This window comes from Myodes glareolus, chromosome 12, assembly GCF_982192425.1.
Source record: "Myodes glareolus chromosome 12, mMyoGla1.1, whole genome shotgun sequence".
Lineage (NCBI taxonomy): Eukaryota > Metazoa > Chordata > Mammalia > Rodentia > Cricetidae > Myodes > Myodes glareolus.
The window spans coordinates 35217894-35494593 of record NC_142037.1 but is presented as its reverse complement, the minus strand read 5'-3'; the positions used below and the strand labels follow the sequence as shown (position 1 = coordinate 35494593).

Below are 276700 nucleotides of genomic sequence, written 5' to 3'. Positions count from 1 at the left end.
TGGACGATATGTAGCATGGAGGAGGAATGTCAGAGCTAGGGTGAGGAGGGTGCTGAGGACTCCCAGTCCCCCACCTTGGGAAAGCCAGGTCAAGACACTCCAGTCCCCAACAGGTCCTCTTTCAGCCTCAGCCACCCTTGGTCTTGTGTGGGACGGCAACTGCCAGGTTCTAGGGCACCTTTCTCAGGGTTCCTTTTCAGTCAGAGGCAAAGCCACGAAGCTACAGGTATCAGGGGTACTGGGGAATGGGGTGGCGGCTGGATGGAGCATCATGTAGGACTGTGCTTAGCGCAGGGAAGTCTGGCATGTCACCCCTCCATTTTCATTCACTCTGCCTTCTGCAAAAATGTGCCTGCTGCCTCTCCTTAGACCCCACTTTCCCTAAGCTGTCAGAGCGGCCTGGGATTCTGCCAGGTTGGTATGTTCACATCAAGGACAGAGGAGGTGGGAAAGCCCTGCAAAGGTCAGTAGAATAGCCCCGAAGGCCATCAGGTAAGGCTAGAGGTCCTTTGGAGACCTGTTCTGAAGTTGGCTTCTTTTCAGACCAGCTTCTTGGTGAGCAGCATGGCTAGAACGGCAGTGGAAAGGGGACACTGGGAGAGACAAAAATGACAAAGAAAAGCCCCTTCATAATACGCCCCCTCATTTCTTCCAGTGTAAGCACAGATTTCCACGAATTAACCCCTCTCATTTGAAGAGTCCACACTCGTGTTTAGTTTCCCTGCCTGTAATCCAAGGGAAGGTCTCATCGGTTGGCCCCCATGACCTCAACCTAGCTGCAGACAGACAAGCAGGCCAGGGGCTGTCCCTCTATTTGACAAGTTGGAGGCCAGGCAGGACTGACTCCGGATGCCCAAACATCATTAAGAAGGTAGCAGAGACCCACGAGGATTGGGTGATTGGCATCTGTACTCTTTCTCTTCCATTCCTGGGACTCTGCCCAACAGGTGCACCTCTTCAAGAGCCACCTGTAAGTTTTGGAGACCAAGGCCAAAGCAGGAGGCTGTCAGTGGCTCCCAACCACCCCTCTCAGCAGCCCTGCTAATCCAAATAAGATAGGAAAAAGGCAGTGGGAGGAAATGATAGTTTCATGGTTATTTTCAGAAAGGAAAGAAAAAAAAATGCAAACAGGAGCGCACCCTGCATTTTGGTACAAAATCTAGGAGTCGCATGGAAAAGAACCCACAGTTCTTCCTTCTTCTTGTCCCTCTCACCAGATGCTGGGGAGAGGTGGCTGGGTTGTGGGGGCTTTAGGCTGCTCCTCTCCCCCCCCCCCATTCAAGGCAAGGGAGGCGAGGGGCTGCGGTAGACAGGGAAAAGCCAGCAAAGACCCTATCAAATAAGGGGTGTCAGAGGAAGAGGCATTTTTGTTTTGCGGGCCTCCAGGGGCCCACCCTTTGGGGGTGGAGGAACCCAATGCAGGTTCTGGAGCTGAGGTCTGTTAGAGCACAGTGGCAGGGGTGGGATTGGTGGGTTGGGAGGGTGTGTCTTAGAGGCACAGTGCAGAGAGAGGAGAGAGGGGGAGGAAGAGCAGGAGCTGCGGAGTGCCTGTGTGTGCAGCGAGTGAGCTGCACAGACTGAGATGTACACAGAAGGGATTGCAGAGGGCCTCGTCATCTCCAGGCTGCTGTGTGGACAGCCAGCAAAGCCCCAGCTCCTTGTCCCCAGAGGGGACTTGACTTCGCTGTCTAATCTACGCATTTCTGTAGGCAAGATGGGGCCTGGTGGAGAAGGAAGCAGGGCCCTGGATCTGTGGGAGCTTTGCTTGAAGCTCTGTTTGGTGAGTGTCACACTCGCTGAGATTCCCACAGGGACCCTGAGAATAGGATGTGAATGGAAAGGAGAGACTTGAAGCATGGATAATAAAGATACATTGAAGCCAGACACTGGTGGCACATGCCTTTAATCCCAGCACTGGAAAGGCAGAAGCAGGAAGATCTTTGAGTTCGAGGCCAGCCTGGTCTAGAGAGTGAGTTCCAGAACAGCCAGGGCTACACAGAGAAACCTGGTCTCAGAAAACAAAACAAAACAAAACAGAAAACAAAAGCAAAAAGATGCATTGGATTAGGACTCCTAAGTGTTATTGGATAAAGTATTCCAAGAGCAAGAAGGAAAGGTGCATAAACTGAGATTAGCATGCTCAGAAGAGTGGCAAGAAGATCCTGGGAACTTAGCTGACCCAGTGTCCTGCCCTGCGGCAGAAGTACAATTATCCCCATTTTATAGATGTGTCATCCGAGGCTGAGGTTTACGGATAGGTCCAAGTTTCCATGACTTATCAAAGAAAAGGGTGGGTGAGGAGATAGTGAACAAATCCAGGTATGTGGTTGAGTGGTCTGAATGGTGAAGGGGGCTGTTCTGGGGTGAGGGGGGACACAAAATGAGGCTGACGGTCAGGAAGACAGGTACTGGGAGACTCCCAGACTTGGAAGCTGGAGACATAGAAGGTTAGAGCCTGCTGAACCAGCCCAACCCTAGGACCTGGGAAGGCTGGGAGGAGAAGGAGATAATGACTCAACCTGTCCGACACTGGCTTGACCTAGGGAGGTTGGGTAAGCCAACAGACGCCACAGCAGAGTAAGGATGGAATAAATGCCTGATGCCGGAGATAAGGGCCTGAGGGCGTGCCAGCAGGGAGGGACCACTGGTTCCTGGCAGCTGTCTTTGGGAGGAGCACACTTGGACTTTGGGGGTGAGAAGCACTGAGGTTCCCAGACCTTTCTGAGAGGCAGCGTCTCTGATGGTTGCTTTGGAGTTAACACCTAAATCAGAGCGCTCTGGGCAGTAGGGGAGAGGATGACCCCTAGATAGAGGTTCTGAGCCTCCCAGGTCCCTGCTGTTCCCTCATCAGGGTAGAAGTTCCCACCAGGGCCCTCTGATCCATGAATATGAGGCAGGTCTGAATAGGACGCACTATTTAATGTTTCTGGTTTGGGTTTGAATGGGACCTTAGAAGAGAAACTGTATTCCATGTCAGTTTCTATACATCCTCAAGAAAATAGAAGAGAAAATGGGGTTGTAAACATATTCCAAGAAGCAAACACAGACCAGAACATCACCTTAGGCCATAAGGATCCAAAGTCAAGGAGCTGGGCCCCAGGAAGACAGGGGAGTCCCTGAGCCAGCCACAGAAGACAGAGTGGTGTTTCTGGGCAGCAGGAAGAGGGACACTTGAGTTTGGGTCTTGTCTGATATGTCTGAGCCTGAGCTTAGTTCTAGAGGAGAGATAGCAAGGTGGGTCTTGTGTATGGTGTGACAGGCTTCTGCAGAGACAAACTTACGCAGAGGGTACTCCACGGATCTATTGCTATGGTAGCTTTTCTGATGGGGACTGCAAGACCCAGAGAAGGATGGTGACTCTGCAAATGTCGTACATCTTTGTCCCAGTGTCTGAGCCAGGAGAGAAGCCAGGTTTCCCAACTCTTGATGCAGTGGAGGCACAGAGGCAGAGACCTCATTGGTTGGAAATTTCGGTGCCCTAAAACCCAGAAGATGCATTTCCACAGAGACGCAGGATTGTTCCCAGGTTTGTCACCTCTGAGCCATCTGGAGCCTATGTGACTTGTTTACATGACCTGCTTAAAGTTAGACCTGGCTTCTAGAATATTCACTCACAGCAAGAGAGGTACTCCACTTGCCTCTCTCAGTGGTCTCCAGGCTTCGGGACCGGGGCAGTTCTTTCTTTCATTGTACATTACGGCAGAGTTGCTCTAGCAACAGTTAGTGTTGTAGCTGGGGACCCAGGCTAAGGCTCTGGAGAGAATAGGTACCAAAGGGACAGCTTTGTCTTCTGGATGAGAGACCTGACCTAAACACCACCAGCAGCAAAGGAGGAGCAAGTGGCTGAGCTTGGAAAAGGCAAGGTGGCGGTTTGTTCATTCCCTGAACGGTGGGAGAGCTCTCCACCTTGGGTCCCACATGGAGGTGTCTGCATCCCAGAGAGATGTTCTGTTTGTTGCAAGGAAATGTGAAGGTGATGTCTCCTTCCTCAGCCCTCGCCTAGCTCTGGAAAAGTCTTCCCTGTAGCCAGAAGCAGCAACCAGGATGTAGCATGGGGTCATGTCATCTGGGCTGAACAACCTCCATGAAGCCAGCTGTTTACACTCTAGAGATGCCAAGCTGTGCATTGCCCTGGGACCCAGAACCACTGGGGGTTTTTCTCTTTCTCCTTTGGGAAAAGGACAAAAAGAGCGAGTAGCCCACCATCCACCAAGGGAGGATTCTAGTAGGTCCTCACAACCTGGAGTGCAGCGTGGGTATTTTAAGTAGTATCTTCACCTGAGTACATGGTGTGTAGGAAATGCTCAGTATGATATGCTTTTGTACTATGGGAGACCTAGAAGAGGACTTCCTGAGATCCTTTAGAAATTCCTTTCCCCTCCACAACTTCCCGACTGCTTGCCTTCCTACCTCCCATCGGACTCTGATTTTGGTGTCTCCTTATGGGGTATCACCAACCTCAATGTATTGAAGTCATCTGCTTCTCCATGTCTACCTCCTCTCTGTCCCCAGAAGACCCTGGAAGGCCGATACAATGTCTTGCTTATCTTTGTAGTGTGGATGCCTTCTTCTCCAAGTGCCATGAGCTCTATATGGTTTAATAAATTTTTATATATGAATAGATGAATGAATGAAAGGGGAAGGAGCTCTGGATGGCACTACACTGCCTGGGAAAGGTGGAGACTTGGGGAGAGGTGTGAACTAGAAGACCTCAACTATTATAAAGCTATACAAATAAATCCACAAGGCTGAGATTTGCAGGAATCTAGGAACATGCCAAGGAGTAGGTCAAGTTCTTTTAGGGATGTCCCATTTTCGAACGTTCAGGGCTGAGGGTATATATAGGAATATGCCCATCTTGGAAGGGCCTGGTCATCGGCCAGCTTTGGCCCAAGGCAGGAAACATGGCTACTCCAGTCACAGACAAAGCAGAGAGTTGGCTTTGTAGGAACCATTTATGATTGAGGAGGCCAAAGTACATTCCTGCTCCTAGGCTGGGCAGTGGGAAGAGGGTTATCCATCCCACTCGGAACTCGGTACCCTGGAGAATGTCAACAGGAGTACAGGATGCTCTAGGATTCCAGTTCTCCTTAGCTAAGTTGGAGTGTACGAACCACTAGTGACCTCTGACCTCTCAGACATAAAGAAAACTAAGAAGGCCGATGTCAGCAAACCGAAAGATAGATGAGGCAGAGGGATGGGAGCTTTGGAGAGACAGATAAGGCAACTTCAATTAGGCCAAGCAGTCCAGGTGCATGTTGGAACTGGGCAGCGCTCTTTTTTCTTTCCTTTTTGCTTCTCTTGGATGTATGAATTTCTTTCAAGAAGCTGGCCTGGTTTGGCCCCACACTGCCCACTCTGACTCTACTTCTGACAGTTGACTAACTTCCTTTCTCTAGCTGCTCTGGCTCCCACAGTTCCTTTGAACATTCTAAGACATTATCTCCTCAAGACCCTTGCCCTTGGGTATCCTGTGCCGAGTCTGCCTGTCCGCCATCACTTCTTGGGCCTGTGCTTACAGGCCCCCTCCCTGGGAGGCAGCCCTGGACCACCCATCGAGCAGCAAATCCCTCCCTCTAGCACTCTTCATTCTTTCTGTAAGCTCCGCTCTGTTTTTACTCCCTATCTCATATCGCAGTCAGCCACAACACATATTTGCTTGTTTGTGTTTTCCCTGTCTCTACCTTGGAGAAGGTGAACTTTGCGAATTCAGGTCCTTTGGCTTCCCTGTTAAAACCTTGATGCCTAGAAGAATGTGCTGCAGATATTTACCGGACTAGAAAAGCAATGGAGAGTTGTCCTGGAACCTTCCGCTGCCCAGAAGAGGATCTGAAATGGGTTCTGCCTTACTAACTGCATAGGAAAAAGAATCTCAAACCTTTGTGACTTCTGGTCCCTTACCTAGGAAAAGAGGATGTTGGGCTAAATGACTACAGATTTAAGAGAACCTGCCCAAAGAGGTAGGACAAGAGAAGGGCTTTGATGCTCGTGGTTCTCTCGGAGAACACCATGACATCAAGACTCAGGAACTTAGTCTACTCCAAAACTGGGGCTGGGTGCCATGAAACCTGCAACTGGAAGCTAAGAGCTGAGTTCAAGGGCGGACGGATGACTAAGAACCATGCTGGTATCAAGGGTGAGGGATGGACAGAATGCAGAACTGGGCTAGCTGCGTTTTATTTAAATCCTTGATAAGAATCAGGAAGCAGGCAACAGCCCAATGACACATTAACTGATTTTGCAGATGATACTGGATCAGGAAGGTATTATATCCACCCATCTTGGTGAGAGAGAGAGAGGACAAAAGAACCAAGAAAGGGGTCAGGAACTAGGTCAGGAAATGACAACAGTGAACCTCAGCTCCGGCCAAGAGGGAAAAGAACCTGTGCTCTTGGGGCGGATGAAGGGGTTGAGGGAAGTGGAGAGCACCGACGTTGGGAATCCGCATCCTCAGTGGATGGCTGGAACTGTCGAGGGTTACACTGTTTTCTGAATGTGTTTCAAGTAATGCATCAGTCTCAGGTTGGATATAGAGCCATTTCACTTACAGTGATGTTTAGATGGTAGCGTGTCTTCAATGAGCCAGCACTATATAGATGACCTTATTCGAACTCTACAACAGCAATGAAAAGACAGGCAGAGACTAAGCTTCGGTAAGACAAGAAACAAGTCTGGGTACATCACTCAGTGGTGGAATACTTGTGCAGAATGTGAGACCCAGCACTGCTAAGTAAACAATATCCATATCTGTTGACAGTCACACTGTAATGAAGTGGCCAGGCTGAGATTTGGATATTTGGATCACAATTCCAAAGCAGGTTAAGAGTCAGAGGGGAAAACAGAATAGCTACTGGACTGTCAGATGATTTTTAGTCTAATTTTTAGACTTGAGATCTAATAAGAGCCCCCCCCCCGAGGAAACTTTCTTTAGGACCTTGAGGATCCCATGGGTCAGCTGAACTGATTTTTCTAGGCAGTAGGGAGAATAAGCAAGGAGAGACAGAAGACTGTGAAAATCTGCACAGCTTGAGGCAAAATGCTAACTACTGAGTGATCCAGAGCTCTTTGGGCCTGTTGTTGAGAAGATGCCAAAGGGCTGAAGGTCTCCATTCTGCTGTGGTCGCTAGTCTAACACTTTGGTAGGGACAAGGAACCGATGGATCTGGGCTGATGGGCAGTACCCAGTGGAGTGTGCTGCGCAAAGAATACAGTGATAAAGGCAATATTCTGTGAGGAAGATGAGCCAACCCCGCCCTCAAGAGCAACAAGCCTCTCTTTTCCTTCAGAAGGGTGAGACTTTCTGAGGCCACAGTGAAGAACTCAGTAGATGATGCCAAGGACGGTCACATTTGCAGCCGAGCAGGAGATCTCTACACGGGCCACAATGCCAACAATGAAAAGTTCAAGACATGGATGGCTGCCAGGGTGAGGAAAGCCAGCCTGAAGAACTGGTGACCATGACCATACTTCACGTGGAATTAGCAAGGCCCTGTTAACAACACTGGATCAAAATGTCCGGATACTAGGGACTCCGGTCACAGAGTGAAGAAAGAGACTGCAGAGATGGGGGGAGGCCTAAGGCCTCGGGAAGGCATTTTTGAGACCCACAGAAAGGGCCTTTTCCATTTAAAGACATTTGGAACCAGACCATGTGTCCTGACCCCGAGGAACTCCTGAAGGGGCAGCCAGGAAGCAGGTTAGGCAGTGTTAAAGAAGCCACTTGGCAGGTCTATGCCCATCCAGCCTGGCAGCTAAACTTTGTGTTGATGTTTTCACTTGTAGCTCTGGGGCCATGTTTTATTTGTGTTAGCACCATATTGAAACTGTTGACAAGACTTTCAGTCATCTGTGTTTGCTAGTTAGAAAGAAATGGTGGGTCTACCTTAGAGTCAGGGGCTCCTGGTGGCAGGTGGGTGGTAGGTATTGCCTTGGGTCCACACCAGAGAGCAGCCCTGGCCATGCCTAGGGTGGTCACAGTCAGGGACACATCAGAGACCTTACTGCTAATGGGGAGAAGCCTTGTCACATTGCCTCTCTCTGTTCCCTCACTGAACTGTAAGGATGACCAAGCTCAGAGGGAGGGGAACCTTTAAACAAAGGAAAGGTCAAGTTTTAAGAGTTGGAACACTGAAACTACAGGACCCAGAAGTCCTCTGGCCTCTGTGTCTGATGGATGAGTAAGACTGTGTCTCCTTGGGGCTGTTCTAGGTTCGAGGGTCTCTGACTGTTCCTTTTCCCTCCGGAGCTCTCTCCTCTCTCTATAAAGACCGTGCTTTCTGAGATGGGGCATATGGAGGATGATACCCTAATTTTAAAACTCCATGACACCTTTTAGAAGGTCACGTTTCCCTGCTAGTCACTAGGGGTGCCACCTCTGGTCTTTGGGATACACAACACAGGGTTATCTTTCTTTCCTTAGAATTATCAGTCAGGACCACTAGGGAGCTCATGAAGGTCAGCAGAGGCAACTCATAATCCCCTCACCTATGCAGGTAAATCCCAGACTATCAAAAAGGGAACACTAAAATAGAAATAAACAAAAAGGGAACCCTAACAACTATCCAGAAGCTAATGCCTGCATCCACCAAAATCCACCCCGTGATTCCTTTTTACATACTTGTAAATATGCATGCACGCACACACACACACACACACACACACACACACACACACACACACTGTTCACCACCACTGTACAAAAACACACTTCTCACCTCAAATTCTTAAAAAGTCTCTCATGTATGCCCAATCCCAGTTTACGAAGTACCATATTGCAGCCATCAGTTTCAGTGTGCCACGCCAGAGGTGGTACATGTGTGCACATATATGCAATATCCTTTTGTTCTCCTCTAGACACTTCAAATGTTTGGCACAAGCCACGGCACTATTTGTCTACACCTTTACGCCTCGTTACATCCATTTTGTCCTTAGGTTTCATGCTCGAATCTCTTCTCTACTTACAAAACCCGGTCAGGTTGGGTAGCAAGTGTGATGCTATCTGGGGCAGCCTTATCTAGCAAGTAAAGTTTGAATCAGTGGTGATTACACCACACTGGGCTGGTGCCAGCCAGGCAGACTGCCATACTGCCAAGTAACCCAGCAGTTGAACCAGGTTGGGTTGAGTAACAGCCACCAATGGGAAGTGAGTTTATTAATCATGCAGCATGGGATGCTGTTGAAAGCACAACTCTGAAGGCCTGGTTTGGTTGGAGAAGGTACAGGTGGGGCAGGATGCTAACTATGAAGACATCCAGTGATGATATCTTCCACTCTGATAAAAACTCACCAGAGAAACCACACAGACAGCTGGAAACATCTAGTTCATCAAAGAGTGGGGCTCTAGGTTCAGTCATTGAGACTTCTCAGCCCTCTTGGACTCCTTTGGTTGGAAGGAGGGCAGCTCTGTGTGGTTGTGTATAATGCTGGAGCTTGGGATTCTTAGTTTCACAAGGAGAGAAAAAGAAATCCAAGATGGCAGAGAGGGAGCTAGAATCGTGTGGGTGCAAATATTTAAGATTGCACAGTGCTTGCTCCTTATTCATGTCTCCCTTCAGAATCATTCTTTGCTGGCGCCACACCACCACATACCCCACCCAGTTCTGACCTTAGCCTACTGGTAACTATAACCAACCTGAAATAACATCTCTATTTCTTGCTGAGATGGGCCTGCTATTAGCTAGTATTGAGAGCAGTTTCTGTGACTTGGGGCTGGCTCAGTGTGTGTGTGTGTGTGTGTGTGTGTGTGTGTGTGTGTGTGTGTGTATGTGTGTGTGTGTGTGTGTGTAGAACTGAGATGCTGAACGCTGACGCCCCATTACAATCTGGTGCTGTTTCCATAACCCAGTGTCAAGCATCAAGCCCAGATTTTGGTGAGGCAGATCATATGTCACACACACTGCAGAGGGGCTCCGGTGAATGTTCTACAGGGAGGGAGGCAGGATGGGGTTTTCTAAAGACTGCTCTAGAACAAGAAAGGATTCTGAGAACCAGGGCATAAAAGAAAAGGTAGATACAAAATAAGCAAAGGGCAAATATTCCCGGAAGAGCAATGGTGGAAATGCTAGGATAGCCAGAGAAGGGAGTTAGGGGTGAGGGAGACAACCTGAAGGGCATAGGAGGCACTGCTTTCACAGGACACAGAAAGTCTGAGATGCAAAGCACTGACACTACCCCAACTTTCCCTGTCCGGTGTGTTCTCCAAATCTCAGGTCTTTGTCACTCACAAGAACCTGTTTCTAAGGAGAGCCACCTTTATTAGACACTGACAAGCAGGGAGAACTTTGGAAGTCCTGTCCAGGTGGAAATAGAGACGCAGAACTTTAAAACGAGACTCCCCTCTCCCCATTATCTGACCACGGAAGGGCTGCCAATCTCTCTGGTTATCTTGCCAACCCTGAGGAATCCCTGTCAAGTCTCCACCTGTCTCTCAGGCTTCAAAAGCTTAAGCAAGAGAATTTCTCAGTGCTGTTCCAGAGGCCCTTTAGGGTCTTGTCCTAAGACCAACGGAGAAATAGTTTACCAACCAGGAGACTTAACCATAGAGAAGGTTCTAGAAGATTTAAGTCACTGCCCTGACTCCCTCGAGTGCAGCCTATCCAACCAGCTCATCTAACTGCTTGGTTAGTCTGAGGATCCCAGAAGAGTAGAGCCAGCATTCAAAGCTGGATTAGAAACACCAGGACCCACACAGAATTCTGACCCATGTCCACAGCCATCAGTTCTACTCTGAGAGCTCTCAGAGCAAGAGGCATAAATCCAGGCACCACAACCTATCAAACAGACCACCACGCCCCCCAAAAAACAAGACCAAAAAACAAAAACACACAACAACAATAACAGCAGAAACCTCAGGCCAAACTAAAACTTTATACCATGAAAACAAGAAATAAAATGAGATTTAAAGGCAGGCTGATTGTCAGCAAACACAATATATTTACTGTATTGGCATTTGCTCACAGGGCAAATGGTACAACATTACACCATTTCAATATTTGTTTTTAAAAATGCTGTTTTCATGAACTATATTATATTGGCATAACAATGTGACAAGGAGTAAATGAAATGTTGGTGAAGAATCTCACCTTTTCACAATATCAAGCATTTGTTTAACCTTAGTATAAGGTACTATAAATCCAAGAAATAAAAACATCCACAAAATATATTACATCTGGTTTGTCTTTTTCTAAGTACTCAACTGTATACAAAAGTCTTTCAAAAAATATCATTCCCCATAGGTTTTCCTGTTTAAAACCTGATATTTTTTTTTCTCTCAGTTCACATAAGTTAGAGTGCATTTTCTTTTGTTGGTTTTTTTTAAACATGCAGACATATAAAAAAAATCGGGATAGCACAACCTTTTGGCAACAAAGTTATTTTTCTCTTAGTTTAGCTTAAATGACTGAGAACAGTTTTATTAAAACAAAGGAAAAGTCAGAGTTATCATGCAGTGACATGCATATTTCAGGAGGAGGAAGGAAAAAATATTAAAGGATATTTGATTCCTCCTTCCAGCTTTGAACTGACCAAAATTTGTGTGTGTGTGTTTTTAAATAATCATCACATTATAAAAAGTATTCAGCAAAATACTGTCTCTGCAAAGAAAGATTTTACCCTTCAGCTGAAAAAATATGGGCCCTCCTGGCAAACTTCTCCTTCTACAAAAAGCCCGGGTACCTGGAAATTCCCAATCCCCCTATTCTTTGAGTTTTCCCTCTCCTTTCACCAGAGTCCTTTTTAGTATTATTTATCCACCACCAAAAGACGGTGCTTTTATTATTTTTTTTTAGTTAAAAAAAAAGTGGGAAACGCATAAAGTGACTTTAAAAACAGACATTCTGTAAACTCCAGACCTTTGTCGTCTCTCTCTGGGCAGTTCGCTGGCCACAGGAGAAAGACACTAATAAGAAACAGTATACATTCAGTCAAGACTGGGAAGGAAGCTGTGTCAGAGAGCACCCTTCTCTACGTCTCCACTTCAAAAGGGCCACCCTGTGTGAGGAAGGGCTGGGCAGGACAGCTGGGGTAGAGGGGCTCCTGAGAAGAGGTGAGGTAGGGCAGGGAGAAAGGTGTGATGGGGGAGTTGAAACAGGCGTGCCTCGGTCAGCAACAGATTAATGCAAACATCCCCATCTATTTTTGAGGACCATTTGAACAGAATGTGTATGCATATATACACATGTGTGCACATATATTCACACACACATACACAGGTATATATAATCTCGTCAGTTAGCATTTTCATAAAAATAAATCATTTAAAGCTGCATATGCCTACAAATTCTCTTTATTCCAGTGCACTGCGCTGGATAACCAAATGCCTTAGATTTGATTTTTGCTAGGAATACAGAGTGTGTGTTATGTAAACATATGTGTATCAAGAAACACACACATACATCTACATACACACACCGACAATCATATACATACATTTTACTTCTAACTGCTGTGTTGGCTATCACAGAGGGCAAATGAATAGAGCCAGCTTTTCCCAGGAATGGGGGAATGAGAAATGGGGGAAAGAGAAATGATAGACAAACAGCCGGGTGGTTGAGTGAGGCCTGCCTTTCTGGGTAAAGACCTAGTGAGAACCTGAGAGGGAAAAGGAGACCATGGGAAGGACAGGAAGAGGGCAAGCTCAAGAATATAGATTTTGAAAAGTGGGGGATGCTGAGCAAATGATTTTTTTTTTTTAAAGGCAGGCTCAGGAGATGGTGGCTCTTTCTCCCTAAAGATCAAACTGCCCTGAGGCCTAAGAGGGAAGCGCTCGGAAAGGGAGGTGGCCTCTGAGGGGCCAAACCCGAGGCGGCAGCAGCAGTACCGCAGCAGCTGCGTCCGAGGCATTTCTGTAAGAAACATTATTACGGAGCAGATGGAAGACCATCTCCTCCGGCCACATGCAGGTCCCCAACCTGGGACATCTCCCAACGGCTTGGAGACCCTATGTGAAAAAGAGTTTGGGGGTAGACACAACCCAGTTCAGCTCAAGAGTCTCACACACGCGTGCGCGCGCACACACACATACACACGCACACTCACACATACAGGCGAGCACGCACACACTCGCGCGCATCACCGCACGCAAGCGCGCGTGCGTGCGGCGGGCAGCAAGCTCTGCGCTTTGGTGCGCTCCTTACCCCCTCCCCCTCTCGGGTGTTCGAGGGGTAACACAGGGAGACACTGGAGGGGAAACAGTGAGGTGCTTGGGTCTGGCGAAGGTTGGATGGGTCCTGCCTTCAGTCCCCCGCAGGTCCTTGGCGCGGCCCAGCGGCCCCTGGATCAAGGCGATCCTAACTGAACAAAGCGGGCTAGACGCCACCTTTCCGCCCCCACGCCTTGGCAAACGGGGGGCAGCAAGGAGAAAGTGCCTCCAGCCATAGCCCCCAACCATCGGCCGGTGTGAAAGGGTGGGAATGGGGGGCATCGAAAGAAAGGCAAGGGAGCCGCACGTCCAGGGCGAGACCAGGGCGCGGCCCCTGCGCCTCAGTGGCTGGCTTTCCCCGCTGCTTTCAGGCGACCAGCCAGGAGGCACTGGAAGGGAAAAGAGGGGATCTGGGTGCCCGAGCCTCAGGCGCAAGTGGTGACCACAGGGGCCAAGGACACGGTGGGCGCCGAGGATGCAGAGGGCGCACCCCCTTTCTCTGACTTCTTCTCCTTTTGCTTGAGGTGGATCTTGGCGTGGCGCTTGCGCTCGTCGCTGCGCGCAAACTTGCGCCCACAGAACTCGCACGCGAAGGGCTTCTCCCCGGTGTGCGTGCGGATGTGAGTGGTGAGGTGGTCGCTGCGGCTGAAGCTCCGCATGCAGATCCGACACTGGAAGGGCTTGTGGCCCGTGTGGATGCGCAGGTGCCGGGTCAGCTCGTCCGAGCGGCTGAAGCGGCGGTCACAGCCTTCTGCGGGGCACGCGTGGGGCCGCTCGTGGAGCGGGGTCTTGCTAGGCCGATTGGGGTACTTGCGGGGCCGGATGGGCTTGAGAGTGAGTGGCGGCTGGGGCAGGCTGCCGAAGCCCGGGTGGATCTGCTTGTCTTTGAAGGCCTTGATGGTCTCCAGAGGGGTAATAGGGGGTGGGTTGACCCGGATGGGGTCCATGCCCTGGAAGGGCTTGTGTTCCGGAATGGAGCCCATGTCGTTGGGGTGGTGGTACAGGTTGTAGTCAGGAATCATGGGGAAAAGATTGCTGTCCAAGGCCGGCGGCTTGGCCGATTGGTAATCCTGGGGAGAATAGGCGAGCCCAGGGTTACCCTGGGGGTCGTGGAAAGACACGGGCTCCGAATAAAGATCACCGCAGTTGGAATAGGGGGGCAGAGCTGGATACATGGCTTCCACGTCGCCCTGCGGAGGCTGCACCATGCTAGCCGTGGACGTCTGCGTACTGAGTGCCCCTGAGGCCGGGGGCACCCCCAAGATGCCGGCGCTCATGAGGCTAATGATGTTGTCCTGGCACCAGTTGGAAGGAGAGTCGAAAGCGAACTTTCCCAAGTAGGTCACGGTCTTGTTGCCGGGGGCTGGCTGGAAAGAGCCCGAATAAGAGAGTTCCGGATTGGGCTTCTCGTTGGTCAGACCGATGTCCATCACATTCTCTGCGGAGAGCGGGGGAGAGAGGGGAGGGGTGAGTGAAGCCGAGCCGGCTCCGGTCTACGGCGCCCCGGTCCTTGCCTAGGAGTAGAGGGTGCGGCCGGCTGGAGTGCGCAGCGCGTGGGGTAAGAGGAACGCTGAGCCCGGCGCAAAGCGGGCGGTGCCGCGCTCCCCGGCGCAACCTGGATACAGCAAAATACTACGGATCGGGGTGTGGAGTGGCTCCGGCACACACACCGCACACGCCGCGCACACACTCACGTACCACACACATACACGCACGCGCGCGAGAGAGCATTGTTGTTCTTCCCGAGGTGGGGCGGACAGGTAGCTGCAGCTACAGGTAGTTTCAGACCCGAAGCGCGCCCGGCTCTCGCTCTCCAGCACACACAACTCGGCCTCTTCCCCCGGCCCTGTCTACTCCAAGACGCCGCGCCTTCATGCCCCAAGCGATGTCCCCCTACGGGCGCTGAGCCCCGGGTGGCCGACCCAGAGCGCTTCGACGCTTTTGTCCTCGGAGCGCAGAAGGGTGCCGCCCGTAAAGGGAGCCTCTCCCGGCCCCAGTCTCCTCCCGGCCTGAAGGAGCTTTCGGCTCGTGCTGGAGGGGAAAAGCCTAGACCCCGCTGAGAGTGGAGAGCAGCGAAAAACCGGCCGGTGTCTCCATGGCGGGAGCAGCTGCCTTTCCCAAGCTCCCGGGTCCCAGGATCGCCCCCGGTGGCAAACCCTTTCCCCCGCCCCGTGGGTGAGCCCCCTCCCTCTCCCCGCCGTCCCCACACCCCCAATGGCTTTGCTGAACGCCCCGGAAAGGCAGCGTCGCAGTACCTCTCCCACCGCGGGGACTCCACGCCGCACATGGCTCCATCCCGGGTGGGAGGCTGAGGGAGTAAGGGGGGGGGGAGAGCGCGGGTGAAAAAGACGCTGGGCTCCTCCCGAGAAAGGGGGCTACAGCACCACGCCTTGCGCCCAGCCCAGCGATCGGGCCCCCTGCGTGGTGAGGGAGAACCCCAGAGCTGCTCGCACCTACCTCCCTCCGGTCGGCGGCTGCCCCCACCCGGGAGAACCGAAGCCTCAACCGTGGCGTCGCCAACCAAGCCTTCCCGATCTCGGAGGGCGGGAGGAGTGGGTGGGAAAAGCAACTCGCCCCCCGGAAAATTCCCAGCGCGCCCCCCATCTTTCCATCCGTCTCTCCCTCCATCCATTTCTGCATCCATCGATCTATGCATCCATCGCTAGCTCGCTCCCTCCTCCTCTTTCTCCCCCCTTCCTTCCTCGCTGCCTCGCCGCCTCACCGCCACCCTTACCTGTAGCCATCTGATTGTAATGGGCTACGGAGTCGCTGCTGCCGGAGAAGAGGTTGAGCGCGCTGGGGATCTCCTCGGGGTACAGATTGTCAGGCAATTGGTTTAGCAAACTGCTCATGGTCACCGGCAGCTTCTCGGCGAGTTTGCCGGTCATAGCAGTCCCGAGCTACCGCCGCCACCGCCGCCGCCGCCACCGCCGCCGCCTGTTCCTAACGCAGCTTCCAGGCTAGCGGCATCCGAGAGGCGATCCGTGGTGCAGGGGAAAAGCATGCGAGAGGGAAAGTTCGGGGAGGGGGGAAGAGGGGAAGGGGTGGGCCAGGGGAGGGGATCTACTCTTTTTGGGGGGGGGGTGGGAGAGGGGCAAAGAGGGTAATCCTTTCGGTGCTTCAGCTGATGCGGTGCGACGCTGGGTCGTGGGGGTGGGGTGGGGCGTGTGCGGGGAGTGGGGTGGGGGCTGGGCTGGGGGAGATCTAGGCTCCAGGGGGTCAGACGCGGCTTCAGTATTGAGCTCACAAACAGACACGCGCCCGCCGACCCCCCCCCCGCCCCCCGATCTGCCACAGCCGCCGCCGCCGCCGCTGCTGCCGCCGCCACCTCCTCTGCCGCTGCTGCTGCCGCTGCTACCACCACCACCAGCCCCGCCGCTTCCTAGCTAGCTCACTGCTGCCCAAAAGCTCCCAGCCAGGGAACTCCACCAGTCTATTTATCCGAGCCCCGGGAAAGCTCCGTGACGTAGCTGCCCATATATGGACAGACAAAGCCCAGCCGAAGGGGCGCGACGTCACAATGGAAGCTCCTCACAATGGAACATTAGAAAGCAGGAAGCGGGCCGCAGCCAACGTGCAGCGCCCGCACCACTCGCCGTTCTTTTTTAAAAAAAAGAAAAAAGAAAAAAAGTCAATTAGAAGATTAGAAAGAAAGAGAGCGCGAGGAGAAAGGAAAGAGGGACGAAGCCAAAATGCAAAGCGCGCGGTGCGCAGTGCACAGTCAAAAACCCAGTAACCAAACATGTAGGTTTTTATTTGAGATCTGCATTAGAGACAACATTTAGGGGGTGAGGGGTGGAGTTGTTTGCAACTGGCCTCCAGCATGCCCAGCAGGAAGAAAGAGTTCAATACTCTAGGCGACAGGTCCCTTAGCAGTCTGGGAATTGTTAAGAAAGGGGGAGGTAACTGCTTCAACCCATGTTCCTCCATTCCAACCCTACCCTTCAACACCCTACCCTGGACTGGACTCAGGTGGAGAAGGGGCGTACTTCCCTTAGGGGAAGGGATTCCAATGTCTCAGGGTTCCTTAGTCTAGTACCTAGAACTTTCCTGCCTACACCATTCTGATTCACCGCCCACAGCCCTGGCCCCTCCCTTGGCTCCTGACCCGGCGCTGACTCCCAGTTGCGCGCAAAAGTGACCCGGGAATGTGTAGCTGACTAGCTGGTTGCACAGGGGGCAGAAGTCCCACACTTGGGGCGAAGACATGAGGTTTTGGTGGAGAAGAGGAAAGAGTGAAGTTTAGGGGATAGAAAACACGTGCACCAAATAATTCCCAGATAAATTCAATAACGGTTCTAATGCAAACCCCTTTGGCCACAGGATGGCAGGAGGGCCCAGCAGGCCCGGGCACAGGAACTGTTTACTGCAGCCCGCGAAGGGCTTGCGGCTGAAGTACAGCAGGAAGATGAGAAACCCACGGTTTCTAATCCGCCACGGCGGTCTCCCCTAGTCTCTATCCTCCTCGTCTCCCAAAGGGCTGTCCTCATCGCTGCTTGAGGGTGCCTTGCAGTCAAGGGCGGCCCCTGTGCCGACCCGGGGTGCTGTCACCTCCCCGAGCGACAGCGGATCCCGGGGGTGGGTGATGTGTTCCCCGAGGCCTGCTCCTGAAGCGCGCAGCCTGGCTGAGAGCGAGGGGGAGGAAAGGGAGGGAGCTTGGAGGCGCGACCCCGAATCACACCGTTTTGGCGGGGGAGGATTCCCTCCTCACTGGCCGCGTGGGCGCGGTGAATCCCGAGTCCCCCGCTGGAGAGTCGGGGTTGGGGTAACTTGTATCTCTCAGGGGGAGGAGGAGTGTTGACAAGGAGGAAGAGAGGATCCCGGGCCTCACGCCGTGGGAGGTCCATGCGGGGCCGGGGACGTGTGGGAGGAAGTCCCGAGCTGCGCATTGTGGTGGGGGTGGATGACAGCCTCACTCCCTCCCTCCTCCCCTTAGTTTGGAGAACAGAGGGTGGGAAGGGCCCAGACTCCCCCGGATCTTCTCTAGCTTTTAGGAAAGGAGGGATTCCCGCCGCCCGTGAGCCCCCTCTCTGCCACCCCCGCTGCCTCTCCCTCCAGGCTACCCATTCCTGTGCTCTAGAGGCACTGCGCCCCCGGGTTCTCCTCCGCCCGCGCGGCGCGAGGAGACTGCGTGCTGCAGCGATCCCGGGCTTCGGCCGGAATCAGGGCATGCAGCGCTTCCCGCCCCCGGCTCCATCCCTGGAGGGGGGAGCGGCCGGTCAGGGGCGTGGGCGGCGGTGTGAGCCTGGTTGGATGCGGGAGGGGCCTCCGCGGCTGCAGGGAGGGTCGTGGGGCAGCGGGCCAAGCCGGGAAGAGCCATACAAGGAGCGGATCCGGTGACGCGCCGGCCGCGCCCCTTCTCCTGCTCTATTTGGCTGCAGATTCCGGTCCCCGGATTTGCATATTTTGGCAACCAGTGGAAAAGGGAAGAAGAACGGAACCCGCAGCCTTTAAAGGAACCGCACAGACTGTAGCGTCACCTAGGGAGGCGGGGGGGGGGGTTGTGTGTGTGAAAAATTAGCCTGGAGCTCTGGCCTCTAGCTGGAGAGCCAGGCTATTGGGGCGGGACAGGACGCCCAGGGTACCCGCAAGCTTTGGGCGCGCCTCTGCAGCGCTTCCTGCTGCGCGTGAGAAGGGGGAGGCTGTCGGGCTGCGGTGGGAGGGACGGGTTGTCTCGGTGGGTTCCTGCTCTCTGCCTGGACGCGCCCCGAGGTTCTCAGCCCTGGAACAAGCTGCAGGTCTAAGACTGACTGCAGTGCCCATGTCTCCCCGCGGGAGGCAGAGCTCAGCCTGAGGGGGGTGGCGGGAAGGAAGTGGAAGGCCTTCGGTGGCACTGTTCAACTAGCAAGGACTCCAGAGATCACCCACTTTCCACCTGTTGGGCTCTCTCCATAGGAAGAGCTGGGAGTCCTGCACCTTTTCCATAGAGGCCTGTGGTGGAAGCATTTGGGATTCTCAGAGGTTTTCGGTTCCAGCGTCAGCTAAGGCTGCACCAAGGATGGCCTGCCACACTTTCGAGGCTGGTTTGTTGCTTCTAAGAAGGACACACATAGTCAGGCTGCCTGGCTTGCACCAGGACCTTGTTGCCCAGTAGGCAACGCTGGAAAGGCTGTCAGCCTCCTCACTACTAGTTCTTCTAATTGAATGGAAGCTTTCAGTTCACTTATTTAGCAGACTTTCATTGTGACAAGGCAAACTATTGAGCTTCTTATCTGCAGGCCTCATAGGAAGAATTAAATCAGAGTTTTCATAGAGCACTTATACACTTATACCAGACCTCTCGCAAGCGCTCAGTAAACAGTGATTACCATTAAACGATGTTCTCCCCCATCCTGCTGCATGATGGACACACTCCTTGTGTGTCCCAGAGATGCATTTAGAAAGTGCAGTTAATAAGAAGTGCCTAATGGAGGAAGCCATCCCTTCCAGCTTGTGTGTGCAAGAAATACTATTTATTTACAGAGAAAAGGAAATTACTGTTTGGGTGCCTGATAGCTGTGCCAATATAGGGATGATTAAGGAATGGTCCCCTTTCTGCAGGAGCCAAGACCTGGATTAAGACGTCAACAGCTGGTGGTGACACTAGGCCTGGATCGTTCTGTAACACCTAGGAATGTCTTCAAAACAACAACAACAACAACAACAGTTTTGGCTGTGGCTCCCAGGAGAGGGTGGGCGATTCTGGGGCCTTTTCTTTTCCATGAAAGGAGCTTACAAACATAGGCCCTTAATGACTACTTTCTATTCAAGTTGTGGTGCCAACAGATGCCCTCCGTCACCCTGGATGATGATAGTTAGGTGGAAGCTATGGTTCTGTGCCAGTAGGCATAACCAGGAATCTGGAGCAGCAGATCTGGGGGGTTTGCAGTAATGATTTGTAGATTACTATAGTTCCCTGGTTGTCAGGGGGTGGAATTCAGCATAGAAAAAAAAGTTTTTCCTCTTCTCCACTGTCCCTCCCTCCTGGTATGTTTCCTTTCTCCCTCCTGGAAAGGGGCTGAGGTGTTTGTTTCAGGTTTATTGGCAGGCTCCAGAGAGATTGCCAAGAGCCTAATTACCTGAACCCTAAGCCCTGAAGTGGTTGGGGAGCCAGGGAGCGAGTAGGCACTGGTTCAGAGCGTCCTCCCCTAGAGCTGGTGAAAGGCAGGCAGGCCATCCCTGCATAAAAGAGCCAAGGCTGCTGTCTCCCACGGAGGGGGAATGAGTGTCTTTGTTTTTGGTGAGGATAAAGAAGATGTGGTTCAGGAATCCCACTGCAGAAACAGGCACAATTCTGTCTTGGTCCTTTGTCCCAGGCATCTCTCAATTTTATTTCTCCCTTTTTTATTAACCAGTCTTCTATTTTCCAAGAGTTCTCCTTTCCTTCATTAAAACTAATTCAACCTGCAATGAATTAATGCTTTTCTGGTCTTAGAGGGCATTTTCATTTCCATTTGTTTGTTTTTATGGGTGTTTTGCCTGCGTGTATGTGTGCAGAGACCCTAAGAGGCCATCAGGTCCCCTGAGACTGGAGTTTACAGAACGTTGGGAGCCTCCCCATGGGAGCTGGGAATCAAACTCTGGTCCTCTGGAAGAGCAGCCAGATTCCTTAACCGCTGAGCCTCTCTCTGTTCCAGTCACAAGGGAATTTGTATTTTAAAGAAAATGCTTAGGACAGGGGATGTGGCTCAGTGGTAAGGGTACTTGAGTCTCCTGATCAAGACCCTGGATTTCAAGCCTTCCAGCGACTTCTTTTTTGGTGTGTATATTGTATGTATGTGTCCGTGTTGATGTGCATGCTCATGTGTGCATGAATGTGTGCCCCTCAGCTGATCTCCACCTTATTTTTTTTTTTTTGACCTAGAGTCTCATTAAAACTGGATTTCACTGATTGGGCAAGACTGGGTGGACAGTGAGCCTCAGGGATCCTCCTGTCTCTCAGTATCAGCCTCACAGCTGTGTGTCCATTTTACATGGGTGCTGGAGAACTGAACTCAGGTCTCTATGTGTGAGCAACACAACACAATTTTCTGTCTGAGCTATCTCTCTATTCCTTTTCTCTCTGCTTCTTCCTCCCCACTCTCTGTCTCTCTCACTCTCTCAGAAATGGGTCTTTGTTTGTTTTCGTTTTGTTTTCCGAGACAGGGTTTCTCTGTCTGTCCTAGAACTCTGGCTGTCCTAGAACTCACTCTGTAGCCCAGTTTGGCCTTCAACTCAAGAGATCCGCCTGCCTCTGCCTCCCGAGTGCTGGGATTAAAGACGTGCATCACCACTGCCACAGTGCCGACAAGTGTCTTGATTACCCTTTGAAGTCAGCTGAAACTGGCCTTACTTGCCTTTGCCTCCCGAGTGTTGGGATTATCAATGTGTGCTGTCGTCACAGGTGGCTTTGGAGAAAAAAACCATTTATTAAGAGTTACTAATATAACCTGAAGATATTAAGCACAATACTCAGAATGACACCTGAAACATGGAGGTACTCACTAATGCTTCTAGAATGGAAGTCTGGTTGTAGGGCATCAGACCCAATGATGAGAAATGGGAGTTTGGGGTTTCTCCAGTCACACCAAGCATGTGTGCTGAGGACCTATCCTGGTGGCATTGTTTATGAATGCCAGTTATCTTGAGGGTCTTCAGGTGTTCTCCACTTTGGGATGCCACCCAGGAGGATCACTGGAGTCCTCCTGCTCATTAGTGAAATCTTTAGAAGTCATTGCCATTTCTTTGGCAATGACAGCCAGGGCAGAGCAGAAGCTAGGGGCAATTTTTCTGGAAGCTTGTAAAAGGAAATTGTTGATAGCCTATAAGGACCTTGTTGCAGGGGCTTCTGGGTGATTATATCTCTAGAAGGTTGGGTTGTTGATATGTGATGCCTACTTTGCCCACGCCTTGTATACATACTGTTTTCTCTACTTTTTTTTTTAGATTTTGTTTTTTTTCATGTGTATAAGTGTTTTGCCTCTCTCTCTCTCTCTCTCTCTCTCTCTCTCTCTCTCTCTCTCTCTCTGTGTGTGTGTGTGTGTGTGTGTGTGTGTGTGTGTGTGTGCCTAGTGCCCATGGAGGTCAAAAGAGGGGATCAGATTCCTTGGAACTAGAGTTAACCCCTATGTGGGTACTAGGGAAAAAAAAAACAGCCTTCTGTGGTAATAAGTTCTCTTATCCACTATGCCCTTTCTCCACTCTCATTTTTTTTACAACAGCCTAGTGAGGAAGATTTTAGGACTGTCTTCCTTCTATCTTACCATTAAGAGAAGTCCTGAGTTCAATTCCCAGCAACCACATGGTGGCTCACAACCATCTGTAATGAGGTCTGGTGCCCTCTTCTGGCCTGCAGACATACACACAGACAGAATATTGTATACATAATAAATAAATATTTAAAAAAAAAAGAAAAAAAAGAGAAGATCTGTGTGGCTGATCTATTTAAATTCACACCATGTAACTCTAAAAAGAATGCTTTTGACTGGAGCTGTTGTCCCCTTTGTGACTGCAACAGAGGGAAGCAATGAGGTGACTGGTGTGGGTCGGAGGATGGATGGAGCTACAGGCAGTTGTGAGCCACCACATGGGTGCTGGTAATGGAACTAGGCCCTTGGAAGGAGTGGTGAGCAGGATTAACCACTGAGGCACCTCTCCATCTCCTCCATCTTAATTTTTTGAAGACAAGGTCTCTCACTGAACCTGAAAATCTGGGGAATGAGGAATAGAAAAAGGCTTGACTTTAGTATCCCAGCATGCTTTGGACCAAGTGTGGTGGTAAAGAAGGAGCCCCGGGGCCAGTAAAGGGGGGTAGCATTGCACGTCTTAGGACTTCTGCAGGACCTGGTAGTAGGCCTGAGAGACTGTTACTCTGAGCTCAAGCCCTACTTCCTAAAGCTGTTTCAATGGCCACAGGATCCTCTTCAAGGATAATCACATACTTCACTTGTGTGTATTTTTAAATTTGTATGTATTTGGTATGTGCACCTATGTGTGTACCTGTGCGTATGTGTGTGCGTGCATATGGAGGGTTGAGCTGAAGTGTCTTTTCGCAACTGCTTCCAACCTTTATTTTTTAAAAGATTTCTCTCCCTCTCTCTGCCCCTCTGTCTCTTTCTGTCTCCATCTGTTTGTCCATCCGTCTGTCTCTGTTTCTCTGCGTGTGTGTGAGTGGTGTGTGTGTGTACGCGCAGGCGCGCATGCATCTGTGTGAATTTGTATTCACCATGCTCCTGCAAGTATCCTTGGAGATCAAAAGAAAATATATCCCTGGAAATTGGAGCTGCAGGTGATTTTAAGCCACATGGACGCTGGGGAACAAGTCCAGGCCCTCTGCTAGAGCCATACACTGCTGAACCATCTTTCCAGTCCTTTTACCTTTAGAGTTTCTCTGCAGCTTATTGATTTGGCTAGACTGGCCAATGGGCTTCAGGGATCTGCCAGGGTTCCTTGGCCATGCCCAGCTTGTTACATAGTTCTAGGGATCTCAAATCCTCTCGTTTTCTTTGGCAGGTATTTTATCAATGGAGTCATTTTCCCAGCCAGACATACTTTTAAAAAATCTGTTGGTCTAAATTCAAATGAACTTATTCTCATCATGCTGAAACGGAATATTTGGGATCACACTTTAGGTAATTTCAGGGTGACTGATAACCAAAGAGAAAATGTTTTGTTATAGAGTACCACTTGCTGGGAGCGTGGGAGTAGCCACTAAATTCCCAAGGTGGTTTATCCTAGATCTCTCCCAAGACCTGAGTGAGTCTATAGAACTAATTAATTGTCATGGGTAATTCAGAGGCTGAGCATTCAGGACTGAGCTGGGTCAGGGAGAGAAGGGAAATATTAACAGGCAGAACTGAGAAAAGTGTACATCGTAGGTAAATGTCAGACACTAACTCTGGTCTGGGAATCAAGAGTTCTGATTTTCTTGGTAAACTACCTGTGTATGACTTTGATCAATCTTATTCATGGGCTTCACGAGCATTGGACAACCCTCCTTTTCTCTTAATTTCAGCTCCAAGTTTTGTCAACTCATGGGTTTCTGAATGAATTTCTAATGCTGGGGCCTAGTGAGGGGAGAGGGAAAGAGAATTAATGAACCAAGTCCCCTTTCTCAGCTCTCTGGGTTTCTGACTATTGTAGGCAGGTGTGGGAGGAATGTATTGAAGTTCCTAGTTACAGTTAAAGGTTCTAGAAGGAGGGGCTGAGTTCTTGGGGGCAAGGGTGGGGTGTGTGTATTGGGTGTGTGAGTGGGTCTGGGGATGAGGGCTTGTAATGGGAACTTGGCTGTCTTAGCTCAGGTGCTCATAGAAGGTAAACGGAGTCATGTGCTCTAAGGGCCTGCCTCTTCTCCCCTGGGACCCGCTGTGGGGTAACCCCTTTTCAGTTGAGAAGGATGGTGTCACTGCAGAGAGGGCTCTCAGGGGATGGCGCTTTTTGGAAAGAGGAACTTCATGATTCGAAATGAAGCAGAAAAGGTGTGTGTGTGTGTGTGTGTGTGTGTGTGTGAGGGGCAGTGGAGAACGCAGCTGGGGAGAAGAGAAAGAGAGAGAGAGAGAGAGAGAGAGAGAGAGAGAGAGAGAGAAGAAAGTGGGAGGGGCCATGGGGAAGCTCTTAACTCCCTGGCTGGCAGAACACCTGCTTTTGCGGGACAGGCTGTGTTCCAAGGCGGGTACTGACTCTTTCCCTTTAGAACCCTCATGAGGAAAACTCGAGGTTTTAGAGGAGGTTGTAGGCTTGGAGCCCTGGTCTCAGGCCTCAGCCCCAAACTGTTATCCCTTTGGTTTCTTCCATCCCAGAGAGGATTGGGAAGCACATCTTTGCCTCCGCCCCCCATGCATCCAGTCAAGCGGGTTTAGGGAAGCAGTTAATGATTCTCTAGAGCTCAGAACTCTGGGTGGGATCAGTGCCCTGCTCTCTGAGCAGCTTAGGCGTGGGTTTCATGCCTTTGTAGGACTGGTGATCACCACGGAAATAAATAAGTCTTTGGGAGGAGAGGGCTTGAGGCAGGGCCTCACTGTGTAGCCTAAGTTAGACTTGAACTCTTAATCCTCCTGCCTCTGCTCACTACTACTGAGCACTGTGATTAGAAGTGTGAGCTCACAACTGCCTGTAACTCCATCCCTCCTATCCACACCAACCACCTCATCAGAGACGCCATAAATTATCGTTCAAGATAGAATATGCTAAATATTCTGCCAGTCCTAATTTTGAAGGGGGGGGACTAATTACCAGTGTGAAACCAGGAAAGGTGGGGGACCCAGAAGCAGTACAACAGGGAACCACTACGGATCCAAAGTTGGGGGCAGGGGTGGGGTGGGGGTAGGAGTCATCGGACACAATCTCAAGAGGTAATAACCCCGTTAATTGAGAGGTAATGATCCTTGGCATTTTCATCTTCAAAGCCAGGAACAAACTGTAATTAATGCTCCCACCACCCGGGGGCAGGGTGGGGTGTAGGGAACCCTGAGCTACATGCTACTCAGGGAAACTGAGGCACTGGTGGAAAGTCTATAGGAAAGAGGAATGGAGCCCCAGCACAGTTGGGATCTTCAGGGAGCTTGGGACACATCAGAGCATTGCCCTCTCCAAAACCTGGCAGCCTGAAGAGAGTTGGGGGAGAAGTCAAGGTCGTGTACAGACTGGAAGAAGTCGAAGACCTACACAGGCCTCGCCAGGGGCGGTAGCAGAGTTACTGGGTTTGCTGGTGGCTCAGCCTCAGGAGATTCGGCCCAGGTTGTGCCTAGTTTCCCAGAGCACGGCCTCGGATGTTCCAATGGTGAACCTTGCAGTCCCCACTCGTGCTGCCGTCTCTGTAGAGCGCAGGGGAAGAGGACGTGGAAGTCCTTCGCGCCCAGATGCAGGCGGGCTCCCGGCACATTCAGAGTGACTCATCGGGCGACTCCGAAATGCCTCCCGGTTTCTTCATCTCAGTCTGGCTACCCCAAGCCCGGAGGGAGTTTTTCATTAGCATGATTATCCTGCTGTTGTTAAAAGCTGGTAAATCTCACCCAGAGACCGAGGCCGGGAGCAGCCTCTGAACTGCTGTCTGAGTTCGTCGGTCCCCTGCTGCCGGCCAGCGGCGCCACTCCACATCTCCTGTGACCAGTTCAAACCCAGTTGTCCGGGTACTCAGGGCAATACTTGCAGGCTATGTGCGGTCTCAGGGACGCCATCTTCACCCTCTCCCACCCGCCAGGTGCTCACATGGAGGGCATACAGCCAGTTTCTGCTCTACTGAATATCACCCACAGGAGAACAAGGGATGGGTTACACCTCAGTTAGCCTCCTTGGCAGGAATGTTGTAGGGATGCTTTGCCCAGGCGCTTTCCTACCCCCCACCCCAATTTGTGAGGTCCCTTGATAAATGTGCCTTTTCAACAGTGCTCCACAAGGGCAGCAGAGTAACTTCTGCTCCCCTATCTCTTCCTGGCCCCAATACCATCCCCATGTACCTGGCAGGTGGGTGTCTAGTAGCCCTTTCCCCGCTTTTTTTGAATTAACAAGTTTTCAGGGAATAATAGAACAGTTTAATGCCTGTCTCCCATCATCTCCCCACCCTACCCCCAACATTTGGCTATTATTTACTGCGTACCCACTGCACCATCACACACTGGGCTAAGGCATTGATGGAAGTAGATTCGGTCTTTGCAGTGGAGAAATGCCGGTCCTATGAAGCTTCAGGGTGGGCGTAGAGAGAGTAAACAAACACAGGTGGTTGGGTGGCAAGGAGTATGGATAAAAAATCAATTAGGAAGAGGGGGTGTACAGTGGTGAGGCCTATCCTGGCAGTTACTCTTTGATCCTTGCCTTTGGAGGTCTGGGTTGATCTGCTGGCTTACCTATCAAAGTACCGATTTCCAATATATTGATCAGCGTTTTGGTGCAGTTATGTCTTGGCTCACTAGATGCTCTGAAAAATTCCATGCGATTTTTTAATCTTGCCAGGCGCTAGTGAGTTGGCTCATCAGGTGGGATGCCTGCTGCTAAGCTGAGCAGCCTGAGCTTGATCCTGAGTGAACTGACGCTGAAAGTTGTCCCTGCTCCTAGGCACCACAGCGTGCATGTGTGCGTGCACACACAATTAAAAAAAAATCACACCAAAGTATGTTAGGGACAGTCAGATCTTGAAAGCAGTTGTCACTTGGTCCCTGCCCCAGGTGTCAACCCTCTTCCTCTGGATTAGCTTCTTGCTCTACCACCAGATGGCTATCTGACAGTGTTGTGAGCACAGGGTCATTTTAATAGTCTTTCTTAGGCTGGAGGGGGAGGGTGGCTTTGGGTGCCCAAGCCCCAAATCTTGGGCTCACACTTCCCTCTTGCACAAACTGTTTTTTTTTAAAAAAAAAATTGGGGGGGGGGTGAAGGTGGAGAAACTTCCTCTAGACCTCAAATGAAAGAAAAAGTGGCCATGATGGAAACTCAGACAAATGCTTCCCCATTGCCCTACTTCCCTCCCGTGGTCACACTTCCGGCTGCCACCACAGGGTATTTTAGGCTCAAAAACAAAGCATTAGATCTATTTGAGCAACTTTTGTTCCATCGGACTAGAAGCCGAGGGGCCTGTGGCCACCCTGGGCTAGGCCACTTCCCCAGGGAACTGACGCGTTTCCCCTTCTCTGCCAAGGTCCAATTTAGCAACTCAGTCTGGCCACTTTTGGCTTCTCCTTTCCCTGGCTGGGCAGTACACGGGCAAGGGGCCAGAGGTAGGGCTGCTGGAAGGATGGGCATGCATCTGGATGCCTTCCTCGTGAACTTGAAGGGAAGGCCTGGTTCCTTTCTGCGAGCGCCTCCCCCACCTTCCTTCCCCCAGTCACACACAAGAAACCTGCACTGCTGTCATCAAAACCCCACTTGCAGCAGCAGGTGATTGCAAAGGGAGATTTGTGGTTAGGTCATGTCTGGTCCTCCGTCTCCTCTGTGTTCATGGTGGGCTGATGTGTGATCAGGCTGTGAGGGAGAGTATGCTGAGGTTCAACAGTGTCATCACAAAGGCAACCCGTCTGGGATGTCTAGGAAGAGGTTGGCAGAGTTGATGCTCCGTAGTGTCTACCGGGTGCGTGTACCGTGTGATTCTGTGTGGGTTGCTGTGTTGACGGTATGTGTGCGCAGGTTGCATCCAGTCGAGGCGTGTTGTGAATGTGGATGTTCGTGCTTATGTATGTGTGGATGGGCGGGGCATGGCTGTCAGGAAGCCAGAAGACGCTTGGTTTGCTGGCAGCTGTGGCCAGTGTCCCTGTGGGCAGAGGTAGGCTGTAGATCACTGGTTCTCAACCTGTGGGTCGCAAATCAGATATCCCACCTATCAGATATTTACATTATGATTCATAACAGTAGCAAAAATTACAGTTATGAAGTGGCAACGAAAACATATATATATATATATATATATATATATATATATATATATATATATATATATATATATGGTTAGGGGTCACCATAACACAAGGGACTGTATTAGGGGGTCACCGTGTTAGCAAGGTTGTAGATGCTGCTGTAGATGTTATTTCTGTGTGTAGCCAGGCTTGGAGGGCAGGCTGACAAACTGTACTAAGCCTGTTGTAGCACCAGCCAAGGATGAGCTACTACTGATGCTCATAGATGCCTTGATCTCCACCCTATCTTCTCAAGCCTTTTTTCCCACCCCTATAGACCAGAGCATCCCCTCCCAGTGTGCATGTCCCTCTCTTGTGAGTTTGTCTTCTGACTGCTCTCTTTTGAGACCCAACTCTTGATAGGCTTCCCAATCACACAGCTGGGCTAGGGCAATGACTTTGCCATCCATCCACACATCATGGATTTCCCTAGGACACGTGCAAGACTGTCTCTGTTCCTGTGGGTGGGAGGGGGTCTGGGGAAGCAGAGAGCATATAGGCTCACAGGCTGCTACTCAGGCCCTACAGCAAGTGTGCTTACCTGCTTTCATCATGAGACTGGACGTGAAAGTGGGAACCCAGGGCAACTGGGTCCCTTTCTGATGGCCTCTGTCTCTTTCCTTTTAACCCATTGCTCCTGACTTAGGATTCTAGTTCATGATTCCGTGTGTTCCCTTGGGTCCCCTGGAATGAATATGATGGTCCCCCTGCTTGGGTTTTGTCTAGCTTGCATCTGAAATAGATGTTGCCTATAGGAGACCCCGGGGTCATCAGCTCCCAACATCAGTGAGCTCATTTTTATCCAAGCACCCTACTAGGATCTTCCAGCCTCTGTAGCTACATGCACTTGGCTCTTTTTCATTCTTAATCATGGAAATGCTCATTCTACCGTGTTGTGGAGCGTTCTCCACTGCGTTCCAAAAATAACCGTTTTACAGAGTTATAGAATATGGAGGTGGAGGGGGCCTTACAGAGTGACACACTGGATAGATGAAGAAGCTGAGGTCGAGAGAGGGTGGCTGACTTGCCCAGCAGAGCAGTGAATGGCAGAGATGAACGACCCACCAGCAGCTCCTTTACAACAGAACGTATGCGGCTGTGCCCGTCTCCATTCCCATTTAGTCCTGATTCTTTGATGGGTTCAGGGCGCACACATGTGTACATGCATGTGTGTGTACAGATACATACCTCGTGTGTTTCTTAGCAGTTACTGGGGGGGGGTGGAGGGAGGCAGAGGTAAAAGTTAATTTCCAGAAGGAGGAAATGTGTTCTGGAATTGTCCCAGGTACTACTAAGCTGACTAAGGTCCTAGAGGCGGGTGGCTCTAACACTCCTCATTCCTTCAAAGTGGATCAGACACCTGGAGAGGCTGGGGAGTATTCTGAGTGAAGGGTCTTTATCTTTACAGAGGAATACTTGCTAGTTGCTAAGGAACTGGGTGTCTTTCCTGATCCAAGCCTCCCAGTGCTTTCTTAGTTTGGGAGGGGGATGTTGGGCTGGGGCTCAAGCTCCTAAGCTAGTTGGCCCTCTTCCCGGGCTGCTGAGGCTCTTATGGGTCTGATAGGAGGTGGCTCCTTGGCCTGAGCCTCATTGCTTGGTTCAGCTGAGCTGGGAAGAGCAGGTGAAGTGGAGGCAGGGAAGAAGAAGAAGAGGAAACCATGTATTTGTTGAAACAGCCTGCATGTCAGATACTTCGTTCCAGTATCTGCCCTGCTATCCCGTTTAGCCCATCCTAGAAAGAAATCTTTTACTCCCCACACCCCTTTTGTTATATTCTTTATTGCATCTGAAGCGGAGGTCTGAAGCAGTTAGTCTGCTTAAGGTCACTAGATTGCCATGTGGCCGACATCCATGTGAATTTGGGGTGGGTAGATGGACTGGGCTTTCTATTTTGTGGCTACTTAGCCCTAATACCTAGACACATGGCCACCATCACCACCGTCATCAACACCATCACCACCATCACCTTCACCACCATCACTACCCGCACTATCATTTCTACTATTCTTGAGACCTCTTAGGTGACTTTCCCTCCTTTTCCACTTGTCTACCTTTCTAGAAGTAGCCATCACACAGGTGTGTGTGTGTGTGTGTGTGTGTGTGTGTGTGTGAGTGTGAGTGTGTGTGCGCAGAAATACAGAAGAGAGATCACTTAATCGATGGTGAAGAGGTAAAATCGTGGCCTCTGACAGGTAGGGAGTGGTGACATGGTCTTCGGCTCTGTCAGCCTCTCTGCCTTGAGCACTCTGAGACCCTAGCCTTCTCCACAAAGGTCCGGGAGGGCTAACAGCCTTTTTTCTTTGGCCCAGCCAACCCCTTGACTGAATCAAAGACCCAGACTTTATTTTATATTGCCCAGAGAGTAAAATTAGAGTTCTCTTTCCCTCTGGATACTGTGGTGAGAGGCTTTAAGGGAATATAATATTCTGCCATTGCTTTTTTATGAATCAAGAGAGTAGGGCTCTGTTTCCTCGTCTATAAAATGAGTCTGCTACTACCTGTACTGTTGGGTTGTTGTATCAATTAGATGAGAGAGCAAGTCTGAAGAAGACCTGAGTAGGCAGTGAATCAGGGTGGGAATACAGCAGTGCGAATAGGGGAGAATACGGCAGTGTGAATCAGGGTGGGAATATGGCAGTGTGAATGGGCAGAATACAGCAGTGTGAAATGGGGGGAATACAGCAGTGTGAATCAGGGTGGAAATACGGCAGTGTGAATGGGCAGAATACAGCAGTGTGAATGGGGGGAATACGGCAGTGTGAATCAGGGTAGGAATATGGCGGTGTGAATCAGGGTGGGGATATGGTAGTGAAAATGGGGGGAATATGGCAGTGTGAATCAGGGTGGGAATATGGCAGTGTGAATAGGGGAGGATACAGAAGATTAAATGTTCCATGTAAAGTGTTTGGTGTAGTGTATGGTATGCAGCAAGTATTCAGTAGGAACCTCTCATGACGACGATGACAGCAATGATGATTTGCCTTTAAAGACGTCAGTTCTCCTTAGTGTGTAAAGGGTCACATTATGTCCCCTCGTACACTTCTTGGCAATTTACACGCCTTTGTTTTCCTTTGGAGAAGTTAGTGAAAAGGCGTGCGAGGCCCACAGAGTTCTGCAGGTAAAAAGCAGAGTCAAGACTGGGCGTCCCCACAGGTTGCTCTCCTGGACTTCAGGTTTTCCCTCCACCTCTCGGCCTTCCCCTGTGGTTCTGGCAGGACTGGCTTTAGCCTAGGGCCTGGGCCAGCTGTGTTTTTCACTTTTCAGGACCTCAAGAGTAGGGGTCCCTCATGGGGCTGAACTCTGAGCCTAAAACTCTTGGGTGAAAGAAAGGAGGGGTGAAAAGAAGGGAAAGAAAAGCAAGATGATAATTTCCTCGAAGGATAAACATCCGATTTTTTTCCCTTACCCCAAAATAAACACGCTAGCCGCAAGGAATTAAAAGCAGAAGAGGGGAGGATGTCTCAATTTGGGGTTGTTCTAGCAAGCCAACCTTCTATTTATCCTAGTCCTGGGCACCAATCGGAGCTGCCAATTACACTCTGCACCTGGCATGGTAAGGGTTATGGAGAGAAAGTTCCAGGGAACATGGAGCCCAAAAAGTCCCTTTTGTGGCTGTCTCCCATGACACTGCAAATGGAAACTTCCTTTTGTTTCTTATTTTAGCTCTGCTTATGAGCTCTGCTTGCCTGGTGGGGTAGAGGGAGCGGGAGGTTCCTTTTGCTCTGGGCTGGCATCAGATGTGCTGCTAGAACGTAAGAATTTACTTCCATTCTTTTGGGCAGGGATCTAAACCTAGAAATGGGAAGGGGCAGCAGCATCCTCCCGAGTCACAGACTCAGTACCCTGCCCCGTCGCGTTCCTCAGATCCCAGCAATTGAAAATTAATTAATGAGTTAAGAGTGTGTTCCACAAGGTGAAGGTTCAGCTGAGGCCCCTCTCCCTTGTAGCCATCACGGGGCATGCCTAGCTTCATCCTGTCCCTTTCATCTGGAGATCTCAAAGCATCTTGTACATGAGTCACCAGGGCTGCGATGTCTCGGCCAAGGTCTCCACATCTTATTAAATCTTGGAGGGAAACTGATCGAGGGGGATCCTGAAGGGAGTAGAGAGGACTAGGGTGGGGGTAAAGCAGCTGAGGAGCTAAGGTTTCTGCTGCACATGAGAGGAGCAGAGATACACACACGAGAGGAGCAGAGATACATTTCCAGGAGGCCTTGGGCAGCAAGGCCAAGAAACATACAAGAAAATCCAAGGCCCTTGGATGATGAAAACCCTTTCCCCATGCACACCAAGGAGCCTACTCAGAGATTCTTATAAGCAGAATCTGATTTTTGTCACCTGTCTCACACATCTGATTTTTGTCACCTGTCATTCCCCAGTTACTTATCATTGCATAATTTCTGACTGTTTGTAGAGATTTAACTCCAAACTGTAACATGGCTGTAAGGGCTGGCCTGGCCTTTGTCTGCCTATCTGGCCAATGTCCTTCTTGCGTACTTCATTCCAGCTACTTTATTGGCCCTTCGTTTTCTGGAAGATGCCACACATGTTCCTGCCCGCAGCTTGGGGAAGCTCTAAGGAGCTCTCTGCCCCCGTCTCGAGTCACTGAATCAATCTCTACCCCACATTCCAGTTCCAGCTTCAAACACCACTTCTTTCACAAGGCCTGGCCCTCTTGCGCTCTTGCCGGAAACCAGGCCCCGTTTACAACCCCATGACACTATCATAAGTTTGCTATAACTTGATTGTTACCATCTGATGATTAACCTTCCTCCCTCCCGATTGTTAAGCTCCACAAGAGTAGCACCTCTCTCTGTCTGCCCTGGATCTAGCATGGAACCCACATTTTCTAAATGAAGGTCGTTGGCTGTTGGAGCGGGGAAGGTCCATGATCAAAACCCTAGCTTCCACAACAGCTTCTTCCTTTCTCCCTGCCATAGCTGGGGAGGTGGGGCTTTAGGGAGGTCACATGATTTGGCCGCTCAGGCCCTGGGACCAGGTCTCCTGCCTGTCAACCTGACTCCATTGCATTTGTATGGGATCCTCAGACCTAGGGCTAGACACTGGTCCAGTCCTCCTTACTGATTTTCTTTTCTTCCCTCCTTTCCCTCCTTTTCCCCTTTCTTCTTCTTCCTCCTCCTTCTGTGTGTGTATGTTCACGTGGGTGTGTGTGCATACACCCATGTGTTTGTGCATGAATGTGAGGTCAGAGGAAAATCTCAAGTATTGTTGTTCCTCAAGCACAGTGAACATTTTGTTTAAGACAGGGTCCCTCTCTGTCTCCTCCTCTCCATCCCCCCCCCCCGCCCCTGCCACCTGGTTTTTTGAGACAGGTTTTCCTGTGTAGCCTTGGCTGGCTTTCCTGGAACTCACTCTGTAGACAAGGCTATCCTAGAGATTTGCCTGCCTCTGACTCTTGGGAATTAAAGAAAGGTATGGGCCACTACTGTCCAACTAAGATAGTCTCTTATTGACCCGGATATTGGCCAAGTAGCCTAGGCTACTGGCTAGTGAGCTCTGGGGAACCTGCTTGCCTCTGATTTCCATTTTCCCATTACTGAGCTTTTTTTCATGGGTTCTGAATATCCCAACACAGTTTCTAATGCTTACAAGGCAAGCTCTTTATTAACTGAGCCATCTCCTCAGCCCTTCTTCCCTTGTTGGTTTTTAAAGGAATACAGGTTAGGAAACAAATTGCTAAGCCCTGGGTAACTTTGTTTTTCTTTCCTTTCTTTGTGTGTGTGTGTGTGTGTGTTTTGTTGTTGTTGTTTTTAGTTTTACTTTTATTTGAAAGATACCAAGAGGAGATTCTGGTCCCAGACCGTCTATAGTGGATCACATGACATGGGCACACACCTGGAAGGTAAAGTTCGCAGCTCAGTGGACAGCTCTATGTTTCACTGAACTTGCCTTTGACCTCGTTCATTCAAAAAGCCGGTGGTGGCCACGCCCCATCATGTTCAGTCATGAACTGGGTGCTTGTTTCGTGATTCTGCAGGTTGTGGTCCTTCAGAAATTTCTGCAGGTTCCAAGCGCCTAGAAAGGCAGACAGACCACAGAGAGACAGTTAGAGATAACCATGGACTTGAGATGGCTTGACAAGAGGTTCTCAGGCCTGAGTGGACAGAGGTACCCTTGGTCACTGAGCTAGGGAGTACATACTGCCTGAGGAATCTTCTGGGCCCTAGCTTTAGGAGGGTCTGAATGTTTGGAGAGCCCCTAACATGTGACAGAGTTAGATGCCTGCTTGCTAGAGGGTGATGGTGACACAGCTCAGTGAGTTAAAGCCACCTTGGGCTTCCTTCCCCAGGGACTTTTATTTAATATACATTGCTGCCTTCTCACCCCAAGTGGAGAGTGTCATCAGATGGCTGTTGAGCTTCCCACCCCCTCCTCTTGAAGATTTTCTGACTTCTGAATTGGCAGAGGCGTGGATACTGTTTATCACACCGGCTCGCCCTAGCTGTTGGGGCTGAGATTGGCGAGGGCCTATGGCCGTTCTTACAGTTTTCTCCCCCTGCCCCAGCCCCAATCACCCTACAAAACACGGCCCCTCCTTGAGGTGAAGGGAGAAGGGCTGTCCTCAGATCCTCCATGGGGATCAAGTATGGGAGACATGTCCCCTGCATGGAGTTGAAGATGCCTAGGCCAGAGGGGTCTCTTCTGAGGGTATGTCAACCCAACAAGGTGTACCTCCTGAGATGAGAGTGAAGGGGTCTTGTGTACAGCTCCACAAACGGGTAGGTTTGGACTTCAGATAACAAGTGATTTGCTGCATGCCATCTCCACATCATGAAGTATACTTCTGCTAATTTTTTTCTTTTCCTGTTTGTCTGGATAACTGTGATTCACATGTGCCCTACAATGTTTGATTCTTTTAGGGTTAGAGGCTAACTCAAGAAATCTTTCTTGGGTGGGAGAACACCCAAAGAAGGATTCATCCAGAGTACAGACAGGCAGTGGCCAACATGCCATGGTGTGTAGAGGCCAGGTGTCACTGAGATCCAGATGGAAGATTGCCTGGAAGTCCCTGCACAGCCTCACCTTAGAGTGATAGGCCACTGGTGGTTCCCTAGTTATACCCACAACCGCTTTTATAATGAAGATGAGATGAAGTACACACAGGTTTCTTTTTCAGCTTACCTCCCCTCCCTCCCAGGTAAGGCTCATGTTTCAAAGATCTTCTGGGGGACCAGAACACTTTTATCATACCAGCTCCCCAAAGCTATGATGATGACAATGCAAACAGTAATGATAAGAGTGCACCCCTGTAGTGTTTCCTAGGAGCCAGGAGAAGTACATACATCACTTCATGTCATGGCATGGAGGACTGTGATTATTTCAGCCCACAGATGGGAAGGGGTAGGATGGGGTGTCAGGATGGGGATACAAAGCCTTGCAAGGCACCTTCAGCCGGACTCAGTAACTGTGTGTTTGACTGAGTCTCAAGGGCTGAAGACTTAGAGCTTATTTGACTGTCTTGGAAAGGCGGCTGAGATGCTGCCTGCTGGCTTGGCCCATAGATAGGTTCTGACTGTGGTGCGGCTCTGAGTCACTCTTCTTTTGTGCACGTTGTGCCTGGCAAGAACCCCTGTACCCAGGGGGCCAGGCTGGCTGGAAAGAAATTTTGGTAATCTGACCCTTGGAAAGCACATGCCGGTGTGTCTCTGTGTGCATGGGTATGCATGCCTTCCCCACCACCAGTTTGTGTGTGTGTGTGTGTGTGTGTGTGTGTGTGTGTGTGTGTGTGCCTGCCAGAAAAGGGATTTTGGGTTAAGTAGTGTGTGGCAGGGATGAGGGGACAAGGTGGCTCTCTCCTTTCCTCACTGAATATGACAGGAAGGAGTCTGGGTGGCAATGAGGGAATTGAAACCCATCACGAGATCAGAGCCAGCTGGTGGAAAGAAATCCCCTATGTCCCCGAGAGAGGCCTGGCTCCCCTCATGAGGAGCTGTCTTTTGTGTGAGCTCAGAGTGTCCTGAGGTAGTTAGGTCCCTTGTGGCCATATTTCTAGCAACCCTGTGGCTCTCAGCAGCTTGGGCAGCAGCTCCACAAAGCCAGGACCTGGGCCAATCTCTTGCTGTCTCTTCCTTTGGCTCAGCAGGGACCCCTTGCACACCCCCACTTGTTTCCTGCCACAAAGGGCAGGAGGAACTGACCCAGAGCAAGCTCTAGAAGGAAGAGGGGTGAGTCAGGCCCTCGGGGGCATGTGGAGAGAAAAGGAGACCTGTGGCTTCTGCGGCCACTGCTCAGAGGAAAGCCCCTTCCTGTAGGGCACTGCTCTGTCTCCGAGCTGCAGGAAGAGGGCGGGGCCACTACCCTAGTAGCCCTCAGGATTCTTCTAGGGACAGGGCTGGGTGGTGAGTGCGGCCTCTGGTGTTTATATCCTGAGCTGCCCCGAGGGAAGCGCTCAGAGGCTGGTACTCCTGCCACAGAGCCACACAGATCACATGCAGTTTGGTCTCTGCACAACCCTAGGGCAACTCCTTTCATCACACAGAAGCGGTTGTAGCAGCTTTGTGGAGAGGCCACTGTTTCTGCTAAGGGCTGATGGAGAAGAGGCTGGCCAAGGTGCTGGTATTAACTTGGTTGTGGAAGGGGTCTGGGGGGCGGGCAGGGCAGGGAGCATGAGGAACGTTATCTAAAGCCTGGAGGAATCTGAACCACACTTGATGCCTCACCTCACACTAGGTATCAAAGTTAGGAGAGTTGAAGGATCCTTCCTTCAGCATCCAGGAGAGGGACTAGTCCTCTGAGTTTCACTCCCAGGGAATGCCATGGCTTGCAGGTTTGGAATGGCCTTGGTGGTAGATGTCGAGGGTCTCACTTTCTCCGTTCTGGGTCCTGAATCTGTGCAGCTGGCTTTTGCAGCTTGGAAGTGTCAGCTGCGCGCGCATATCATTCGCAGGCTTCAGGGGAATAAGATGGACAGTTCATCTCCTAGAGTTTGTCCACCCTGAGTGAAGAGAATCTCGGTGCTTGCCCCATTTATGTAACACTGGCAGGGCCTCCCTGGGCCTCTCCCAGGCATAGGTGGTGAGAGCTGCTTCATCTCTTTCTCTAGCTTCATTCCTGACCTCAGGGAATATCTGTTATCACCTCATGAACATTGCGTTAAATCAGCCTTGGTCAGGGAGGCCTTGTCCAGTCGCACAGCTTTGTAGCTGACTCCTGACTGAGGCTCACCGTCCCTGCAGCAAGCCCACTCTCGGATTTCCAGCCATCATAGGTCGGTGCTGCCTAGCCCTGTTCTGGTGAGAGACAGTTTTCATCTGGCTTTCCATTTGGTCCTTTCAGCTTTGGGATGTGGGGTTAGGAGGCCGAGGGAGGCAGCTCCCACTCAGGTAAGGCAGAGAATGAAAGACCAGGTTCTTAGCGACTGACGTTGGCCTCCTGTTCCAGTCAGTCCATACAGGGACCTAGGCACCTGGCTCTTAGCTGCCTGAGCCCCAGAGCAAGAGACTTGTATCTAACCAAGGTGTCTAGCCCCCTTCCTTGGCCTTGGCCTTGCTCTATCTACTCTGCCTTTTGGGACAGCAGGGGATGGGGACTCTGAAGAAAACAATACAAATTCAAGTCCAACCTAATAAGTACCCTATGGAGAGCCCGGCTCAGGTCTGTAATTTGTTTGGCTCGCCAGGGCTGGACGCAGTGCTAGAAGTGCTGATGTCTTCCACAGAGATTAATGATGTCCTGGCGGTGGTAGGCGGGAGGTCTGAGCCTTTTATTTTTTGTGCCATTAAATGACATCCAGATACTTTTGCCCAGGATCTGAAAAGTCCTCGGTCCATCACATTCAATTACTTCTGGAGAAGTGTATTTGCTGAGTGGCTGATCCCTCTGGCTTGAGAGGCTTTGGGATAGAGGGACTATTGAGACCTGGGACTTTGGTCCATATGGGCAGGAGGGAGGTCGGGCAGGGTCCATTGCTGTGAGGAGCTGTCTCTAAACTCTGTAGAAGAGGGGACTTATCATTGTTCAGCCAGGGGGTACTGGGACCTCTTTCCATCTTGTAGCCAAGGGTAGTGATGGAGAAGGGAGCGAGATGAAGGAATTCAGGAGCCAGGTTAGCCCTCACCAGTTTCTGTATTTGGTGGTCACAATGGCTGGCTGGGATTTGGGAGTTATCCGTGGGTTCTCCATGACCTACGTGCCCTCTTTCGCTTTGGATGGCCAACGTTTAGCCTGATTAGCACACATTTCTCCAAGGGATCTACCTTCGGCCTACAGAAATTTCAGGGAGTTCCTGGACAGGGTGCCTGAGTGTGTTCTGCCTAGGATGTTCCCAGCTGGGTGCCTGCCAGGATCCCAGAGGTACCGAGCTCTGCCAGGTGGGTGGTGACCGACAGAGGCAAAAGAGAACTGTCTGCCACACAAGCCCACAGTGAGATGGGATCAGGGGCTAGGCCCTGGGGGATTCTGGGGCCAGGCCAGGTGAACCACTGTGGGAGGTCATGGGGGGGGGGCGGTTGGGTTGATCTGTTTTGTAGTGGGTCTGCCGGTATGTGTGTGTTTGTGTCTGTCTGTGTGTATGTGCTGGAGGGTAGTAGGGTGGGGCTGTTCTCCAGATATGACCTCCCTTTTTCTTGAGCCTCTTCCCTTCATACTCCCCAACTTCCTCTGAGCTTTAACTTTTGCCTACAGGCAAAATGGGGTCCCTCCTAGCCTTGAATGCCACCACTGCTTTTGCTTTGGGGCTCTGTTGCCTTAAGGCCCGTGGCCCCACAATGGCCCTGTCTCATTCGCCCAGAGAGCTCCACAGGTGTTCAGACCCATAAAGCAAGTCTTAGAAGCCATTGTATGGCAGGCCCCTGCCTGTTCCTCCTCGTTGACCCTGGAATCCAGATGCCTGTGTGCTGGGGAGTTCCTTATAGCTGGGTAGCTTCAGACCTTAACCATTCCCGCTTGCCATTTTCATCTCATTTTGCAACAAGTGAGCCTTCCCACTGCAGGTCCCTGGGGTGGTCACTCTCACAGTGGCCCCATCCTGGACTTGTGGCCTTTGAGTGATTTCTGGAGCACGTGGTGGCACGCCATCTGTCATATCATAGAACATAGATCTTGAAACCCACAGATATGCCACAAATCCTAGCCAGGTGTTGCTACTACCAAATGACTGTCAAGTCCTTCCTCTACTCTCTTCTATGTTCCCCCCCACGAGGACTTGTGTGGCTTGTGACAAGTGAGGGCCAGTGGCTTAGATGCAACGTAGTATAGACTATAGCTCTTTAGGAATTTGACACTTAGTCAAAGGCAAGAGGTGATATTGTTTAAGATGACCCCCTTTGGGGCTCAGGACAAGATACAGTTGCTTCCTGTGTGTCCCTGCACCCGTGCCCTGAAGTCTGGTGATCTGGAGGGGAGAGCGTAGTGTTGAGTGTGTTGGTGCCATGTCAAGAGCCATCTGCCAGGAGTAGGTTGGCCTGCTGTTAGCTGTGGATCTTTTGTCACGGGCCTCAATCTTCCTCAGTTGTTCAGGGGATGTCAGCCACTGTCCTGCCTCCTGGCATGGTGGGGCAAAGGAAAACATCACAGAAGACAGTGCGGCTGGCAGAGAGGCAGCCTGCTGACCTGGGGTTGGATGGGGCGGCTGTGGATGTAGAGGTTGTCATTCGAGGGCATAAGGACTCATAGAGACGCTGCCGCCTCAGGTGTTGAAGGACGTTGACAGGGTGTTTGTGAATGTGGGGGTGTGAGAACGTGCAGATCTGTGTGCGAATGGCTTGCAAATGTGTACCTGTGGGTTTATCACATGTACACACATGCACACAGGCACATATGCACAAATGCATGCACGCACGCACGAAGTGACTGAGAGGCCACAGTAGGCTTGGCGAAGTGACAGATGATCAAAGGAAGGACCTCTTCTCTCAAGAAATCTCTAGTGTCACGACGGAAGCAGGATGTGAGCAGAGCAGTAATCACTAACACTGAAGAGACCCAGGCAGATGCTTGGGCACAGCAGAACATTAGGAGCGCTGACATAGTGAGGGGACACTGGCAGGAGAGTGGAGGCAAGGCTCAGCTGAGAGGAGACAGCCCTGGGTTACTCTGGGGCAGGCCGAGGAACAGTCCAGGTAGGGGGAGGGGAGCTGGTCCATCTAGATTGGTAGACCTGGATGGGTAATATGTGAGGCTCCTAGGAATCTGTGTGTTGTGGGTCGTGGGGTTGGCGGGGGGACTGCTATGGGATCAGTTGGCTCCTCTAGTATATAGAAGTGGTTAAGAGACTGCCGTTAGGTAAAATGTGTGGGGAGACCATGGAGAACCACAGATCAGCTGAGGCTCTGTTTAGGGTGCGTGCGTGTGTGCGTGTGTAGGTAGATATGGTAGAACAGGACAGTCCACGGGGACGCAGAGAGTGAAAGTCCATTACATCCTTGGCTAGAGTCGCCTCAAGCTCCAAGTCAGGGCAAAGCATGTCCTTTGGAATGATGTCAGTGAAAAATAGCCCGCCCTTGTCAGAGGTAGTGACTTCAGGGGGCCGAACGATACTTGATGCATTCGCATACCTTCTTTAAAGTATTCTGTGTGCTCCAGTTCTGGGGCTACACCAGGGCAACACATACATCCAAGGGAACAGAGACTGGCAGTTCTCTTTTGTCCTGGGCACGATGCTGTGCACAACTTAGCATGAGGCCTTGACCTGGGAGTGCAGAGGGCACTGGGCAGTCATGGCAAGAGAGGACGGGCCGTGGCACAGGAGTGGCGTCATAATATCACCTAAGCAGATCAGGTAGCTTGAATCCCTCTAGATCCTCCCTGTGGGAACCCCACTCAGAAATGTTTGGAGGTGGCCCCTTCAATCAAGTCTGGTCAACACTCCCATCTGTGTGGCAGAACTCAGGCGAGAAGAGCACAGGGAACCAGGATTTCCAGGTCATTCCACTGTGGGATAATCCATTCCATTTTGATGAGATGGGAATCGGGGTATAGGGGTGTGAGGTGCAAGGTCACACGATAATTGAGAGAGATTGAATGTCAAGATGTCCTTATTCTCTGAGGACACGTATTTGTCCTGAGTCACTGGACAGAGCAGAATCCTGAGAAGGGTTTCACCCTCTTCGCCTTGAACTATGCCACCTGCCACTTGTTACCAGCCATGGCAGGTTCAGTGGTAATCCATTGCCACATTCAGCCTGTCGCTTACAAATGAGTCCCCAAGAGGACCAGGCCTTGGGTAGGAACAGAACACAATTGGCTCTACTTTGATTTATTTATTTATTTTAAGTGAACTGTACCTGGCTTCACACTGGGGACCTTTCGGTTACTTGCATTTCAAAACGGCTTTGCAAACGTTTCTTTCAATTGTCTAGCTCACTGACTCAGCCAGCTGTCTTCTTAGATGTCCCTTTGCCTAACTCCTAGAGCTAGCTTCACCTTTCCCCTTCAGCCTCTAGAAGCTGTCCCTGCCTGTTCACCCTGCAGGCGGGGGGGGGGGGGCACACACAGCATCTGCTTCTAGCCTACCTGCCTTTCTCATGGCTCTAGTCCTATGGACAGAAAATGAGATCAAGGCAAGCCCTGGGGCTTGTGTTCATTGGCAGGGCTCTATGCCCTGACCTGAGTCTTGGTTTTGCCTAGGGCTCTGTGAGTTCCTAAGCACTGTCAGGTAGTGCAGAGTGTACTGGGCTCTCAACTCTCTGAGTTACGCAAGGACCACAGCAGTTTCTGCTTTTGCAATCGCCCTGGGTCCATCTCTGCTGGCCTCTTACAGCTCCATGTCTTCATACCTCTGGCCGTCTCTTGCCCCTCTTTCTGATGATTTGGATTGCTTGTTTCTAGAGAGCCGCTTTCGTGTGCTACCTCTCCCACGGATTTACCCATGCACGCCACATTTCTGGTGGACCTTTTCTCTGTTTCTTCCTGTAGTTAATTAATCAACTTAATTAATTAATTAATTAATTTTGTTTTCCGAGACAAGGTTTCTCTGTGTAACAGCCCTGGTTGTCCTGCTACTGGCTTTGCAGACCAGGCTGGCCTCGAACTCAGAGATCCACCTGCCTCTGCCTCCCAGCTTGCTTCCTGTTTTCTCACTTAAAAACAACAACAAATGGCCAGCTTTGCATCTCTGGTTTCCATGACCACGAGCTCCATCTTCCTTCACTCAGGAGTTCAGCTCTTCTGCAGGGTCTAATCTGTACTCCACTCCTCCATGAAGCCCCAGGGCAAGATGTTGGTAGGTTGGATGCCAGTGAGCACCTCTGAGCACCTCATCTTTCTGGAGAGGAAACTGAGGCCCTGAGAGGATTATTGCCAGCTAGTAATTGAAAGCAAGGCTTCCTCACCCCACAGTGAAACACCTTTGTTCTCTACCTGGGAGAAGAAGGGTGCTGTTCTGGAGAGAAAGAGACCCCGGGAAGGGACGAGACCTACCCCCAGTCCACATGGTATTATTGTGTCCCTGGAGTCAGAACAACACAATTAAGGACTTAATTATAAGCCGTTCGGCGCTGTTATTTAATCAGTTCCAAACTAGACTGTCAGCTCCTTGAGGGCAGGGAAAATCCTGTGGGCTCTGGGACTGTTTTCTCTTGGCACAAGGCTAGGCACATAAAAGGTACCCGCATGGTAGGACCAGAACCTTTGGTAGCTAAGAAAACTACAGGCACCTTATTCTGCTCAGATGCATTCGAGGAGCAAGCGTGAGTGTATGTAAGGAATGCTGATTCTGGTAAAGATCCAGAGCGATTAACAATGCTTTCGGCCTCATAGATGTGCCGCTTTCTTGCCTTGCTGTCTCTCCTAGGAGGCAGCCTCTGGCGAGCATTTGAGCCACTGTGTTTCATGGATGTTAGGCTAAGTCCTGTCTCTGGTGCCTTGTCTCAGCAGAGTAAGGCAACGGCTTGGGCACACACTGCCCCCTTCCTCTCCTGTCTCCGTCGTCGCTGTTCTTCCATCCTGTTGAGCCTGTTCAGAGCATTTTCCTGGTTAAGGCACTGGTGTTGGGCTCCTGGAGTCTAAGGTAGCGTGCTGAGGCACTGCCTTATCCTACAAGAATCGCACAGAATGAGTGGGAAGTGCGCAGAGGGCGTTAGCTCCTGGCACCTTGCAGCTACAGAGCCTTGGTGGTTTCCTACCATTTTGATGAGATGGGTACCCAGGAAGCTGGGGGAAACATGAGACTTCTTTTAGTCTGGTCAAGACACACTCTCCCCCCCCGCTTTTCTTCCCGCTTGGTACCCAGATTTAAAAGTGCATCCTTGACAGAGCTGTTTAAACAGACTCGCGTGTTGGCAAGGGGCTGAAGGCACCTGGGAGGGGGTGGAAAAGTGGTACCATCTTGGCTCCAGGGGCCGAGTCCTTTGTGATTGATGGCCCCTGCTCGGCACACATCTAAAGGGCTTCATCAGCATGCCAGTCCCATTCTGGGCTTCAGCTCCTACCTCTGGAGCCTCAGGCACAGGGTATGGGACAATACCTGTGCTGGGTTCCCAGTGGGTGGAAGTTAGCTGGGGTCACTGGGGGAAAGGAAACGGCTGCCCACGTCTGCCTTCCTACTCCTCTTTGTGCAGCCTGGGCCATGTGTGTTTATGATCCTTACACTGTCCCCTGAGACTTCTGCAGGCCCTGCCCTCTTCTGAAACCTGGTAGGTGACAGAGTACACAGCGAAGAAAAATCTGAGGCTTCCAAGCAAGCTCCCTACAGTCTGTCCGGGAAGCTTCTGAGCCCCGTTGGCGTGATGGCTGAGGCCAAACAGGCAGGTTAGCCACGGGAAGGCTGTAGAAATGTGTCCTCTCCTGGGTCTGAGGAGAATTGCTCAGAGAAGCTGGGGAAGGGGCGTGGCTGGGGACAACTTTGCCCCATCACTGAGATGGCAAGGCAGACCAGGCAATTAACCACTAATGAAGACAGACCAGCAGGGTGGCATTCCAGGGTACTCTTGCCCAGATTGGCCTCAATTATAGGGCACAATTATCTGCTGAGGTGTTGTAGGGTAGTTGCCCGTACATGCCATGTTAAGTTTTGGGGGGCGCTCCTTAGCTGATGTGTTTACTTCTGGGAGACCACATCTGAAGCCAACACCTCCTTTAAGACATCCATCCCAATCAATTCACCCCCAAGACATACTGCCCTTTGAACCCCTTCCCCCCCTCCGAGCCTTCAAGGCTCTTGGGTGGAAGTGGGAGTTCAGACTTCCCCATAAAGACACACTTTAGTTTTGCCCCAGAATCCAACCTAGCTTTGGTGCGAAGGTGCAGACGGGCTCACCTCGGTTTCTGTTGTCTTTGGTGGAGATGGAGATGACCCTGTCACCCTGAAGATAGACGAAGAACTGATAGCGGTGTAAGCCAGTGGTCGGTGGTGGGGTAGGAGGCTGGTAGTCTATAGGGAAAAGGACCAGAGACACAGGTGGGTGCACCATCATGCCACACAGGGTGGAGTTCCCGCTTACAGCCTCACCTGGCTGCTTTATAAAAGAATCGTCTGTGTTGTTCCATCCCTGGCGACTTTCCTAGGGTCACCCAAATGAAGTTACACCTATTGTACCCCTCCCTCCCCCATTAGAACTTATGCTTGGTGAGATCTCCCCTTCAGTGTGTTTATTTAAGGTCTCTGTTAGGGATAGGTAGGTGTGTTGTTGTTGGTAGTGGGACTTCAGATTAGCATGAAGGGTTGAGACTCCCAGGCCATTCTGGGCCAATGGATGGGGAGTTGGTGGTATCTTGCTTTTGTTTTAGTCTATCCTGATGGATTTCCTGCCTCAAGAGAAACCCATCTTCCCCATGAATGTGTTTGGCAGTGTGTTTTGATTACACATTTTTTTTCTAGCATTTCCTTATGAAATCAATCCCCGAAGAAGCCAGTTTCTTGGCTGGTTTGGGAGGATCTGGAAGTGATTCCCAGGATGGGTGGGACTGAGCTCAAAAGGGTTGCTCATAGGCATTGCAGAAGCTGGGATGAAGATCCCCTCCCTTTCACTCTTCCTCTCGGAGGTTGGATGTTTTGGGGGAGAGGAAAGAGTTTAGGGTGACGATATCCCTCCTCTTTGCCTCATGCTTATGCAGCAACAGGGGACTTGGTTGGCCTGGCCTAAACCTTCTAAGCTGGAACTCCATCCAAGGCTGCTTTGTCCCTCCTCAACCTCCTCTCCCCTTTTCCCTTTCCAAGGAGGGTATACAAGCTGGAGCCAAGAATCTTCCTGGGTCGGGGTTGGTAGGGGTGGAGGTTGGGAGGGAAGGCGTGGTTGCAAGGGGGACACTGGTGGGTGGGAACACTGGTTCCTCATGGCCTCCCTCTTCCCCCTTTTCTCTCTTAGCCATGAAACTAAAGAGGGACTGACTGTTTGGAACTGTTGGAAGCATTTCTCATAGTATACTTCCGGCCACGGGGCCACCAGCATACCAAGAGCCAGGGGATTTCCTAACTGTTCATTTTTCCCGTTGCAGATCAGATTGTGCGCTTACGTGTGTGTGTGTGTGTGTGTGTGTGTGTGTGTGTGTGTGTGTGTGTGCTGGGTGCTGAAGGAACAGAGCAGGGTGTGTCAAGAGCTGTGTTGCTGTGTTCATTTGTGTGATTCAGGGTCAGATCAGATTGTGAGCATACGTGTGTGTATGTGTGTGTGCTGAAGGAACAGAGTAGGGTGTACCGAGAGCTGTGTTCATTTGTGTGGTTCAGGTTCTACAAGGGGGCAGGTGGTGGCATGCCAATGCTCTGAGGCTGCTTCGGAACTTTGGAATTTGGGTAAATCGGGATTTCTCTCAAACACTTCTAGGGCTACAAAAGACTTCTGAGTATGGGGAGTAAAAAATGACTGTCACTTCATGTACACATGGGTGTGTGGGAGGCAGGTGTAACAGGTGTCTTCTGGCCAGGCTGGTGGACTCAGGGGTTACTGGGCCCTTAAGGTGGGTTTATTCCTCATGGCCAAAGACAGGTGGGCTAGAATTCTGCATGGACAAACCTGAAATTAGAATTATGGATTTACTCTCAAGGGAGATGGGGACTTACCCTTACCCCTCTTACTAGGGCTTTCCTGAAGAAACCTCCCCCATTCAAAACCTCCAGAAGTAAAGATTTGAGAGTGGTTTCCCCACATGTTGGCTAGGTTTATAAATGACAACTTCCTTCCACCCAGGCCTTGGTTAGGTCCATGTTTATCAGGAGATTGAGATTTTGAGACATGAGCCCGGGTCCCCAGGAAGTGGAGCTAGAACTGGCCTACACGATGCCTGCTCACACTGCTTCATAGATTGGGTGGGACAATCTGTCTTTAGTTTCTTGTCTGTGGCCGACTCACCATCTGAGTATCCCATTTAAATAGCATCCAAGGGACATCTTAAGGGTGGGGACCTCAGAAGGAAGGGGACCGGGGTCTAAGGGTCTGGGAAATTTTGTCATGAGTGTCCTCCAGCCAGCTAGACCCTTGGGGGCCGGGATATGACTCAGTTGATAGACTACTTGCCTAGCACGCTTGAAGCCCTGGGTTCCACCTCTGGCATGGTAGAAATTGAGCATGGTGGTATATGCCTACAATCCCAGAATTCAGGAGATAGAGGCAGGAGGATCAGAAGTTCAAGGTAATTCTTGAGTGATGTTGAATTTGAGGCCATCTTGAGATACATGAGACCCTGACTCAAAAACAAAACAAAACCCAACCTCCCCTCCAAAAAACACCCCCCACAAATCCAATTAACCTGCGTGTCAGTGACCTAGACTCCAGGTAACCTCTATAGCTGGTATTTGCACATTGTGAATTAGCGTCATGGTTACTCTTATGACTGTCATTAATGCCCTGCTTGGAGAAAGGATGCTGGAGGGACCCACTCACCTGTTATCACATTGCCCCGAATATTCCCAGCTTTTATGTCGGCAGCCTGGAAGGAGAGATGGAAAGACTGTGGATTACTTCCTAGGCAGTGATGGCAAAAGCTGGCTCTTGCCATGCTTCAGCAACCCCCCCCCCCCCCCACTGTCCTTAGCTGCTGACTTTTCTCTTTGGAAGCAGGATGGAGAAGGGGTGTGCTGCTTCTGGGAGAGGATTTTGGGGGTGGACTGCGTGACTAGACTTAGCTGCAGCTCTGGGCAGTCTTTTTGGCCTCAGTTTCTCCCCGCTTCTCTCTGCCCTCCTTCCTTCCACTCTGTCTGTGGGATAATGAGTCGCTCCTGGAGGCGGGTGCTAATTATTGTTTTTGCAGGACTGGTGGATGCTTAGATGAAAGAGACTGGAGCCAGGCCCCTGGGTCTGTGCCACAGCTCTGGGGCCCCAGGCCATGCCAGAGAGCCCCGAGGGCCCTAGGTGTGGGGTTTTTATAGCCGTAATGATGGTGATTAGCCTGGTTCTTAATTGATTCTGCCAACACCTAACTGTGCCCTGTCCCCCTTTCCACCCGGTCCTTCCTGGGGCAGTCTAGGCCTCTTAGTCCCTGAAAGTGGAGGCAGGGTGGAGGAGTGGTGGGGGAGAGGGAGGCTGAGGGAGGTGAGGGCTGTACCGCGGTTAGCTGATTGGTCATTCTAGGATCTAGGCAGATCGCTGATGGGGGCTGGGCAGGGATCTGACCTCTTTCCGCTTTAGGCTATGTTTGTCCACTGCTCACTGTGGGTCTCCTTGTCTGTGTTCCTTCTCTAGGTTCCACTAGGTCTAGGTCATTTTCATCTGGGTGAAGGGGCAGAAGGCTAGAGGGACAGAATCTTACACTGTAAGTCCGCTGCATCTCATTTTCTCGATCCGCTTTCTTCGCTTCCTTCCCTCCCCCTCCCTCTCCCCACCCCTAGTCCTACAGCCCCAGCTGTGCCTGGGTAACCCTCAAATCCAGGCCCTCACATGGATGCCCACTGTAGCCTGCCTGGCACTTCTTTCTCTCAGTGCAGTCTTTTAGTTCCTACGCTCTGGGGCCTGGCATCAGACCCAGATGTGACTAGAAGCTGAGAGGCCAAGGCAGAGGATGGAGGTCTGAAGCCCAGAGGCTTTTCTCCTCAATGTCTGTCCCCAGAAGGGGAGGTCAAGACTCAAAGGAAGCTGAGAAGGAGTCTCCCAAAATAGCTCACTCTACTACCCCAGCAAACTGGGGAGGAGGCAGGGAAGCCGGGTCCAGCATCCTGCTCTCTCTTCTCTGGCCTCCCCCTTATTCCTCTCCAAGGCAGCCCAGCCAGTGGTTTGTTTAAACCAAACAATTGCAACCTAGGCCGGCTGTTTCTTTTCAATTCTCGATGGGCTTGGGTACCACCCAGAGCAATAAACGGGTTTCTCTCCTCCAGGGAGGGCAGGGAAGCAGTGAGGGTGGAGGCTGAGACATATGATATGGGTCAGGCACTGCTGTTGTGGAATCAGAGCTGGGCCCATGTGGAAAGTCTGACTTGAAGCCCTGCTCAGACCTTGGGAGTATCTCTCGCTCACCAGGGCCGCTTGGCAAAGACTGGACGCAAACCCTTGGGTTGGACTTCCAGCATCATGCCCTCTGCCCTTCCTACCCGCCTCCCCTGTTACCTCTCTGCACCTGTGTCTCACTAGGGTGCTTGGGACAGTTAAAGCCACTTGGGGTGGCCTAAGCTGATACTACAGACAGATGCTAGCTACTCTTGCTGGCAGGAAGGGTAGAACATGATGGCTGTGGATCCATATGCAGTGAGCGGACTCACACGGGTTCGGTGAGGGTGGCTAAGTGTCCTTTTGCCGTAACCCCTTCTCAGGTTAGTTTCGGAGGGGCTGAAATTCCTACTATGGGATCGACATCAGTAAAGGAGTCGAACTATAAAAGCTGAGAAAATTGGGAGTCCAGAGAGGCTAAACAAATTGTCCCGAGCTATTTGAGTAAGGAGTGAGAGAGTTCTAGAATGCTCAGCAAGTGAGGGACCCTGGGACTCCCGAGGCTGACTGATCAATGACTCAGGCCTTTTAGCCCATATTATTGCCTTGTGCCTTTTCATGACGTCTAGACAGCCCCATTGCTTCACTGGTAAGCATTGTTTTCAGTTATCCATTAGCAAATACACAGACATTGGATGAGGGTGTGGCTCCATAGAATGGGGTGTTTAGCATGTGTGGAGTGTTGGACTTAATATTCAGTACTAACCCAAATCAGACCAAGCTAAATTGTATCTAGAGGCCTGGGGCTAAAGTATCTTGGTAGAAAATCATACCCAGCCTAGAAAGCTGGGACACTGGAGAATGGTCCAGACTCTGTAGTAGAATGTGAGTGGGATGTCGAGAAATGCCAGGGCTGCCCTATAGGCCAGGCCAAGAAGGAACCCTTATGGGGCTGAGTAGGGACCTGGTATTAGAGGGGCACAGACACCACTCTGGCACTTTTGAAGGAGTGTCTGCAAGAGATCAGGGACCACTGAGAGCCTCCCCCCTCAACACCTTTAGCCCTTCCTGCTGCCCCCAACCTGCTGTCTCCACCAGTTCTGGAAGATTCCAGGTGTTGCTGGTCTTCTTCGAGACCCGGCAAAATCAGTTCAAACCTCCTTTCCCCTTTTGTATCTGATGACAGGTTGAAATTTTCAAAAAGAACTTTTCTAAATGGCCAGTTTTTTAAAAAAAATAATTACAGAATTTACAAACACCATAGGTGCAGCTGGATTTCTGACGCCCAGAAATACTGAGAAGCCAAGGATGAGTTTTTTAAGAGTGGCAGGACTTGGGTCTTTTCAGGCATGTTCATGCCATGCACTTGGGAGGACGTCAGGGAGCCCTCATAAGTGTCAAGGACAGATGGCAGCAGATGGAAGCAACTTATTCCCACAACTTTTTCCATTCCTCCTCTTCTGGGGAGGGGAAATCTATGGTCTCAGGAGGTGTGGGAAACTGCTCTGCAAGGAAGACCCTTATGTGTGCAGGATGTAAGAGTAGCATTTGCTCTTGTTTCTTAGAAGTTGGTCTAGTGTGCCTGTGCATGTGTGCTCATACATGCTCATGTGAATGCATCCATGTATGTGTGTATGCAATAGGGTGCTGGGTACACCTGTGACTACCTGGCATAGAAATTCACATAAGTTATCGTAGGGACAGAGTCCAAGGCCGTGTGCATTCTAGGCAAGCACTCTAATGCTGGACAACACTCCCAGGCCTAGCACAAAGATTCTAATTACACAGAAGGATCTGGACTCTGGGAGCATGTGGGTTTCTCTGCATTGGTAGACATGAGATTTCCTTTTGCTAGCTCCCCGCTCAGTATCTGCTGTCCCTTTGTTGAGCTAGCTTGGAGATACTTTGAGATACTCGGGGAAAAGCTGGGGCTTGACTGAGAGTCACAGGAACCAAGAAAACCTAAAACATCTTAAAATGCTTCTGGCTGATTTGTCTCAGGTTAAGTCAAAGCATGGTGTTGGAAGCTGGTGGTGTGTGTGTGTGTGTGTGTGTGTGTGTGTGTCTGCCTGCCTGCCTGCCTGCCTACCTCTAGCCACTCTTGACTCATGTTCTGATTCTCCAGGACACTATTCTGTTGTCTGATCTCCGCACACACCCTGCATGGGAAGATGGAGGCGGTAGACCATGCAGTCAGACAGAAAGTAGAGGGGTCCCAGCATCCCCAGGGCAGGGGCTGTATCCCACCATCATTGTTTCCCTGGGGTGTCTTGCACACAGTGGGCAGGGATGTTGCTCCCTTTATCTTTGCTACCCAGCCAGTTCTACTTCTCATCTATACCCTTTGTTTCCTCTCCTTATGAGAACACTTGTGTGCTGTTCCACCCAAGGCCTCCCGCTTCCCCTGCTCAGAAAGTTCACCAGATGAAGGCTTAGGCTCTTGATTTGGTTCATGAATCTCTGGTGGGTGGGGAAGGGGCCCTGGCTGTTGCTGGTTTCAGCGGAGTTACTGATCCGCTGGCCTCATTCTGCTGCAATTGCCTACAGGCAACAAGCCATCTGAGGGTGGGGGGCAGTGGTGGTGGGGGTTCAAAACTCCAGGTCCTCTGGCTACCTGACCTTCAGGTGGAGCATCAGGGCACAGTTTCTCTAGCACTCAGGAGATGATTTAATTTCTTCGTCCACTTCTTCCCATTTCTATGGAGGATTCAATCACTTCTGCCTGAGTAGGGATTCCCTCTGGCAAAGGGGGGACATTCTGCGTTTTTATTTCAGGGAGAAGGGAGGGCATCAAATCAGCCCTGAATTTGAAAGGCAAGGCACAGAGAGATGGGGGAGGGTGGTAGGAGATGGGGGAGGGTGGTAGGAGAAATGAGCAACAGAGTCCTTGGGTAGAAAACGAAGAGACAAACGCACCAAACAAAACAAAACTAAACAACAACAACAACAAGAATCTAGAAACACGGACTCCGTGACACTGGCACGGAATGAGAGAGCTCCTTGCTGTTTCGCACAGCTGCCTGCAAGCTGCCAAGTGGCAAAGGAGCCAGGGAAAGGCACAACACTGGAAAGTGCTACCCAGCAATCTGTGTATTCTGCAATTAACAAGGGCTAAGTGAGTGGAAGGCATTGACAGCTCCCAGGCTCTGAGATCCCCAGGGGCTGTGACTGCCAGGCCACCAAATGCCAGCCTGGAGGAGACCCAGCTCTGGAGATGGAGCCTACTCTAAGGGGAAACCTCCCAGTCAATTAATCCTATGGTCTGCTCTTGCCCTGGGGCTTGGTCACTGGGGCAAGTGGAAGGAAGCTCACGGGAAGACGGAAGCACACCGATCTGAGGCCTCCTGTCGGCTGAGTGCTTCTAGACCCCAGGGTGTAAGACAGCCAATTATTTTGCACGCTTGTTTCCTTCAACATATGTCAAGATCAAAGATTTGTCAGGTCGTGTCCCTCTACCCTCGTGGGCAGTAGAGATAGCATGGTGAATACTGGTGAACAGACCAACGGGTGGGCAGCAGATCCTGGTACCTTGATGCCAACTCACAGCAGGCTCCCTGGGTATGGATTCTGAGCTCGGCTTCAAATCTAGGTCTCCAGATACCATAGTGGGGTGTAGCTGGAGAGGAATGACTTAACTCTTCAAGGAAGTCGTGGCTCAGGATGGGAGGAACATCGCTCAAAGCTTAATCACCCTGTATCACACATTAATAGGCCCATTTCCCGAGGCAAAGGTCAAGGGTCTCTGTGGCTTGGAACATATGGGTGGTCCTGGCCCTTTGTTCCAGGCCGTGTGAGGTGTAAGTGCTGTCTCAGTAAGACCTGCTGGCTTGACACTGTGTGTGACAGTCTGTAGCATGGAGCTAATTCTGAGGCATGATGGCTGACTGGAGAGACGGGAAGATGAAGGAATGAATGAGATGGTCTGTGTTGGACATGGAAGTACTGATGTGACCTGGTGTTCTGAAGCCCGAGGTCCAGATGAGCAGATAAACTAACAAAGGAGCGTCTGTAATAGTTGAGGCCTGTAGGCAGTGCTCAAAGGACAGAAGATACAAATAGAGGAGAAGAGAAGGATATCTGAGAAAACTACGCAGGGGGGGGCTCGTCTTTGGGTGTTGAAGGATATGGAGTAGTGTTTTGTTTCGTCAGTGGGTAAAACAAGAGGGGAAAGGGCAGCTTATGCTGAGAAATCTGCCTGTTATTTTTCAAGTCTGCAATGTCCCCTGCAGGCTGTATGTGTGAACACATGATTCCCTGGCTGGTGGGGCTCTCTTGGGAATTTGTGGAGTCTTTGGGACACGGGACCTAGATGGCACCCATAGGCCACTGGGGACAAGCCTCGCAAGTTCTATGCACTTGACTTCTGGATCATTTTCTCTGCTTCTTAAGTCACCAAAATCTGAGGACCCATAGCTTCCTATGGCGCCTCCCTAAACCACCATGCCTCCTCGATCATGACGGACTGTGTGCCCTGAAACCGTGTGCTAAGACAAATCCCTCCCTGAATTTGTTCATGTCAGATCAATGAGAAGAATAACCAGCACATTCTGATGCGTGAACATGGAAGTGACGTGGAAGACGAAGCCAGACGGGGCCACCTGTTAGAGCCAATCGCCAGAGGCTTGTCTGAAAGAAGCTCAAGAGAAGGGCGGACGTGCAAAGGAGAGGCCAGGCTCCGATGGCAGGAAATACATCAGACTGTGGAGAGCCAAAGCCACCACCAGGTTCTGAACCTTGAGTTCACAGATCCTAGGCAAAGCCTTTCTTGTTTTCGGGGATTCAGCTGCCATCCTGGGACAGTTATCAGAGCTAGCTGGCTGAGTTGCTCTTCAGGTCAAGAGGGGATAAGGGTTAAGCTTGGCTTGGGTTCCTCACCATGCCAAAGGTCAGAAAGGAAGTGGTTAGATTCCACTATCAGGGGCTGCTTCCATCAAAGCATGTGCGCTTGGGATCTGGGGGACATCCCCCACCCCACAAACACCTCTCTTCTATAAGGAGTAATTTTTGCTTTAAGGTTACAAAAAGACTCTATGTTTGTTCTATTAGAACTTTGTGTGTGAATGTGTGTGTGTGCTTGGGTGGGTATGTGTGTGTGCATGCGCGTGTGCACGCAGAGAGGACACAGGACAGCCCAGCGGGGCAGGCTTCTCACCAGGGTTTCACATGAGTTAGTTCATGCTGGCTCTGGCTTCCCAGGAACATCTCTGCTGAAGTGTAGTGAGGCTGGGAGACCACTTGCTTGGAGGGTGAAGGCCCGCTTGCTGGCCCCCCCCCCCACCATGGAGTCAAATTTCCTGGTCTGACTTTTGGCAATCATGAGACCAGAAAAATGGAGACATCCAGTTGACAGGCCACTCAGGCGTCCAACATGACGGTCTTTCCCCGCCCCCCCCCCCTTTCTGGTCCTGACCCTGGCCCTGGCCCTGGCCAGCCAGACTTTTGCCCAATGTCATTACCAATTAGCTACGTGACTTTGAGGAGCCACTCAATTTCCAAGTGTCTCAATCTCTGTACCTCTAAGTAGTGATGGCCACGTACAGCTGGGGTTTCTCACAGGGCTGATTGGGAAACAGAGCCCAGGAGCCCCACAGTGTAAGGGTCATTTACTGAACTGAGCTCTCCGCTGAGGCTTCCTGAAAGGCTTGTGGAGGGAGGAGGGGCTCTGTGGCTGCCGGTGCTCTTCGATTGTGACAGGCCCAAGAAGTGCCCATGCCAGGCCATGCTCACAAGTCTAATGACTTTGCTTAGGGCTCAGAGGTTACCCAACTGTGACAGTGGCCTGTCCCGCTGGGCCTGTGCTAACCCCAGGCTTGCGGAGCAAGCAGTATATGATGTTTATTAATAGGCCTTGATGAGGGGCATTAGTATCTCCTAATGACACCATCTGAGCCTGGCCTCTCTTCTTCTCTTACTCCTTGGTACTTCTGCCCACTCCCATCCCCCATCCTACAGAGACACAGACTGTTACATACACAGAGAACACAGAGGCACAGTCGGGTCTGGAGGAGGCTCACGCCAGAGGGTCAAGGCAGGAGCCATTGGCGGGGAATGAATGGGAGGTCTAGCCTCGGGGATCAGAGGGAGGGCCCCAGTGAGCAACAAGGCAGGAGTTGTGGAAACCTGACCAGACATGGCTTGGTGACTGAGGGGAGCAGATCAGTGGTAAGACCCTTTCAGAACTGATAGAAATGGGAATGGCTGGGGGGATAGTAGAAGCGACAGAGGGCTGACTTCCTTGAAGGGCATAGCAGCTGGGTGGGGGGAGCTGAGAAGGCTATCAGGTCCCCTTGGGGTTGGAGCTGAGGGATAAGTGGCAGGGGAGAGATAGTCACAGGCAGGAAGAATGGCGACTGACACACACACATGCACACTGGCAACATGCTCACAACTTCCACATTAAAGATTTATCTATGCTCACACGTATGCACTCATAGTCACAGCGTTCTCATCCTCAATACACTCGTACACATACTCACATGCACTCATGCACACCCATATGTCCACATATAATGTACACATATACAGTGTATTCACACACTTAGGCACATGTGCTCACATATACATGCACACACACGTACACCTCCATATTCACATACGCACTCACTTACACACACACACACACACACACAAATGCTCACCCAAAAGACCCATTTACAATTTACTAACACATTTAACATACAGCACTCACATGTGTTTACATATTTGTACTGACTACACAGTCTCTCTCTCACACAGACCCATACACACATGCATGATCACACTTACCTGCTGATGCTTATCCACCATATACTCAAATATAATAAATAGAAATGTGTATACTCAATATGCACACAGCATACATATCACTCAGGTGCTCACATATACACATCTACAGACTTAAGCACAACAAATGCAATATGCTCACATGTACAACACGTCATGCACTCACAAAGCTCACACACAACTAGGACACATAGTCTCTCATACACTTGCCTCTATATTCACATACTTGTGGGCACATGAAGAGGCACACGCATCTGTGCACGCGTGTACACTCACACATACACACATGCTCACGTTCACGAGCATGCTCAAACTCAGACCCCTACGCTTACATTCTCGCTAATACACAGATGCGTGACCCTCACTCACATACACTCCTCTCCCAGGCAGACCGTCACTGGTGCCATCTGACAGAGTGTGAGCATGATGGGAGGAGCCGGGCAGGTGTCTTGGCTGCAGCTTGGACTGTGGGAACAAGACGAGCGGCAGGGAGTCTGGACAGACAGAGATAACAGACCGATGGAGAAGTCTGTGGGTAGGCCCAGAGCTGGCTTGTTGCTCAGGGGGTCTAAGGGCTGGTAAGCCTCAGCCGTGAGGTACAGAGAGTATGGGGGGCAGTCTTCTGGGAGGTGGGCCCATAAATCTAGTCCTCCTGGGTTTTCCTCCCTGGGTCCCCTTAGAGGCGCCTGGCTCTGGGAGCAATTAAGAAAGGAGTGCAGTTAATCCCTAAAGCAAACAGGGCTTGAGAAACTGTAGCCCAACTACAGGGCAGGGAGCTAAGGACTCACTCTTCAGCCCTGCCTCTTATCGGGCTTCATCTCTGACCTGTAGAACCTTGTCTCCCTGGCTGCTGACTGCACCCCACACCTGACATCCCCCTCCCTGCCCTGAACTGGGTAGAGAGACGAGCTAAGGAGGACCCATATGCTAGAAGGAGGTGACCCTACCAGACTTTTGCTTCCTAATTCACCACAGACCCCTAGGGAGTGGTGGCTGGTCAGGTGGATGTCTAGGATGCCACGCCCCAACTTGGGAGGCTTCAGAGGTGGCTGGGATTGCTTCCTGCCCCTGCAGAGCATCTGGCACCATAGTTTCCCCCTTGTCCACGATCCTGCCAACCTTCTGTCTCCCCTTGTTTGGCTGAGGCATTCCTCACTCCTCACCCTAATCCATCTATTCCCTTTCAGCTGCCAGTCAGAAACTGTCAACAATCTCTGGGCTACTTTGCTCTCCCAACTTCCCATCTAAGAGATGAGGGACCTTCTTGAAGTTGGGTCACACAGGCTGGGCTAGGACACAGAGCTGGATGAGAAGCCCGACAGTTAAGAGTCTTCTACTGTAGCCTCAGGGATGGGATGGGGGAGCCAGAGCAGCAGCAGCTGGACTCTTGGGTTCCAGTCTATGCTTGTCCACCCCCCTCTTCTTTGCTCCATTTGGTGAGTCCATCCTCAGCCTCTATTTCCCAGTTGGCGGTAGAGAACAAGAAGGTGAAGATAGGAGCCCAGAGGACACTTCCTAGACAAAGGATCAGAAACAAAGAGGAATGCAGGGCCAGCCTTTGCTCTGCAACTCTGGTGGGAAGGGAAACTGAAATCCAAACCTTTGAGCCTCCCATCCACGGATGGATCCAGGCCTGGGGCTGCTCTGTGAGCAAAGAAAAAGAAAGAAAGGAAGGAGGGAGGGAAGGAAGGAAAGAAAGAAAGAAGGATGGGAGGGAGGGAGGGAGGGAGGGAGGGAGGGAGGGAGGGAGGGAGGGAGGGAGGAAGGACGGAGAGAGGAACTCGAGAAAGAAGGATCTGGAACTTTTCGAAAGAGAAGATGCTGACAAGAGCTGGAGGCTCAGGGAAACGGATAGTTGTGAGAAAGTGTGACAATAAGCAGGAACAGTCTAAGTCCCATTAAAGTCGCATCTTAGTCATTCCCAAAGACTGACAGAGATCCTGGCTTCTGCCTACTACCCATAGCCCCTTGTTTTTGAAAATGGAGCCGCACCAGAGCAGTAGCTGGGCCTGTGCAGTCTCCAGCAGCCTGCCTGGGATGCAGCGTCCCTTGGGGTTCCACTCTTGTCCTAGGAAATCCCAGCGTTTCTTTTATTAAGAACAATGGGGAAAGCTGGTCTCAGGGATGCAGGCTTGTAATCGCGACTGAGGTAGGTGGATCACGAGTTGAAGATTAGACTGAGCTACAGAGTGAGTTCGAGGCCAGGTTGGGCAACTTAGTAGGACTTGTTTCAAAAGTTTTTAAATGTGGAAAAAGTGGGGTGGGTTTTAGGGGTATAACTCAGTGGTAAGATGCTTGCCTGGCGTAGGCAAAACCTCAGGCTCAATTTCCAGTGTGATCAAAAGGAACAACACAATCCCCCCATCCCTCAACAACCCAAGGTGATTCATACACACGCTTAACCTGGATACTACCTGCCACAGAGTCCTGATTCCCTGAGTGTCTCTGGACCCAGGAAGAGGACCAACTCTTCAGCGGACATATGGTGGAAGCAATGGGAACCCTCTGTGTTCTGGTCCACGGTGGGCTCCACTCTCCTGTCTTTTCCAGGCTCTGGCCCCTTGGAAGCCTTTCTTTGATAGGCTCTGGCTGACTGGTTCAGACCGGGTGGGACAGCCAGAAGAGGGTCTGTCACCTCACAGAGGGACACTGGACTTTGGGTCCTTGAAGTCTCGGGGGTGAGGTGGTCACCCACCCCATTTGATAGGTACGTGAAGTACTCGTGGGCTTTTGATATCCTCTGATAATCCTTCCCCACATAGTACTCCCTCTACAAGTCTACGTGATGCGGGGTATTCCTGTTCTCCAAATAGGTAGGGACCTCAGAGACCAACGGGTGGGAGGATTCAGGAAAGTGAGAACATACAGGCTGAAGGACGGTCTGGGGAGCACCTGGTCCTGAGGGCCATCATCCTCTCCGTGGGCTCTAGTGGCTGAGCCCCTTCTTCGTTAGTCTCCCTCATCCCAGATGTCCAAGATGCCATCCATGACCAGATACCACACTACCCTCTCATTCCATGACTGTGCTGGGACCTGTGTGGTGGGCCTTCATGTCTCTGCCTGCCTATGACAAGCCAGATCTGTTTGCTAGGCCCAGGGAATCATTATGAATGGGGGCCCTCCAGAGCCCAGCCAGGGGCCGGGGCCATGCAGTCTCCAGTCAGGCCCAGGGCTTGCTCTCATTCCATTGTGTCACTTTTTACAGTGCCCAGCAGGCAAATGCCAACCCGGGGAGCTTGGCAATTACAATGAGGAAAAACAACTCAGGCTAACACAGCAAACTCCACCCTGACCTCACAGCTGGTCCCAGAGGTGTCTGGAGCGGTTGGGGACCGGCATGACCTCACGGAGAGGGGAGCTCCTGGGAGAACCTCGGAAGACGTTTCTTAAGGGCCACTTCGTGCCAGTAGTCACTATGGAAGGTGCATACTGGGAAGGTCCCTGGCTGTGTTTTTGGCAGGCAGAAGAGTGGTGGTGGGGGGCAGGGCGGCTTGAGGTGTCTGGCATCCAGCCCCTGTAGGGAGCATGCTCAGTCTCAATGTGTTGAAATGAACCTTTGCACAACTTTGAGGAGGGCCTGGCCATTCCAGGTGATGGCGCCGAGGGGCAGAAGGAGATGGGAGGAAAGGGGACCAGGTGACAGAAGAGAACTCCAGAGGGATCCAGGGATATCTGCCGACTCCTTAACCTGCCTCCCGCCAATAAAAGCCCATCGTAATTATTCCAGGGTACGCCTCACCTCTGCGGGGCAATCTGGGAGTTTGGATACCTAGGCTAGGTCACAGAGAAGAAAGACCAAAACCTCTGTAGCAGCCGCGACAATGTCTGAGGCTGCTGTGCACACAGGTAAAGGGGTCATTAATGAACACAAATGACAACCGATTAATCTGCAGGCTCTCCCTGCTGGCTGCGGCCACGCTCCATTCGACCTGAATGGCTTGCACCAGTCAGGTAGGCTTCAGCTTCCTGCTACTGCCTTTCCCTCCTCCTGTCCCTCAGGACTGAAGTGCTGTGGAATGGCACTGGAGGATGGGTCTTCACCCTCTCCCATTTTGTTATCTAGTGTTCCCTTACAGTGAGACGGTCACCTTCCCGGGGACAGGAAGTGGGGTAGTAGGCAAAGGGAAGGCCAATTAGCCACTGGATGGGACTTCTAGAAAGGGTTTAAATTTAGGAGCTGAGCAGTGCACCTCCTAGGTTGGTAGGCAGCTTCCTTCTCAGTCACCTGCTGACTAAGGCCTCGAGAAGGTGGCCAGGCCTCTAGACCTGTTGCCTAGTGGCAAAAGGCAGGAAGAGGAATTGAGGTTAAGACAGTACTCTCCTTCTGGCTCGGTCCACATGCCCTGTCCTGGCTCCCGGCTCACGACAACTCAGCTCTTAAGTATTGCTAGGTCCTGAGTACAGGACTTGCTTTGAAGTAGCTCATGGAATATCAGGGACTTGAGAGTACAGAGGTATCGCTGTGACCAGAGCTAAGAAGGGGACATATAGAGGACCAAGTGGGGACAAGGAAGGTTATTTGGAGGAAGCTGTGCACTGTGTTAATGATGCCTGGTAGGTGAAGGTGGAAAGAATTGTGCACTGGGAGGCAGCTGCCGCTCCTAAGCCCTCAACAGGACCCCTTTACAAGAAACCTCAGATCTTTCTAAGACCCTCTGCATGCTACCTGTCTTGCGCCACTTGGCATCTGGAGGTTGGAGAGTTGTAGGGGCAATAAGAGGCAGCTCTGAGACTAAGGCTTACGCCCTTCCCCTTGGCTGAACAGCTTCTTCGGAGGCAGAAGCGGGGCTCCCTTTGGAGGAGAAACCCCCTCAGTTTCTACCGTCATTAAGAACGGGTCAGAGCTCTCGCTGCAGCGTCTAATAATGGGGTTGGGGTGTAATGAATATCTCTGGTCTCATAAAACAGGCTAATGACTGCCCTCACTCCATGGACCCCTTTTATCCTCACTGTTCCCAAACCAGAAGGGACTATCTTGGGGGGCTGAGGCCCTGAGCCTGATGGCAGCCATAGACCACAGCTAGAGTTGTGGGGGGCGGGTGGGATGTCTGCTTGAGGTTGCCTGAAGTCCTTCCACCCCTTACCTGGTTAAAAAAAAAAAAAAAAAAACAGCCTGAGGAATTTGGGTCGATGGGCGAGAATGCTCAGCCCGAGGATACCGGGCAGAGATTATGAAAGGAGGACACAACTTGACACCCCGATTCCTAAGAACAGAACCCATGGACCCAGCAGAGGCCCAGAAAGCACGTGAGCGCCCAGAGGCGGCACCACACCCCCTTCCCCTGGCTGGGTGCTGATAGGAGCTCACTGAATCATCCTAGTTGCCATCCACCACCTGAGAAGGACGAGACTCCAGGAGGGAGGGGCTGGACTGCTGAATCACCAGCAACACCTGTGTTTTGCTTGGGAGGTCTCCTGCTCCGAGACCAGCCAAGCCTGACCCTGTTTGGCTTCCTGGAGCTTGGTGAGATCACAGCCTAGGGTGTTATGGCTGCAGGCCAGTGTGACCTGCTATGCAGGAAGGATTTTTAAAGAGATACTTGCCCCTGTGTTCCCAGGACTAGTTCAATAAGAGAGAGAGAGAGAGAGAGAGAGAAGGAGAGAGAGAATGGAGCTGTTCTGTGAGTCCACATCCCCATGGGATAGTAGAAATTGGTCACTGAACAGCAGATCACCCAGGGCTCACCATGAAATGAAGCAGAAAACAGTCCTACCCACTTACTATACATAGACACCTGGGGGTGCACAGGGGATCTTGGTAATCCGCAGCACCCGAGGGAGATAGGATAAGCATCATTAAAGCCCCCATAGCCTCTAAGGATGGAAGGAAGATTCTGGAACTGCCTAACCAGGGTCTTCTGGTCACAGCCAGGATAAGGTCTACAGGCCAACATGGCAGAGTCTGTAGCAAGTGGCAAGGGTCATGTCTGACTTACTCGGCAGGTCTCAATGTCACCGTCAGGCCCAGCCCTCCTTCCAGGTGACCTTCAGATAATTGGGGTCAGCAGAGGACAGAGGATCTCAGGAATGCAAGTTCCCTGCATCCTAAGCCAACCTTCCCTTTCTATGTCCTCTCCCTTTTAAAGGGGGGGCAATACAGTACCCCTAGGTCACTCTCAGCCTTCTGCAGGACACAGAGGTGGTGCCCTCTACCCCAAGTGTTCCAGGCCCTGTGGGACACTGTGTCATATACTCTTCCTTCATGAAACTATCATCCACAGTTTGCGGCTGGGGAGCCCAAGTCCCTGGGAAGTGACTCGCCGGGATCATGGTCCCGGTGGGCAGTAGAGTTGGGAGTGGAATCCAGGTATCCTGGCCCATGTCCACCTCCTGGCTCATGGCCTGAAGTGCTTCAGCTTCCACCTTGGAACACAGAAGGGCTGTGTGAAGGGATCCAGTTCTGAGGGGCGGGCTGGTTTCTCCTCTTTGTGGGAATCTTTCTGGCCACCTTGGGATGAAAGGTGGTTGGATCAGAGCTTCCTATACTTCTGCATCCCAGGGACAGAAAGCTTTTCCAGACAGGGACAGGTCATTTTCTGCCATGCTTGCTTACTCTAGACACCATTGGTGTCACAGGCTGAGAGGGGATGGGGATGTGAGGAGTCAGCAGGTTTCTACCCTTGGTATCCCTTGCAATCAGCTTGGGGTCAGAGTTCTCAGGGGCATAGGGGAGACTGGATGAGTGAGTGGGATAGGAGGTTTCTCCATGAAAGCCTTAGCAGCCTTTGGCCTGACCAGGAGAGCTAATGAGTTGCTGTTCAGCTTGGTCTGTGGATTCTCTAGCCCAGGAGTCTCTCTTTCTCTTTCCAGTCTTTTCACGCAGCTTCCCCGAGGAAGCCTTCCTCTGTGCTGGTCTCTACTGCCAGGCCTGGCTGTCCCTTCTTCTGTGAGCACTCTGACAGACCACCATCTCACTATCCACCTTCCACCTTGTGTGACACGCTTGGACTGGAGGGCCTGCTTTGCTCATGAGTTAGTTCTGTGTCCCTCGGAGCAATTCAACCATCATAGCCCGGTAAGTGAGAGAAACCAAGGTAGGAGAGGATGGGGCCGTACAGGTCATTAGGCAGCAAAGTTCGAATGAAAGCTAGGCATTTTTGATGGCATGGGGTATGCTCTTTGCCTAGCCTAATGCTATCTTTCAAATGTTTACTTAGAAGGATGCCAAAAAAAAGTGATAAATTGGACTGCTGGTATGCCCATGTGATCAAATCACAGTGCCCTCTGCTTTGGGAGGAATGGTCTGTTTGTAGCCAAAGAAGCATTTTTGTTAAAAAGTTTAAAGATTTCACATATAGTGTGTATAAACATGTGTATGTGTGTATACACATATATAGAGTGTATATACGTATCTCTCTCTCTCTCTCTCTCTCTCTCTCTGTGTGTGTGTGTGTGTGTGTGTAAACATGTCATGTGTGTGTGTGTGAGTGCACACACCCACCCCCCACAGTGCCTGGTTTTCTCCTTCCAAGATGTGGGCTCCAGGGGTTGAAGTCAGGTTGTCAGGCTTTGGCAGCAGGTGCCTTTACCTGCTGAGCCCTCTCATTGGCACAGGAGATGCATTTTTGTATCATTAGATCTCAGATCTCACTGTTTATGTGTCTCTGTGTGTCTGTGTGTCTGTCTGTCTCTCTCTCTCTCTCTTTCTGTGTTGTGTTTCTTCCTCCCTTTCTTTTCCACCCAGACATATTTTTTGCTGCCTTGAACAGTGAAAAGGACTTTCAGGTGTCCCTTGTTAGATCTGTCCTCCCATGGGAAAAAATGCAAGGGACACTCCTCTCTGCTATTATGAGTTCAGGTGTGGAAGCTACCTGGGGGACAGAGGAGCACGTGGTCAGAAACAAGCTGGGTTCTAGGGATCTGTACTTTCCTTGTGTCGTCTCTTCGGCCACTGGATGCTGCGACATGGCCTTTCAGTAGTAGGTGGGAGACCGTGTGAGTCGTTCAGGGGCCATGACCAGTTGTTGGGGGTCACAGTGTGACAGAATGCTTCAGAGTTGTCTTCGCAACTCTTCCTGTCCTGCCTCCTCTCTCATTTCTCCCCACCCTCCCATTATTTGTCTCTCTCGGTCTTCCCTGTCCCCTGTCTTCTGCCACATCCTCTTACCCCTCTTTTGTGGAGCTCATTGGCATCCTTGCCCCAGTCCAGGAACAGATCCCTCCCACCTACCTCTCTCTAGGTCAACCTTGTCCCACCATGGTGGGAATGTGTTCCTTTGTGCCCTCCTCAGGGCAGCCGTGGCCCTGCCTTCTCATCCAGCTCTGTACAGGGAGCTAGCGCTACTCAGGAAGGGAATTAGAGCAACAATGACTTCATTTTACTTCATCTAAATGGAAGGAGCTGCTCGGAGCTAGTGGTTACTGCCGGATATCAGAACACGGGTTGGGGGAGGGGTATACCAAGCATTAGACCCCAGGAACCCCCTGGGAGTGCCGTCGGCATTGTCCAGGCTATCCCCTACCCCGGTGACTTTGTCCAGGTCTACTCCTGACCCAGGACTTGTGGAGAGGATGCAGAGATCTAGGTACCAGGCATGGAGATGAATGACCTTGGACAAATCACTTGATCTGTGTGCCTCTGGATTCTTTTCTGAGAAATACCGAGGGTAGTTCCTTGTATGCCTTGATGTTTCTTTCCTGTTCAATCCCTGAGCATCTTTGAACAGGAGCTTGCTATGATCAGGCCTGGGTGGGTGGGAGCTGGAGAGCAGGCGGGTGTGCCTATATGTGCATGCACATCTGTGCCTACGTGCGCATTTACATGTGCAGGAGCAGTGAGCGCTTAACAGACGCTATTTTCTTTTGGGGGAAGGGGTAGAGTAGGGTTTGAGACAGGGTCTCACTATGCAACCTATACTGTCCCTAAACTCGTCACTTTCCTATCTCCCCAGTACTGGGATTACAAGGGCATCTGGTTTCCTGCCCAGGCCTCTCTCTCCAAGCAGCAGGGGCCTAGGAAATGGGTAGAAGGCTACAGAGCTAGTGAGATGGTTGCCACCCGACTCCCAGCAGGCATCTGCAGGTTCCCTGGCCTGGGCTGTTTGTTTCACAATGCCTAGACTTCCTCTTTGCCCATAAAAGTCTCCCGGAAAGCCTTCCCACAGAGGCCTCGGGGGTTTTCTCAGGGAATGTGTGAGTGTGTACACACAGTCATGGAGTATGCTATCCCAAAGAGCCATGGTCTAGCAGCAGGGGTGTGTGTATGTGTCTGCTCCAGCTTGGGTGAAGGAATCTGGGGCTCATGACCCTGGCTTTATGAAATGCTTATGTTTCAAGTCAGTTTGAACAACGAAGGCATGTATGCATGAGCTTTTACAGATGAGCATGGGCTTTATGTAGAGAGGTAGAGGGAGGAGAGATAATTATCCTTTGCTGCTAAGTCCTCTTTGCAAAGACTCTGCCCATCTAAGTCCCCCCCCCCCCCCCCAAGATCCAGAGAAAGGGTGGTGACCCCTGACAGAGAGCTGCTGTCAGGCTACTTGGGTTCAGGACTCGTTCCCAGTCTAGGGCTGAGGTCTGATGGACCATTGAGAGGAGGGCTCAAGATTAGGAAAGAGGTCCTGAAATCAGCATTAGATGGGCCATGGCCAACATCTGGAGGGCAACAGCTGCCTCTCTCTTCCTCCCCTACATGGTGCCCAGGCCTTAAGTATCCTGGGTCATAAACCTGCCTGTCGTGTCAGAGTGAAATTGTGCTAAGTGCCTCAGGGGAGAAGGCACTGAGGGCTTGTGAGCCCGATTTTCCAACCTTGAGGTGCTCAGGGTCAAGCAAGTCCTCGGACACCACCAGCTCTTCTCCATACACCCAAGGCGATTGCACTAGACCTTTCACAGATGGATGTGGTCTCTAGGGGCACGTGGAGTGTAGGGGGGTGTGAGTCAGAAGTGACCAGGCTTTCATCAGCTCTGAATCAGAGGGAAGGCAGGGAGGAGGGTGGGAGTGACTGGAGATAGTCTTGTGGTTCCCTAGGAAACCAAGGCCTTCTGGAAGGTCTGAGGCTCCTGACGTGCCCAGATCTACAGGCCACTGACACACACCCAAGAACAGGAAAGGCCACCAAAAGCTTGAGTGTCTTAGGAGAAAAGCTGCCTAGGGGTAGGGGAAGGGTAGGTAGATTCCTTGGGTTCCTCTGAACTCTGTGGTTCCACCCGGAGGCCTACTGTATTCATACTCCTTGGCCCTGTGGATACCGATCCTCTGGCTGAGAGCTAAAATGGTGTCTTGTGACTGGAGGAGTTCCAGGCTAGTGTCGGGGATCAAGATGGATGTGGGTACAGGGTAGTCCATCTCCCAGAGTCCTCTTCTAGTGTCTTCATTTGCCCCTGGGTGTTTTGTGTCCTTGTAAGTAGGAAAGGTTGGGGATGGTTTTGGGTTGTGTAGGGTCTTTACAAAGGAGCTGTGGAATGTGATTCTCTTTTCAAAGCTGGCAGACCTGATGCCATCTCATACAGTGAGGTCAAGGTCTGGCCAGTTGGTACCTCCACCTAGGTCTCTATGGCCCTTCCTTGCTCTTCTTGCTTTCCATCCAAAAGCAAGAAGTTTCCATCTGTGTCATGATGGCACAAACATCACAGCTACCTGCTAGAGCTGGAGAGCTCTACCTGCCCCGGAGTCTTGCCTCTATCCATCTCGCTATCCAGAAGTGTCATCACCTAGGGCTGCAGCCATTCGCCTAGCAGAGAGTATGGATAAACTCTCCAGGGTGGTTTCTATTTACAGTCTGTCCGAACACTGCCTCACCTCCCCTTCCTTTGAGTGGACCCCCTGGTCTGGGTAGGTTCTCTAGGCAGCTGCGCAGGCATGGACGAGCCACGAACAACAGCTCCATGAAAGCACTGTAACCGATGAGCTAGCGCTACTGCTACATTCAACAAAGGGCCACATTCATGATCCTGGCATCTACAGGACCCATAGCAGAAAGGGTCTCGAACTCAGTTCTCCTGATCTCCCCACTCAGTGTGCTAATCTTTACTAAGACAACACTTGAATTTTCTTAGGACTTGGGCATTATGCCTGGAGTTGGGGAAAAAATTTATCTGGGTGGAGTATTTTCTTCTTCCAAAGCCAGTGGTGTGAGGTACCGGGCACAGGGCTACTGTTTCATAAATGCTTGCCCGTGGACTTTCACGTCTTGGGGAATTCCGTGCCATCGCCCCTGTTCTCATCCTCATCCTTGTCACTCTTGAGGGCGGTTAGCTAGAAATGAGGATAGAGATGACCTACTCCGCCATTGTTTTGGGTCCCAAACCCTCGCTTAGCTCCCGTCAGTCCTGAGACCCGAGCAAAGGAGTAGGTCCGTGCAGTACTGTGCAGCATTGCCATCCGGACTAAGAGCTAGAGAAATAAACAAGATGTTATTATGCCAAGAAGAGAAGAGTTACATCAAAAGTATCTCGGAAAGGAAGAAAGCCAATTTTTTTTTCTTGCCTTATGTGAGATGCATGGATAGGGGGAGAGAGGGAAAAATGCCTGGGTAATTAACTTAATAGGTTTCTTAAAGAATGCCCTTGTGAGTGATGTTCAACACATTCAAGTGTTGACAAGAAGGCATTGAACTCGACGCCCACGCAGCGGGCAGAAGCCTGCTCTCGGCTCTGACACACCTTCGTCTGAAACGTGTAGTAAACCTGGGGCTGGGTTGTGAAATTGGTCCCAGGGAATCCATGCTGTGGGGGCTCTGAGGTCAAGGTCGCTGCTCCTAGGTAGGTCGAGCTGGCTAGCCTGGACTCAGATCCTATAAGTATGGATAACAGGGGCGGAGAACCTTGACTCAGAAGCCTAGGGCTTCTACAGAATGAAGCCCCGTCCCTGCCTCCCAGGCCCCAGTTGCCTTAACACCAGGGACATCTGTGACACCCCAGGACTTCCCTGGAAGAATTAGGAGAGGAATCCAGGTGAATGTGTGCCTATGGATTTCCGCTTTCTATGAAATGTAAAGAGAGGAGGCTGCCAACCACTGGTGGACCGGCAGGATAGGAACTTTGTCTTGGAAGAGGTGTGTGTGTGTGTGTGTGTGTGTGTGTGTGTGTGTGTAACAAACACTGGTTGCTCTTGGTTGAAGCCATACGGGGAGTATAATTCATCTTGATCCCTCAAGCAGAGGAGCATGCCCTCTGCCAGGCAGCCTGCTTCCAAGGCCCTACGTGAGGATGAGCCTTGGCCTTTGTATCTATTTAGCGTCTAGCAGCTACTTTCCGGTTTGTCTGTCATCAGCCCTCCTGTCATCTGCGATCCACTCATCCATCTTCTTGTTCTGTGATGTGAGGCTCCGACTTATCAGATGAAACGTTTCAGGCTGAGACCTGAGTGCCAAGGGACTCCAGATTTGTAAAGTAGAATAAAGGTGACGTGAATGTCCGTGTGAAAGAACTTATCTTCTCCTTCTTTCTCCCCCTTCCTTCTTCCCTCTTCCTCTCCCTCTCTCCCTTCTCTCTTCCTACCTTCTTTTTCTTTCATGAGACATGGTCTTCTGTGGCCAAAATGCTTTAATTATTCATGTAGCTGAGGACTTTGAGCTTCTAAATTCTTTTCTGCTTCATGGGAGTTGGGATTACGGACATGAGCCTGTCACTATGCCTAGTTTATATGATGCTGGGAATCGAACCAAGAGCCTTGTGCGTGCTACACACACATTCCACTAACTGGGTCATGCTCCCAGTCCCAAGAACTTTTCTTTCTTAGATATTTAAGAAAATGCTTTAAAACAAAACAATAAAAAGAAGAAACACCACATCTATGTCTATAGTTTAGTGACAGCTCATATCAAGGGTGTCACCTACAAACCCAAATTGAGTTGAATGGTCCATGTTTTTTTTTTTTTTGGGTGGGGCGGGGAGGGCATTCTGGCAAAAAGATCAGCAATTGGCTTGGCTTCACCTAAAGACATACACCAGATCATGCGTATCTCTAGAAGCCGGGAGAGAGGGTGAATTGAAATTATGCCTCTTTTACAAATGGCGGTTCAGGAAGTGAACCCTGCATTCTAACTGCGAAGTCTGGATTAGCGTTTTGCTCCTGTCCTAGATATGAGCACTTTGTTTGGGGTTTATTCCTTCCTGGAGAAGCCAGTTCTCAGAAAGTACGAGATTCTGGAGTTTCATACACACCCCTAACCCACTTCTAAGAAAAGGAAATGGCTGCCCATCTCTCTGGTCACTCCTGGAACGTTAGGGCGTGGTGTCAGAGAAAAGGCCGTGTCTGTGTCGGGGACACAGTTACTTTCAGTCATCCCCACACTGCCAGTACCATTCTCCACCGTGAAGACATACGCTTCTGCCTCTCCTTTCCCTGATTGCCTAATCTGAGGTTCCCAAAGGCAAAGCACAAGGGTTAATCAGATTCCCTGTTTGCCTTTTGACGGCTGACACATAACAGGCGAGAGGGCCAGCAGCCCAGTTCAGCACATCCTTCCAAAGCACCTTTTACGTCTAGAGTCAAGGCTGCTGTTGCAGGGTATACATTTACAGTCCTCCAGCTCCTGGTCTTAAGGAGGGGTTATCACCTGGATGCGACAGAGCATCCCAAACCTCTAAAGTCCAGAAGATGAATAACGCCCCATGCTCAGGAGTCAGGAGAGAGCTTGGGGAACCTTAGAAACAAGTGGGGTTCCAGAGACGCAATCTCCTTTCAGCAAAGCAGACCCTACCTCACAGCAGCAAGACCAGGAGAAGGTGCACAGGAATTTTTGCAGAAATCAGTCATGAGAGTGTCACATCTTTTTTTTTTTTTTTTGCACCCATCATACATGCGTGTGTTTGTTAATGTACATGTGTGTGGAGGCCAGAGGACAGCCTCGTGTGTCATTCCTTTTAGTGTCTTTTAGAGTGCGAATGTGTATGTGGTCTGTGTCTCTGTGTTTGCGCGCGCGCGCGCATGTGTGTGTGTGTGTGTGTGTGTGTGGAGGGGGTGTATGGGAGCATGTTGACCTGCGTGTGTGGAAGTTGACATCTGTAGATGCCCTTTATCACTTTTCACTTTTACTTATTGAGGCAGGATCTCTCCTTGGACCCGGAGCTCACCGGTTACAGCGAGTAGCACTAGTCAGCCTGCCCCAGGGATCCCCTGTCTCTGCCTCTCAAGTGCTGTGACTACAAGTGGCCACCATGTGGGTTCGGGGGACCCAGACTCCAGGCCCCACACCTGTGCAATGTGCACATCTCCCCAGTCCAAGCTGTTTTAGAAAGCAATGTTTACTTCCCTTAGAGCAGTGGTTCTCAACCTGCATGTCACGACCCCTTGCAGTTTTTTTTCTTTTCCCAAACGACCCTTTCACAGGGTTGCATGTATCACAGATCACAGATCTTCTGCATATCAGAAATTTACATTACGATTCATAGCAGTCGCAAATTACAATTATGAAGTAGCAACAAAAATAATCTTATGGTAAGGGGACCCCCACAACATGAGGAACTGTATTAAAGAGTCACAGCATTAGGAAAAATGAGAACCATTGCTTTTGGGGCGTCTGTCAGAGTGGACTTCTAAGGCCTGAGAAAATAATGAGGTTATATCACTGTCAATGTTGGTGTGTTTCATGTGGGCAAAGATGCTGTGAGGGAAGCCTTTAGAGCCAGGTGGGTCCCGAGCAGCCGCCAAGACCTTGAAATTGGAAGTGTACGATCAGGGAAGATGCAGGCTTGCTGCAGGGTTTCCTAAGTCACCACTCCTCCTAGAGGCCCGCGGAGGGCAGGACCCAAGGTGCTGGGCTCTGCTGTGCCAGTGACCACTTACAGCTTTTGGGTTGAGAAGAAGTAAATCTCTGGACTAGACGTCCCCACCCTGGCGTGGGAAGTGTGAGGGGCTGGAGCAGAGAGGCAGGAAGTGAGCACAGATGGACAGGGCCTGGACAGCTGTGCAAGAAACAGAGCACATCTGTCTGGGAAGAAGTTTGGTAGGGCCCCTCCCACAGCCTCTCTGCTGAGTGTGGGCTGGGTTTGGGTCCCAGATGGGGAATATGATGGGAAAGAAAAGAGCCAAGTTAGAGGCTGGGGCTGGAAACTGGCGTGCGTGCGTGCGTGTGCGTGTGTGAATGTGTGTGCGTGTGTGTGCATGTATGAGTGTGTGTGTATGTGTGTGCCTGTGAGTGTGTGTGAGTGTGTATGTGTGTGCCTGTGTGTGTATGTGTTCAGATGGAAACCAAGAATGTTGTTGAGCAATGTGGAAATGTAGAGGGAAGGCACAAGAGCAGAGCAGAAGTTCGTTGAATGAATAAATGGTTTTGTGGCCTAAAGTAGCACGAAATTTCCTCTAATTAGCTTCAAATACTGCCAGGAACCTTATCCCAGGTAGACACCTGGCAGAGATCTTTGGGAGATAGAAGCAGGATCAGGCTTCTCTTGGGGAATTTACCCTCAGGCATAGGGGGTGAGTTAGCTTTTTTTCTTTTCTTTTTTCTTTTTTTTTTCCTGTGTTCTAGGGAGCAGGGCAAAGAGGGAAGGCTCATTGTTCTAGCAGCTGTAGATGCTGGCTTGTCATCACAGCCATCTGTGTGGCCTCAGTGGGGTCCGTTCTTCATGTAAAGCTGTCACCTGCCCAGTATGGAGCTGAAGATGTGGAGCACCTGGAAATGGGTCCACACAGACATGGGGAACTCCTGAAAGTGGGGTCCACACAGACATGGGGAACACCTGGAGGGGGATCCACACAGACATCAGCAATCTTGGCAGCTGAACGAGTCGAGTCCCCCGTGTCCACTCTTCTGTTACCTTCTCTGTTTTCCACCGTGCCAACAAAAGGAGATGGGCGCTTGTGCCCCAGCTCTGCTGGGCACTATTGAGTCACCCACTTTTATTCACATCTGTATAATGGCAGGCTGCCCCAGTGGGCCCCGGAGACCCCTCTAAGTCTTCCGTCTTGGAATCCGGGAGGGTGACAGGAGGGAAGATGGCCTTTGAAGGTTGTTACTGTGTTCTCTGTGTTTGGGCTGGGTACTTTGTCTTCACTCAGGCTTGGGAAAAGAGGAAGGTTCGAGAGGCGCTGACTTCACCTGCTGAGCGCTGGCTCACTCACTTGTGCAATGGTGACTCCTCTCTCTGGGCTGATGGAGCCTAGTCCTGCCTGGGGTCAAGAGGTCAGCGTGATTCTTACAGTTTCTCAGACTCTTGCTTCTGATTTTCAATTGTCTAGTAGGTGCAACAGATGCACCAATAGGTGGCCAGGACGAGCCAGAGCCCCCAGGATTGGGGGGCTAACCAGGATGCGCATACCCCATTCTGATATCACCATAGTCATCACCATCGTCACTGCCCATTATTAATATTGCTAAACATTTACTGTTCTTTATTCAGCCCTGTACAGTGGATGAGTAAATCCACAGGAAGTCCGGTTACAGACTCTGCCCCCATCCTAGGCATCTCTTAGAAATCGGTGAACTTGACCTCTACCTAGAGGCCAAATCTCACTCATGGCAGAACATGGAGCCAGAGAGTTGAGCTCTTGTGTTTGCCAGGATGTTCTTCTGGGGAAGATAAGCATCAGAATTCCAGGCTCCTGCTGTTGCTTCTCAGCTGTGCCTTCCAATGCCCCCACACTACAGTCCCTCTACCAGGGTATGGCAAACAGTGCTGGCTCGGCATTGACTGATACTAACTTTTATAATGATGAATTATGATACATCTGGCAGGGGAAGAGGGCCTGGAATAAACCCAGAGGGTCAGGAGCTTCTGGTAACTGAGAAGTCTCTGCCTCCTTGTCCGGGGCATCTTCCAGGCTAACGCCTAGAGCTTGTACAAGAGCCGCAGGTTGCAAGACTAGTGTGGGATTGTTTTGGAGGCAGGGTGGCAAGCTGCAGACAGGAGGTGAATTGCGGGCGCCTCCTTCTGGCCCCGTCAGGCTGGAGCAGGGCTGGGGAGGGCTCCTGTCTGAACCTTAGCCCCTAGGCTCTGGTATGCGGCCCTCCCTGTCCCTGAGCCCCTTCATGGCCAGAGGGAGAGAGGAGAGCCCCAGCTCTAGAGAGCTATTGAAGAGAGAGAAAAAGAGACTGTTATGTAACCAGTTTACCTCCTCATCAAAACTGGTGACTAATTCAGACCTTCTCTGCCAGATTGGCTCGGCAGCCTTGCTCTTAGCTGCGGAGGGCTCAGCCAGCCAGCCAGTCAGCGACGGGTCCTCACACCCTCTGCTGGATAGATTTCCTCTTCACTGTTCTCAGCTCCCCAGATGTAACCTCTGCCCAGAAGCTACTCAGACCCAGGGAGTTAGGGAGGCGAAGGTCCTCTCCGCGTGCAGCCCCACTCCGGCTTTTGTGTGGTTTCCTGCCTTGATAAAAGGAGGCCAGAGGAAGAGAGTTCCTTCACCTGTCTGTCTGGAGACCCACTTGTCTGAGAGCTTACTGAGGTCTGTCATCTGTTCCTAAGTGACAGTCGCCATGGAAAGCAAGGCAGCCAGGCTGGGCGCTTTGGCTTGCAAAGGTTAAGAATGTTGGGTTCAGAACTCAGTGGCCAGTCTCACTGTGCCTCAGGGGGGAAGGGCCAGCTCTCGTCTTCTGTCTTCTGACCTTGGTCTCTCGGTTTGTGTGGGTTGCAGGCCTCCAGGATGATGCTCCCAGAGTCCTTTGTTGTCGTGTTCCAAAGCAGGTGTGTGGAGCACTCAGCCCTTTTCTACTGCAGAAGGCTGTTCTCGGAAGACACACGTTGGCACGTATGTGGAGACAGCCCCCAGAGAGATAAAGGCAGGTATTTTCTGTGACGGTCCCAGGGTACTTGCCACAGTAAGTATGCCCACTGTATGCCAGGGTTCGTTTTATTTACTTTTACTTTTTTTTTTTTTAACCAAAGAACCATCTGGGGCTTGGATTCTTTTCGTTTTATAGGAGAGGAAACTGAGGCCGAAAGAGTTCATGTGATTTCCTAAAGCTGTGAAGCGGCTGAGCTGGGATTTGAACTTCTATCTCTGAGCCTGGGAAGCTGGATCTGGTGTGACCCACCACTTCCCCTTGGTATTCCCAGGGCTGCTTCTGCGGCCTTTGAGACATTGCCCCATCCCAGCAACTTCATAGCAACTGCCCTGCCAACTCCAGAAGATAATGCGGCCTTGTGTTTGTCCTGCTACTTCCTTCCGCCAGGCAGGCGGCTCACAGACATGACCTCATTCACTCTCCCAGATCCCTTAAGACCTGGCAGTGGGGGAAGATTCTGACTTCTGGTTCCCAGGGAGAAAAGGCAGGCACAGAGAGGCATGGAGACCCGCCCTCAGTCACACAGCTAGCCAGGACTGAAACTGACCTTTCCTGTCCTCTAGGTTGGTCACTTAGCTTGATGGGATAGGAGCCAAAATCATCCCCCAAGATCTTGAAAATTGGGGGGGGCACTCCTCCTGGGGTGGGGGTGGGGGATGATTCAGAGGCTGAAGCAACTCCAAGGGAGTTGGGCTGGTGTTGAAAAGGGAAATCTGAGATGCAGAGAAATTTAAGTCTGATGGAAAGCAGGGGTGGCCTGGGACCCTCCGGCCTCCTACCCCCCCCCCCCGCCTGTGTTCCAGTTTCCCTTGCTGGAGGCCATGGGAATCAGAGCGGGCTGGTGTGATGGACAGAAACTGGTCTTTGGTCATAGGAACTGAGGGTGACCCCTCAGTTACTCATCCTATCCCTGATTTTCACACAGAGTAAGAACGCCAACTCACAGAGATGATCGTGTGTGAACTGTTTCTCCCTCAACCACAGAGCCTGCAAGAGGGCCACAGCTGCTGTCTCCAGCCCCATTTTGTCCTCCAGACCCCCCCACCCTGTGTGTGTGTGTGTGTGTGTGTGTGTGAAAATGGCTTTGAAGTGGGTGGGCTACTGCTCAGGTTGATGTCCTAGGTCCCATATCTGGCTTCACCTTAGTGCCCTTCATACCTGGTGCGTGCATGCGGTACTCAATGCCTGGTCCTCACTCTGTGAGCCATCCCTGGGCAGCCCCCCGCCAGAGATCGGCTGTCTGAGACTTGGGTGAGTGGGTGGGAAACACACAGTGTCAGTCACATGTTCTCTCTGTGTTTGCTTCTTTGCTTACCACCATTGAAAAAACACAAAAGTCCGTTCTTAACTCACAGGCCCTACAAAAGCAGGCTGATCAGTAGCGTGAAGGCAGGTGGGAGGGTGGAAAGAAGAAACGCCTGACCTCCAGCTTTGGGTGGCTGTGCACCCTTGAACTTTTCGTTTAACCTCTTTCAGACATAGTGATGCTGACCCAGCTCCATACTTTTCTTGAATGCCAAAGGGGAGCATGCACTGAATACCTTTTTGGGCACCAAGTGCTGTGTGAGGGATGGGTATACTCAGGTTTCCCTCTTCCCAGACTGCTTTTGCCATGCAGATGGGTCAGGGCTGTCAGTCCAGAATGGGGTGGGGGGGAGGGCTGGGATTTCCCTCTCCTGTGTGGTCTGAGGTCAGGGGAAGACTCAAGGCTCTGGGATTTTTGAGATTTTAAATTTTATTCTCTCTCTCTCTCTCTCTCCTCTTTTTCTCTCTCTCTCTCCCCCTCCCTCCCTCCTTCCCCCTCTCTTCCCTGTCCCTCTCTTCCTCTCTCATTCTCTCCCTATCCCTCTCTCTCCCAATTCTCTCAGAAATACAGGGAGAAATAGCTGGCTCCCCAGTTGTCAGGGTACCTCGTCATCACTCTGCCTGTGCCATCTCATGGCTTCTGGAGGGCTCAGCTGGGACCTACCTCCTCAGATGTCACTCAGCAGTGTCCAGAAACCCTGCTGATTTCTGCCCCTTCGCACTTGGACTTTCCCCTGTCTTGGCACTTTATTGCATCATCTCAGTTAATCCTTACAAACCTATGAGGTATATTTCAGACTCCCGTTGCAGAGAGGTCTAGGGCAGCCAAATAACTTGTCCAGAGTCACTTAACTGGTAAGTAGTCTAAAGTCTGAGTCCAAGCAGCTCAATTCCAGCGCCCCCCCTCCTGGTTACTGAATTATATTGCCCCTCTTCATTACTTATAATTGCCCCAAACTGTAATTAGAAGTTTATGGGTCTATAAGCATCTTATGAGTGGAGACTGACTTACTCATTTCAGCAGCCCTGGGATGTGGTACCTCATATAAAGCACACAGTAGGTGCCCAAGGGCTCTTTATGGACTGGATGCTGGAACTGTAGGGCTGAGGCCACCGAGGAAGGTGACATATCTGAAACAGGCATGGGAGACAGACCTATGGTGACAGTGTCAGGTGGGGCACTTCTGGAGCCCTGTTGGGGTAGGAGGTGCTTGGGGAGCCAGCATCATACTATCTCACAATTGCCATCCTAGTGAAGGCAGCAGAATCGTATCTTGACCCACTACAAGGTCTAGGATGCTGTGCACATAGGTGCTCCAAGTCCAGAATAAAGAAGAGCCATTCCAATCCTTAGACAACATACACAGGAAGAGCGAGCACCCATCCCTGCGGAATGGATTTGGGCAAAAGCGCCCCCTGAAGGTAAGGCCTGGACTATGTGATCTTAATTGGGCCTCTGAACATTGCTGTCCTTTGTGCCTGTGGCAGCCAGAGAGGTTCCTGCGTACAAATAAATGCCCATGTGTGTTAGTCTCTCTCATTTAGAGTGGAGCAAGAAGACGCCTATGAGACCTTTACTTTCTGCCTGGCCCTTGTCCATGGTGGGTGGGGCCTGTCCCACTCAAAGCTTAGAGAGCCTCCCAGCATGCTCCAGTGGGCTTGTGAGGTCATGCACCCTGGGTTGTAAACGCAGCTGTTGTATCTTGCAGGTGGGTCTGTCCAGGGAGCTGTGGTTTGGTGTGTGGTGTGTGTGTGTGTGTGTGTGTGTGTGTGTGTGTGTGTGAACACATCACTGTGGTGACTGGCAGTGCCCCCTGAAGTCAACTGGAAAGCACTTTGCTTGCCTGGAAGAGGCCCAAGGCGTGTGTGGTTGCAGGCGTGGCAAGGCGAGGCTAGGGGGGAGGAGGGAGGCTGGCGAGTGAGAAGACACCCCTGCAACCCGCGTTCATACAAAATGCATTTCCCAACGTATCCCTCTGGCCTGTCGAGGCCCTTCTGCTCACTGCTCTGTTTATACATGATAGACAACTAATTAACAGCAGAACCTCTTGAAAGGTCTTTTCAGAGGTAATGTTCTGACAGATTATGTCAGCAAGGAGCACTGATTTGTCTAAGCATGGATCACATTGTTTCAGATTGAATGAGGTGAATATTAAATTGCTTTAAATGTACTCTTCATGAAGCTCTAATTACACACTCCCAAGGGAGAACAGCCAAGGAATACTAAACAGCAGTGAAGTCAACAGAGGGGTCTTTTTATAGTATGTTGCTGGGCTCTGTGTTTTTCTGTCTCTCTCTCTCTTTCTCTCTCTCTCTCTTCTTTTTTTTTTTTACAGTAAAATCACAGCACGCTAAAGAATACACATTTATAGCACAATGCTTCTCATCTAATTATATGGCAATCATTAGTTTTAAGCTGGATGCATTATATTTTCTTTGATATATTATGCCTGAGGCGCAACTCGGTATTTATTGCTGCTACTGGCAGATTTTAGTCCCCTACCCCCCTTCTAAGCCCCAGCTTCTCTCTACCCACCACCCCTTAACAAATTATTTAACCCCTACTGTTAGTTTACTTATTGTCTCAAGGGGGGGGGAAGTCTCCACAATTTAAATTGGCAAAAGGGGCCAGACAATAAACCCTTGGTTAACTTAAAGGAAAGAAAGGAAGAAAGAAAGGAAGGAAGGAACGTTCGTGTGTTCTGGGAACTGTGTGTTTGGTTTATTAACCATGTGGTGTCCTGAATACACAATTTCTCTCCCCACCCCAGTCAAATTCCTTTGCAACAAATCTTACCAGATTATGCTGAATTCCCACTTGGCTGAGTTTCATTGTCCCTCAGGGGAAAAGATATTTATATGTCTATAAATATATATATCTGTAAAGTAACACAGGGGTGGAAAGCCATGAGGTTGGGGGCATTCTTTCAGAAATGCCTGTCCACAGATGCTGTCAGCATTCTGCTTCAGCAGCCTCTGGGTCTTTCTGACTTTCACCCTTGCCGTAGGTAGGGAGAAGCAGTCAATGTTGAGCTGTGCTGGGGTCTCAGATTTGAAGTTCAGAAGGGAGGAAAAGGCCAACTTCTACGGAGATGAATGGCCCGATGTTGTCCCTTTTCTAGGCCAGGCCTCCAGTGGCTGGTGGCACTACAGCTAAAAGAGACCACGTGTTTTGGGGGATACTGAGTTATTTGAGTCCTTGCATGCCTGTATTCCCAAAATTAAGGAGGCAGAGGCAGGAAGACCAGGAGTTCAAAGTTATACTTGGTTGTACAGGAAGCATGAAACCAGTCTAGGTTACTGATGCTGTCTCAAAGAACATCAACAAACAAAAGTCCTAGAGTGTATTTCTTCTATGGTTCTATGTTTTCTATTTTGGTTTGATTTTTTGACTGCACACTGAACCTTTGGTCTAGCGGGGAAAAAAAAAACGGATTAGAATTACCTTTGCTCTTTGTTACACAGCTGGATGATTTTGATGGAACGGTACAGGCACACCACTTACTAACCCATAGCCACCGGCAGTTCTAGCTGGACCCCTGACTCCTGCCTGAACTCCTTCAGGCAGAGTAGGCTCAAACAACTACTTTTAAGAGTTTGGCCAAGGGCAAAGGAATGGAGAGACAGCGATCTCTCTGAGAGCTAGAAGTCAGTGAGTCGGCCTCTCTTGTTGCTGATGGGCCATCCCTACAGTATCCCCACCTATGGATGGATGGATTTGTTCTTGGCTCTGGGTCTTCTCTTACGGTGCTCAGGTCAATGCTGTATCACTCGACTGCCTGTAAGGTGTTCAAAGGGCAGCGCCAACTAGAGCTGGCACTCCTTTCAAATCTTGTACAGCCACCTGCTGCTTAGTAGCCCTTGGGTAAGTGACAATGTTTTCTTTTTGCTCCTGTTTCCTCATTGCCTGTACCTGATAATTGGAGTGCCTGTCTTGCAGGGTATTGTGAGGAGGAAGGAGATCACACATGTTACTTCCAGTTAGCTGGGCCACCTCAGGTTCACTGTTATTGTTAGAAAACTCACACTCTCAGTGACCTAGAAGAACTAGATGTGACCAGTGATGCCGGCCTGCAAGGCTCCTCGGGAGGCTGATGCAGGGAAATAGGAAGTTCACGGCCCATCTGGGCTACAGATGAGGTCAAGTCTGGTCTTGGCAAATTAACAAGACCCTGTCTCAAAACAGCAAGTACAGAGAGGGGGTAAGGTCAGGTGAGCAGGCCCTGTGAGAAAGAGTGCTTGGCGTGCAAGCTTTGTAATTTGATCCCCAAATCTTGTAAAACCTGGAAGCAGTGGCACACATATCTGTAAACCCAGCACTCCTATGACAAGATGGGAGGCAGAGACAGGAGGGTCTCCTGGAAGTTCCTCAGTTAGCTAGCGATAGTACATGACACATTGGCAAACACAAGGAAGCATGCTTCCAAACAAGGTAGGTTGTAAATTAATATAGTCATTATAAAAATCCGTTTGGAGATTCCCCCTCCCCAAGTTTAAAAATAGAAGGACTGGATCAACTATTTTATTTCTGGGCATATGCCCAGAGAATTCCACATTCCACCAGAGAGGTATTTGATCCCCATGGGTGCTTTTTTTTTTTTTTTCTAGACAGGGTTTCTCTGTAGCTTTGGTCCCATGGGTGCTTTATTGTTGCTTATTCACTATAGCAAGGAAATAAAACCAATCCAGTTGTCCGAGCAGGTAAAACTATAATAAAATCCGGTACTGACATGACATGGAATATTATTCAGCTCTAAAGAAAAATGAAATCACAAAATTTGCAAGAAGATGGATTTAGAATGTGTAATATTAAGAAAGGTCACACAATCTTAGGAAGAAAAAAACCCCTCATGTTCTTCCTCATATAGGGATCCTAGTCTCCTATATATGTGTGTGTATGTATATATATATATATATAAATATATGTATATGAATGTACATGTAAATGATGTATGTATGATTACCATATACTACATAGAAAGGAGAACAATAAAGGCTAAATATTAAGTGATGAAATAATAGATGCAGGATGTGAGTCATGAAGGAGGAAATAAAGTTAATTGCTTTTCTAGTTTTAACTCTGTCATTGATTTTCCCTTTTTTGTGTGTGGTAGACGAACGCATAAAAACATAGCTGATATAGCGGTGTAAAATCCAATGTGAAGCTCCCCAGCTTGAGAATGGCCATTCTCACTGTATAGAAGGTCACTAAAATATGTAGACTTTGGGTCTGGCTTGTTTTGGTGTGTGTTTTTTATTTGAAAGTCTTTTTACAATAAAGTTTTAATTAATAATAAAAAACAAGGAAGGTGAGGGCTGACCCAAGAGGTTATCCTCTGACCTCATATCTGTGGCATGAACACACACACACACACACACACACACACATACACACATGCACGCACACACACAAGCGCACACACATGCATACATATCCATACATGCACACATACATGCATGCACACAATGCGCACATACACACATGCATGCACACACATGTGCACACAAACATGCACACACACACACACACACACACACACAAACACAATCTATGTCTTTCCAAGACCTACATGCTTATGATTTTATCTTTGGCCCCATGGACTGAGATCATCTTTCTTCCAGCCCAGCTGTCTTCAAATGTCTCATGGACTCACATATGTCTCTTTTTTCAGGTGACCCCTGTCCACTGGGATACCTGGGCTCTGCTTTCAAAGACCCCCTCAGGCTTAGAGCCCATCTCTCTCAGAAGGACTCCTCAGGGCCTTGACATACTGCTCCCTTGGCATGATGTCATAACTGCCCTACCCATTTTCCCTGAGGGAAACCTCAAGGAAATAGAAACAGATCGAGGATGAAGGAAAACAGCAGAAAAACTGAGCCTCTCTTCCGCAAACACCATAGCACTTGAGACTCATTGTATGGGGTGCTCCTTAGCTGCTAGAGGTGACTAGTGCTCTCTCTCTCTCTCTCTCTCTCTCTCTCTCTCTCTCTCTCTCTGCAGACTCAGTTCCCTATAGAACTCAAGTTCTATAGTCATGTTATCAGTCCCACCAGGGCCTAACTGAAGACTCCTTCTCCATTCCCCTCCCCTCCAGGAGTCCCATTGAGTTCTCAGTTTTTCTTAGGAAAACCTCTTCTCAGGGACAAATGTAGCCCCACAGGAGCCCAGCTCAGCACTGCAGGGACCACTTCTTTGCAACCCCCAGCTCCTGCTTTCTCATTTCCCATGGGTGATTCTGCTAAAGCTGGCAGCAAGGAAGATGGATTGCTTTTGGTTACTCTCCAGTTAAAGTCCTTTCTACAGTATTCCCTGTCAATTCCAGGACAGCATACAAACCCTTTGGCATGTGGACATGTGATAGATGTTCATGTCTATGGCCTTTTACATATTGGTTCCACAGTCTGGGTGGGTGCCCTCCACAGCCCATTGATTGCCACAGAACTCAAAGACAGACTACGTTTTATCCAGTTTCTCCTTTCCCAGCCTTACAATCCAGGCATTGATTGGGTCCTGCATGCAAGTTTGGGAAATTACACGGTCATGATTCTCAGCATTTAGGACCGTAAGGAATAAATACACCCTGGTGGTATCATGGGTTGGGGGGGCGCTATCTTGAAGGCACAGTGTTTGCCTCATACCAGCAGAGGCAGCTGACAGCTCTCTGGCCGACCTAGATGGCCCCTGCTCCTCGGCCAAGCTCAGGCTTGCTTTCTCATCCTTATTTTGCATCCCCGGGGAAGTGTTATTACGGTGAGTCCTTTTGGTGGTGGAGACATGGTGGGAAGGATGTGCTCTTCAGGGTCAGACAGGTCCATGAGACTTTGGACTGTGAAGCCCATGTATAGGCCATGAACACTTGGACAAGTCTTCATTTGGTAGAAAGACGCTGGTAATATATGATCATCATATTGGCCACTATCCTTGCCTTCAAGGAGCTTTTGGCCTTCAGTAATTTGACTGACTGAGCACACACAGGCTTGTTCATTTACAAAAGAGCCCAGGAGGCCCATTCTGCAGGGTTACTGCAGTGGAAATACACACGCGAGACGTTTGATAAGGAGCAAACGCTTCATAGGGTTTCCAAGTGGGCGTTCTTTTCTAACCCAGGAGAAATGGAAGAAACTGGCCTTTTTGGGCCAGAAGCAGCTGTGCACATCCCTTTAAGGATGTGACTTGATGCTTTGATATATCTCTGTCCCTGGCAACCAAGGAGGTAACCAAGGATGGGACAGATGCTGGTGACCATGGAGGGCATGGTGCCTCTGGTGGAGAAGAAGCCTGCCTGGGGAACGTGCAATAAAGCATGAAGATGCTCCTCCTCCACCCTGGATAAACATCCTCCTTGTGTCCTAAAGGGGTCATTTCCCTCCTGGATGCGGGCTTCTTTGTCCTGGCTCACAGATGCCCAAGACCTTCTGCTCCATCCACGGTGTGTCAAAATACAAGACCAAACGGGGCTGGAATGATGGCCTCCAACCTGATAGCTGTGTACCCTCCCCATGCCTGAGTTCTCTCATGGGAAAAGTGGGGAGTGGGGATAACAGTACTTTCCCACTTACCTTGTGGAGGGGATGGAGATAGTGGCCTACAGGGTGCGGGGTGCGTGTGAGTTTCTGGGTCCTGTGTAAGTCTCACTAAAGGCTACTGTGGCCTTCATGGATTCTCTCCCCTTAGGAGCCCCTACACTTTAAAAGAGGATGCTGGGCTGTTTAACACAGCACAGTAGGTCGACTGGGAGAGACTTCAGGGGAAAGCAGCGGGGTGGAGACAGGAGGTATTTTGGGGGCAGGAAGTGGCCCTCCTTTTACTTCTGAAATCACACCACTTAGACTAGCAGTTCTCAGCCCCAAAGCTGTGACACGTTGGTGTGGGACCAGCAGTTGTGAGATGCATCGCAGACAAACACGTTACTAATAATAAAGTGTTGCAGTTTTCGAATAATTTCCCCCTATTTTTTTCTTTTGTGTAAATTAGAGGGAATTCAAGGTTATCGCTCTCATGTCGTCAGACCCAATCTCATGCCCACGTGAAGAGGAAGGACCTGGGGGTTGGGCATGGCTTTACAGGGATGTACATATTTGATTGAGTCATGGATGCTCAGGATGTCATGGGCTCAAACCCCTGCCTGTGAGACAGAGAAACCCAGTGGTGAAAGTCTCAGAGAAACAGAGACAAGGGAACAAACACCTGCTTTCTGGACAAACCAGCACCTGCCACACCATGTCAATCAACGATGCTGAAATCGATGCCCAGTTAATGATGACAGCATAGTCAATGAGACGTCCCCAAAGCGGAGGAAGTGAATGAAGGAGAGACACTTGGGGTACTGAAGAGACTCTATAGTTTGGGTATGGCGAAAGACCCATACCCAAATACCAGCGAAAATACCTCAAAGGTGTTTAGTTAAGGTCTGCATCCTGGGGCTGTGTGTGCACGCCACTGACCCCAGCCCTCAGGAGACAGAAAAGAGGCAGATCTCTGATTCTGAGGCCAGCTTGGTCTGCACATTGAGTTGTAGGCCAGCCAGGACCACCAAAAAGGTCTATGTCCTTGTCCTGTGGGTTTGCACATTCACAGGGAAATGCTGGTTCACCTCTATGGAACTTAGGGGCTTTGAGAGCCTTGGGTCTCTAGTAGGTCCCAAGGTTCCCTGTAGGTTCTGCCCATGAGCTCTGTTTACACCGCATATGCCTGTTCCATTTAGTGGCTTGGTGTCTGCTCTCAGCTACCTACCCCGGGGGAGACGACTGACTCTGCTCGCCTCATTAACACCAATGCTTATACAGACAGGATCTTTATCAGAGATCTAATTTCTGGTGACAGCTCTGCCACACAGTTAGAGCATGCGTGAGGCCCACAGTGTGCTGGGAAGTGTTCTGCGCCTGGGGTTTCACCTAGCCATCTTGGTGAAAAGGGGCTGGATAGACAACCCCCTTTAAATCTGGAGATTCAGGATGCTGATGTGACTGTTCTTAGGCCACCCATTTGGAGCTGGTTTTATTTGCTTTGTGTGTTACTTTTCAACCCACTCCCTTAGTTGCCAAGGAAACTGTGATGCATCCCAGGGTGGGGCCTGAGCTGGTCAATAGAGTCTTCTGAGGCCACATCCAGGGAGGTGGGCCTGGAGGCATGTGTTGGTACTAAGAAAGAATTGGAACAGGGTGAGATTAGGGGTGGGAGTGGTGGGCAGCTGGGTCCCCTGCAGGCCCCAGCCCTACACAGTCTCCACAGACCTGTCCTTCACCGTGCCACCAGCAGATCCAAAGTAAATACCGGGCAGAGGCAGCAGTCCATCCTGCCTTGGTATTCATGGGACTTTACCAGGACCAAAGCGTCTGAACACTACAGCACAGTCAGGAGCCAGGGAAAAGGATTTCTTGTCCCAGGCAATTTGGTGAGGTGGAAAACTCAGGCAATTCCTTCTCTGCGAAAAGTCTCCTCTGTGTTCTCCAGAGAGGAGCTTCCTGGCTTTCCATTCTAATCTCACCACCCGCAGTGATATCAGGATCTTTGGGACCTCCTGCCGGTTTGTTTTGGCTCCCTACCTTGCACCTCTTTGTGTGCTGTTCTCAGACCCCCACCCTCTAGGCCCATTCTTCTTCGTTCTAAGCCCATGGGCTGAGAAAATAGTCTGGTCCTTAGGGGTTTTATGCTGGGACGTGTATCAGGCTCATCTTTCTGTTCGGGTCTTTCTCACAGCTCTGGCTCCTGTAAGGAAAGTCTAAGTTCTGTCCTTGGCCCCAGACTGTTCCTCCACCTGCTGAGTCCACAAAGAACCTGCACAGGCTCCCCTAGAACCTCTCTTTCAAGATCCTCTATTCTGGGCTGGGTGGGTACCCTCTGTGGTCTTGCCAACAGCTAGAAAATCCTACCTTGCCGTCACGCCAATCTTCTCCCCACTCCAGAGCTCCCCATATCCACTCCCTGCCTCCCCGCACGCTGTCACTTCCCCCCCTCACCCAGTCTCGAAACCCAGGAGTTATTTTTGATTCATCTATCTCCTTTATCACCCATATCTAGTCGCTTATCAAATTCTGTCAGTTCTTCCTTCAAAATGTCTCTAGCATATGTCCCTTCCTTCCTTCCTTAAAAATAAATTTCATTGTTTTTTTTTCTTCGTATAACTGAAATATGTTCATGTGAAATATTTAGAAAATATAGTACCCGTGACCGAAGAAGACAATAAATAAATAAAAAAGTAGATAAGTAAATAGAAAATAAATAAGAGAGAAAAGAAAGAAAATCACCCACCGCTCCTCTCATGAGAGCTAACCATCCCCACTGTTAGGCCACGTGCCAAGTCCCCTGCCCCTGTTAATGTATCTACACCCTTCACCTTTCTCTTTCCTCCCATTGTTCCCCATTCCTGCCCCCACACTCCCTTCAAGGTCTCAAGCTCTTGTCCCTTGCCTCCTCCCACCCTCTTAGGTGTTGACCCATCCAAGCCCCTCAGACTCCATCTTCAGAACTTCCTGTCCCCAGCCCGTTGGATTCAGGGGAGCTGAGAGTCTACAGGAAGCAGGTGCCCCACCCTGGCAGTGAAGATCACAGTCCTGCAAGCCTGTGGTCAGTTCCTCCGTGGGAATTAGAAAGAGGCTTGGCCTGATTCAGGGTGGAAGTTTGTGGTATGTTTGAGGGTCTCCCTCAAAGACCAGGGAGTGAAGACTTTATTCCCATGCTAATATGCTGATGGTATCTGGGCTTAGGTGAGGCCACAGTCAGATGGCATTAACAGTAAGAAGGTGTAGAGATATTTCATTTGTATTTTAATAAATAAAGCTGGCCTGAAGATCAGAGAGTAAAACAGCCCCACTGGTCAGCCTTACAGACCAGGCAGTGGTGACACACACCTTTAATCCCAGCAGCCACACTAGTTTGACAAAGAAACCGGTCAGCAGTGGTGCAGGCCTTTAACCCCAGCCCTAAAGAGAAATAAAAGATGGGAGGAGACAGCTCTCAGTAAGTCTCATTCTGAGATTCCTGGAGGCAGGATCGCCATTTTGGACTGAGATAGAGGTAAGACTCAGTGACTGGCTGTTTTGCTTTTCTGACCTTCAAGTTGAACCCCAATATCTGTCTCTGCATTTTTATTAATTGTGCTACAAGAAAGTAACGAGAAGCTCGGGCATCCATGCTTGCTTTGCTTCCCCCATGTGCTGCTCACATGCTGGCCAGATGCCAGGGCCATGCTCGCAGACTTCTCAGCCTTCAGAACCATGACTGTGCACATGATTTTTTTCCCCCACTTTTTTTGTATGTGTATAAGCATGTCCACACACAGGTGGCTGCATGTGTGTGCTATTTGCATGCAGATGTGTGCTGAGGCTAGAGGGTACCTCAGGTGGCTATTCCTCACGAATGCCATCTACATTTCAAGTTGGGATCTCTCACTGGACCTGGGATCCACCAAGAAGGCTAGGCAGATTGGACACCAAGTCCCAAGCATCCTCCAGTCTCTACTTCCCCAGTGCTGGGATTGCAAAAGTGAGCTAGGGCTTTTTAAAAACGTGGATTCTGGGGATTGGTCTCAGGTCCTTAGTCTTACACAGCATGCATTTTACTGATTGAGCCCTCTGCCCAGCTCCAAATCCCTGTTCTTTGTAAATTACCCTTTCTTAGGTATTTTGTTATAGCAAACAGACAACATATGAAGCCACCAAGGATGGGTAAGTAAGTGACTTGGTAGGGAGAGAACAAGCTTCCTTCTGGGAGTGCCCACGGTCAAGTATCCTATGTCACATGGTTGGCAAGGTCAAAGCTTCTGGCTTACCATCCCTGCTTGAGCTGGGCTACACCCTGCTTCTCAGAAATGTGTGTTCTACCCCTTCCGGAGCTTCTGCTGGAGTTCTACCATTCTCCAGCATCCTCCTCCTCCCTACTCTTACATACCCACTGCTATGTGCAGGAGCATTCCTCAAATGCCTATAAAGTCCAGGCAGTTTCCCTGAATGCATCAGTGAGCAGGATGGGGATCTGAGTTGAGGGCCTGGGTCTACCAGATGTCCCTCTCTACTATTAAAACAATTCCCCAACTTTTCAGTGTTGCTTGCTAGAGATGCTTCTCAATTATGACTGGGCTGTGTCCAGACAAACTCATCACAAATGGTAGCTAGCATTAGCTGTAGAAGCATTTTATCTCCCTAACTTCTCTCCTGTGGTATATTGTAACCTGTAAAGTGTTGGTTGTCTCCCCTTGAGGTTATGGAACTGACTGGGAGCTGAGGCTCTGCCCAGTACCATAAGTTTCATAGTGTGTATATTGCTAGCAGGGGAGGAGATCAATATTCCAAATTCCAAGTCTGGCCGGGGGTGGTAGACAAAGCTGCAATCCCAGCATATAGGAAGCTGAAGTAGACAGATCTCCAGGACTTTAATGCCTGTCTTGGCTATGAAGTGAGTTGCAGGCCAGCCTGGGCTACATAAACAAAACAAAACAAAACATCCCTATGAAACCCATGCATGGTTTCTTTCTATTGAATGCATGATCATGTTCACATTGGCCTAATGTTGAAAATTACAAGTTGAACCATTGTCAACTTGAGACTTATCTAATGCTTTAAAGGCCTAGCCCAGGGAGAGAAAAGCTATCAACTCTTCAACTCTCCATTGCCCTATTTCTCCTTTAAAGAGTTCTGGCCCTGGCCTCACCTCTCTGTGGTCAACTCCGCTGCTCACACAGAAGGACCATGCCCATTTTGACAGTTCTGACTGCCTGATACACTGAGTATCATACCCTCCAAGATTTCACAGCTCTTGACTTTGGCTTCTGATTCCAGAATGTTCTGGAGCAAGTCACTTACACGCTCCAGCCCTCACTGTCTGACCTGTGAGTAGGGATTAAGGCAACCCTCAGCCCAATCATTTGTGAGAAGGCACTAGGACCATATACGTGAAAGTGTTCTGCCAGCTGTGGAACTCTGGGAAGTGTCATTAACGACCTGTCTTCCTTTGTTCGCAGTGTTCTTGTCTCATGTTTCTGAGAGGTAGTGGCTGGCTCCCGACGGTCCCGAGGGTGTTCCAGGCTTTTGATAAAACATGTGGATTAGTCGGTAGAATGCATTTTTAGCACTGCATCCTTCAATGGCGGCTCTACATTGACTCCAACACGACCAAGCGCAGTGAAATAATAACATAATGACATTGACAGTGACAAGTAACCTTGACAGAGCTCCTACTGCATGCTTGACACCTTGCTAAGAGCTTTTTGATCGCCGCCTCCTATAATCTTCACAGTAAGTCCCCAAGGAAGGTACGGCTGTTGCCCTTACTGTATAGATGGGGAATTAAGCTGTGTACCTGGTGACAGGTTTGCACAATGAACAGGGAAGTCTGAGGGTATGAGGAACCAGAAGCTATAGGCCATCAGAGATCATGCTCACAAAGGTGCCCAGAAGAGTCTCAGGCAAGCTACGAGCGTGCAACCACGCGTGGGCATTACTGTGTGGTACCAGGCTTCGGAGAGCATAGCTTTGATTTAGATCAATCCTTGCAAGATTTAGATCAATCCTTATAAGAACCCTGGGAGGAAAGTATTTGTCTTAGTATCTTTTCCTGTTGCTGTGATCAAATGTCTTGGCAGAAGCAGTCTAAGGGAGAAAGGGTTTGTTTGGATAGGGTCTGTCATGGCAGGAAGTCGAGGTGGAAATCGGCCTCATCACAGCCACAATCAGGAAAGAGAGAGGGATGGATACGTGCCTGAAGCTGCTCAGCACCCTTTCTCTACTCGTCTACAATCCAGGATCCAGCCAGGGAATGGCACCGCCCACAGTGGACAGGTCTCCCCACCTCCATGAACTCAGTCAGGAGAACCTCTCACAGGTGTGCCCAGAGGCCCATTGTTTCCACACCGTCAAGAGCACAGTTAACACTATCAGTGCACTCTTGTTCATTTCATATGGGAGGGAAGCAGTGACCACAGAGATCTGGTGCCTCTGCCGGGCCACACAGCTAGGGAATGCACGGCTGGCTTGGGGTTCAGACCCTACTGTCCATTTGACCCTGTCTATGATCATCAGTAGGGCTCCCAGGACTTCTTCAAACCAAACAGGAGAAGAATGCTTACCACAACACTGCCAACCATTCTCCCCGGGCCTGCTAGTGGGAAGGTCCCTGCGAAGGCCTTCAGTGCCTTTCCGACCTGAACTTGCCTGGCTCAGGGATATCTCACTGGCTCGGGATGCCCAGGGCTGGGCACCTACAGGCCCTCCCTGTAAATTTCAAGACAACAAAGACTTAGAGTACCTATGTTGGCCTTCCCTGCCCCCTACCCATTTTCTCCCCCAAAGAAAAATGAAAGAATCTGATAATTACTTCTATCTACCACCCAACTGTACTAATTACCAACCTATTTCTTCACAGTGTGACAGACACCAGCTCTGGAAAACACATAGAGATAAATTAGTACTAATTGGTTTTCCTCTGGCTGTTTGAATTAGTATTTAAAGCTCCAATTACAAAGCAGAATAATTGCTATTAATGTCCTATCGCAGTACAAAAGGCAGTTCTCTCGAGAACCAGCCCAGGTGTATGATTACTCTGATTACAGCATATTTAACCTGGCTCGTTAAGAGGGAGAGGAGCAGACGGTTCCAATATGGCCGACAGGCCACTTCCTGCAGGGCTATTATGGCTGGAGGGAAGGCCAGGCAAGCTGAGAAGGTGGGAGCAGCATAGAGGGTGGCGCAGGGGAATGTGGTTGGTTGGTCCCTATGGCAGTGCCGGATTTGGTACCAGTCAGTAAATGGGCCTTTGCCTTCCCCCACACCGCCTTCTTCTCGATGGGGCTTCAGGGCATGAGCCCAAGGCTCACTCTTCCTCCTTTGCCTGCTTCAACCCTCCCATCCGGTTTCATCCTTGTCCCTCCTGTTTCTCTACCAGGGACCTTCCCTGCTCTGACTAGAGGTGGAGGTTGGGAGAGATGGACGAAGGGTGCTCCCAGAAGGGTGCTCCCAGAATGCCTCCTGATGGCTCTGCAGGGGTGAGTCAAGTGGAGTCCTGGCTTTCCAGCGCCCCAAGCTTCAGTTTCTTCCTCTATGGAATGGGAACCACAGCCTCCCCCACTTGTGAGGATCAGTCGAGGACAGAAGTGAGAAAAAGTCCTTGCGAATCCCAGGACGCTGCATCAGTGAAGCCGAGTATCGCATTCACCGTGGAACGGCGATGGCTGGAGCTGGACCCACCTCTTCTCCCTTTGGCCTCCTCTTCCTTGTCAATAAACTTCCTTCCTCATTTTTGTCTCTTTCTCAGCTTCCATTTCCTCCCTTCCTCTGGGCTGCCTCCCAGATTTCTCGTCTCCCCATTCACACGGGGATGGTAAGATCTCAATGAGTTCTCCTTTCCCAAAGCAGCCGCATTTGAGAAGGGAGGGCTATGTTTAACCCAAAGAAATGAGTCACTAATGGTGAACTTTCAGGCAAACTGAGATGATATTTTGTGGGGGAGCGAGGATGTCACAACGCTCTTCAGAGCCCCCTAGGCAGCTGTCTACTCGCTGACACACACCGGTTTGGCGCGGGCCTGTGCCAGGCTGCGTCGGAGCCAGGGAAGGAAGAAAGGGGCCCGTGGGGACAAGACAGCAAGATAGGAAGCCCTCTGTGGGCACTTAGGCTACAAAGCCATCTGAGACTGTTGACCTGAATGTTGAGGTCACCTGAGGCTCGGTGGCGGTGGGGTCCCATTCTGGAATGGATGACAGGGAGGAGCATCCCTCATCCATCTTTCCCCACTAGAGTGTTATGTTTCTGGGTTGGGTGCCCTGAGGTTGTCCTGGAAGCTCAGTCTATCTCAGGCCCGTCATCTTATCTCCAGATGCCCTGTTTTGTGCCCCATAGACCTCCTTCCTTGCTGTCACCTGCCACTAGGAATTCCTTCTTCGGGTCTATTCGGGGCCCCTTTCCTTTCCGAACCTTCCATCCCTTGTCTGCTTTCCTTTACGAGTCGCCCTGGTGTTGTCCCTGTTTGTCTCTGTGGTCCTATCTGTTTCTCCCTCCTGACTTCTGGGAGAGGCACGTCACACAGCAGGAGGGTCATAGCACCTTGGGGTGGTGGCCAAGGTTCAGCCCAGAGATAAGTTAGACAGGCAATATGCTTTATTTTGCCTCTTCAGCCTCAGTTTCCCTCCTGTACCATGAAAGACTGGCCAAGGACTATTCAAAAGGAAGTTTCTAGCTTTGGGAGCTGTCCACTTCTTTCCTTCCCCACCCACCTGGTCTCCTATATCAAGGAGCCTGCATATCTGGGCAGCATCCTTCAGTGGCTCCGGGGCCTCTGCAGCTTTGCTTAAGGGGTTCCTGAGGTTAGCAGTGAGACAGCTACCAGGGTCTGTCTACGGGGAGAAGTCCCTGGGTGGTCTCTGTTGGGTGGGCCCAGCTGTAGCAGCCCATGCAAGGAACAGCCTTGCCAACCAATCCCTCCTTTACAACCATGCTGGGAGGGACGTGCAAGGGCCTGTGGGTGGTGTTCACGTATGGGGGGGGGATTTCTTTTTAAGAGACAAGGTGGGTGGAATGGGGGAAGCCAGCTGGCTGTGGGCTCTATTTCTACTGACAAGGCTTTACCCTGTAGGTGTGAGGAATTCCAATTAAATATGCAGCCTATTTGTCTGTGTGTGGGAGAGGGTTTGCTGGAGGGAGGGGGATGGAGGCAGCGTCTCTGCGGCATACCAGCAAACCAGAAATTAGCTCCGTTCATCACAGGCACACGGGGCTTCCCTCAACCCTCCTGTGCACTCGCAGGAGTCGCAAGAAGGAGACAGACAGAGGAAGCTAGAGAGAGGTTGGGGAGGCGGGTTCCCGGCTGGAAGGGCTTCCGGAATTTCTGAGTGGGCAGGAAGGATTGCCCGACTCCTCGGCTCTTGGGGGGTTTTCCGGATGCTGGCAGCGAGCTCTTCTGGGGCATCTGTCCCCACTGAGGAGGGTGGGTAGGGTGATCTGGGCTCACTCCTGGAGGGGTCTCTGTGTATAGGGCAGCCACGGCTAGCCTGCCTCCTCCTCTGTCTCCAAAGAAGCATGTGGGGAGCCTCAGGTGGGGTAGTGGTTTCTCTGCAGAAAGCATCCTAACGATGCTGGTTTGGGGATCATGCAGAAGCACTTAGGGGTTACACAGGCCCCCAGAAACTGTTGTGAATCTTTTTTCCTGTGCCTCAGTTCTCTTATTACTCATAGACAGAAGGAAGAAAACAGATGCCTTCTAGACTAGAAAGACCAATCTACATCAACCCAGATAGAGCCAGTCTTTTGATAGCAAGTTCATGTGGCTTTGAGGAGGTTTATGTGAGTTCCTACACGTGAGACATTAGATGGCTACTGAGTATGGTCACAGATATGGTTGGCTAACCTGGTCATTACCTTTCTTAGTCTTAACCATCAAAACACTGGTCTTCTACTCAGACTGCCACATCACCATCTTACACCCCACCCACCCATTTCTCCATTGGTCAGTCTCCTGAACTTATGCTTCCTTTTTTCTTAAGGTTGCTTCTCTCCATATCTGCTCTCCCCTCCCCCCCGAATTCACTGCTTCTTTCCAAGGGATGAAAACACAATCATGTGGCTACCTAGGAAACAAAGGAGCTGAGTTGATACAAAAGGGGAGACGGGTGTCAGGTGGCTGTTTTTCAAGATCTAGACATTCAAGATATTGTTGTTTGAGTCATCCCCTCTAGCAAGTGCCTCCTCTTCCGAGCTGCCCCAATGTGGATCCTGCTGAGTATGGAAGGGATTGTTAAGTGGCTTCGTACCTGCCTGGAGGAAGACGTGGGTACAAATGGGATAGCTGAATGGGTACCAGGGAGGCAGGTCTGATAAAGTGGTGGGATGTGTGTTGGGCAGAATGGGGAATAGCACACTGAGGTCTGGTCTAGAAGGAGCCAGTCTAGAGGAGGCAATTGTACAAGTAAGTGGGCTGGGTCAGAGTCACCAGTTGGTAGCTGGGAAGGAAGTCTGGTACTGGTCATCCTAGAAGGAGGACAGATGACAACCTCTGCCCTACCGTCCCTGTGTGTCCCCTTCCTTCTGTTTCATCTCTGCTGCGCCCCTCTTTTATTCCCTCGTCCTCCCTGTACCCCAGTCCGTTGCATCTCCCACATATACATAGGGTAGAGAAAAGACACGGTTGCCTCAGGGGAGCCTCCTGGGGCAGAGAAGACAAGACCATTGCTGAAGATGCCCTGCCGGGGTTCTGAATTCAGAGCCCACAAGATCAGGAGCCTGGGTCACCTGGGAGAAGGTATGCCTATACTAATCACTGCATCCACTCTGTGCCTTGGCAGAAAAATGCAATACGGATAGTGGCTTAGGGGAGGGCTAAAGTAGAGGTAGGAGAGCAAGGAGCTGGAGGGGACCAGAGGAGGCCAAAAGCGGAGGACTTGGAGAGAGTGAGGCATGTCTGCTTTGGGAATATTACATTGGTAACATCAGGTTAGGTGTAAGCTGTCTTTAAGGAGAGGGGCGGCCCTTCCCCAGAGCAGATGCTCATGGGAAATGCTGGAGAGACAACAGTGGGCTGAATTCAGATGCAGGCCAAGGACCCTTGGAACTCAGCTGGAGTCCTCTCCAGTGGATGTAAGGGACACTCTGGACCATGAGATGGAGGGGCAATGCTGCAGCACCTCCCACACTCCTCTCCCGAGCCCCTGCGGCATGTGATGCTATGTGTTATATGGGTCCCACAGATGACATCAGCAGCTCCCTCGAGGAACTCACTGACGAAAGAAAAGCATCTCTGGGGAGGAAGATATACCTCCTCGTCCCTTGCTGCTGCCCCTGTGAGCTAAGTGGCACCTGCCCTTGTTTTAAGGGAGAGGCAGAATTTATTTTGACCCATATTTTAGAGGGCGCAGGCCCATCCTGGCAGGGGTGACCTGTCAGTTCAAGTGGCAGGAGTCGGCGGTGTGACTTTTTCACAGTTTGGTGGGTCAGGAGGCAGAAAACTCGGGTCGGAAGTGAGACTAGACGATAGCCTAAAACAATCTGTACCCCGGGTCCACCTCTACCAGCCACACCCATCTCTTACCCGAAAGGTTCCATAGTCCTTCCAAACCCAAAACAAGTGTTCAAACAGGAGCTTATGATAGGAGGTTATTTTACATTCAAACCATAATATTTGACCCCTGACCCTCGGGGACCAGTACAGATGAGTCTCCAAGCCTGGCCTCAAGCATGATAGAAGGGGGCAGCAGGAAATGATCCTGTCCCTTGGCAGCACTTCCCAGAGGGAAATCCCTCTAGTCAGGGGGTTGGAGAATAGCTGGGCAAACATTTTGCTGAGTGATGTTAGGAATGACATGGAAGAGGGTGCATGGAAGAGGGTGCCTTAAGCCGCAGGTAGGATTTATGCTGGATTGGGTAAAGACCTTCTAGACTATGAGGATTCCTTGAAACAGAGTCAAGAATGACTAGGGAGGGGCTGGCTGTGCGGTCCCAAGACCCTTTTCTTGAAGAGGATGAGCAGGCATTTGCTGGGGCCACACTGGGCAGGATCTCCCAGTAACAGCCTGACAGCAATTGGGAAACACATCCCAAGCCGGGCTACTCCCAGGCTGATCCAGGGAGGGGAAGAACCTGTTGGTGGAGCTGGACCTGCTGGCGGCTGGGGCACAGGGGAAATATGAATGGCAGAGCTGTTCCGAGCTCCCCCCCCCCCACCGCGCCTCCCTCTTGAGCAGGAGGAGAGAGAGCCCGACCAGGAGGTGTTTTCCAGGCGCTGGGGATAACCTTGTAGGAGGGAGAATCAATTAGACATGCAAGGCTGGGAGCTAGGTGGTGAGTGGGCAAAGCTTGCTTCTCGCTTTCTGGCTTCCCTGGCCCTCAGTGGGATGTGACAGCTTGGCTCCCTCATGGCAGCCCCTCTCGTCCCATTTTCCTCGCCAGTCACTGTGCTCTGACCACCACCCCATCTAACTTGGAGTGGGGCAGTCACGACTGAGCGAAACCCTGAGTCAGCAGCACCCCAAAGCCAACGGCCACCACTGTGTCTCTTTAATTACCTCTAAGTTTGGGTGGGGTGCTGCCTCCTGCTCCCCTGGGAGTTGCGTGCCCATCCTTTCCTCCTCCATTTCTCTGAACTCTGCAGCAAGGGCCTGCTTCACCCCCTCTCTACTTGACCTTGGCACAAATAGTGACACATGACCTTGCTCCTTCTGGAACCCTCATCCCAACTGTCCCTAGCAGTCAACTAAATGAATTGCTATCTGAGCCTGGATCTTCCTGCCTCCAAGGTATCCCAGTTATCCTCAATGAGAGACGTCTATGGTAGACACCTACGCACGTCACGTCACATCACGTCACGTCACGTCGGTAGGAAGTGACTTACTGTGACCTTGGATGGGCCCCTGATCTCCTCCAGCCTTCAGCAGCTCCTCCCTTCTCTTTGAGGATCCAGGGAGAGGAAGAAACTGAAGGTGGGTATGGGCCTGGGGCTACCCTTTCCACTGAGATGGTTGAACCTGAGTGGCAACCTTCCTCCCTGGCCCCAGGATAGAAGGTTCTGGAAGTATTGTTTGGTTGGATACTGAGTACCAATGCATTTCCAAGCCTCTTGATGGTCTACCTGGCCCTTCTCTTCCACCTCTGCTGGAGCCATCTGAAGGGGACATTTTTAGGGAAGGCAAGATCTTTGGTCAGTCTTAGCACTCCCTCCCCCCAGTTCCCCAAGAGTCAGAGCCGGCCACTGCCCGGGTACTGATTCCTCTGTCATTTCATCACAGGCTGTCCTCAGAGGTGTGAGGAACTCCAATTAAACATTCAGCCAGTCTGCCTGTGTGGGGGCTCAGGCTGTGGGGGAAGTTCCTTGAGCTGGTGAGGTGACTAATCCTCACACAACACCAATTATGAGCCTCCAGGGAGGAGGTGTGGGAAGGTGAGGGGGGTGAGGGAGGTGGGAGGTGGGAGGAGGGGGTTTCCTCACCCAGTTAGCTGCTTCTGGGCAAACTGTGCCTTTGGTGGTGGCCAGAGGAGAGTGTGCAGTCTTCAGAAGTCAGAGCTACAGGGACACAGCTCCCTCACAGAAAGGGCCACATCCTGTGTCGGGGTTCAAGGCACCCCATGTTTGGATTCTTTAAGTGCCTTCTGAGGACCAGGCATTCCTTTCTCCTCACTACTCCATGCTGGCCTCAATTTACCAAAACAAACAAACAAACAAACAAGCAAAACACACCTGAGCTACAGAGAAGTCGGTGACACATCAAAAGTCACTCAGCCAGGAGGTGATGGGGCCGAATGAATGAATGTGACTCTAAGGCCGTGGGTTTCATGCTGTCAGAGGCTGCAAGACAGGAGTTCTGAGGGTCTCAGCAGAGGCCCTGAATTAAAGGTCACAAGTACCTCCTGTCACCTCATTCTGTAGGGAAACTAGACACTCAGGGAGATAACGAGCCAGGGTGGGTCCCTGGATCGCTTCCCCTACTCCACTTGCCCACTATGAGCAGAGTTCCTGGGAATCTGGGCAGTGTCTCCACCAGCATGTGCATCCATTTGGCTTAAACATCTATGGATGAGTTCGGCTACATCCCCATGCCTGGGCTTCACACTAGGAAGGGCCAGGAAAGCCAAGTCTCCAAGAAAAGCTCTTGAAGTTCAGTAGCAAATGTAAGAGGAACTGAGGGGCAAGGAAGGAAACTGAATTGGCTCCCTGGGAGAGGCTGGATTTGAACCCTCATTTAGAACAGAGTGAAAGGTGATTTGCCCTTATGGGAGGGGATAGAGTGTCACAGAGGGCAGCTGGGCTGAGGCCTCTGTAGAGTCATTTCAGCCCTTCTCCCCCAGTCACTGCTGAGGGATCAGGTCAGGGAGACACAGGGCCTTTATCCCAGGGCACCTTGTTAAGAGAAGGGCAGAGATCGGGGCTTTAAAAAGCCCCAGAAGACTCTGGGAAAATAGGAGGTGGTGGGTCTTCCAAACCTGCATGACAGTTTCCTTTCCTCATTTGTCTTTTGAGGTTATGCACATGGAAAGCAGTTAGCTGCTTCTGCTTCCCAAGGAGGATAGATGAGAGGGACCAACTCTTAAACTAGCCCACAGGGGATTCAGGTAAGACGCCTTCTTAAGGAACACGGCTGGGCACCGCACCGGGCAGTCTCCTGGGAGTCTTGCCTGTTCTACCTGAAGGTGGGGAATGAATTATAGTCTCCTTCTTTGTGATCAGGTTCACTGGGGGCAAACAAAAACCCTTGTTTCCCAGACCTTTCCTGTAAGGTCCAGGATAGCCCATGCCTTGAAATCTATTTGCCCAAGGCTAGAGAGAAGGCTAAATGGTTAAGAGCATGTACTGCTCTTCCAGAGGACCAGAGTTGGACTGCCAGTGCCCACATGAGGCAGCTTACAAACTGCCTATAAATCTAGGGAACCTAATAGCTCTGGAGTCTGGGGACCTCTGCATTCATGGAAACATAACCCCTGTCCCCATAGACACACAATTAAAACCAAAATAAATCTCAAAAAGAAAATCTACTGTCTAGAGGAGTCTGCCCTTAGAAGATGGCAAAATACATAGCAGGGGGAACCGAGGCATTTGTGTCCCTTTCTGAGCCCCAGGTGAGGGTTCTGGGGGTTCTGATGTAACATTTCATCAGCCTTTGAAGGTCTCTTGAAAAGATCCTTTGGAGAAGTGAGGCAGATACCTAGGGTGGGAATCATTGGGCCTGAAGGCACAGATCCACCCTGCTACATGTCTACTCAGTGGTTGGGAACCTTCAGCTAGAGAAACACAGTTGGAGGATGCTGAAGTGTTGGGTACCCTTCTGAGGTCCCAAACTGTACTCACAGTCCCTGTGATTCTCTGCCTGGGATGGAGCAAGCACCTCCCTTGTGTCATGCTGCCCTTAAGACATCATAGCAAGTTACCCTAACAGCTTTCGGGGGTAGATATCCCCCGACATCTTCAGGCAAAGGAACCAACCAGCTCAAAGTCTGAGAACCTCCTGCCCAAAGTCTCACAACTAGAAGACAGCAGTATTGGGGATTGAATCTGGATTTCTGTCTTCTCAAAGGACAGCCCTTACTCTGGGATAGTAAATAAATAACCCCTTGCTCCCCATTGGGTTGACCTCCAGGGCCATGTGGGATAGAGCTCCCAGAACCATCACTCCGGGGCGGGGCGGGGCGGGGTGGGGCTACGCGATGGGGCACGACAATCCCTCTTCCGTTCTCTACCTCGCTTACCATGATGGGTTGTCCTTAGCAGGTGGGTGGCTGCTCTTGTCAGTCCTGAGGAGGAGTTAGGAGTTCCGGGAGAATAGGAGGGGGCCTGGGGTGGTGGAAACTCCCAGGCACGGGGCTGGGAGTTGGGAGGAGGGACACGGGGGTGGGTCCCAGGCTTTTCCCCACACTTCCTCAGGGATCGCTTTACATAACCAGGCCTGCTTAGTCACTGCTTTTTACTTTTTTTTGGAAACAATTTTCTCAGCATCACAGCTCCCTGTCTCCATCCCTTACTAGTCACCGGTGCTAGGGAAGTCCCTTTTCTCCTGTTCCCTAGGCAACCCAGCACATTTGCCTTTCAAATGCTCCAAGGCCTGGGCGGGGGTAGGAGTTCCCTCCCCCTGTACCCAGGCCTCCCACACAGCCACTCCTGCCTCAGTTGGCATGTCAGGTGGCCCAGCTGCCAGAGACATCTGGGGAGACCAAACTCTGGTACCCGGCTTCGGACCTCTTTCTGGACCCCCGGGCTGAGGCTCACAGCCCCCAACCCATGTCTGGAGATGCCCATATGGGGCTTTGGATGTGGCTGGCTCTCATCCTGCTTCTCTCGGGGAGAGAAAGCGGGCCAAGAGTCCCTGTGAAATCACAAAGCTGGGTCTGTCTCAGCGAGGCCCTGGGGACTTGAGGACTGTAAAGGCCATGCTGCCGCTGCACCTCAGGTGAAGGGCCTCAGGTCTCAGTTCCTTTCTTCTCAGTGCAGGGAGTGGATGCAGAGTGGGGTCTACGTCCTTCCTCCTCTTTGGCTCTCTCGAAACTGCCCACAGTAGCAGTGGCAACCCAGCAGCGCCCAGTGGCTTGGGAAAATTAGACTGAGGCACTAGGGTGGCAGTAGGTTTCTCATGAGGTAAGAAACATGGGGCAGAGAATTCAGAAGGCCTGACCTTGTGTGCCTCCTCCACTTAATTGCAAAAGGCCATAATATATTCTTTTAAATCTCTCCCCACCCCCGCACCGTGTGTGTGTGTGTGTGTGTGTGTGTGTGTGAGAGAGAGAGAGAGAGAGAGAGAGTCCCGACCTTAGATCATAGGGCTTCGTGGCAAGCACACCTTTACCCATTGAGCCATCCTACCAACTCCCTTAATGCTGGCTATAATGATTCAAGGAACTCGATGTTATGAATTAAGGGCGTGTATATGAAGTATTAAAAACAGTAGTGCAGTATCACAGAACACACAGAACCCTTTTGCTCCTTCATGTAACACACATTTGTGGAACACCCACTATGTGTTAAGTGTGGTCCGCGTCCTTAAAACCACTAGATCTAGACCTCTGCCTCTAGCCACGTGAAACTGCCTGAGTCAGGAAATGTTAAAAACAGTCGTTTTCACACAGGGGCGGTGGGCCACTTGCGGCAAGTCTCACATGCTCTCAGAGGGATGCTAATTAGGGGAAAGACCTTGAGAATGTCTGGGTACCATGAACATGTTTCAGAAGATTGGCAAGTGAGCAAAAGTGAAAAAGTTCTTCACCTTCGAGTAAGTTTGAATGCATGCTTCTTGGGAGGCAGAGGTTCTCAACCTTCCTAATGCTGTGACCCCGTAATACAGCTCCTCGGATTGTGGTGACCCCCAATCATAAGTATTTGTTGCTACTTCATAACTGTAATTTTGCTGCTGTTGTGAACCGTAATGTAAATATCTGATATGCAGGCTATCTGATAGGCGAGCCCTGTGAAAGGGTCATTTGACCCCCCAAAAGGGTTGTGACCCACAGACTGAGAAACACTGCTCTAAGGAGAAGCCACCACTTGTATCTAACTGAGGTCTCTGATTCTCTAGAAAGTTCTCTAGAGGCTTTAGAGAGTTTTAAAGTTTTAGAAGCCGTGGGACTCCAGGGTATCCTAAGAAGGAAAGCTACCCCAGCACACCTGGAGCTTAGCACCCACAGTGGTGACCTGGCCAGTCTTCCAGACCTCCCTCTCGTTCTTGCCTCAGCCAGAGCCACAGGGAAGGCCCACCGCAGTGAGAATCCCAGATGTCAGCCATCTCAGGCCCAGCCTCCGGTAGGGAGCCCTGGCAAGCACCTGCTTTGCGAAGGCGCATACCTGGTTTTCCTACTAAAAAGGGCACCCCACCATTTGGGGGAGGCCACGAGTGCTGGGCTCCTGCTGCTCTGGAATTAGGTTTGGGCAACCAGACTCTCAGGTTCTTCCCCTCCCCCTCTCAAACCCCACTTGTGTTTCTTTTTACAGTTTGATGCATCCCAGTTCTTTCTTGAGCATAAGCAGGCCCATATAGCTGTTTTCTTGGTCTTTCGTGTGGCTGTCCCTCTGAGGAGAAATGAGTAGGGCTATCCTGTCAGGTCAGACGGTATCTATGGCGTACCTCTCCTCGGATTTCCAGAAGCCTCTGACTTCTGTTCGCACTGTTTCTCTGCGGACTGGCGCTTGGATGGGCCTCTTAAGCCTCACAAAGGGCAGCTCCCCCCCCCCCCCACACAACCTCTCAGATGTCCTCTCAGGCCCCCAGCAGCATTCTTGGGGCTGGTGGGCAGCTTCTCAGTGAGAGGCCTGTAGGCTCCAAGCAGACTGGAATCTAGGATTCAGGCATAATTCAACTAGAGTCCTGTTGTTTAAGGAAGACCTTGGCACGGCGATCACCAGGTTAGCAAACTAACAATGCCCACATCACACATGCTGGTCTCCGAGTGCCTCATGCTTGCTTGCGAGGAGCAGGGTTTGGAGTCAGGCCTTCAGGAAAGCCCAGAGGAACTCTCACTGGCCTCCTGTACCCTCACAGTCTCAGTTAGGATATTTGTGGCAGGTTGAGGACTTCAGTTCTAGGCTGTCATGAAGGTCACAGAGTACCCTATGATGGTTAGTTCTCTTTTGTTCCTGGCACCCTTGTCCCTATAACTGAATACATAGTGATGTTCAGGTGGAGACTGGTGCCAGAGAGGGCTCAGGAACATAAGGATAGTTTAGTGGAGGAAGTGGAGACGGGGGGGGGGGGGGGGGGAGGGGAGGAGGAGCGGGGAGTGAGGGGGGACCAAGACACCAAACACAAACCAAGGCCTTGGGTGGGAGGATGGGCTCAGAAGCCAGAGGCAGAGAAGGCACTAGAAACAAGCAGGGAGAGATAGTGTAGTTCTCTTGTGGCTGTTTAAAAAATATGTCACCAACACCATGATTTTAAGGAAACTGAGGCAGAGGAGTGGCCAGGACAGGTCTCCTCGTCTTGAATTGTGACCCTGTTGCTAATGTCCCGACCTCCCGTCCTGGGAGCAGTGCCAGGCTTGGGTGCTGCCAGGCGGGAGCTTGATTTAGCACAAGCCTTGTTAAGAGAAGCTAATTAACAAACCTGCATTTAAATAAGCAGCTGCCTGGGTGTTTGTAACCACCGCCTTATTGAATTGTGACAAGTTATTAGTCCTTGCATGTTAAATGAAACAGAAGCATCCAGGAAAAACCCCTCAATCCAATCTGCATAAAGCAGATTCCTGCGGAGAAAATGACGGCGGCAAAAAAACTGATTCACTCAGCGGCAGCTTCAGGGAGAACTCCAGGCCTTCACTCTGGGTTACATAACCCTCTGTCAACAGTGACGACACGAGGAGAAAAAGCACCCTGCCACAGAGAGGCCATCAGAGGCGCCTCCGGCTCTATGCGGAGTTCAGCCGCCTTTGGAGGGTGGTGGAGTTGTAGCCTGGCTCAAATGATACCTGCAGGTGCCCCTTGGTCGTGTGGCTGTCACTATGCCGAGGTCTCAGCACCGTGGTGTGTCCACCTTAGCTACTCAGTTTCACTCTGCTCGTTCCAGATCTGCAAGTTGCAGTGGGATGGCAGAGTGGCTGACTGTGGAGCCAGGGAAAGCATAGCTTCACCTAGAAGTGTCTCTTTGTGTTTTCTATAAATGACGGGAGAGTGTGAGTGAAGGTCCGTGTCCATGCTGTCCTGGTTCACTGAGAAAAAAAAAAGTCATTGGCTTCCAATGATCCCTAACCAAGGACACTGGTCCTTGAAGATGAGGACTGGGAGTTCTTTGTCCCTGTGAGACACCTTTGGGAATCTGGCCCAGACCTTTCCTGGTCACTCCAGTCCAAAGCCCAGGTCACGGCTGAGGTTTATCAAGATGATCCATCTGGGGGAAAGGCCAAAGGGATGGGATATTTCAGAACATGTCTCTCTGGTCACAGATCCTGTTCTTCAGGAGTGTAGGCTTGAGAGAAAAGCTGGAAGGGGAGGCAAGATGGTTGGAAGTGCAGCTGAGTCAGATGGACTCGACTCTGTCCGTTGGCGGAAGCATGACCTGGGAAAACCAGGTGGCCAGCTTCCTCCTTGAAAACGAAGGCACTGGTTAGCAGGCAGAGTCCTTGGGGTCTGGCGTGGAGGAAGTTGTTAGTGATTGCTAACCGAGAAGAGGGAGGAAGTGGGACCAAGAGTCGAACATAGAGCTATACCTTGGGCTTTGTGGCTGCCTGGTAGTGGAGTCTGGAGATAGCAGCTGTATAGGTAAGAGGGCCTACACTGGAGAGAAGAAGAGCTGGATTTAAATCTCCACTCCAAATGACTCTGGATAAAGGAATTGACTGCTCTGAGCCTGTGTTTCCTTGAGAAGGAATGCCTTCTCAGAGTTCATGATGGTCTTGCAGTGGGGTGTGAAAAGGAAAGGACCCTAACTCATGGACATTTAGGAAGTGTCCAGGATGGAGCAGAAATGGAATCCACCCTCGTTCCCGCCCTCCTGCTTACTTCATTGATCTTTTTGGTTTCCCAGCAAGAGAACTGATAATCCCTCCATTCTGGAGAGTTCTGGATTAGTGACACCAGGATGGGAGCCCCCAAAGACACTGTTGTATCCTGTGCGTGCTTCCCCTAGAATGAAGTGGGGATGCATGAAGAATGGCTTGACATATTACTGGGCATCTGAAAACCCATCGCTTAGTGTTGTTGTTGCTGTTAGTGTTTAACAAGTGACTAAGGCAGCTTGAGGGTGCAGGATGGAAGCCTTTCTGTCCTTCTGTCAAACCTTCAATGCTCACTCATCAGGCAAATGTCTCCGACACAGCTCCATGCAAGACTACAGGAACGGGAGCAGAGGAGGAGTGTGGATGGCCAGTGGCCCTTCATCGTAACAGATCAGTCCCTCTGGGCTGTATCCCGCCATCGATAGGAGAAGTCTTTACTGGTGGGCCCCTCCGAGAATACCCCCAAGTTGCCTCTCTTGGAGCGTGATAGAATTTACCTTCAGAGTGAAAGGGTGGTAGTTTAGAAGGATGGGCAGAATACGGTGGGGAGAGCTGAGAGCTGAAGGCCTGCTTTAATCATGGAAGTCAGGTTGTTACGTAGTTTATACGGGAGAAGTGGGCAGAAGACAAGAATTACAGCAGGCCTTAAATTTCCAAATGGCCTTTCCCAATGGATGCTGTTGTTCAGGTCTGGGGGATTGATTGACAGAAGTAGAGGAAGCAGGGGAGAGTGGCGGTGCCCTGACAGATGAGGGTGGTTTCCATGGTGCCCACACCCTTCCATTGAAGTCAGAAGCAACTCTTGGCCTAGAATTTCAGATGGCTGGTAATGGCAGAGAGAAGAGGATTTAAGAGGTCAGGATAATATTGGCTCTTCAATCCTCAAACACACACTGGGGTTAAGTCCTCTCAAGTGCTTGAGCCTAGTGCATGAGCCTAGTGGGAGAATCAGGGAGATAAACGGCCATGGCCTCTAAATGTGCTGCCCTCCTGAAGTTTAGGCTGGGGTGCTGTGTATACTTTGCAAGACCTGACTTCCTAAAAGGCCCACCTTAGAAGATGAGAGGCTTATAGTCAACCTTAAGGGATGCTCTAGGCAGGTGAGGGGGGAGGTGTGGGCTCTATCAGGCAAAGCTGATCTGAATATTCTGTCTTATGCACTATGAATGCCCTTGTAGGGTGTACAGGGAGGAATAGGTCATAGGCCTACCTGAGGAACACTAAACAGAGGTAAGGGATGTATGGCTGAAGTGTTTGGAAGTACAGCCACTTCTGCTGGGAAGCACAATGGGGAAGGGATGCTGAGAAAACTAATTAAGACAGTCAGGCAGTGGAAGGATAATGGGGCAGGGCGGGGGGGACTGGCCAGGGGGTGGGAGAAAAGCCCTGGCAGCTCATGGAGACCGCTTGGCAATAGGAAACATCCTAACTATGCTGGAGATGTCCCTGGGATAAGAGCCAACATGTTTGCTTTGAGGGGACGGAAGGAAAGGGTGTGTGAGGGGCGATGAAGGACGCCTTTATAGACCAGTAACTCTCAGGGTCAGCATGACCATTGAAGGCAGAGAAAGATTCCAGAAGCCTGAGTTATGGCAGTGGGGTCTACGGTGAGCAGGCTAGGCAGTTGGGGAATGCAAAGACAGCCTGTCACTTCCTAGCTGGGTTAAGTCTCAAACGCTTGTGAAGAGTGCCCAGGACAAATCCTTGACCATACCTCTACCTGGCCCCAGCTTATCCATGCGTAAAACTGAGGGGCCAGAGCCACATAGCCTTGCTTTATTTCCCTTCATCCCCCCTTCAAATACGGCCGGTAAAATTCTAAAAAGATAGAAAGTCTAAACCCTGGATGGTATTTTTGTAACATGTACCATCAAGCCTTTGACCACACGAAGCTTCTGCCCTCTGAAGTTCAACCTAAGAAAGAGGCCACAAGAAGTGGGTGAAGAGTTATCTACTCACGTGTTCATTATAGCCTTGACGATAATTATATATGTTTGAGGAAAAAAAGAGATCCAGCCTAATGTCCAACAGTAGAGGATTGGCTGCGGAAATTATAGTACACCCATATGGTAAACTACTTCTGCAGTAAAAATCCTGGTTCGGAAGATTATGTGTTGACATGGGAAAATGTTAATGATACATTGCTAAGTAAAAAAGCCGACTACATTACGGAACGTACAGTATGATACATTCATTTTCAAAATTTTTGATTAGGACACAGACCAAATCTTTAATTAATGTCATTTTTTTTCTCCTTCTCTTGGCAAGCAAGAGGAGTATTATCTGGAATAATGTAACCAGAAAATGAAACAGAGAGACAGAGTCCCACACTAAGCGTGTCACGTGGATTTTTAGAATCATTAGGAAAGAGAATAGGCTGTTGGCAAGTCAAGGAAGTGGAGAAGCTGAGGAACTACAGGGTGTCTAGAAGTGGAAACTACCCTGGGTTTAGGGGGCTCAGGCGTTCCACTGTGCAAATGATTAGGTTTGCTTGGATGTTCAGGGCAGCTAGCTAGAAGGAAGGTGGATGTCATGCCAAGACCTAGGGTCTCTCAACCTCCAGTATATGCTAATACAGAGTCTGTGTTGATACTTATGGGGGACCCTGTTTCGAAGCTTCTTGAACTGAGATGGGGGTTTCTTCCATCCTCCACCACTGGATGTCTATGAAGATCAGAAAGTGGCAGGGTGGTGCCTGAGACTACAGCACAGTTTTAGGGTAACTCCTCTAGGTATGTTGGGGCCTCTAGAGCTGAGATGGTGCCTCAAAGGGAAATATCACCAGTATCTGGGTGCTCATGGGTAAGGTGAGGTACCACTGGTTTTCCTAAGAACATACCTCTGCTTTCTTAGGCACTTGCTGAAGCGAGTCTCCTTTCTTACAGTCTTGGTTGTGAGCCTAGCATTTAACGGCTGAGCCAGCCCTCCAGCCAGATTCTTCTTCCTTAAAATGGGTTTCCTGTTCTCAGCTGACTAACTTCCCAACTCAAGGCAACATTCGGTCTTCACCGAATTCAGTTTGGAGACAAGGTGCAACTGTGGATGGCGTTGGCTCTTGTGGACAGCTGACCTGTGGCCTCCCTTTTCACTCTGGCCTGGACTATTGCAGTAGTTTGTGACATTTTCCTGCTTCTACTTTGAGACCTAAACAGCCAGAGGAATCCTGATAGGACCTCTGTAAAACGTGTCCCTTCTCTGCTCACATGTTCCAGGAGCTCCTGACAGACTCCCAGGAACAGTGGAGTCTGGCCAAGCCTGACTGCTCCATTTACCCTTTCACCTCCCCCTACTCTGGTCCGATCTTCCTCCCCTGAAGCCACAGCCTCCCAGCTCAAACACCCAGAGATAACACTTGCCTTGGGCTCTCGGCATTGCTTGGTTCCTCTTAAGAGTCCTCCCAGGAAACCTCCTCCCTCACTTCCTTTACATTTTCATCCCAATGTCACCTTGTCAGGGAGACCTTCCCTAGCACAGACTGTAGCTGTCACCTTGCTCTGCAGTCCCGTTCCTGAATAGACTACCTACCGTACTTTGCATTGATTTTTATTTTGAATTTTGGTCATGGTATTTGGGGATTGAGCCCAGGGCCATGTGCATGCAAGCCAAACATTCTACACTGGACTATATTGTATGTATGTGTATGTGCAATTGCACATGCTCTTGAGTGCACACAAAGGCCAGGTGAGGACAAACCTTATTCCTTTGAGACAGGGTCTCTCACTGAACCCAAAAGTTGCTACTTTGTGGCATGCCGGTAAGCTCCTAGGAGCTGTCTGTCCCTAGTCTGGAGTGCACTGGAGAACGGTTTATTTAGGTCATGCTCAGTGTTCATGGGTAATAAACAAAGAAAAAATGCAGGTACAAGTTCTGTTCCCAACGCAGGCCCATGCCCTCCCCCAGCCCTGGAACCCCAGTCTCTGTTGCATATACTCCAAAGGCTTCTTTCGTTACCGTCCATTACTCTAAGTGCCATGCACTGACTAATTCACCCATTTAACTTCTCATTCATTTATTCATCGTACCCATCAGCACAGACATAGACACAGTTTCTTCTTCTTTTTGTCGAGACAGGGTTTCTCTGTAGCTTTGACATCTGTCCTGGAACTAGCTCTTGTAAGACCAGGCTGGCCCTGAACTCACAGAGATCCACCTGCCTCTGCCACCCGAGTGCTGGGATTAAAGGTGTGCGCCACCGCCGCCAGGCTGACACAGTTTCTTTTTAAGATGACCCCAGGTCCATAGAGCACAGACGTATTTAGGACTGACCATTCCCATAGCAAGTGGAAGGCTCTTCTGAGAGTCAGATACAGGAAGTCAGGGGAGAGGGTCAGGGAAGGGGTAGACCAGTAAGCTGCCACAGTGTGTGTGTGTGTGTGTGTGTGTGTGTGTGTGTGTGTGTGTGTGTGTGTGTGTGGTGGGGGGAAGTAGGTAGAACAGGAAGCACCAAGACTATTCTTTGGTTGCTATGACTGATTGAGATTTGGGGGTAACTGGGGTTAGGGAGGACACAGCTGAGCTGGAGCCTGTCTTCGGAGGGTCTCAAGCTATCCCTGCAGGCTTGCTGGTACAGTCCCCACTTTGTACATTTTACAGGCTTCTGGAGAAAGGGGGAGTTGGCTCCTTTTAGCAAACAGACGGGGTTTAATTGCTGTTACTGTCAGTGTAGTTGCAAATATCATATAAAAAGGACTTTTTGGCTAATTGTTTTTAGGATGAAAATTCAAGAACTATGTATAGATATTATGCATCCAGGGTTCTTGAAAGATCAAACTGTTTCTATTACCCTTCAGCGCCGTCTCTAGCGTGAGGCACTGAGATCTGCGAGCGCCTGGGACATGCAGTGATCCCTCGGGACTCTGAGAGGCTAGACCAGAGTGATAGAAGTCACTTTCTTTTGCTCTGGTGGGAGGAGGATGTAGAGACAGCTAGTGCCCGCCCTTCGGTTGGCCAAACGCCCAAAAAAGAAAAGCTGGTAATTCACAGGCACCCTTAGCCTCAGGCACTGGTCTCCCATGGACAGCCCTACCCCCCAGCCCTCCTCCCACTACTCTGAGCACCCAGGGAGAAGCTGAATGGTGTGGGCTCCTAGGGTGTGAGAGCGTAAGGGGCCACAGTGTCCGCTGGGCTCCTGGACAGACCCAGGATTGTGGGTTGCGACGGGAGGTAGCCTGGGCCGGGGAGCCGCGCTGCTTCCGGCGTCTCGCTTCCCTCACCTCAGCTTCTCCTCCTTCTCCCTGAAATGGTACAGTGCGATTTTCATGCTGCACAAATAAAGCAAATTCATATCTATTCATTGCCATCTCGTCCTCATGTTCAAGCCTCTCAAATTTTAATTTGGGAGCTTTTAGAAAGGCAAATTTATTTGTGACACCATCCAAATTCTATTTTATTGGAATTCTATTCTCAAAGGATGTAGTTGACTCCTGAGAAAGCTGTGGGCTTCTCCTTTTGATATTTTCCCAAATGGTGTGTGTGTGTGTGTGTGTGTGTACACATGCATGCACATTCTCTTTTGGATTCTCTGCATATCTTATGTACAAACACATAATGCATATTCACAAGGCAGCCACAGAAGTGTGTATATATACATATGTGTTTGTCACATATATGTGTAATACAGTGCAGACTCCCATAAGCCAATATTTAAGTTCTATTTAATTTATGTAACAAACATTTAATAAGTACTCATGATTCATTAAAAACCATCCTAGGCCCTAGGCATAAAGTAGTGAGCAAGTCAGATTTAAAAAATAAAAAGACTCAGTCTTGGAGAGCTAATATTTAAATTAACAGGATTGTTAACAAAAGGTAGCCAGAAAATGTAAGGAACTACAGTGGGTGAGCTGGCTATGGGTAATGTCACAGACCAATCTAGAGTCCAACAGTGATGTCAGGGTTTCTTGCCATAGATGACCTCTCAGGGAGGTTGGGGCTTGGTCCAGTAGAGTAAGAACTTCTAAATCTTTCTAAATTGTCAATGAAAAGAGATGGCAGCAGGTTGGTGGAACATTTCAAAGGTGACCTGTGTGATTTGTATATATATGTGTGTGTACATGCTTGCCCGTGTGTGTGTGTGTGTGTGTGTGTGTGTGTGTGTGTGTGTGTGTGTGTGTAGGCCAGGGGACAACCTTGGTTGTTGAGCCTCAGGCGCCATCTCCCTTGTTTTTTGGGACAGAGTTTCTCACTGGCCTGGAGCTGTGGGGCTCGGCTGGCTGGCCAGAGCCCCAGGGGTGTGCACGAGGAATACAAGTGCATGCTATCATGCGTAGCTTTTCAAACGTGGGTTCTGAGCTAAGCTCGGTTCTTCTTACTTATAAAGCAAGCACTTTACAGACTTGAGCTGTCTCCCCAGATCCCTCGGGGACCTGTTATCTTTTTAGCCCACAATGATACTGGATTTTGACTTTGGTTACATCTCGCCCATGCTTCTAGGCTTCCATGCTTCTTCCTCCTCCTCTGTAAAACCTTCCTTGCTTTTACCAGTTAGCACCAACATTTCATAGACGCCCTGAGTCTGTGTGATTCATCCAGCACCTGACATGCCCTGCCTTATTTAAGGATGTATGAGTAGCCCTGTCAAAGAGCACTCGGGACTTCAGGATGTTGGCTCTGCCCATAGGGCGCTCTCAGCCCAGTACTGGGACAGTCACACCACCTGCAATTGCAAATGGAGCTCCAGGTGGATGGCAGAGGCATGTGCCAGATGTCATCAAGGAGGTAGTGGTAGGAAGGTGGTGGCAGGGTGCCCTCAGGGCTTCAGAGCCTCCTAAAGGAAGCCTCCAGACCTTTCTTAGTCCTCCCCATCACCCCTGGAGCTATGATGGTCATATGCTCTGCTCTGCAGTTTAATTTTTTTTAGACAGCACTTAAAATATGGTGATAAAAATACATATTATATAATATTTGGAAAAACATCTAAGCCCAAAGAAGAACATTAAAAACCACTTCCAATCCTACAGCTGCCGCCTGGATTTGACTCTTAGGAACATGTTGGTGGGTACACTTTCCAGTTTATTCTCCCATGCAAATTTTCCCATACACCCAAATGGGGTAGGCTCCATCTAATTACTTTTACTGGACTGAGATTGCCCTGTGGGCAGAGCCAGTGTCCTTCACGGGTGGACCTGCAGACATTCCCTGAGTGCTCTTAGATTAATTGTGGGTTAACCATTTTTCTTTCTTTCTGAGGCAGTGTCTCGTTGTGTAGCCCAGGCTAGCCTTGAGCCTGGAATCTTCCTGTTTCAGCCTCCCACACACTGGGATTACAGATGTGTACAATTATGCCAACATCTATCTCGAGACTTGTAATGTTTTTGTTTGGAGTGGGCAGGCCTTTTGTATCCCAGATTGGTCTCTAACTTGCTATGCAGCTGCTGATGGCCCTGAACTTCTGTCCCTCCCGTCTCCACCTCCTTTCACCCAGACCAGAGGCCCACACTAATAGGAAGCAGAGCTTCGTGTGTGCTAGGCAAGCAGCTTGCCGTTCGAGCTGCAGCCAAGCCCCATATCTTAACGACTTTTAATTGGCTTTTTTTGTTTCACATAGCAACATGGCATAAATATCTTGATGGGGTCCTTTTATATTGTGCTTATTTTGATAGCTGCATACTATTCCACATGCCACTAATAGCTACCAATCCTCTCAATGGGTAAACAGGTCATTTCTAATTTTTAACTTATACACACACACACACACACACACACACACACACACTAATTTGTAAGTAGTATAAGTTATCTGGCGGTGAATTGTAGATGATACACTATTCACATCCTCTATAATTTTCTGAATCAGCCCAGCAAGCACTTAACATGGTTGATTTTATTTTGGTAGATAGCACTGTTCAATATAATTTTTGTACAGGCTTCTAGAAGGAACCTTGGGTCAAAGCCTGTATATATACATGTGAAAGGCATTTGACATTAGTGCATCTGTCAGAATCTCAGCAATTTATACTCCCACCAACACCATATGAAAGGACACTGGATATTAATTAATTAAAAAACAAAGTTATGACGGGTGGTGGTGGCACACGCCTTTAATCCCAGCACTCAGGAGGCAGAGGCAGGCAGATCTCCATGAGTTCGAGGTCAGACTGGTCTACAGAGCGGGTTCCAGGACAGGCTCCAAAGCTACAGAGAAACCTTGTCTCAAAAAAAAAAAACCCAAAAAACAAAAAACAAAATCAGAAAAGAACCAACCAACCAACCAACCAACCAAATAAACAACAACAACAAAAAAACCAGAACCTCCCCTTCCCTGAAAAAAAACAAACAAACCAAAGCCACATTCAAGAATTGCCAATTTAACGGCCATAGTCACCATGGGGCAGGAAAGTAGATGATTTCTTGTTTGGTCTGCATTCCTCACTGCCTGCGTCTATTTTTCATAGATTTATAAAGTGTTTCTCTAAACAGAATTTTCTGGACTGGGAGTACGGTTCAGCAGCAAGGTGCTTGTCTAATATCCAGGAGGCCTTGGGTCCCATTCCCAGCCCTACCCAAAACATCCTATTTATGTCCTTTGCTAATTTTTAATGCAATGTCTATCGAGGGCTAAAATAGATTGATAACTGTTCAAATTTATTGTGCCAGACTCTGTCCTGAGCACTTCACATCCTATTCGATTTCTTCCTTCCTACCGCCCCGTGAGGTATGTGCAGGGGTTAGCCTGCTCTAAGTGCTGTGTGCGCCCGTGAGTGTGATGACATTTTGTCATCTGCACATCGTGTCTTTCCCATGGGCACTGCCTTTTAATTGACCTTTGAAGGTTTTGTACTTAGAGCTTCAAGGTTTTTCACCATGATATAAAAATGTTGTGCATTTTATTCTTTTATGATTTAACATTAAAAATTAACATTTACATATCTTACTTCACATAGTTAATTTAGAATTTATTTTGATTACTGGATGAGAAAGAACTTCAACAACCTTGTTGTTGTGCTGGGAACAGAACCCAGGGTCTTCCATACGCTAGGCAAGTGCTATCACTGAGCTACAGACCTAGCTTCTCCTAAGTTCTTTATGCTTTGAGACACAGTCCCAGAATGTTTTCCAGAAAGGTCTGAAACTCATGATGTAGGCCAGGCTCGTCTTGGCTAACACAGTATTTCCCTAAAGCCTCTTAGAGGGTAACCTATCCTTTCTCTTTTGTTCGAAATGACCTCTTCAACTTGGGTTGAGTATTCCAGTTGGTTCCAGATCTTTCTGTTCAATCTCAAGGATATGTCTGTGTATTTTCCCACCACAACTACACCTTAAATTCCTATAGTTTTACACTATGCATCAATATCAGCAAGATTGTTCCATCTAAGTTCCTACCACTAGTCCTCTTTTATAAAATTTTCTTGAATATTCTATATAAATCTTTTTTCCTTCTAGGGAACACTGGATACCTTAAATTCCAATAATAAAAACCATTTTAAAAGGGTTTATTTATTTTTATTTTATGTATAAGGGTGTTTTGCCTGCATGTTTGTCTGTGCATCATGTGTGTGTGCAGTGGCCATGGGGGCCAGAAAAGAGTGTTAGGTTCCTTTAAACTTGAGTGGGCATATGGTTGTTAGCTGCCATGTGAGTACTGGGAATTAAACCTGGGTACCCTGGAAGAACAGCCAGTGCTCGTAACTGCTGAGTCTTCTCTCCAGTCTATAAAACTTTGATATTGCATTCTAATAAAATCATTGTTTATCAGACAAATTAATTGGAGACTCTCAGCTTATGAACTTACATATACAAGCACATCTGCATGTCTGTATCTACCTATGCATATATATGTATGTATCTATCTATTTACATATTCATGTATCTATCATCTATATCTTCAAGCCTTTCAGTTTTTCTGAAACATTTCAGAAATTTTTCACATTTATTGGATGATTTTTTTTGCTGTTTCATACCCATTTACTAGAATGACATATAAATAAATAGATCTATCATATTTTCTGAAGTATCAGTATAAACAAGGTAGATTTTGTGCTTCTAAGTGTCAAGGACATTTGAAGAGGAGCATCTTAGATATGGAAATGTGGTGGTTTCAGGACTGTTCTATGGTGAAGAGGACCACGATGTGGAGTGTTTACAATGGCAACAGCAGCAGACAAAGCCAGCAAGTTCAAAGCATACAGTTCCTTCAAAGTGGCGGACATCCGGTACCCATATTTGGCTTCACGTTGTGTGTTGCCAGAGACTGAGAGTCAGATGTTGGCAAATCCAGAGGAGGGATTGTAAACAGCATTCTAGACTGGCAGGAGTGCCAGGCTGTTGGTCTATGGCATCGTCTGGTTTCCTCAGATGGTGTGCTGTGCATATATGCACATATGTGTGTTTATTGCATTTCTCCATGGGCTTTCGAGTTTCTTGAGGCCATTTGATACTAACCTTACTAACCTTCTATAGCTTCCTACAATGCCAAGTAAAGTGTTGACTTGGGCAGGGGAGGGGGGATGGAGGTATGTGCCTGGTCAGTCTTGCGTGGGTTGAATCTTCTTTTGTTATTGAAACTATCAACGATATGGCCAATAGTGTGGAATGGAAAGAAGGCTACTCTACCCAGCATACAGTGACGATTCTGGGGAGAAAATGCATCAGCTATCACAGTTCCCATATCTGCCCCCATGCCATCTAAGAAGACATTCTTGCTTAGGCCAAGAAATAGCTATTTAGTCAATGTCAATACTCCAGGTGGCAATACCCAACCAAAGTGGCCTTGGTAGTCATACAGTCAACTTATCATCTAAACTGGAAATATACTGGGGCCAGAAAGATGAGCAATCTCACTGAAGTGAATAAACTCATGGTAGGCTGGTTCATGGGCTCCCTGGAAGCCACTTTGTGGCCCAGTCCAGTGAACTTTGCTGTGGAAGAGAAGAAGGAAGAGGCTGTTTGGTGAAGGGGAATGGAGGATGTTTGGAGGCAGGTATCTTAGTTAGGATTTCTATTGTGGTGACAGACACCATGACCAAGGCAACTCTTGTTTAATTTAAATGAGGTGGCAGCTTACAGTTTCAGAGGCTTATTTAGTCCATCATCATTATGGTGGGCAGCATGGCAGTGTGCAGGAAGACAGGGTGCTGAAGAAGAGGCCGCTACATCTTGATCCATAGGTAACAGGAAGTAGACTGAGTGTCACACTGAATGAAGCTTGAGCAAAGGAGACCTCAAAGCCCAGCCCCACAGTGACACACTTCCTCCAACAAGGCCATACTCATTCCAACAAGTCACACTTCCTGATAGTACCATTCCCTATGAGCTTATGGGGCCAATTACATTCAAACTACCATGGCAGGGGAGGTTGTGGGTGATAAGCAGTGGCGTGTGGTCAACGTTGGAGGGTGTATGGTTTCTGGAGGAAGCTGTGAGAATACCTCTACTAGGTCTTTATGATCAGAAGGTCCTGGGGGAGAGAGGGGTTCTTGAGAGGGGCAATGTTATGTCAGCCTGGCCATCCATTATGAAAGTGTCAAAGGCAGTGGGGTCAGAACTGGCACTCTAGACAGGATAAGGGTTGATGCCAATGCATATGGCAGAACTCAGGGTACAGAGTCAGACATGCACCAGTGCAGGGAGGAGGAAAGTGGAGCCTTCCCAGAGGGGCTAGGAAACTGGGGCAAACACCTTGAGATGGCTAGGGAACGAGAGAGCGTGGAATTGGGTGCTAAATTGTGCGGCACACAACCTGTGCTAAGTGGGAGGTGGGGGGAAGGGCCAGGTCCTGGAGTCCCAAGGAAGGTGCCTGAAATTTTTAAAGGTACCTGAGGGTTTTTAAATGGAATGATTTCAAAGGAGAAGTGTTCGGAGAGACAGGGTGCAGGGGGGGAACTGGTCATCCTTTTTCATCTTCTGTATTTTGTGTTGCTGCTTTGATACCCCGAGGGGCACTTGTTCTGGAACTATGTCCCTGTCATGGCTGGCTACTTCCGAAAGTCTGTAAGGCATCTTCCTGCAAGCACATCCATCACGTACACACCAACCAGCCCTGAGCCCATCCCTTCCATCACTTCCTCTCCCTAACTCTCTCATATCTTGCCAATAGTCTCCTGACCTGTGCCACCCTAGGGCGGGTACCAGGCAGCTGGAGCATACCCCCATTGCCCCAGAACCCACTGATATCATGCCAGCTCACCAGTTAGAGCTTGCTTGCCCTGATTCTGCTCTCTCCCTGCAGAAACCACAGAAAAGGCTCCAGGCTATACTCTCCTCTGCCACCTCTGCTTCCTGACACGCCCTGGGACTTCCCCATGTGGCCTTGTGTGGCATGGCACGGCAGGCCTCCTTCTGCCGAAACAGTGAGTGGCATTGCCCTCTTCCATGCCATGCCTATAAAGTATGACCTGGATGCCCTTGGGAAGAAGGGAGGTAGGGAGGCAGGGAGGCAGATTATCAATTCTCGGGGCCATTGATACATAGGAAGGACCAGATTTTGCAGGGAGACAAACTAGGGTGAAATTCTGCTCTTTCCTATCACTCTCCCTTGTTGCCAGAGCCTCCCGATTTGGTCTTCTCCAAGAAGCCCATGCAACATTCCCATTTTGTTTATTGCCAAGCTGAGTCTGGGGCTCAAGTCAGCTCACAGCTTCTTTCCATGAGTGACTCTTTCAGCCAGTCCTTCAGCTGAGTTGTTTTCGTGTGACATTCATTGGCAGCTCTAAAGCTAACGTGGAAGATGATTTCGGAGCTAAAGACAGGTGGATTGGGAAAGTTTTTCTGATATCCCTAAAGTTGCATCCCTTGGCCAAGTGAAATCCCAAATGTCGGGTTTTGATTTCTAAAGGGAGAGAAGGTGAGAGCTGAACTGCCCAGGGTGAGCTTCCCTTTTCTTCTTCATTAGTCAGACCCGAAAGATGAACCCCTTGGCACCCCTGGAGACCTAACTAACCACCTACTAATCTCCAGTGGCCCACCAAACATGAGCTGAGGAGTGGCTTCTGTCATCTCAGTAATGTTGGTATATTAGAGATGAAAAGTTAGGACCCTCCCTTCATTGTGGACCTCGGGTGTCTGTGTCTTCATGGGTATGACTTGAGGTGCCTTCTAGCTCTAGAGACCTAGAAGACGTGAAGCAGGGAAGAGCCAGTCTGTGGTGGCAACCTTCTCCCAGTTTCAGGCACGTGTTGGGACTGAGCAAGCATGCATATGTGTGTGTGTGTGCATGTGTGTGTGTGCATGCGTATGTGTGCGCGTGCGTGTGTGTGTGTGTATAGAGCTCAGCATGAGCCATCTTCCTCTATTACTCCCCACCTTTGTGAGACAGGGTTTCTCACTGAACCTGGAACTTACTGAACTTACTGAAACTAGGCTAACAAGTGCCCAAGACCCTCTCGTCTCTGCCTCCTAGTGCTGGGGATTTGAACTCAGGTCACGCGCATGAACATTTTATCCACTGAGTCATCTCCCCAACAATGCGGTTTTTGACGCTTTACAGCAAGGAAATAAAAGCTTCCCCCTTCCCAGAGTCCTCCCAGGGCATAGAGTCTCTGCTAGCCTAAACCCCTGATAAACAGCGCCTTGGCTACAGGGGGCACACAGCACGTGTCAGCATCCCTGGGGCGACCGCTCAGATTTATTCCTAGGAAGGGGAGCCAGACTGGGGCAGGTGGCATGCAAGCTGGTGCAGTGGAGTGTCCTGCCCGAGGAGGGGCTGCAGAGGGCAGCAGATGTGTGTCTAGGAGCCAACCCTCACTGCTCAGGATTCTTCTTTACCACATTATCACCAAGAGCCGAATGTATGGCCCCTTTCTCTGCCCATGCCAATCCTACCTGACTTCAAAGCCCCATCCAACCTTACCTCTCCTTGGCCTACCTGACCACCACAGTTTCTCTCAAGGCCAGGCTCTCTGTCCTGATCTTCCTCTACCCCTCCCTCTGCCCCCGCTGCCTGCCTCTACAAACGGGGCAGGTGTCCCAGGCAAGTTTGTTTGGTTGATGAAGCCATACTAAGGAACTATTATTGTGGAAAGGAGCCCCCATTTTCTCCCCAGAAAGGAGGCAGTTCACAATGGGGGCTTCTGAGGGTACATGTTCTGTGTGAACTTAGGTGATCTCATAAGAGCCTCGCTTCAGCCCTGTGAGGTGCCTGGTGAATCTGCCCTTCACAGACGGGGGCTCCCTGAAGGACATAGGAACACGGACCCAAGTCCACTAGACGCCTGTATTCCTGCTCCTGACACTGAACTACCCTGCTTCCTAGGGCAGAAAGGGCCCCACGTCCTGGCTTTTCTCTCTAGAAACACCTGTTTCTAATGCGCATCAGGCCAGGGGCCACAGGCAGGGTCTGCACAAGCAGTAGAAGAGGGGTCGTGACTGGACCTCTGGGCACTGCAGCCTTAAGGTCACTTTCCAGGAGGTGAGGGTTTCATGTTGGGGGAGGGGCCTGGGGAGACAGCATATCTCCCAGGGAAAGGGGTGGGCGGGACCCGAGCTTACCTCCCCAGAAGCGGTTTTGCACAACATGTAAAGATGGGCACCCACACACACAGTGTGCACGGCATGCACACAGACACACACACACAGGCCTCCCCACCCAGAGCAACATGGCTTCCCAGCCACCTCAACCCTCCCCCCACCAAACCCCGTCTCCCTCCTACCCTATATGTGCAATCTTGTGAAAACTCCACCACTCTTAAGGTTAATAAGGCTCATTTGCTTAAGATAGCACCTGTTTCTATGGTGACTCCTGCCACCCAGAATCTGTTCATCAACGGAGACAAGAGAACAGTGACTTCCACCCTCTTTGAAAGGAAAGAGCTAGTTCTTCGCGGAAGGTTTGATAGGCCAGCAGCCCATAGAGCTCTGAGCATTTGTCCTTCCACCCCTGGAGGGGGGGGCATTTGTGTGCCCCCCCCCCCCAATTCCACAGATCTGCTGATTCCTCCGTGGACTCTTCCGTAGCTCTGGACTAGTTTCCTCCTCCTCCTCTTCCCCACCCCCCCCCATATTCCTCCTCACCATCTTCCTCCCCCTCCTCCTCTTCATCCTCCTTCTCATCTTCCTCCTCCCTCCCCTTCCTCTCTGAGAAGCAAAAACTCTAGCGAAGGAGGGCGCCGTACTCTGGGTCACTAGCTACTCCTCCCTGAGTTTGTGACCTCCACACTAGCTCCGCTAGGGTTCTGAGGGGCCGAGCAGGCTAGCCGATGAACCCGAGGATGCTCCCGAGTCCTTCTCCTTAGCCTCCTCATCACATCCTAAGTCTCTAGCCCTAGCAAGTCTGGCTTCCTGCAGCTGACCCCAAATATACCTCCTGGCTGGGGCTTTATCCATCCCCAACAGAGCCAGGATGCTGCTGGCTCCTCCACCCCTCCCTCCTAAATGAGAGCTGTTCCGGCCCTGCCCTACTCTGCGACCCACTGCAGTCTTCTGGTTAATAGCTGAGGCTTGCGACAATGACTGGCAGTAGTACTAACCACCGGGGGCAGATCACGAGGGACGCAGGTTCCCAGGCAGGTGTGACTAACCATAAAGCCCCACTGAGAAATGAGTCACCTTTTTAAATAAGTGAGAGCAACTTCCATGTTCTCCCTCCAGCAATGCGACTCTTGCCGGTGTTTGGAAATACCCTGTAGACTGGGAGAGCAAGCATGCAGGGACTTACAGCTTGGAACTTACAGCTTGCTTTGTGTGTTCTGAGACCCGCGAGAGCAGGTTGTGCTTAGGAACAATGTTTTTGCAGAAAGATTGAGAGCAGCTATGTAGAGGACCCAGCCCAGAGCTCTTTACTATGGGAACTTGGTACCAGTCAGCACAGTACCAACCAAGTCCACCTGCCTGCCTCAGTGTGTAAGGGAGACATAAGAGATCCACCCGAGAGCAGAGGCTACAGTAAAGTCACCTACCTGGCCAAGTGGTCTAGCAGACAAACCTTCTGAATCCTGCTCCCAAACTCTGAAATGTCACTCAGTCCCCATCAAGACAGAGCTGACTCCCCACGGCTTCTGAGGTCCCTCATCTCTCAGCATGGAGTTCTGCTCCATCAATACAGGCTTCTGATGGGCAGCGCCCGAGTCCCACACTTGACTGTCAATCTAACCCAGCCTCCTGTCCAAGTCCTTCTCCTTGAACTCACTCCCTGTCTCAAGGCAGCAAGACCTGACTGCCAGCAGTCAGCACACTTTGCTGTGCCAGGCTCCTGTCATGTCCTCCTGGGACTTCAGTTTCTTTCCGTCTCTTATTTGACATCTCCACAAGGAGATCCAGGAAGCCTTTTAGCATGAACTTGTCTGAGTGTCTCCATCTTAGTCAATGGCACCCAACACTAGGAGCTGCCATCAGCTCACCCTTCAGGCCTTTGTCTAATCCATCAGCAAGTCCTGATGGCTCCTGACCTCAGGGCAGGCCCTGAAGCTCTCTCTTCCATGCCTTCTACTCTTGTCTTGGGGAAGACCATTGTCATCTCCCAGGAAAGAACAAAATTGTCTCTTGGGGCCATCTACAGCCATGGCAGGCAGAGAGAACTTTTTAGAAATGCAAGCCCAGTTTTATAATATTCATTTGTTTAGAAACAAGATCTTGCTATGTTGTCTGGGCTGGTCTCAAACTCTGGGCTCAAGTGCTCTTTCTGCCTCCTATAGAAGGAATTGCAGATGTCTGGCTTTGTACCTGACTCCCAGGCAGTTTTTCTCCCTCCCTCCCTCCCTCCCTTCCAGTCTGTTTTTCTTTATCTTACGTTAAATGAATTTTTTGTTCAAATGTATACCTGTGTACCACGTGCATTCTTGGTGCCAGTGAAAATCAAAAGAGGGTGTCCGATCCCCTGTAATTGGTGCTGTGGGTGATTGTGAGCTGTCATTTGGGTGCTGGGAATCTAACTCAGGTCTTCTATAAAAACGACAAATGCTCTTTACCGCTGAAAAACCTCCCTCAACCCCCACCAGGCAGTTTCTAACTCAGGTCAAAACCCTTCTGTAGTGCATGCACTAAAATTCTTGCCCCAGTCTAGGCAAAGGCCTTGCACTGATGTTTCTTAATCCTGGTGTATCTGTTTTTTTTTTTTTTTTTAATTCCTTTTCTTTTCTTGCAATAAGAATACTTTATATGAGATTTCCCCCTTGAGTTCTGAGTGTCTAATACCTTGTTAACAAGGAACTGGAACTTAATTATCTCACCTAATTGAGAGCTGTTCTCTGGCAACGTTTCTCCCCTACCCATCACCTCTCCTACACATTCGCCTCACCTGGGGAACCTTAAAAAAACTAAGTGGCTACTGAGCCCGACCCCCGGGCTCTGATTTCACTGCCCCAGGTGTGGTGTTCAGGGAGACTCTAGTGAATGGTGAGGAACATTAGAACCTCCATTTTTCACGGCCCCTCTCAGCTCACTGACCTCATCTCCGGAGCACTAGCTCCAGCCACACTGGTGTCCTCTCCCTTCTGCCTGGCTGGTCTTCTCTTTGCTTGGTGACATGGTGACCATCGACTTGGCTCACAAATCCCTTTCTCTAGGCAGTCTGCTTCTAGCCCTCTTTTTCATTTCCCATGATCCTCAAGACTTCACTCCACCCCAACACTCCTCCCCTCTAGACCAGTCATTGTTCCCCCCCGCCCCCCCCCCCGCCCCCCCCCCCCCCCGCTGGTCTCTGTTGCCAGACAGGAAGTTCTTTAGAAAGAAGGCGTCTGATGGGGTAAGCTTGCAGATGACTGAACGGAACCTGTTGCCTAGGACATGCTGAGCACATGCCAAGTGAAGGAATGAATGGACAGCCATGGTTTGAGCCGGTCAGAGACAGAGCAGCCATGAGCATCTTCAGTGATCAAAAGCCTCCTCTTTTTCTGATGTGGCCTAGGATTATCCTATGTTCTATTATTATCTGAAAATTCAGGTTTAAATTAGCTTAGGGATTAACACCAGCTTGTCTTGATCTTTTTCCCCATGAACCTCTGACATGCCAGACCTTCCCCATCCTGAATGCGCAAAACTGACCTGATCTGTAAATATAGAACTTTACATCAATCCCTATTAAATTCGTTTTTTGTTTTGTTTTGCTTTGCTTTTTGCAGTGAGGGTCCCTACTTCCTGTTTGTCAAAAGCAACCCTTTTATGTTCCTCATAATTATTAACTGCTGATATTAACTACTTCCTGAAACTCTGTGTGACCTACAAATATGGTGGCATGTTCTCCCTCAGGCACAGAACAAGGCAATGGCTTGTCCCCAGTGACCTACTCCGCAACCACTGCTAATTCACTTGTCAGTGCTCTTCAGAACTGGCTTGTCAACCAGCCACAAACCCACATCACCTCACAGTCAGTGAAGCCAAGCCTCCCCTCCTCATTCACAGGCTCCCGTGATTGGTATGGCTTAAGCTTTCTCATCAAGATGGGCTGTGCTTGCTTAGGGCTCCCTTCTGTCCAAGGGATCAGTGCCCGTGCCTGTGAAGACATCCAAGTGGACTGGAGTGACCGGCTTTTAGGGCACCTGTGTGGATTCCTCAGGTTGAGTTTATGAGATCTTTTTAATTTTGATAAGGATTGGCTAGAGTGATAGTTCAGTGTTCAGAAGGAGCATTGGTTGTTCTTCTAGAGGATCCAGGTTCACTTCCCAGCACCCACAACAGGTAACTCACAACCACCTGCGATTCCAGTTCTGACAGATCAGGCACCCTTCTCCTGGCCTCCAAAGACGTCTGTACTCATACAGTGAATATACATACAGATGCTTAGGAACACACAATTCGCAAAAAATGAAATCGATAAAAGAACATAATTTTTTTTCTTTTTCTTTCTTCTTCTTTTTTTTTTTTTTTTGCAGAGGCCTGATGTGACACCGGCCTGAGCTCAGGAAACCGTGCTGCCCTTTTGCATCTCTGGAGAAGGCGTCACGATCATACATCTTAGCCCCTTCTGGATCTCGGAGGCGCAATTCGTCTAAAGCTCCTGACCCACTTAAAGCACCTCAATTTTGCAAACTGCGCAAGAGCTTGTGGGATGAAGGAACAAAGCAACAGATGGTTCCCAGAGGCTGTGACCATGGAAAGGTGTGGGGACACCAGAGACAGGTCAAGAGGAGGCTGTGCAGCCTTCAGGAGTAGGCCCGGGCCTGAGGAGAGCATAGAATCTGGGTTCCAGTAGGAGAGCTGTCTGACACTGTTTAGATTTTTAGAAATTTTTAGTGCCTGCCCCAATCCCACAACCCAATCTCATCCTGCTAGGCCCCACTTATTTTTTCAAAACAAAATATTTATATTTTATGTGTGTAGATGTTTTGCTTGCATGTATATCTGTGTACTAAGTGCATGCCTAGTGCCCAAAGAAGTCAGAAGACAACATTGGATCCCCTGGACCTGGAGTTACACTGGTAACTTGGTGGTTGTGAGCCACCAAGTAGGTGTTAGGGACTAAACCCAGGTCCTTTTGAAAGAGCAGTAAGTGCCTCTTAACCACTGAGCCATCTCTCTAGTCCCTTGACTGCTTCCTGGAGTCTGGAAGGCTACCCTCCTCCCTCCTTTTGTGAGTGCTGATCTGGGGTGGTTTCTAGACAGCCTCCTGGTGCCGCAGCTTTCTTGGGTGCTGGTCACCTATCATCTTAGGGAAGTGTGGCCAGGGCAGAGGCCCTCACTCTGGATGTGACATCTACCTTAATGCTTTTATTCATTCTCAGCATTGCAAACAGGCAGAACTTCCCTCAGACCCTGGGGCATTCAGAGAGTCTACCATAGCGCCCCACCCCCACCCCTGCCTGTCTGCCTAAGAGCTGCTTGCATAGTGTGTTGGATAGTTTTAATTTTTTGTTATTGTTGTATTTGTTTTTTTTCCAGTTTGGCCCAAATTAGGGTCATCTAAGAAAAGGGAATTCAACTGAGAAGCTGTTTCAGTTGTATTGGCCTGTAAACAAGTCTGTGGGCATTTTCTTGATTAATGATTGATGTGGGAGGGCCTGGCCCACTTGGGCGGTACCGTTCCTAGGCAGGTGGTGTAAGCAAGCAGGCTGAGTGAGCTATGGAGGGCCAGCTTCACTCCTTCATGGTCTCTGCTTCAGTCCCTGCCCTGAATCCCCTCCATGATGGACAGTGACCTGTAAGTCAGGTAGATGCTTTCCTTGCTTCACAGGTTGCTTTCAGTCATGGTCTTTATCACAGCCATCGAAAGGAAACGAGAAAACACAGGTTAGGTAACTGAGGCCCAGGGGACAGTGGCAGGCCCAGGACAGGAACAGATTGGGACTATGGGTGATAGTTGGGTTTGTTGCACAACTCTGTCCAAGAAGCAGAGCCAGAGCCGCAACCCTGCTCGACAGGGCTGCTGGAGCTAGAGAACAAGACTGTGTGTGTGCGTGTGTGTGCGTGTGTGCGTGCGTGTGTGTGCGTGTGTGCGTGCGTGTGTGTGCGTGTGTGTGTGCGTGTGTGTGTGCGTGTGTGTGTGCGTGTGCGTGTGTGTGTGTGTGTGCGTGTGTGTGTGTGTGAGAGAGAGAGAGAGAGAGAGAGAGAATGTTTTCTGCCTGCTCCAGGAATTCTCCTGGATGGCAGAATTGGTTTCCATAACGACTTTCTGATATAAACATATTTGATAAAAATAAGTTAACAGTGGAGCTGTGGTAGAGCAGATTCTCAGAGTGCAGGGAGAGAGAGAGAGAGAGGGAGGGAGGGAAGGGGAGCGAGGAGAGAGAGAGAGAACGCCTTGAAGAACAGCATTTTCTTTCTTGTTCTCCCCTCCCTCTTCTACTTACCATAAACCCACTGGAACCCTCTATCACATCCCTATGTACACAAGCCCCCTTTCTTCCTGTGTGCCTCATATTCATGTGCTCTCTCTCTCTCCCTCCCTCCCTCTCTCTCTCTCTCCCTCCCTTCCTCCGTCTCTCCCTCTCTCCCTCCCTCTCCTTAGTTACCTGAAGTACTGCAGTATGTATGGGATAATATGATAAATTCATTTCCAATTCACTGCATTATCCCTTGAATATTTTAATGACTCATTGAATGGAGTAAAAAAAGCTATTTCAAATGAACAATTATGCTGCATTAGTCTAAGGGCTGATTATATTTAAACACTGCTCACATGGATAACAGGACACAGCGACCTCAGCATAGGAGAGCTAATTTGGCTCTTATCTCCAAATAATTTTACACCGCAAATTACCGTGAAAACCTAAAGGGCTTTAAAAACATTCATCAAAAGATAATATTCCACTTTATAGCAACATTTTATTTAAATTATTTTGAATGGGAGTGAAGGCATCTCTGGGGTAGGACAATGACAGCTGAGTGGGGGACTGTGAGTGATAAGAAACTGGCGAGGGGTTAAAAATAAAGCAGAGAGTATTGGGGAGGAAGGGGCTGTGGCTCTGACCCAAAGGAAGTACACAGAAGCCCGACCAGCCCAGGAAGCCTGCACTTTGCCCTGATGCTGGGGATGGGAGAGTGCTGGTCTGGTTCAGAGGTCAGGGGGCAAAAAACTGAGACAAAAGACTGACTGCTCCCAACCCTGGCATGGTAGCACATTCCTGTAATCTTAGTGCTTTGAAAGCAGGGGAAAATGGCAAGTGCAAGTTTGAGGCTAGCCTGGGCTATAGAAAGAGTCTGTGTGTGTGTGTGTGTGTGTGTGTGTGTGTGTGTGTTACTCTACACACACACACACACACACACACAGAGAGAGAGAGAGAGAGAGAGAGAGAATAATAATAAAACAACCCCTAAAATAATAACAAACAAACAGCAACAAAAAAGGAATTACTTATCTCTTCAATTTGCCCTCTTCATTGCTATTGGTGGTCCTGATAAAGATAATTTATTCTGCTTATTGTTGTTAGCTGGGTTCTGAATATACATACATACATATGCCATATTCCATAATTATTTATAGGTACATATGTAAATCTCTACAGGGCTCGCTGCTTGGTTCATTAGGAATGAGGACAGAACGCTACTCTCTGTAGTGTCTCTTTCTAGGAAGGCTCTTCCTCTGGGTGAATTCAAACTCCTTCTTCCTTGGGGAAGAACTCTCCGTGGTCAGTTTTCAGTGGAGAAGCCAAATCTCAGAGATGTCAGGGGACTTGCCAGCAATTTTTCAGGAGCATATTAGAACATACTTTTAAAAAAATATCTATTTAATGTGTGTGCAGAGATGCATGTGTGTGCATATGTGGAGAACAAAGGACAATCCTAGCGGTCACTCTCGGGTGTTATCTTTGAGTAAAGGTTTCTCATTGGCCTGGAATTTCACCAAGTAGGCTAGAAGAGCCCCAGGGACCTTTCTTTCTCTGCTTCCCCAGTGCTGGGATTAGAAGTGTGTGCCCAGTTTTTTCCATTTATCTATTCATTTGTCTATTTACTTTAACATGGGTTCTGGGAATTGAACTCATGCCTTCATGTTTCCAAGGCATGTGCTCTACTAGCTGAGCAATCGCCCCCAGCCCCAGTGTGGATCACTCAAATATATGCTGACCACAGAAGTCAAAAGCAGGGAGAGCTAATCCTGTCTCTGTTTGTTAGATTTTCTATTCCTCTTGTTCACCTAACATACTTAGAGGTCATTTACACACACACACACACACACACACACACACACACACACACTATAACCTTTTATTACAGAAAAAAATCCAACCCTATAGAAAAGTAGACAGAATAATGACCCCTTAGAGGTCCCTTTGATTTAACCCAGAATTGGTTGCCATTTATGGCTGCCAAAGGTTGAGGGCACTGAGTGAAAGGGGAAGTGTGAACTTGGCGGCTCCTTTTCTTTTTTAAAACAAAAAAGACATTCAGGACAAATTTTAGAATCATTGACGGTTTCTGGGAAGATTTTCTTTTTTGGAAGAAAAAAAAGGTACTTGTCTCCTTAATTATTCTTCATATTCTTTGTCACCAGTCATGATAGTCTTTGTGGAAAAGCATTCATGTACCATCTTCCTGTGTTTAATATTCCCATTAACAATAAAAAAAGAGTCTAATGAAAATATCCGCATGAAAAGCTCTGAGCGCTAATTTCAGAGACAAATAAGACAAGGAGCCAATAAACTCTTCTCCTGGAGTGAATGATGCAGACTAATTGATATCTCAATTGGGCCTCAGCAGAACTGAAAAGCATCTGTAAAAAAACCCCGAGGACATGGCACCAGGGAGGAGGATGCTATCCCGCTCTGGGATGCTAGGAATTCCTGGTCCTTTGTTTGTATTTTAAGGCAGCATCTCAGTGCAGAGGCCAAGCTAGCCTGGAACTCCAGGTCCTTCTGCTTCAGCCTCTTGCGTGCTGGGATCACAGGTGTGTGCCACTATGTCTGCCTTTGACTAGAAATCTCTTTCACCCCCTGAAAGAGTTTCAGACAGGGGCCGAGGAGCACCTCGTGTGTTATGTCTACATCCCTGTATCCCTTGGCATGGCTAGGTGGGGTGTGGGTGGGTATCTTGTACCTAGTCTTGTTGCTGAGCCCATGGGAACCGACAAGAGAGGGGAATTCTACCCAAGACTGCCTCTGGACCCTCATAATACCACCCCTGTGGAAGACATCACCTTCCTGGATTTCATTTGCTTTCGTGACTCTAGAGCTCAAGGGGTAGGTACTTGGCTTGGAGCAATGGCCATAGCAGCAGCTCAGTGCCCAACTGCTTAAAGCCAGCTATGTACTATGGACTTTTGCTCTAAGTATTTTACCCGAAATAACATAGATAAACATTATTTTAACAGTGTGAGGCAGAGATTATAAATATTTCCACTTTACAGATGAGTACATTGAGACCCAAAGAAGCTGAGCAGCTTGCCCAAGATCACACAGCCAATAATGGTTGGCTTGGGATTTGAACCAGAGTGGTCTGACTCGAGCCATTGCTCTTAACCACCACACAAGGACTGGTCCTGTTTCTTGCCCCTTTTGACCTCTGACTCTTTATTTAAGATGTCCTCTTTCCTAGAACCTTATCCTTTTCTATATGGACTCTGTGAACCTGTCTTTTGGATGGAGTTGGGGGAAGGTGGCTACAGATGTTCCCCCATGTTCCTGTTCTGCTCTGGATCGCCTTTGAAAACATTATCTCCACTGAAGGGGTTCCATGGCCATGACTTGGCCTGATGTCCAGTTATATCTGGTTGTCTGGTACCAAGGCTAGCTTATCTTCCTCCAGGTTACTCTCTGTGGCCATTGGGAATCACAGGGCCATTGTTACTCTGTTTGCAGTGGCTTTACTACATGGCTTACTGATGAGGGTGTCTGAGTAATGGTTGATGCGTGGGGTGTAGTTTTATGGGGTCCAAAACACGGACCAGGTATTTGTTATTATGCCAAGGCAGCATTCCATGGGCAATGTGCCCTAGAAGCCTCTACTCATTCAGCAGTGTGCTGGAGTCATGGGAATGGGGCAGAGATTGTTTTCATCTTACAGAGGGGCATGGTGGTCCCTGGACATAATGGGACTGATAAGAGACTGATGGACATGGTGGGGCCCCACAACAGTGTTGTATGATATGAATCGTTTAGAGTCTGGGACACATATCCAATACCTGCAGCTACAATCTACCACGACAGCTAGCAGAGACTGTCATTGAACCTCTCTAGCCCCCGCTTTCCTATCATTTAATGAAGCAATGCTAGCTCACAAAGTGACTGATGTTTTAATCGTTTCCAAAATGCTTTTGTTTGAAACAGCCTCACGGGCTGGGGAGAGATGGAGAGATGGTTCAGCGGTTAGGAGCACTGACTGTTCTTCCAGAGAGCCTGAGTTCAAGTTATAGTGGCTCACAGCTGCCTGTAACTCCGGGGCCAGGGAACCTGACACCCTCATATAAACATACATGCAGGCGAAACACAGATGCACACAGAAAGTAATAATTAAAAAAAAGAAAAGAAAACAGCCTCACGAATGGGTGACATCAACTGTCATGCCAGGTCTGAGTGCTACAGCCTCCCCCACCCAGAGCTCTTCTGAAGGACTTGGTCAAGGTGGAAGCTGCTACTCGTGTATCTGCGAACTCTTCCACAGCACGGCCAGGGAACTGGGTGGCACCTTAGAAGATACCTTGGTTATGGCCAAAGACTTCATCAGGGCCACGACCAGGCTGCCTCTGTCCCCTTGAACTTCCTGGGAAGGTCCTGGTACCCGGAGGTGAGCCAGTTGCCAGGTAATGGGCCTCTCCCCACCCAAGTCTGTGGAGTTCTGTGGGAAGGTGGGCTCAAGAATTTACCTTCCTCCGTGGTATCAGCCTGCCCTTCTGTGTGAACCTCAGGCTCCTAGGCTTGGCCAGAACCCCACCCCCCACCCTGCTTTCTTCAACAGAGCTCCAGGACCCGAGACCTGAACCCACTTGGCCGATGCTGTCTTTCTGGCTAGCAGAACACAGGGGCAGGTGGCAGGGCCAAGTAACTCCATCAGGAAAAGCCACAGCTTCCTGCCGGGCACCCAGAAGAAGGAAAGTGGGTGGCAATGTGACTGAAACCTGAGCCTCCTCTGGGCGAACGGGAAGGGAGGGCCATGCCCTGGCAGGTGGCTGTGGTTAAGCGCTGTGGCTTAGCAGGCTTGCCTGACAGCTGCCACCTGTCACCTGCCACCTGCTGTGTCTGAGCAGGGCTTCTGGGGCTAAACCCTGGCTCACAGCACAGACCTGGTGTGAGGGCTATGTCCTGAGTGAGTATTGGGGTGATGGGGGTAGGTGGCATGGGGTGTCAGACATCTTGAGGGGTTCTGTCACAGTCCCAGGGCTCCCCAACTGGGAAACCATTCTGCCCACATGGCTTTTTCCTCGGGCCTAAGAATCCCGACTGAAACCTTCTCACAGGGAGCCACGTGTGTGCATGTACCTGTGCAGGTGTGTAGGTGTGTATGGGGTGTCTATGAGTATGACCTAGAAAATTCCTTTCTTGAACTTCCACCCATAAACTGGAGAACAATGATGCTCTAGATGGAAGCCAGTCTGACAAACTGCCCATCTACCGTGCCCTCTACTGCCACGCCTGCCACACACATCAAGACACCTCCCCCACCCCCCGGTAACACTGTCCCTTTGCTAATTGCGAAGTTCTCCCACAGTCCACTGCTGCTTATGAAGCCCCACCTGGGCTACAACCAGGCTGTTTTCAAGGAGGCATGTCTCCCTGAACTTCCTCGGAAGGGTCCTAGTGTTGGGACATTGGTTGGTTGCCAGGCTAACGCCCCTCTCCCTACCCACCTACCCACTCTGGTGTGAGAGTCTTCCCTGATGAGGAGTCAGTGGCTTAGTTAAACTCATGTCCCTGCTTCTGCCTGTGGTCCCAGCATTCAAGATACTAGTCTTTGCCTCCGTGGCTTTCTCTACATTTTCTAGGGTGTTTTGTTTTTGTTTCTGAGACTGGGTTTCTCTGTAACTTTGGAGTCTGTCCTGGAACTAGCTCTTGTAGATCAGGCTGGCCTCAAATTCACAGAGATCTGCCTCCTGAGTGCTGGGATTAAAAGCTTCCCGGGTGTTCTTCATGGGGTCATCAGGATGACCACAGGAAGTCAAGAGAAACAGGGAGTGTCTGGTCTCTGGGCTGGCAACCAGTTCTTTCTTAACTCACAACACATTCAAACTTCATTTTCCTACTCTACTGTCTCAGAAGGCAGAGGCCTTTCCACGTTCTTTGCAAAAGCTGCGTGTAGGCTGTCTGGGCATAGATTTCAAAGGCTACAGGCTAATGTGGATTTCTCCAAAGTGTTCTACCAAGCCGCTCATGAATTTGAGATTCCGTAATTGAACAGGATTGGGAAACAAATTTGGGTTACATACAGCTAGACCTCTGTTCCCTGTGGGTTCCACATCCTCAAATTCAACCAAAAGCAGATTGGCAAGAAAAATAGGGAGAGAATTACATCTGCGAGCAAGTGCAGGCATTTTCCTCTCCCCATCATTGATTCCCTAAACAATACAGCACAACACGATACCTAGGCAGCGTTTGCATCGTATTAAGTGTGAAAATCAGCTAGAGAAGATTTAGAGCATCTGAGAAGAAGTACACAGGCTTGTCTCAAACATTGTTTCATATAACAGACTCATGGTGGTTCCCTGAGGGTACCAAAGGGTGACTGTGATGTCTATTCCGATAGCGGTATCTTTAAAAGCCCACTTGATGAGATGAGAGATCAAACCAATTCAAGCCAGATCTAACACTTGTGTTGGTATAGTGTGTGCCTCAGACGTATTCTGAAAAAGGCGAGCTAGGCTCCTCCCCAGCTATCATGAAACCAACTCGCAAGCATTGACTTATTTCTATATAAAGAAGCGAGCTGTCCCTGCATCCTTTGTGCGGGGACACATTCTCCTACTGCCGCTCATACGGCAATAGGAAGGCCCATCACGTGATCATCCAAACCCTGCCAATCAAACTGGCGGACCTCCGCCTCCCCACACACACACACCAAACCCCAGTGAAGTGCTTGTGTCAACTTTTAGACTTCCAGAAGTTTTGTGAGTCGGCTCTTCAGTCTCCAATACCTTGAAATGGTATCAGAGAGGAAGACCTCTATCACAAAGAATAGTAAATGCACAGAATCGACGTTTTCTACTGCTCTTGTCCCGAAACCTTGTTCTCTAGCCCACCACGGCTCACGTTTAGATGTGGTTTTGATGTTCTTAGAAAACTTGGGCATTTGACCCAGAAGGCCTCACTCACCCTCATCTCCAGCCCTCTTAGATGAATGAGAAGCCATACAGGAAAATGACCTCAGCTACAGTTAGAAACCGTTCTGACAACACCCGTTGGTCTCCTTACTGTGATGTTGGACACTACCCAGTGTCTCCAGTATTTCATCCTGGGGTCTGTCCTGCTGGGGGCATCCGGATCCACCATCACCAGCAGGTACTGCGCACCCTGTAACACAGGCATCAAGAAGTAACGTAACATACATGGTAGCTGGCATGTGATAGAACAATACCACAGGGGAAGGCTCTACCCGCTTTCCAATGGAGAATGTCGCCAATGCCCGCCATAGCCCACCTGCTTTGCTCTGTTCCCATTGGCATTTCCCTCGTGATGCATGTTTACTCTCAGAAAAAATGAAGTCTATGAAATATGCTAGGACTCTTAGCCTTGTTGAAGAAATAAATCCAACAAGATTTTACTACTATCTGGTGGGCGAGAGTCCACGACTCCATACCAGGTACCATGGAGAAAACAGTAAAAGCCCGACAGCAGAGTGCGTGCCCTCCAGGTACTGTTTACGCAACACATCAGTGAGAACTTGATCTGGCATCAGAGCCACTGGAGTACGGTCATCCCTTCAACAAACACTAGCTGAACACTGGCATGCTAGAAAGTGCTCCATCTATTAGAACATGGTGTAGGAAGAACCACATGCCCAGGCGGGTTTTGTTTAAGGGATAGGTAATAAGGATAAACACATAGGAAAGGGCATAGTCGTTTGTGGCCAGTGTTTTGTTGAAAGTGCAATACAATAGGGTGGGCTGAGGAGACAAAGGCAATGGAGAGAGAGAGAGAGAGAGAGAGAGAGAGAGAGAGAGAGAGAGAGAGAGAGCGCTATTGTAATATATATAGTTATAGTTATTGTACTTAATACACACACACACAGAGGAAATAATTGCATTCACAGTGTCTAGTACATTTGCATTTGACAAATTCAGAGGAAAATACTCCATAACTATCCTATCTTGGTGAGTCCAAAGTGTTGTACCTAATTCACTTTCTATCCTAACTTGTATTTGTGGTGAGCCCACAAGTATTACATAATAAATGTACAACTGACAGATCTATTGGACTATCCATGGGAAGTGTATACTTCATCGGAGAACCCATTTTTGCAGAGCTACGGGCACACCTATCCTTCGGAGAAGTCACTGTCCATTTTGTGAAATCATGGCATTTTTTTCTTTTAGAGTACCCCAGCATGTATAAACCTGACTTCTCCTGTAGGGCAATTGAATACCTCCTCCCACATCATGAAGCCATGGTGTGAAAAGGATTTAGTCAGTCAAGGACTTGTTTTTATACCCAAAATCTACATAAAAATAGTCCCCCACAAACTTTCTTTATTGACAGTAGTCTCTGGTAAGAAAGGAGACTCATACAGGAGGTAAATATGTCTGCCCTAAGAGCAGACTCAGGAAGGTGTAATCTACTGGGCTTCTGCTCTGACTTAACAGGCTACTAATAATTACCCTTTATCTTGGTTTCAACTAACATAGGATCATAGCCCAGGAAATTAACTGTTTACAAAAAAAAAAAGTTTTAACTAAGTTGCTAAAACTAGCTTCAGAGGAAAAAATTCTCACCTGGGTACCCTGATGGAGTCAAAAGCAAGGTCCCCAGAAGAGATTCTTTTAAACCCAACTGGCTAAGACCCTAAAGCAAATCAAGCCTGCAGGAGAACTTTACAACCACAGTCCCTCTGAGACATAAGGCACCTCTTTGCCAGATCCACTGGTTTCTTGTGACTCTGTGAAAATGTGTGCTTGATATTCTTGTTACCACCTATCGGGCTGCTGGCTTGTCGGTGTGCCTATATAAACTGAAAGCGTTGTGGAGATCTCTGCCCCCTTTTTACCCTATGCCTTATGCTCTCACGCTCATCTTCCCCCAAGGAATGAAAACACATGCAGGAAAAACATGCCCGAGTCAGTTCGTTTGTTCTACCCCTCAGATCCCATTCCCAAGCCAGTTTTCGCTTGTCGTAGAAGTCCTGTTCTGAACCCTGAAGGAGTGCTGAGGCTGGCACTCAGTAGCTCCCAATATTCATTACTAACCCCAAACTATCTTTTTATGTCTCTCAACTTTATACACTTTACACTTCTTTTGTTAGTTTCATTTCTGAATTTGTTAACAAGGAAAACTATACCATAATTATCTAATCTTCAACTCCATTAGAAACCTGAGAAGGATAAAATATTACCTGAGTAAACAGGAAGTACAAACCTCCAAAATTAAGAAATGACAGAAACAGCTGGCTGCCTGGACAATCACCCAAGGTTCCTCTGTTACTTTGGGGCAACCATGTTGGCCTACAGGCCTAGAATACCTGACAGACTTATTTGTAAAGCAGGATTTTTGGAGGACTGTCTCACCTTGTCTTGGCAAAGTTTGGCAAGGTCACTTCCTATTGTGTGCTTCTTGTCCAATTTGGACAGCATACTATCAGCAGTCAAGATAAGGACACATTTTTGCCCAGTGGCTAACTTTTGCAACAAAGAAAGTAAATTTCATATAGAATTTCTTTGTTATCTATCATCTTCTATGAAGAAGATTGGTGCTGCCAGGAACAGATATGTCTCATTGTCATAAAAAAACCTTTATGTTATTAAAACATCATAAATGTCATATTCTATAGATCTCTGAAATGTTTGAATACCACCTGTCTATCTAAAATATATCTCTGTTTGACCTTTAAAACATATCTAATATGACAAGTTTGATTATAATAGGTGACTAACTACTAACTTACATTTCCTTATTATCCTAAATACCTTGTAATAATAACTTTCAAGGACTAGAAATTTATATTACATTGTTAAATAAGTTGCAGAGGTGCAATACCTTGAACAAGAGTAGAAATGTTCCAACAAAAATAACTTAAATTTGTATCAATATACAAAAAATATCATAAACAGGAGTAGAAACATATATAGTAAAACAAAATAACCTCAAATTTGTATCAATATATAAAAATCCATACCAATATCAAATAGTTAGGACTAGTAGTTAGTTTTTTAAGCTTAAAAGTAGATTCAATAATCTACCCTTTTATCCTATCATTTCTATATCCCCCCTTTTTCTTTTCAGAACAAGATCCCTGAATCTAATCTTCTGTGTTCAGCTTTTTGCCTGACCATTATCAAACTTGTAATCAATCCCCCTAAATGATGACAAATATCCATAACCTACTGAACTATGAAGAACCACCCATCCCACCTCTTGGGAATATGGATGTTGTGTTCTTAAAATTACTTCCTGCTGTCTGGGAGTAGCTGCATTTTTAGGTGACCCTGAAAAAACTGATGCAATTGTCAAGTCCTGGGAGAAACAGCTGTGCCGTTTGTTGTCCAGTCTCTGTGTAGTGGGAAAATGCAGGGCTAACCTCAGCTGTTGGCTAGAATAGTCTGTGAAGCTGAACCATCTCAGCCAACCACCTTGAAATTGTCCTGAGCAACTTTTAGTCCAATGTCAATCTTTGGGTGGCATTGTCAGTTTAGTGGCATTATTACAGTCCCAGTGGAATTGTTGGTGTAGGGCCCCATCTTCCTTCTGAAGATTTCAAAGGTCACTGTTAGGCATGGACAGGGATCACTGCAGAAAGCTTAAATATTTTAAATATCATATGTAGCATATCTTGAAGAGGTTAAAGGACAATAATTTGTTATATATATCCAGAGTACAGAAACCTTAATTTCTAGTTACCAGCTAGAGACTCAAACCCAAATCATCTATGGGAAAACAGACGAAGCCTTTTTTCTAGAATTAGTTAGTATTCTATATGACTATTAATATCATGGCAAAAAGTTTAAGTGTATATATATATATATGTATTAATTTTATGAATTCTGAGATAATATTTAAACCTTAAGAAAAGTTTTAAAGAGCCAAAATAAAACCAAAGAATTATGAGATTAATGGTAATAGAATAGTCCCTAATTTTGTTTTTTTTTTTCTGTCCTATATCAGATGGCTCTTCTGACACGAGACAGAGATTTTGGATTTTCTTCTAACAAGCATGTTTGGGTTTAGAGAAGGAGAAAGCCATGTTCCAACTCCAAAGCCAGCTGTAATTTTAATTAAAGTTGGACTACAAAAAGATCATTTACATTATATGTCTGTAGAAAACAGCAGAAACAAACATTTGGGAAGATTTAGAAAATTTTATTCTATTGGAAGTGTGATATACCATTAGGCCAATTTACTCTTTTTCTTGGGACATTTTCTCTGGATGATTTATCCTTTTTCTTCAGATGTCTCATTTCTCCAGTGGTCTTTAGATTTCTTATTTTGATGCCTTCATTATCCTGAAATGACAAGAGTAAAACCCAGCCACAACCCTAACTTTGGGGAGTTTTCCATTTGGCAAGTTATATTTGATCAAATGAAAAGCATTTGTTAGTTTTATAAAGTAGTTTAGATTGAATGGCCATGCTATTCGATGAACTATCACCTCTTCTAATTAAGAGGACTCTCTTATTCAAATCTAATCTTTATCAATCTTGGTTGTATCCAAAATTGTACCGTTTCTTCTTCTGTAAAATAATAACAAAACCTCTTCCCCAGTGTAACACATGTCCTGGTTTCCATTCTGAGGTCAACAGATCTTTAAACTATACAGTCTGATTTAATTCAGTAGTTTTTTCTATTATCCAACATCTCTCTGAAGCTGTCATTCCTCTCTCATTAGCGTTTAGAAAATTTAAAGTTAATAAAACATTGTGCAATCTATCATTGGCAGTCTTTATTACTTGTTTTTGTTTATTAAGTATATCTTTTAGAGTTTGATTAGACCTTTCTATAACTGCTTGCCCTGTAGAATTGTGTGGTATACCTGTAATATGTTTTATGTTGTAATATACAAAAACTTAATCCATTTTACTAGAGACATATGCTGGAGCATTCTCAGTCTTTATTTGTACAGTTATGCCACCCATAATGGCCATAACTTCTCACAATTGTGAGATTATAGAATCAGCCTTTTCAGAACACAAAGCGAATGCCCATTGAAATCCTGAATATGTATCTATGGCATGGTGTACATATTTTAATTTTCCAAACTCTGCAAAATGAAACATGTCCATTTGTCAAATATTATTTCTTTGAGTACCCTTTGGGTTACTTCCTGAAGGTAGTGGAGTTTGGTTGTGCAAAGAACAAGTAGGACATTTCCTTATAATTTCCTTGGGTTGTTGCCAGGTGATAGAAAAATTTTCTTTCAAATCTTTGCTATTGACATGGTATTTTTAATGAAAATCTGAGGCTTCCTAGCACATTTCCTATCAATAGTTGATCAATTTCATCATTACCATGTGCCAGAGGTTCTGGAAGATCTGCATGGGATCTAATATGTGGTTTATATATAAGGAATGATTTTATTTCTGACCACTTCTTGTAACTGGGTAAATAATAAAGTCAATTCTGTATCATCTGAAATAAATTCAGCAGTTTCAATATGTAAAACAACTCTTTGTGCATATTGAGAGCCAGTAACTATATTAAGAAGTTCTGTAAAATCTAATAATACCATGAGAATAGCATATAATTTTGACCTTTGAACAAAATCATCAGAGCTTTGAGTCTCTTTATTCAAATTTCCTGATTTATAACCTGCCTTTACTGATTTGTTTATATTAGTATGGAATGTAGGGGCTCCAGAAATTGATGTTTCCCATAAAATGTGAGAAAGGATCTAGTTAGTTCTCTTTACAAACTTAATTATCTTGTTTTGGGATATTTATTGTTAATATCTCCCAAAAAATCACTGAAAACTCTTTGCCAATGTTTATTTTCCTCCCATAAAGAGAAAATTTAAGCATTAGTAAAAGGCACTATAATTTCTGCTGGGTCTATTTCTGTTAATTGATGAAGTTTCACTTTTCTTTTTAGAATCAACTCAGAAACTTTTTCTACATAGGTCTTTAATTTTTACTCTGTGTGGCAAAAATAACCATTCTAAGATATTATCTTCTCTCTGCATTAAAATTCCTGTAGGGGAATGTTTGGAGGGTAATATGACCGAATGTAGTTAAGATCTGGAGCCACACAATCCACATCCTGTAGTTTATTTTCTACCAAAGCCAATTCTCTCTTAGCCTCAGCTGATAATTTTCTAGGGCTATTTAAGTCCTTACTGTCATGTAAGGTTTGAAGTAAATTATTCAGTTCTCATGTTGTTCATCAAATTGTGGGCTGTAGCCAGATAATGTCTCTCAACATTATTTAAAATTCATTGAGAATCCTCAATTGATCTCTCCTGATTTTTACCTTTTGCGGTTGAATTTTTTTGTAAACCTATTTTATATCCTTTGTAATTAATAGACTCTCCTCTCTGTACTTTTTTCAGGAGTAATTTGTAATCCCCAACAAAGCAAAATTTTCTTTACTTTCTCAAATGTTTTCTCTAAAGAATCTATATTTGAATCAGCTAGTAAGTCCATATAATGGTAAATTATAGATTGAGGAAATTGTACATGAATCATTGCCAATGGCCATTGTACAAAATATTGGCACAGAATGAGGCTGTTTAATATCTCTTGTGGGAGAATCTTCCACTGCTATCTTTTAACAGGATGAAAATTTTTATAAGTAGGCACCATGAAAGCAGATTTTCTTCATTCTTTTCTTGTAAAAGTATAGTGAAAAAACAGTCTTTTAAATCAGTAACTATAATAACTCCTTTAGGTAATAGAGAAGGCAGGGGAATTCAGGCTGTAGAGGGCCAATCAGCTCCATTTTCCAGATTTCTTTTTAATAATAAATACAAAAGGATTCCAAGAACTGGTCTATTCTTCAATATGTTGAGCATTTGGCTGTTCCTGTACCAGTTGTTCTAAGACAATTTTTGGTAATTTTTCTGATGTCAAAGGCCATTGTTCCACCTAGACATGTTTGTCAGTTAACCATTTTAAAGGTAGGCCTTTTGTTACCTTTGAAAGATCAGCAGTTGTTGTGCCGTGTTTTTGTACAACCTGAATGGCTGGTGAGTGTCCTTTCTAAGACCTTTTAGTATTTTTCTCAGAAACATGTTAGTTTGTTGTTTGTTTCTGAGATTGAAGGAATGTTAATCTGGGTACTCAATTGCTGTAACAAATCATTTCCCCATAATTCATTGCTATGTTAGCTACATATAGCTTTTACTTTCTTTTCTGTGCTTCTGGCCCTCTACATTTAACCTATATCAAGTTTTATTTTACTCGTGATAAAGTTCCAATCCCTAAAGTCTCATCATTTACCTCCTGAAAAGGCCAATTTGGGTGCCAAGATTCTGATGCAATTATTATTACATCTATCACGGTGTCTACAAGACCTTCAATTACAATGCCATTTATTTGTTTTTTTTTTTAACTTTGATCTTTGATCATTTATAGAAGTTTACCGAAATATTTACTTAATGGCTTCTCCTGAAATTTTTGTTTTATCTTCTAAAACTGTCCTATCATTCAGAGCAGTATGGATTTTTACAATAGGTATTAGGTCCTTTAATTGCTCTGAGGAGGAGTTTCCCCCATGATGATAGGGAAAGACTGAACCAAATTTGACATGGGGGACTGAAAGAGCCCCCCAGGGCATTTCCCAATGGCAAAATGTTACCATGTCTTTCCCTTGTTGATCTGAATTCATTGATCTAATATTAACCTTTATTGCACCTTCTGTATACTCCAGAAGGTAAGGACCTTCTGTTTGGATTATTACCACAAGAAACATTGTTTCTAGGAATGCCCTGTCTACAATCCCTTTTTAGGTGACCTTGTTTGCCACAATTAAAACACCTGACATTTTTATTTTTCTTTAAGCCTCTGGAAATCACGTCTTCTACCCAAACATCATCATGGTTATGAGATTCAATATCGACTGTATCTCAAATACATTCCTCTATGGGTACTGGTCTTGCCTTTAAAGGCCTAACTACCCTTTTGCATCATGAATTAGCATTTTCAAAATCCAAGTATTCAATGATTATCTGTCTAGCTTCTGAATTTGGAGAATGAAGTCAATCTTTGTAATAAAAAAACCAGTAAAAATTTCTTTAGGGCCCTGTATAATTTTAGTAAATGACTCAGTTCTCTTTCCAACTTCTTCAAGTCTGTCCCAAGCATTCAAAGCTACTGCACAGTGTAGAGCCCAGGTGTGGTCGTCATATACAGATTGTCTTCACACATTAGCATAATCACCCTCTCCGAGAAGTTGGTCTTGGGAAATTTCAATACCTTTAGCCCTACTTCATTGTCCAGTGGTCTTGGCTTCATCTTTCTACCAGGTCCTCCACTGCAATTGAGGACCACGCTCCAATACTGCTATAACCAAGCCTTTCCAGTCTTATGGGAAAATTCTGTTACTAGTTGATCATGAATTCAACATCTGCGTCACAAAGGTGAATGCATATTACATGAGACCATTGCTTCCGTAAATTTCCTCAAATCTAACATTTCCACAGGAATCCAGTCAGCTCTTACCCAGACTTGGGGATACCTGTCATTTGACAGCTGTTCCTATAAGGTGACAGGATAAATTAAGGTTGGTTGTTTGAAAACCTTAGCTGTTCCAGTATAATTTTATAATGAAATACTGAAGTTGGTTCTCCTTTAAATTCCTCCATCTTTATCTGGTTATCTCTATTATCTGTTTTAGTAAGTTTTCCTAAGGCTTGTAACTTATCAGTGAAAATAGCATTATTTTCTCTAGTAACTTTTTCTAAAGCCTGTATCTTGGCACTCATATCAACCAACTTGGCACTCATATCAACCCACTTTTTTAGGAATAAAACAAGAATTATCAAACTGATAATATTTATAACTGACATTACATAAACCCTATATAAGTTAATTATCCCCTCATTTAATTGTCCCAGTTTTAAACTATCCATAGTGGAATCATACAGAAACCTAACTCCCTCCATCATAGTTTCCCATTTTTTAATGTGAGGAAAACTCTCTCTTTATCAGATTCCCCACTTTAAGAATTCCCAATTGTCTCCCCAAATCTGCTGCTGCTGACAGTGAAGGCTGAGGCTGGCTGCTGCTGTGTAGTACCTCTGAACAGAGAACACAGGCGCTGCACAGCTGCTAGCATGTAGCTGCGAACTGAGAGCGTGTGGCAGGTACAGCAACAGTAGGAGTCCGAGTGGGTGTCAAGGCAGCTTCCTAGTGTGGCAGCAACCTGAGGAGTGGGTCCAGGGGAAGCCCACAGCCCATGGGGAGAGGGAGCCGGCTGTCTGAAAAACACACACAGGGGATGGTGTGAATGCAGCATGTGTGGAGGGGGCTGCCCGAAGGCAGAGCTGGCTGGTGGTGAGAGGCTACCTCTGGCCATGTTCGGAGCCCAAGGGCCTGCGGAAATTTCTGCAGAGAGGCTGCAACAGCAAAACCCATTACTTGCTCAGAGGGCATGGGGCAAGGGAGGAAAACCAGCCAACTCTGGTGGCTGTGGTTGCAACTGTGTCCACAGGTGGCAGCTGCATTAGCTACAAAGTTAAGGGTGAGTGACTATCTCTTGCTTTCGTGCCCTGAGTTGAATGCTCAGTGAAGTGTAAGTCTATTTAATCTTAATCAATAAAAAATTGGGAGTCAGATATCAAGGTAAAGACCTGAAAGGTCAGAGAACCAGGAGCAGCTGCCGGTTGCTTCCTACCTCTCTCATTCCTCTATAAAATAGGGGCTAGACCCTCTCTCTGCCTCATCTTATCACTTCCTGTCTCCTCTCTGTACAGACCTCCAGACCTCTATGGTTAGCTAGTGGCTAGCTCTGCCCTCTGACTCCAAGCAAGTTTTATTTGTCAGAATACAACAAAATATCACAAAACAAGCCGCCATGGACTGGGCTCACCCCCATTGATCACTAATTGAGAAAATGCCTTAGAACTGGATCTCATGGAGGCATTTCCTCAACTGAGGTTCCTACCTTTCTGTGTCAAGTTGACATACAAAACCAGTCAATGTAGCTGGTAACTAAAGAGTTGGATTAGGCAGATATAACCTTTTCATATATATCCCAAGACTTGGAAAATTAGCATGTATCTGGGGACCTCAAATACCATCTAGGGATAACTTGTGGAGAATCAAAGGAAGAAGCCAGGAACTCAAATGCGTGTGGAGACAAGAGAGCTGAAGGGCATTAGGAGAGAACCTGGAAACCACAGAGCTGTGGCGCCCAAGAGGATGGGGCTAGTGTAGCACTGGGAAGATGTGTATCCACAGAGACCATGGATGTGACGTGTGACGTTAGGAACCACTCTTTACTTTTTGAAGACAGAACAGAGATACAGACACTGATCGCAGAGTGTTAAAAATCTAAAAGGAACAATTAATCTCATATTAGACACTACAGTAACCAAACCTGAGAATTGAAGGATAAACTCAGACAAGTCTCCAAGGGCTCAGCGAGGAAAGATAAGTCTGTGGTTTCAGTGGAGTTCCAGACGGCGGAGCTTGCATGTTTGATGCATCCCAGAACTGATTCTAACTAAGCAATAAGGGGAAACAAGCAAGAGACAAGGTGCAAGTACAGTGAAGGGAGAAATAAAGCCACTAAATCTTCCACTTTTTCCTTTTGTTCCAAATGGCATGATTGTCTATATGAGAATTCCTTTACGGGAACCCTGAAAATAACCAGACTAATAAAAAAGCAAAGTGAGCTGATACCAAAAGACAGAGAACCATTACTTTTCTGTATACTAATAATAGTAATAAAATATTCTTTAAAACCCCATTTACAGTTGTAAAAAAATCTAACCTACCTCCAAACAAGCATGATAAAAATGTATAACTTATTTAAAAACACACACAAAATTGACTAGATGCAAAGACACATTTTGCTTTTAAGTTGAATAAGTATTTTATGAAAACCTAGAAAAGGCTTTAATTAATTCATTAGTGTAACCATAGTCCCAACTGAAACCTTAAGTAAATATTTTGCAAACTTCACACATGATTCTAAAACTCATAATTAAATTCAAGAAGCAAGCAATTAAAAGAAAAAAATTATCAAAGGCGGCACTGGAAAAGATGAAAGAGGGGGTGGTATTGACTTTGAAGACTTAAAAATATATTACAAAGCTAAAATAATTAGAACAACATGGCACTGAAAGACAAGTACAAGAAGCACAAAAAAAATCTAGTGAGAAACTCGAGTTTCAGTGCATGTATTTTATGCATGATAGTACTGTTTAACATATACATATACCATTTAATATATGACAGAGTTGTGTCAAGTCAGAAGGGTAAAGTTGGGCTATTATTATTAATGCTATGAGGTGTCAGGTGTGGTGGTGTACACCTTTAATCCCAGCAGTGGAGAGTCAGAGGAAAGCATGTATCTATGTGTTTAAGGCCAGCTTGGTTTATATAGTGAGCTCCAGCCAAGGCTACAAAGCAAGATCTTATCTCAGAAAAAAAAATTAAAAATATATAAATGCTACCGTGATGCCATAGTCGCACTGATAAAACAACCTGACCAGAAGTAGCATAAGGGATGAAGAGATTTATTTGGTTTACAATTCCAGGTTACAGTCTATCTTTTGGGGGGAGTCAAGGCGAAGGAACTCAAGCCGGAAGTCATGTCACATTCACAGTCAAGAGCACAGAGAGAATGCAGCCATTCCTGATTGCCATCTCGGCTAAGATATCTGCTTTCTCCCTTACACAGTCAAGGGCCAGATCATGGACCGGCGCCATCCGCATTCAGACTGGGTCCTCCCACCTCAGTTACCAGTCAAGACAGTCCCCAACAGACCAACTCCTCACAGAAACTCTCCTCTCGGGTGGTTTCCTGTTGCGCCAATTTAACAGCTAACATCAACCAGCTTTGTTACATGGAATAGATAATCGAGGGCTCTATTTCTTTCAGACGTCAGAAAGCTGTTAAAATTAAAAACGAAAGTGAAAGAAATACCACCTCTAAAAGCTGGTTTAATAACAGAACATTGGATTCATGGAATGGGACGTGGGACTGGAGTGAGATCTTTATACTACTAATGTGAAATAGGCAAGTTGCAGAGCCGTGTGTGTATGACATCTTCAGTGTGCAGGAAACTTTATATATCTAGCTATATATATATATTTATAGATATATCTCCATATGCACAGAAAATGTCTGGAAAAATACATACCAAACTGTTAACAGTAAATGGCATGAGAGGAGAGATTGATATAATCTGACTGGATATATTTTAAAGGCTTTTATATGGCAAAAAAAAATGTAAAATGAAATTCAAAGACAACAAGTTGAGGGGAAACAGTTACATGATCTATAAAAACGAACAATATTCTTAATATATAAAGTACGTTTTGGAATCAATGAGGAAAAGACTAGTGGAAAAAAGATTCAGTGGAAGAATAGACCATACTAAAAATACTAAAAATTATACTAAAAATCAGTTTTAAAAATAAGAAGCACAAGTGATCAATACACATAGGAACAAATGCTGGATTTCATTAGCAGTGAAATACAAACAAAATATATAATCAAAGCTTATCTTTGCCTATAAATGTGTGCTTTTAATGTTTATCCCCAGAGTTTTGTGTAAGTGTGTAAGACGAAAGGGTAGGTTAAAAACCCAACGAACCTCACGAGTTCACTGTCTTCTTACAAAGAAAGGCGCAGACCATTCTCAGTTACTCGTGCACAATACCCTCTCTTCAGCCCCACTCTGGGTCGCCTTTTGGTCGCTGTGACAAACGCCTTACTAAAACCAACCCAAACATGGAAGGCTTACGTGGAACTAGAACTGAGGGGATGTAATCCACCCTGGAGTGAAAGGCACTGCGAGCCAGAGCAGGAGGCGGCTGGTCACGTGACATCTACTACCAGGAAGCACGGAACAGATCGAAGCGGAAGTGGGCCCGGGCTATGAACCCTCAGGGCCCTAGGAGGGTGAGCCACTTCCCTAGTGAGGCCCCACTTCCTCAAGGTTCCGTGACCATCCAAAACAGCGCCACCAGCGGGGCACCAGGTGTTCAAACACAGGAGATGACGGGTGGCGTTTCGTTTTCAAAGGACAAAATGACTGAAAATTTCAGACTGGAAAAACAGGAAGTGCTTATGCATGTGACTGACAGCTCTCTTAGGCTTCAGGTAATTCAGAATCGTTTTCCTCTTTATGCTTTTCTATATCTTCTAGAGTTTCTGGGAAAACAACAACAACAACAACAACAAAACGCTTGCTTTTGTGCTTAGGATCAATGATTCAGACCTACAAAAGATAAAAAAAAAATTAAAAAAAATATAAAGCCACTGTACAAAGGTCCAGAATCTTCCTTCTTGTTCGAACAACTCCAAGGAGCATTTTCTTCTCTCCCATCTTTTCCCTTGCTTTTCATGCGGCTCCTCCCTGCCCACTGCAGCTCTCCTATGCTCCTGTTGGGCTCTAAGAGACTTTGTGCTGCATGGCCCTGTCCAGGGTGCTCATCTGTTAAGGGTCACCCCAGTTTGTGTGTGACTCTTCCTCCAAGGCTTCAGTCGAAGGTTTCCATCTTGGTCCTCATTGTGATGGTAATTGTGGTCCTTGGGCCACTAAGACTAAGCCTTTAGAAGAGATTAATACAATTCTCACGAGAGATTGCAGTTAATTCCAATTGTTTTCTGATTTCTTTTTTTTTTTTTTAAATCACGTGTCTTAGATAGGCTTACTATTGCTGTGATGAAACATCATGACTAAAAGCAACTTGAACAGGAAAGGGTTTATTTCACTCACAGTTCCACATCACAGTTCATCATCAAAGGCAGTGATGGCAGGAACTCAAGCTGGGCAGGAACCTGGAGGCAGGAGCTGATGCAGAGGCCATGGAGGGGTGCTGCAGTAAGGCTTGCTCAGCCTGCTTTCTTATAGGATGCAGGACCACCAGCCCAGGAATGGCACGGTTTTAAAAATGCCCTACAGCCTGATCTTATGGAGGCATTTTCTTGGTTGAGGTTCCCTCTTTTCAGATAGCTCTATCTCGTATCGAGTTGATAGAAAGAAACCAGCAACACATTGCATGATCCGCATATCCCCTGACACCACCATGTCACATACCAACAGGTCCTTACCAGCACCAAGTTTAAGTTGTTGCCGTGGCTTTGAATCTCTAGGATGCTGAACCAAACAATACTCCCCTCTATAATTTTCCCAGCCTGAGATATTTTGTTAGAGCGACAGAAAATAGACAATCAGCATCACCTCTCTGCTGCTTCATAGACAACCTCTTCAGGAACTCAGCTAAGGGAAGGGCTCCTGGAGCATGGGGTTGCAGATCTCTTTCAAGAGATACGGGCTGTGGGTCACAATGCTTTCCCACCACCCTGACGACGAACGGACGTTCTCAGGAACTGTTTAGGATGTATGTGTGGGGGCTGTTGACAGGAGAAGTAAGGAAGCGAGCTATTCCAAAGTTGGGCCAGGTAACCAGAAGGAAATCTGGCTGTTCCCTAGAGCATACAGGCTGCCGCGGTGTCAAGAAGAGGCCAGCAAGTCCTTGAGAAGGGAGTCTCTTTTTCTATCATGGAGACTCAGTCTGTAAGCATAGCTGAGAGAGAGAGATGTCCAGTCAACGTGTGAAACTGTGGGATCCTGCCATGCGGCTATGCCTCAGTGGCAGACCTTGTATAATGTGCTGACAGGCTTGAGGTCAGCTCCCAGCATTGCAAAAAACCACATGACCATCCTAGCAAAACGAATAAACAAAAAACCCAACAACGAAAAAAACAAAAACAAAAAAACCAACCACAAAATGATAGTGAATGGAATTGTCCCCAGAGCCATTTGAACTCACTACATGTGGCCTGGCCCAGTCTAGGGACTGCTAGAAACCTCTGTGGGGGATCATATTGACATAGAAGGGTGCTTATTACGCAGTGACCTGGGATCCAAGCCCAGCCCTCCATTTCTGGCTTCTTTCTAAAACACAAAGGAGGCTGAGTAAGATGATCTTTGCTCAGATCCTAGCCTTTGAATCTTGAGATTCCTAAGTACTGGAAGAGTGGTCCTGTTCATATAATCTAGCAATTCTTTTTCTTGGGTTTGTTTAAAGGATCTGGAATCTGGGTTTCTGAGGGTTATTTCTGCTCCTATGGTCACCATATCATGAGTCACAATAGCCAAGATACAGTCACCTGAACGTCCATCAGTGGGTGTGCTGATAACAACATGATGATATATACAGATGCAAATGCTCACCAGCTTTTAATGGGGCGACACCACAATCAGCCATGGCAAACAGATCAGGCTGAAAGCTCAACATGCATTTATTGCATGAAACCTGCCAATCACAATAGCTCAGCTTAAATGTGTTCGGAAAATGTACATATGTACATTCACTTGTATTTGAGAATTACGAGAATCATATTCTTGCTAGCTTGGGAAAGATCAAAATTTAAAGTCAAATTTCCATTGAACGTGTTATTGTCATACCACTGCAAAGCCAAAAACCTTGTCAACCCTTTCTAAGTCACTGAACGTTTATATATACACTATAATATTTACTTCTTTATAGCCTTTACACGGGAATGACTATCACATGTAACATGAGTGAGCTTTGAGGATGTTATCCTACATCAGAGAAACCACCCCAAAATGACGAACAACACAGGCACCCACCTGTATGTGGGACTGGAAATAACAAATGGGAAGGAGGGGAGAGAACAGAGGCTGCTTGCTAGGGAGGAAGTATGGATAGTTGCACATCGACCTATAAACTTAATAAACTTGTACCACCACTTAAACATTTGTTGAGGGCAAATCATTGCTAAGTGGTTAAGTGATTTTTTTTCCACAACAAAATAGAATACAAAGAAGGTTGGGGAGTTGGCTCAGTTGGTAAGGAGGTTGCTGTGTAAGCATGAAGACCAAAGTTGGGATCTCCGGCATCCATATTTTTAAAATGTTAATTGGAGCAGTGTGTGCCTATAATCCCAGCACTGGGGAAACAGGAATGGGGGAAGTTCCTTGGGGCTCACTGGCCATCCACATAAGTCTAATTGGTAGGTTCCTGGTTCAGTGAGACATCCTGTCTTAAAACATAATGTGGAGATCAATTGATGAGGATGCTCAGCCTTGACCTCTGGCTTTACATATGTATACGTACATGTGTGCTGCCCACTCATCCAACATGTACAGTGCCCATGTGTGCTTGGGAAAGCTCTCCAGGATAAAGCAGGGGAAAAACAAGATGAGAAACAATTCATCTGGTGTCTTACTTCCGTGTTAGAGGGATAAAGCGTATTTTCAAATGCACTGTGTTTGCGTAAACAAGCTGTATCAGTTCCTTTTCTGTTGCTGTGTCTACACATCATGACCAGGGCGACTTACAGGCGGAAGGGTTTATCTGGGCTTCCCGTTCCAGAGGGATAATAGTCCATCATGGTGAGGAGGCCTAGCAACAAGCATCAGGCATGGTGGCAGGAGCAGGAAGCTGATAATTCAAAGTCTGCCTCAGTGATGTGTGTCCTCCAGCAAGGCCGTACCTCCTTCATCTCCCCAGGTAGAGCCACCAACTGCCGACCAGGTGTTCAAGACTATGCAGGGACACTTCTCATTCACAAACTGCAAGACCATATTTGAAATAATTAACATAGGGTGCCGATGGTGGTAGGGCTAGGGGTAGCTGGGACGGGGGTGGCAAAGAGACGTTGTCGTTTTGTCATTTGGCCTTTTGAGCCATGTGGACACAGTCCCTGCTAAAACTAGCCATTGATGTTGACATAGGGTGGGAGATGCGGCGAGATGCCCGTCTGCAGGCTCTCTCCCTGGTGCTAAGAGTTGTTGAGAGGTGGCCTCATGTCAGACATTTTGAGGGACGCGTGCTCTGCTGTTAAAGGACACATACTAGACCTCCACCTCATTGCACAACAGAGCATGCGTATGGTGCTGGGGGCCCAGCTGATGAAGCCAGAGCTCCCAGGTCGTGCTGACGACTGAGAAGCAGAAATAAGTCTGAATTTGGCCAGACGTGGGCTCTGTTGTTTTGTCTGTTTGGTCTTCTTATCTCGAGGCAGGGGATCATGTAGCCTGTCTCAACCCCACACTTTCTATGCCGCTGAGGATGACTTTGAACTTCTGAGCCTCCTGCCTCCTAAGAGCTGAGATTACAGGTGTGCAATGCTGGGGTTTGGACCCGGGACTTCATGCATGCTAGCCGAACCCTCTGTCCACCAAGTCACATTCTCAACACCCAGATGAGTTCTTAGAATAGGGCTCTCTGGGTGTAAATGACACACCACAAGCTCACTCCTTTCAACATATTTTTTCCAGCAGTTTTCTTGTAGTTGAACAAGAGCTGTAGAGTCATCCCATAAGCTGCCCTGAAAACATTTCTGCCATCTCCAGATGACCTCATGCCCATTGACAGACATTTCCATTTTCTTCCCCAGATCCACGTGATCACTAATTTATTTTCCGCGTTTCCAATCTCCTATAGCCTTTCCTGAGCACTCCATGTGAGTGGAATTGGGTCACATGTTGTCTTGTGTGCACGTGGGTCTCAGAAGTTCTTCCACACAACATCACATATCAATGTGTGTCAGTTCTTCGTTTTTTTTCTTCTTTTTGCCGAAAAGCATCTTACTCCTGAGGAAACATTTTGCTTATCTGGTTAAGGGACACTTGGGTTGTTTTGTTTCACGCTAGGAATGCAAACATGAACCCTTGTGCATGTCATGGTGGTCATGTTTGTCCTCTTTTCCCTTGGGGATAGGCCTAGAGAGGAATTTCTGTGTAGGATGGTGTGGTAGTTGGAATGAAAATGACTTCATAGACTCATAGAGCCTGGCACTATTGGGAGGTGAGGCTTTGTTGGAGTAGGTTTGGTGTTGCTTGAGGAAGTGCGTCATTGCAGGTGGGCTTCAAGGTCTCAGATGCTTAAGTCAGGCCAGTGACTCACTGTCTCTTCCTATTCCTTGCCAATCTGGATGTAGAACTTTCAACTCTTTCTCCAGCACCATGTCTGTCTGTGTGCCGCCATGCTTCCTGCCATGTCAAGAATGAACTAAACCTCTGAAGCTGTAAGCCAGTCCCAACTAAACAGTTTCTTTTATAAAAGTTGCCATAGTCATGGTGTTCCTTCACCGCAATAGAAACCCGAAAGACAGATGGGTGATAGTTATCTCTGTTTAACATGACACAACCTAGAATCACACAGGAAGAGACTCTAAATGAGTGACTGTCTGCATGTGAGCATGTCTATGGGTGATTGTCTTAAGGTGATTGATATGGGAAGACCTAGCCCACTGTGGGTAGCACCATTCCCTAAGCAGGAGCTCCTGAACTGTACAAGAGAAGACGAAATCAAGCTGAGCACAAGCAAGCGAGTGAGCAAGTGAGGACACATGCATCCGCTTCGCTTGGCTCTTTACTGCAGATGTGATGGAACTAGGTGTTTACAGTTCCTTCCTTGACTTCTCCACTGTGATGGACTGCAACCTGGAATTGCGAGCTGAAATATAGTCCTTTTCAGGGGTGTGGTACAGAGGAAACGAGATGACTTCATACCTAGAAACTCTAATCCTCAATAGATTAGTATTTGGGTGGTAGACCTTTTAGGAGGTGGTGATGGCAAGGCTGGAGCCTTGATGGGGAAATTATGGTCCTCGTAGGAGATGCATAAGAACTTACTCTTCAACCTCTGTCTGCTATCCAGAGAAGGGTACCCACACATCAGGAAATGGGCCCTCGCCAGACACTGACTCTGCATGTGACTTGAACTTAGACTGTGAGACTAAATGCTCATTGTGTGAGCCACCCAGCTGATGGAATTGCTATTGAGGCCTGTTCAGACTTGTGTGTAGAGCACTTGGACTCTAGATTGTGACAATATTTTGGAACCTATGAGAAGTGGAGCCTGGCTAGCAGAGGGGTGGGTCTCTGAAGATCATATCACACCCTCCCTGGCTCTGACAAAGTCTCTGCGTATTGATTTGCTAAACTGTGAAGAGCCCCCGCCACATGCTTCTGGCCTCGTGAATAGAGCCTTTCTGTCCTGCCTTCCCCAACGCAGATGACTGAGCCCGTGAGCCAGAACAAGCTTTTCCTCCCCGAGGTCACTCCCGCCAGATATTTCAGTCACAGCGGCACAAAATAATACACAGCCCAAGCTGACTAAGACAGATGCCCAGGCTGAGGGAAGTGTTTCCCAACATGGATATGAACAAGTCTCCAAGGCCCTTTCCTTCCTCCTGACCATTTTTACAGAGTATTCTTCCCCAGCTAGAAGGAGGGGATGAGAAATAATCCTAGGACAGAATACGACCGGCTCTCAGGAGCTCTAAGGACAGTCATGCGTCCTAGAAATACCACAAAGATGAAGCCCGTATTAATCATGGCTTTTCTTTTCTGATGTTTTGATGTCTTGCTGACCTGGAGGGACAGCTTCTGCCAGAGCCTGCCATTCTCAAACAGGGCACCTCCTGCAGTGGCAGACTGACCTTGCCGAGACTCACCACCCCAACCGCCTCCCTCAGAAGGCTGCACCACTCTCCGTGATGAAATTGTTGTTTTCTGGTTTGTACTTTGTTCCTGTGATAAAAATCATCCTGGGGAGGAAAGGGTTTCCGTGGTTCACAAGTCAGTCTCTCCCCGAGGGGAGTGGCGGCAGAAATTCAGGGCAGTAGCTTGAAGCAAAAAAGCATGGAGAAACTCGGCTGGTACTGACTGTGCAGCTACCTGTCTTTCTCTGGAGTCAGGGACAGGTTTGGAGAGAGTTTTATTGGCTGTCTAGAACGCACTCTGTAGACCAGGCTGGCCTCAAACTCAGAGATCCATATGCCTCTGCCTCCGAGGGCTGGGAATAAGTTTTGCACCATCCTCTGGCTTTTGGCTCCTTTTCTTATGCAGCATAGTCCCCCCACCCCCACCCCCCGTAGAGGCCTGATACCACCTACAGTGAGCTGGGCACTCTTTTATCAACTAGCAAGTAAGTTTAGTTATAGCAGCAGCAGGTAGACTAATACTCAAGGCTCCCCTTGTTCCCTCTACCTCATGATCTGTCACAGGACTTCCCTGGAGGGCCCTTCTCGGTGTGCGGCATCTCGTGTCTAGAGATCAAAGCTCCCTCCTTTGTCACACTCCCACACATCTGCCTGTCTTGCCACTCTCCAGTAAAACAAATCTCAAATACCTCTTTAGTGGGGCCTTTGATGCTGTCTATGAAGCCCACCTGGAGACTGACAGGAACTCGGGATGGGTGCTCCCATTTTCCAATAGGACTGTGGGTGTGACTTGTTCCCTGTAGCATTCCTTCAGTGGACTCGGAGCTGCCAGGGCCAGGTTCAGGTTCATGGTCAAGTTTAGTGGACAGTTCTCTCTCTGTCTCTGTCTCTCTGTCTCTGTCTCTGTCTCTCTCTCTCTCTCTCTCTCTCTCTCTCTCTCTCTCTGTGTGTGTGTGTGTGCTTACCTATGCACACAAGTATGGAATCCAGAGGTCATTGTTGAATATCTCCCTTTATCTCTGTCTCCTTAAAAAGAAAACAAACAAAAACAAAACAAAACAAAACAAAAGAACAACAACTAAAAAAAAACCAAGGTATCTCATTGACCCCAGAGCTTACCAATTGGCTAGACTAGTGCCAATTGTCTGGTGTACCCTGCGGATTCTGTCTCCACCTTGATGTATTATAAATGCCATGCCTGGCTATTTCAATTTGGGCTGGTGATGCAAATTCCGGCTCTCACGCTTGCTCAGCACACATTTTACCCACCGGGTCATCTCCCCAGGCCCCCGAAGAGCCATTTTCTCCAGCTTACCCCTGCCTGCGTCTGAGTATTGCCAGTGGTGTTTTTCAGAGCACCAGGGCTAGACTCTACTTCCCTGGCAGAGGTCTGGATTTACAAACAGCCAGGCATCGGCACTGAGTTGGCATCCTCCCAAGGGGGTTCTCATGCAGAGACAGGAATGAGAACCCGAACCCTAATGTCTGATTCTTTCCGAGTCCTCACAAAGCTTCCAATCATAACCACATGGGTTCCTTTCCTCCCATCCAGCACACAGGGTTGGGGTCAGGGGGCCCTTGAGTCTTCTTCATCAGGAAGAGAGCCTTCTGCGGACTCAGTCGTGGCCCTTGTGAAAGGACTTGGGCACCCGTGGAACAGCTGAAGCACAAACACAGTTGCCCTGGGCTCCTGCGGCTCGTGATGGTAATGGGTGGAACACAAATTTAGCCCGCAGTGGGTAGAGGCTGGAGCCGCCCCCACGAAGTTCTGCATGGGAAATCTAGTTAAGAACCTCCTTCCTGGGAGGCTGCAGTGAGCAGCTGCTCCTTGCTGAGAGGGTGGGCCTAACAGGATAGCAGCTGGGTACTGCCCTGAAGCCCAAAGCCTATCCTACCAGCTAACCCTTTCTCTGTGTACTGCTGAGGAAGGAGTACCCAGACTAGGCAGACAGAGGAGACAGAATTTGGGCCTCCCAGAATGCTTTGGGGATTAATTATTTCTCTTGGGACTGTAACCAAATACCTGGCAACAAGCAACTTAGAGGTCTATCATAACTCATAGTCTGAGGGCATAGAGTCCATCATGGTGGGCAAGACATGGCGGCAGGAGTATGAGTTTGGAGACAAGGAGTGGTGAATGCCTCCACTCCGTCCATTCTCTTCTTTTTATTCTGTCCAGGAGCCCAGCCCATGGGATGGTGCCACTCACATTCAAGGTAGGTCTCCCTCAGTTAAACCTTGCTACGGGAGTACCTTCCGCTCCTTCAGCCAATAGCCGCTGAAATACCAGCCCACTGGGGCGTGGTATATTTCTCTTTGAAAAAGAGTGGCAAGCCTCGGCTCGGCCTCTTGGTTCCGGTGCTTGGTTCCAGCTCCTGCTCCAGCGACTAGGCTCATTTCCTGACAGTTTGTGTGTATGTAAGTTTTACCCCCCAAAATAAATACCCTCTTTAAAACCTAACTGATGTGGGATTGATTCGCCATTAGAACCTCTCTGGAAACACGCTCATAGATAAGCCCTGAGGTCGGTTCCCATAGAGATTTTCAATCCCATCACACTGGTGATGAATACTAACCATCATGCATTGACATGTCAGGAAGAGGGTACTGTGTGTGTTAGCTACTTCTGTGTGTCAACATGACCAAGTCCCCAACAGACACAATTGATGGAGGCAAGATTCAGGTTGGCCCATGGCTTCCGAGGGAAGGCGAAGTGCGCTATCAAGGCGGGCGAAATCCATGGCAGCAGGAACCTGAAACAGAGTCCAGGAGTCCCCCTCACACTACAGAAGATACAGAGAGACAGATACAAGGGGCTGGAAGAAAGGGCCAGGCTAGCTACAACCTTTAAGAGTGGGTCTTTTATGAACCACCTCTGCCAACCAGGCCTTGCCTCCTAAACACTCCGCAGCCTCCTAAGACAGTGCTACCAGCCCAGAATAGACTCAGAGAACATGAGCCTGTGGGAACCATTTCAGAATCAAACCATCACAGTGTGGATCAGCTGCCCCCTCCCTCCCCATCTCTGTTCCAGAAGCACAAGGGGGCTAATAAGTAATAGATCTCCTAGGACATGTTACAATGAATAATCGATGTGGCCAAATGTCAAAGAAAGTCTCTGGGGAGGTCTCTCCCTGAGTAAAAGACAAAGTTACTAAGGGTAAATCCTGGCTGTCATTCATTCCTTTACCAGGATTTCTTCCTGGAATGTAGATGTGATTTACATGTGTAGCAACCATCCTGTGACCAAGAGGGATGAAGTCCCGTGTACCAATAATGGAAAGCAGAAAGATGTGAACAGCCTGAATTCGGTTAAGGTGGCCAGCCCCTAAACGGGTGGTCCTCAACCTTCCTAACTCTGCCACCTTTTATTACACTTATATCATGTGGTTGTGACCCCAACCGTAAAATTATTTCTCTGCTACTTCACAACTGTAATTTTACTACTTTTATGAATCATAATGTAAATATCTGCTATGTAGGATATCTGACCTGTGACCCCTGTTAAAGGGTCCCAGACAAGTTGTGACAAATGGGTTGTGAACCACTGACCTAGACTTTTCATGAAGCAAAGCTTGGGTGACACAGAGACGTATGTTCCTAGAGACATACATGTCAGTTTCCCATGCTTGCTTAGGTAAGTAGGTGCTGGACACTGTCTGTCTGAAAGGCATGCTGATGAGCAGAGGGTGCCTGAGCCAGCGCTAGAGGACCTGGCTTCTAGCCCCAATTGTTCATCAGGATGGAGGCCATGTACCATTCCTGGGGTGCCTTCTACTAACCTGAAAAATGGTCATAATGTCTGCTTTCTGCCACAAGATCACTCTGGATGTAGAGTGAATTGTAGGCAGATGGTAATTTGTAGCAGTGTTTAGGGGTTCGGGTTTGGTTCTCCAGGACATGTGCCCTGGCACCTCTTCTCGGTGATTCCTAGGACGTCAGTTTTCTTGATGTGACTTTCTCCAAATGTCTGGGACACTAGTGCACACAGAGTTGTGGTACCCCACATATCACTTCTTCTTCCTCTCTCTCTCCACATCCCTAGGAGGGCTGTGCTCTCTCAGCATGGGATGGATTTCAGAATCCTTGAATGCCTCCTTCCTTCCCTCCCTCCCTCCCTCCCTCCCTCCCTCCCTCCCTCCCTCCCTCCCTCCCTCTTTCTTTCTTTCTTTCTTTCTTCATGGTTTTATTAAGTAGTCCAGTCTGGCCTGGAACTCACAGAGATCCTCCTGCCTCTGCCTCTTGAGTGCTAGAATTAAAGACGTGTCACCACCCCCTTCCTGAGAAAGTTATACCTGATGAGGAAGAATCAAGGGTTGGTGGTGGCAGGTAACACAGGTTCTGGTCAGTCGATATCACCATTAGGTGTAACCAGAGTCATATAGCTGGGAACAAGAACTGCTGCATGGAACACCTTAAACCAAGTTGTGTTTTGGAGTCTACAGTAGAAATATTGAGGCTACGGGGACTCAGCAGGGATGCTCTATGTTTCTATGAGGCAATGTACTTTAGTAATGAGACTCTTAGTCAACTGCTGGGCTGCCTTGGGCAAGTTGTCTGAACTCTCTGGGTACCATAGTCACCATCTATCAGGTGGGAATAACAATAAGTACCATTCTCTTCTCTTAAATCACTCTGTGATTAAAGGAGTTAACACGTGGCTCAGAAGAGAGCTTGGTGCTGGTCTAGTGACCAGTAAAATTCCAATCATTAGGGACAAATGACAGCCAAGGAGGACACATTGAGAAAGCAGCCATACTGCCCAGGAGACAGGAGCAGAGGAAAATGGAGGGAAAAGAGTCCTTAGGGACTGAGAGGGGCAGGGCATTGCTAGGATTGAAGCCACAAAGGCGCCATGTCTAGCTACATGGCCACACTCCTATCCCCACCCTGGCATGCTCCTCCTCCTCTTCTTCCTCTGCCTTTTCCGACAAACACTAATGTCACTATAATCCCCAAGTGCTAATCTCTGAACTCTTCTTTCTGTGCCTGAGGGTTTCCAGAGTCCGGGTTCTACTCCGGCTTCTCTACATTCCTTCTGGCACGTCTGTGAGGGTTCTGGAAGCTCACATCTCCACTGCTTCCACAGCATCCTGATGGCCATCTTCCCTTCTTCCCACCCTAGTGACCCTGGCTGGCAAGGAGAGTCATCTAACAGGACCCTGGCAAATGTCCTCTCCAAAATAAACAAATAAGCCAACCCCCGTTTACTCTGTAGCTCACTCATGTGAGCAGACAATCACACCCCGGTGCCAGTGTAGAGTGGATGGACTTCGAATTGAGAGGATGCCCAGGACTGGCTGTGGCAATGACTGCCTGGGGATAGCCCTAAAGAACATCTGGGCACAGACCTCAGACTGTGCACATTTCCCACCCCGGCACGGGAGGCCTGGTTGGTTCATTTGTCCAGCTGTCCCCAGCAGGCCCTTATGTATGCCCATGTGAAAGGCAGACATTTCTGGTCCCTCACGTGACTGACTTTTCCCAGCTCGGTGCCTCTGCTTGCTTAGAGGTCTCTGTACCCATCAGAAGTCCTGGCTCATCCTCCATGTCACTTGCTCCCTGTGGAGTCTTCTGTGTCCCCTGGCCCCGGAGGAAGGAAGCCCTGTTGCATCCTGCTTGCCCTCTGCTGGGTCCTTCCACCTTTGGCTACATCTATAGGCACAGGATGATTTATTCGGGCTAAATATCTGACCAGAAGCTACTCGTGGGAGCAGAGCTTGTTTGACTTTGATTTTAGAACTTATAGTCCAACGTGACAGGGAAGATGAGCCGGCAGGAACATGAGGCAGTTGCTCACACTGCCTAACAGCTCGAGTAGAGCACAGACAGGTAGTGGGGCCGGACTCTTAAACCTCTGATCCACCCTCGGGACCCACTGGCTCCAGTGCGGTTCCACCTCCTACAGGTTCCACAGCCTGCCCAATCAGTGCCACCAGCTAAGGTCCAAATGTTCACACAAGGGAGCCTGTGGGGGACATTTCATGATCAGAGTCCCTTTTAGTGGATGATGATTTTCTTCCATGCAGCAAGTGCTAAAAACAAACAAACAAACAAACAAACAAGACTTCACTTTTTTTTTTTCAATAAATTTATCCATGTCCCATGCTGTGATAAGACATTGTTTTTCTATGTTTTAGTAAGAGGACCAGAAACATCTCTTTTGGTCCCAGAACTGGATTAGGCCCTGCACTAGGTCATTCATTATAGAGCTTTGATCTCACACTTACCCTGCTCCCAGGAAGTCAGGAGCAGTTTGGTTGTTTCCCCCAACTAGCCACTGAAATCCCTGGCCCTTTAACCTCCTTTGACCGGCACACTAAACATTTGCCTAAAGACCAGGCCTGTGACTCGGTCGGCCCAGGATGCCACGGTGGCCCAAGCGGAGCCTGGCTATCCTGTGGGGCCTGCACTGAGCTGTGGCACAGGCCTCCTCTGTGTTGGGCCTGAGCCGCCGTGGTTGCCAGGGCCCCTAGTGTGAAGGAATTTGAGTTCTAACTTTAGGTGGCTACGTGGCTGATGGCTGTTTGTGAATATCTCCTTCCTTTGGGTGCCCAGCTGGTGGGAACAGAACGGTAGTCATGGGACTGTCATCGTGTGCTGTCCAGGTTAACATGTAGCGTTTCTATTACTATTAACAGACTTTCTGCTCCTCACTCCATCTGTTCCTGAAATAATTGCAGTTGCACAGACCATGCCTTCGCTACAGGCGAGCTCTGGGGAAGAGGATAGTGCTTTTATGAGGAGGGGAAAAAAAAGTGTTAAAAAATAACAGCAAACATGAGAAAGAGAGTGGGAATAGAGCGGGCAGCAGCTTTCCAATTTCTTTCGGATTCCGGCCTGCAAAGGCGGCGTTTTCTCTTTCACGCTCATCAGGGTGACCAAGCCCAGCTCCGTGGGGTGAGGAGCTGGGCTGGTGGCTCAGCCTTTTGAAGACAGGGTTGTTTTCCGGAGGGTTGGACACACGGAAGTGGGGACACCTTGGTCTGAGCGCCCAGCAGGAACTGCTAGGGACAGCAGAACCCTCAGCTAGAGGTGGGGCATTGATTTGTCACTGGGTGTCCTGCTCAGGGCTCTAGAAGGTGCCATGGTCTGTGAGGGGTGGCAGAGAACCAAGACAGGCCAGGGCAAGAGGAGGCCAGGAGCTGTGGAGCTGGCTCTGTCTGGGCCTGTTTCTCCGCACACAAAATCAAGGAGCCAGAAAACATTAGGACAATAGATGGGCTACTACAAAATATCCAGACTCTCCCAAGGGAGGACTAACACAAACAACTCTGAAGACCTAGTGTGGGAAACAGACACTACTAAACCCACACAGCAAATCCCGTCATGTTCCATGTGCTGTGAGTGTGACCCTGGTGTGGGATTTTCTTCCTATAGGGTATAAACCACGCGTAACGGTGAGTCCTAGTTAGGACTTGCTCTGACGCCTCCTCTTTCACCCAGCCCCTAAATGTGAGCGGTCTAACTCATAGGGCCACATTGCATCTCTGAAGGCTGAAGACAGAGCTAACCCATGGCCCGAGCTCGTCTTGGGATGGCTGAGGAGGAGGTACCACTGGCTTCCTATGGAGTAAGCAGCATATGGATGAAGCCAGCTGTATGCTTTCTAAGTCTCTTTCCAATGTCAAGAGAGTGTTTCCATTCAAAGAAACTCGCATAATGTAACGAGACCACTGTAAATAAAACATTGGTTGAGGGGGGGAAATTTGTGTGTCCGGGGGTGGGGGTAGACATACTGTTCTGCTTTCCATATCCGTCAAAAGGTTCCAACAGGGTCAGTAAGATGGCTCAGTGGGCAAATGTGTGGGCTGCGCAAGCCTGAGGACCCGGGTTTGATTCTCCAAACCCATGGCGGAAAGAGAAAAACAAGAACTGACTCTCAAGAATGGTCCTCTGACCTCCACATACACTGTAACACATATATGCCTGCACCCTCTACCACACAAACCCACACAATAATAACAAGCAAAATTTTGAAAAGAATTTAAATAACTATTCTGGAAGGTCCAGGAAATTGGACAGGCCTACTGGTGTCAACCGCATTGCCCCAAATTTTGCACATGTGAGATGGATTTTGCCCCATCCTTGCTCACGTCACCTGCTCCCATGACCAGGCAGTTCTCAGTCTTTAGAAGCAGGCTCCGAAGACCATGGGGACTTCACTGGGGGCATGGTGGCAACATGGACCCCATCGGGCAGTGGCCCCCAGAACAACCTTCTCCTCTGAATAAGGAATTGGAAATGGGACCCTATGAACCTATCTCCTGCTTAGTGACACTTTATCAGGGTGACAGGGTCTTAGAGAAGCCACCTGTTCTTTTTACAGATCTGACTGAGGAGAAAGAGAACTGGTCTCTTGAGCCAATGCCTGTGCGTGACATTCCCGCCATCAGCAGAATGCTTGTAGACGTGTAATCTCTTAACATTATAAGAAGGCTGGCGTGTTGCATGTGGTGCACGCCTGAAACCTAGCGCTTGGAGGCTGAAGAGGGAGGAGATCAGGTTTGAGGTCAGCTTGGCCTCCATCCCTGATTTTGACCCTGTTTCAAGAAAAATAAAAAGGGCATCATGTGACCAAGGTATTTGTTCCTGTGGTGTGTAAGCAAAGCTGCCTTGGTGTTGCACCTGTGAAGAGACCTCCTGTCCCCGATGACACTAAAAATTCTGCTTGTTCTTTGTGTATTCATTATACGGTTCATTGTTATGTTTAGGTATAGTCCTCCTTACCAAAAAAAAAAAAATTACACAATGGGGCTAGGGAGATGGCTCAGTCTGTAAAGTGCTTGTTACATAAACATGAGGGCCTGAGTTCAACCCCAAGAATCCTCGTATAAAACCCAATGTGGTGGCCCATGTTTGTCATCTCAGGACTGAGAAGTTGGCCACAGGTAAGTTTCTAGGGCCAGCTGGCCAGCCAGTTTAGCCCCCTTGGCAACCTCAGAACAATAAGACACTCTTTCCTCAAAGAACAAGGTGGATGGCACCTGAGGAATGATACCTAAAGGTGACCTCTGACCTCTGTGCATATGTTTGTACATGTATATGTGCATCCTCACTCATGTGTATACCCACGCAAAGATGCACACACATACATTTGTAAATATGCTGTGTTGTGCTGGGGGCTGTCAGTGACCTCAGGTGACCCTCCCCCGCCCCCTTCTAGGGTGGTCACTCCATGATGGGGTTGCCTAAAGACCCATTTCTCAGAGCACGGCCCTGTTATTAAGTGACACCTGACTCCTTCCACGTGGCTCCTAACACACATAAAGCACCTAGAAAACAAGCAGGCTGAATGCAGGGCTCAAATCCGTAAGCTATAGAACTAATAGTACACACTGCCAAGAAGTTCTCCACAAAAGAGAAGCTCTTCCACGGGGAGTCAACACTGAGCAGGGGTGTGGTGTCATGGACCTGTAATCATAGCTGTTTGACAGGGGAGGGAGAAGGCTCTCCACCTGGAGGCCAGCCTGGGCTACACAGCAAGACCCTGTCTCCCAAAGAAAACTAGAAGTTCAGACATTGGCATTACAAATTGATGCAATCAGTGACTAAAGAGTCTTAGACAAATAACAGTTACCACGAGCCAGACCCGCTTCTGGTGTTTGCCAAACGCTCCATTTCCCTTGCCTTGTTTAACTCCACAGCCGGTGAGTGCACGACTCGGCACCACTGTGCCCATTTTAAAGCTAAGAATGCTGCCTCGCAGGGAGATTGCACAACTTGCCCGTGAGCACGTCATGATCACAAAGCCAAGGCAGAAAGCCAAGAACATTCTGCCTGTGGCTCAGGACATTTGGGGCCTCCCTCTGGGGATCCAAGACAGGGGGTTTCAGGGTCTCTGTCCAGGGCATCCTTGCTTTTGTAATCTGTTGGGTTCTTGTGGGAAGGGACCTAGTCATCAATATTACAAAGGCTTTTGGCTTTTAAGTACTTTGTCACGGACAGAGAGGCGTTTAAGTCAACAACAAGCTAGTCTCATTCTGTGCCTCTTGAGCATGTTTCTCGGTTCAATTCTGCCTCTATAGGCATCCATATGAAACGGCACCTCCCATTGAGTAGCCAGGAAATCAGACACTGTGGAGTCCTTGGCCTGTCGAATTGCCACCCCATGGGCAGAAGTCTAGATTCACGAAAGGGTCAGAGAAGTTGGGTGGGTTAGAACCAGACCAACCCAAGGCAGAACTACTCAGAGGTGGGAATGGCTACAGATGGTTCCCAGGAGACAGCAGTCCAAAGGTCTCCTGCATCCCGGAAGGACAACAGAATGTTGGCATTCGGTGGTAAGTCAGCACGCATGAGATAAATCAGTGCTCCTTAGTTCAGAACGCGAAGGCTCTATGCTCACTGGGGCTCTGGGCCATGGAGAGAGACATTCCCCAGGTCATACAGAAGGAAGCAAAGAAGAGAGACCCTTCCAACAGAAGTTGAGGTATGACTTGTGTGCCACATTCCCAAGAGAGAAGAGACTCAGTCTTGGACCTGGAACCCTGGGAAGTGGGATTGGAAAGACCGCTTGCCTCCTGAACAGGATGCAGCAAGCTTGCAGATGAAGCAAAGAACTGCTAACCTACACTGGGGGACTGTGGGGGGGGGGCAGGGAGAGGCGCAGTTTCTCTCCAAGTCCCCAGAAGTCAGACAGGCTGAAAACACGAATTGCTTCAGACGGTTTGGGGTAACCTGTGGGTGATTCATTCAGGATGGGTTTGGGGGTAGGTGGTGACTTTCTGGAGGAGGTCCAAAAGGAATGTGCGCCCAGAGAAGTATAATACACCCCCAAAGTCTCTGGGTTGTGTTAGCCAGAGGCAACACTCACAGACTGGGCAGTCCGGAGTTTTCAATATGAACCTAGATTGTCAATCAGGTGCTTTTTTTTCAGGCTGAAGGAGGTAGAAAATATTTACATATGCTGAGAAGATAAAATAAGGCAGTTTCTGGTCCTTACAAACTCAGAAGCCCCACATTTAGATGCTCTTAGAGAAAACCTTTAAAAAAACAATCTGAGCTAGACACAACCGTGGTGAAATGAAAGGCATTCGCCTCTGTCACCAGGCCAGGATCAGGAAGGTTGTGCAGGGTTCTTCTGACTACCTCAGAAGCCGGAGAAGCCTCACTCACACACAATCTGTGCAACCGCATGGGGCCCCACACTTAGAAGGGTCCAGTGCTTGTGTTAACGGCGCTGAAATCTCCAGTAGATTTTGAATCAGGGACTATTTTACAGTGAACCCCACAAATTGTAGAGCTGGCCCTGGCTAGGAGCTATTCCTCTGGCTCAATAGTTGGGGATAAAAGGGGCCACAGAAACGCTAAGGAAAAAGGCCAATCGAGGCAGCTGGATCCAAATGATACCGGGCAACAGAGCATGTATAGAGGGGACAGTTTCCTAGGTAACGGGTTGCTCCAGCTAAGTGTCACACACATGCTTTGCTAAAAACAATTTCTAATAGCTTGGAATAAAATAGAGACCTGGCCCTAGGAATGTGGGGCTCAGGGCGTGGTACTCAAGGATTGGTTTGTATGGCCACCTTGCATATGGAATCATCTAGAAGAGAGAGGGACAGGGAGATACAGAGAAGGGGGTGGTGGTTCATTGAGCCCCATCTCAAGTAGATGTTTAGACACATTTCACATCCAAACCATAACAGTCCTGAATACACGCTCTTAAGCCTCCCAGAGATCTCAGGAGTGGCCCTGGTCATGAGCTCAGACCATCACTTGAGGGTCTTTCTGAGAAACATTCTGTGGCTGTCTGCAGAGAAGCTGCTACTCACGCCACCACGCCCAGCCTCGGAGCATCTCAGCAGATGCCGAAGCGGAGAGCTGGATTGGAAACAGAGTAGGGCATCGATTTCACCCCTCACCACGTACCTTCAGGAGTGACAGGGCCTACCACTCGTCACCACCTCTAGCAGTGAGGGCCGCAGTCCCAGCGCCTCCACGACTTCCCCCAAAGGGTGTGGTGGCGCACGCCTTTAATCCCAGCACTCAGGAGGTAAGAGCAGGTGGGTCTCAGGCCAGCCTGGTCAGCATAGAGAGTCCCTGGTCAGCCAAGGCTACATGGTGAGACCCTGTCTCAAACACAGGGTTTCTGTCACATGTTCCCTTTGCCAGGAACCCGTCAAGGCTTCTCCACCTTGATGGACTGGGTCCCCCAAAACCCATGAGACAAAATAAGTCTTCCTTCTGTCAAACTGCTTAGGTCTGGTATTTTGTAACAGCCTGAGTGACTAAGACAAAGTGACCGAGGCAAAGGTGATGTGGGTAACACCGTGAAAGGGGAGATAACAAGAGTGCCAGGAATTCCTGTTGGGCGGAGCCTCCGGCTCCTCTCACCTCTCCTAGAACCACTTTGAAGTGACATTTCTAAAAGTCACTTGCTCTGGGGAGGGGCTTCCTTTCCCATCTTCAGAGCCAGTGTTCTCAAAATGCCGTTGGGAAGCGGGAAACGTAAATACTGTGGGAATAATGAACCGGAGAGCTCGGATAGCCCCGGAAAAAACTGCAGAGGAAAAACCCAGAAGGAGTCCTCACTTGGGATTGTACACGGTCACCTGGGCAACTGCAAGCTGGTATCTGTCAGCTGAGGGTAGGAAGTTTCTGTCAGTGGTGATGAGGACTTTCACTTTGATGACTTTAGCAATGCAAGGGGCCAGGCCTGGTGGCAGAGGTCTGCCATCTTAGTTACTTGCGAGGCTGAGGCAGGAGGATGTACTTGGCTACAGAGTGAGTTTAAGCCTGGCCTGAGCACCTTTGTGACCTATAATCTTGAAATGAAAATTATAGTAGTAGTAGTAGTAATAATAGAGCTAGGGATATAGCTCTGTGGTAGAGCACTTACCCAGAGTATGTGAAGACCTGCATTCAATTCCCAATATCGACAAAACAAAATCAACTTCAAGTCTATCCAAATAAAGAGGCCTGTGTGACTCCTTTTTATCCATATTCTCTTCAGAAGCCTGGTTTTGCTGAGACATATTGGCTCTAGAGGAGCTTGGTTTATTTCTACTGGGGCTGGAGAGGCAGCTGAAGTAGCCGTCTCACTCTGGGCAGGAGGCCAGCACGTTTGGAACATGACCCTTGTCCCCCTCTTTGCTTTCGTTCACTTGCTGAGTTGGACCCTAGGCGATTGGACCATGATGGGTACTTGGCCTGGGGCAGCTACTGCTGTGTTGAACCAGTCCCTTTCTACCACTGTTAGTTCTTGGAACCAAGGTGGGGGAAGGGACAGTAAACCTCAGGGCCATGACCAGCTAAAGGCCTCTGGTGCAGGAGAGACTCCCGAGGAGCTGTCATGACCTGACATCACAGGGTAGGCATGGCAGAAAGCAGACTAAAGTCCCAAGGGCACCCTGAGCCCTGTAAGCCTTCCACTTCCTATCTGGTCCTCACTGACAGGGAGGGAAGGGAAGGATTCAGGCGACACCATGGAAAGCAAAGAGAGATGGATTTCACCAGCCTGAGGGAGACCTTCCTGACGGTCCATACTGCGTGTCACCAAGGGACTGCTGGGAACTGAGGTGGGGAGGGAAATCAGCACATGATCACACTATAGGGAGATCATAAAAACTGGGTCCTCCAGTGGTGGGCTCTGCACCTACCTTCGTAGACACTTCTGGAAAAAGCTTTACCACCTAAGGCTGAGAAACTTATCGTGTGCCATATTTAATTCACCCAGCTACACTCTGCCCTTGGGCTCTGTAAGGCATGTCTCAGTCTCACCTCTTTAAATTACCGGCAGGCTTTTGCTTTTTTTTTTTTTTTTTTGAGTCTGTGCTTGCACTAGATCATAGCTTCCCTAGGTAGGCTGCTCCATTATTCCGACTGCCACAAGACTTGGGCAGGTAGAAGAGGATGCACAAATCAACACACGAACGAATCCGCCAGGCCCTGGCCCCTACGCCCACCCTAGTCTCTGCTTTTATATCCCTTTTGGTTTAGATTGCGCCTATCTGAGGTATAGCCTGGGTGGCAGAGACTGTGATGGGGCTGAGCCCTTCTGGAAGGAGAGGAGAGGTTGGGAATGTGGCTTGGTAGCAGAGTGCTTGTTTGGCATGAGCAGAGTCATAGGTTTGGTCCCCAGTGCTCTAGATGGAGACGAAAGGAAGGGAGGGAAAGAGGGAGAAAGAAGAAAAAAAGGAGAAAGATTAGCTAGGTATGACTACAAACACCTATAATACAGCATCTGGGAGACTGAGGCAGGGATTGTCATATGTTTGAGGCCAGCCTGGGCTACGTAGTCAGTTCCAGGTTAACCAACACTCCATAGCAAGGCTGTCGCAAACAAAGAGAGGAGACAATGGAGTAAAAATGATGGATGGAATCGGTCCATATGCGGCTCAATATCCTACTCCGACATGGAACCTCCCTTTGACGCGGCACTAGAGAAGCCTGTCTCTTGACTGTGTCCTCAGAATGTCATCCCCTGCATGAGCACTTCCATGTGTGGATCGGGACGTCTGGCTCCCTCAGGCGTGGGAGGAGGCAACACATGCCAGGCAGGAGCAGATTGGTACAGAGCAAGAGGCTAGAGCCTGGGAAATGCTGCGAGTCAGCATTTGGATCCTGTGTGACCAAGGCTAGCCCCTTTCCTTCTCTGTGCCACTTTCTAGAGGTGGCAAGAGGAAACGTTGTTCTTAGGAGTGGGGGGCTGATGCTTGTGAAGAAGGCTCTGGCTGTAAGGGAATCCTGTGGGCTTCGAGTCAGCACAGGTATGCTCAGCACCCCACGTGAAGAAACCTTGTGGGATTCTCCCACCTGAGCCACATTCTCTTCCGGATGCTGAATGCGCGCTCCGTGTCCACAGCCCTTTTTCCTCTCAGAAACGAAAAGGCACAAGTGGCAGAGGGCCCAGGTCTACACCCCCTGAGCCAGGCAGGAATGTGAGGTACTAATTTTAAACAGCCCAACATGGCTCCCTTGGAAAACTGGCCCACTAGGCCTGGGTCTCTCTCCTATATCCTGGGCCTGTCTATAACTGTGGTGACCTCAGAAAGATCATCCTTGTCAGTCGCAGAAAGAGGGCTTGAAGAGATGTCAGTAGGGACACAGAATATCTAATCAATCCTCAGGTTGGGGTCAAGCAGACATAGAGAGGCAAGGAAAGCCATGGAAGTGGCATGGGAAAGGGATCTTTGTGAGCTAGACCACAAGAAAAAGCAACATTGCTCAGCTAGTGTGAAAGACAGTCACTTCTGTCTCCTTCCCCCAAGTCACTTTCCTTGACTGCAGAGGTCGCAGGGGCAGGGACACCCTTTGAGGGCAAGAGAGAAAGTGCAGGAAGGTCAGGGAATCTACTCAAAGGACCATTAGGGCCAAGAGTCAGAATTGGAACTGGATAGCCCCTCACCTGTCACAAGACAGCCCGCAATCCTTTAGGGTGTCCTGCTTGCCTTGGAGATCTCTGTATTTAAAGCCTACCCTTGGGAGAGAACGTTCCCAAGCTCCCATGTGCTGAGGGATCATAGCCTATCTAATTGGGCAGATAGGAGGATTCCCCTTGGTCTTGGCTTTGCCACCAATGATCTGGTGACCTTAGGTCGCCTTGTAGTTGGATGCCAGGCTGTGTCTCCGTATTTATCACAGGCTTCATTCACTTCAAGGAGAAAACTTGGAGGTTTTGAGAGGTAAGAACAGGGGCCAGCCCCTGACAGCCCCTGACTGGGTAGGGAGGCGAACCCTTGTCTCTGTATGCTGGGGAGGGCTTAACTCCCTTAGGGAGTGCCCTAAGGGAAGACATTTATGAAAGGAACTGAGGAAGGCCTGAGATCCACGCTTCACCTCCAGCAATCCCACCAGCCCCTCCCTAGTCCCTAGGGTAGGGTGACAGCACCAAGGGCCGGGGTGCCTGCCAGAAGAGCTCACAACTGGAGCTTGCCGCCCTCTGAGCTGTAATTGCTCAACTCTGTGAGCCAAACACCTCAAAAGAGCTAAAATGACTTTAAATGCCTAAACATTATAAAACAAACCTTACAACACGAGGCTTCTAATCCTTTTTTTTCTTCCTTTTTTCCCCCCCTGCCCCTGTGCTAAAGCTCTTTCTGTCTCTGTGTGCTTTCTCTTTTGGGGGAAATTCAAAAGCCGTTTTCCGCCTCATTACCTGCACACTGTGAGTGATGTCTGTCGGTCCTTGCGCTGTAAATACCTTAAATCATGCTTCATTAAGAATATCTATGGTGCTATTAAAGAGCTATAATAGACAACGAGTTAACAGATGATTAAAGATGAATTCCATTTGTGTCACTCAGCAGCCAGGAAGAGACGGGAGGCTGGAAGTTCTCAACTCATTATCCCACAGTGTCCCTGCCCCCGCCCAGCACCAGGAGGCTAGAGATGGGGGGGGGGCACATCTGCTCAAGGGAGTGAGGTATAGGGCCACTGAGAGGTGGCAACAGAACCTAGGACAGGATCAGTGTATGGGATCAGCCAAAGGGAATAAAGAAGAAAGAGCCCTGGTGGCTCAGAGAGGGGGAGGTGAGCATGCATGTGTTCATATGTGTATTTTGTATGTACATGTGTGCTCACTCCTCCCGCACTTGTGTTAGGAACTGTGTCTGCTGTCTGATGTCACTGTTGGTGATTCCTGGCTCTTTCCCTGCGGAGTCAAACTCCACTTGGAGCCATAAGAGAGGATCAGGATTAGAGCGAGATGGTGGTGGCCCATACTGTAATCTCAGCATATTGGAGGGGCAGACAGAAGAATCAGGAGTTCAAGGCTAGCCTTGCCTACTTAATAATGAGTTCAAGGATGGCCTGGGCTATGTAAGACTCTATATAAAAACATCAAAAAGAAAAATAAAATAGGTAAAAATTAGCCCGATGTGATGCCATACATACACACCTGTATAATCCTAGCACTTGGGAGGGAGACACCCTAAGTGTTACCATGAGTTTAAGGCCTGTCTGGGCTGCAGAGAGACTTTGAGGCTGGACCCAATCTAGTAGACAGATGGATAGATAGATAGATAGATAGATAGATAGATAGATAGATAGATAGATAGATGGATGAATGGATAGATAGGTAAAAGATCAATGTCGGCTACCTGATGACCAGAGGAAGGGTGAAGTAGAAATGAGGAGATATGTAGGTGAAGTTGCTGCATTTGGGCAGAGGCCAAGGAAATCAGAAAAAAAAAGGAAAGGTGGCCCAGCCTCCACTGTGTTTTCAGAGTGAGGAGAGGGGGAAATGCTATCACCAAGTGACAAGGAGTTCTGGGAAAAGGTGGGCCTGCTAAGGAGGTGGAATTGCTTCTGTCTGGAGAACTGCAGAGGACCAAAGTCCATTACTTCACCTCTGGATCAGAAGACACCAGGATGAGCTGGGCTCTCCACCCTCTCCCTAGGACAGTGCAGGGTCTAGCTTGGGAGGTGGAAGGTGTCTAGTAGTTGGGACCAGGAAGAGACAGGTAAGGTCACAATCCAGGGAATAGTTCTGATAGATGGCTTTAACACTCCCTGTGGACGCTCCCCCCCCCCCTCATGCTTTAAAAGACGAGAAAATTTTCTTTCTATTTACAAATGGAGAACCTGAGGTACAGAATCAAGCACACTGAGGTGGCTGTTGAGTCTGTGGGTGCTGTGCTCCATCTACCGCAACGCAGGTTTTTGACACGCAAGATCCGATGCTTTCGTGGCGCTTCAGGGTGCAGATGGGCAGGGAAACAAAAAGCCACCAGCTGGGGTCAGCAAGTGGGCAGAAAAGACAGCTGAGACGTGGCCACTCGTGTTAGCAGCCTCGGTGGCGGCTGTGTGTCGCTCGAGCCAATGATACCACACCAGCTCATCTTGGCTTCTCCTGACCCAGACGGTGTTTCCATGCCCACTGCCAGCTTATCGGAGCTCTGGCGGCAACACTGATGTGCGCCGTTATGCTGCTCACATCCCCGGTGCTACTGTCACATTCTCTGACATCCTGGATGTCACCTGCCATGCTGTCTTCAGTGTGCTACTTGGCCTGGGGTGTTACTATACTCTTTTCTCTTCTGTATCTACTTTTTATGCAGAGAGAGAGAGAGAGAGAGAGAGAGAGAGAGAGAGAGAGAGAGAGAGAGAGAGAGAGGGCGCATGAGAGGCAGGGCGGGGTGGGAGGGAGGAAAGAAGACAGGGAAAGTGAAATATGTCGAAAGCTAATACTCCTTACTAAAGCCAACCCAAGACAGACAGGTATCCACAGTTCCATGTGTCTGTTTGCTTTCTCATAGTCACAGAGATTGAAACTAGGACCTTGTGCATGGTAAGTGAACACCCTCCCCCCTGAACTAGATCTCCCTCGCAGGCCCGTGGCTTCAGTCTGCTATCTATTGCCCTAGAACGCAACCAGTGTATAAGTGGGATTGGGGAAAAGGGTTCCAGTACAGTTTAAAGAGAGAACGGCATGGCTAGGCATTTGATCAGTGCGTGGCCGAGAAGAACTCGTCACCTGGGGTGGAACGGGGGCGCGGAGGGGGCTGTGTCCTGCAGCTCCCCACTCCTATGAACTTAGTGGCTTCCTCCAAGACGCCAGAGAAGGAAGTATCGCCATCAGACCCTTTAAAGACTGATCATGATGGCGATGCTATCAAACCCTATGGCTGAAGAAGAGTGTGCTGCCAATATTTCATCCTGAATGAGGTGGACTTATAAGGGATTCCTGGTAGTTAATAGTTGCTGGGGGAGGTGGTAGGGTAGCCACTAAAAAGTTACCCGTGGTCCAGTAAATTACCTCTGAACCACGCTCTTGCAAGCAACCGTAATTAAACCCAGTGGGTCATACACAAATAAAGGCATGAAAAATGGAACTTTCTGGAAGGACAGGCTTCACTCAAGGTTGGGAGATGAGGGCAAAGACAGGAGGATCTCAGGGGTTTGCTGCATGGCTAGGTTAGCCTACAGGGAGCTCCAGGTTCAGGGAAAGATGCTGTCTCAAAGGTAAGGCTGAGAGTGACTGAGGGAGATACCCAGTGCCAACGTCTGGTGTTCACAAACAGTGTGCATATGCTTACAAAAGTGAGCACATATAACCTGCCACCCCACACACAAAAGAGGGAATGGGCCCTGAACCACTGGCCAGCGTCTCCAGTAGTTTGTTACATCGATTCAGTGCCTACAAGCAGTTGCAGTCTCAGGACTTTGGGGAAGGCTAGGAGGAAAGTCTTTCACTGCAGTATTTGCTGAGTTTAGAAGGGAGTTGGAATAGACTTGGGTTCAGATTCTGCCGGCTTCATGCCACATTCCACTTCCAGGAAAAGAGGAGAAAACAGGCTTTGTTGGAAATAGCAAGCAGACTCCTAGAGCATCTTGGGCATCCACCAGTTCTTAGGAAACGACATTTGGGCAAACACCACTGAATCAGCAATACTTGGATCCCATTTCCAGTGACAGCCTCACAAACTGAGAGAGACTGAGAGGCAGGGGGTGGGGACCTGGGCAGGCAAACCCTAAGGGGCGATGTCCAAATGGGTCTCTATCTAGTTCCTGCTCCCACCTACACCCAGGGTACAAGAAGAGTCCTGTCATGTAGGACCTAAAACAGATTCTGGGCTTTCTAAGGAAGGGGTACAGAAGACCCTGGACCAGAAGCCCAAAGGTGTATTATAGCCATCCTTGTAACAGGAGCCCTGAATGGTCTCTGCTGTGCCTTTGTGTCCAAGTTCCTTTGAAGACACAACTTTGGAATGAGGGTTCTCTCAAGGAAATATTTTGGGTCCCTCAGGATTTTCTAAGTAGATGATGAATCAGAGATAAACAATTGTAACTAACTGTGTGTGTGTGTGTGTGTGTGTGTGTGTGTGTGTGTGTGTGCATGCTCACATGTCATTGCTCAGTGCCATCCACTCTGTTTCTTTTGAGACAGGGTCTCTAATTAGCCTGGCACTCATCAAGTATGCTAGACTGGTTGGCCAGTGAAGCCTAGGGGTCTGCCTGTCTGGACCTGCTCAGTGCTGGGATTATAAGTACATACCATTATACGCCCCCGCCCCCATAGCTTCCACACAGGTTGTCTTCACGCTTGTGTTGCAGGCACTTTAGCAACGAAGCTGTCATCCCAGCCCTGCAATAACTTGTTATTGTATGGTGGGGGGTGGAGTAAGGGAGAACGGAGGCTCAGAAAGGCTGAGTGCCTTGCCCAAGGTCACACAGCTAGACTCGGTGTCTTCTAACTGATACTCCAGTGCTTTTCTGTGGTGTAGCCACGATCAAAGACGCTCAGTTCCTGACAGGAAAGGAGGAGAAGAGAATCTCTTCCCTTTCTTGCTTAAAGAAGTCCCATTACTCACAGTTACCAGGAAGAGGGAACACTAAACACGCCACACAAGTAAGCAAGGCGGGGGACGGGGCGTGCATCAGAGAGAACGCCCATTGCCCTGATAATTGAATCTTTTTGTGGGGAGACAAAGGGACACACTGAAATTGAGTTAAGCGGAAAATGCGATTTCTGAATTGGTAGACGTCTTTTCGGCCCAAGGCCCCTATCATTTACTCCGAGTACCTGGTGGTCTCATGCAGCTGACCCCGGAGCTCAGCGGAAGCACTGGCCAGCTGGGATCAGCTGCGTGGGGCAGGGAACGAAATTAATTTTCAATTCCCAGGGGCTGCACCTGGTAGACCGGCAGCTAACAATGAAGCAGAGATAGGGAGGACAGACCACAATCCTTCCATGAGCGTTATTGAGCTCCCAAGCACCCTTGCGGATGCTGAAGAGGCAAGGAAGAGGCCCGTGGCAACAGTCTTTCTTGGCAATCCCATCACTGGGACTTAATGGACATTCCCTTCCTGAAGATTTGGTGTCTTGCTGATTTCTCTCTCGAATATTTAATTTCAAACTCCTGCCCTCCACCTCCAAAGCATGAACCCTGGAAATGAGAAGAGCCGTGTTTCTTCTCCTTCTCTTCCACCCCCGCTCCTCTCTTCTCTTCCTATCTGTTGTACTGAGGTTAGAAATTGCTTTGGCAAAATGGACTTGCTCCGATGACAGGAACAAATCCTGAGACTCCCCCCCCCCAACTCACACATACTCACACAACTCTTTGGAATGCAAACATCACAATTTCTTGTCGGAATTTATGCAGAAAGATAGCTGGCTCCGTCTGGGGTCCCCCTGAACCCACCTTTTCTAGGAGCGGAGAAGTGCACAGCCGTTTACAACACCACACAGCCCAACCGGGAAGAGCCCGGAAGAAAATCTGTTTCCCAACAGGAACTCGGTTCCAGCAGTCTTTTGTGACTGTGAAGAAAATATGAATTATGGTTCCCGGCCATGTGAAGTCCTCACTGAACAGAAAGGGGGAAAAAATGAGGAAAAACGAAAAGGCTGCATCTGTTTCCATCTCACTTGCTCACATGTTTTAAACACATCCACGAGACCTGGGTTGAGATACACCAGGTCCTGAGCAGCTAGCGGTTAAAAAGACAAGAAGACGGGAAGGAGAAGAGAGAGGATGGTGATGACGGGAAGTGTGGATGGTGAGAGGCGGGAGCCGATGGGTTCACTTCTGCCTCGATGTACCCCTGTGCCATCCTGGCCCTTGCTGAACAGGGGAGCTCCACTTCAGAAAAGGGTATCATTAGCTCTCTCAGCCCGTAGCAATTACCACCCAGAAGGCTTCAGGCTGCAAGGTGCTTTCATTACAGGGGAGTTAGAGGTCACTAGCCCCGAGCCCCGTCTTGGGTTAAAACAAGCATTTTCTGCACTAAAAACCGTGGCTTCGTTTAAATCCGTAATTGCTTTGATTTTGGTATGTACGGGACACAGTGAATTCATGACTAAGAAATGTATTAGTCAATAAGTTTGCTGCTTTTCTGAGTCATTAGTCAGCCCTCGTTTTAGTCCTTTCCTGAACTGCACTGAACCAGGGTGGCAAATTTCTTCCCCACCCCCACCCCACCCACTCTGTGGGGACCAGAGAAATCGTTCTTTGAGACCACCTCTTCCAGGGATAATTGGTTTCTGCGGGTCACAGAGGTGGGATGGGATTGGTGAATGATAAAGCGGTCCAGACGCCTGTCCTGTATCCGTTCCATACTGAAGGAGGTCAATGCGCAGGATGGAGACAGTGTATCGACAAGTCCTTATGCTATTGAAAGCTTTAACTTAACAGCTATTTAACATCTATCAGCTGAGGTCCAGGGAGGTGGGGGGGGCTCTCTTCTCCTTATGAAAGGTTTGCGAAGTGCTGTCCAGGGATCAGGAGCTGCAGGGAGAATCAGGACTTCCCAGCCCTGATTCTGTATACTTTCAGCCCGACAATGAACCATTGCTATGTCCTTTTGGAGAGCCAGAGCCCACACTTTGGACTCAGCTCAGAGCTTCCTGGGGCTAAATAACCATGACTGGAGTGAATGGATAGTTTTAACCAGAAATTTGTCAGGTAAAGGCACATACACGCTTCTGCTTCCTGGCCTTGGGATGGATGAACTGTGACTCACAGACAATGATCACAGGACATACATCTCCACTGGGACAAAAATCGCATCAATTGCTTACTAAGATAGGGTGTCTTGTTATGTGTAGCTCAGGCTAGTCTTAAACTCACTATCCTTCTGAGGGCTGGGATTACAGGTGCGTTCCACCGTGCCTGGTATAGTTTTTGAGAAACTGGCGAAGAATTATATATAGCAAGAATAGCAGTTGTCTGTAATGCCAGCACTCAGAAGCCTGGGGAAGAGGATGGTGAATTCAAGGTCAGTCAGGGCTACATAGTGAGACCCTGTTTGAAAAGGAGGGGGGGCTTAAAAAATAAAAACGCAACAGCAAACCCCAATTTCAGAATCCAGAGTGTAGCACAAATTCTGATCTTTAGGCAGGTTATATTTATTAAAACATAAATAAAATATCACTATGTCCATAAGACCATAAAGAAAAAACCCACGTAAGAGAAGGAAATACATCCACTACAATCACCATAACAATGCAATGCACGTCAGTGACGTCAAAGAACCATGGCGAAAACTCCCAGTGTGTCTGTCTAGCGGTTCGACAGCAGGGCATGGCCTGCTCTTAGGAACTGACCCAGCTGCAAAGTGGTTCTTCGACCACCTGTGACTAGGAGAAGTGCTTCTGGGTGTTCATAAAACTCCACAGTTGGATGTCGCTCCCACAACCTGGGACGGCTCCCCAGATACGTGTGCTCACCACTTACTTGAGTCTTGGGCACGCACCTAGTCTGGCATCCCTTCCTCTCATCCTATCTGAAAACTGAACACCTTACAGGGGAAGTGACCCAAACGAGGAGGGTTGTCTAGCAGTCAGTCTCGCTGAACATCACTGATAAATTGTAGCTGTGTGTGATGACACCAGAGATCATATTTCACATCCCCAGAAAGCTTAGAAAAGGCAGGCGGAATACCCAGGGTCTGAGCTGTCAGGAAGCTGAGGGGTTAACCTTGTCTTGCCCCATCTTCACTTAGGGGATCTGAATTCTTGATCAAGGATTTGTCAGGGTTGTTGTGTATTTACTGTAATTACAGAACATCAAATGTGCATTGACGTAATTACCATAAATATGTGTAAAGACATTATAACGTGTAATTATGTCATCTAATTCTTTAATAAAGCATGCAGGAGAAAAATTACTCCGCACATGCTCATTTCTTTTCCTAGTTCTACCTGAGGTTTTATTAGCTCATCACCACCACTGCCACCACCACCACCACTGCCACCACCACCACCATTACGACCACCACCATCACCACCACCACCACCACCACCACCACCACCACCACCACCACCATTACCATTACCACCACTGCCACCACCACCACCATTACCACCACCATTACCACCACCACCACCACCATTACCACTACCACCACCACCATTGCCACCACCACCACCATTACCACCACCATCACTACTACCACCACCATTACCACCACCACCATCACCACCACCATTACCACCACCACTTATCCTTTTCAAACTGCAGAGATAGTTTCTTCTATTTGAAAATACCTCATGGAATAGTGAAGTTGGATATCCTCTCTCTCTCTCTCTCTCTTTCTCTCTCTCTCTCTCTCTTTCTTTCTCTCCCTCTCTCTCTCGTGTGTGTGTCTGCACATAGGCAGGTGTATATGTGCATGTACACATATGCGCACACATGGGGGAAATTTTCTGCCTCTGGAAGTGGTGTTACATTCTGGGTATGATCAGCACCCCCGTATCCAGTCAGTGACATTACCTGTCATGACAACTCTTTGACCCAGGACCAACCCCTATTCCTCTTCCCCTACACTCTTCTCACCGGTAAAGTCCCTGGGGTGACCTGTGCCCTGCAGGAGTGGGCATGTCAGTGAACAGACCACCTAGTTTGGTGACCCTAAGAACTCCTAAAAAAGAGATACATTGTTCTGAACCCAGAAAATGCCTGCCAAGATTTGAACAAGAAGGAAACTGTCTCAGGTGGGGCCCACAGGGGTGGGGTTTCAAAGTAGAACTTCAATCAGTTAGGTTGCATTTAGGGTCTGTACCAAGACCTACATTTTCCCATTCTCCCATTTTCACCCCACAAGTCTTTTAGAGCATGACTTCCCTGCGTATGGTGGTTTGAATAAACACAATCTTCATAGGCTCATATATTTGAATGCTTAGTCATGAGGGAGTGGCATTATTTGAAAGGATTAGGAGGTGTGGCCTTATTGGAAAAAAGTGTGTTACTGGAGGTGGGCTCTGAGATCTCAAAAGCTCAAGTCAGATCTAGTCAGTCTCTCTCTCTCTCTCTCTCTCTCTCTCTCTCTCTCTCTCTCTGTGTGTGTGTGTGTGTGTGTGTGTCTATAGATCAGGATGTAGCTCTCAGCTACTGCTCCAGTGCCTGTCTGTTTGCCATCAATCTCCCCTTCATGATGATAATGGACCAAACCTTTGAAGCTGTAAGCCAGCTCCCAATTAAGTGGTTTCTTTCCTAAGAGTTGCCTTGGTCATGGTGTCTCTTCGTATCCATAGATCAGTGACTAAGATGCTGAGGCACAGAAAGCTGAATGTTGTGCTCTTGTGAGAAATGGGACACTGAAAGAGGAAGACCTTCCCAATACTAATATCAAAAGAGAAATCATATAGGAAGGAACTGGAGAGATGGCTCAATGGTTAAGAGTGCTGTTATTCTTACGGAGAACGGAGAGCCCAGGTTCAATTCCCAGAACCCACATGGTGGTTAACAACCATTTGTACTCAGGTTCAGGTGATCTGACGTCCTCTTCTGGCCTCCATTGGCACCAAAAACACAGAAGGTGAACACTTCTGAACATATGCAGCAAAACACTGACACAGATAAACAAATCTAAAAAAAAATCATTCTAAAAAAATGTAATCCTAATGGGAAAAGATTGGTAGAGTAAACTATGTAAGAATGTATATGGGGGTGGGAGAGATGGCTTAGAGGTTAAGAGCACTGGATGCTCTTCCAGAGGACCTGAGTTCAATTCCCAGCAACCACATAGTGGCTGACAACCATCTACAGTAAGATCTGGTGCTCTCTTTGAGAATAAGGTCAGGTATGCAGGCAGAACACTATACATAACAAGTAAATCTTTTTAAAAAATGTATATAATCTCTCCGCATTAAAAAGTTACAATGAAGCAATCAAGCAACAGATTAAGGAGACATTTTCAGCACATATGACACGGGGTGTTACTATGAATAGTACACTAGAAAAAACAGAAACCAAGTACAAATGACCAAAGAGGAGAGAAAGTAAAGAAGCCTAATGCACAATCCGTGGGAGAGATACAATGTTTAACCTATTACATTAGCAATCGTTTTAGTAAATTCTACAGTATTGGTGAGATGTGAAGAAATGGGTTTAAAGAAATGGGTTTAAATCCTCAAAGCCAGTTTATCAATGAAAAAAAAAGGGGGGCAATACCCTTTGACTTAGTAATTCTTCTTCTGGTATCTTACCTAAAAAAAAATTTAAAAGACAGACAAAGAATCTGATTCTTAGTTCTCCTGGATTCCAACTATTTTCTAAATGAAGGGGAATATTCCGTGGGAGCAACTCCATACTTGAGAAAGGGGGACGGTCAGAGTGTGCTGGTGGAGTTGCCACTGGCTGGGGACACTAGTCAGTCACTGAAAATGAGAGGCCAGTGCCTGACAGCGTGGACTGATAAGCTACAAAGTGGCAACAATGAAAGCTGTGAGAGAGAGTTCAGGAAGGAAGAGTGTGTAGCCCAGCATTTCTGCTAGTCACTGGTGTGAAAGCAGGGGCACTTCATTTTCTCTCTCTTATCCTTAAAAATATCTAGTTGGGTTCTGAGACAGATAGCTCAGTGGTTAAGAGCACCAGCCACTCTTCCAGAGAACCCAGGTTCAATTCTCAGCAGCCTCACGGTGGCTGACAACAGTCTGCCATTCCAGTCTCAGGAAGTCTGACTCCTTCATGTGACATTTGTGGACACAAGGCATGCACATGGTATACAGATATGTATGCAGGCTAGACATTCATACACATAAAAGTAAATAATTAAAAGTTTCTAGTTAGTCCAATTTTTATAGTCAACACTTAAGCTCCTATTCAAAGTGGCACACACACACACACACACACACACACACACACACACACACACACACACTTACTTTAGTTTAATGCCTTAAGGCATTCAGAAACAATGCACAATTTGAAGAGAAAGCCTCCACACAGCACGGGTCTCACCTTGTGCCCCAAAGGCTACACCTGTCTCTTCTTCCAATCTTGCATTACAGGAGCACACATGGCCAGAGCCAAATTCTTTCCTTGCTTCCCCCTCTTTTGGCATGGGATCTCACATAGCCCATGCATCTCACTATATAGTTGAAAAAGACTGAACTTCTAATCCTACAAGCCTCTACCACCCAAGTAATAGGATTACATGCCTACTTTATGCAGCGTTTGGGAGCAAACCTAAGGCCTTCATGCACATTAGGCAAGTGCTCTACTGACTGAGCTACATCCCCTGTCTCCAGAGCCAAGGTACTGAAAGCTCATCAGAAATTCAAGGGTAGATGCTCAATTTTAGTTTGGTTTCCAAGTAGTAAGAGTAAGCAGGATTTAAAGCAGAACCAGGAGCCAGGATAGCAGGCTAGAGCAAACCTGGTGGATGGGTTCCTTGAACCCAGTACTAATACCGTCTTTATCTTCAAGTCACAGGACAACTTCAAGTTGTGGAACCTCCTGAAGCAGGCTCTACAGCAGTAGAGTTCAGACTATGAGGGGGGTAGAAGTGGGTTAGTGCAGTGGTTTAAATAAGAATTCTCCCCCCCCCATATTTGAATGCTTAGGCATCAGAGAGCAATGCTGCCTGAGAAGAATTAAAAGGTGTGGTCTTTGAGAGTAGGTGTGGCCACGCTGGAGGAAGTATGCCACTTGGGGTGGGCTTTGAAGTTTCAGAAGCCCAAGCCAGGCCCAGTCTCTCTCTTTCTGCTGCTTGCAGATCCAGAGGTAGGACTCTCAAATGCTTTTCCAGCACCATATCTACATGCATGCCACCATGCTCCCTACCATGATGATAATGGACTAAACCTCTGAAACTATAAGCAAGTCCCAGTTAAGTTTTCTTTCGGAAGAGTGGACGTGTCCGTGGTGTCTCTACACAGCAAGACTGTCAGTAATCTGAAGAGCCAGAAAGCAACATCAAATCCTAAAGTAGTCCTAATTTACCTCTCTGCTGGTCTGCGCCACTTTGGACGCATTTAAGACAACTTAGGCAACCTGGTGTCTGTGAGCTGTGGAGATGAACAGGAAATGACGGATCGGATGCCAGAGAAGAGCTTCTGCTGACAACTGGCGGACATGACAGTAGCCATGGGTGGCTTGCAGATGTCTCACAGGGCAGAGGGTAGTAGGCTATTTTTAATGAACCACAAACGGAGCAAATTCTTTGTTGTCATGCCAACCATCTCTTCCACCTTCTGCACAACATGGAGATCGTATGGTGGGATTCTTTGAGGGGACTTGAAGGCGTTTTGTGACTAAGGACGGGGTCCTTTCTACACCTGAGTGAAGGGTAGGGAACTGGAGTTGCACCCACAGACTCAACTGATCAAAGGCTCAGTGAGGGCTGCTGAAAGGGACAAGGAATAGGTGAGGTTGGCGTCTTTTCCTCTTGACTCTCAGGCAATAAAGCCATAGTTCAGTTGTTTTGAGCAATGTTGCCAAAGAGAAGAGGGGAACTGGCTGACTTTAATGAATGACCGCTTCGGGGACTGCTCATCGTCAAGTCAATCTCAATGCAAGAATCTCTCCCAACAGGTGAGGCGGGGGATCTCTGTAAATCTAACCCCAGCACCTGCAGAGGCAGAGTCAGGCGAATCTCTGTGAGTTTAAGACCAGTCTCTGCACCATAAGACCCTATCTCAAAAGGGTGGAGGTTGGGGAAAGGCAAACAAAGAAAAAAGAAAGGAGTGTGTGTGTGTGTGTGTGTGTGTGTGTGTGTGTGTGTGTGTGTGTGCATGTTTCTGTGTGTGGGGTGCATGTGTGCATACGTGTATATGTATTGCGGCTGGAGATCAGGCCTTATCTACTGTGCTGGCTAGTTTTATGTCAACCTGACACAAGCTAGAGTTACTGAGAAGACGTAACCTCAATTGAGGAAATGCTTCTGTAAGATCAGGCAGTAAGTTATTTTCTTAATCAGTGATTGATGGGGCAAGGCCAAGTCCATTGTGGAGCGGCCAAGCCTGGGCTGGTGGTCCTGGGCTCTATAAGAAATCAGGTTGATCAGGTAACAAGGAGCAAGCCAGTAAGCAGCACCCCTCCACGGCCTCTGCATCAGCTCCTGCCTCCAGGTTCCTGGCCTGATTGCCTTAGACAACGAACAAATGTAGAAGTGTAAGCCAAATAAATCCCTTCCTGTCCAAGTTGCTTTTTGCTCAAGGTGTTTCTTCTCAGCAATAGGACCCCTAGCTAAGGCATCCATCCTGTTGTTTGAGAAAGGCTTTCATTGACCTGAAACTCGCCAAGTAGACTAGGCTGGTTGGCCAATCCCCAGAGATCCAGCATTGGGGATCTCTGCCTCCCCGATGCTGGGATAGCAGACACACAGGCCCCCATGCCTGGTTTGCTGTTATTTTTCCCTTTCTAGTTTATGCAGTTCTAGGGGTTGAACTCATGTCCTTACACATACAAGGCAGATGCATAACCGACTGAACCACAGGTCAGGCCAGAATATATTCATTCTCTCTCTCTCTCTCTCTCTCTCTCTCTCTCTCTCATGCTGGGACATCCACAATACTGTCAGTGTTGAACATGTGTATTATTATTATTATCTCATCTTGTTATTCACAGTTCATAATATGTCCTGTTTCTACTTCATTCATCATCTCGATATCCCTAGAAAGTAAGGAAGGAATGACACATTCATTACAGGAGGAAAAAAAACATTCTTGTAGAAGAGAACAGAAGCCTAAAATTTTTGTGCTAAACACATGATGGAGCTACACGAAGAGGCCTGTCTTGTGGCCATCTGGCTCCCAGTTTTATCTAGAAGCCAACCTTGCATGGGTGTGTCCAGTACACCCAAACTCTAAGGATAATAAAATATAACTGAATTCATAAATTCCTAAGGCAAATCCTCCTTGCTGTCAATGGACAGGTCTTCAGCTGACTTTAGGCAGAGCAAAGGCCCAGGAAGCAAACCGAGATAAGGTGGCACCCATGTGCCAAGGAACTTCATCATGCGGCAATCAGACTTCTCTGGGAGCTTGCACCTATAGAAAGCCAAAGAAGAGAAGTCCAAAGACCTAAGGCAGATTCAGGGACAGGCCTTGTGTTGAGCTCACAGCACTGGGGTGACTTGAGGATGTCCAATTGGGAAAAAAAGTCAGGTGAACCAGGCAAATCTCACTTATCCCCATCAGTTACTAGGGCTAGAACACTCAGGGGGATCAGTTAGGTCAAACCTAAACCAGGGGTAGAACCGAGACAATAGCACAGCATACTTGCTCTACAGAAGTCAAAGTTGAAGAGAACACTGAAAGTCCTCAGTAACACACAAATTTGAAAGTAGAGCTTTAAACTCCATACTCTTTGGCATGGCAGTCAAGGTCCATTTTGCCTCCTTGTGATCCCATCTCCTGTCTTGCTTGTTAAGTTGAAGCCCTGTCTGTCAAGCATCCTTTCACTTGCACTGTCTTGCCTCTCCACTTTACCTCCCGTCCTTATCTTATTTTTACTTTTAAGATGTTTAAATACACATGTTTAAGTTTTTCTTGATGTGACAAAATTATCAGGAACAAGGTCTAGGAGGGGAAGTTTGTTTTGCTGTATGATTTCAGTGTATATGGTCCATCAAAGTGGAGGAGGCACAGCAGCTGGGGAGGCTCTGATTGTAGGAAACTGTGGCATGGCTTATTCACATCTTGAGGGATCAGGAAGCAGACAGAGCTAGAGCTAGGCTGGAACCAGGACTGGGCCACGTCAACAAAGGCCTACCTCTTAATGACTCACCTCTTCTCCCCAGCCCCTATGTCCTAAAAATTTCAGGACCTCTCTAAACAATGCCACCAATCACTAGACGTTGGTGGCACACACCTTTAATCCCAGCTCTTCTAAGGCAGAGGCAAGCAAATCTCAGTGAACTCGAGGCCATCCTGGTCTAGAAAGCGAGTTCCAGAACAGCCACAGCAGTTACACAGGAAAACTGTCTGAAGAAACTAAACAAAGAAACGAAAATTAAACGAAACAAAACAAAATAAAATTCCTCCAGCTGGGACCAGACGTTCAAATAAAGGAGTCATTGCCACACATTTCAGAGCCCAGTTGGAATAACATATAACATACAATTTGCCATTTTAATTAATTAATTATGTGTTTTGATGTGTATACATGTTCGAGTGTGTGTGAGATTACACACCCCCAGTACTTAGAAGTTGATGGTTTCTTAGAAGCTGTCAACCGGGACCTCTGATTTGACTCACTGATTTGTCCACACTGGTTGGCCAGCAAGCCCCAGAGATCTGCCTACCTCTGCTTCCCAGTGTTGGAATTACAAGTGTGCACCACCACGCCTGGCTTTTTATGTGTGTGCTGGAGACTAAACTTGGGTAGTCACACTTGGGTTACAAGTGCTTTACTTTCTGAGCCATCACTGCAGCTATTCACCGTCTCCATCACCGCAAATATATGCTTATAATACGTTCATAATACATATCATAAATGTACATGTGTTTAGGGTTACTATTGCTCTGATAAAATATCATGACCAAAAGCAACTCGGGCAGCAAAGGGTTAATTTGGCTTACACTTCCAATCAGGCCATGACTTAAACAGGGCAGGAATCTAGAGGCAGGAGCTGATGCAGAGGCCATGGAGGGGTGCTGCTTACTGGCTTGCTCTTTGTGGCTTGCTCAGCCTGCTTTCTTATAGACTCTAGGACCACCCACCTAGGGTGGCATCACCCACAATGCACTGGACCCTCCCACATCAGTCACTCATTTTAAAAATGCCTTACAGCTGGATCTTATAGAGGCATTTTCTCAATTGAGGTCCCCTCCTTTCAGATAAGTCTGGCTTGTGTCAAATTGGCATAAAACTAGTCAGCACAGCATGTGTATGTATGTATGGATGTTATATGTGTATATTTGTATATCTAATATATGCCTATATATGGGCATCGTGTATATACATGTGTGTGTGGCAAAAGCACAATTTCCTACTCTTAAGTATCTTCGCACCGATGTATAATCAATCTCCAGAATTCTTCACGCTGCAAATGCAAAGAAAACTGCACTCATTTTAAAAATTTCCTGTTCTCCCCTCCCCTCAAGCCCTGGCAACCACGATTCTGCTTTCTCTCTAGGAATCTGACTATTCTGAGAACTTCAAATAAGAACAACAATACAGTGCTTGTGTTTTCTGTGGTGAGCCTGTCTCAGGCAGACGAATGTCCTCAGAACTCCCATCTCTTTCAAGACCGGGTCATCTCCCCTTTGTGGATAAACCACATCCTCTCGTGGGCTTCTTTGATCTCGCCACATCTGAGAATATCTTCAGAGCTTACAATCTGCGGCTCCCCATGAAGCTGTCCTCCAGCTCCTTCGCAGTAGGGGTCACACAGGTGTTTGGAGCCCTTGTTCAGTGTCTTGTGGCAGTGGGACATGGGGTTGAAGAGCCAGCCTCTCCCTCGTGGTCTGTCCAGGCCCAGCATACTTGAGGGATTCCACTACAGTCTGGCTGCCCTTGTTGGTGACACACCTACGGCCCTGACATCTGTGTGGTTCTTTCCACGGTACCTGTTCTACCTGTCAGCATTTTTAGGACCTACGCCACACTTTCCTTCAGGATCCCTGAGCAGCACAATGTATTGGGCCCAGCGGACACAAATAAACACTGCTAACTGGAATTAGAACCGCATCCTTGCGGAATGCAGGGCTTCCTGGCTTCTCAGCCATTCACCAGTTGACAGGATGAGAGGGGAAGTCAGTGCCCACTCATTGCCAGCGCTGACCCCGACACAAGGCCAGGGCACAGGCTTGGGTTCCTGTGGCCACGGTGGAGTGTTCACCTCACAGCCACTAATGTCACTGTGTGCACAGGGAGAGTTTGAGGCTCAGTTTTTTCCTGAAATAGGTCGCATGAATTGCCACGGTGTGCCATGGCCGGGCTCTCTCAGTACTTTTCATAAACTCACTGAGTCCTCCTGATAAACCCAAGAGATAGATGTTTGTCACAGATCAAATAAACATTTATATCACCCCTATCTTACAAGCAGTGAAGCTGAGGCATGAAGGTTAAACACACCTGAGTCCACATCTCCAAGGAAATGATAGAGCCAGCATGAAGATCCGGGCAGGCAAACTTCATGACTTTTTAAAATGATGACATCTATTTTATTTACTTGTGTGTGTGCATGTGTGTGCGTGCGTGTGCGTGTGTGTGTGTATGTGGCACATAGGTAGAAGTCAGAATTAGTTTTCTCTTTCCACCGTGTATGTCCTGGAGGTGGAACTGAGATTGTCAGTCATGGTGGCCAGCACTTTTACCCTTTGAGCCATTTTGACAGCCCCTAGGGTTTTTTCCACAACTCGTGGGACATCATGTAAAATGTTGTAGAAAGGGGACAAGACAGTTTTTTGTGTTCACGGTGGCACTGAGCTGTGAGAAGGAACAACCGTGGTCAGTTTGATGGGTCAGCACGGGCAGGCTACGGAACGCAGTTTTCAGTCCATCTTGCCTGATGGAGAGAGGTCAGTCCACAACCCACCAGCTCCTCATTATGATGCTGCCAAAGTAGCAAGTGGCCAATAAAACCAGGGTTATCCAAACAGCACAGCTGTCTTATTCTAAACACACTTATGTTTTCACTAGGAAAAAAGAAAACAGCAAACATTAATGCTGGCATGGCTGTGAAGGTATTCTGCAGATGTAATTCGTATCCAATGACCAGGTGGGCTCCATTCCATCACTAGGCATTTCCTAGAGGAAGGGCTGCCTACCAACTGAGGTCAGGTCGTGCCTCACAGCCTACTCCATGGACCGGGGACTTGCCAGTCCCACAACCTTGGGCTTCACGTGTTTCCTGGAGGCTCTGCTTCCCTGGCTGGTGCCCAGATGATACACGGGCCAGCAGTGAAGGTTCAGGAGCAGGTGAGATGGTGTCAGACTGAAATGCTATACAATTATGTTCCCATTGGTTTGTGCGCTGTAGGCTTGGGCTCCAGGAGTGGTACTGCTGAGTGAGAGGTGGGTGCAACCGATAGGGAGTGGAACCGATAGGTCATTAGAGACTGGGGGCTTGCCTTCAAAGCAGATTGTACCCTCCATCCCTTGCTTTTTGCTTGCTGCTGTGTGGGGAGAGTACTTTGCTCCTCTGCAAACTCCCGGCTTGCACCTGCCCTCCAGCAGGTTCACTGGAGACCCACAGCTATGGGTCCCACGACCGGTTTGGACTAGAATCTTTGAAAGAAGTAATCAAAAGCAACTTTGTTTTCTTTATAAGTTTATGATGTCAAGTGTTCTGCTAGTGGTCCAAGGCTGCCTAATGCAAATGAGGGGAGGAAAAAGGAAGCCGGGGGAAAGGCTTGAGGTGGCCCAGCTCTGTGGGAGTGGGGACAGAACCTGAGCCTGCTGAGCAGCCTTACTCAGAAAGTGACAGGAGTAGAGGCTCAGGTTCCACTGGTCACACAGGTGGGTTGGTCTCTGGGGACCAGAAGGGAAGTTTGGATCAGGAGCTTGAGAGCCCACCCAAAGGAAAACATCCTGGTCAGTTCTCTACAGGTATATTTCCTCCTCCTCCAAAAGCTCAGCCTCTGGGGCCCAGCAATTGGCAGCACATGCTCCTTTCCAGAGCACACATTAGGCTACACACGCCTGCCTGTAACTCCAGCTGTAGCGGTATCTGACACCTCTGGCCCTGCTCTCCCGTACAGCCATGTGCACGGGCACAAGCACATACATGCCCATGATTTAAGACAAATCTTTAAGAAGAAAAAAATGGCTTTCCAACAAGGTGTGGAGCCTCACTACTCTGATCCCAGCATTTAGGAAGCTGAGGCAGGAGGATTTCTGGGAGCCTGAGACCAGCCCGTAGACCAGGCATGGGTTACATTATGAGACTCTGTTTCAACAACGAAGACAGAAGTGTGGCTGGCTTTCCTGAATGAAGTGTTTGCTCTTGTCCCCAGAGAGTGCTAGCCTAGGTAGCCAGTCCTTAAAGGGGAGGAAGCAAGGCTTCACGGCTGTTGTGCTCGCTGACAGGAAGAACCATACCTCACACAAGCCAGAAGCCTCTGACAGTGTCCCCCCCACCCCGTCCAAAGACCTTCCCCCCATGGCAGTGCTGATGACATTGTCCTAAAGAGAACAATTCGGGCTGGGGAAACAGGACCGTTGTCAAGTAAACAAGCCTAAAGGTTTCTGTTCACTAAAAAACATTACTTGAGTGATTTGTGCTTACCAGGAACCTCCCTTAACCTCCCTGCAAAGAAGTCGGTGACTTCTGGTAAGGGCACCTAGTTTCGAATCAGTCTCACTTAGCTCAGATCCCTACCCTACTGACTGTTTTTTCTGCCATTTTACTCTTCTCTCTGCTGCCACCTCCCCCCACCCCCTCATAGATGGCTTTGCAGTTTGATCCCCAATAAAGTTTTCTTTCTGCCCACGGAGCAGAAAGTCTAGTTTTTTTTTTTCAGTTTATCTGCTTTGTTGCTTATAGACATCACCCAGGTTAACATTCATTCAAGGCCCGCCATGGGCCAGGCGCTTAAAGGGGTATTGGCCTCTTTAAGCTCCCTAAGAACGCTACTATATACCCAATATACAGATGGAAAAATCAAGGTTGCCAGAAGGTGGCTAAATCCCCTAAATTTGTGACAGTCTCACTGCCAGAAGGAGAGAAGGAGCCAAGGGATTTGAGCCTGGATCAGAATCCTGCCATACTTTGTCTTTCCCTGATACCATAGAACCTCCAAGTCTCCTCTCCATCAGATCAGCTGCATCTGCTGCATCCACTGCCGGAGACCATCTGGGGCTTGCCAGTGGACCGCTGCATAAGAGGGTGTTGGGCAGGAATGGGACCCTTAACTGAGGTCCCAGCCAGTCTTCCCTGCCATTTGTGCGTAATTTTGCCCTAACTGGGTGCTACTCTGGTCTCAGAGGTGCTAGAGTGTTTAGGCTAGGAAAAGCTAATGGAAGCTATGTGACTGTAGGGAAGCTGTCATCCATGCTGGGTGAAGACCTCACAGTGTGGCTGCTTTGGCACCAACCATGCTCCTACAAGTAGCCCCCACCCATACTCGGTACGTAAGCCCGACAAACGCATTGGTTCCCCAGAATGAACTTTGGTGGAATTATATTTGGGGTTGTCGCACTAGGATTTGGCCCTGACAGGTGACCAGAGGAATCTATCCACAGGGAGAGAAAGCCTGACCTCTCTAGGCGGGATGCTGATGTTGTCCAGGTCCATCACCCAGCACCCCTGACACCCAGATATGGGACTGCTGAGGCGAGGTGCCATGTGTCCTTGTGTCCTCCTCTCCGAGCATCCTAGGGGCTGACCCAAGTCTGTTGTCCGTCTGCCCTTCCCCAGTCAGGATATATACCGCATACTCAAAGAACAGCTCTGAATTTGGGGTTTACAAGTCGGGGCCCTGAAACTAGTAAGGAAGTTCCCTGCAGGTGCATTCCCAGATCCACAGAAAGGTCGTGAAGGCCGAACAGGGAACCCTGCTGGCTCCCTTTCTGAGCTTGTGATATGGCATCCCGCCATCTTGCACCCCCTCCACTCCCAGGGCAGGGAGGGTTTCCCGCCATCCTGCACCCCCTCCACTCCCAGTGCAGGGTTTCTGATCCCTTTGCTTATGTTCATCAGATCAACAAACATTCAGAAGGTATGCCTGGCCTCTGGTTGCCATGGCAGAGTCAGAAGGCGGGTACCTACCTCCCTGGAACACTAGGCATCCAGCTCAAAAGAGGGCAGGGGGCAGTTCCTCCACCTGTGTGAGAAGGGCCTGACCGTGGTCCTGGGAAAGCGCCTGTCTGATAAGGAGTCACAGGGGAGAGGAGGCGCTGCCACCGGGAACTCTACTAGTGACCCTCAGGGGCTCCTCTCCAAGACATTTATCACCACCTGCCCACATGACTGCAAGAGCTTCCTAACCTACCACCTCTACGCTCCTTCCAGCCACCAGCACGGTTACCAGACCCTCTTCGGCTGGCCCATGCCAGCCCACCCTGTCTGAAGTCTTTGCCTTCTTTCTCTCCCCCCCCACCCATGGCACATTTTCACTAGCAGCAACCCCGGACTTTCTCTGCCCTGTGTTTCTATAGAAGGATTGACATCACAGGCTCTGCCTTTTACTTAACTCTCACTTTCAACCACAGTCTGGACTCGGGTGTCATTTTCTCCCGGAAGCTCAATGGGATTATAAGCAGGCCCTGAACATCACCAACCGCCCGCCAGCCCCTTTCCCCCATGCTCAGTAACACTTTCTGTAGCCGGGGGTGGGGGTGGGGGCCGGTTGGATGATCGGCGTCTAGGCTCACTTGTCCTGGGAAGTTGGTTGGTCTGGGAAAAAAGGCACTGCCCACCCTCTGAACTTAACTCAGGACCGAAAGGCAGGAGGCAGTTTAAGGTTTTCTGGGTGGGTACCTGGATCCCCTCTCCGAACCCTAACCCCATGCCTCGGTTTCCCCTCCTAGGACACCGTTGAGGAGGGTGAGGTACGGGCTCCCTCCCTCGGAGGAAGCGCTCCCATTCATTAGCATTTGTGAAGGGCTCTGCGCGCTGCAGATGGAGGCTGCTCCGAGCAGGCAGCTTGCTGGGACTAAAAATAGAGCAGCGTGGCACCTTCTAACACAGAGCTGGGAAAGGGTGGAAGGGTGAAGGAAAGGTAGTCTATGGTAGAGGTGTCTGGCCCGAGTCCGTGCCGAGCAACGCACCCTGGTGAGCTAATGGCGGCGAACTTCCAGGGGATAGTGTCTGTCCTCTCCAGGGCCCTGGGCTCCTGCACTGGCTCCCGACACAGGGTTTCTCTTTGGGAAGGTGAGGGGCAGGTGGCTTGTAGTACCTGGGGGACAAGGGACAGAGAAAGAGACTGGACCAAAGGGTTTAGACACTGTCTTCACAGTACCAGGGATAACAGGCCAGGCCAGGACCGGCCCTGGGAGGTGGTAAAGGGGTTGAGGTGATCCATCTTTCGGAGTTAGGAGCCAGGCGGGAATCTGCTGGGCTGTGGAACTCTAGGTGGAGAGCTGGCCGCAGCTGGGCAAAACCTCGGGAGAAACCCGGGGCCCACATTCTCCTGTGACTCAGGCCCGACTCAATGCCAGTTCTGAAGCATCCTAGGGGGCGGGGTGGGGGTGGGGGTGGAAGGTGTTTTTGTAAAATGACAAAGCAACTCGTTTAGGGCAACCAGGCAAGAGGTGCAAGCGGCTAGGATGGCAATCGCCCCCGGTCTGCTTGTAGGGACCCAGGAACCTTGACTGTCCACACATACCTGCTCCCTCTGTGTGTGGGTGTGTGTGTACTGTCCCCAGACCTGCTTGGAGAGTACCCCAGCACCACTACTGAGCGGAAGAGAGGAAGGAGCCTCCCGGAAAAACTAAAAGAAAGGATGCTTCTGTGCGCGGCGCCCCCGCCCCCTCTCCGGTCCTCCCGCCCCCCTTCCCCGCCCCGCCACCACTGCCACTAGGAGGGGATTTCCTCGGTTTAAAGTGTGGTTCCCACCCCTGGCGCGATGCTGGGAGAAGCCCGGGATGCTGCCTGTGGGAGCAGACAGCCGAGGACTCGCTTTCAGCTATGCCCCAAGTCCTGGCTCAGGGGCAAACCGGGATCGCTGGAGAGGCGGCTCAACTCACCCACCAGATGGGCGAAGGACATACCCTGGGGGACAAGAAGGGCAACTGGAAAGGTGCCCTGAAAACATCACACGCATTGGGAGTGTAGTCTTTGGGTGGCCGGACCAGTCTGTCACCCATACTATAAGATCCTGGGCGCAGAGAGTCTGTAGGCAGGGACCACAGAGGCATCTAGGTGTCTAGGGCTACTAAGGTCCCTCAGCCATCATGGAGCCGGGAGTCCCCTGAAATTGTTCAACTAAAGCTTCATTTGCAAAGTAAGGCTTCCTGAGCAGGACCACGATGTCCTGCTTGTTTGTACCCGGCTGGCAACCAAAGGAAGGGGAACATCAGGGAGCATGTAATTACAAGTCCTGTCTCACCAATCAGTGGGACAAATAAGCACTTCTAACAGCAAATCTTGGGTTCCCTCCCTGCTCTAGGCATTATCCTTTGGGGATATTCCACTGCCCTGGGGTTGGCTGTTTATGTACCCAGGGAGATGCTAGGGTATTCCTAAGTGCAGGAACTGCACCAGGAGAAAATAAAATTACATATAAAAGCTTGATGACAATTACATATTCTAAATACAAAAACAGTCACTGTTCAGGTCTCTCTCTGGATTGCAAATTTATATATAGCTAGACTCCAGAACTCACCCACAGTGAGCCACTAGGATGGTGGGCCTCTTTTGTGTTTAACTATGTAACTGAAGTGAGCCCCCTAGTCTGCTCTCAATTAAAATACACATTATAAATGGGAAGGGGGGGAGTAGGAGACTATATATGTAAAAATGATGGGTGATTTTGTCTTCTTGGTTTTTTTCCACAAGCACCATATTTACCATAGTGAATAGGAAGCTTCTAAGAAGAAAACCCATGTTATCAATGTGCAGGGTGAATGTAGAGCTGCCTAAAGAATGCTTTTGTCTTCATGAGGGTAGAGGGGTGAGTGGAGCTGGGAGCTGGAAAAAGCTTTGTTTACCCTGCTGGGGGTGCGGGACAAGACATGGCCGGCAAACTGGCCTGTTGGGAAAACAGAAAGTAAGGAACGGGGAAGTAAGGACCGAAGAGGAAAGAGGACAGAACAAGGCCGCCGTCCCATTCCTAGGGAAGCCCCTGGTGGCAGATTCTAAACCCCTCATATTGCCCTGCAACCTACCCTGCTTAGAAGTCCCTTGGGGACCTGAGCCACTGGGCTGTGATTCCTGAAGGTTATTGTGTGATAAATCTTTTCTCTGTCTTCAGAGGTGGGAAAGCTGGGTGTAGGACATTAGATGCCACCGTCAGCATGTTTGGGTCAGAAGGTGCCAAGTGCTGGGTGGAAATCAAGGCGGATGGAATGGGCTGTTTTGGACGTATTTTCATTAATCTGGTCCTATTTCATAACTCGGTTTTAATCTCTCTCTCTCTGAGTAGCTCCTGTAGAGACATTCCATCAATAACCCCCACTTGGCCATTCCGCCTGTCTCTCTGAGGTCCCCTCAGCACACCGGGTCTAATATCAGCGCTGGCTTATTAAAGCACTAGATTTCCAGGTGGTGGACGGCAGGTCTTGTCCCTTACCCCTACCCCAGACTTGTCGGACTGCCCCGGTTCCCCTTTCCCTGCCTAGGAACCTGAGAGGAAGGTCAATCAATTCATTGTTCTTCCCCCATCCTGGTCCAGCCCCAAGAAGCTTCCCTAACTCCTCCCCCCCCACCCCCCCAGAGATGCAGCTTGGAGCGCATGGGAAGCAGCCTAGCAGGCTCCTCTGAAGAGTCTGAGCTCCAGGCTGGAAATAGAGGGGCCTTTGCTCACGTCATTGCATGAAATTCACCATCTGCCACTTAGCGAGAGAGTCGGGGACGCGGAATGTGAAAACTCTCGCTTGGGCAGTTGGATGTATTCCAGGGTGAGGACACAGCTGGTATGTTAGACCAGGAGCCTGGGCTACTGAAGTGAGGAATTTGTCCAATACCGGGCTCATATGTAGCAAAGCCACCATCATAGATGGCTTCTCTTTACACAGCTACCTAGTTGAACTCACAGAGTATACTAGACAGCAGGGCCCAAGCCAGTACTGGCTGGCCAACGGGCCGGGATTCATCAGATTGGCCGCAGATGTAGGTGGATGTGGGTACCCTATCCCTCTTCCTTTACCTGCTTGCCTTGGAGATGAAAAGACAAGTGCACTAGGCTTGTAATTATCTAAGACCTCCAAGTGTCTATTTCCTTGCCACTGGGGGAAGGAAATGCATCAGGACTGCCATTTTAGCAGGGAGCAGTTGTGGTTGGAGTCGGGGTGGGGTGGGGAGGTCCTCTGTCTAATCCTCTTGAGTGTGGTTTTTGGCAGCTTGGATTTCTTCACTGCCTTAAACCTCAAGCGAGTCTGGGAGGAGCTGCTCTCTGCTGGGCGAGGCTGTTTTATGAGTCATTTTTCTGCAGAGGTGGGGGCAGGAGGAACAGGATTTTATTCTTTTGATCCTCCAAAGCACCCAACCAAGGTACGCAGACAACCTTGGACTCCAAGCCCACCTGATATCTCAAGGAGGCTGCCTATTAGTGAGAGGGGGCTCATCTCACTATGCAGGGCCTCTCTCAGCCCCACACTCCTCCCCGGCTTAGGTCACAGCAGCGCCATCCTTCCAGGGGTCAGGCTGAACACCTTGGGGTCATGTACGGGCCTTTTCTTTCTCGGTGCACATCTAACCCTGTGGCGACCCCACTGAGTGCGGGAGGGGAAGCCAGTTGCATCTGACGGATGCTATTTCCTTCTTCCCTCACTTCCTTCCGGTTTGCTGCCTCGGCCTCCCTGTTTCAGCCTGGGCCATCCTTCAACATGGGAACCAGAGAACTGTTGTCAAAGTGGGATCACATCACCCCCTCTGCTCCAATCTCTCCTGGTGAAACCCCATTACTCTCCAAACAAAAGCCATAGGTACGCAAGGACCGAGAACTTACAGGAGAAGGACTCTTCTTCATGCTATCCGATGTCTTCCGCATGCCATAATGACATCGGCTTCCTCGAGATCACAAACACATCAGCCGTTCTTCGGGTACGATCCCTCTAATTTCTCCGTCCTCTGGCTGTCATGTAGCCTCGTTTGCTTACGTTACATGTCTCTTTCTTGATGAACCCCACCCTGCCACCATATTTAGATAGAGAAAGTCTCCTCAGGGGAAGCTCTGAATGAAGTCCTGAGAGAGTGTGTGCTATTGATGCAGGCACAGCCATGCTAAGGACCCTGTCTCAGTTCTCAGTCACCCCTCTATTGCTATGAAGAGACACCATGACCAGGGAAACTTTTCTAAGAAAGTGTTTAATTGTGGGCTTGCTTACAGTTTTACATGTCTGTGATCATCACAGAGAGACACAGACCAGCATGACACTGGAGCAGTAATTGAAAACTTTATATTGTGATCCATGGGCAGCAGGTACAGAGAGAGAGAGAGAGAGAGAGAGAGAGAGAGAGAGAGACTGGGCCTCAAAGTCCAACCCCAGCAACACACCTACAATGAGGCCACACCTCCTAATCCTTCCCAAATAGTTTATCAACTGGGGACTAAGCACTCAAGTAAGTGAGCCTGAGGGGGCCATTCTCACTCAAACCACCACAGACTCTATAGCCTCTGAGCCATGGGAATGGTAAACCTTCCCCTCAGGGTGAGACTTTCTCTGGTCTGTGTGTGGGTCCTGATAACATGTGTGGAAAATGTCCGCCATAACTTTCTCCTACTGGGTGTTTACGGCCCGAAGACTGCTCCCTTGCAGAAACTGCCCTGGCCAAGATCAGTCAAACCTGTCTCCTTGTCTATAGTAATGCCACCTCCTTGTTCATCTGTAAGCAACAACCCCACCTTTCTTTTCAACTGTACATAACAAACAGGCTGAGTTTCCAGGGTGCTGAGGCGTCTCCATGGTGGAGCCCAGCCCACCTGGCCCCAGCTGTTCTGTGTCCATGTGTCTGTCTGTTCTTCATTCTCTTGCTGCCCCGGTCAGATCAAGTTCCTGGAGTTCTGCAAGGTCCCAGCGTCCCCTGTGTTAGCCTCTCTTCATTTTCTTGTATTCTATTGTAAGACTCAGATCTTGATATCCTAGAGATCAGTCTACTTACATCTATTTTAAACCTGTATCCCTTAATGCATGTGCCCCTACTAGACTGTGTGCTTTGCAAAGTTAGGAACTTTTACTGGTCCCCCCTGCCCAGGGGCATGTCCCCAGGAATCGTGCCTTGTCTACAGAGGTGTTTAAGGGGTGGATAAGCCTTTCGATCTGTAGAGCATGGCGGCCCCTCATGCACATGCTTTCCCCATGAACCAGTGCCCCGTACGACTACCCTGACTTCTTCTCATTTCAACCAACAGGCCCACTGGACATAACCAGATGGAGTCACAAGGGAGGAGGCAGACTGGGAAAGATGGGGTTGATAAAGAATGGGGGTGTAATTTTTTTTAAAAAGAACACTGGTGTGAACGACACAAAGACATGGGTCAGGGGTGGGGAGCTTCAGAATGCATGCTCAGATGCCCTGGTTCACATTCTATCTCCAGAAAAAAGGGAAGACCAAAGCTCTGATGATACTTTTACCCAAGAAAAAAAAAGCCTCACTTGCTCCTCTCCCAAGTCGGCAGTTTTGATTGCTCAAGTTTCAGTGATCCCAAATCAACCACGGTTTACAAATATCACATGGAAAATCCCGGAACTAAGCAATTCACAAGTTTTAAATTAGATGCTATTCTGAGTAAGGTTGCTGAACTTCCAGTGCCCTCTATTCCGTCCTGCTGGGGTAGGGATCGTTCTTTTATCCCATGGATATGTCCTGTGCATACTACCTGCCCATTGGTCGCTTCGTAGCCAGCATGGGATACCTTCTGTATCAGGACTACAGTACTTGTGTGCAAGTCACCTTCGGTTTGCTTCGGCACAGTCCCAGAGCATGCGGACGGCAATGCCAGCAACTAGCATATGCCAGGGAGAATCCGTAGAGTACCATTTAAGTGACAAGGTAAAAGTTTTTGACTTCAGGAAGGGAATCATGCCCTGAGAGCTTGCTAAGACATACGTAAGGATGAATGAACCTATCCATGAGATCGTGGAGAAGCAAGCAAAATTTAAGACAGTTTCATCGCGGAACCTCAGACTGCAAAAGTTAAAGTCGCAGCGCCTGATAAATGCTTAGAGAAGGTGGAACAGGTATTACATCTACAGGCTTTGCTATCATCTGTGGTTTCGAGCATCCAGAGGGGTCTTGGGGATGTATTTGCCACGGATGGGGGGGGACTGTTATGTACAGGCACTAAATAAATAAACAGACACATGGAAAGATGTTCAACATTGTGTGTCATCAGAGCATTGCAAACTAAAGCCATTACACCCATTAGAATGGTCCAGATCCAGAACACTAACAGCATCCAAGGTCAGTGAAGCAATGGAGCAACAGGGATGCTATCCATGGAGAGTGGGGACGCAAAACAGATAGAGGTGCTTTGAGAGACAGTTCGGCAGTCTCTAATATAACAAAACACCCTCGTACTATACAGTCAGCAATTGTGCTCCTTGATATTTACCTGAGAGAGGTGAACCCTTTGTCTACTTACATGTATTTGAAGTTGCTAAGACTCACACAGTCAAGATGTAGGTGAATGGATAAATACGGTATACCCATTTGATGATATGTTTCTATCACTTATAATAAATGACTGATGAAGCCACAAAGCGACCTGGTGGAACTTGGAATGTATTATTACTTTGTGAAGAGGCTGCATACGGCCTGATTCCAACCCTGTGGCATTCTGGGAAAGATGAAATTATGGGGACTTTAAAAAAAATCAATGGTTGACTGGGGCTTAAGGGGCAGGGGAAGGATGGCTAGGAGGATGTTTATGGCCATGGGAGTTCGTTCTGTGTTGCTACGGTGATGGATGGATGTAATTGGGCATTAGTACACATCCACAGACGTGTACTACCAGGACTGAAATGATAGACCTTGGGCAAGAGTGATTTTTCTACAGGCTTACTGACTCTAACACCCAAAGTCTTGTGGGAGATTTTGAGAGCTGCGTGTGGTGGGGTTGAGGGACGGGCAAGGTTGGGGGTGTGTTGTGAGAACTTCCCGCAGTTTGTTCTTCATTTGCTGTAAATCTAAAGCTGTTCTTAAAGCAGGGTCTATGGTCGTAAGTTGAGTTGACCACTGGTCTTTTTTGTTTTGTTTTCACAATTTCATGCATATATATGATTTATGTTTATCTCCCACTTTGCCCCTCCCTCCTGTCATGCCCCCCCCCCTTCCCCGAGAAGTTTCTTCCCTATTTCAAGTTTATTTGTCTTTTAAGCCCTCATCCTACATTTAATTAGGGTTGCTTGCATGAGCCTGGCGTTATTTACTCCAATCGGGGCAGCTTAGCCATGGATTTTACATTTTTAGGCTTTGAATAGCAACCTCTTTCCTATCTAAAGAGGCCCCTGGGCCTCTGTCAGGGATTGGCTTTGTTCTGGAGCTGCCTTCATCTCAAAAGTCTCGGGATCCGAGAAGACTCTGCAGGGGCCTTTTCTGTTCAGTTGGAGAACAGCAAGACAGACTTCTCAATGCTGCCCTCAACCCCCAGCTCTAGCCAGGCAAAGCGGGGTCCTTGAAGCCACTGAAGTATGGCCATGTCCCAGGGCGGGGTGGAGAGAAACAGAGAGGCAGGAATAGCAGTGAAGGATGGCACCAGGAAGCAGTGCCAGGAGTCTGGCCTCTGCCTAGAAGGCATGATCAAGCCAGTCCTTGCTTTCTCCCTCTCCCAGTGCTTCTGTCCTGAGGACACTTCACATCACAGCTTGTCACCCCCATTATCAGTCACAGTTTAGAATGTAGCTTTGTTCAAGCCCTTGTGTACTAAAGACAAGAATGAATGAATGAATGAACATAAATTCACTGTGACCTTAGAGATTTGGATTGTGCTAAAAGAGCCACACATATGATCTTATTTAGTCCATACAATAGTCTTACCATAAAGGTACAAAATCAAGCTACTTGCCCAAGGCAGCATAGATGGGGACATAGTAGAGTATGACAGGAAGCTGTCAGGTAAAGGGATAACCAAATTTCAGTGTCTGGAGGCTGAGGAGATAGCTCAGTGTTAGGAGTGTTGGCTGCTCTTACAAAGGAACCATGTTTGATTCCCAGCATCCACGTGGCTGTTCCCAACTCTCTGTAACTCCACTCTCGGTCTATCTGATACCCTCTTCTGGCCTCTGAGGGCAGCGGACACACATGAGGTGCTCAGAGATACATGCAGGTAAAACATCCATACATATAACATAAATCAATACATTGAAAAAATTAAAAGTAAATAAATAAAATAAAATTTAATGTCTGGCCACCATGCCAAGCCATACAACAGGTGAACTAGGCCAAAAGACAGTGCTCTTGTCCTGATGGGGGTGTTCTTAACTGGAAGAGCACTTGCCTAGCATGGATGAGCACCCAACTGGTATGGGAGAATTGTCTGTATTCTGTCAATCATATTTTAAATAAACACTGATTGGTCAGGCAGGAAGTATAGGCAGGTCAACCAGACAGGAAGTAGAAGCAGGGCAAGGAGAACAGGAGTATTCTGGGAAGCAGGAAGCGCCCTCCGCAGTCCAGCCCCAACCACCGAGAAGCAACATGTGAGCTGCCCCTCTCAGAAAGGTACTGGGCTATGTGGCTAGCATAGATAAGAACAAGGGGTTACTATAAGCTACGAGAGTTAACAAGAAGCTTGAGCTAATGGGTCAATCAGTTTTACAACTTATGGAGATCTCTGTGTGATTTTCTTTGGGGTTTGCCGGTTGTGGGGTACCGGGTGGGACAGATACCCCAACAAGCCAGCCCTTCATGTTACACCCAACCCTCTACATGCATGAAAGTGTACCTCCAAGAACATACCTGTGACATGGATGAAGAAGGAGAAAGACAAGAGTCTTTTTTTTTTTAAGTGTTTGAAAAAATGAGGAAGGAAAAAAATTACGATTTCCATTACTACATGCTGTGGTTCATCTGTGGTCTGTCCCCAAGGGTTTGTGTGCTGGAGGCTGTGTTTTCAGTGTGGTGATGGAGAGGTAATGGGGCTTAGTGGGAGGTGGGGAGGTCACCAGGGATGTTGCCCTCAGAGGCGATTAATGCTGACCTACGAGTTGCTCCCTTGAGAGTGGGCTGTTAGCAAAAAGAACAAGGCTTGGGCTGAGGAGGTGGTTCAGTGGGTGAAAAATGCTTTCTGGGCCAGCTTGATAGCCTGAGTTTGGATCCCCAGAGGTCACACAAAAAACCGCTTAAGTGTTTTCAATAAGTATAGGCAGGAATCAATGGACAGAGGCTCGGGTCAGGCAGCCTGGTTAGGCAGTCAGGGACAGACTGTCTCTAACAAGAGAAGGTGAAAACCAACACCTGAAGGCTGTCCTGACAGTCACATACCCACCTCCAATACACACACTCACATACACATACACACATACACATGCCATTCATGCACATGCACACACATGCTCACGCACATTCATACACACCATGCAGCCATATACATGCATACTCACATTCATGCATACACACATACATACACACACTCACATAAACATACCCACACACACATGACATTCATGCACATACACACACATGTTCACACACACATATACACGCATGCACATTCATATCCACACATGTAGCCATTTACATGCATGCTCACACTCATATGCACACACACATACACATATGCACACACACATTTATACGCATGCACATTCACACTCATATGCACACATACACACATGCACATTCATACACACGTACACTCACATACACACAGTCATATACATGCATACTCACACTCATATGCACACACACATGCATATACACATTCATACACATGTGTATTCACACCCATATGCACACACACATGTGCTTTCATACACACATCCACACACATTCACACACACACACACACACACTCTCTCTCTCTCTCTCTCACATACACACACACATACACACACACACATACATTCATGCAAACTTGTCCCCCCTCCATTTTCTGACATCCCATTTTCCCAAGTGACTCCAACTTGTGCCAGCTTGACATCGTGAGGTCATCGTCGCCTTCATCAGAACTAAGCAGAAGTTGATACCATGTCCTCGAACCCCCGGAACTGTGAGCTAAGTAGACCTCTTTTCTTTATGAACTGCACAGTCTTGGACATTTTGTTTTAGCCACAGGAAACACATGAAAGCATTTGCCCTTGAAGTTGAGAGTTTTCCTGGCCATTTCCCCTGTGACTTCTTTGATTTCCTGCCCAAGGTTGTTTCTACACCCCAGGTTTGTTTGTAGATTAGGAAAAAATCAGACACAAAAATGGGCACATTGCTGTAGCTAAACTAAGCAAGTTCTCCCCAATATCCCTTGTTCCTGGTGAGGGCACACCAAGAAATAGCCAGCGCCCCCCCCCACCCCCACCCTCCAAAGCTGGCTGCACTTCCGTGGTTCACCTTAAAGCCATCAGTCTTAAGTGACAGTCTTTTCTTTCTCCTCACTGTCAGCTGTGAGGGAACGGATGTCTGAGGAGACAGCTTTACATTTTCTCAGTTCAAGTTAAGTTCACTAAGACAGCATTTAAAGTAACCCTGCTCACGGAAGCTCTGATTAGACACGCTGCACTTCGTACTGTCAGGGCCCACATCACTCCCGCCTCAGTCTTATGTGTGGGAAATGAATGCAGCCTCGGATGCTGCACATGTTCACTCCCGGGGACGGCGGTACTTGCAACCTGAGGAAGGCATGTGGCGTGGAAAAGGTCTGCCCCAGATCTTGACCTGGAGGTGTTTTGGGGTATGGGGGGGGGGGGAGACATAGGGCTTGCATGGTATGTGACTTCAGGATTTGCAGGCTCCCACCCCTCAGTGTTCCTCTATGGCTTTCTCTCCTCCCCAAGTGTCTGGTCACAACCTCTGTCCACTCAGCTCTAAAGAACCAAAGGTAAAAAGCCAAACTCAACAAGGAATTGCAGGTCTTGCTCCCTGTCTCCCCTCAGCCAGCTGTGTGCTTGGAGCCATCCTGTGGCGGTGAGCAGGGACGGGCTGTGCAGGCCGATGGAGCCCAGATGCCAGCTCAGTACCGCTTGGGAGTGCAGAGAATTTCAGCAATAAAAATAAATAATAAGGTCAGGAGAGTGCAAAGGGAAAGAGGGCAAAAGTCTCCTTTTAAGTACCTGGGAAATTATTATTTCAATTACAATGGAAAATGTATTTTATTAGAAGATGGGGATTTATCATTGACACTCAAACACCTGAAAAGCAATACCCGCACTGTAATGCGCTGGGTCTCCACGCAGGAAGAATGAGTTATTAAATCAGGCGATGAACGCTTGCAGTTCAGTTAACTGTGCCTGTTTAAGAAGAAAGAAAGAAAGATTTCTAAACTAGCTCTGGATCCCCATCCGCTCTGCATCAAAGCCTCTCGCCAGCCCCCGGCCCTGTCTGTATCTTCAAGGATCTGGATCCCACAGCCCTTTCAAATTTGCTACCGACATATGAAAATTCAGGTGTAAGAGAAAAAGAGAAAAAAAAACCCAGCAAATTAAATGCAAACCAGAGAGGTATTTTATTATTATTAAAAAAAAAAGCCGTTGCATATAGTTCAATTGTTGGAAGTGTGGGGACGTAAATGCGATGCATTCTTATGTATAACAGCTTTTCCTTCCGCTCCCATGGCAGCCTCAATAACTCTGTGCTTCTGTTCTGCATGAATAAATATGTATAAAACGTAATTCTGCAAAGAAATAAAATCCGATAACTGAAAGATACCATTTCTTAGATTCCGGGAGCAACATGAGGTACCCGCTTTCCCGATTCTTTAGTATTTGTGTGAGGAGGCTTTGAAATGATAATGTGGAATTTATTATTTTTTTTCCAGAGGCAAGGCATTTCCAGCTGTTCCTCGGGGCTGTGAAACTCAGGTCGAGGGTCTAGTGGTCCACCTACCTTCGCTCTTTATAAATGGTGGGGTTGGTGGACTGGCTGCCTGCCTCCACATTCAGGCCGTTAAGCCTCCAAACTCCTTTCATGGCCTTGGGACCCAGCTTCGTTAGTGAAGTGATGGCTGATCCCTTGGAGTCAGCCTCAAGCAGCCTTTTCTCCACTGAGATTCATGAGGTTTCATGTACCAAATGAGAGACATTCCAAATGAGACATGTACCAAATGAGAGACGAGCAGGCAAGGAATCAAACGCCCATTTTCTCTCTGGAGCCGTGTGGTAATGATCTTCAGTAGGCCCCAACTTTTTGTTGTTGGTTTTTGTTTGTCTCAAAGCTGACCTTGAACTTGTGACAATTCTCCTGAGTGCTGGGATTACAGGCAAGCATGGTCATACCCAGTTATCAGGTTCAGTTTTGGCTTCGGTTTTTAATAAAGGAGGACATTGTTTACAAATGTTGACACTTCCCATGTATGGGCACATGCTTGTGTACATGGTTCATGTCATGGCATGTGTGTGAAGGTCAGAGGACCGACTCAGGTATTGGTCCTCACTTTCCACTTGTTCGAGACAGTCTCACATCCACTGAACACAGCAGGCTAGCTGACCCTCAGGCCTCTGGGGATTCTCTTGTCCCCATCTCCACCTTCTGGAGGAATATGATGGGACTACAGATGCAATACGGTGGCATCCAGCTTTCCATGAGTTCTGAAGGTGCAGACCCAAGCCTTCGCGCTTGCAGTGAGCACTTTAGCTACTGAGCTATCTCTCCGGCCCACTTTCTGTTGATAATAAAATGCTTGGGGCCCTGCTCGGTCATTTATGAGGGTAGAGGCTGGGACTTAGAGGGGGCCAGGTCTCCGATCTGATCACCCAAGGCTCTTGAGATCTGGCCCAGCCCATCCATCCTGTTTGTTTTCCAGAATTGCCGCTCACACTGTTCTGAAAACCAGCAGTTTGGGGCTATGCTTCGAAATCTATCCCGCCTCCCTAGACCTTGCCTTTGCTTTCTCTCTTTCCCCCACCTGCCTGCTCTCTCTGGCCTTTCTAAACTGGCTCTCCTGGGTCTTCGAGGTTCTGCTTAGACGTCACCTATTCATACCTGCTTCTTTCGTTATCAGGTTAAGCTCTTCTTGTGCCTCCACACACCTTTCTGGCCATCCTGCAAGCCTCCTATTGGGCAGAGGGCATGTCTTAGGACTTTCTGCATTATCAGTCCGTGAAGTCATGGTTACATGAACAATATCCAATGGCTGTTGAAGAACTAAATGAATGAACTACCCAGAACCATTCGTACCCAGCTCACTCCTCTATTCTTCAGGACGGTCTCCACTCGAGGAGAAGACTGGTACGGTTCCCTGTCTAGACTCCAGCTTACAAGGAGGGTTTCCTTCCAGATGATGTATGTTTATGGTGCTTGGGCTATGTACCAAACAACCCTCAAAGTAGCCAAAAAGAAGGAAGAAAAGTGGGGAAAATTTCTTTCCTCCTCAGACAAATCTATTTTTCAGATGGACTGCTGGGATCCTGTGATTGCTATTCTTGGTTGTTGTCAACTTGACTACACTTGGAATTAGTTAAAAGCCCCAAATGGAAGGGCATACCTGTGAGGAATTTCTGCTTAATCTGAAGTGGGAAGATCCACCTTTAAACTGGGCCGTGCCTTCTTCTGTCCTATATAAAGGACGTGGGGAAAGGAAGTTTTGTTCTTTGCTTGCTCTCTCCTTGCTAGCATGTCCAATTCTTCACTGGCATTGGAGCCCACTTCTTTGGGATTCCATTGTATACTAAAGACCAGCTGAGACATCTGGTCTCATGGACTGAACAACTATTGGATTATTGGACCCCCTGTTCATAGGCAGCAGTTGTTGGATTAGCAGGACTACCGCCTGTAAGCCATTCCAATAAATTCACTCTCTCTCTCTCTCTCTCTCTCTCTCTCTCTCTCTGTGTGTGTGTGTGTGTGTGTGTGTGTGTGTGTGGAGAGAGAGAGAGAGAGAGAGAGAGAGAGAGAGAGAGATTCATTAGTTGTTACTCTAGAGAACTAATGTTACTCTAGAGGGCTAATAAAGGCCCCATTAGCTTCCTTAAGCAAAATCCAAACTAGGAAAGTTAAATGTGAAGGCAGGCTGGGGGATTGATGGGAACCCTTTCCCTTTGACTCTGCGTGACTTGGAGCCAGTTATTTGATATCTCTGGGCCTTAGCTGGTTGTGTTTAAAATGAGAATAACCATCGCGCTCCTTTTCCAAAGTCCAGGTAAGGATCTAAGCACGAACTACATGGCCTGATTACTGGGACAGAGATGTTCTCTATTGCCTATTCACTCTCTGAATTACGGTCCGAGCCTCGGGGCTCTACTCTGTCCTTATAACTCATCAAGTGGACTTCATGTTTGAGATGCCGCTTCCAAACCATCATTCCTAGTGAGGGAGAAACAGCCCCTAACCAACTAAGCAGTGAGGAGACTCCCTTGGACGCAGCCCTTCCGTCCTTGGGCTCAAGGTTCCCTAGCCGTTCATCCCAACTGACTAAACTTTCCTATCTATGGCCGTCTGGGTGAGGTCATATCTCTAGGAATCAGACTCTCTACTTAACACTATGCAGGTCAGCTCAGATGTGGAGAGAGAAGATGCTTAGGAGAACTCTGAGAAGGAGCTGTGCTGGTGACCTGCATAAGGCTCCCATCTCTAGGTCACACTTTTTTACTTTAGGTCCACGTCCTCTGTACCTTCTAAGTGGACAAATAGGTCCCCAAGACTTGAATGCTCACAAGGGGACAGCTTAGATGTCCTTACTTTGAGAGTGTAGCCAATTACTATGCCATTCCTGGGTACTGCAGTCAAGAAACCAGGGAGGCACATAGTATTGTCCCATAGCCAATCTATTAGAAAATACACTGGGAGGGGTCGAAAGAGAAGGTGCATCATCCTGGAAGCCTGAGATCAGTGTTTTGGTCATGTGTAACGTGGGCAGGCACAGCACAGCCAGGAGGCTCACCGGTCAGCTTGTTGGAAGTCCGGGACACCTGTCAGTGACTCACCTCTCTGACCGGATACCTACAAAACGTGTCAGGACAACGGCATGCGTGAGTAACAAGGTCTTTCTACATAAGGCATCTCCAACAGCTGCTTGATATAGCATGCTGCAAGCTTGCTGATTCCATAAACATTGCCTACGGGACACCTGCCATGTTTGCCAATAGGAGTCAGAGCAGCAGCAGGAGGGAGGAGGCACCTGGAGACCCAGCAGCATCAGGGAGATCAGTTCTCTGCCCCACCGGAGAGGGAGATGACTTCACACCCACACACTGCATCAGTCAACACACAGGATTGTTGCCTTCTCAGCTGAACTGGCCAGACAGGCTGGCAGGCAGGCGGGCAGGCAGGCCAGCGGATCCAGCCAGCCATTCCTATGTCCTCCAGACTAACCTGGCTGACACAGGGAACTCGAGACCCCTGCTACTTTCAGGATGGTTGTTTGCATCCATCCTGATGCAAGAAATGCATCAGGTAAATGGAAGACAGGTGTGGTAGCTCCAGAGAGGGAGCTGGACTTGAGGGTGGCATCTGTAGAGGGCGAATTCCCTGGGATTTCAGATTAGGGATTGTAGGATTACAGCCTTGTAATTGGTATTGGGGGTGGGTGGGCTCTACTTAACACTCTGCAGGCCAGCTCAGTGTGGACTCACTGGGAGAGGCCAGGTCCTCAGGAGCACCCCCAGAAGGCGCTGTTCCGGTGTAGCTGCTGAAGGCTCCTGTGTCTGGCTCGCACCTTCACACTTCTTTGCATCAGTTTACCTGACGCGCCAAGTTAGTGATACTGCTGCCAGTGACGGCTGTGAGTCACTCCACACGCTCACATGTCGTTGCAGAGCACAGAGAGAGTGCAGGGCTTCCCTCTGTTAGACCTGGGTCCTGGTCTTCAGGCATCTCCTCTCCCAAGCTCCTCACATGCCGTCTCCATTCCTGGCCAACCTGGGGTAGAACTCAGGATCGGCCGGCAGGAGTGCGCACTCCCTGAACTCACTAAAGATGAGGCACAGCATGGATGGGCCAGAACTGGGATGTGTGGGAAGCAAGGGGGGCTGACTCTCCTTTCTGAAACATCCCTGCTCTTTAACTGCGCTTCCTCCCATGAAGACACAAAGGGCAGACAGAGTCTAGAACCCGGAGGGCAGGCGGGACGATGCCAGCCTGGTTTCGGATGACAGAACAACGGAGAGGAACAAGAGTGGGAAACTTGACTGGGTACCTCCATCTCTTTTGTGGAAGAAAAAAGAAAGGAAGGGAGAAAGGAAGGGAAGGAGGGAGGAAAGCGGAGACAAGCTTTTGTACGTAGACGATTCTGCTTCAGTTCTTGCTCAGATGTCGTCTTCCTGTCTGAGTCTATACTCGTAGCCAATGGTGCCATAAAACAGGCAGGCAGGAAGGTAGCTTCAAATGATGGATAAAAAGTCAGACACACAAATATACGGAACTTATCTGAGTCCACAGGATAGAAGTATGTACCTCTGGAGGGACCTCAATATATTTTATTGTGATGTTGAAAGGCCTAACTAGCTCTATACAGCCCCTCACTGGTCTAGTTTTGCCATAATGTTTTTTTTTTCAGTCAGGGTCTCATTTATACCTTACCTGGCCTCACTACATAGCTGGAGATGGCCATGAACTTCCTGATCCTCCTGTCTCTGCCTCCTGACGGTTGGGATTAGGGGTGTGCACCACAATGCCCGACTTTTTAGTTTTTGTGTTGTCCATCTTTCATACGGTGCTGGGGGTTAAACCCCGGGCCCTGTGCATGCTGGGAAACACTTCTACCAACTGAGCAGCCCGTTAACTCCTTTGTCCCTGATTCACTCTGATGCCATGTGTTCCCTTGGATCCCAGGAATGACAGACTGGACTGATAGGCAGACATCTTTGTGACAAGATATCAAATAGTACCCCAGGCAACAGCAAGCCTCACAGAACAGATCTCCCATAATGAGATCATACCCAACGGATGGACCAGGCACTGCTCCCTAAAGTAGGGGGGATGAAAAAGCCATAAGGATTCCTCGAAAAGCCCTAGCAGAACCTGAGCTGCGGTAGTAGTGAGGCCGACGGTGACGCGCTTCCTGTCCTCTCCTTTGCTCCGTTTTTCTAGAAAGTTCCACGTCTATGCTCCCTTCAGCTGTCCTTCCCAATGTGGGCACCTGATCAAAGCTCCTTGTGTGCCCCCCTCACTGCTGCCTTTCTCTTTTTCTGGTGCACTGGGACAGGTGACTGAGCCTCGCCCGCTCGGACTCTCAGAGCCAGCGATTTTGCACTAAAACTCCAGTCACATGTCTCTGATCTGGGATGCCCGAGTCACCAGCCTGGGAGCACCCCAGAGGCAAGGACTGCACCCAAGTCACTCTTGGATTTCTAAGCCCGAGCCCTGGTGCAAAAGAGACACATGATCCACTAGTGGGTTGTGCCCGTGTGATTCATTAAGTGACAAAGACAACATTTAACCTTCCAAGAAGCACCATAGAAACAGTGAAATGCTGGCTTCTGGGTTGGCACAGCTAATTCAGGCGTGACTTCATAGTAGCAATAGTGTCTGCAGCAGGCTAAGGGAAGACTGGGCTTACCAATAGTCAGGGAGGAACTTGCAGGCTCCAACCCTCCTAGCTGAACTACTGGTAACTGATGGATTCTGGAGGTGTTGGGGGAGGTAGTCATTGTCATTAGCTGTGCACCCACACAGCAGCTCACCAGGCTCCCCCAGATAGTTCCAAACCCGTGGCCACACAGATGATCCTGGTTAAATTCAACGGATCTCAAACAACGACAGCAATCACGATTAAAACGGGAGTGGGAAGGGGACTTGTAGGGGGTAGCAGAGGCTGGAGGGAGGCTAGAAGGAGGGGTTGTGATAATCAGAATGGCCATTGTGCATTATGAAATTACCAAAGGGTAATTTAAAAAAATAAAAAAGGAAAGACCTAAATAAAAACAGAAGTGGAAACAATTGTAGATCAATTAGGTTTCAACTCCTCAGGTTGAAACAGGAGAGACAATGGTGTACCACAGAGGGGAGGCCATGCACAGGTTCCACATGTGGCCAATTTAAACAGGGACGGGACTGCCACCCTGGCATCCTTTAAACAGGGACGGGACTGCCACCCTAGCATCCTCACTGCACCATCCTGTGCTGCTGGGAGAGGACAGAGAGGCACACACACTGGAGAACCAACAGAGCCGCACGATTCAGCCCACGTCTGTGGCAGCAACGCACTTATCTCTGAGACCCGAGCAATGATGGCCGATGGGAGCTGGAACCACCAAAATCCCCTCACACTCCCTTTTAGGGAGAAGGCAACAAATACTCTATGTGCCCGTTTTCCTCACAAAATACGACATGCCACATACTACTTTCTGGTGGTGGCAACTGGATTCTTGTTTGTTTTGTTTTGTTTTGGTTTTGTTTTTTGAGACAGGGTTTCCACTACGTAGCTCTGGCTGTCCTAGAACTCACTATGTAGACCAGGCTGGCCTCGAACTCACAGTGACCCGACTGCCTCTGCTTCCTTAGTGCTGCGATTAAAGGCGCACATCGCTGTGAGTGGCTGCAACTGGTTTTTAAAGCAGCTGAAATCGTTTCTTTTGTTCTTTCTGAAAAGTAAGGGATCACACATGTGCGTTTGGCTTCTAATCAGAATAGGTCCACCCAGCCAGGAATGGGATGTTCCTGGAATCCCACACTCGAAGGCAGAGGCAAGGAGGATCAGTTCACAGCCGTACGCTGAATACCCTGTTCAAGATCAGCCCAGGCTGCATGAAACCTTGGCTCAAAGAAACAACAACAAAACCAGAATAGTTCTTCCCAAACTTGGAACTGACACAAAAGAGTGGACCAGCCATGAGCAGGGCTGCCTTTCTCTGTCCTGCCCAAGGCCTAAGCCCAGAATAGAGCAGATAATGGGGTGGGAATTACGACAATGAGGTCTGGGCAATGGGCTCTCAGCAAGGGTCAGCTAAGCAGAGAATCCCTGGATGGTCTCTGTCTACTAGCGGACTCCGGTATGATTGTATTTACTTTATTTACTGTCCAGGCACATGCTTCTCACAGGGCTCCAGTGTCAAATCGCTCACAAAGTCACTTGGAGACACAGCTGGTATTATAAATGGGAACATCACTGCAATGAATGGAACAGAAATGGGCCGCAGATGGCTGAATGGTTCTGAAGGAATTCTGCTTTCCACATAGGGAAGGTGACTTCTCCCTCCTGAAAACCAGTGGTTCCCCTGACCGACCAGGAGCTTCGCTGCCCTTGAGGCATTCCTATTAGAAGGGGGAGCCTCGGCCCTCATGAAGAGCTATCCTTCCTGCTTCCTGCTCTGCTGCAGTACAGTGAGCGACTTTTGAAAAACGTGTTCCGAAACCTCCTATGGTGGCTGGATTTAGTCTTGACTGGGTCATCCAAAGGTATTTCATAAGGATTAAAGGGCAGAGGGAAAAAGCTGGAATATTTCCATTTCTCCATGTTGGTCCCAGACAATGATCTTGCCCTCAGCCATGTCTACCTGGCTCCTCAGTCAGGGTTCACACTTCCCCAAGGATACCTAGGCTCAGGGGATCTAGAATTCTTCATCCTTAGTCAGTTTCTCCGGCCTGAGGATGGGAACTGCTTCTTGTTGCTGCTGATTTGGGATGACCTCCCATCCTTTCTTCATGTCTCAGACTCTACATCATCTCCAGAAGCAACTCCCCCAAAACTACCCCAGAACAACTACCCTGGAACAACTGGAAAAAAAATAGAATGTATGCTTTGGCAGTGCTGAAGCAAGCATGGGCAGCCCATATATGGCGGTTCTGTTGAACTTGTCCATATTGGGTTTCAGGGGCTAAGCTGATGAGGACAACTGACCAGGCCTCTTCCTCAAGAGGGCACTGGATCTCATTACAGATGGTTGTGAGCCACCATGTGGTTGCTGGGAATTGAACTCAGGCCCTTTGAAAGAGCAAGCAGTGCTCTTAACCACTGAACCATCTCTCCAGCCCAACTACCTCAGTATAACTACCCCAGAACAGCAACCCCTTTTCCTTTCAGTACTCAATGTAGATTTGGACTAAGCTGAAAATTCTCAGCTGACCCAGACACTGAGGGCCAGCTCTGGAGAAGGGCTCACATTTGTTTTGGTGGTCCAAGATGGCCACCTGACAAAGCCTTGCTACACAGAGGGTCCTGAACTTGTCAATTCCCACTTCCTAGTGTGTTGGTAAATTGCCACTGTCAACTTTAATGAATTTCGAATCACCTGATCGAGATGGTTAGGCACATTCCTGAGTAAGCCTGTGGGGATGGTTCCAGAAAGAGTTAAGCTAGCTCTGAATGTGGCTGATGTCATTCCCATAAAAAGGAGGAGGAGATCAGTATTCATCTTTGTTGGCTTCCTGATCTGCTGAGATACATATATACCTCCCCCCCCACCCCACCGTGGTAGCTTGAAAGAGAATAACCCCAAACAAAGTGGTACTGAAGGGAGGTGTGGTCTTGCTGAAGTATAGATAAGGCCTTGTTGGAGGAAATATGTTACTGTGGGGGCGAATGCTGACATTTTCTATGCTCAAGATAGTACCCAGTGTCTCAGACCACTTCCTGTTGCCTTCTGACCAAGCTGCAGCCAGCACCATGTCTGCCTGCATGCCGCCATGCTTCCCGTCATGACGGTAATGGACTGAACCTCTGAAAATGGAAGCCACCACCGCAACTAAATGCTTTCCTTTATAAGAGTTGCCATGGTCATGGTGTCTCTTCACAGCAACAGAAACCCTAATGAGACAAATGTTTTGATGTTTTGGGGCCTCATTGACTCTGAAAAGATTGCCCTCCCCCCAGGGAAAGCTACTTCTCAGAGAAAATTAATAAACACCATTTGGACTCTTGTCATGTGCACCACAATCAACCCTTTAGCCAGCTCTACTGCTGCAGGCCATTCATTGGCTGCCTGCCTTGAGTACTCCGGGGCCAGTACCTCCGACAGGGACTCCACTGGCACCCAGAGCCTCTGAACTATTCACACCAGCCAGCCCCAGACCTGCTCGCCTTTCCTCACCTGCCCCCTCCCCCTGGAACTGCAATCCAGAGCCCTATGCATGCTTTGCCCGCACTTCCTGACCAGCCCTGGAGCTTCCCGTGTGGCCCTGGGTAGCATGACATACTTCCTCTGTCTAGGGCTCTGTGAGAACGAGGTCCTTCCTTCACATCTGCCCTCTCATTATTGTATCTAATCATACCTGATTAAAACCAATCCCGAGAACCCTCAACATAACAGGGACACCCGTACAGGCAGGGATTATATATAATGCTTGCTTAGAGCTTCAGAAGGCTTGAACCTGGAAGGATCCTTGCCACAATTATCCTTAATTACATCCTTGATCAAACCCTTTCTGGCAATGTGGAAACAGCCTAAGGAACAGTTCCAGTAGGAACTCTCGGTGCTTTTAAATGTTAAGGCTAACTGGAATTGGGTCTAGAGAGGTTATCTCTACAGTTAAGAACACGTGCTGCTCTTGCAGAGGACTGGGGTTCGATTCCTAACACTCACATGGGAGCTAACAACTGTCTATAACCCCAGTTCTAGGGGATCTTACACTAATGCAGGAACATACATACTGGCAAAAAAAAAAATCATACGCATAAAGAGAATTATCTTTAAAACAATAGGCCTGACTGAAATACTATTTGCCACTTTCACTAGGCACGGTGATGTGTGCCCTTCATCCTAGTAGTTGGAGAGCCAGAGGCAGACAAATCTCTGTAGGCGCAAACCAGCCGGGTCTACCGAGTTCCAGGCTAGCAAGTGCTACAGAGTGAAACCCTGTCTCCGAACAAACCAACCAGCCAAAAGGCACCACTGCCTCTGCATTGCATCTCACCCCACAACACAGCCAGACTGCTACCTAACTCTGGCCACCCACCCGGTCACTCACCCCAGTGTCCTGGCTACGCCGCAGGGGCTACGACGGCCAGATCCCAAAACTCCTACGTTCTTCTCCGGGGAAGATTGTATCTGCACACTTAATACAAATCAAATTAAAAAAAAATACTGAGAAAAGATGGCACAAAATTAGTTCCTTCAACAGACAAATTTGCTCCCGAAACACTCTGCCAACCTGCTAATGAGTCGTCTTGAACCTTGCGCGGTGTTACCTCTAATTTTACAGCCTGCTAGGATTTGAGTTCTGTGGACAGCCTCAAATTTGGCTTGGAATTATAGGCTGAGCTGTTGCTCACTCCTATTATTGTGCTGTCAATCCTGCATTAGCACATTATAATATGGTACACTGAATGCACCTGTTCCTTATAGCGAGGGGCGGCATTGTCATTTGTTGAATCATTTTGTCTTATATGATTGTTAAGCAATTATTTCATCTCGGGCGGCTTAAACGCGGATGACTGTATTCTATTTATGGAGGCTGCAAGAAGCGGGAGGGGATCTCCCCCGTTGGTTCTAGCGATCACAAATATTTATGTTGAGGCAGAAAGGCTTCCTGTACCCTGGGCACAGGTCCTTGAGTCGCAAAAGGGAGCCAGAGGCGAGTGTGGGGAAGCTAGAGCAGGACCCAAGGGCTAAGGAGTCTGCGTGTGTGGAGGCAACTGAGGAGCCACTTAGATGTCACTCTGTCATCAGCAGCGTTCCTGCTGGTCCCTGTGGTCCAGAGAGGGGTCACATATGGGTTCCAAGATTTTGGCCTCTTTAGAAATGAGTATTAAATAAACCTGGTTCTAGTAGCCAGTGAGACACACTCATGAAAGTTGAGCTGCTCTCTGAGACTCATAGCCCAAGTCAGTGAGATAGCTTCTCCTAATTAGTAAGACAAGAAAGACTAGAAAGTTGCTAAAGCTACCTGGCAGGGCTTGGAGGCCGCTGTCACCACCGCAGTGACAGTACTGCCTCCTCTGCTGAGCCTATTGTACTGTCAGGATATGTATTCTCCTTTCTGGGAAGGATGGCGGAGTGCAGCGGTGATTAGGCAGGAGCCTGCGCGCACCACAAATACGAATGCAGGAAAACGCTGATCAAAGGAACTGGTGGACAAGACTTGCTTTGCTCGTGTCTGTTTGGATTGAGGGTCCCTATCAAATGCCAGCGTTCCCCCTCAACTTGAACACCCCCAAACCCAAGGTGCTTTCCTTTTTCCTTTAACCGCCTTTCCCTCTTGTCCCCAGCCTTCCCGTGACAGGGCTTGATCCTCTTCTCTCTCTCTATTCTCCCAAATGTCTCCTTCTCACTCACTCTGCATCTTCCAATGTGTGCTTTTGCCTCCATCACCGTCAGCCTTTCCTATTCTCTGTGCCCTGCCTGAAAAGTCTTCCTCATTGCCTTCGGTTCCCTCCCACCTCTCCCAGCTTGCCTCTTCCAGAAAGTGCTACCTTTGCCTGTGCCTCCATCTCAAGTCACAGCAGCCTCCACTGTTTAATAACTGCCCAGCTGCCTCCAACACAGAACCGCCCATCCCCAACACACACAAAGTACGCGGCCGTTGGAAGTAGTGATGGAGTAATATCTTCACACATAGTGGTCCACTCGGTGGTGAACCGAGTCACCAGCGTACTGAAGCAGGTCCCATCAGGCCCTGGGATGTCCATGCCATCCTTGCTTGGCTCTGGCTAATAAAGAGAGCTTGTATTTGTTGAGTGCTGAGGACTTTACCTCAGCCGCCCTTACCTGAGTTAAGTCCTCAGTCCTTCCAGTAATTCTCTACCCTCATCTGTCCTCTGTAGCTTTAACAAGACTGGGTAACATATGGTGCATACTGTATAGATGAAAGAGGATCATATAGCTCCATTTGGAGGCTAAAAGTCCAAGCTCAGAGGTACCATCTGTGGCCTCCAGTGAGGGCCACCTTAGCTGCTTTAGAGCATGGTGGATAGTAGGAGTGGGTGGGACAAGATCACATGATCACACGATGAACGATAACATGATCTATTTCAGGGGCCAGGCTTGTTCTTTTTAAAACTGCATGCTGTCATGTGAACAAGACCCATCATAATCTTACCTGAGGGCAGAGCCTCAAATGACTCAGTGGCTTTTTATTAATCCCTACCTCTTTAAAGTTTTGTTAGCTTCCAACACGCTCACATGAACCATCTTCCAGCCTTGGCAACTTATGAGGGATTGACTCACTCTAGGGAGCCATCAACACATCTTCCCATCACCCAGCAGCCACAAAGACAGTGACAGACATAAAAGACAGTGTGACCTATCAGGTGAGACCCTGGCACTAGACACATTATGCAGAGAGCAGGGACACTGAGGCAGGGGCAGAAATAACAAGGCTAACTCTGAGCATCAGTCCGTTTTCCGTTGCTATAATAAAGTACCCAAGACTACCAAGACACAAAGAACAGGGGGTTCGGGTCTCACTGTTTGAAGTCTGGGGCATCCAATGGCATGGCACAGGAATCTGGAGAAGCCTTCAGGCTTTATCACAACATGGAGTAGGGTACCACATGGTATGACAGATTTGGTGTTCCATCCCAAGCATGTCTTCCTTTTCATAAAAAGCCACTAATGACACCACAGTGGACCTATTCTTATGACCTTATCTAGCCCTAACTACCTCCCAGGCATCTCACCTCCAAACTCCCTTAACATATAAATTTGGAAGTTGAATGTCCAACAGTCCAACATGCAAACACACCTATATGTACGTGTTTGTGCACATTGCTTATATGTGTGCAGGTGTGTGGAGGCCAGCAGATAATTTCAAATGTTCTTCTGGGGCCCTCTTATTCTTTTTCTCCTAACCCTCTTATTTTGGCTTACATATATTTTAGTATGTGTATGAGAGAGACAGGGCTGGGAGTACATGTATCATAGTGTGCGTGTAGAAATCAGAGGACAATTTTGTTCTCCCCTTCCACTGTGTGATATCCAGGAATCAAACCCAAGACCCTTAAGCATGACAGCAGGTGCTTTGATCCACTGGGCTATCTTGCCAGACATTTTTTTAAAAAAATAATATCAACTCTCGAGATCCAACTCAGGTCCTCACACTTAGGAGGCGAGTCCTTTATTGACTCAGCTATCTCTCGCCACTGTCCCCAACAAGTGAATTTTGCAGGCACACTCAAACAACAGGGATTCTCTAGCTCTCCACCAGGAAGACCACCAGGCTTGTGACCGCCTATACCTGCTCCTCTTCTAACAACCATGTGGGGCATCACCGACGCAGGGACACAAGTTTCCCAATAATACATCTACTCGCCTTCCCCAACTGCATCAGTGACACCCGCTGGATGCTCTGGCTCATTTGTCAGCTACCTGCAGTATCCCCCATAGTGCCTTGCTACCTGCCAGGCACATCCTGAACCTCAAATAGACCTTGTTTTGTTGGATTCGGAAGATCTAAGTTTGACCTCTTGGAGTCAAAAATCTATACAGCTATAAAGTGAGGATAATGCTCCCACCACATAGGACCATTGGAATCAGGGTTCAGGAGTCAGAGTGGCCTTAAGGGACTATCTAAAGTCACGGGAGTCTCCTCAAAGTCCAGAGACATTATGGATGAGCTGAGGACTGAGAGGAAGGTGGACTCTAGGAGACACAGCTCAGCCTCCATTGGGAAAAGATGCTACCTGGTCCTCCATCCTTCTCGAAGGCTCGGGGTAGCTGGGTGTTTAGGGAGATAGTAAGTGGGGAGAATATTAAAGGCAGGAGAAGTCTAAGGAAGTCGTCAAAGCGCAGCCAGATGAACAGAACGCTGAAAAAAAAAGGAGGCAAGAAGTAATGCCGTAAATTACAGCTTAAAAGCCTCGCTCTGGGCAAATTGCTTTTTAACAAGTAGACAAAGCTCTATCAATAGCATCTACCGTATGTTTTTATAAAGTGCAGAAATATGTTTTTAAAAGGCCAGTAAATAAAGTTCCTATCGATTTGAACTCAAGTGTAATCTGTTTTTCTGTCTGCCACCAGCACGGGTAATAAAGCAGAATCATGTAATACGGTATTTCAGCTAATGTGACTATACATCACTGCAGGGACGCCCCGCGTTGTGGCGATCTATCATCTTCTGTTGGTATTGCTTAGCTGCAGAATTTATAAACTTGCTCCAAATTGATGCAATGTTCAATTTTCTTTTCCAATTTATTTTTTGGTTGAGCCAAGCAATATTGAAGTCTCTGAGTGAGGCACTGAGTACCACCAGATGTTACCTGTAAGAATAACACTCCGTGGAAGGAGTGGGGAGAGTCCCAGCTAGACCTCACCACTCCCAGCAAGCAGAGAGGACCAAGGACCTGAAAGCAGGCGACGATAGAAAAAGGGCAGATCCTGCCCTGAAGATGCTGGGTCTAGAGGCAAAGGTGATTTCCCCAGGAGATAGACCCTTGAAGTAGAGGGGGGCAGAGGCTATCTCCTCCTTCCCGGGCTTCCATGACTGATGGGGTCTGGACAACAATGTTCTCATGCTTAGGTCTGGGGAGAGAATACTGGAATGAGAGACCTCTAGACTCCATGTTGTCGAGTCTAGTCTCTCACTTCATGGGAGTTGTCTTAGTTAGGATTTCTATGGCTGAGATGAAACACTATAACCAAAAGCAACTTGGGCAGGTAAGGGCTTATTTGTCTTACACTTGCAGATCACGGATCGTGGGGAGAAATGAAGGACAGGAACTCAAGCAGGGCAGGGACCTGGAGGCAGGAGCTGATGCAGAGGCCACGGAGAGGTGCTGCTTACCAGCTTGCTTCCCCTGGGTTGCCCAGCCTGCTTTCTAATACAACTCAGAATCCCCAGCCCAGGGATGGCACCACTCACCATGGACTGGGCTCCCACATCAATCACCAATTAAGAAAATGTCCCCCAGGTAAATCTTATAAAGGCATTTTCTCAGCTGAGCTTCCTTCCTTTTACACAACTCTAGTTTCTGTGTCAAGTTGGCCTAGCCAGCGCGGGAGTTTAGAGGCTCATGGATCAGCGAGCCTGGGGCTTCCTGGTCTCTCGACTCCGGAGATTGTAGCTTGTCGGTAAAGAGGACAGTGACCTCCCAGCTTCCCAGACTTCTTACAATAGCAGAAAGTGCTCAGTAACCTCAGGCAGGCCAGTTTAGGTGGCTTTGTTCCTGGTGGGGTTTGTTGGAGGCCCAAGCTCCAACCTCCTGCTGATTCCATCACGTGTGTTGAGGGAGCTTAGTTTCCTCCCGTATGTTTCTGTTTTAAAGAGCTAGAAGGTGGTTTCGAGTCTTCTGCAAACAAGCACCGACTGACACAGCATCAGAAATGAGAAGAGGGTGTGGGCAATAGATCTTCCTCTTTTGGTGGGGCGTGCTTATCTATTTGGGTGGATTTCAGGATCTGCTGGCTCCAGTCAAGATGAGTGTCAGAGGCAATTTCCCTTGCTCCCTAAGATCATGGAAAACTAAAGCTAGCAAGAGAACAGTGGTTTTAAGACTGGGTTTCAAACCATGCCTGAGAGGGAACCTTGGGAGAGTACAAACCAACAATGGAAATCCTACCATTATTGCAGTTTTCTACATGGCTGGCATTTCTAGCTGAAGTGCCGAGAAGGGGACCCAGACAGACTGATGGTACCCCTGAGTTGAGGAGACAGAACTGGAAGTCCAAGGACATCAAGGCACCCAGAATTCACAAGGTAGAAAGAGAATTTCCCAATTAGCAGAAGGCCCTCCAAACTTCTGCTTTGTTTTATTTAGTAGGGGGCAGGGTCTCACTCTATAGCCCTAGCTGGCCTAGAGCTCACTATGTAGACCAAACTGGTCCTGAGCTCACAGAGACTCACCTGCCTCTGCCTCCTCTGTGCTGAGGTTAAAGGTGTTTGCCACCATGCCCAGCTCCCCCAACCCTTCAGCATAGAGCTGACCGGAACACCGGGTCCTATCTGAATCCAGAGTAAGCGCCCCCTCCCCCAAACAAAGAGAACAACGTTAAGGACCTGGAATAGCTGGTATTTGTTCAGGCTCGTGTGCTTCAACACTTGGTGCCCAACCAGTGGTGCTGCATTGGAAGGTTGTAGAATCCTGAGGAGGTCGAACCTGACCCAAAGAAGTGAGTCACTGGGGGTGGACCTGGAGATTGGACAGCTTGTCCCCACTTCCTGTCCTATTTTTACTCCCTGACTGTTGACCTGACACAGTGTGAGCAGTCACTGCCTGCTTGTGTCATCACACCTTCCCCTGCCATGTTAAACTGTGAGCCCCAAATAACCCCTACCTGCTTTCAGTAGCTTTTGGTTAGGGATTTGATAAGAGCATTGGGAAATGTTAATGTAGTATTCCCACCAGATCCAGTCAGAGTCTCCTAATTCATAAGCAGAAGGCCACAAAAGCAGCAGAGTGGTATATTATTTGTGTTTTAATAAATAAAGCTTACCTGAAGTTCAGAGGGCAAAGCAGTCACACTAGTCAGCCAGGGAGTGGTAGCACACACCTTTAATTCTAGGTCTTGGGGACAGAGTCAGAGGGATCTCTGTGAGTTCAAGGCTACCCTGAGCTACACAAGATTATGATGTGGGATTCCCCTCCGTATGCTGGGAATACCATTGGTTAATAAAAAGCTGATTTGGCCCTAATGCAGTGCAGAATAGGGCAAGGCAGGAATTCATAGCAGACAGAGAGGGAGAGAGTAGACAGAGTCAAAGAAATGCCATGTAGCTACTGAAGGAGACAGACACCCGTGGGAGCTTACCGGAACCTTGCTGGTAGGCTGTGACCTCATGGTGATGCACAGATTAATAGAGATGGGTTAGTTTAAGATATTAAGAGCTGGCTAGCAATATGCCTACATGATTGGCTAAGCCGTATTTTAATTACTACAGTTTCTGTGTGGTTATTTGGGGTCTGGGCAGCTGGGAATGAACAAACAGTCTCTGCCAACAAGATTGAATCTGTCTAAAAGAGCAAGAACCCTTACACAAAGGTGACCCCAGCACTTGGGATCACACGCCTTTAATCCCAGAACTAAGCAGTTGGAAACAGGAGTGATGTGGCTGGGCAGAGAGAGGAGTATAAAGGGGAAGAGACAGGAACTCAGTGTGGTATGGACTTAGAGGATTCCTGGAGAGAGGATCTGACACCTTCGGTCTGAAGATTTGCTAAAAGTTGGCAGCTTTACTTCTCTGATCTTCAGGTTGAACCCCAATACCTGTCTCTGGGTTTTTATTATTCATGCTACACTTGGCACCCAATGATTGGGCTAAAAAATTCACAAAAAAAGGCATTTGCCTGTGGCTTTACAGCCACCAGCATACGCCGGAGCTATAAGCGACCAAAGTGAGTGCCCTACTGGGTAGGTTTTTCTTTTTTTCCTCTCCTGGTTGACACTCCCTGAATCTCCCTTCTTAGTCTGCTGCTAAAGTAGGTAACTGCTTTGAAATCCAGTCAGGTTTTTACTATTCTATGCAGCAGCAATAAGTCTCACATCTTCATCAAAACCACCAGCAGATTTGGTAAGACAAATGGAAGTTCTTAAAGGGAGGAATTATTTAAAAGAGAGAGTTTTTTTTCTCAAATTAAAATTGGTTAAAAAACCCCATTACAATAAAGGGATTTGGGTCTCTGTATGATTATATGGTAGACATTTTAGAAATGGAATGATTAATTAAATGGGAGAATAACTAATTTAGATAGAAGTAATGTAATGGCAATTGTAAACTTTATCAACATTATCATTTTGTTTTATCATTAAAAAAGTTGATTAATCTGAGTGCTAAGATACAAGTTTTAGAAAAAGTAAATAAAACAAATCACAGAGATATTCAAATTCAGACAGAGGAATTTAATGGAAAATCAATTTCAGTGTTGCATTATAAGGTTGGAGAAGAACAGCCTAAGGTTTTCAAATAACCAACCTTAATATATCCAGTAACCTCACAGGATTTGCCAAATGGCAGAGGCTCTGTTACAGCTAACTGGACTCGTGTACCAACGTTAGATTTAAGGAGATTCAAGGAAGTGATAGTCTCATAGGGCACGTATTCATCTTTTGTGAAGCAAATGTTAAACTCGTGGTCAATTTGTAATAGAATTACCCCTTAAGACCAGAAAGAGTTGGTTAAAGCTGTTGTAAAACCTGGTCCACAATTACAATGGAGTACCTGGTTCAGAGAAAAGGCTAAGATTATTGAACAATGGAGTAAAGCTAGAGGTAGGGAAATCTCCTAAGATCAACTTCATGGAGACGGTGATTATGTGACTATAGAAAGGCAATCTGTGTATATGATGACCACACCCTGGCTTTATGCCATGCAACAGCTTTGAATGCTTGGACAGAATTAAAGAAATACGAAAGAAAATTGAGGAATTTAAAGATATACACAGAACAAAGGAATTCTTTATGAATTTCTTACAAAGATTGATTTCAGCAGTAAATAAAATGATACCAAATTCAGAAGCTAGACAAATAATTGAGTCTCTATGCATAAGGATAATCAGGTCATTAAAGGCAAGGTCAGCACCTTTGGAGAAATGGATCCAAGATATAGTTAATATTGAATCCTATGACCCTGATGATACTTGGATAGAAGAGGTGATTTTCAGAGGTTTGAAGAAAAATTGAGGGCTGGGGAGATGGCTCAGTGGTTAAGAGCACTGACTGCTTTTCCAGAGGACCTGGGTTCAATTCCCAGCAACCACATGGCAGCTCACAACTATCTGTAATTCTAGTTCCAGGAGACCCAACACTCATGGCAAAACCCCAATGTACATAAAATATAAATAAATAAATATTAAAAAAAAGAAAAATTGAAATGTCAAGTGTTTCAATCTTGGCAAACAAGGTGACTTTAGAAGGTATTTTTAAATAGGGCATTCCTAGAAACATTGTTGTTTCTAAGCACAATCCATTCAGAATGCCCCTCTCTTCTGAATTATGTAGAAGATATGGCAAGGGCAGGTGTACTAATGAATGTAGGTCAACAAGGAATACTTAAGGTAATCTTTTGTCATCCAGAAACTCCATGAGGGGGCCTCTTGCAGGCCCCTATGCCAAATCCAGTTCAATTGTTTCCTGCCATCATAGAGGAAACTCCTTCCCAGAGCAATTAAAGAACCTAATGCCGATTGTAAGGAATCATACTGCTCTGAATGATAAAACAGCTACAGAAGAGAAAACAAAAAATTCAGGAAAAATCATGCAGTGAGTAGTTGGGTAAACTTCTATAAATGAACAAAGACCAAAATTAAAAATACGAATAAATGACATTGTCATTGAAGTTCTGGTAGACATAGGTGCAGATGTAACAATACTTTCATAAGAATCTTGGCATCCAAATTGATCTCTTCGGGATGTAAATGTTCAATTTTCAGGCATAGGAACTTTATCTCAGGTAAAGCAGAGTGTGAGATGGGTCAAATGTATAGGGCCAGGAGAACAGAAAGGAATATTGAAACCATATGTGGCTAACATAGCAATGAATTTGTAGGGATGTGACTTGCTACAGCAATGGAATACTCAGATTAACATTCCCCCAGTCTTCGAAACAAACCATAAATTATTGTATATTTCTGGGAAATACATTATAAAGGACAGTCACTGACCATTCAGATTGTACAAGAACAGGTCACTACAGCTGCTGATCTTCCAAAAGCACCAACAGTCCTACCTTTAAAATGGTTTACAGACAAACCTGTATGAGTTGTACAATGCCTTTAACAATAAAGAAACTTCAGGCTTTAGAACAGCTGGTACAGAAGTAATTAAATGCTCACCATATTGAAGAATCAGTCAGCCCCTGGAATTCTCCTGTATTTGCTATTAAAAGAAATCTGGAAAATGAAGAATGGTAACATATCTAAGAGCTATTAATAGGGTGATTCAGCCAAAGGGCTCTCTACAGCCTGGCATTCCTTTGCCTTCTCTATTGCCTACAGAATGGCCTCTTATAGTTATTGATTTAGAAGATTGTTTCTTCACTATATCACTATACCTTTACAAGAAAATGATAGAGATAAACTTGCCTTCATAGTGCCTACTTATAATAATTCTCAACCTGTTAAGAGATATCAATGGAAGGTTCTCCCATAGGGAATATTAATGACCTTACCCGTGCCAGTATTTTGTAAGTCAGCCATTGGAAATGATATGTAAGCAATTTCCCGAATCTATAGTTTACCATTATATGGATAACTGTCTGATGCAAATGTAGATATTTTAGAAAGAATATTTGAAGAAGTAAAGAAAAATTTGCCTCATTGGGGATTACAAATTACTCCTGAAAAAATACAAAGAGGAGATTCTATTAATTATTTGGGCTCTAAAACTGGTTTACAAAAAATTAGATCCCATAATGTAGAAATTAGGAGAGATTGATTGCAGACTCTAAATGACTTCCAAAGATGGCTAGGAGACACTTCTCACACTATTGGGATAAAACCTGATGAACTGATTAATTTAAACAAAACCTTAAATTGTTACAAGGACTTAAATAGTCGCAGGAGAGAGAATTGGCTTTGACTGAAAAGAAATTATAGAATGAACACATAGATAGTGTGAATCTGAATCTTAACTGCATTCTGGTCATATTACTCTTTAAATATTCCGCTATAGGAATTCTGATGCAAAGAAAAGATATTATCTTAGAATATATCTTTTCACTACATAAGCTGAGTAAAAACATTAAAACTTATGTGGAAAAGGTTTCTGAGTTAATTCTAAAAGGAAAATAGAGACTTCATCAAATAGCAAGAATAGACTCAGCGGAAATTATAGTACCTTTTAATAATGATAAAACTGAAAAATTATGGGAAGAAAGTGAACCCTGTCAAAGAGCTTGTAGAAATTTTTGGGAGAGATTAACAACAACTATCCCAAAAGTAAGAAAATTCAACTTATAAAGAGAACAACTAGATCCTTCCTAGCATTGTACAGGACACACCAGTAACTGGAGTCCCTACATTTTGTATCGATGCAGATCAAATAGGAAAGGCAGGTTACAAAACAGAACATTTAAGTAAAGTGGAATAAAGCCCTTATGGTTCTGTCCATAGAACATAGAATAGAAGCATATGCTATTCTCATGGTACTAAGGGATTTTAAAGAACCTCTCAACATATTTACTACTATTTGCATTATGCAAAAATAGTTAAATCTCTGTGAGTTCAAGGCCAGCCTGGTCCAGAGGGAATTCCAGGATAGGCTCCAAAGCTACAGAGAAACCCTGTTTCAAAAAATAAATGAATGAATGAATAAATAAATACAGAATTTCATAAAAACATCATGTCAATAGCAAAGGTTTTTAAAAAGACTGTTTCATCATGTGTCAACAAGTCAAAGAAATGTCCTACCTGTTCTTTATAAAACCAAACACCACTACCTGCAGGAAGTAATCCAAAGGTTACTTAAAGAAATGAAATCTGGCATACGGATGTGTTTTATTTTGTAGAGTTTGGAAAACTAAAATATGTATACCACACCATTAATATTTATTCAGGCTTTCAATGGGCAATGCTTCAAGTTCAGAAAAGCCTTATTTGGTAATCACACAACTGCTAAAAATTATGGCCATAAAGGGTATACCTATACAAATAAAGACAGACAATACTTCAGCATATGGCTCTAAGAAAATGAAGCAGTATTTTGCTTATTATAATATAAAGTGTATTACAGGTATACCACACAATCCTGCTTACTCAGTTAATATTATTTCCTTCTTGGGTCTCTGAGGGAGCAGAAGACTAAATAGTTATAGTTTTCCTTGCTTACCAGGTGCAGAAAGCAAGTTATGATAGAAAGTAAATTAGATATAAGACTTTGAAATCACCAAGATAGGATAGATATGGAGTATTTTCTCTGAATTTGTCAAATGCAAATAGACTAGACATTGTTGATGTATTTATTGCTTGTACATAATATATATAGATATAATACTTATTGTGTATAGTTTTTCTTATATTAGTTATAGCCTCCTTTTTATTTTAGACAAAAAGGGGAAATATAGTGGTATATTATTCGTGTTTTAATAAACAAAGCTTGTCTGAAGATCAGAGGGCAAAGAAGCCATACTAGTCAGCAATACAGGTCAGGGAGTGGTGGCACATACTTTTAATCCCAGGATTTGAAGCCAGAGGCAGACTGATCTCTGTGAATTCAAGGCCACTCTGGGCTACATGAGAGTAAAGCTGTCTAAAAGAGAAACAGAGCTCACGCAAAGGTGATCCCAGCATTTGGGATCACAGGCCTTTAATCCCAGCACTAGGGAGGTGGAGACAGGAGTGATATGACTGGGCAGAGAGAGGAATATAAAGGGAAAAGAGACAGGAACTCAGTGTGGAGTGGAGTGAGAAGACTGATGGAGAGGAGATCTCGCATCTTTGCTCTGAAGATCTGGTAGAGGTAAAAGTTCTCTCTAGTGGTTGTCAGCTTTGCTCTTCTCATCTTCAGGTTGAACCCCAGTACCTGTCTCTGGGTCTTTATTATCTGTGCTACAGCTCTAGAAAAAATGGCTGTCATGGTTTCATTTCCCAAGGCATTATTTCAAACTCCAGGAAGAATGGGAGTGTTTTAATGAATCCAGCAGCATGCTAGAACAAAGCTGAGACCTGTTTACAAGATTTCAGTTGCACTTCACACAAACAAAGTAAAGATTCACAAGGTCTGGCACCTAAAATCTCTTACTAGGCATGCGAAGACGCAGGAAACTCTGAGCCTTAACAAGGACAAAACTCAGTCAATGGGGAGAGCTCCAGAAACGGTTCAGATACTCAGAGCAATACACACCAGCCCATTAAAAGTTCTTATAACCATATTTCCTATATCCAACGAAGTATAAGAATGCTTCAGCCTCCCCCCAGAGAGGTGGAAAGTAGCTTCCAAAGATGCTCCCATAGAATTTTAAGAGATGCGTTTCAATGCCTATGATAAAACATGAAGCGAATGGGAGGTGGCAGAGGGTGAGCTGTACAAAGAGGCATAGCAATAGGAATCATCAGCAAGAAGTGGGCATCTCCGAGTAACCAGGTTTGTCAGTAAAAGAGCCCATGAAGAAAGAGGTAGAGAAAAAAAAAAACTTAGAAGAAACGACAATGACGCTTCCAGATATGGTAAAAAACCACCAGCTAAACTGGTGAGATGGCTCAGCTGGCAAAGTTCTCACCATGCAAACATGGGGACCCAAGTTAGACCATGTAAAAACAGCAGATTTGGAAGTAAACACTCCCCAACGCTGGGGAGGTAGAGACAGGCAGCTCCCTGGGGCTTGCTGGCCGGGCAGCCAAGGCTAATTGGCAAGCTCCAGGCCCCAGCGAGACAAGGTGGGTGGCATTTGAGGAATGATGCCTGAGGCTGTTCCTTGGCCTCCGCACACATGTACACATACAAAATGAGATAATATTTTATTGGCTCTTGTGGACCAATGTAGAGTCTAGACCCAGAGAATTAGCTGTATTATGTGGGTGTGAGCCTATATGCTAAGTGGGCTATTGACAACGACTGAGCTTAATAGATCCTATACCACATGAAAGCAAAGTGTCAGGAGCTCTGTGTTGTAACCTAGAGGGAACAATCTAAATGCTTAGAGAGCTGCAGGAATGTTGGGGGTGGTTGTTTTACATACATGGTCACCCTCCATGCCTCTCCAACTCTGTCCCCCGAAGACAGCTCCTTCATGGACACATAGAGATACCTCGATGAGGGGAGTTCAGCTTTCTTTTTTCTCCTTGGTGTCTTCAGAGAGTCTTGATTTAGGCAGTTTGGTCATGATATGTGGGTGATTTAAAAAAAAAAAATCCTGATTCAAGTTCTGTTGTTTCATGACTCTGCCGTTTGTTGTCTTCCATTGCTTTGGGGAAGCTGTCGGTAATCATCTTGCCAGACATTTCTCCTGACCCTGCTCTGTCTTTTTTTCTTAACAGAGTCTTACTAGCATGTATGTTAGGCTGTCTCATGTTGCCTCATGCGGCTTAGATGTTCTGGCCTGTCCACCAGGCTTCTTTCTGCTTGTTTAGACCGTGTCTTGTTCTGACATCAAGTTCATTGGTTCTTTCATCCACGGTGTCCAGTTTGATAATAAGCCCGTCTTACGTGTCTATTCCAGTAAGTTGGCTGATGTTCCAGGCTTGACTAAGGCTCTGCCATTTTCCCCAGAACACGAGACCCATCTGTGAGTCCAGCCTAGGTGGCACAGGCTGTGCTTCTGCGGGGCAGATTTCTTCATGCTCGCCTGCCTGCCTGAGCTCCTCCTTACTGTCTCATAGTGCCTCTTCCCTGGGGCAGGTCTCATGTGTGACAAACATCGGCCATAAAGTTGCTGGTACCAGAATCTGGGACGTGTTCCCAGAATGTCACTTCCTGATGTGCTATGGAGCAAATGCCATCAGAACGTGGGGTGATGTGGGAGCCCAAAGGGGGTCAGGAGGCTAATCTGGAGAATGGACAGAGACTAGAGTTCAGAGATCCACTGCTGCTGCATTGGTTGGTGTGGGATCATGAAAGTCTGATCTAGGGCAATGAATGGATTGGAGCTAACCCCAATGATGATCAGTCATTGTCGACTTTCGGCCCTGACGGCCCCTCACTTCCAACTGGTGGCTTCTTTAACTGACAGTTGCAGTGTTCAATGGGAACACTATCAGGGGTCCATCCTGCTTCCTGAGGCTAAGCAGAGTCTTTGATCTCCCTTCATCATCTGGAAGTTTTGTCTCTATGGGCCCCTTGGGGGCAGAGTCAGGTGCACCCCTACCTTTCCTTTGTTCATGGAGCATTTTGTGAAAACAGATATTTCGTTTCTCATTTCCCTCGACACCCTGTCCTCGGTCTGACTCTCTCATTGCAAAGTGGAGGCCAAGCAGCCACCCCAACTCGGCCATTGAGAGGAGCATCTCGACAAAGGGCAGAGCGAGCCACCATACGTAAGACAGGATTTCACAATGCTGGGTGCCTCAACATCTCACTACGTCCACAAACATGACACCTGCAACTCCACAATCAGTGTCTCTCCATCCTGCAACTCGAGACTTCTCACCTTACATTGATAAATGACAGCCTCTCTGCACGTGCAGATCACATGTAATAAGAAACGTAATTTCTTATTACGTTTAATAACATGTAATAAACATGTAATATACAAGGTATATCGTATACAGTACGCAAGTTACTTCTGTACTGCTCTGATCAAAATAGCTGAGAGAAACAATGTAAAGAAGGCACTTAACTTGTCTCATGGTTTCTGGGGTGTCCGTCTGTCGTGGTAGGGAAGGCATGGAGGAACACACTGCCAGGGCCTTCCTGTTTTGCTGTGGTGGGAACAGCCTCCATCACAAGCTCTTGCCACCGTGAACCAGCCCGTGTGTCCCTCCACGCCTAACCCAGTGACATATTTTCACCAGCTAGATTCCACAGCCCTTCCCAGATAGTACCACCAGCTAGGGATCAATGTTTGCAACAAGCTTATAAGGGACCTTTGAGATCAAACTACAACGTATAATACATTTGAATATGTACGTGTGTGATATATTTAGATTTTATCCATTCCTAAATCAAATAAAATGGATAACTTTGTTTTCCTTTACTATCTAAAAGTATAATTTCCAGACCTCCCCTCATGTAGATTCCAAAATATTCATCCCTTATATTGTTCTTTGAAAGATAATATGTTGGCGGGTGACCGAGGCAGGCTAGTCCAGGCAGAGGCTGCCACCAGAATGGGTGCAGGTTTCATGCAGCGAGTGACAGAGCTGGCAGGTGAAGTTGGCGGATAAAAGGCGTACAGGACATAATAAATAGATGTAAGGGTAAACATAAAGCTAAATATTTATTACTTAAAGAAGAGTGAGACATTTATTACTTAAAGAAGAGGGAGACAGAGAGACATGGAGACAAACATAGAGAGAAACAGAGACACGTGTGCACATGCCAAGAGACGGGGGACAGAAGAGAGAGTTAAGATGGCTACGAGAGAGGTCAGAAGTGGCTGGGAGTGGGCGTGGTTAGTCCTTAAAGGGACCAGAGCATAAGGAATAACACCTTATACATAAATGATGACCTATGTAATGTTCTCTTATATAAAAAGGTGCTTTAAAGCTACACACATCTTCCCAGACGCTTTCATGTATGTCTCGAGCTAATACTGGAGAAGTGTCATTCTGTCCCTGTTTCGGGACTAATCACAGGGAAATGTCTGTACATGTAAATGTTCAACACAGAGGCCATTATATATGTTTGTAATTACAGGGTTTTTGGTCTGTAGTGCCAGTAATAGGCATAGAGAGCTGGCCCCGCCCATCACTGGCCATAGCTCAATGGCATAGACAGTGGGGAGGGCTCAGGGGAGGGCTCAGGGGAACCGACCCCACCCATCTTCCAGAGGGGAAGCCACTTGGAGACTCGGGTTAGTAGACTCAGTTACTCAGATCCAGGGCCTTGAATCGGCCCACCCTAATATCTACCCCACCTACGAGCTACGGGAGCTTATGCAGGACCCATCCCGTGGAGCCACAGCCACAGCATCTCCATGGCTTAGGTCAACAGCAGGCTATCTGAGAGGAGTTCCAGTGAGGAGCCAGCACTGATGGTGTAGCGAAAGCCAGAGGCCTTGAACCAGACCCGAGACTCATTGCAATATTTGTAAGCACAGCAGTTTGGGCAGGAGAGTCTGCCATGTGGCACACCGCAGCTTCCGGTACCACTACAGCAAATGAATATGTGATGGAGAGGCGGGGAAATGGGGGAGAGGAGTGAGCTAAGTAGGGAGGAGCTGGAGACATGGCGGCTGTGACTGGTGGGAGAGGGGGCTGTGATTGACAGAGGAGCAGGCTTTGCCCAGAGGAGCTGACGAGATGTTTTTAGCTTTTGTTGTTGTTTTCTACTTTTAATTTTTTTGGTTTTCTTTGGGGAGGGTTATGGAGGGGAGGGTCACAGGAAGAACTAAGAGATGAGCGGGATTGAAGCGCATGGTGTGAAATTCCCGAAGAGTCAGTAAAAACATTATGGTAATAAAAAACAGACATTTTTTTTCAGGGACTGAAGAGATGGCTCAGATAAGAGCATTTGTTAGGTTTCCAGCACCCACGTGGGGGCACATTCTCTTGACCACCAGTTGCAGGGAAGCTGATGCCCTCTTCTGTGCTCCTCAGGTACCACACATGCATGAAATATACAGGTAAAGATTCAGGTAAAATGCTCATACACATTAAATGCATTTTTTAATTAAAAATATTTTTCATATAAGAAGTTGAATTTCAATATAACTAGTTGAATTCAAGGATGGAGAAGCTACAGATGCGAAAGGCAACTGTTTTATCTATGTCCTTGCTTTTCTACCTCTTGTATATGTCTGTGTACATGTGTGTGAATCAAATGTCCACGTATACGATGTATCTTTTGTTTGTTCTGTTGGTTGGTCAGTGTTTTGGTGATGGAGTTTCACTATGTAGCCCTGGTTGTCCTTGGGACTCAATCCAGAGACCAGGCTGACCTTGAACTCCCAGAGCTCAGCAGGCCTGCCTCAGCCTTCCAAACCTCCTCCTTCCAACCTTCCGAGCACTGGGATTAAAGGTGTGTGCCCCCAGGCACAGCAGAGACCAAGACTTTATACGGTCTTTGATATGTGAGAAAGATTCAAGATTATAGAAGAAACATCTAAAATTGAGCAAAAAGTCTATATTTTTTCTACTAATTGAGAAAAACTTCTTTCCTCCTCCTGCTGCTCCATCACCTCCCCTTTCTCTTCCTCTTTTTCCTCCTCCTCCTTCTCCTCCTGCTCCTCTTTTTCTTCTTCCTTCTTCTGTTTTTCCTTTAGACTAAGACTACTTAACCTCTTACTATTTAGCATAAGCAAAGTCCCTGGGGATGGCTAACGCTCAAGTTTCCCTCGGTCGCTACCCTGTGATGTGCTATGCAGAAGAGACTCAGAAGAGTCAGATGAGGACACCTGTGGTGGGATATGGCACAGAAAGGGTTACTGTTGTATCCACAGGGACAGGAATATGGCAAGGACAGGGCCTGTGGAAGGCTGACAAGGGAGAGTGGTTTCCCGATTTCCTCCATGCTTGCCGCTGCCCTTTGACTTGCAACCGTTAGCTCTCCGCCCCTAGTATGCATACATACATGCTTTGTGTTTTTATTCAAAACTTGGAGCAACCTGGTGAGATAGGTATCCTGGCTCCTGTTCTGCTGTTGAGAAACTGTTCTTGGAGAGGTAGGTTTCAAATCTATTTCTGTCTCCAGCCCATATGACTCCCTTGAAAATCAAACTCTTACAATATAAGAGCATTCTTTTTGCAATATCTGCCTAGTATCTGATAGCATCTTCAATGCCCCACGCCCAGACCAGAACCCTGGCGTTCTCGCGCCTTTTAGAACTGCTGCCCTGTTGAATCACTCTCTTATGTGGTAGACTAAATGCTGTTCCCCGAATTCACAGTCCCCGTCCCCCACTGTGACGGCATTTGGAGATGAGGCCTTTGGGAGGCGATTAGGTCAGGAGGACGGGGTCCTCTTAATGAAATTAGTGCCCCATGAGAACAGACAGCAGAGCTCCGCCCCTTTTACCACCATGTCAGCACGTAGTGAGTGCTCATACAATCTGAGCACAGGAACGGGGCTTTGACAAGACAAAGAATCTGCCAGCACCTTGATTCGAAACTCGAGCCTCCAGAATTAGGAGGATAAATGTTTACTATTTAAGCCTTGGATCCTTGAGATTGTGTTATGGCAAAGTGAAAGGTTTGCCCACTGCAGCTCAGAACACGGGGCCAATCTTCCCAGTCACCAACAGCTCAATCTAACGTGCAGGCTTTCCACCAAAGTGCTCCGTGCTCCAGTCCTGCCTGCGCTGAAGATAAACACAGCTGCTTTTCCTTACGGGGGTGCTCTTCTCATGGCTTGCCCCAGATGGATAGACTGTTGGGCGTACGGTAGTTCCTCCTTCCCTGATTTCTTTTTGATCTGCAATTAGTAAGCCTTTCTCAGGAATCCTGGGGTATATGAGCTACCCCTTGTAGAGGAAAGGCATGGTTGAACTCCTGGGCCCTTCAGACACTGGGGCTGGGGCAAGAATACCAAGAGTTCAAGGCCGTAAAGGGTAAGGGGACAAAGGGCACATGCAATATGGAAGTGAAGGGGTGAATACTGGGGATTAAAGGGTTAAGTGGAGATGGGGTGGCAGGAGCGAAGGTGGGTTTGCTAGAGACAAAAAATATGTGAAAACCTTCTTTGTAAACTAACAAAAAAAATGTAATTTTTAAAAAGGAATTTGAACTCTGGTACCCTAAATGGGTGAACAATGCTTGCCCCAGAAGCCACAGATTATTAAAGGAAAATCTCAATGCCGGGTCTAAAATACCTCCTTCCAAGTTACTGCCCCAGAGCCTCCCATCCCAAACAACACAGACTGTTGTCATTGTTATTTTTTAAATTAAAAAATTATGTGTATGCACGTATACCTCTGTGCATGCATGTCACATATGTCTGGGTGCCAGTGGAGGGCAAAGAAGGACATCAGATCCCCTGGAGCTGGAGCCATAGGTGATTGTGAGCTGCCTGGCGTGGGTGCTGGGAAATGAACTCAGGTCCTCGAAGAGCGGCAAGAACTATTAATCACTGAGCCATCTTTCTAGGTCCTGCCACTGCTCTTGATTGCCCGCTATACGTTGGTAAGGCCCTATTGCTGGAGAAACAGCACAATCCGATTGTAGAGCATGGAGAAGTCAGCTGAGGCTGACCTGAAAACGGGCTAGTCTGTGTAGTGCCAGAAGGTACTGTGTAGGCTGCCAGGGGAGAAAAGACATTGGTGGTCTTCCTCAGTGCTGGACCACTGGACCACAAACACTGGTGTGATAATGGCATGAGGGTCACAAGGGTAACCAACCGCTCTGTGATTGGGTCTGAGTCTTGCTCCCTAGGAGGGACTTCCTACTGGTATTAGAAACCTGATCCAAAGCCCAGGCTCATAGGCCCTTAGGGGAACCTTCTGCTGTTATTTTGATTATGTTTCAAACTGCCTTCTAAATATCTGTGTTTATACCCATAGGCTAGTCTTGGCCGGAGCAGCCTCTCTCTGCAGTGAGCACCAATGCAAACACTGATTGCTAGAGAAAGAGCTAAGAACGAGGGACTGCTGAGTGCTTAGCTCTAAATGGGCTACCTCTGCCTGTAGGAGGCTTGGAGGCTCTTGGGCTCACAGATAAGCACTAGGGGAACCAGGAAGGTTAAACACACAGGGCGGCCTCTTCAAAGGAAGACAGTCTGACCTGTTTTCCACCCGGCAGGTTGGGAGCAGATGTGGTTAACAGACTGGTGACCATTGTGCTCTCTGGGAGGCCAAACCCCACCAGATCCTTCCCTGATCTTGAGCCTTGCTCTCAGTTAATCCACAGAACCTCTCTTTATGGAGGATGTCACTTGCACGTCACACAGTTCCAATGTTGTCATGTCTTAAGCGTTGGTGCACAGGATTGAATTGATGATCATCAGGGAAATTTTTCCAAATTGTGCTGTGTTTAAAAAGGCCTACGATAAACTACTCAAGGTCAGACTTTCAAAGTTTGAAGCAACACCAGCCATTGTCTTGTTGAACCAAACTGCCTTCTTGCCTCTGGTGGATCAATACTCTGTGGGCTATGGTTTGCGAAGACATCCCCCTACACATTCCCCTACACACACACACACACACACACACACACACACACACACACATCAACCCCTACAAGGCTTAGAGAAAACAGGTGAAGAGGAAGCAGACAAAGGGTAAGAGCCAGAAAATGGGAAAGAGTGCTGTGACATCTGTCTTCGTGGAGCTGGAGAGGTGGCTCGGTGGTTGGGAGCACAGGCCGCTCTTGCGGAGCAGTTCCTCTCCTGGTCACTATGTCAAACAGCCCACAACTGCCGGAAACCCCAGTTCCAGGGACCCCAACACCTTTTACTGGCCTCCTCGGACACCAGCTCTCATGTCCACATCCCCACATACAGACACACATTTACACACAACTTAATTTCTTAAAAATTTTTCTGAAAAGATGAAAAGAAGTGCTGTCTGTCGGGTATGACCTAGCAGTTATGTGACATGGCCATGATACTCATGAACTCACTGCAGCTGTGGCTGCCGGCAGAAGATCCGTATAAGGTTAAGCCAGCCAGCATTAGTAGTCAGCAAGCCAGCGGGCAGCATTAACTAGATTCAGTGGATTACAAAATAAAATAAAATAGAATAAAGGCCATGAAGGTAAAGGGAGAAATACTGGGTGTCTGGAAGTATGGGATGGGGCAGTTGAGGGTGGGTGTGTATGATCAAGATACATCTCCTACAGGTATGTAACTGTCAAAGAATAAATAAGAGATCATCTTCAAAACAAAACATAAACAAAAGCTTAAGCCTCCCTAGGCTACAGGACAACGGTCAGGGCAGGGCTACAGTATCTCCCTTATGTCCAGAAAGGGGATTTTGAGGAAGATGGTAAGGGACTGGCCTCATCGAGAAAAACAGACCAACAGACTGGACAAGAAATTGAGCCCCACCTCCCTTGCTGTTCCCCGCTATGAATGCTTCACAGAAGTGTGTCATGGTTAGTTAAAGCGTAATGGCAGTACAGCATAGTGGTCGGTACACTGCCTCAAGAGCAGAGGTTCTCAATCATGTTGTGGTGACCAGTCATAAAATCATTTTTGTTGCTACTTCATAATTGTAGTTTTGCTACTATTATGAATCATAATGTAAATATCTGATGTTCTACTCCCATGAAAGGGTCCATTCAACCCCCCAAAGGGGTCCAGACCCACAGGTTGTGACCCATTGCTCTAGCTACAGAGACACATCCATGGACTTTGGAGGCCCGCCCTGAAGCTCAACAGTAGTGACTCAGGGCAAGACACAACATCCTGGTTCTCCATATGGAAAGTGGAAATGACAGTGGGGCTTGCAAAGAACCTGGGGAGCCAGAGAGATGGCTCAGTGGGTAAGAGTTCTTCCTGTCTGAGCATGAGGAGTAAGCTCCAGATACCGACCGCCCACATAAAAGTTGCACACAGCCACGTATACAACTATGACCCCAGCACTGTGGGGAGTGGAGACAGGAGGACCCCTGGAGCTGTTGTCCAGGGTCAGTGAGAGACACCGTCTCAAGGTAATAAAGTGGAGATCGAGAGAGCACAATACACACACACACACACACACACACACACGAACTTTGAGTAGTAATTGACACATAGTCATTTCCCATCATGACCTGCTCCCTGACCATGAAAATCCTCAAAGAAGTCCACAGACAGACCTAGATACAAGGTTTGATGGGGGCATTTCAGCCTCATCACACTTGCCCAGGTCAAAGACTCTTTAGTTATGTGCATTGGTGATGGGCTGGTGCGACCCCTTTCAGTGGGTGAAAGGGGCTTGCTGCTAAGTTTGATGACCTGAGTTAGATCCCTGAAACCCACTCAGGAGAAGGAAAAACCTGACTCCTCCAAGTTGTCCTCTGACCTCCACAAGGACCCTGTGGTACGTGCCCATCCCCCAAATAAATAGATGTTTTTTTTTAAGTTGAAGGAGATAATAGAATCACACATTAGTGGTGGTCAGGAATACTATTTTGCATTTGAGACAGGAATTCACTGTTTAGCTTTGACCAGCATGAAACTCGCTATGTAGACCAAGCTGGTCTTGAACTCACAGAGATCCACTTGCCTCTGCCACTCCAGTGCTGGGGCTACAGTTGTGTGCCACCACACAGAACCTGGCATAAGAAGTCAAGGTCCTACACAGTCAACAAGACAAAATGGGTGAGGGAGTTGAAAGGGAGCAGCCTACAGAATGGGAAAAGATCTTCACCAACCACACATCAGACAGAGGTCTGATCTCCAAAATATACAAAGAACTCAAGAAATTGGTCATCAAAAGAACAAATAGCCCAATAAAAAAATAGAGTATAGACCTAAACAGAGAACTCTCAACAGAGGAATCTAAAATGGCTGAAAGACACTTAAGGAAATGCTCAACATCCTTAGCCATCAGAGAAATGCAAATCAAAACAACTCTGAGATTCCATCTTATACCTGTAAGAATGGCCAAGATCAAAAACACTGATAACAACTTATGCTGGAGAGGTTGTGGGGTAAAGGGAACACTCCTTTATTGCTGATCGGAATGCAAGCTGGTACAGACCCTTTGGATGTCAGTGTGGCAATTTCTCAGAAAGTTAGAAAACAACCTTCCTCAAGACCCAGCAATACCACTTTTGGGTATATATCCAAAGGATCTTCAATTCTGCCACAAAGACATGTGCTCAACTATGTTCATAGCAGCATTGTTTGCCATAGTCACAACCTGGAAACAACCTGAATCCCCCTCGACCGAAGAATGGATAAGGAATATGTGGTACATTCACGGAATGGAGTACTGCACCACAGGGAAAAATAATGACATCTTGAAATTTGCAGGCAAATGGATGGAGCTAGAAAACATCATATTGAGTAAGGTAACCCAGACCCAGAAAGACAATTATCATATGTACTCACTCTTAAGTGGTTTTTAAACATAAAGCAAAGAAAACCAGTCTACAAATCACAATCCCAGAGAACCTAGACAACAATGAGGACCCTAAGAGAGACATACATGGATATAATCTACCATGGGAAGTAGAAAAATACAAGATCTCTGAGCAAATTGGGAGCGTGGGGACTAAGGGGATGGGTTGAAGGGGAGGGCAGAGGCAGGGAGGGGAGCAGAGAAAAATGTAGAGCTCAATAAATATCAGTAAAAAGAAAATTAAAAAAAAAGAAGTCAATGTCCTGGATGACCAACCTTACCTGTGGCCATCAGGTAGGTGGTAATAAAAGCATGGCTCAGAGAAGTTTCTAGAAAGACAGGAGACCCGGCTGGTAGTGGGGAATCTATGGCCACCTGCCAGTGTGCCCTCTGGCTAGAGCCTCTGCTTCTGCAGGATTTGACTGGAGAACAGAAGACAGGAAGATGTGCCACCCAACCCTGAAGGACTGGTCCAACGCCGGCGAAAGGGTGAGGGAGTTGAAAGGGAGCAACCTTCTATGAAAGACAGGAGGAGATCACAACTCCGGAGGGAGGCCACCCATCCCACTAAGCACGGCTGAGTATCAGAAACCCTGGGGGAGTACAAGATGGCATTTAGTGGAACACCTGCTGTGGAAAAGACTCCAGGCCCTTGAGTATATTTTCCCTGTGGGTGTGTGTGTTTGCGCATGCACATAGAGGCCAGAGGAAAACACAGGTTGCCATTCCACAGATGCCACCTTTTTTTTTTTTCTGAAATGGTATCTCATTGACTTGGTAGGCCAAGCTGGCTGGCCAGTGAGCCCCCAGGATTCACCTGCCCCCACCTGCTGCTAAGATCACGAGCACATACCACACTATGCTCAGCTCTCCCCCAACCACCACTATCGCATAGGTTCTAGGGAACGCATTTGGGTTTTCCCGCCCCTTTACCAACTGAGCTATCTCTTCAGTCCTTTTATCCACTTCTACAGATGAGGCCAAAAGACCCCGAGAGGTACGTTTGCTAGCTAGATACAGAACTGGGGGCTGAACTCAGTCTTGCCTTGCTTTGCGTGTGGGGACTGAGCTGAGGTTGTGCACTGTGTGGCCTTCTTGGTCCTCACCACCAATGAGGAAAGGTCACACAAATGCATCTTTCATGTTTGGGACTAAGCTAAAACTGCAGGCCCTAGATTCACATCCGCATTCCGGGACTATTTACTCTTAGTTTAGACATAATTCTGACATTCTCTGCTATTAGGTTTCCCATCCTGTCAAGAATTAGAGGGACCATAAGGATACTAATCATCTTCTGACAGCAGCAAGAAGTGACAGATGACAGGAGGAAAATAAATTTTAAAATAATTTTAGCAGTCTTGGGTAGTTTCAGGGAAAAGCAAGAAACCCCACAAGTTTCCTTGATCCCTAAGATACCACTGAGCAGTTGGAGAAGGCTCCTGCATTCCTCATAAGTATAGGTTACAATCTCTATTTGTTGAGCAGGCCAGGCACCAAGAAAATAAGTCTCCACCCCGATCAGGGCAGCTGGACCTCTCCCAAGTTCTTAAGATCCTCTTTCCCCTTTCTGAAACACTGCCCTAAGGATGGGGTCCTACGCTTGCCCTCCGCACCCCAGTGGTTACAAACATAGTTAGTAGAGATACAAAGCCAGATGAACCTATGCAAAGTAGCCCCTGCTATTTTGTAATGTTGTAATGAGCAAGGCTGGGCCCCTGCTGTGTGCAACCTAGTCAGGGTAAGGTAGTCTATTATAGCAACGGAAACAAGACTTAAATACCCCCAGCTATTTCTAATGAATACAGGTCATTAGAACTCTGGTGGTGGCCTCCATTGTGTAGGACTGTGTAGACAACAGATAGGCGACGTTAAAAACTACACTGGCTGGACCAGGAGAAGGCTTGTTCCTCCCCAAGCCCCTACATCGGAAAGGAATGCCACCAATTCCCTCCAAGAGCACAAATCTGTCTAAGGAGGTGGGAGGAGTGTTAGCTAACTTCATAACCAACCTGGTTCCTGGACCTAGGGCTAGGTTGGCACCCGGTAGGGTCCCAGTCCTATCAGCATTACAGAAATGATAAGACAGAGATTATTTCGGAAAAGAGGTTTTCTTGGCCCATAGTTCTAGAGGCTGGAAGTCCAAGACCAGGTGGTTTCGTGTCTACGGCCCCTGATGAGGGTTCCCATGGTGGGACCACACGCAAGACAACAGAAGAAGGGAAGGGGATGAGACACAGAGAAATTGCGGTGAGATGGGAAGTCAGGAAAAGAGCAGGGGCCAGACCCGTTCTTTGATAACAATCTACTTTGGTAAGATCTCACTTTATAAGGACATTAATCCCTTCCAGGAGGAATTCCTAGCCACCTCTCAATAGGCCACACACTTGCTGATACAGTTCCATTGCTGTGCTTCAACTACACAGGGCAATAAACCTGAGTCCAGGAATCTTCAGGAGCCACACTCCATCAGAACAGAGCAATGGGCGACTTTTCTTCAGGTTGAGAACAACAAGGTGAGAACGGTAGGAAACCCGGTGATCTGGGGCTAAGTAGCCATTGATCGTCATTTGCATAGTCATTTACATAATCAATGACTAGGAATCAGGACCCTAGTGGATGGGTCCAGCCCTGGACCTGGGGATTTGGTCTTGAAACTCAAGTCCCTCAAGCACTCACTCTTCACCTTTGGATCTGCCTAGGTTCCCAAAGGGGTGTGGCCTTTGCCTGGGAGAAGCAAACCCACAGAACTCCATCAGAAACATTAACAACAGGATTTGTTTACCTGGTATGTAAAACGTGGAAATGAGGCTGTGTTTAGATGCATAAGTGTGAGGCAGGGGCAGAACTAAGCAGTATTCTGATCCAGATCTGGGCTTTGCCACTCCCTGGCTGTGTGGCCATGGGCAAGTTGCTTAACTTCTCTAGACCTCAGTTTCTACATCTGTGAAACAGGGAGAATAATGACTCTGAAAAGTAGATGGGTTAGTATTTTCAATGTACTCAGAGCCCTGTCTGGCACATGCCTGTGCCTGCTAAATACAACAAAGTAACCAGGCACGGGCGGGCGGGAGATAAAAAGGCGAGGAGGCAATCCCAAGCAACGTCTCTGAGACTTAAATGCCTGACTTCCCTTTCATCCCCCAACTCCTCACCCCAGAGGCAGCAGTTCCTGAACGGGTCTGCTGGGGAGGGAGCACAACGAAGGGTTAAACCATGGAGTGCAAAGAAAAACAAGTTCCATCTGGTCCCCGGGACAAAGCGACAGCCTGCGAAGCCCCCAGCCCGGGCTCCCGCTCAAAGGACACATGGCTCTTTAAAATTCCAACTTGTGGCTGCCTCAATCCGTTCTCCACACCCAAGAGTTCCCGATGGGATCTGCAAATGGCAGCGGCAAGTCATGCCGTGGCCTGAGAGCAAGCAGAGGAGAGTGCCTTCGCCCTGCCCTTCGGCCGCTACCGCTCAACCAGGACTACCAGGAGCCCAGCCTCCACCTTTGGCTTTGCTTCCAGGTGGGCACTATCTCCTATGGCACAAGAGGAAGACAAGACCAGGCTAGAGCAAGCGAGACATTTGCTTACAAACTGAACTCTGCAAATGATTGCTTTTTGATTCATACCCTTGGATGTTCATTGAGCTGGCATGCAAATAAAGTCACCCGCCACCACCCCCTTTTGGTGACTGGAACCCCATATTTGGTTGCCAGGCTGGGAGAGGTACGAGAACCATCAAATGTTCCTCAGAGGCTTAGAAGAAGCCATATCAGAGGGGCAGGCTCAGCGGCTCTCATCTCAGCATCTACTGTGGGAGCAAGGGCCCTCCCCATTTTGGGAGAAGAAAGGAAAGCAGAATGAAACCAGGGCCCCCAGTTTCCATCTCCCCCACCCCCCAGGCACGTGTCAGCCTGAAGAAAGCTGAATCCTGCGCCTGCTCTAAGCCTGCAGAGCAGCAAAGTAATTCACAAAAAGTTGGGCAATTCAAAGTTCCGGTTTCCACAGCAACCAGCTCTCAGACCATTTGGGTAGCCGGAGCCTTTTCTCTTCGCAGTCACTTTTTCTCCCCTCCCCAAATAGCATTTTTTTTCTTTATTATTAAAATAATACTTGCTCATTGGAGAACATATGGAAATCACAGAGATGTGTACAGAGGAAAATAAAATTCACCCTGAATCCCACCATTCAAAATGATCCAGTGTCAACATTTTGATGCATTCCCTATTTGTCTAGTTTTTTTTTTAATTTGCACTCAAAAAAAATTGGGGCTAGAGCAAAATTACTGTTTTATCATTTGGTTTCCTTTCACTTAACGTATATTGTGTAGCTTTTCAATAGCGAAGATATTCTTTAAGAATGTCATTTTTTTAATGACTTGCTGGTATTTTTTTCATATGGATAGAGTACATTCACTCCAGCCTGTCTATTACTGCACGTTTAGATGGCTTTCATTTTTTCCCCTGCTATTTTAAATAACACTACAATGAACATCCTTTACATAAATGTCCATTTGCGGCTGATTAAGTCATCTGATTAGGATACATTCCTTAGGACTAAAATTACTGTCCATACAGACGGACATGCTAATAATTTGGGTACGCTTCACCAGATCATCTTCCCAAGAGGTTGCAGCAACTTCTCCCTGTGTCTGCTGTGCACTCTCCCCTTTCAGATAAGGAGACAAACTGCCATCTGGATGCTTTCGCATAACGTCTATACCATTTTAAAATTATATTTTAATGTGGGGCTGAGGAGGCAGCTCAGTTGGTGGGGTGCTTGCCTGGCATGCTCAGAGTTCTGGATTTGGTCCCGAGTACTGCATTCAAACCAGATGTGCCGAGGCATGTCTGTAATCCCAGCACTTAGGAGGCAGAGGCAGAAGGACTGAAAGTTCAAGACCATCTTCAACTAAAGATTGAATCTGAGGTCAGCATGGGCTACAAGATTTCCTGTCTTAAAAAAAATACAGTTTTTAACCGTATATATTCAACCTCCAATATTTTTAATGAACCTTCTTTTTTTTTTCCTAGAATCATCCGATAGCATCTTTGCATCCTTTTCCTATAGATTATTCATCTCTCTGATACTGATTCTCAAGAACCCTTATGTGTAAAGACAATAAATGCTTGTGTGGGATTCTAATCTCTGCGAGGCACTTTGGGGAATGTAGCAGTTTTTAAATCTTGTAACTCACATCTGTCCTGGCCTTGATTGGCTATCGTCTGATCCTCTCTTTAGGCAGGCCACCACTCTGACACATTGATGTGACCCAAATGCTGCCCTTCTGGTTATTCTGGGTTGGGTTTGGGTTACATCAACTGCTGCAAGCCACCATGGGTTCAGGCAGGTTGGCAGCGGAGCACACACTTCCCTGAGAGCTCTGAGGCAGGAGCCTGGTGAGCTGGCTCAGAGAACAGTGCTTGGCAGAAGCAGGACCTGATCCACCTGCTCCTGCCTGTCTGACCTTGGCCTTGTTGACACCTTCCTTTGGGGGCTCTGGGACACTGCTAATGATTGGAGGAGGAAAGAGACATTTCATGATTACACACCACGCAAGACATACTTCACACGGCCTTGGCTCCCTATCTGGGAGGATGGGGAGCCCCAGATGTATGGAGAGCTACAAGCAAGTTAGAAATATGGAGATCCGCTGGGCGATGGTGGCTCATGCCTTTAATTCCAGCACTTGGAAGGTAGAAGCAGGCAGATCTCTGTGAGTTCAAAGTCAGCCTGGTCTACAGAGTGAGTTCCAGAACAGCCAGAACTGTTACACAGAGAAACCCGGTCTCAAACAACAACCAACAAACAAAAAGGAAGATAGACTTGGTGAAGAGTTCAGTGACATGGTTCATCATGAAGAAATACTGGGTGCAGAGAGGACCTAGAGTGTCTGCTCCCCTAGTGTTTTTCTTCTCTCCACTCCAACCCTACTCGAGGAACCCTAGAGTCCCAGGAAGATCCCATGGTTGTGAACAAAGGTGGTTCAGATGGCCCCTGTCCTGTCCCAAGAGATAATGCCTGCCACTGACCCCATACCCTGTTTCCACCTATCCCTTGCATTTCTTCACCAAAGTCAGTTCTCTGGCTGCTGACAGGTAAGAGACATGGTAGTCCACTCCTCGGGGGTCCCTGAGTATCTACTGCCTGCATAGTTCTGAGTCTGACCTTGTTGATCAGCTTCTCTTCAACTAGAGACACTATGTCTCCTTTCTATTTCCTTGACTCTTTTCTGTCAGACAGGAAGTGGAGAGGGTGTAGAGAAGGGGAACTAGCGTGGACAAGGTCCTAGGTTTGATTTCCAGCAACGGAGAAAGAGAGAGAGAGAGAGAGAGAGAGAGAGAGAGAGAGAGAGAGAGAGAGAGAGAGAGAAAGAAAGAAAGAAAGGAGGAGGAGGAGGAGGAAAAAGAAAAAGAAAAGGAGGGAGGAGGGAGGGAGAAAGAAAAGGAAGGAAGAGAAAGTAAAACTTTGATTTTCACTCTCCTGCTACCTAGGCTCGGCCTTGCTTTGACTGTCAAGTTATAAGTTTGCAGCAGTCACCTGGACCGCTGAGACTATCTATCAGTCACTTTGTTATCCCCACCACCACCACCACCACCATCTACACAGCGTCAGGGTCAGACACCAACAGACTTTGCACACAGGAATGGCGAGACCCAGAAGTTTCAGAAGACTGCTCCCCTGCTGTCATCATGCTCCACAGTGAATACACTGAGTTGTATTGTAGGTGCTATGGGTAGCGTTTGGATTACCATGAGAAAAAGAGAAAGTCAGAAGACCCTTGAACAGTTAAGAAGGCCAAAAAAAAAATTGACCTGAAGGCTAAGCTCTACCATCAATATAGCACCACGCTAAAAAACTGCAAATGACTGAGACGCATGAAAAGAGAAACAGCAAAGAAAACAGCGGGAGAAGACCCTGCCGGGAGCATTATGTGCTCCTTTGCTGGACAGAGAGGGACAGGCCAGAGCAAGAGCACCTTCCAACAGGAGCAAGCAGAAATGGAAAGAGAAGGAGGGGAAGCGGGAAGTCCCGCTACACAAAGTCCATGCCCAAGGAGGAACGGTATTGACAGAGGTTTCTGTCCTACCAGGTCCCACAGCCGTTTGGTCCCAAGTAAACACACAGAGGTCTACATTAATCATAAACTGATCAGCCTAGTAGATCAGGCTTTTCTCATTAATTAATTCTTACATCTTAAGCTAGACCATTAATCTTGTCTCTGTTAGCCACGTGGCTTAGAACCTTTATTGGCGAGGCAGTCACATCTTGCTTTCTCTGCGGCTGGGTCACGACTGCAGACTTAAACTTCCCTCTTTCCAGAATTCTCATTGCTCAGCCTCTACTTCCTGCCTGGTCACCCAGCCTATACCTCCTTCCTGGCTACTAGCCAGTCAGCATTTTATTAAAATAATACAAGTGACAGGATGAAAGACCACTGTCCCACAGCGGAACAGAAGTATTGAAAGTTATTCGAGCAGGAAAAGAAAGAAAGAAGGCACGGAAGAGGGTGGTTGCTAAAGTCTGCCTTACTGGCAATGGTTGTATGAGGAAACCACCTTAATATAAAAGTTCATTAGGCCGATGGACCTGCTTTTCAAAATAGTCCGTGTCACACACCCTGAGCGGAAAGCTACCTTTTGCCTGCCAATGCTTGGTGTGAAAAGGCATCCATCATCCCCATTCTATACGACTCTGGGTGTAACCGCCACAGGCACAGTTATTGATGTGAACGTGAGCGAGTTGGGCCTAGTGACACAGGAAGGCAAGGTGGGTTGAGGAAAGCGTGCCCAAGTTGCCAACCATCCTGAAGATGATGGGTGCATAGATGCGGTCTTGCTGGTTTGACAGGGAGTTTATACAAGTCATTCCAAATTGTTACAGAAGACTACAAGCCGTCAGGAAAAACACCATGGCTGTGATCTTTCTGAATACTACCAAGGACCCTTACTAGTGTGCAGCAAAGAAAAGCAAAAGAACAGACAAACAATGACAGCAACTGCTCAGCTTTACAAAAAAAAAAAAAAAAAGGAAGAAAGAAAGAAAGAAAAAACTTCTCACTAAATCATATGTGATCAACAAACCTGTGCTAAGAGCCTACTGTGTGCAGACCTACTGTGTGCAGACCGTCCTCCAGCTTGCGGTGCAGCAGGGAGCGAAGCAGATAAACGGATAAAGCTCCTGCCCTCCCAGAGCTTACGTTCTAGCTGCTGGTGGTAGCAACAGAAAAACAAACTAGCAAAACTCGGAGCTCTTGACTCCGAGAGAGAGAGACTAGACTAGGTTGAAAGGTTGCCAAGAGGGTGAGAAGTCGAGGGGAGCAAGGGGATTCTGCAGGACCTCCTTGAAGAGGTGACCTTCAAGCAACGATCCAAAAGGGAGTGAAAGAGGCCTGCAAGTATGGTGTGTGTGTGTGTGTGTGTGTGTGTGTGTGTGTGTGTGTGTGTACAAAGGACCTTTGGAATGCTGGGAAGCCAGCTAGGTTAGGTGGACACATAGCAGAAAGGTTGAGGATAAGGCTTTTACTCAGGAAAGGGAAGCATGACAAATTCTGAGCAAAGGTTTGAACTGATCGGGACCAGTGGGTTTAAGGGCTCCCTCTGATGGCGGCACTGAGAACATGCCGGGCCTTGGGGGGGGGGGATGAACAGAGGTGGTTGGTGACAAGGAAACTGGGTGAGGGACTGTGACAACAATCTAAGTCAAAAGAGGGGTGGCTACTGCTCATCCTGGGCCATGAGGAGAGTGTAGCTGGCTTCTAGTCGGTTCCCCTGGTGCCCGAGTGGCACCGTGAGAGAGACGGAGAAGCTACACCTGCCGCCCATCCTGGAGGTAAAACTGAGGATGGACTGGGTTTGGTGAGGGGGAAGAAGGGGATCGGATGCTTGGGGTTGAACATACCACATATGAGAGTCACACAAGACGATTGAGGTCACTGGTATGTGGATAAGGCCACCCAAGGGAAAGAGAGACAACCAGAGAGAGGACAGAGAATGAACAAGAGAAGAGGCCAGTTCAGGGAGTACGGGTCCCGGAAGTCATCTGTGTCCAGTAAGAGGGAGACGCCCACTGGGGGAAACGTCCCAGACGGGACCAAGAAGGACTCCACAGAGGACTGCCCTTGGGCTCCTAACCTTGAAAGGGATAGTCTCGGGACTCTACAGTGAGAACAAGGAATCTTAGGGGACTGGGGACGAGGTGGCAGAGCTCCAGGCAGCAGCACCAAAGTTTAAACCTTCTTAGGGTCCCTGGTTCCGAGCTTCCTCCGCAAACTGAGGCAGGCAGCTTTCACGGTTCACAGCTTCCCCTCAGGAAGTCTGTAGGCTGGGGAAGCCCAAGCTGAGCAGGGAGCCACACGCACTTCTCCAAACTCTTTGTGATCTGGGGTAGGCAGCAGGAGGTAACCTCTTGTTCTTCCTATCAGCCGTTTTACCCAGTTAATCAGGAGTTAGGGGCTAAGTAGGGGCATTTTAAATGGAAAGGATTCACTTCTAGTTATTTGTATTGTCATAACAGAAATGCATTTTCACACTGGACGGGGACCCAGCAGGGCCTGGGACCTAACACTTCCTACCAGACCCACATGGAGAACTCTGCTTTTACCTATGGGTTCCTCGCCACCAACTAGCAGGAGCCTTCCTGCCTTGGTGTCCCCAGTCAAGCAGTGAGTTTTGGATTATCTGGGGCGGGATTACGGTCGCCTATCACCCCCTGGTGGTGACTTTTCTCATTGCAGCCCCAGACTAAGCAGAAGGCCCTCTCCGCCTACCCACAAGCAGGCTAGGGAACTGTACCCCTAGAGCACCTTTGCATTCTCTTCCCTCACCACACCCTCCTGCGGTAAGTCTGGAGGGGGGACACTCCCCTTAGCCCCATGGTCTACTTTCTCTTCATTCCTATGTGGTGGAAAGAACACAGGTCTTTATGTTTAAATGTCACTCTGTCCCTGCAGACCCAAAAGCAGCAAAGAAATGCCGAGTCCACGATGTGCACACACCTCTGTCCCGCACCAAGCCTCCTCCACCTGTCCCTTGGTTAAGACACTTGGCATTTATGGACATTTACATTCACATATCTGTAAAGGAAAGTGTTTGGTATCCGGGGTAACCTTACAATCCACCTGTTCTGCTTTCCTGTCCTGGCTTCTCTCCTGAATCTGGGGAGAGAGACTTTTGGGCATCTAGACCTGTGTTCTTTCTATCACTCTGGAAAGGGACTGGGCCATGTATACTGCGTGGTGGTGGGGGCAGTGGGGGGTGCTTCCAGACTCACAGCCGGAGGTGGCAGTTGGACTGTGTAGAGCACCCTCCATGTGGCAGGGCTCACTGTCCCCACAGGAAGCAGTAAGAAGTGATGGGAGCTCCATTCTGGACTCTACTGCCAAGGAATCTTTCCAGACCTTGGTCTCCTAGAATCTACTGTACGAGGTGGCATCGGGGTTTAAGTGTGGTTACATTCATGATGCGCTCAGCTCAGCGCCTGGCAGCAGGGAGGAGGGCCGGTAAATATCTCCATATAAACCTCTGGGCATGGTGGGGATGGAAGGAAGTAGGTAATAGTGAATGACTTAGAAGTCAGTACATCAGAGCATTGGTCTCCATGTTGTAGGAAAATAATGTCCCCGGGTAGTGACGAGACTCAGGTAAGGCCTGGAGGCAGCAAGTCAGTGAGGACAGGGCTCTAGGTCCATGTGCATCCTTTTGATGGGGTCTTTTGTAGTCCAGGATGACCTCGAACGCTCACGTAACCAAGAATGACTTTGAACTCATCCTTCTGCCTCCATTTCCCGAGTACTGGGATTATAGACACACACCACCACACTTGGTTTTCTTCACCCCTGGGGATCAGGCCTAGGAGTGTTACTAGACGAGAACTCTACCAACTGAGTTTTACCCCCAGATCACACTTTTCTTCTCTTAGGGCATCTGGGGAGAATCTCTGTGCCTCTCTGGATCTCAGATTCCCTCAGACAGAGCCCCACACCCGTCTAGCCTATCTACAGGGACTGATCTGAGATAGGAAGTGTGAAATTATAGTATGGCATAGAGCATGCAGAAAAGACTGTCATAACAGGGAAAGTGCTTTGAAAATCATAACGCGTACCCTGTTATTACCAAGGGACAAAACTCCCAGTGGCCTGCACTCCGCTCTGTATCACAGCATGAATCTCGCTTCATGAGAACTACCTACGATCTTGCTTCTTTCCCAGGCATATAGACATTTGCCCTGGAGAAGTTCATATTCTCATTGGAGAGACGAAAAGGAAAAAAAAGAAAAGAAAGGAATGTTGAAATTGACCCCAAGGCAGAAGCGGGTGGTCCTCTGGTCACACCAAAGTCTTGGTAGAAATGCCCCATTTAGATGAAGAGTAATCTTCAGAGGAAAAGTTGAGCCCAGGGCAGCTGGTCATTGGCTTGAGCAAAGACAGATGCCATTTCCTGAACCCTTGGAGGGGAAGAAGACACTGTCACAGGAGTTAGGACGCCTGGTGGCAGCAGAGGCTCTGCCAATCTGAAAAGGTTACATGCCAAATGATTCCAACTACGTAACACTCTGGAAAAGGCAAATTGGAAACAGTGAAGGGATCAGCTGTTACCAGGCACTTAGCGGGGAGAAGGGATAAACAGGAAGAATACAAAGTGTCCTTAGGGTGGTGAGCTTACTCTGTCCGGGTTACTCTGTAACAGTGGCCGCATGTCATGAGGAGTCCACAAAACCATGGACTCTGTGACACCAGCTTGGGGTGACAGAGATGGATACTGGCAGCTATGTGCATATGAGTGGGGGGCGGGGGGACTTTTAATTTTTCTGCTTCATTTTACTGCAAACCTAAAACCAATCTACAATATAAAGTCTATTAAATCCTTTCCCTGCAACTGTGTTGCCTCATTTGCAAAACAGAGGCCCTGAAACCTGTTCAGCCTGTTTATGATGCCCACAAGGCTGTGATTAGGGTCAGGCGGACTTCGTGGAGTACAACCATCTCCCCGACGGGATGGGGCACACTGGTCCCTGCAGAGTGAGAGAAACCTTTAAAGTCAGGGTGACAAACAAGCATCCACACTGCCCTGCCTCCTGTCACTGTCCCTCCTGGGCTCCTTGCCTCCCTTCGCCACCAACTGTGCAAGTGTGAACAATAAATAATGTACTACATCTTTTAAAAAATCTGCAAAAGCCTTTTTCAGAACTCCTCTCTGAACCTTCTTTTCTCGAGTGAGGGCAAGCAGCAAGTCTCTATAGCCTTTGAGATGCTTGTGCTCAACCCTTCAGATGACTGTGACAGTGACTGGGTAGATGTTCGGACCTCTAAAAAGCCTTTGCTGAAGCTCAACAGACCAGACCACTGTGAACAGGTCCTGGGCAGCAAAGAGTCGCAGACACAGACACGCGTTCCTGCCTCAACCAGATGCAAACCCACTGAACTCTCCTCTCAGGTCCCATGTGCCCTTCCATGCCGCGGCCCACACGATTGTTCAAAGAGACATCATTTGATCTGAAAAACATCTGCTAGTGCTTCCTCAACCCTTGACTGGGAGCCTGGGCTGAGATCAGACATCAGATGCTGCGCTCCCGGAGCAAGCACCAGCTGGTGCTTGGGGTGGTCGTTTGGGGGACCCCTGGGGAACCTGAGTAGACCCAGGTCTGGCTGGAAGTCCTGCAAGCCCTAAAACACTCAGTTCGACAAGAGAGATGTTGTCCGGGGTGGGAGGGAGAGGAGGAAGGAATAACAAGAACTATGTCAAAGGTCAAGACCAAGGAGCTTACCAAAGTTGTCACCCAGAACTAAGACATGGCTCATTAAGCATGTGGTTTATTCTGTTTTAGTTTTGGAGGCATGTTTAATTTTTGAGGCTGGCCTCAAGCTCAGTGTGTAGCTGAGGATGACTTTGAGTTTCGCTGGGATGACAGGTATATGCTACTACACGTGGTTTATAGGGAGCTGTATTCCCAGCTCTGCTATACTTGGTTTCATTCATCATTCAGTGTTTAAAGAGCGTGGAAACGGCAGCCACGAAGAGCCTTCTTATTCTGAGATGTCTGGGCAGGGCAGTAGTGTGTTGTCTGCATCCCTTGCTTCTAAAATAGTGTCTGGCAGGAGCTGCAGAGAGCGAACCTCCATCAAGATGAGTTCCAATAAACAGATGGTTGGACAAATGAAGATGTGGATGGATGCATGGGTAGAATGAATGAATGATGGTTGCACAGATAGATGCATCAGTGAGTAAATGGCACCCTGGGTCTAGCAGAAGCGCTAGTGATGTTCCCAGGGTAGGTTTTAGAGACAAGATTCTGTACGTGTCTGCTGTCTGGGGCTACTTATTTCACCTGTCGTCTTGGGGAATTTCTTGGTCCCCTTTCTCACCACTTGGCTCTGCTGCGTCTAGAAGTGCCCCCAGACAACGAATGGCCTTGTGGCCTAGGCTGAAGTGGGACACAGACAGGCTGGACCACTCGAGCTAAGAAGTCAATGACCCCTGAATGAGCAAAGTCTCCTGGATGTGTTCTAGTCTGTGACTGATGCTCTCATCTGCCTACCCAGACTCAGTTCTGACTGTCGGCACCCCTACTTCTGCAGCCTTACCCTCATGGGTTCCTAGCTCTTGCCTCCAACCGCACAGGCATCTCACAGCCTCAAAAAGCGGTCTTTCTTCCATCCTTTGCCTTTCAAAAGACAAACTGCAAACCTGCCCAGTCCCTATGGACAATAACACCCGATACAACTTGGTACCATTCATTAAGCTCTGGTTAGGTGCTAGGTAATGAGTAAATATCTTGCCAATTCTTCCCTAACCCATTGTTTGGTGTGCCGATGGCCTTCCTACTGGTGGTCCCCTCACCCTGTCACACTTTACCTTCTGCTTTTAGACTACTGTTCTAGGGTGGTAGGATTCCCTCTCTTTTCTAGGGAAGGCAGATTCCTCGCCTCTACTACGACCTCTCACCTTCTCCTTTGCTATTCTTTCCGGTCATACCCAACAGCGTGAGTATCCATCCCTCATGTTCTGCACCCAAAGCCCTTCCACTTGTTTCCAGGGTACCTCCCACATCATTTCTATGCCCCAGAGTTGGGGCTCTGCTGGTGGGACTCCAGTGCACAGGGCCCTCACTCCAGAGCGGGAAGCTCCCCCTCTTCCATTTCCTGGCCTTTGGGAGTTCCTTATTCTAGTGGTCCAGTGAGGTCCAAGGTCTATGGGGCTAGCTAAAAGTCTTCTTTGTGGGCTGCCCCCTATTGCCCGTCTCTTTTGATGCAGATCAGATGTGAATGTTTTCAACAGAACCACGCCCACACACACACAATCTGGCATTGCTCCACCTATCTGCTCTGTCTGGTCACATTTAAACACCCCTGGGTGTCTTTGTCTCTTGGCCAACTGACATGAGTCACCAGCCTACTCCACAGTGTCCACTTCTCATTCTCTCCCTAGTCCCCTTATGAGAGCCACCAAGGACTCCCTTGTGGTTGGCTCCAATGCATATTTTCCACCGCATGTCTAGCCTGACACCTCTGGCCAGTGCCTGTTAACTCCCCACATCCTTTACCTGAGAGGCTGCTGCCACAGCAGCGGTTCTCAACCTGTGGGTCATGACCCCATTGGGATTCACACAGTAGCTATCCCGCATAGCAGATACTTACATTACAACTTCTAACAGCAGCAAAATTACAGTTATGAAGTAACAAAGATATAATTTTATGGCTGGGGGATCAGCACAATGTGTGGACCTGTATTAAAGAGTCGCGGCATTAGGAAGGTTGAGGACCACTGCTCTACAGCCTTCACCCGACTCAGGCACCGAAGGCTCCGTTCCAGGTGACCAGCCCAGTCTTTCCGTCTGAAATCAATCAGACAAGGCTATGCGTCTGTCTGCAGCTCTATTGCACACACACGGACCTCAGACGCTGGACAACGGAAGGGGCTACTGCCTGCCCCTGGAGAGCTAAGGCTTCCTTTGTGTCCTCTGCTTGGTGAAGGTGCCATTCTTAGGGTCAGGGTACTCTGCTGTGTGCTGTGCTGGGACAGTGCCCAAGGAGACCACATCTAGGCATGAGTATAAACAATGCTGCCTCCGTTCTCAGAAGGTCCTGTTCGGAATGATAAATTGGCTACTCAGCCTCACTCTAACCCACCTGCCCATGTCTTCCAGAAACCTGAGTATTACACCCACCCTACCCTTCTCTTGCTATCCCCACAGACACGGCACCCTGAGAGTACCACCACCCTGACATCTTTTTCTGTATTGCCATGGGGTTTTCAGTTTCCCCTCCCCCATTCTATCTGTGGCTGCTGTGACTTTGCCCTTCCAATGCGGCTCACAATCCCCTGCCTAAACACTAAATAGAAGCTTCTAGATGAAATCCTGGCTCCCCATCAGGGCCTTGTGGCATTATACCCCTCACTTTCCCACCTGGCCATTGCAGCTGCTGTCTGACCCTCACTAGTCATGGTCCACGGGGACCCCATAACCCTCTGCTTTGGGGCTACCTGCCTGCCTCCTCCACTTACTCTGAAAGTGATGGCATCTTCTATCTTTAAGTCAATAACACTTACAAGGCACAGAGAACACAGCGTTCAAATCTCTTTAGGTCACTAACACGGCTTAGCCTGTGTGGTCACAGACCCTTGAGCAAATGCCTACAGGCAGCAGCCCCCATATACAAGTATACTCCCCCTCTGCTTGGAAGACCTGATTCCAGACCCCATAAATCTGTCCCTTCCACCAGGAGCCATTCTGCTCACTCTGCCCAGAATTATCCAGGGTTTCTGAAGCCCTGTGTCATCCCACAGTGAAATCTTCTATGACGGTAGCAGGCTCCTCCTCCGTGTGGAAAGAGAAGGTTGGGGTAGGCCTGTGAGATCTGAGCCCGGCTGAAGGCACTCTGTGGCTGCCTGAGCCTTGTGCCTGTCCCCAGATTGCTAGCCCTTGAGAAACTTGTCTTCACAATGTTGGCAAGGAGGTGGTCCTTAGGGGGTGGCAACACAGACATGCTGCTGCAGACACAGGCAGCAGGGGCATGTGCCTGCTCGGCTCTGGAGAACATTCAGGGTCACTGGCTTTCAGGATCTTGATTGGAAACCTAGAGGACAGCAGGACAGAGTGCTGCGGCTTTTATTCTATCCCTCTAGTGCAAGCACATACTCCCCACTTAAGGGCAATTTGTTCCCTTCAAGAGGATTCCAGCTGGTTAGATTTAAAGTGAAGAATAAGCCTTAGTCAAGACGCTTCTCGGCGCTATTTAGTTTTCGTTGGCTGGAGAACGGGATGCATTTTAAAATGCTGGCCACTTAATGTTTGTCAGAAGGAACACCAGGAGAGGAAACACGGGGTGGGAATACCAGGGAAGAAAAGCATCCACTAACCAGCTCGCTCTTGGCCCTCAGTTCTCAGCCACAGATCACAGGGAGGCGTTCTGCTTCCCGAATTCCTTTGCCCTTTGAGGACCCCTGACCTTCTCCATTTCCCTTCCTGCTTTCCCTTCCCATTCTGAGCTAACTCCACCTGGGAAGATAATGCTTTCCTGAGCTTCTGGTCTCAACAGTGCCTAGGACTCCAGACAGCTTAACAGGCAAACAGTGGGGCTTACCATTCATAGCTTATACACCAAGGGATGGTTTTGTGCCTGCCATCCATTCATTCATCAGTCTGTTAACCCACTCAGTCACCTATCCATTCATCCGCATATCCATCCATCCACATGTCCATCCATCCATCTACTCACTATCTGTCCATCCATCCATACACTTGTATGTCCACCCATCTATTTATCCATCCATCCACTCATCCATCTATTCATCCATCCATCCATCCATCCATCCATCCATCCATCCATCCATCATCCACTTCTTCATTCATTCCCTCTTACCCAGTCACCCAGCACAGGATCCACCATGCCAGCAGGTGCTGTAGGTGAGTCCGTGTTTACAAGGTGATTGCTGTGGTATGAGGATAAGGCTGGGCAACAGAGGGAGTGCAGATGTTCTGGTTAGAAGGCAGAGGATATTTAATGAGCTTCGAGCAAGACATCAGCAAGGATGGAAGTGAGGTTCAGAGCCAGCAGTCAGGAAGTCTTCCCGGAGTGGGAAGCAAGGGGCAACGATGGGAGAAGCCTGTGCAAAGGTGTGGCAGGTCAGGGACCTCCATGGGGCCACAGAGGCCTGCTCCATGCCTGAGGCACTCTGGCCCAGGCCTCAGAGCTTGCTTGGCAGAGTGGGGGTGGGATCTCCCTGGGCAAGTCCCCCGATAGTTGATACTTTGATGGCTTAAATTCAGCCACTTTGGAAAAGAGGTGTTATTTCCGCTGAGCCACGTGCCAACTCTTGCCTTTTTCCATCAACCCTGTGGACTCTGAGGAAATGCCTTCCTCCTCTAGCTGAAGGCTCAAGTCCTTACCACCCCTGCTTAGCTTTTGAGGAACGCTGTTCCAATATGGCATCTACTTCCTCTCTGTCCTACTCGATACTCTCTCTATAGCTGTCTCCTTCCTTGATCTCTACAAGGAAGCTCCAGCCACAAGGATGATCCCTAGTGTCCTTCTCAGATCCCTTGGCAGTGATCGATTGCTGGAGCCCAAGGGTTCTAGAGTTGGATATTGAACAGACCTATGTGCTGAGCCTGGCACTGGCACTGCCCAGCTTAGCACTGGCGAGATCCTTACATCCACCAGAACAGCCCTTGCTACTCCCCACCCGCCACAAACTCTCAGTGTAGAGAACTGAAGCCACTGTTTGGTCTGGGGACTAACATTTAATCCAGTCAGGATCCTGGAACTTACCACTAGCCCCTCTACAAAAGCAAATACTTAGTCCCTAGGATTGTTGAGAGAACTGAGTGGACCAATGGCATAGATGCATGAAGTGATACTTGGTGCACTTACAGTACCCCCGGCTTTACATTCTCATGGGTCTGTTAGGTCTGTACTAGTACACACCCCCCTCTCCTCTCTGCCCTCTGCTTCCCCCAATCCTTCCTTCTTGTGTCTTGATACTCCTTGGTTGCATTAAGTCTCTTTTCTCTCCATTCCACCCTCACCTCCAGACTGAGACTGTAGATTTCAGGGCGTGGCCAAGACCATGGCCTCTCTGCTATGTGTCTGCGTCCCAGGACAATCATGTAAACCCAATGAGATCAGATTCTCCTGACTGGCCTCCTATTCCTCCCAGGAGGGAGATCAGGAGCTTGGCAGTCGACACTTCCATCTAGTGGATCCTTGCAGCAATAGCACAGAGTAGACTCCCTTGGGATTAATGAAGTAATGAATTAATAGTGAGTCTAAAGGTCCAATCCTACAGGATTTATAATAGCTTTCATACAACCTTTAAGCCAATCATTCTCAACCTGTGTGCTGCAACCCCTTTGGGGGTCAAATGACCCTTTAACAGGGGTTGTCAAAGATCATCTGCCTATCAGATATTTACATTACAATTCATAACAGTAGCAACATTACAGATATGAAGTAGCAGTAAAAATAATTTTATGGTTGGGGGGATCACCACAGCATGAGGAACAAAGGGTTGCAGCGTTAAGGAGGTTGAGAACCACTGCTCTAAGCAATAGCTCTAAGCAAACCTGGCCCTGGGGGCTCTACATAAAGCCCCAAGTCACCAAGATCAGTGAGCCAAAGACATGTCAGGACCCCACATCCCTTCCTCAGCCAACCCCATTCACTCACATCTATGGCTGTGGGAAACTTGACAATCGGCTGGGGCAATGTTGTGATCTTCTGTCTGTATAGATTGCACTTAGGAATAATTTTGCAGCTGATGTTCCCCAACTCCATGTAGAAAACTTCAAGCTTCCTATGGAGAGAAGAAAGTAAGCCACTTCATGCCAGGGTGTCAACCACTCCTGGGGCTCACAAGGCTAGAGTCTATTCCCCTGGACAGGGAGAGCTGGGTGGGACTGAATCCTAAACCCGCCACTAGGTAGCTGTGTGACCCAAGAGTTGCCTGATGTCATTGGCCTAGGTCTCCTAGCTTGTAACAGAGCTGGTGCCTGCTTCATAGGTTTGATGTGGGGATACAGCATCGGTCAGTGGGTAGAACACTGGCACACTGTGGGTGGCCCAGGAGGAATGTAGTCATCCTCAGTATGCCCAGAGATTGGCTCCAGGACACCTTGTCCATGGACATCCTCAGATATGTGAGTCCCTCAAAAAAACAAAAAAGGTATGTCTGCACTGACACACACATCTTTCTGTGTAGTCAGATCATGTCTATATTGTTCATGATACACACAGCAAAATTGTTATGCAATTAGGGAATGAAGACAAAAGTCTATACATACTCAATACTTAAGCAATGTCTGTGTGTGTATATGTGTGCATATGTGTATTTGTGTATATATGTATATCTATGTATATACGTATACATGTGCATGTAGTTATGAGTATATTGTTTATGTGTGCATGTATATTTGTGTATATATGTATATCTATGCATATGTATATACATGTATATATTGCTTATGTTTATGCATGTGTATGTGCATATATGTGCATGTATATACATAGGTTTGTGTGTGTATGTGTGTGTGTGTGTGTGTGTGTGGTACCTAGGGACTTGTACATACCAGAAACGCACTCTACCACTGAGCTATGCTCCCATAATCCCCGCCTTTTTCCCTTTTTCTTTTTGAGACAGGCTGCACTAGGACTCTTGTCTTCATGCCTCAACCTTCTGAGTGCTTGACTTATAAATGTGTGACTGTATGTGGATCAGAGGTAATCCCCCCACCCCAAACATTTCCAGTTCATGGTTGGTTGAATCTACAGATGTTGATCGAATTGGGCCCTAAAAACATTACACATGAACTTTTCAGAACATTCTTATCATACAAAGAGCAGGCATTGTAGTCCCAGTCTTTCCTAGTAGCCCAGTGCAGCTGAGCTGCTCCCCAAATAGACAACGGCTACCTACAGTAGTCCACCAGTCCACCATGTCCTGCTGGGGTGATGCCAGGGAGAACGTAATTTAAGGAGAGTTTCTGCAGAGCAGAACCGAGAAGGGGCAGAGGACGGCCTCCTAGTGGGCCCCACGTGGCCCTTCCCACCCCTTGTCCCCCCCCCCTGTCCAGCAGCTCTGGAGGTTCAGCTTTGGATAGAGGCAGCTGAGCCCGTGGGTTGCTCTGGTACAAACAGAGGGTGCTTTGGTGGGTGGATGCCCCCACCGTCTGGACTTGGTTGCTGAGGTCCCAGAAGGTGGGAGAAGTAGTACAAGTTGGCCAAAGCAATGCTTCAGGAGTGTTACTTGTTTCTATTAGCTTCCTGCATAGGCACAGCACTCCTTTTGGATGGTATGATTTGGGCAGATTTTGAAAGCATCTTAGGGGATGGGTTTTCATTCATTCATTCATTTTGTTTTTTTGTTTTTTTGTTTTTTTTTTTTAAGACAGGGTTTCTCTGTGTGGCTTTGACTGCCCTAGAACTTACTCTGTAGACCAGGCTGGCCTCCAACTCACGAAGCTCCACCTGTCTCTGCTTCCTGAGTGCTGGGATTAAAGGTGTGGGTTTTTTTTTTTTTGCATTTATATTCATGGCAGCATTCTGAAGACTATTTGACTCACTGTTGCTCTGCCTCCGGTACTATTCACTGCAGCTAGCAAGATGTGAGGGAGGCAGAGAAGATGCTCTCTTGCACCAGAGAAACAGTCTGCATGTGGCAGGGACTTGGGAAAAACTAAGGGTCAGAAGGAGGAAAAAATAGAGGGCCTCCCCACCCCATAGCAGGTCTCCCCAGTTTATCCTAGTAGAACTGAAAGGGTTAAACAATTGATTCCAGCACCTTTGTTTGGTGGATGGGTTCAGTGCCATAGAAACTGCTTGACAGGATCTGCCGGGGGATAGGGTGGCAGTTCCATGTTTTTGTTGCCCGCCCACCTCACCTAAAGGGCACTGCCAGTCCAGTGTGTGAAGACATCATGTTGCTTCACATGGGAAGGTATGCCAAAAAGCACTGGCAGGGGACAAGGTCTTTATAAATTTGCATACACCTAAGTGTTTTTCTTTAAGAAGAAAGAACTTAAAGATGTCGTATGCAGTTCCCTAAGCAAAATGAGGGGAAACAGGCTAAAGTTGAAGAAGAATCCTAGGCCTGGAGACAAGGGGGACTCTGAAGGGCTGAGACCTGAATGGATTTGGGAGAAGCTCCCCACTGTGGGGAAGGTTCACAGGACCCCACGCACATTTGCTGTGACCATGGAGGGTACCAGACAAAGCCAGATGGATTCCAGTTCTGAGACTGAGCCTACGTTCTACCAGATGTAGGTAAGGCCTTGCCCTGAAAATCTTTCTTAATGATAAGTTAACACCACTTGAAACAGAACTAACATTTCTCCCTCATGGATCCGTGCCTCTAAGTACTAAGTTCAACATTCCAGACTTCTCTGCCAGACTCCACAGAGGGTCAGGCTCCGCAGTCAAGGCTTGAAACTAAGTTAAGCAGGTCTCCTCGGCAGAGAGCCCGCGCCAAAGTTATTGCTCTGTCCTTGGGGCTGACCTGACGTAGCTTCATTTCCCAGGCCACGTCTTAAAAGGTCTGGAGGTCTGAATGAGAAATGTCCCCTCGAGGCTCCTGTGTTTGGTCCCTAGCTGGTGGTACTGTTGAGGAAAAGTCCTAGTTTTCTTTCTGCTCCTGTGGTCACCTACCAAACCGACTTGGGAGAGGAGAGGGCTTATTTCATCTTACATTTTACAGTCCATCCCGAGGGCCGAGACCACAAAGGAACACTGCTTGCTCAGATTGCTTCCTTATATGGCCCAGGACCACATCAGTGGTGCCTAGGAGTGGCACTATTCACAGTGGGCTGGGCTCTCCCACATCAATCATTAATCAGGTAAACAACCCTAGACCAGTCTGATGGAGGTAATTCCGCAATTAGGGTTTCTTTTTCTAAGGTGATTTTAGTTCGCGTCAAGTCTCCTCACCCAGAAACTTGCAGAGAGAATGGCAGAAAAGTGGCAAGGGAAATCTCAGGGTGGCTCAGGGGTCTGGAGAGATAAAGACTCACTTTTCCAATCTATGGGCTCTGGGGAGATTTGCAGAACTCTGGGGTCTGCAGCTGGTGGCAACCCAGAGTTGGAAGGAATGAATGCCTTGGAAGGAATGAAGGGAGCTCAGCTTCAACTGGGGCCACCCTCCCTGGGAGGCTCCCTGGCAAAACACACACGGCCCTACTGGTGAAGAAGTCATCTCTGAAGACGGGCAGGGCTTCTTTTCATTAAGATGCACTTTATTGGAAACTTCGGGGAGGGGCCTTTCTGGGTGGATTTTGATGACTAGCTTTAACTACAGCACTGGGGTCTTCCCCCCAGCACCACCCTCTGGCCCCATCCCCACCCCGGCAAGGAGGCTTTATGCTTGCTCCAGGAAAAGCTGGCTAAGACACCCGTGCCCCTGAGTTCCAGATGTACACTCCATGAGGCCGCCCTTCTCCACCCTGCCCGTTCTGTTTACCCGCATAGTCCAACTTCCGCTGTCGGCAACGATGTAGGAACACATCCGTTTCCTCCGGGATTTCCACCTCCGGGATTTCCACCTCCAGGATTTCCACCTCCTCCAGAGGACTCGGGTATTGTCATTGTGAGGCCCAACCACAACGCGGCCGCAAGGAGGCACAAGAAAAGGGCCACTGCACCCATCTTCATTGGCACAGTCACTGGCATCTGAAAGAGAGAAAAATCAAAGCTGGGGTGATGCTGTGACCCAGTGCCCCACTCAGAAGCTCCCTTCCCCTCCAGAGTCCTCCTGGTAGGCTCCAGCCACTGATCCATTACCCAGCTGCTTGTACTCTGGGAGGATTGGAGCCTGCTCTGAGCTGGACTCTGTTGACTGACCTGGCTGAGGCCCCTCCCTGGCAGGCCATAGCTTTGTTGACACTCTTGTTCTGGCTGCCAGCTCTGAAGAAAGCTGTAAAACATGCCTGGCACTAAGGTTTAGGGCCCATGCTTTGAGCTTCACATCTGACTAGGAAGGGCTGGGGAGTTAGCTGAGTTATGTCCCTCAACTGTTCCTCTTTACCTCCGGCTTCTCTGCTACCTATCTCCGTGGCCTATGGGCTGCCAGAAGGTGGAGACGGTTGGACAGAGTGACCCTATGTCCAGAGGGGCTGCTGCTATGTGGGATGGGGCCACCACCCAGAGACCAGCTCTAAAATGTCACCTGGGGACAGAGGGTGCCTGACTGTGCCTTGCACTGTACTGAGCACAATGCGCTCCCAAAATAACTCTTTCTGGAGAAGGGGGCTGCGTAGAGCTTGAAGGTGGGCAGAAGACTCTATCCCTATTGTGTGGGGGGGGAGGTGGTGGGAGAGATGAGGGGTGGGGGAGGTGGGGGCTAAGGGGAGGTAGGGACAATGTTCCTGTTATGAAGCTTTCTGTCCCTTGAAGTAGCCCTTCAGTTGGGCTTAAGGTACGGACTTCTGATTAGCAGAGGGTTGGAGAGATGGCTCAGCGGTTAAGAGCATTACCTGCTCTTCCAAAGGTCCTGAGTTCAATTCCCAGCAACCACATAGTGGCTCACAACCATCTGTAATGAGGTCTGGTGCCCTCTTCTGGCCTGTGTGCAGGCATTCACACAGACAGAATATTGTATATATAATAAAGAAAGAAAGAAAGAAAGAAAGAAAGAAAGAAAGAAAGAAAGAAAGAAAGAAAGAAAGAAAGAAAGAACTTGCAGCAGAGGCTATTTAGGCATGATCGATCGACCCTATTGATCCCAGAGACTGGGGCTTTGGATCCCTAACTTTTGCTCCAGTAACCACGCCCCATCACAAGAATACATCCAAAGACCCCGACACCCTCAGCCCTCACTTGGGAGCATGAGATGGGAGGGTATGTCTCTTGATTCTCAGTGGAACTCTTTTCTGCATTCTGCTTCCAGAACCTCAACTCTAACAGGAAATTCTTCCTTTTGGTCCTACAAATTGAACATACTTTTCAGTCTCACACTCTGAAGCATGCCAAACATGCATGACTCCCCCATCCTAAGAACTTACACTGCAAGAATGCAATAAGTGCTCGTCTTGGGTAAGCTAACCACGCCTCAGATCTTACTCATCTCCATCAATCCATACATTACCCATTCAACTATATCTATCTATCTATCTATCTATCTATCTATCTATCTATCTATCTATCTATCTATCATCTATCAATTCATCCATCCATCTACCCACCCATTCACCTATCTATCATCTATCTATTCATCCATCCATCTATCTACCCACCCATTCACCTATCTATCTATTCATCCATCCATCTATCCACCTACCCATTCACCCATCCATCATTCAGCCCTCTACCTAGTTACATGTCAGGTTGTGGCATATGGGTGGATCAATTGTTGTGCCTGGGCTCACAAAGCTTGTGGATCATCCAGAGTCAGAGCATGGTATGGCCTGGGGAAGATGGCAGCTGAATTCCTGGCCACCACCGCCTGGCCAAATTTTTTTACTCTGAGTTCCTATGAAATCGCAAATGACACACCATTGTGACTGAGGAAACTACAGTCTTTTCACTGAGAACTAACCCCGCAAATTTCTGCCTCCACAGTCGCTCCGGCTCATGAGGGCATGCTAGTCCCATTTCCAAGGAGGCTTTAGGTTATAACACATGTGAGCATTTAGAGATCTTGTGATGAGCAGTGAAGTCTGTCAACTTTCTGCTTCTGCCATTAGCCGTCTGTAGAGATAAGACTGATACAAAAAGAATCCCTTGTTCTCAGGCAATTGTATAGATTCTTTACTATGCAATGAAGAAAATATAATTCATGGTATGCATGTGTAGAAATTCTTTCACACTTAAATAAAAAAATGCTAAGGGACAGAGAACCAGCAATAATGCATGAAGAGGGAATTCCCTCTACTTTGAAATAAGAAAAAAAAAAGATAGCTTGCCATACCATAGGTTCATAAAAAAAAAAATTGTGTCTGGCCCAGTGGTGGTGCACTCCTTTAATCCCAGCACTTAGAAGTCAGAGGCAGGTGGATCTCTGTGAGTTCAAGGCCAGCCTGGTCTACAGAGCTAGTTTCGGGACAGCTGGGATTGTTACACAGAGAAACTCTGTCTCAAAAAACAAAACAAAAAAAGTAAAGGAATGTGATCCATAAACCAAATACCCCATATTGTCAATTCATCAACTATGAAATCCCTCTCTAAAAGTCTATTACTAAAACATTTTGAAATTCTTCTCTAAGTAATGACATTTAAAATAAGACTTTATAGTAACAAATTGTAAACTATACTCAATACGGAAAATATTTGTATGTTATGGAAACATAATATGTGGATCTAACTATTGTATCGTAACTTCTTGGTTGAATTAAAATACTTCTCTTTGGATTTGTGACATTAATATAAAACCTTAACTCATTTATATATAATTCTAAAGACTCAGTGTTGAGTGAAACCCATACTCAGAAGACATCAATAGAGGAAGAATGGATAGGCGAACCTCGTGGCATCAGTACCCACTCTTAGGATAAACTCAAAGAGACCTACACTGAGATGCGTATTTCAACTACTGAAGACCAAAGGCAAAGAAAACCTTGAAAGAAGGAGGAAAAGAGGTAACTCGTTCTGCAGACTCCTCAATAATCATTAGCAGCCGACTCCTCACGAGGAATCCTGGAGTCCAGCAGAAATGGGATGATGTAGTTCAAGAGCTGACACAAGCAGCCAACCAACTAGCAGTCAACCAAAAATCCTATATCCGGGAAGGCTGTCCTCAAAATGAGAGGGAGAAAGTAATCACGAAGCTAAGGGAACAGATGAGGATGGACTTCACCGTCAGTGGGGCTGTATTGCAAGAGATGACAAACCAAATGTTCGGGTGGGAATGAAAACCACGGTGAAGATAGATGCAGAATAGGTATGAAGATCTCCATTAGAGGCAAGTAATAAAATTAAAAGTTTTTTATTTTCATGTAGTGTGTAGCTCCCCCTTTAAAATACAAGATTGGAAGACATTAAATATAAAGAACCGTAAATGTATCCTTAGTTAGGTATACTGTACCTAAAGATATAAATTGTGGCAGTAATAATATACAAAAGGAGGAGAACAGAGAGCTATGGAAGAACATGTTTTTATAAGTAATGGAAGTTACGTGCATCTATTCAAATTGAATTTGGTAACTTTGGGAGGTCTTATGTAACCTACATAGTAAATCTGTACAATATACACAAAAGGAGATTAAAAGTTAACCAAATGTTATACATATGTGTGTATGTATATATATATAAATATATACATATGTATAGCATTTGAGATATATATATATCTCAGCTGATCACATGGAGGAGTGGAAATGGGATAGGGGAGCTAAAAACAACTTTTTTAAATGGCAAAATAAGTCATTGACTATTGGTGACTACTTTAAATTTAAATCGCTCACTTTGTAGGCTCAGGAGAGCTAGTCCAGTGGCAGGGGCCTTGAAGAGCTGGCCCTGCCCGTCAACTGCAGCTGCAAAAGGAGAGCTGGCCCCTGTGTCATGGGCTCAGGAGAACTCACCCCTACAGCAAGGGCACAAGGGTGCCTGAGAGAGCTGGTTCCGCCCCTTTCTGGCAACCACAGCATCTTGGGTACAGGAGAACTGGCCCTAGCCTGGGTGGGGGGTGTTGTTGGGTTGCTTTGTTTTGTTTTTTCGATTCTTTGGGGGCCCACTACCCAGCTTCCAAATAAAAACACAGAGACTTATTCTTACTTATTCTTAAATAAGCCTTAGCTCGGCTTATTCGTAGACAATTTTTCTTAAATTATCCTGTCTACCTTTGCCTCTGGGCTTTTATCTTTCTCTATTCTATATCTTTTTTCCTTCTTACTCTGTTGCTAGTAGGGTGGCCTGCCCTGGCATCCTCCTCTCCTTCTACTTTCTTTGCTCCTTCCTTCTCTCTCTTCTGTTTCTTCCTTCTGCCTGGCAACCCCAGCTACCCCTCTCCTGACTAGTTTTGATCATTCAGTTCTTTATTAGACCTATCAGGCATTTCAGGCAAGCAAAATAACACAGCTTCACAGAGTTAAACAATATAACATAAAAGAATACAGCACACCTTTGCGTCATTAAACAAATATTCCACAGCATAAACAAATATAGCACATCTTAAAATATATTCCACAACACCAAGCACGCATCAGTACACAAATGCAGACACATAAAATAATAAAAGTAATTCTTAAAAAAAAACTTAAAAAAAAAGAAAAGAGAGAAAGAAAAATAAACGCCCAACCTTTAGAAGGCCTCGTCTAGCATGGAGCACTTGCCATTAATCCCAGTGCTTGGTAGAGGTTGAAGCAGGAGGATTGCCTGGGCTATAATAGTGTGTTATAGACCTGCCCAGGTTACATAAAGGGATACTGTCTCAAGAAACAATCAAACAACAAGAAAAACAAAAACAAAACTATGAGGAAACAAAAGGAGATAGAGACTAATGGCAGTGCTTTAATGATTAAGGGCCCCGTTCTGTGAAGGAGTTAGTTACAAGAGGACTATTATAAAGAAGTAAGTCTGGGAGGCAGCTCTCTGGCGTCTGGACTCATCTGCCATTTTGGGGCCACGTACCACATGAGGCAGCCAAAGGGTTCCCTGCCAAAGCCAGGCAGATGCTAGTACCATACTCTTATACCCACAAAACTAAAAGTTCAGTTAATCCCGTTTCTTTATAAAGTAACTATCTTTGAGTATTTTATTTTAGACAACAGACTAATATAAAGATATAACATATATGATGCACATATAACTATATATGTGTATGGAGTTTTCAATCATTGGCAGAATTAAATAGAGAAATGGATAACTTGATGATAACAGTTAGAGAACGCAATAGCATACTTTTGAAGTTTTTTTTATTGCATTTACTCATTGTGGGGGATGCACAGACCATAGTATGCATGTGGAGGTCAGGGGACAATTTATGGGAGTTTCTTTTTACCCTCTGGGTCCTAGGAATTGAACTCTGATCATCAGGCTTGGATTGGCACCAAGTGACTTTACCTACTGGGTCATTTCAATAAAGAAATAGGGAAGCCAAACAATACCGTAAACCTATTGAATGTATTAAGATAAACCTAACAGCTCACATAACAATAGGATAATAAACATGTTCCCCAATGAGACTATTCCTGTGTTTAGACACAGGAATATTCTCACAAAAGCAAGTCTTAATGGATAACAAATGTGAAATCATACAGCATGAGTTTTGAATTCCATGGAGTGAAACTAGAAAATATCATGATCATAGTTGGAAACTTCAGCACTCTCTTGAAAGGACTCAGTGGACAAAGGTGTTTGCTGCAAGCCTGAAGAATGCTGGAAAAATCACAAGCAGGTTGAAATGAAATAACACACATTTTTGGTGATATTAAGAATCAAACCCAGGGTCTCATGCCTGCTAGGCAATTTATCTGTCCCCAAAGGACATCCTCAGTCCATCAACAGCACACCAGTAAACAGAAAAACAGATCGGGATGGAGACCAGAGAATAATCAGAAAGAAATGAAAATGAAGTACAATATACCAAGGTAGACTGGATACAGAGAAAGCTGGTCATGCTCTCAGTTCACTGTAAGAAAAAGTGAATGACTGGGTAGCGGTGGCACACACCTTTAATCCCAACATGTGGGAGGCAGAGGCAAGCAGATCTCTGTGAATTCGGGGTCAGCCTGGTCTATGGAATGAGTTCCAGGACAGCAAAGGCTACACGGAGAACCCCTGCCGAAAGAGAGAGAGAGAGAGAGAGAGAGAGAGAGAGAACAGTGAGTGGAGCTGGAGCTGGAAAGAGGGCACCATGGTTAAGAAGAACACATACTGATCTTCCAAAATGTTGGGCAGCTCACAACCACCTGTAATTCTAGCTCTAGGATATCTGATGTCCTCTCTGTCATCTGCAATGAATACACACACACACACACTAAATAATTGTTTAAAAAAAGAAACAGGAAATACTTATATCAAAAAAAAGGGCTGGATGTGGTGGTGTGCACCTTTAATCCCAGAGAATAGGAGGCAGAGAAAGGTAGATCCCTATCAAAGTTAAATCCTTCCTTTTTATTTAGACAAGAAGGGGGAAATGTTGTGGAATATTACTTTACCAAGGCAAAGATGTGTTACATTTGCTTATGCTGCATTTGTTTAATGTTGTAAAGATGTGTTGCTTCTTCACCTTGCCTGCCTAAGGTACCTTATTGATTCAATAAAAAGCTGAATGGCCAATAGTGAGGCAGAGGAGAAAAAATCAGGGCAAGTGGATAGAAAGAATAAGAAGGAGGAAAAATCTAGGCGAGAGAGAAAGAACAAGGGAGAAAGGGAAGAACATCCCTGGGCCAGAAGCCAGGCAGCCACCAGCAAGCCTAACACAAGAAGTAGGAAAGAAGGACATACAGAAAGAAAGAGAGAGAGAGAGAGAGAGAGAGAGAGAGAGAGAGAGAGAAGAAGAAGAAGAAGAAGAAGAAGAAGAAGAAGAAGAAGAAGAAGAAGAAGAAGAAGAAGAAGACGGAAGGAAAGAAAAGAAAAAACCCAAAGCAAAGCATAAAGAGAAACAGATTAAAATAAGACCTAAGATAAGACCAAACATTCATAACTAATGATAAGTCTCCATGTCATGATTTGGGAGCTGGTTGGTAGCCCAAGAGAAAGTGTGCAACAGGTTTCTGTGAGTCCAAGACTAGCCTGGTCTGCATAAGAAGTTCAGAAATAAGCCTTTATATGTGTTGTGGTCTAATGATTTGTAATAAAGATATTAAGAACATAAAACAAAGACCACCATCTCAACACATAGTGTTGGTGGCTATAAAGCCAGAGAGTCACATGTCCAAGAATATACCGTATATCAAAACTGGGTCACAGTTTTACATCTAAGTACAAAAAGTACAGAACTCTTAGAAGAAAATACAGGAGGAAACTGTCATTAAATTGTCATGGATTTACCAATGATATTATTTTTTTATATCAAAAGCACAAGGATTAGAAGCAAAAAAGACAAGCAGGACTTCACCAAAGTTAAACCTCACTTTCTCCTTCCACGAACAGATTCAATATCTGGGTCCCCATACTTCTGAGGATGGGAGGAAATGGGGGGGTGTTGCTGCTTTGTTTTGTTTTTTTCTGTTTCACAAAAGGAATGAGAATGCCACAGAAGAAGAAAATAAGGGGCTGGAGAGATGGCTCAAGGGTTAAGAGTGTTTGCTGCTCTTGCAAATGATGGGTATTTGGTTCCTAGCATCCACAACCTGTGACTCCAGCTAGGGGATCCAATGCCCTCTTCTGGCCACTGTGGACAGATGTGGCACACACAGAGATACATAAAATAAAATTTTTCTAAGGAAGGCAACATGCTAAGACTGCCAGAATTGAGGCTGGCCATGGTCTCTGGAGCTCTTTGCCGAGCCCTGAGCCCATTAATGAGAAACATTGCAGTGTTTTAAAGAGGGTTAAAGAAGTATTTATGCTCAGAAACAAACACTTCGAAACACTATAAATAATGTATTCAAATCACATGAAATTGGAGGGCTAGAAAATGCTATCTTTGGCACGAATTTCTATCACTTTTCTAGGCATAACTTGTGTGTCTCAGTCTCTCCTCTTGTTTCCTCTGGCTTATGGAAAGTCTCTACCTCACACCAGAAGCCAAAAGTGCCCTTTTCACTTACCTGACCTGTGGTATTAGCTACTGGATTGCTTCTGACCTCAGCTGGGGGATTTCGATCCAGTTTGGAGCTGGCAGAGGTCCCTCTGCCAATGTTTGCTTCAATGGGTCTGAGAGTCTTGGAGAATGTTCTCAGAGGAAGCACAGGACAGGGGAAGCAGTTGGCTGTTGGGGAGGCAGTTGGAGAAAGTTCCAGGAAGTTCCAAGGAGGTGCTTTTACTTAGGGTGGTCAGGGGTAGGAAAAGAAGGGCGGGAGAGGTTGTGGTCCTCCAAAGGATTCTAAAGCAGAAAGCGGGAACTTCAAGGACAATTCTTTCCCTGCTCCTCTTATTTTTCAAGGGACGCTATAGAGGCAGGACGAGAAAGCTGCAGACAGATGCAGAGGGTCAAAAAGGCCAACAGCTGGCTGGGTTTGGCATATGGAGACAGATGAGCAGCACTGGCAAGTGTGCAAACTCGGGAAGGCTCAGACAGAAAACTTCCTTGGAGCCTTTTGCCTCCCCATCCTGTGTGACCTGAGATTCAGAGGAAGAACTCGCTCCCAGCCTCCGTAGCTGCAGTTCTTTCCTGCTGCAAATGGCCGAGCTCAGGACAAAACCCTGGGTCTCCCTCAGAACCTAGATCTCCTGCTGCGTTTGAATAGCCACACCCGGGTCTGCAACTTTATTTAATTCCTTCCAAAGAATTCCTCCTAGGAAAATAAAGGACCTGAGAACACGGACTCACAATCTCAGCTGCTTGAAATTGAGGCAAGAGAGACTTTCAAGATCAAAGCCAGACTGGGTTATGGAGGGCATTCAAAGCGAGTCCCAGCAACTTAGTGAGATCTTGTATCAAAATAAAACATGAGAAAAAGGTGGTTCTGGAGAGATGGCTCAGCGGTTATGAGCACTTGACTGCTCTTCCAGAGGCCCTGAGTTCAATTCCCAGCAAACACACCATCTGTAATGAGATCGGATTCCTTCTTCTGGTGTGCATGAAGACAGATATGCATAAAGTATGTTAATAAATAAATCTTTTTTTAAAAAAGGGGGGGGACCGAGAATGAGGCTCTTTTGGTAGAGTACTTATTTAGCACATTAAAAATCGTGGGTTTGATCATAGCATCACATAAACTTGGGCAAGGTGGTGCAGACTTGTGAATCACAGCACTCAGGAGGTAGAGATGAGAGAATCAAGAAGTTCAAGATCATCTTCCACTGCACAGTACATTCAAGGCCAGATACATGAGCTATATGAAATCCTGTTTCAAACAAATATTTTTTAAAAAGCAAAAAAGGGGGTGTAGGAGTATAGTTCAATCGCAAATCACTTGCCCGATATGCCCAAGGCATTACTTTTAACCCCCTGTACTGGGAAAGAGAAGAGAAGGGGAGGAAGAGGAAAGTACAGGAGAAGGAGAGGAAGTAGAAGAGAGAGAGAGAGAGGTCAAAAGAAGTTCATACACTAGTAGTTCATTTTCAACCCTGGCTGCCCATTAGAGACCAGGAAATAGCAAATGCTGTCATAACCGTGGGGAATTCTGTTGAACTCTCTGAGGACAAGACCCAGACACCTTAGATTCTTCCTTGGAGAGTCTGGACCTGCCAGCTCCGAGTTCCTTCCTTTACTTTGAAGGTGCTGACGGTAAGAAGATGCGGATCCCGCTACTGCCTAGCTCAAAGCTTAGCCCATTTTACCCAAACTGAAAGATGATGGTGGAGAGTTGGCCTAGGATGAACAAGTCTCTGGGCTCGATCCCCACTACGAGAAACAGAGCATTGCAAGACTACAGTTCATGAGGTGCCAGTGAGTGCCAGTTCAGTGAGGGCATCCCTTCCAGATCTTCCCTGCTGCCATCCAGGGGTCCTTGGGGCCACTGAACTACAGAAGAGCCATGAGATCATAGTTGGTGCCGGCCTCCAGCCTCCCTTTTTGGAAGCACCTCCAAAGCAAGCTTCAGGACAGGCATATCTAACTGCCCCACGGTTTCCTGAGCAGGTCTGCAGGAAGGAAAGGGTGGATAACCCTTCCTGCCTCTGCTCTTAGTCTTCAGGTATCCTGCTCTCCTGGATTTTGGTGCCACTGAGCCTGTATAAGGCCAGGGACAGTGCTGGCATTCACCAGGTACCAAGCACCCTGTGAGCATGTCTAACTTGCACTGTTCCATTTAATCCAGCCCTGTGACCTAGGTCCGGGCTTGGCTGCTGAAGTTTGGCATACTTATCAAAGGCTACACAATTAGTGAATGGAAGAGTTGGATCCCAACCCAGATTCTTCTGTACCCAAAGCCTGTGTGCTTACCCCTCCCCCACGCTAAGATATCCTCCCCAGCTGCCTGCATTTTCTGTCTTCGCCCCAAATGTCCTGTGAACATAAATGTCCCTTCCTTGTCGCAAACTGTCTCTTTGGTTCACACTCCCCTAAAAGTGCAGCAGCCGCAGGACATTTAGAGTCCTGTTTCTTGGCCATCCTACTCATTCATTTAATCATTCGCTCATTCAATCAACAGACAGTCTCTGGGTCTTCTCCAGGCCAGAGGCTGCCAGTCTCTTACTGCGATATCAATGGGGGATTAGAAAGGAGAAAAAAAATAGGAGTCTCAGCCAGGCTTGGAGTGGTGGCTTAGCTGTTTTCTTCTGAGGGAAGGTGAGTGGAGAAACGGCCAAATCCTAAACCTCTTCGAGCCCTCCCATGTGCAAAGCGGTGATCTCAGCCTGCATGCTAGTCCCAGGCCGCACACAGAAGCATGCGGTTTAATGCACTTGCTTAATATCAGATACTGTGCTAAGAAGGAACAGACACTTATAAAGGGCAGAGAGCAGGTCCTGAGCTAAAGGGCTGCCGTGGGTCAGAGTTAGTTTTAGGGCCATGGTCTCATGAGACTAGAATTGAAGATTATGTGGTATGTCAGTGAGTCTTCAAGGCTGTGCTCTGTAAGCTCGACCTCTGTTCTTTGATGGGTCTAGAATGCGTGTATCAAATCCTTAGGGCCTGCCTTAGTCCCAAACCCTCACATCTGATCATATGATTGCTGTGCTGTAGCCAGATGGAAGACTGAATACAGCCAAGTCATCAAACCCAAGACAATCACCTACAGCAAGGGTAGCTGGTTGAATGGGAGAGGCCCTGGCCCGTGGGCCAGCCAAAACAAAAACAAAACCAAACAAAAACAAAAGCAAAGATCAGGCCTGAGATAAGAATGGGGTCTTGATCTCCTCTTTGAGATCTCAAAGGAAAGCTGAGTGTGACCTGCCCACAGTCCTCCTCCTGGCATGCCTACTCAGAGAGGAGGCCTATCAGAGGGTACCTGCTAGGAACAGGGCAGGTCTGTGTGTGATCATTTCCCACACCATCCAGGGGGGTATGGAAAAGAGTCAGGGGAGTCTCGCTATTGTAGGAGAGGGGGATGGAGTGACCTGGAGGCAGATTTCTAGTATAAGGGAAGCAATCATAGATGAGATGGTAAGTCCTCTTGTGGGATGTCTGGGGACTCACAGGAAACTCTTTAGCAGAATGTCTAGAGAGGTCCTACCATGCCCCCACCAGGGGCATTACAGGGAAGATTCCACTCTTTGGTAAAGGGTGGATTTGGAGCTCTGGATATGCAGCCTATGCTCTGTGGAAGTCCTTTAAGAACCATTGGGATAAGTCATGTGGGGAGGGGAAGCCAAGTGTTGGAGCGTGATTCTGTTTTGCATTGGGATTCTGTGTTAGTTACCGTTCATGTCACCATGATCAATAACCTAACACATCAATGACAGGAGATAAGATTTGTTTTGGTCAGGGTTTCAGAAGGTTGCAGTGTGTCATAGTGAGGAAGGCCTGGCCGAGTTCCTCGAATCTGCTGGAGCAAAGACTGAGATGGAGCAGAGAGAACTGGGACCAGGGACCACAGGAGCTTCAAATGCTCACAACCAGTTCAATGGGTGGACCAAGGAATGAGCAAACTAATAGAGGAGAAATAATGAAATCAGTGGGCAAAAGGTAGCATCCGTGGCTTCTTCCACGGTGGCTGTCCTGGCTAGTTTGTCAACTTGACACAAGCTAGTCATCTGAAAGGAGGGAGGCTCAACTGAGAAAATCGCTTTTTAATATCCAAGCACAGGAGACCGTTTTCTTAACTAGGATCGATGTGGGAGGGCCCAGTCCATTGTAGGTGGTGCTATTCCTGGGCTGGTGGTCCCTTGGTTCTATGAGAAAGCAGGCTAGCAAGTCATGGGGGGGCCAAGCCAGTGAGCAGCACCCCTCCATGGCCTCAGCAATAGCTCCTCCCTCCAGGTTCCTGCCCTGTTCCAGATTCCAGTCCTGTCCTGACTTCCTTTGGTGATGAACAGTGATGTGGAAGTGTAAGCCAAACAAACCCTTTCCTCCCTAAGTTGCTTTGGTCATGGTGTTCCTCCCTAAGTTGCTTTGGTCATGGTGTTTCATCACAACAATTGCAACCCTAATTAGGACAGTGGGAGATGCGACGAACCTCTCGCAAACAGAATTTTGTCCTGTGCCTAGAGACACAACTAAGGCCGGTCATCCAGCCTCCAGGACACATTACCCACTCCAGACCCCTATCAGTACCGCCCACAAGCCTCTTTGCACCCCTCATCCCTTGATGATGTTCAGGCTCACTCATCATCCACTCTACTCAGACCATTTAGAGACAAGAGCCGGCGCCACACATCTGATCTACAGCACACTCTCACTTCTGGTCTTTAAACGCTACCCCTTCTGGGTGCTTACTGCCATCCTGTCTTGCCATCCACAGCCTGGGGCTCACCCCAATGCTTTGCCTCTCCCAGAAGTACTTCACTTTAACAGCTGGACATTTCGTAAGGCTTCCTAACAACCTCCTTCCAGCTTTCCAATCCATTCACTGCTTTATGCTACAACTCTGTCTCGGTTATGTCCTTCCTGATCTACAAACCTTTGCAAACCTTCCCCTTCCTCAATAAGCCTTCTTCCCCCTGCCTCTCTCCTTTCTATTCTGCAGGGTAAAATAGGAGTTATTGACAAGAGTTTCCAGAATTGTCCCACCTTCCTTCCAACATGGGACGTCGTTGGACCTAAGGGATCTAAGACTTACCCCCTTTCCTGACTTCAGGCCTCTGTCTCCTGCCAGTCATTTATTTCTTTCCCTTCTCTTCATCTGTGATCCCTCCCTTTCATTTATTTGCGTTAGCTTAGGAGCTCTTTCTAAGAATGTTTTCAAAAGCCTTCCGTGGTGAATGTTGTGATGTGTCAACAGGCGCCCCCTCCTGGACAGAAGTATATACTCGCCTTTCCTACCTTGCTGTTGACAGAGTTTAGCGCCCTTCAGGACTTGCCAAGGGCAGCTGCCTTGGGCCACACTAACACTCATCCTCAGGGCAGGTCTTCTCCAGTGAGTGATAAGTTTATTTCATTAAGTTGTAAATCTCACAGACACATGACTGCCAAAAACAGGGACTCCCAACTCACGCATCCCAACAAACAGGAGCCTCAGGAGAGGAGTATGGACTTCCCATGCATGGATCCCTGGGAAAGATAAGTATCCCAACGGCAGAAGGTGTGCCACACAGGGCCACTTGGTGAAACACAGTCATCCAGGAAACTGAGTGCGTGGGGGGACCCTACCAAGAGCCTTTGCTGTGACTTCTACTGAAAATATTAGCAAAGAAAGCGAAACAAGGTCCTTCAGCTCCTTTGGAGTCATTTAAATGGGCTTGAGGATGTCCCTCTCCCCAGTGTCAGAACCTGACCTGTCTAGTTAGGCATGGTTGGGGTGGGTCATAGTGGGTAAGTCCAAAAGAAATGACAGGAAAGCATTGGCTTTGGATTGCTATAAATGTAAAAAGCCGTTCTTATTGGGGGGAGGATTTCTCACCTCTGAGAACAGCCAGCCCAGAGGGCGAGCCAGTCTCTCAAGGGTAGCAATCCCACTCCACGTCAAAGTACCAGAAAAAAACAAACAGAAATTAGAAAGATGTTAGGCCCAGGCAGAGCCAAGCTCCCTTTCTCAGTTCCCTGATAGATGGATGATGGACGGACCTCCGCAGCTCTGCAGCTCCTGCCAGCTCTGCAAAGGTCTTCATGGTCGCTGGATCACAGGCCCTCTCCCCGAGTGACGCCATCCATGCCGCTTTCCCCACTCGGCCCTCCCTAAGAACTCGCCTGCCCGCAAACTCTCATCTTGGCATCTGTTGCCCAGGGAACCAATATAGATACTCTCCACACCCCCACAAACCCACTAACCACCACCCCTACCTCTTCTTTCTTTCACAGCCAAACATCTTGGAGGAAGAACTCTAGCTCCTGGCCTCCACGTCTCCTAGTTGCCCATGGACTGAGGCTAACGCCTCAACTCAGAAGACGAGTTTTGCTGCCCACATGCTGGGCGTCCATAGGGCTGATACCCGGCCACTGCCCACTTTGAGTCTCTTCCCCTGGTTGGCCCTACACTTGTCTGGCTTTCTTTCCACATCCCTGGCTGTGCCTTTTTCCTCTCTTGTACGTGCGTCTTGGTCCATCTTTTAAATATCATTGTCTCTTGGGTTCGTCTCCTTAGATTCTTGTCCTCTTAGGTTCTGCCAGGACAACCGTGGCTCTCTCTTTGCTTCAGTAAGCCCTTACAGTCATGACTTGCACATCTGTCTTGGAACATCTGCTCTGCTCAACCAACTGTCGCCTCTTCAATATTCCTCGGGTATCTCATGCTGGAACTTGAGTGAAACAGGTAGGGGTGTTTTCTCTTCCTCCATTCTCCTTGATTTGGCTGTTCATCCACCCAGCACCCTGACCTCAGATTTGGAGAGACAGCTAGAATGTCCCATCTTCCCCTGCTTCCAGCAAAAGGCAAGCCCTTCTGAGTCTCTCACCTGACCAGCTTTGGCTGACTTATCCCCTGGGCATGGTGAGGAGGGCTCAGTTCTTTGAGGGGTCTGCACAACTCCTTTTACTTTTGAAAAACTCCTAAGAAAAATAGTTAACACAATCCACCCTGGAGCATATTTCTCTTTATGCCAAATAGAGTCATCAGATGTAAGTTTAATTGTGTGCGTGTGTGTGTGTGTTTGTGTGTGTGTGTGTGTGTGTGCATGGCCGAGCTTCTGCGCAGCTGTGCATATGTATGGAGGCCAAAGGACAACCTCAGTGTCACTAGCAAGGAGTCATCAACCTTGGAGTCTCACTGGTCCTGGTCTGGCTGGCTCACAGCCGCAGGAACCCACCTGTCTTCACCTTCCCAGAGCTAGGGTTAGAAGTGGATACCAAGGCTTTTCACCTGGGTCTCCTAGACTCCGGTCCTCATGCTTGCAAGTATTTTATCAACTAAGCGTTTTATTCTCCAAGCCTCCGGAGCTCACTATGTACATCAGGACAGCCCACAGCTCACAGAGATCCACTTGCCTCTGACTCCCGAGTGGTGGGATTAAAGGTGACCACACCATCCCTTCATAGTTTGCAGTTTTGTTAATGGAGGAAGTAGCCCACTAAAGCCATCAAGTTCACTCTCCAACATTCCCCAGAGCAGATACTTGGCATCAGCCCGGCAGCTAAAGCCATCCGCCCTCCCAGTGTGTCCTAAAGGCATTCCTTCCTCGCCTTGCCCTGTTCCACACCGTTATTGTCGTTATTGTCGTTCTAAACTGCTCACACCCTGAGCCTCAGCAGTTCCAGGAACCTCCAACACTGGGTCCACGCCCAGGCTTTTTGACGCAGCATATCTGAGGTAAGGCCAGAGATAGGCTTTTCTGTCCTGCTCTTCGCTGCCCAGTCTTTGAGAACCCTCGGCCTCAGTTGTGCCCCAATGTCTTCAGGTTGGAAAACATACTACCTGCTGTGCAGAGTCCTTTGTGGTTGTGTGGCATTTAATCACGGCACGGTGCTCATCCTTCATCCCGCCTTTCAGAATCTAGCTGCAGTGGCTATAGTTTTTCATGAAAGCTTGCTCTCCGTCTGGCCCCTGGGTTTGTGACATGCCCCCTGTCCTCTGCCTGGACCATCTATAGCTCTATAGCTCTCCTTCTCTCTCCCTGAACTGGCTGGCACCTTTTAACCTTCTGTAGCTGTGCCCCAAAATAACCCCTGCACCCTCTGGGTACTCCTTTCTGGTAGCCTTCACTGTTCTGGGCTCCACCCACCTTGGTTCTCGGCTCTTCCCTTTCCTAAATTCAGCAACTTTAGCAGAAAAGATATGGTCTTTTTTACACCTGGTTGGGAGCCAGCTGGAGACACAAAGGACAATGACATTTGAAGGATGTCAGAGGAAGGACAAGAGCCAGGGACAACGAGGTGGGGAGGAGAAAGGAAACCTGGGAAACTAGAAGGCAAGCCAAGGAGGGCCCACCGTCAGCCAGGAAGTGGAGTAGGAGTATGTCAGACGGGAAGTTGAACTTTCTGTGATGAAATGACCACTGAAGGAACAGAGAGAGCCATGGAAGGGAGGAGGCAGCTCTCCAGAACCATTGAGGTCTCCTCCTGGCTAAAGCGACATGAAAAATGCTAAGCCAGAGACTGGAGACTCTTCTAGACTCCAGAGAATGCTGGCCACAGGGAAGCCTCTGCTGCTGCTGCTGCTGCTGCTGCTTCCTCTGGCCACCTCGTCTCTTTCCTCCCTTCCTGCCCCCACCCTTGTGGTCAGATGAAACCCACCCCAGTCACCTGACCCCTCTGAGGCTCCCAGCCAGCTCTGGGAAGTCATGTGACCACTTAGGCATGCATGACAGGCTCCCTGGGGATGCTTTGAGGGGTGACCTTGTGCCCAACTCCTTCCTTGCAAGTGGGGCTGAGCCCCTGGTCTGGAGGAGGGAGGGGAGGAGAAGGCCTCTAAAGGGCCAGGGTGAGCTTGCCTCTCCCTTGGCTGATTTAGGGCCCCAGTTTCCTAGCCTGGGTTATGTAACACCTGAGGAGAACTAGGCTCCCCTGTCACCTGCACATTTTCTCTTTCTGTGGCGTGCTTCCTAGCCGCAGCTGCCTCTCAGAGCAGCTCTATTTTGGGAGCTGTTTTCGTTTGGCCTATATTAAGCACAGTCACAAGGCAGAGGCAAGGTGCGGGTGCAGGGTGGCCTGCGGGTTCTTTGTGTCTCTTTCAGTGTTAAGGGTGAGACAAACAGACAAGATGGAGCCTGCAGACCTAGAGGGGAGACTCAAGCGGCCCCGTGAGTCTCACACGAGGGCCCAAACGACAACAGAAAGCTGAGGTTCGGGTGGCCTCCCTTTGACTCCCACAGGCCTAGGGCTCTGCCCGATTTCACTTTCTAATTTTACTCCCCAAGGCCTTGCTAAGGGAGACTCCCATAGCCACGCAGCACAGGTCAGGAAGGTTTGGTTCCCTGAGGCCTGCAAGGCTTGGAGGCTAGGCTGGGTTGATGCTGGCTCGTGAAGTCTAGTCAGCAGGGCAGTCATGGGGTAGGTCCCCTCTCCTGGAAATCCCTTCCTGAGCTCATAATTAAACCACATGACCAGTAGGGGTAGAGCAAGGGCTTCTGGGAGGTGACTGGTTCAGTTTCTAGGACTCAGAGTTCCCCCTGTGAAGGCCTGTGAACAAAAGGGGCAAGGTCAATAATCTACCTCCTAAGTACACACTGTGTCCTTTTCTCCACTCCGTTTTGTCCCTTAAGACCCTATGGTCTTTCTAGACGTGCATTCCCTTCCAAGGGACCCAGTGTGTGTTCCCAGGCTGCTGACCCCAAAACCTACATCTCCTGTATCTTCTCTCTCCAAAGAGTCAAAACCTGCTGTCCCCCTCACCAAGGCAACAAGCCACCTCCACACCCAGATCAACACTTTACTAGAGTGCTGCTGTTGGCCAGGTCCTACCATTTACCTCCTACCTGACCTGTATCTTACAGGGGCTGAATGAGGACTTCCCAATGCCCTAAACACAGAGGGAAGATGCCAAGGTCACATGCAGGAAGCATTGCCGGCTACGGACAAGGTGTTAGTGCCTGGCTGGCAAGGAGATACTGAGTTTGTCATGCATACAAAATGGATCACGTGCTTCCCAACACAGCCAGCTGGAAATACCCCCAAGAAGTGAGGAGAGGCTCTCCTGGGAGCTGTTACACAGAGTGGGTTTTCGGTGATGCAAGTCCTGATGGGCAGAAGTGACCCAGGAGAGGGGGCAAGAAGATGTAAGCTAAAGGCAGAGATGAGGAAAGATGAAGATCTTTAGAACTTGAGTTTGGCCTTGAGAGTGTCAGATCTGAGCTGGGGGGCAGAGGACGGCTAGAACCTTCTAGAGGGACACAGCTCAAGACAAGACAGAGGAAAGTGCATCACCAGTGTAGGTAGGGCACTTCGAGAACAGTCCCTTATCTATGGTTTGCTCTATGTCGTCTGCGTTACCCTAGGTCAACTGCTGTCCAAGAGCGCTCAATGGAAGATTCCAGAAGGAAATAATTCTTATGTTTTAAATGTGCCTTAGTCAGAGTAGCACGTAGAAATCGAGCTTCCTCTGGCTCTGCCTCATGCAGGACCTACCACATCCTTTGGCGCAGTGTGCCCTCTGTGTACACACTGCCTGTCCAGCCACTTAGTCGCTGTCTTGGTTATCAGACGCTGTATCTCTCTGTTCGGCTGTTACTGCTCAAGGTTTCTTCATATTCATTTTTAGAATTTTTTAAGGGTATGAGTGTTTGTTTTTGTTTTTTTTTTTGTCTGCGTGTATGAGTGTGCACCATATGCACGCCTGGTGTCCACGGAGCTCAGCAGAGGGTGTCAGATCCCACTGAACTAGAGATATAGAAGGTGGTGCGCTACCTACCATGTGCGTGCTGGAAACCGAGCCCAGATTCTTTGCAAGAGGAGCAAGGGCTTTTAGGTGTATGCTAGGGAACCAAACTCAGGTCCGTGTACTTATGCAGTGGGTATTTTACTAACTGAGCCATCTCCCCAGCACCGTGTGTGTGTGTGTGTGTGTGTGTGTGTGTGTGTGTGTATGCATGTGTATGGGCCCGTGTGTGATCATGTGTATGCGCTCTTGTGTGTTGAGACAGCGTTTCCTTATATAATCCCGCCTGGCTTCCAACTCATTACATAACTCAGGCTAGCCTTGAACATGTGATTTCCCTGCCTTAGCCTCCCGAGAGGATTACAAAGACTGTTTTCTGTTGTTGTTGTCATTGTGTTTTCATTGTGTAGCCTTGGGATCGTCCTGTCCCCTCTCCCAAACGCTGGGATGTGTGAGCAGCACACCTGACTTCGTCCATCATTCTTGCTGGGGGTAACGGGTATGCCGTTGGCATGAGTGCCGTACTATGCTTTTATCGCGATTTTGGAATGCGCCCCTTCCACTCGCAGAACTTCCTGTGAAAACGGAGGCCGTCTTCTGCCAGCAGCAGCTTCACACATCTCAGGGTTTACCCCAGCTCCAGACTGCTATTTTCTCCTGCGCTAGATTCAGACTTGCACTGTTTTCCTTACCACACGCTAGAGAAGTAGACCCCCCCCACCCCGCACCATGATGTAGACCAGAGCCCCAGGGGTGAAGTAGGTCTTGCCACCCAGGTTTGCAGTCTAGGGTTGGGGTGCTTTCCCACCCCAATCTAAAGTTAAATGTATTATATAAATTTGGAAAATATTTTTTAAAATATGCAGAAAAAAATCAATGTTAAGATCTAGACCTAGAAATAACTTTATTATGTGTTTCTGAAATTTTCCTTGTAGATGAATTTTTCCTTAATAACCTGAGAGTGTATTGATAAACAATCAACAATTATATAGCTGGTGTGTGTGTGTGTGTACACACTGGGACAGTCAACTCTACTCATATTCCTTCTTATAGACAGACATCCACCATTGATTTACATCTTTCCCTATGCTGTGGCATGCTTGTTTTCCTTCATGTTTTCCCCACCGTGACTGATATCACTAAATATTTTTGGACTAATGTTACTTCCTAGATTTTATTCGACTTTCTTGTATCAAAATAGATGAGAATGCTTTAAGCCTCTGAATATATATGAAAAGAGGAAAAAACCCAAAACAACCATTCTACCCTATTATGTACAGTCCTTACCCCTGTGAATTAAAGTGGTACAGGACAGGCTTATAGGAGACGAAAGGGTTTGTTTGCTCATATGTGGAGTCATCGTAAGACTGGACTGTAGCTGGGGACTCGAGAGCTGACTCAACCTGTAAGCTCTTTCAAAGGACCAGGCATTCACAGGGCAGCTTACAACTGTCTGTAACTCCAGTTCCAGGGGATCTGATGCCCTCTTCTGGTGTCTGAAGAATCTGCACACACATGGTACACAGCCGTACACGCAGGTAAAACACCCATACATATAAAATAAAATAGCTGGTGTGTGTGTGTGTGTGTGTGTGTGTGTGTGTGTGTGTGTACACATACTGGGACAGTCAATGCTACTGGTTCCTAAAGTGATGAGAGTCTTAAATAATCTTTACAGCAGCCCTGGGCTCTGACTGGGTCCCTCCATAAAACATCTAAGTGTTTGCCAGACAAGGTTTGCCAGTTTATACTCCCATCAAGCAGAGGGAGTAGAGAATTATCATCTAAGGACATTTTAATCTCCCTTGTGATGGTGTACACCATAGCCCTGTACTTGGGAGAGAGAGAGAGAGACAGGAGATTCAAGAGTTCCAATCCAGCTTAGCCTACATAGCAAAGCTGTACTTTAGAAACAAACATGTTGTTTAAAAAGAGGGATTTTACTGAATTATTTGTATGTACATATTTATGTGTGGGTGTGTGCACAAGGGTGCCTGTTCCCTTGATTCCCCACCCTATGTGGGTTCTGGAAACTGAACTCAGGTCCTCTGCAAGAGCAGTATGTGCTCTTAACCCCTGAGGCAGATCTCCAGCCCCTACAAAAAACGTTCTTACACAGCATGCTTGAGGGAGGCCCTGGGATGAAGACACTCACTGGAGATGGGGGTGTTAATTTAATTTTCACTCTTGTTTTCTGTTCTGAAGATGCCAGGATCCCAGAGTCTCAGGCATGCTAGGCAAGCACTGTACCACTGAGCTACCTCTCCCAAACTTTTTAGTACTTTTTGTTTTGAAACAGGATCTTGTTAAGTTGCCCAAGCTGGCCCAGAATTCATTCTGTAACTAACCCAGGCGAGCCTTGAACTGGAGACCTTTCCGCCTCAACCACCCAAGGATCTCAGCTGACAGCCTTGCCACATAAGGCCCAATGTAAAACGTTTTAAAATGCTTCTGTATTTAATTCTTTTTTAATGAATCATATTTGCATGTTCTTTGCCTATTTTTAATTTGCTTAAATAATTTAAGTGCATTAAATCCCTGGAGATTTAAATGCTCAGTTGTCACATCAGAATATTTATGAGGACAGACAGTGAAAAACCTGAGTATTTTCTTACCAGTGTGAAAAGAAAAAAAGAATTCATTGAATCACCAAATTCCTTCCTAATTTTGGAAAAATAGAAGAGTCAGTTCGTTTCACCAGCACAGTTTTGATTGTTTTTCTAGCTGTCCTCAGAGTACAATGCTGCATGGATGTCCAGTGCCAAGTTTTTTCATCAAACAAATTCTGTAGATATTTAAAATTTCAGTTCTACATTCCAAGGAATCTGATCCCCCTCCATCTTTGTGTGACACTCCCAAACACTTGAGCAGGTCCCAAATTACAACCTGGGTGTTTCAACTTGATCACTGTTAAGTGCACCCAGACCCCATAGCCTGTCACCCAGAACCAATATTTTTAAAGTTTGCTCACATCTCCTAATATTTAACTTGCTCTTTTAGCTACAGCCAATCAAAAGAAAAACGCTAAATTGCTCTGGGCCAGTCTTCTTCCTGGTGTCATCTTGTATCTGTTTGTAGAGCTTAAAGCCAAAGATTTTGTGGGGTTTTTCTTTCTTTCTTTTTCTTTTTTCTTTTTTGCAGTCTCATTTCCTATTGTAAAAGCAAATCCTTAATGCCCGGGCATAAGGAGTTCTGTGTAATTCTTAGGGACAGGATTTCTGCAAACAGGGTTGGTGGCTGGGAATTGTTTAAGTCCGATTGTGGTGACAATTCTTTTCAAACCTGGGTTGTGGAGGATTAGGAGCTGCTTCAGCTGGTTCCCAGTGTGGGACCCTCCAGAGCAGCAGGAAGCCCCTCCCACTCTCCTATCCCTCCCCCCCCCCCCCCCCCCCCAGCCAACGCCTCCTTTGCTTCTTTGGAACTAACTAGGTAGGGCAGGCCCCTCGGGACTGTTCAAG

General features: G+C 48.3%; 2 protein-coding genes and 1 pseudogene across 8 annotated transcripts; 1 reads left to right on the top strand and 2 right to left on the bottom strand.

Annotated features, from left to right (window-relative positions):
• Positions 1–10846: 10846 nt before the first annotated feature.
• Egr3 (early growth response 3) lies at positions 10847–16546 on the bottom strand. Of its 3 annotated transcripts, XM_048421985.3 has the most exons (3): positions 15873–16010; positions 15394–15446; positions 10847–14576 (listed from the first exon to the last, which is right to left on the bottom strand). In XM_048421985.3, exons 2-3 carry the CDS (start codon positions 15431–15433, stop codon positions 13564–13566), a joined length of 1053 nt encoding a protein of 350 aa, XP_048277942.1. In that variant the 5' UTR covers positions 15434–15446; positions 15873–16010; the 3' UTR covers positions 10847–13563. The 3 variants fall into 3 exon arrangements, with proteins under 3 accessions (XP_048277942.1, XP_048277941.1, XP_048277940.1); XM_048421984.3 differs by lacking the exon at positions 15394–15446 and having other exon boundaries at positions 15873–16546; XM_048421983.3 differs by lacking the exons at positions 15394–15446; positions 15873–16010 and adding an exon at positions 15596–15827.
• A 17523-nt stretch (positions 16547–34069) lies between these two features.
• On the bottom strand, positions 34070–270521 carry Pebp4 (phosphatidylethanolamine binding protein 4). Of its 5 annotated transcripts, none has more exons than XM_048422158.3 (7): positions 270345–270513; positions 254375–254583; positions 250594–250720; positions 129988–130086; positions 47247–47292; positions 44687–44800; positions 34070–34509 (listed from the first exon to the last, which is right to left on the bottom strand). In XM_048422158.3, exons 1-7 carry the CDS (start codon positions 270405–270407, stop codon positions 34400–34402), a joined length of 768 nt encoding a protein of 255 aa, XP_048278115.3. In that variant the 5' UTR covers positions 270408–270513; the 3' UTR covers positions 34070–34399. The 5 variants fall into 5 exon arrangements, with proteins under 5 accessions (XP_048278115.3, XP_048278116.3, XP_048278117.3 ...); XM_048422159.3 differs by lacking the exon at positions 270345–270513 and adding an exon at positions 262568–262746; XM_048422160.3 differs by lacking the exon at positions 270345–270513 and adding an exon at positions 262563–262745.
• On the top strand, positions 238619–239774 carry LOC125392376 (ribosome biogenesis protein NSA2 homolog; annotated as a pseudogene).
• Positions 270522–276700: the final 6179 nt, after the last annotated feature.

What these genes read in the sequence shown, in the direction of transcription:
- Egr3 (XM_048421983.3), bottom strand. Translation starts at nt 15,794, where the DNA reads ATGCATAGATCGATGGATGCAGAAATGGATGGAGGGAGAGACGGATGG. An exon ending in CAGCCGCCGACCGGAGGGAG is followed by an intron (nt 14,577 to 15,595) that starts GTAGGTGCGAGC and finishes CGCTCTCCGCAG; the next exon opens with AGAATGTGATGGACATCGGT.
- Pebp4 (XM_048422158.3), bottom strand. Translation starts at nt 270,407, where the DNA reads ATGAAGGATGAGCACCGTGCCGTGATTAAATGCCACACAACCACAAAG. An exon ending in CAAAGGACTCTGCACAGCAG is followed by an intron (nt 254,584 to 270,344) that starts GTAGTATGTTTT and finishes TCTCTCTTTCAG; the next exon opens with ATGCCAGTGACTGTGCCAAT. An exon ending in CAAAGACAACAGAAACCGAG is followed by an intron (nt 34,510 to 44,686) that starts GTGAGCCCGTCT and finishes CTGCCTTTCTAG; the next exon opens with GCGCTTGGAACCTGCAGAAA.